At 45.7% G+C, this 288358-nt stretch overlaps 1 protein-coding gene across 2 annotated transcripts; it reads left to right on the forward strand.

Moving 5' to 3' along the window:
• Positions 1–27053: 27053 nt before the first annotated feature.
• On the forward strand, positions 27054–212305 carry TRAF6 (TNF receptor associated factor 6). 2 transcript variants are annotated; one of them, XM_086959529.1, is made up of 8 exons: positions 27054–27206; positions 60998–61187; positions 134890–135226; positions 145128–145278; positions 166013–166171; positions 193336–193407; positions 208158–208235; positions 210498–212305. In XM_086959529.1, exons 3-8 carry the CDS (start codon positions 134937–134939, stop codon positions 211395–211397), a joined length of 1650 nt encoding a protein of 549 aa, XP_086815655.1. In that variant the 5' UTR covers positions 27054–27206; positions 60998–61187; positions 134890–134936; the 3' UTR covers positions 211398–212305. The 2 variants fall into 2 exon arrangements, with proteins under 2 accessions (XP_086815655.1, XP_086815657.1); XM_086959531.1 differs by lacking the exon at positions 60998–61187 and having other exon boundaries at positions 27113–27206.
• Positions 212306–288358: the final 76053 nt, after the last annotated feature.

Consider the following 288358-nt stretch of genomic DNA (forward strand, 5'->3'; position numbering starts at 1 on the left):
ACTGGGGATGGTTTGCACTGTGAAACTTTTGCTTTATTCCTAAACCGGCACACACACTCTGCATAACTTTCCCTATAAACTCACTTCCGTTATCTGACCATACAATCCGTGGCATTCCAAATCTAGGGAAATATTCCTTGAGAAGAATTTTGGCAGTTGATAGGGCAGTGTTGTCCTTTAGTGGATATGCTTCGATCCATCTGGAAAAAGCACAAACTACCACCAGGACGTACTTTAAGTTATTGCACCGATCCATATGAATGAAGTCTAACTGAATCACTTCAAAGGGGCAAGAGGGAGGAGCGAAGTGACCAGCAGGTGTTGGGACTCCCTTGCCAGGATTATGCATCAGGCATACCATACAATTTTTCACCACTCTCTCTGCACATTTACTAATCCAATCATTCTTCCAGACTGGAGCCAACATCTTACAGATTCCTTTAGAACTTATATGCGCTACTCCATGTGCCATTGTCACCACTGCAAGCACATACGCGTCAGGCAACATCCAACGCTGTTGTTCCGACAAATCAATCCAACACCCACTCGAGTCCAACTTGCCCGTACTTTCTTTCCATGCACGCTTTTCCTCCTCAGTCGCCTCTTTCTGAATCTCTTTCACACTTTCCACTGTGTCTTCGCACATTCCAGACTCAGAAATCCATCTCGCAGATGTAACCACATACATTCCACTCATCATATTCCTAGCTGTCTGTTTAGCGGTCTCATCAGCAAACGCATTCCCACGACCAACATCATCCGTGATTGCTTTATGAGCACTGCATTTCACAATCGCAACTTCAGTCGGCAAGGTTAGAGATTCCAACAAGTCGTTAACTAGCTGACCATGTTGAATCTTAGTCCCATGGGACGTAATGAAACCTCTTTCTTTCCACAAACGGCCAAAATTATGGGCCACTCCAAATGCGTACTGACTATCTGTAAACACATTCACTCTCTTTCCCTTTGCTAAAACACACGCTCTTGTTAGAGCGATTAATTCTGCAGCTTGGGCAGAATTCTGACTCACTCTTGCAGTCTCCACAATCGTACTCAAAGTCGTTACTGCATAAGCAGCAGTCACATCACCATTCTCCAATTTAAAGCATGACCCATCAACATACAACGTGCCATCTGGATCTGACAATAGGGTGTCTTTTAAATCAATTCGTCCTTTTGTCTCTTCCTCGGTTCTGAAACAACAATCATGGGGTTCGGAATCACTCGACTCTTGATTAGTCGGCAACAATGTTGCTGGATTCAATACATTGCATCTTTTGATCTGAATATGACTCGCTAGCAATGTCAGCTCGTAGCCAGATAATCTAGCACTGGTAAGGTGTTGCGTCTTAGTTCGGTTCATGAGTGTATCCACAGCATGAGGAACCATGACCACTAGCATGTTGTTCATCACCAAACCAGCAGATTGTCGGATGGAAGCCGCAGCTGCCGCTGTAGCTCTCAAACAACTAGGTAACGCTCTAGCGACCGGATCTAATGTTGATGAAAAGTACGCACAAGGGCGTTGTTTATCACCGAATTTCTGTGTCAGAACACTCAACGCGCAACCTTCTCTCTCGTGAACATAGAGCGTGAATGGCTTGCTGTAATCGGGTGTACCCAATACAGGAGCTGAACATAGTGCATTTCGTAACTCAGAAAAACTCTCCTGACATTCAGTAGACCATGGCACCGGACTCGGGACATTTTTCCCAGTCAAAGCTACCAATGGTTTTGCTAAAAGAGAAAAATTTGGGATCCACTGCCTACAGTAAGAGGTAATACCTAGAAAGGCACGTACTTCTCTCTGTGTGCGAGGAACACTCATCTGCGTAATTGCTTTTATTCTCTCTGGGGTCAACTTCCTTCCCTCCTTTGACAAGAGATGACCTAGGTAGGTCACTTCTTGGCAGCAATATTGCATTTTCGAAGGTGACACCTTGTGATTCAAATTGGACAAATGATGCAATAACGAAATCGTAGCTGCTTTGCAAGTTTCCTTGTCATCGGCAGCCACTAGAAGGTCATCTACATACTGCACTAGAGCAGAACCTGGAGGAAGTACAAAGGAATCTAACTGACTTTTTAATGCTTGACTGTAAATGGATGGGCTCTCACAATAGCCTTGTGGAGCGCGTTTAAACCTGAAGCTTCGACCTCCTAGACAGAAGCCGAAAATATCTCTGCTTTCCTCGGCTATCGGAATGCTGAAAAAGGCATTCTTCAAGTCGATGACCGAAAACCATGTAGCTGTTGCAGGAATCAATGTTAACAATGCAGTAATATCTGGAACCACAGGGAACTGCGGAACCACAATTTTATTAACCTCTCTGAGATCGATAACAAATCTATATACTGGAGGCTTTGAAGGATCAGTGCGTTTCAAAATTGGCAATACAGGACTATTACAGACATTTCCTCTAGTTTCTTCAACCACACCTTTCTTAATCAAATCTTGCACAATCAATAAAAGTGCACGTTCACCTTCACTAGATATTCTGTATTGAGGAATTCGTGGAAATTTGGCATTTGCTTTCAAAGTGACTACATATGGTGGTATTTCCAAAAGGCCTACATCGTTAGGACCAGTCGCCCAAAGAGTATCAGGGAGAGAACGCAGCTCTGGCGGGAGTGCATCCATTGACAAGTACATTGGAGAGGTGATTCGTCTACCCAACGTAAGCTGTACTCCTTCCGGAGAACAGTACAATGTCGCATATAGGCGTTTTAACAAGTCTAAACCAAGCAGATTTTCATTACAACCTGTCGTCAAAATCAGGGGTGCTTTCAATTGACACGGTCCAACAGAAATAGACAAAGGACCAGATACAGGGTTGTAAACAGGGGCGCCTGAAAAACCTACGGAAACATTTGTTGAGCCGGACAAAGGTGCGCCAGGGAGTTTCGCATGAATGATAGAACTTTTTGCGGCACCAGTATCCAACAGAAACGGTTCGACTACACCTGATGTTGCTACTGCGACATAAGGCCCACTCTGATCCACTGGAACTGATACTACTCCCTCTCTCTGTCCATGGCTGTCCTAGTACTCACTTTGTTGAAATCCCTCATCATTTTCACAATAGTCTTCAACAAGATACTGTTGCGACCTATTCTGTTGAGCAGACTGTCCGTTTCGCTGATCAAAGTGATTGGAAGGGCGATCATTCGTTTGTGGAGGCATAGCACCTCGTCCTCGACCTCTAGAATTCTGCACAAAACCACCACGACCTCTCTGAGCTGCTGCAGCGTTATTTTGCGCTAAGACTGGACACTCATTCTTATAATGACCCTCTTTCTTACAATACGCACACTGATTCCACTGGTATTGTGGTCTCTGAGAACCATAATCTGTCCTTTGATACGACCCTTGCTGTGTATTGGTCTGATTCATGCGAGGCGGATATGCTTGTTGCAGAAGAACTTTAGTTTTTAAGTCTTTCGTTTTCTTATCTGATTTCTCCTTCTCCTCTTTATCCCTGTTTTCATAATACTGTGCCGTTGCAAGTATTTGCGTAGTTGTAGAGACAGCCCACGCACTCTCGGAATCTTTTAATTTATTGCATAGCTCTGGTAGCAAATTGTGTACAAATTTATCGACAAATAATCTCTGTCCTCCTTCTGTGCTCATATCCTGACCACTGTGATCTACAAAAGTCTCTTCGAACCTCGTGAAAAAGTCGGAGACACTTTCGTCTTTCTTTTGCCTGCATGCGGACAACTTGTCCCAGTTAACACGCAATGCTGGCACCAGAGTTTTCATTAAGTCGATTATCCTACCTGGAAGATTAGCAATTAGAGGTTCGGGTTTGGAACCACCTATTTGCTGACCATCTGCTGCAATGATAGCTGCCCAATCACCACCTAGAGCAACTGGATGATTCTCTTTACGAATTTTAGCCCAAATTGGTTGCGGAACTACATTTCCAAATAACATGTCAATGTCCGCTAGATTCATTACACAAGCCTCAACTGTCTGTGCTAACTCCTTATAATATCCGGCAGGATTTTTACGTGGATCTGGCAAGGCCTGTTTGACTGCTAATTCTTCGGCTCGCTTCCACTGAATGTGTATCCACACTCTCTGGAATTGCGCCGGAGCGGCTGCAATACCATGGACCGCATCAGCTTGCACAGCATCACGCCAAATTGGAGGAACCTCCCTCATTGGATATTGGCGATTCTGCTTCGTACTACTCTGTCTTTCTAAATCTCTCGGTGAGCGAAGAGATGGATCATTCCTATAACTTAAAATCAGTTCCATCGCTTCTTTTATATTTGGACCTACTATCATACCTGCAGTAAACTCTTTTTGAACTTTAATCAATTCTTCTAAATTCGTGTCAGAGTAATCTTCTTCTAATTCCTCACGTAAAAGAGAGCACATCTCGTCGAATACATATCGTTGTGTTGGCTCGTTCCACTGCATAAATGTATCCAATACATCTCTAGTACTGTATCTTCTACTCTTCGAAATCCATCTGAGAGCTGTGGAATCTAATATTCCCCGTTTCTCAGTACTTGGGAGCTGACTACGTCTTTGTACAGAGTCAGAAGTAGGAGTCTTAATTAAAGATTTATAGAAAGGAGACAGAATGTTAGAGACAGAATCAGTGATTCTTCGACGAACAGAAAGCGGAGTCATAATACTAGCAGATGCGGAGAACACAGTAGCAGTTGGAACAGATAGTACAGGGACAGTAGGAGTATCGAGTAAGGTAGCTTGTGAAACAGTAGGTGTAAACGATACAGGTATAGGCAAAGAAGTCGGCAACCCAGGAAGAGGGGGTGCTGTAGGAACATTCATATTAACCACAGGAGGTACAGGAGCTTGATTCTGAGGGGCAGGAGCAGGAATACCAGGTTGTCCAGCAACCGGCAATTGAACATTCGGTACAGGTGGAGCCGTAGCACCCTGTGCATACGGTGGGGGTGACCGTAACAAGTAAGACAACAGAGGATCGTTTTCGGGGTCCTCTACTATCTTAGTTGCACTCGATGGCAAGGAAGGATAGCACTTATCTATCGCTAAGTTACGCTCTCTAGTTGCCACCTCCATTGCCTTCTCAGACTCGTTATCTTGCAGCTGCTTAGCCGCTTGTTCTAAGGTTAATTCTTGCTCTTTCTGTTCTTTCTTCAACCTTATAATTTCTCTCTGTTTAGATTCTTTTCGCCAGTAACGGAAAGAATCAAACATTGCCGGCCGGGCTTTCTTTTTAAACAATTTTACTTCTAAATTGTCAAGAACTTCAGGTTCAAAACTACCATGCAGTGGCCAACTAAGGACACCATCTTTTTCAGTGTATCGGACCCACACCTCATTATAAGATATAGGACCCACTCCAAACTTACAATAAAGATCAGATAGGGGAGTTCCAATCGGAGGAAGCAGACATGAGTCCTCCAACCGGGAATCACTGTTGCAACCAAAGCACGACAACATACAATTTTTCCGACTTACCATTTTATAATCCGGAACACAGAACAAACAAACACAAACAGGAATGTGCACTCGAACCAAGAACTTAGGCCTACCGAAAAAAAAAAGCGAACTAATGTATCGATACCCAAACTAAACCAATAGATTATCGTAACCAGAACAACTAGTGATAATCTTACGAAACCAAACCAAATCAAGAACCAAAAAGGATTTTAACAACCCTCACGAAGTAACCAACTAGCAACCACTAAATACTTAACTGAGGCACTGAAGACGTCACCAAGGAGAAACCCGTCACGTTTCGCCGTACTAAGGACTGCACCTCGGATCCAAGACAGGGCGACGGTCAAGGCAACGGACCACTGCAGCCGTCCTGAACGGGAACCCTTGTGGAAGAGAACTTCGGGCCACTTTTGCGATATGCCGGGATCGATGAAGTGGGGCGCCTCCCTCAGGAATCTTCACACGAAGCTTCTCGAACTCTTCAGGCTTTTGGACCGGTACCGAATGACGTCGCCCCACGTTGGGCGCCAATTGGAGTTCTGGACTTTTTGGTTCCGTCCAGAGGTGTCAGGGATAACACCCGAAGACCCCGGAGTTCCACCTGTCTCGGTGCACAAATAAACAGAAACACGGGCTTCTCGATGGTGGCGTCAAAGACCAAAGGTTTATTACTGCAGGGACACTGAAGTCACAGAAACTACACACGGGCAGAATCTAGGAGCCTGTTCGATTTGTACAAGACAGGTTACTCCTTATATACAAAATTTTAACCTTCAGGCGAATTCTTCAAAATGCTAGTACATTCCCAAACCTTTGTGTCCTAAACAATAAATATTTGGCGTTGCACAGGAATCGTCGATAATATTTGATGTCAAACATTACGAAGAGGGGTTCCCACTATTCCATCACAATTCCATGTCAACATTTCATTCAAGAGCCGGACCGCCTCATCGTAAATTTCGTTACCTCCCCCTAATAAAGGCCCAGAAGGAAAGGAGCAGAGCCAGGTGCAGAAGATAGAAAAGCAGGATAAGGGATGTTTGTGGGTCGTAAATGGGCAAGGCTACCGGCTTCGGCCGCCTAATCATGATCAGGCCAACGAACACGAGAACCAGTATAGCAAGGCTTGCCTCGGGCAGAGGAGGTAGCCTTTGTCGAGTCATGCAGCTACAGCGTGTTCTGCTCTAAGGTGCACGTGTCACTAGAAAAGGTGAATCGCCGCTAAGCCTACGTGTCCTTAATCGAAATGAAGTAATCAGAGGTCATTGCGTATGTGAGGGCAAGAAACACAAAATGGCTGCCATGATCTAAGATGGATGCCATGGGTAGATCGGAAATGTGTTGGTAACAGGAGTACTCTTGCTCGTAGCATAGCGAAAACACCAGGATATGCTAAATGGATCATTTGCGGTTCGCTGATACCAAAATTATGTATTTACGACAATGTTGAAAACACGGGTTCAAATCGTCACGGAACCTCACTGTGGTAGCCACTATCTTCGCTACTTTTAGTTTCAGTGTGGCATTGTGTCTTTCAACCAATCCTGCAGATTGGGGATGAAAGACCACATGAAACTTTTGTTTTACACCCAACCCCTTCAAGATGAGTTGGATAACTTCGGCTACGAAGTGAGGGCCATTGTCACTCCACAAAATTCGACAAAGGCCGTAACGAGGAAAGAATTCTTTCAGTAGTACTTTCGCAGTGGCAATGGCAGTATCGTCTTGGATTGGATAGGCTTCTACCAACTTACTAAATGCGCATACGACCATAAGTACATACTTTAGACCTAGGCACCTTTCTAACTGGATGTAGTCCATCTGTAGGACTTCAAAGGGATGATCGGGGACCCCAAACCCTCCCCGGGGTACAACAGTTCCTTTCCCAGGGTTGTGCTGCAGGCATATCAGACATTGTTGGACCAAACGCTTAGCTGAGTCTGTGATCTTGTCATTGTGCCAAACTTTGGAAACGAGTTCGGCCATGAGGGCAGATCCTATGTGTGCAGGGGAGTGTGCCATGGTCAGTATGGGGATCAGGTACGAGTTGGGTAGCAACCATTTGTTTGTGTCTTTTGTCCGCCAGCAGCCTTCATCGTCTTTCAGTCCCACCCGTGCCCATTCAGTCAATTTGTGTGGTGAGCTGGCCATTTCGATGTCTCTAATAGTTTCCCTAGCGTCCTTCAATTTTTCTGCTTGTGACCTGGTCACGTACATGCGTGTCGTTGTCCTATTCTCGGCTGTGGTCCGGGCAGTGATGTCAGCCAGTGCATTCCCCTGTCCAATGATGTCCGTCACCTTTTTGTGTGCCTGGCATTTGATTACAGCAAGTTGTTTGGGGAGGAGGACTGCTTCAGTCAGAGTGGAGACTAGATATCCATGTAGGATGGGTGTGCCGTGTGAGGTCAGGAAACCCCTCTCCTTCCATAAGAGCCCAAAATGGTGTACCACCCCGAAGGCATACTGGCTGTCTGTGTATATATTTGCCGTCGTCCCTGCTGCTAGAACACACGCTCGTGTGAGGGCAATCAGATCCGCCACCTGTGCGGATTGCTGTGTGATGCGGGCTGTCTCAACTACAGTTCGGGCTGTGGTAACTGCATAAGCAGCTGAGGTGGTGCCGTCGGGGAGTTTGATGCAAGAGCCGTCTACCCATAGCTCTCCGTCAGGGTCTGGGAAGGCGGTGTCTAGGAGGTCAACCCTACTCCTAGTCTGTTCGTCCGTGAGGGTCACACAGTCATGTGTAGGGGACACATTGGGGTCGTTTTCAGGTAGGGGTAACAGAGTTGCTGGATTCAGAGTGGTGCATCTTTTCAGTATGATGTGGGGTGCAAGCAGAGTTAGTTCGTACCTAGTCAGTCGTGCACTAGTCAGATGTTGTGTCTTAGTCTGGTTCAGGAGGGTGACAACCGCATGGGGCACTAACACTGTAAGGGAGTTCGAGAGCACGATTCCCTCACTTTGTCGGATAGAGACAGCAGCGGCAGCTACAGCTCGAAGGCAGGCAGGCAAGGCTCTGGCTACGGAGTCAAGAGTGGCAGAGAAGTAGGCGCAAGGGCGTTGCTTGGGGCCGATGGACTGAGTCAAAACAGACAAAGCGCACCCCTCCCTTTCGGGAGTGAAGAGGGAGAAGGGCTTGGGGTAATCTGGGGTTCCTAGGACTGGTGCTGAGCAAAGGGCATCCCGTAACTCTTTGAAGGAAGATTGGCATTCGGGGGTCCAAGGGAGTGGGAAGGGGACTTCTTTAGCCAGCAGGGAAAGTAGTGGTTTTACAATAAGGCTGAAATTTGGCAACCATTGTCGGCAGAAGGAGGTGAGGCCTACCAGAGAGCGGACTTGCTTCTGAGTCTTAGGGACAGGAGTTTCTAGAATAGTCTGAATTCGGTCGGGCGTATGCTTCCTCCCATCTTTGGACAAGAGGTGGCCTAGGTAGGACACTTGGGGTTTGAGGTTCCGTGACAATTGTAAGTGGTGTTTCCGACTCGCACGAATATGGTCGAGTCTGGTATCTATGAACCGCAAATGACGAGTTTAGTAAGTGTGCGCAGTTTCGCTGTGCTAACTTAAACCGTTCGTTTGTTATGTGGGTTTCTCATCTGTACCCACGGGTTCCATCTTAGATACGGCATCCATTTTGTCTCTTGCCCTCAAGTAGCCAGCGAACGGACGCTGTCCGCTTCGCGACCCTGGGACTCCCAAGATATTTGCGGAAGACACACGTTCTTTGTAAGTGTCTTTATGACGAGGGGGATGCTACTGTAAGGCAGATGGCGCCGCTTGAGGCTCATCTTGCCGCACGGACTTATTGTCTCAGCCGTGCATCTCATTAGGCACGTCCCTTTGATGCCTGTATCTCGTGTTTCCCGATACCTCCCCTTTTACACCCTTTCCGATCTCCCCACTGTCTCCGTCTTCCTCTACACCTGTCCTTGTTCCTATTTTGATCTGTTTTACTGCTGATTGGAATTTGCTAATGGTGGGAAGATGGGTTTTTACAGTTGGGAACCGCCAAATGTTTCCGCACTTATGTTCCGGACCTCATGTGTTTCAAAGTGACCAAAGCGACCCCTCTGGGGGATGATGGTGGGAACCGGGTTGTAAACTTTTGTGTTCAATGTTATCCTATGGGTAAAAACTGTATAAAAGGAGCGATCCACAGAACCAATTTGAAGCAGTCTCCCCAAGTTGCACGCTGTGTACTTGTCGTGATCTCTGTGTTCCCTGCAGCAAAATAAACCTTGAATCTTTGACGTCGAAGGAAGTGTCCCGTGTCTCTGTGATTCGTACGCCGGAGCAGGTTACCCACGAAGGTTTCAGGTGTTGTGCCCTGGCACCGCTGGGTCTTAAAGAACCCAGTCCTTCAGTTGGCGCCCATAGTGGGGCTGCATCAGTGGTACCGGTCCAAGCCCGACGATCGTGAGGAACTTCGTGTGAAAACTCCGAGGGAAGGTGCACTCCGCTTCATCGATCCTGTTGTCGAAATAAGTGGCCCGAAGACTTTTCCCGCGAAGATTCCCGCCTCCGGACGGCTGCGACGGACTGCTGCCCTGACTGTAGACCTGTTTTGGCGCCTGGCGTAGACCTTGGTATAGCGAGACGATTGACGGGCCTTCCTGGTGACGCCATCGATCTTTGAGTTAAGTATTTGTGGGTCGCTCCCAGAATCCTTGGTTGTTGACACTTTAGCGAGTGTTTTTGTGGTTAGCGCTGTGTGAGTGTTTTTGTCGGTGACACTTTGCTAGCGTACTTTGTTGTGTTGTTTGACGACTGCAGCCGCCAAAAACCGAGGGTTTTGTTCTTTGCTGGGACTTGGTAAATCCCGTAACCCTTGAAGTTTGTGAAACTCGGCTAGTGTGCAAGATGCCTGGTCGCAGTACTTTGTTTAGTTGTTTCAGACCTTGTGGTATGGATTCCCGACTGGAGGACTCGTGTCCGATACCTCCGGTTGGAACTCCCACGTATGAGCTCTACAGTAAACACGGGCTAGGCCCAATTACCTTTAACGATTACTGGATTAAATACACAAAGAAGGACGGCGACCTTCGTTGGCCACCTCATGGTAGCTTCGAGGCCCCGATTTTAGATAATCTAGAGACTAAATTGTTCGAAAGAAAGTCAAGGCCGGCCATGTTTGATGCCTTTCGGTTGTGGCGTAAAGAAGCCCGACAGAAAGAAATCAGACAGACTAAACGTACTCAGCGAGATAATGTTGCTACCATAGTGAAGAAAGCAGAGCAATTTCAGCGAGATAAGGAGGTTAAGGATAAGGAAGTATTTGATAGACTACAGCGTATGACTGTAGATAAATGTTACCCCGCTTTACCGACGGAGTCGGAAAAGAAGGAAGAGCCAGTTGAGGATCCCTTAATGTCTTATCTTATGAAGTCGCCACCTCCGTACGTACAGGGTACCGCAGCTCCTGTGGTCCCTGCCGTACCTATTCTTCCGCCTATTCCTCCGCCTGTTCCTCAACCTGCACCCGTTCTTCCAACTGTTCCTGCTCCTTTGTCTGTTTCTATTCCTACTGCTCCTCCGCTTCCACATACTCCTGTTCCCGCTACTGCTCCTGCTACTGCTCCTGTTTTGTTAACCCCTGCTGTTGCTACTGTTTCTACTCCTTCTCTTGTTAGCCCTGTGTCTTATTCTTCTCCCTCTACTCGTAGTCACAATTCTCCTCTTGCGACTAGCTTCTTTCATTCGCTCGGACCTGTTCATGGGTCCGCTGGTTCCGATGGTCCTCAGAGACGTAGTCAGCTTCCTGGAAACAGAGAACGTGTTGCGCTATATAATATGGCGATGGGTTGGATGGTAAATCCTGTTAGATGCCCACCTCGTGTTGCCCTCGAAACATTTTGTCAATTCAATATACCAACCCAGAGATATGTGTTTAACGAAATGTGTAAGTTCCTTTATGATCAAATAGCGGCCGTTGCGCCTGATGAGGTGCTCACCGCTCTGTCTGATCTCCAGCTTCAGTTCGCAAATGGGCTGATAGTGGATACCAACGTTCGACGTGCTGTTGAACGATTGCTATCTCTTCGTCCCGCTCCGATACCTCATGCATTGTTTGTTGAGGATATTGAAAAACAACCAGACGAGTCTGGCCAATACCCTATGCGGGAAGTTCCACCAGTGTGGATGCCAGGTGATGCTACTGCTATTCCTATTATTCCGCCGCATTTCCAGAGAGTATGGATACATCTCCCATGGAAAAGATCGGAAGTGTTACAGGTGAAGCAATCTTTGCCTGACCCTCGCAAAAATCCTGCAGGGCATTACAAGGAATTATCGCAGCTCGTAGACGCTACGATAATGAATCTTGCCGATATCGATATGTTGTTTGGCAATGTCGTACCGCAACCGGTATGGGCTAAGATTCGTCAGGAAAATCACGCAAATGAATTAGGTGGTGATTGGGCGGCCATTGTAGTGGCAGATGGGTTGCAAGTCGGTGGTGCTAAGCCTGAACAGTTGATTGCTGCTCTCCCTCAAAGAATAATAACATTAATGAAAACTCTTATGCCAGCTATGAGAGTAAACTGGGACAAATTGTCAGCCTGTAAGCAGAAAAAAGATGAGAGTGTTTCCGACTTCTTTACGAGGTTCGAGGAAGCATTCATTGACCATAGTGGACAGGATATGGGTACCGAGGGTGGTCAGAGATTATTTGTGGATAAATTTGTTTCGAATTTATTGCCCGACTTTTGCAATAAATTGAGAAATTCGGAAAGTGCATGGGCCGTTTCTACTTCGGCTCAGATATTGGCTACAGCACAATATTATGAGAATAGAGAGAAAGAAGAGAACGACCGCGCTGACAAAAAGACGAAGGAATTGAAAACTAAAGTGTTGCTTCAGCAAGCGTATCCTCCACGTTCGAATCAGAATAATTCACAACAGAATAGATCACAGCCGCAATCGAACAGATCCCAAACTCGTAATGATTCCTCCTCCCAAAGATCCTCGTTAGGGTACAATCAATGTGCTTATTGTAGACAGGAGGGACACATTAAATTCAATTGCCCTGTTTTAAATGAACGTAATAGTGGTAACTCATCCAGAGGAGGTCGTGGTGGTTCGCAGCAAACATCACGTGGTAGAGGCCGTGGTGCTCAGAACGATCGCTCAGATAACTCATCCAATTCTAATAATTGTTTCGATCAACGTGGATCGTCGCAAGGACGATCCGCGCAGTACAATGTAGACGATTATTACGTCGATCAGGGAACTGACGACAGTAATTACTAGGACAGCCAAAGACAAGGAGAGGGAGTGGTATCAGTTCCGGTTGATCAGAGAGGGCCTTACGTCGCAGTTGCTACATCGGGCGTCGTTGAGCCTTTTCTGTTGGACACTGGTGCAGCGAAAAGTTCTATCATGCATTCGAAACTCCCTGGCGCACCTTTGTCTGGCTTAACAAATGTTTCCGTTGGATTCTCTGGCGCCCCTGTTAGCAATCCAGTTTCACGCCCTTTGCCCCTTAAAATTGGGCCACGTGAGCTAGAAGCTCCGTTGATTTTGACTACGGGTTGTGGTGAAAATCTTTTGGGCCTGGATTTGCTTAAACGTTTATATGCGACTTTGTATTGTTCTCCTGCGGGTGTAAAGCTTACGCTAGGAGAAAGGGTTGTCTCTCCTATGTATTTATCCCTCGATAAGCTCCCACCGGAATTGAGTTCTCTTCCTGCGTCTTTGTGGGCAACAGGTCCAAATGACGTGGGCCTACTTGATATCTCCCCTTATGTTGTTCAGTTGAAATCTAATGGGCGTTTGCCACGTATTCCCCAGTATCGTATCTCTCTTGATGGTGAACGAGCACTGTTAGCGATCATCTATGATCTGATCGAGAAAGATGTTATTGAAGAGACTCGGGGAAACGTGTGCAACAGCCCTGTGCTGCCCATTCTTAAACGTACTGATCCTTCAAAACCGCCTGTTTATCGCTTTGTTATCGATTTACGGGAGGTAAATAAAATTGTGGTTCCTCAATTTCCTGTTGTGCCTGACATCACGGCGCTACTGACTCTGATTCCAGCTTCTGCATCATGGTTTTCGGTGATTGACTTGAAAAATGCGTTTTTCAGCATCCCGATTGCCGAGGAGAGCAGGGACCTTTTCGGTTTCTCTCTCGGTGGACGCAGCTTCCGGTTCAAACGCGCTCCTCAGGGCTACTGTGAAAGTCCATCTATTTACAGCCAAGCCTTGAAGGGTCAACTGGATGCATTTAGGTTGCCGGTTGGTGCGGCCTTAATCCAATACGTCGACGACTTATTGGTGGCTGCTGATACTCAGGACATTTGCAAAATTGCTACGGTGTCGTTGCTGCAACATCTCTGTGAGTTAAATCACAAGGTGTCACCTTCTAAACTCCAATATTGTTGTCAAGAAGTAACCTATCTAGGTCACTTATTGTCAAAGGAGGGAAGGAGATTGACCCCAGAGAGAATTGCAGCGATTGCGCGAATGGCTGTGCCAAAAACCCAAAGAGATGTTCGTGCCTTTCTAGGTATCACGTCATACTGCAGGCAATGGATTCCTAATTTCTCATTGCTAGCGAAACCATTAGTGGCTCTTACGTGCAAGGATGTTTCAACTCCTTTACCATGGACGGAAGAATGTCAGAAAAGTTTTTCTGAACTGCGTGATTCATTGTGTTCGGCTCCTGTGTTAGGTACTCCTGATTACAGTAAGCCGTTTACGTTATATGTTCACGAGAGGGAAGGTTGTGCTTTGAGTGTCTTAACGCAACCTTTTGGTGGTAAGCAACGTCCATGTGCATATTTTTCCTCGACCTTGGACCCAGTAGCTAGAGCATTGCCGAGTTGTTTACGAGCAACAGCGGCAGCTGCGGTCTCCATCCGACAATCAGCAGGATTGGTCATGGATAATATGCTTACGGTGATGGTTCCGCATGCAGTCGATACTCTTTTGAATCGAACGAAAACTCAGCACTTGACGAGTGCGAGGTTGTCTGGGTACGAGTTGACGCTCTTGGCAAGCCACATTCAGATAAAACGTTGTAACGTTCTAAATCCGGCAACTTTGTTACCAATTAGCGCAGAGTCAGATGAAGTAGCAGAACATGACTGCTACTTGAGGACTGAAGAGGAAACAAAAGGTCGAGTGGACCTTAAAAACACCCCATTGGAAGATCCGGATGGTACTTTGTATGTGGATGGGTCATGTTTTAAGTTGCCGAATGGCGATGTGACTACTGCTTATGCTGTCGTAACGTTGAATACTGTTGTTGAGACTGCAAGGTTGAACCAGAATTCTGCCCAAGCTGCAGAATTGATTGCTCTTACTAGAGCGTGTGTGTTAGCGAAAGGGAAACGTGTGAATGTGTTTACTGATAGTCAATATGCGTTCGGTGTTGCTCACAGTTTTGGACGATTGTGGAGAGAGAGAGGTTTCTTGACGTCGCATGGTACGAAGATACAGCATGGCCAGCTTGTGAATGATCTTTTGGATGCATTGACTTTGCCTACGCAAGTTGCGATTGTTAAGTGCAGTGCGCATCGTAAGGTGACGGATGATGTTGGTCGTGGTAATGCGTTTGCTGATGAGATCGCTAAGGAGACTGCCCGGAACCTTAGCACTCGGATGTATGTGACGAGTTCAGTTAGGTGGCCTACAGAATCGAGTATGTGTGAGGACACTATCGAAAGTGTGAAAGCAATTCAGAATGAGGCTACCGATACTGAAAAGACGAAGTGGAAAGAAAGTACGGGAAAGTTGGATGCGAATGGTTGTTGGATTGATTTGTCGGATCAGAAAAGATGGTTGTTGCCTGATGCGTATGTGCTGGCCGTTGTGACAATGGCGCATGGGTTAGCACATATTAGCGTGAAAGGTATCTGTAAGTTGCTGGCTCCTGTGTGGAAGAATGATGGCATTACGAAGTGTGCTGAACGTCTGGTGAAGAATTGTATGGTGTGTATAATGTACAATCCTGGCAAAGGAACCCCAACTCCTCCTGGCAGTTTTGCTCCCCCTTCGTATCCCTTTGAGGTGATTCAATTGGACTTCATCCATATGGAGCGATGCAATAACCTAAAATACGTTTTAGTTGTGGTTTGCGCATTCTCTCGATGGATTGAGGCCTACCCCCTCAAAGACAATACTGCTTTGTCTACTGCGAAAATCCTACTGAAGGAATATTTTCCTCGGTATGGAATGCCTAGAGTCGTGTGGTCAGATAACGGAAGTGAGTTTGTTGGAAGTGTGATGAAGAGTGTGTGTAAGGGCCTTGGAATTAATCAGAAATTCCATAGCGCCAATCATCCCCAGTCAGCTGGATTGGTTGAAGGGTACAACGGCACCCTTAAACTAAAGTTAGCAAAGATTCAGGCTACGACTGGTCTTTCGTGGCCTGACGCTTTACCTTTAGCATTACTGTCAACTAGGGCGACTGTACACTCCCGAGTAGGGCTTAGTCCCTATGAAATAGTGTTCGGCCGTCCTGCGAATGTGTGGGGGGTTCCTAGGCCAGGAATGTTTTCTGATCTTGAGCACCCAATGTTGATCGATTATCTACATGACTTGACTGCTAAACTGAGGTTAATTCACCAACAGGTTTACGACGCATTGCCGACGCAGACAGAGGGTCCAGGCCACCAGCTCCAGCCCGGAGACTGGGTGGTGACAAGGAACTTTTCACGCAAAAATAACCTGGACCCGAGGTTCACCGGACCCTATCAAGTGCTCCTGGCCACGAGGACTGCCGTTCGCCTTGAGGGACGTAAAAATTGGGTGCATGCCACGCACACCAAACGAGTCCCCATCCCTTTGCCGGCAGACCCGTGGGTAAGGAGAGGCATTGCGTCATCTGAAACAGAAACATTGCCGGTGTTTGTGCCTTTTAGCGACGCACAGCTTGTTGAAGAATCCTCAGCGCAGCAGAAAGACACTGTTGAACAATTAGCATCAAAAGACTCAAGACCAGAACACTCAACTGATCAGCAGGACGTTGTCTCTTCAACGGATCCTTTGTTTGACGAGCAGACACGTCCTGGGAAAACTCGATACTTTTTGCGATCTCGCACTAAGGACAAATAAAAGATCTTGCCTTGCCGTATTGACAATTGCATTATCCCGTTTTACGTGATCAGTTTTGAACTTTCATATTACTGTAATTATTTTTGTACATATATTTTGAGCTTCACTCCTTGTGCTTTTTGCTTCCACAGCTGAGAGGCTATTGTTTTTGCATACATACATATTGTGCATTAAAGGCCGTAGGGCCGCGCGCGTACTTCCTTCTGGATAGTAGGTCTTGACGCTAGGTTAAAGGCCGTCGGTTCCTGGGAACTCCTAGGGATTGACTATTGCTGCACAGAACGAAGTGCGTCAAGAAACGTTGCGGACGGTCGTAGGGAATGGCATTCTCGAAGCTGAATGATTTGGAGGGAGCTCATGTTCATCGATTCAAGCTGCAGCAACTCAGTCGTACCAAATGTTTTATATTCCAACTGTTTGTATTGTTTTTGACTGCTTCTGCATTAGTGGCGGGTGGGGTGTATTACACGACGTCTTACTTCTTACCTGCTACACCTACTGATACTCCTTACCCTAATTTTACCTCTACTGCTTCTCCCCATTCCTTTCATATGTTACCGGAACACGAGCAGGCTAGACGTGTAGAATTCCGCAACAATTCCTTTATTCAGCTCCTCCATCAGCATCAGTTAGTGGTTAACACTACTAATTGTTGGGTGTGTGGGTTGATACCACATACTACGGATAAGGGAATTCCATATCTGGTGTTACCGTATAGTTCCCAAGGGTCAGCTCGAGCATTTCAAACAATGTTTCGAAGCGCACTGGGTTTCCACCCCATTCGAGAACCACGTTCTCCCTACTCTGGTCCTACCTCGTATCAAAAACCTTTGTCGATAGCAATAGAGGATTTAGATAGTGATATCTATGATCCCTCGCTTATTCCCGAAGAAGAGATACAAGCCTATAGAGTCCTAAGTAGAGGTGAATATAGTGCGTTCACTAGCGAAAAGCAGCTTAAAAGCTCGCCTCCGATATGGGTCGTACCCCACACTGGTAATTTCTGTCTTATGGGTCGTGGCCGAAGATCACAAGCCCGACTTGGAGCAAGTGCTTGCACTGAAAATTACATTCTGCCGATGGTCTCGTCCCCTGTGTTTCTGGCTGCCAAGGGTACATACTTTATCTGTTATGATCGTGCATACACATGGTTGCCCGCTGACTTCATGGGCTCATGTTTCATTGCAAATCTGTTGCCTCCGACGTTCACTGTAGATGCCGATTATCATAAGACTAGAGTTGTACGAGGCGTAATTAGCGAAGAGGATACTGCCGGTCAAGAGGCAGGAGACTTTTTCAAGGGTTTCCTCCCGTTTTGGGGACCTATGGTCAACAGTAGGAACCTGAGACAGTTGACTCGAGTGGTAGAATCGACAGCTAATATTACTGCCAGTGCCCTTGGTAATATCACCACAGAACTTCAGGCGGAGAGACTTATGACGTTACAAAACCGTATGGTTTTAGATGTCATCTTAGCAGATCGAGGTGGGGTATGTAAGGTGATCCATTCGAGCTGCTGCATTTTCATTCCAGATAATGCTCCTACTGTCTATCAAGCCATCTCGAGGTTGCATAAGATCTCCGAATCCATACACGTGGATGTAGGGGATTGGACGCTGCTTGGATGGTTTTGGGGCCTGATGTCGACTTGGGGTTGGAAGATTCTGATGATCATCGGAGTCGTTGTAGTGTTCCTGTTCACGTGTTGCCTTTGTGTGCAGTGTGGTCCTGCCTTATGTGGCCTCTGTGCTACATCGTGTATAAGACAACCATCTGTTACCAAGGGGACCCGGTTGGACAGAGCTATGCTACAGCAACATCTCGATGGTCTGATGAATATCGAATATGATTCCGACTAGTGCTTGCCTACATGAGGGCAAAAGGAGCGTCTGAGGTTCCGTGACAATTGTAAGTGGTGTTTCCGACTCGCACGAATATGGTCGAGTCTGGTATCTATGAACCGCAAATGACGAGTTTAGTAAGTGTGCGCAGTTTCGCTGTGCTAACTTAAACCGTTCGTTTGTTATGTGGGTTTCTCATCTGTACCCACGGGTTCCATCTTAGATACGGCATCCATTTTGTCTCTTGCCCTCAAGTAGCCAGCGAACGGACGCTGTCCGCTTCGCGACCCTGGGACTCCCAAGATATTTGCGGAAGACACACGTTCTTTGTAAGTGTCTTTATGACGAGGGGGATGCTACTGTAAGGCAGATGGCGCCGCTTGAGGCTCATCTTGCCGCACGGACTTATTGTCTCAGCCGTGCATCTCATTAGGCACGTCCCTTTGATGCCTGTATCTCGTGTTTCCCGATACCTCCCCTTTTACACCCTTTCCGATCTCCCCACTGTCTCCGTCTTCCTCTACACCTGTCCTTGTTCCTATTTTGATCTGTTTTACTGCTGATTGGAATTTGCTAATGGTGGGAAGATGGGTTTTTACAGTTGGGAACCGCCAAATGTTTCCGCACTTATGTTCCGGACCTCATGTGTTTCAAAGTGACCAAAGCGACCCCTCTGGGGGATGATGGTGGGAACCGGGTTGTAAACTTTTGTGTTCAATGTTATCCTATGGGTAAAAACTGTATAAAAGGAGCGATCCACAGAACCAATTTGAAGCAGTCTCCCCAAGTTGCACGCTGTGTACTTGTCGTGATCTCTGTGTTCCCTGCAGCAAAATAAACCTTGAATCTTTGACGTCGAAGGAAGTGTCCCGTGTCTCTGTGATTCGTACGCCGGAGCAGGTTACCCACGAAGGTTTCAGGTGTTGTGCCCTGGCACCGCTGGGTCTTAAAGAACCCAGTCCTTCAGGATGGCAGAATTGCAACTTCTTCTTGGACACCTTGTGGCCATTTTCCGCGAGGAAGTGTAGGAGTTGTATGGTGGCTGTGACTGCAAGTGAAGTGGTGTCGGTCGCCAAAAGGATATCATCGACGTACTGTATCAACACCACTCCATCCGGTAACTGGACTGCATCCAGTTGTCTCTTGAGGGCCTGGCTATAGATGCTGGGACTTTCCGTGTAGCCTTGGGGTGCTCTATAAAATCTATATGAACGGGCTTTTAAGGTGAAGCCGAAGAGGTAGCGGCTGTCTGGGTGGATGGGGATGGAAAAGAATGCGTTCTTGAGGTCAATTACAGTGAAGGTGGTGGCAGTGGACGGAATCAAGGTCAGAATGGTGGTGATGTCTGAAACTACAGGGTACTGAGGTACAACTACTTTGTTAACCTCTCGTAGGTCAATGATGAAACTGTACACTTTCTCATCTCCCTCACCCTGCTACTTTACAATAGGTAGGATAGGGCTGTTGCAAACATTGCTAACTACTTCCTCTACCACTCCTGCATCCACTAGGGACTGGATAATCTTTACCAATGCCTTCTCGCCCTCGGTCGATATCCGTTACTGTGGAAGTTTTGGGAGCACTGCGTCCTGTCGAACAGTTATATGTACAGGATCAATCATCATGCGTCCTACGTCCGAATCAGTTTTGGCCCATAGGTACAGAGGTAGAGCGTCGAGTAGGGACAGGTCAGCATCAGTCATAGAAAACATGCGTCGTGTGGGACAGGGTCTGAGCAGATTCGGGTTGTCGTACAGAATGACTCGAACTCCGTCCTGTGAACATCTAATAGTAGCTCGGAAATGTTTCAATAAGTCAAGTCCCATGATGGCGTCGGGGGTGTTGGAGGAGAGAAGAAATGTTGTGTCAGTGGTGTTATTCTCTAAGTCAAAGGAAATCGGTGTGGACAAGGGATTAGTGGAGGGCGTTCATCAAAACCTATTGATGTTACGTGTGAGCCAGACAAGGGTGCCCTTGGAAACAGTTGTTTAGATAACGCACTACGTGTCGCTCCAGTGTCTACCAAAAAAGGAGACTTCGTGCCCAGGACCTTAGCGGTGACGTAAGTACCTTGCTGGTCAACATAGAGCTCGACTGGATCCCTCCCTTGCCCTTGGCGGTCCTATGCAAAGTCATGGGTGTTTTCGCAGGCAGACTGTTGGTACTGGTTGTGTCGGGGACGGTCAAATGTATTCGGTCTGCCTGGCCTGTCGTTGTTGGTGTCGTTCGTGTACCCTCGTCCCTGTCCTGTATTTCTTGGCCCGCCCGCTACATCTCTGGCTTCCCTATTTTTGTTCATTTCTAGGAGGACCGGACACTGGGACTTCCAATGACCAAACCCTTTACAAAACGCACACTGGTTCTCATCTAAGTCTTTACATCCAGCATAGGGTGCGGATGTACGGTCTCTAGGGGTGGATTTCTAGGAGCATTTGATTGATAACTTCCCTTGTAAGGTTCCATTCCTATAGTCACCCCTTGCAACTGTGCGATCATCACCCTTTCCTTCAGGTCCTTTTTCTTTTTCTCAGATGCCCTATCGTTCTCGTTCTTTTGATGCTCATAGTACTGGGCCATCTGAAGGATAGCCGCAGGTTTGGAGGCCGCCCAACTACTCTCACTAGTCTGTAGTTTCTGTGAGACTTCCTGCAACAGACCTTTGACATAATTCTGGACAAACAGATGATGTCCGGTTGCAGTGATCATGTCCTGGCCACTGTAATCGGAAAACACTGTCTCGAACCGGGAGTAGTATTCTGATACGTCTTCCTGGGGTTCCTGGTGGCAGGCCGTTACTATCGACGAGTCCACCTTCTTTTCTGGGATCAGGGTTTTCAATTTCTGGACGATCTTGTCCAAGAGTTCTAAAATGGCTTTTAAGGGTTTCTGTCCGGGCTCTCGTTGTCTATCTATGCCATCGAATTGTGACCAGGTATGTCCGAACAGCTCAAGGTGGTTGACTTTCCGGATTTGCTGCCACACATCAGCTGGCAGACATAGCTCTAAAAACAAATCGATGTCCGCGAGGGTCATAATCGTCGAACCCAAGGCTGTGCCTAGTTCAGTATAAAAGGCAGTGGGGTTCTTTCGTAAATCGGGTAAGGATTTTCAGAAAGTCAGGATGTCTTGTCGATCCCATGGTTGGTAGACCCAGTTGTAAACTACCCTTCCCTTCGCATCTTGGTGATTAATGTCATCATGTGTTCCCTGACCTCGTGGGGGAACCCAGTAGGGGGGGGCCTCCTTTATAGGCATCATTGTGTCCGTTTTTTCTGCTCGGGGTTCAGTCGCTACAGGAGTTGTAGTCTTAGCTTCTAGCCTTTGTTCAGTGAGGTGGCGGAAGACTTCAAGCGTACGCGTGAAGAAGCCCGTCACATCGCACTCTCCTCCGTCTCCGATGTCGACTTTCCTATATAGCGCCGCTAGGCTCTCAGGACCCTTATCTTGGTATCTGTCTTCATAGGCATTGAGGGTGTGATAACAAAATCGCACAACAAAATGTCATTTGTGGCTATCAGCATATGAATTGTACAAATCTGTTACATATTCTTCGCTCTCCTTCCGTTCCACCAGTGTTTTCACTATCTTATCAATCCCTGCTCGTTCATCTTTGCTCAACCGGTTCATTCTCGTGGAATCTTTCTTTCTAGTCTCAGGGTCATCTAACGTTACTGTTAGCGCTGAGTTCAGTACAAGGGGCTCGGCCGGCGTGGAGGCCGTGAGGACCGAGGTCCTAGTACTCTTCTCATTTGCATTTGGGGGCTGCGAGTGCTGTACTAAAGGTTGGGAGGGAGAGTATGGAGGGGGCATATACATGATTGGGGGACCTAGTAATAAATCATCGTTTGCTCGTTGTTTTGAAGGTAACTCAGGGTAGAGCGTAAGGGGTGTTCTAACGGGACACTGGCCCGATGTTTCGGACTCTTGCTTCTGTTTAGCTTCCTCTCTCTCCTTTATCTCTTCCTCTAACTTTTTGGCGGCAAGGTGAGCTGCTTTTCGCAACTCTTTCTCTGCTCTTACTTCATCTCTCTTTTTCCATTGCGCTGCTTCTTTGCGCCACATGCCGATACTATCAAGCATGGTAGGCGTTGTCTTATTGTTATGATGGGCTGTTTCTAGCACTTCTATTTTATTGTCATCAAAGGATCCTATCAGTGGCCACTGACTTTCCTGATCCTTTTTTGTATATTTATGCCATAGCTTACTATAGGCTACAGCGACTAATCTGTATTTAGTGAACATGTCCTTATTAGGGGTGCCTTCCAGTGGAGCTGGATGGTTCATCTCTAATAAGCGGTCCGGGCTGAACCAACTACCAATCAGTGGGGAGAAGATAGGCATGCCAGATTACAAAGGGTGGACAAAGGTCCGCACTACCTATCCTTCACTACTTGCAAAGACTAGACAGAATATTTCTATTCTACGTTATTTGCAAACTGGGAATATCTCAAAAAGAACCAACTTCGAATAATAAATGTTCGGACAATCAATCAATCAGTGGGGAGAAAAATAGGCACAACAGATTACAAAAGGTGGACAAAGGTCCGTGTTACCTACCCTTCACTATCTGCAAAGGGAGAGATAATATTTCTATTCTTCCTCGTTTACAGGCAGAGAATGTCTCAAAAAGCAACCAATGAACAATACTAGTATTTTCAAACAATCAAACAATCGTTTCGCAATTCGTCGTGTTACACGACCTTACCCAGACCCCATGGACTGTTTCTCGTCTTCCGCTTCCAACGCCCGATCGTCCTCTATTCTCTGTTGTTGCCGCGGCACTCCTGATGGTTCCCAGTCAGGACCGTAGATCACTCGAGAGAGGTCTGCTCGGAACCGGTGAAGTTCGGATGACCGGCTGCCAGACGAGGATCTATCGGGCAGAAGCTCTTCCCGATCGTTGCAGTCATTCACTCTGTCGTCAGGACCTCTCCCACTGGATACATGTGTCTCTGATGGGCCCCACGCTTGGGACACCAATTGTTTAAGGGGCACTTTAAATCGATAACCTTTAAGTATTGCCCGGCGTTAGTCGCCTCTCATACCACTCGATAATTATTATAACAAAGAGGCAGGCGCTGGAGACTGGAAGGCAGGAAACAGAGGTTTATTCCGTCGGAGCAGAACACATCAGATCAGACAACAAGGTATCGTCTCGAGGTGCTCTTACCGCATCTCTGAGGCCTGACCTCTTATACACAGGTTTATGTCCATTATTGCAGTTTATTACATGTGGCACATTCTTGTAAACAGTTTGATGTACGGAAAGACAACCCCGGAATCCCCGCTTCAGTCCCATTCCCACACATATCTACAGTAGAAGTCCCCACCCCAATCACAGTAGGTGACGGCTATCACGCAGCTGGACATTCCGCTGGTTCCCGGAATGCGTGTGACTGATCAGATCTCATGGGGTGGGGGGCTTTGATCAATCGTAGCTCCTTTGAAGAGGGGTGATTTCCTACAGTAAGGAGCAATAACTGCATCCGCAGGACTAAGTGATGGCCTGGGATCGGCTCGGACAATCGGGCACAGAGGAAGGGGGTCTTCAAAGGATTCGTGGTGATGAAAGGGATGGAGGGAGGCGTTAGCCGGGTACGGGATTTGGTTCAGAGGCAAAGTTGCGCAGGAGGGGTGGTTTATGGCCCAAGCATGTGAGTGCGGGGGCTGTCAGTGTGCGGGGGATGCTTGCGAGGTCAGGGAGACGCGCTGGCGATCGGCAATGGGCAGAGAGGCCATGGTACTCAAAATGCCTGCTGCTTACGCACACGTATGAGCCTGGTAAAGAGACAAGATGGCGCAGATAATGTTTATGCTGCAACCTAGATTTTAACAAGCCCTGCCCCCGGACATGGTGAACAGCCGTTCCTGCTACAATCGGCAACAGGCAGCCCCGCCACACAGAGAATATGCCTGTACGAAAGGTAAATGGTTCAAGCGGGGGTGGGGGCGCTACCATGCCTCCACAGTCGCAGGCACGATCGCCGTGGTGTGAGCGACCAGAAACAGTGCACTATTAGGGGGGCATGCGGAAACTGGTAGCCACCCGTTAAGCCCACCCAATGCCAGAGCATAGACAAACCAGTCAGGGGATGGTAACCTCACTCCCCGGACACTGATCACACCACACTGCCCCTCCATAAAGCCACTACCCTGAGAATTCCCCCCCCGCGCTCAAGCAGGCTCCAATCCCAAAGGAAGGATTTCCAGACAGATGAAGGTAAACATGACTGGGGGGGGGTGGGGTAGGAGGGGGGTTGGCAATAATGCCCACGATTCTCCAGAACCAAGTGCCCGACAGCGCCCAAGGCCCAATTGACTGCCGGTGTGGCACAAGCTGGGATAGCAGATGCCTCATTTTTCCCAGACGGGACTACCCCTCTCAAGCCCATAAGCATGCAAGGTGCTGTTGGGACTTGCCGAGGTCAAAAAGATCTCTCTCCAGGGTCGACCATGACTTACAAGTAAGCGAAGCCACCAAACCCGGTAGAATCCTCAAAATCCAAATCAGGGGTTGGGTGGGGGGAGGGGGGGAGATGGGGGGAAACTCAGAATAGCTCACTCCCCCACAGTTCCCAGCACGCAGACTCAACCAATGCACAAGCGAGGTACCGTACGGGCCAAACTTCACCGCCCTTCGTTACCATCCCATCCAGTCAGGTCGGATTTCACTAATAACTAAATTGGACCCCTGAGACCCGCCGGCCTCTGCACACCTGATAACCACGGGACGGACTTGAAATCAGGGACACTCAGCCAGCTCACAGCAGAAACTTCGGAACGTCTCAATGCAGCCTGAAACACTGCACCCCAATGGCTACGCGACAAACATCAACCCCAGGTCACCTTCCAACAACGGAGGCCGGGCAGTAACGTGTAGAGCTGCTGCACAGCGTGCCCTTATGTCGCCTGGGCATACCTGCACACACATTTATGAACTTCATTCGAGCAATTAAGGTCACAGTAGGAACTTGTACCTGTGTACCAAACGTTCTGCTGCTCTGTTTTCTATTTCGCCACTTCGTAGTGATCAAGGAGAGAATCAGACCCGCTTGGGGGGGGGGGGGCAGACACAGGGGTTTGATGGGCCACCATAGCTTAGCCAGCAGCAGAGGCGCTTGTGGAAGCAGAGTCGGGTCCTGTCTTATGTTAGTGGGCCTCCCCATGCCCCCTCCCCGGGGACACGGCGACCAGCCCCATCTCGTGCACGGCAACCTGCAAACAAATGGCCGACCATTCTACTCCTCCTTGGGGGTGGGTGGGGGGGCGCGACAAAAGTCCATAGCCGCAGCAAAACAAACCACACATCTGCAGTTTCCTATCCCTCGGCGAGCAGATGGGCAGAAGAGAGCAGCAGACTCAGCGTTTAGGATCTAATTGCACGTGTCACTGGGGACATCGGCTATTCGCTGTTCAACAACAACTGGGCATATGATCGTACTATGCTGCCCGGTACAACGATGCGCCCAGTCGCCGAATACCGAGTGCTTCCTCCACATCGCGTCCTGTAAGGGGGGGGACGCTTTCGGATCACCCCCAACCATGCTAACACCAACCATACTAACACCAGGGGCAGCCCAGAAGGACAACTCCCGGCCCAGCACCGCCAAAACAAATCACTGCCCACCGAAGGGGCACTCGTCTTGCACAGAGGGAAGGTGCCATCAACTCCGCAAGACGTGCTTGCCGCCCGTGCCACGTCCCTCGTACAATCTGGGACTGGCCCAGGGGTGCTGCACTCACCGTGCGATGTCGTGCAAGAGTGCCCGAAGCAAGACCAGGCCTCGGGACAACGACGACGACACACGAACCCTCTAGACAGCGTGTCGGGCAGCAAAGAGGCCCAACAATGGCGGGGGAGGGCTAAATACCCCTCCCCAACTCAGGCGCGCCGGACATGACGTGTCCAGCGCGCTCTGTAAGGGGACTCCTCTCGTAGTCCCGGGACTAGGATGGGGAGGCGCCTAAAAGGAACTAATGGTGGGCGCACTCTGAGGAGGCCCCCTGTGGGAGGCGCGAACAGCCGCATAGTTTTCTTAATATATATTTCCCTCATTTGCAATAGACAAAAATGTCAAGCATGTAGGTTAACTTGTTCCATCCACAAAGAGAGAGTGAAACATGCATGAAAAAATGTAGATAAATGTGTCTTCAGTGACTTTTTAGTTTCCTGTGGCTCAAATGGGTGTAATTTAGGATATTTATATGATTCCCTATATGTTTCATTGCTGATTTTGCTCGCGAAAAAGTGGCACTAGTAGCCATTAAAATGTCACCCATAATTATGCTGTAATTATGGAAATGTCACACATAGCAATATGAAACCTCGGCAGTCTACAATTGTTTCTTTTCTTCCTGCTTCAAGTCCCTCATTGTAGTCCCCATTCTAACAAGAAGACGCCACGCCTGCACTGTTCTTCACTTTTTAAGCCTGGAGTAGAGCACCCACTGACGTGCAGAAACAGGGTATCCCGGTGCTACTATAGCCGAGGACTTACACTACTCCTAGATTGCAGTTTCCGAAAGCGCATTAAATACTATTCACATTACCGGTCCGAGAGAGGCTGGACCTTATTTCCGGAGTAGCTAAGAGAAACACTTCCGGACTTCAGGGTCGTTCGCCATAGCGGATGAATATTTTCTTCCAGGGCGTTTGATTCTTCTAGCCAATCACAGGATGCGTAAGCGAGCGCTTCCACCAAGCCCCTCCCATTACTGTCCTGAACCTGTCAATCACGATAGCCTCTTGAATGCCTCGCCTTCCTTTTCTGAAGTTATTTCGAGTCTTTCCTTTATTCAACCCTCTGACAGCCGAGCAGAAGGCAGGGGCAGCGGATTTAGCACCAGCCGTGTACTAGTGGGAGGTAAGGACTACTTCCTTTAATATTCTGAAAGGTTCAGCGTGGTTGGGGCAGGTCTCGGAAGTGTCCTAGGGTCCAGGAAAGGGGAAGAAGGTAGATTCGAGGACACAAGAGGGACATGAGTGCAACCACTGCAAAGGGCTTGAGCATAAAGCATGTACCACGTTTTAAAGGACCGTTTTATTTTGGATCGTAAGTACTTGTCACCTCCTATTTATGGCCTCTTGTGTAGTCCAGGTCTTGGTACTTGAAGTGATCTAGGCAGACAAGTTGCAACCTGAACCCATTATTAAAACTCACTATTGGTCATTTTATAGAAAGTCAGAATTACAGCAGCTTGTTGATTCATTGGCAAGAGACCTGTCAGTAAAGATAGGTAATGATCTGAGGTGAGACACTGTCAGGAAGTCAGAGAGCCTTCAGTGTTCCTATGTGACATGTCTGCAGTGTGCATATGAATATTTGTCTCGCGCTGGGCTTTAAGAGGAATGAAAAAACGGGGAGGGGGGGACGGGGAGGGAGTCTCCCAAAGGGGGGTGGCCCATGTCCTTAAGGGCGCGGCTTAAATACACAAGCTAACAATCTGTGCTTTGCATAGTGTGCCGCCCAACTTGTATTTTGCTGTTTCTGTCATTGCATCCAGATATATGATCCAACAAGTAACATCATACCAACAACAAATCAGGACTTTTGGAAGTTGATTTAATGGCTATGGTGGTCGACTGCGAATCTGGGGACCTGGGTTTGAGTCTCGGCAATGACCTGTACATCCTGTGATTCTGGGCAAATCACTTAATCTCCCCGTGCCTAACAGCTACAAAAAAATGAATGTGTCCTCATGTAATGCAACTGGTGCTATGTAAAGCGCTCTGATACCCGATTTGGGTCAAGTTCGCGCTACATAAAGCTCTGTAAAAAGAAAATAGAGAAAATTACTCTATTAAAGAATTCCCCCTCCCCTACAATGTTCAGTTGGCAAGACGTCATACCGTAACTTCTCCACTAGTGAGTAGTGAGCAGTGTGAGCATGCGCACATCGATTTGCCTGCTGTCACTGCAGTCCGGAAAAGAAATGCACTGCCGGTGCCAGGGCCCAAAACAGAGCCCGATAGAGACCCGTTTTGAGCCCCCTTTTAAAAACTGCCGGTGTTCAGACCCGGTGTGACCCGGCCCACTTAAAGCCCTGGTCTCGCGTATGACACTCCATTGCAAGCACTGACCAGAAACACTTGTGCAGGGTTCACATTGAATCCTGCTCCTGTTCATATTTTGCATTCATGTAGATGCAAGTCTATATTTTGCATGTAGAGTAACTAAACTGTAAATATCGTTTTATCTATTTTATTTTTGCTATTTTATATAGCGCTGACATGGCCCAAAAGGCATCTGAGCGCTTTACAACAAGTAGAAGATAAGAGTTACAGTTGGTTACATTAATAGTAATTAAATTCAGAAATTACTTCGGTGGGTGTGTGCAGGAGTAGTCACAAGATCAGTTACAGCACTTGAGCAGAGGAAATACTTGGTTAAAGCATCAGTTAGTTGGTGGAGTTATATACAGCCACGGTCCGAGCAGGTAAGAGCGGTGGGGCCTGGGGAGGGGGGATTCCGACAGAGGACAAGTGAAAATGTATTATTTATTTAATTTTCTCTCGTCATCACCTGTCGAAATCCCCACACCCAGCCCCACTTATCCTACCTGCACGGGCCGTGACTGGTCATATAGCGAGGGAAGGTCTGATCGCAATCAGAGAGTGTTCTTAAGTCTGGTCGAGGGTGAATTAACCCAGAAGTCTGTCAAAAAGGTGGAGCCTGAGTTACTAGGCAGATAGTTAGATGGAGACAGATTCCAGATTCTAGTGGCACTTCCAGAGAAAGAATGTTTTTTATGTATTGTTCTCGACTGAAGGTGGGGGGGTTCCAGTAGCAGGGCTTTGGCATTTCGGAAACCCCTATGTGCTCTGGAGATTTCCAGTTTCTATTTTGAATAGAAGGGTGAGGAGGAGTGCTACAGTCTCTGGCTCACAGTGGAAGGATGCAGGTAATGCACCCATGCTCCAGGTGAAAGAAGAACACAAAGAGACGAAGGAAAGCCAACTAAAGCGAACACTTAAGCAATCAAATGAGTGTGACGATAAGGACAACCAATAGCAAGTAATGGGCAGGTTCTCAGCCCCTCTTTGCTGACAATACACCTTGCTACAGACAGTGCATGCACTGTTTGGTAGGCGAGACCTAAAAAAACAAGTTCCGAAATAGAAGCGTTGTTATAAATGCGTTCATGGATTAGAGGTGTCACACTGACTTGGGGCCTTCTTTCAGGTTACGTTAATTTTGCATATCAAATAAGCAGTTTTTGACATAGATTTATCTAAGATAAATTTAAAGGCGGTTCAGAGTAATGGAGGTGATGGCAGGAATAACCTTTCAAGCTCAGCTGTGTGCATCAAAATGTTAATGATCTCACGTTTACTGCCATCTGTTACAAAGGAGCTTGTTAACCAGCCATATATACCCCAGCACACTGAGAGCTGACCAAGGGCATAGGTCGTAGATTGGGATGCTCTGTAGCCTCATCCCTCTGTGCTGTTATCTGCAGCAGAAGCACAGCGTTCTAAAAAGGCCTGAGCAGGCATTCTCTTGCCTGAATGCAGGCTTTGCAGGGAATTCAGAAGCTACATGTGCGTGGAGCCTGCTGCCATTTGATAATGCTTCTGGGGGAGTAGGGATGGGGAGGGGGAGGTACAAAATGTAGAAGTGGATTTACATTCATGAAAAAAATGATGTGAAGGCTAATTACAGTAATTCGTTCAAGTATTCTTTAATTGTCTCTTATCTGACATGCACTTAGTTGAGATTTATGTATTTATTCAATGCCTGGTACTAGCTATTTTTTTCTTAAACTGCTTATAAGTGTTTTTGTTTTTTGGAACAGTGATGTAAAAGTGTTGATTGAAGCAAAAGCAAATACTGAGTTTTTAGTATGTATGTAATACTGGTACATGCTCCAGGTATACAGGTTAGCACAACAGTTCACTGTAAACTGTACACTTAGAAAATAATGTAACATATGCCCACCGCAGCTCACATCTACGTGACAAGTCTATCATGGGACCCTAAAATCACTTATCCCTAACACACCTTTCTACACAATACACAACTTACTACTAGCAACACACATCAGATATTATTTATAATTTTCATACATAAGGCCTCCGATGTATAAAGTCCCGAGGGGCACTATTATCTCAAGAAGGGTGGCAGCGCGCCCCCCTCTCCTTGAAGGCTCCCTAGTATTTACTTTTTGAGCGGTGATGAAATATTACTTTACGTTCAACAAAACTTAGAAATTCACTGAAAAAACTAAGTTTAAAGTGACCTCATAGTTATGTTAAAATTTCAATGACAACATAACGTTTTAAACTAAAAAACACTGACATTCACCAGTTATAGTTATCTCAAGTAAGTGTAATTCGTGCCTTAATGTATAACTCGCACACTCCCCATGCACAGCTAATTGCCCCACATATTACATGATTCATGACGTTCTATAACATCCTGCAACTTTTGAAATTACATCATAGATGACAATACTGTGCATGGCAGGTGTGCCAATTATAGTACACTATTTTCTTTTGAGGATAATATTATACAATATACAAACATGCTTATGGGTTACCGCTGTCTTTCTACTACTCCTAAAGCTTTTTCCCAGTCACTGCTAGTAAGCTGAGGTCCAAGGAGATTCTTTGCCCTCCACGCTATACAAAAATGAAGGGGCAGATTTACAAGCCCCTTTCGCCGCCGTTGCGTCACTTTTGTGACGCAGCGGCGGCGCAAAAGATGCGCCATGGTGCGGGCTATTTACAACGTGACGCATCTGGGAGATGTGTCACGTTGTAAAGCCCTGCGCCTTAAGGAGGCATTCTAATGCAGGGGGGGCGTTCCGGCGTAGGAACGCCTCCTAAAAGTGGCTGGGTGAAATCTACAAGATTTCACTCAGTCACTTTTAGGCTAATGCTACGTGAAAACCCTGCGCCTGCTTGAAGCAGGCATAAGGCTTGACGCAGCATTAGTAGAATGGGCCCCCCAGAGCATTGCTGGAGCTGCGTCGCGCATGCAACGCAACTCCAGCAATGCGATACCTTTACGGCACAGATGCGTGACGCATCTGTGCCGTTTTTGCCCCATGGTGCGCCGTATTGTAAATACGGCGCATCATGGGTGGCGGAGGCATGGCGCACAATTATTATAAATATGCCCCCTAATACTTTGTGATTTATGATCTATGTTGGCTTGGAAGCATTGCTAATGATTCCTTATTGATTCGTTTAGTTCCATAATCTTTGAAAATGACAACTGTCATTCCATTATTGAAAAATACCTAAGCTAGGCCGGAGATTTTTGCCAATTTTCAACTCCTTTCGCAGTTACCATACTTGTTAATTCTGGAGAAAGTGGTCTTCCAACAACTAGCAAAATGTGTTTATGCTAATCATATTCTACACCTGACAAAAATAGGTTTTTACCCAGGTCACAGCACTAAGTGAGTGTTTTAACCCAGATCATTACACAAATATGAGATTATGACTGCCATATTACTATTCAACTTCATGACTGCCTTCCCATGGATTTCCTTGGATGAGTTCCAACAATCTCGAACTCGCTGGTTGTAAGACTGAAATTCCCTGTCCTATAACACCATCAATTCTCTATGAGCTTATTTTGTGGCCCCATAAATTAGGTCTCATTTCTCAATAGGTTTCTGTCTGTAAAAACCTACATGCTAAAATGGATCATTCCTTAACTGTCTCAAATCAAATTCTTTTTCGTGGGGAAGTGCTGTTTCTTATAGCTACACTATCTGATGAGTTTTCTATATCTGTTATATTTTTTCCTAGAAACTTCAGGCATAAAATACTTGTTGAGACTACTGCAATACTATATTTACCTACTTATCACATCTGCAGGTTCCAGTTGGTCTAAAACTGTGATACTGTTGGGTTTGTTCTAGTCTTCGTTCCAGAGATCATACCTCTTCTGCTCTTTCCATTTGGCACTGGTTTGCAGTGAAACAGCAGATGTTCTTCAAATCAGTGTCTGCATATGAACGTTTTCACTCTCCATCTTTTGCCTCTACATGCGAGGTGCAGTTGGTATCATCCAAATCACCGGTTGAGATCTATGAAAAAAGATCTAATAACAGTCCCCAAATTCCATCTGAAAATGGCTGGAAGCAGGATTTTTCATGACTGCTGTCTCTAATTTGAACATCCTACCACCTCGTCTTCCTGCTGAATTACACCGCCTAAGTTTCCAGATCTTTGTTATAAACTTGGAAGTTTTTTTTAATGCAATAGACTTTATGTTCCTTCTACTCTATTGTCATAGTGAAAGTGTTATTGGCAGAACAGTTTTTCTGCCCACTTGGCGCCAGGAAATAAAAACATGAAGAGGAAACAAAAATAGAGTGGATGCAGCACGCTCTGTCTTCAGCCATACAGTCTAGGGTGTTTAACCCCAATGTACCGCTATTGGGCTGGACTGGGGGGTGGGAAGGGTGTTGTTTTCTGGAGTGGAGGCATATCCTGATGCCTGGTCTGTCACTACCCATTTTTTTGCGTTTTATAACTACTTTTCCCTAGTGTCTTTTTTCCTTCGGGATCTGTGGGGTTTCATAATATTCCTAGTATTTCCATACGTCTTCCAATAAAAACAGAACACCTGTGTGTCTAGGCGCAGTACCTGTGACAGAAACAGATAGAAACAGACCATATTTAGTGATGTGGTCTTTGCAAAGTTCCTGGTTGAGTCCCTTCTGGTCTTAGGGATTTGACCCATCCTCACTAGTTGGGTGGCATTTTTCTTTTAGCAGAAGAAATGTGGTAACACGGATGGTGGGAATTTTGTTGGTCCCTGTAGATTCGGTAGTTTTCTCTCACAGAAATATGAGGAAAATGCTTGTTTTTGTGCAAAATATGAATTTGAAAGTATTCTGTATAAGAAAACAGAGGGGCATATTTACAATTACTGGCGCATCCCTGCAAATTAGCAACCAGGGCATGAAGATTGTATCCCGATGCTGCAGCCCCACACCAATAACAGAGTATACACCATATAACTGCATAACATAACTGGTGTAAATAATGGGCGCTGGGTGGCTGTTCTAGTTAGAGAATTACTTTTAAAGGTTCTGCAATTTCAATATTAACTCGACAAGTTTTAATCTGTATCTTTAAATGTATATGTGAACAAACCTAGTGAAAACCAATAGTTTTAAGTGAAAGTGCCTCTACTAAGATCTATGATCTTGAGCGAATGTTATCTTTGGTAGGGGCAAGTGTGAAAATGGGTGGATGAACTGATGCATGAGTGCAAAGATGAATAACTAAGCACTCGAATGATAAGTCAGTGCATGGGTGGAAACTTCTATTTAACCACTCATTAACTCATCCTCAATACTACATATGGAATTTTACCAATCCGTGCCGAAGCGCTTTTTAGTTTGAAACCATATTTACTGGTTTTGTGCATGCTTTAGGAACACTTTAGAAGGCATGTATCTACCTTGCCTGAAGTGTAAGAACTCGACAAAACACTCCTGTCCCTATGCATAGGTTATGAGGTTTTGTTTGTACTCCTACAACCAAAGTGATTTTCCGCTGGTGTTGGAGTTCAAGAATGTTAGCCCACTTCTGAACATGTTCGCACCAACGAAATTGTGTTTTGTGTGTGCGCAAACAGGAGTGCATGTTAGCTACAGTAAAGGGAACCAATTCATTTAGAACTAGTGTAAAGCGCATGCTTATAAAAAGCTTAAATTACAGTATGTTGTGAGGCAGGTTAACAAAATGGTAATAGACAAGGCCTCTACTGTCTTTGTAAAAGTGTGTTACATTCAGGATTTTATTCGTAAATATTATTCACATTAGTAATACAGCATGACAGTAGAAAACTCCTGTCCTCAAAAGTCCTTTTTAAACCCAGTCCTAGATATCTATGGAAAGGAAAACCTAAATGACTTGAACACCTCGTAATGTATGAATAATGTAATCTGCCGGTGGCTTTTTATAGTGGTGGCAGTGATGGGTCAGAATAGTCAAATCATTCTGGAGCTGGTGCTGAATGAATACCAGTACTCCGCAGTATCATTGAGACGATAGGGCCTGGCAAAGCTAGATTTGTAATTGCTGGTAACGATCAGACCTAACACCAAAAGTGAATATATTTAAAATGTGGTAGTTGTATGGTGGCAATTCCTCAAACAGAGAAGTCACAAATATGTAGCGGACCACAGGTCAAAAAAGCAGCTGTGACACCACAAAGTACCATCAATTTCGACTCATCCCCTACACACTGGGGCACTTCTCATCTAGATCACTTTCTATATTTTGTGTTGTAATCCCTGTTGCAGTATTTAACACCCACGTGTGTTCCTCATCCTCTTGTTTCTTCAAGGACTTCTTCCATCTTTACTCCTCTAGGTGCCCACTCTACACCAAGAGACAACCTACTAACCGCGTAATACAGCAATATCAGTCAAGCAGTACAGACCCAAGATGAACCCGTAAGTAAACTGCTACCTAGGCTGAGGTCATTAGGATGTTCTTCCTCATGTAAGAATGGCCTATGTCATGGCATGACACTTTAGCATCTTAGGTGAGGGGTTTCTCCTCTGAGTCCAATGTTACCTCAACGGAATTAGAGAATTCAAATCCCCTTATGCAAGATGAGAGCATGCCATCCTGCTTACATGAGGGGATTCCTCTCAGAATTGAATGGGATTGCTTGCTTTTATAGGGAAGAAAACAAGAATTGAGCATAACACGCCCAGGGGTCTCCAGTCTTCCAAGGGTCCCCCAGGGAGGGTGAGTGTGTGTTGCTGCAGGAATTTGGGAGTTTCACATGCTGGCTGTTCTTGCTGTTGGTGAGTGATAGGTGGAGAAGCGAGCAGCTCGGTGATAGTGTGATTTCAAGAGCACTGCCATAGTGTAACGCTTCCTACTATAAAAACACTTCAATGTAGCAGTTGCTGAGTTCAGCTGATCTAAAGCAACCAATGGGAAATTGTTTTTTTAGTTGTTGTTGAAATGAGCTTTGGTAGATAGGCAAAACTTTCTTCAGGTTAGAAAAATGTAAAAAGCGGCACTTTAGGAAGCTTTCTTAGTTGCAAAAATATAATACCTCATTCCGCTCTATTGCATCCTGCATGCTTCAGACTCGCATCAGCCCTATTAAAACTTCAATAGTACGACAAGTATGCGGGACTAACTCAGTTCGCGGCAGGTATGCAAATATAAGTTATGTTTGTGTTATTCACAATAGCTGTGAGACACCTGGCAGATCTGACATCACATTATGTTTCAGATGGTTTGTTAAAGATAAGCCTCCCCACCTACAATAGATTCTCTGCATGTCTTTACCAACGGATTATTGCAATACTAATGCACAAGTACTAGAACAGAACCAACGTGACATCACTGAAATGCAGAATGCTGCATCTATCAATCACAATATACAATCCTCTGGATATTATTAAAAAAGTTTACAGAAAAGAAACTCAAAACAACGTTTCAGGTTTTTCATGACGTAATCCTTGAACCTTCTATAGTCCTTAGTTGCCTAGCTTAGCCACAATGTACCTCTGCCAATCTACTAATGCTACTCTACAGCACAACATTGCTATGTTGGCACTGCTGGCAGAAGCCAGGCACTGCAGCACCTTCCTAAGCAACCAGCCTTACTCTACAATTGGCAGTCATGCACATTACCTACTTCCTTGCAATATGATGAGGCATCGATGCAGCTACTCTTCTGTTCTCAGTTGGGATTACATACTCTTCTGGAAACATAGCATCTGTAGAATGTTCTTGTGCATATGTCTCCTCCATTCTGTTTAACTGTGTATGTGAACCCACTGATGGTACCATCCTCTTCCAGCCACCAGGCCTCTATTTTGGACCCCAGCTTCCTTACCATCATATGGACAAATGCAATTAGTCCCATGTGTGAGTGCTCTACCTACTTTAGTGCATTAAACATGTCTCCCGAGAGTTCCCTCTCTACCAACTTGCATGAAGGTCATGGTGGAATGTCAGCAATGAATAGGAAAACTTGAGAGGATTTCTTGTGATCGGGTATGAACAGTCAGATTGAGAGAGATGTTCATGATTGTATTCCTTGCCCATGCAGTGACAAATCACATGTGACCCGGGAGACTAATATAAGTCCAGTTGCGTAGCCAAAACTTCCATGGGAGAAGATGTCCAACAACGTTTGTGGTCCTTTTGTTGGTTTGAACGTGAGTGATAAATATGCCATTGTTATGCTGGATTATTTTTCAAAGTGACCTGAGGTTGCATTTGTGAAAGATGTAAAGTCTAGAAGTGTGATTGCATTTTGTGAGGACATCTTTCGTAGGGAGGGGTGTCCTGCAGAAATATTAACGGACAATGGCCCCAATTCGTATTGGAGGAGTTTTACACTTTTTTGAAAAAATGGGGATTAAAACATAGTAAAACACCTGCATATCACCCAAGGGGTAATGGTTTGATTGTATGTGTTCCCTCAATACCTGGTTAAAACACTCTATTATCTGTTGCAAGCAATATGTGTTGGAAACGCCAAGTTAAAAATATGTTGGCGAGCTACAGAACTACTACACATTTCATTAACAAGGAAACACCATTTAGCTTGCTCATAGAAAGAGTACTGTGCACTGTAGTGGCTCCAGCATGGATGGCCAGGTTGGGCAAGTGGAATGTTAACTACTGACAGTTGCTAGATCATAACGATACCTGCCTCCTCATCCTCCTTGATCTCTCCTCCGCATTTGACACCGTCAAACATGAGAACTTACTCGAACTATTAAACACAAGAATGGGCCTATCTGGAACTGTGCTCAAATGGTTCACGTCCTTTCTGCATAACAGGTCGCAGAAATTCAAGAGCAACAACTTGATGTCCGCGCCAAGACCTGTATCGCTAGGCGTACCACAAGGATCCTCCCTATCCCCAACTTTGTTCAACCTAGTCATGGAACCTCTCACCACCTTGCTGCAAGAATCCAATGTACACTTCCACATGTATGCTGATGACACCCAACTTTATCTCAAACTACAATCACCCAAAGACATCACGCTCTTGAACTCAACGATCAGAAGCACCCAATCTTGGTTGGCCGCTAATCATCTCAAACTCAATGCCCTTAAAACCGAGTTCCTTCTGATCTCACCACCGCGAAGATCACTACCGCACAAATGTGGCTTAAAGACCTAACGGCACTCAATGGTCAACCCACCATCGTGGACTCAGCGAAATCTTTGGGCATAACACTTGACACCAATCTCAGCATGCAGGAACACTTCAACAAATCAACTAAGGGAGCGAACTATCAAATCAACACCCTTAGGAAACTTAAACCTTTCCTTCCAGCCAAAGACTTCCAAACTGCGGTACAATCACTAGTCTTACCTCGAATAGAATACGGCAGCACCGCCCTCTGCGGTCTCCCCCTAGCTACTACGGCACCCATAAGAGCCTCTTTAAACGCCGCAGCGAGACTTATCACTGGATCAAAAAACACTCACACATTTCCCCTGATTTCAAATCCCTGAACTGGCTGCTGTTTGAAGCCAGAATTCACCTGAAAATCGCTTGTTTGACGCACAAAGCTGTCCACCTGAGCTCACCTAGATACCTCGCGCAGAAGCTGACGATTTCTGGAGGCTCCAGAAACACTAGAGGTACAAACAATCTTTTGCTAAAGCCTAAAAGATTCTGCAAGGAAAAAACCTATAAACGCTCTTTCTCAGGAATGGCTTCCAGGATTTGGAACTCGCTCCCCCCTGAAACCAGGCTCATCACCTCTACCATACTTTTCAAGAAAGAAGTAAAAGCGATCCTCATGGCTAAATACACTTGAACCACTACTGGGGAAAAACTACAAAGACTCGATACTCATCTGTACTACTTGTTCGAACCCTTTGTATTTTTATTTTGACTTTGAAATTGACTTACTTGATTGTTTTATGATATCACTTCAATGTACTTTTAACATGATTGATGTATCTGCGTATACATGCTCCCCTCCTCTGTAAAGCGCTCTGATATCTGCGAAGATCTTGTTCGCGCTATATAAAACTTTCAAAATAAAAATAAAAATAAATGGTTGACACCTATCGGGTTAAATGTGGTCAGAGACACAATGAAAGAATAAAGAAAAGTGGTAAGACTTTTGTTCGGGGAATGCTGATTAGAGTGCCCCTGGGAAACTAGGTGAGAAAAGTTTTATTCTGAGATATCCCTTCCCTTAAGGAAATGATAGAGGTAAAGGGTAACAATTTCAAATTATCCAATGGCAAGTGGTGGAATACCAGAAGGGTATGCGCTTTCAGGGAAGAAGAGCAACACGAGTGGATAAGGTCTGGTAGTAACCTAACATTTGCAGATGATGATGTTGTGAAAAAAAGCATGTCAGCAAAAAGGGGTCTCTTCACGCATGTAAAGATGAGACCCAAGCTGTTAAAAGAATACATGTGTCCATAGGATTGTGATTTAAATCCCTATTTTTTTTATTAGTTTCACAATGTTTCTTCAAGGAAGGGAAATGTGTTAGGTTATATTTTGTATACTGGTACTCTTCTAGGACTGCATACTTGTTTCCAGCCAACATGATGCTTCCTCTTTTGAATCCAGTTTGTGTGTGGATTCTCAGAAGCTGGATGCAGACAGTTGCCAGGAGCCAGGAAGAGTCCAGGGTTCGTTGTATCCTGCTGAATGAACCTTAAAATATACATCTTCTGAGTCCTGTATTTCAAAACTACTGTCTACAGTAGTTATGACTCTCCTCTCTTGATTTCTATATTAATTATGCTTCCTTCCACCTCTGGGCGGTCCTGGTGTTCCTGATATGGTTCTTCAGTAATTCTGCTACCTCCAAAAGCAGTTTGCTGAGGGTTAAACCAAGATCTGCTTTATCCAAGTCTCATCCTTGCCTCAGTTACATCAAATAACTCCCCTTTTGCCAATTCAGTACAAACAATACTGAGTTAATCCTTGAATGCCTGAACCTGTTCAATTCGCCAATATCATGCAGCCATACTTTCAACGATGTGCTTACTGTCTTATCTCCTCGGCTGTTTTAGCCTCTCACTCTTCCTTGGTCATCCCTCATAGCAGCACTAAAACCTTACTCGCGGCTGACCGTAGCTATTCCTCTTCACCATTGTCCTTTTGCTCTCCGAGCCCCTCTTCCTCCACCTTTACTTATATAACCAATCAGCACGACAAATATACTATCATGCTACATACTCCACTAAAAATATACCTTGGAGGCGGGCTATCCTGCATTGCGAGATGCCTAGTCGAACAAAATTAAAGCCTTGGGTAGTGGAAAGTACTAACTGTTTATGGTAACTTCTCCCCGTATAGAGTATACCACTCACAAATGAACTAAAGTTTTTTGACAACCAGTAAACAGCCAATGCCTTATGATCTATGAACAAGGAACTCTGTCCAGTTTCATTCAAGCCAAAAGAAGCAAATCATATAACTTACTTCATCTACAGTATCTGGCCCCAACGCCACATACACTCACTTAAGTGATGAATATGATGCAAAACGTGTTTTCCAATTCATTTAAAGTTACGCCATACTTAATAAGGAATCTTGCAAATCTAGAAGCACCTTTTGACATTGTAGAAACCATTTGAATGTGTATCCCTTTCTCATCAACATTCACAAACGAATTGTTACTTAAATGCTAAGTTGGCAACAAATACAGAAACTACTGCTGCACTGACCCAATAATTCGTTTTTGTAATTTAGATGCAAAACTGTAACGGGTCCCAACTTTTTAGCATTTGCTGGTATTCCCTCTTTTGCAATAATTTGCTCCATATAGGTGCCGTTCAAAGGAACAAGCCTATGAAACAATGTCAGCAAATGCCGGTGCCTCGCCATTATCCACATTTTATTTATCTTTTGACTGTACTGTGCCCCTGTTTCCCGTCTAGTTCTACGCCTCCCCCCGATGATGATACCAGCTCCCTGCATCAGTGTATTATTTAACCCACCCCACCCAGTCTTTTAGAGTGAGGATCCTATAAACATGCTTATTTTTTTTGAAAACGTAGTTTTTTTGTTTTTTTTGTTGTTGTACAAAACATATACAAATCCTTACTTGATATTTATCAACATATTCACTAAGTATCAATCAAAAGCCCCCCACCAGTTATACAGTACATGGCATAAGGATATGTTAGCCCTTCACGAGCTGCGCATCGGATAAAATAGAAACCTTCGTAACTTAGGCCCTACCCTTAAGCACTATGAAAACGGTTTGATTTTCTCAGGCGTCAAATATGCTCTGTGGAGGATATAGAAGTGCACTAGCTGAAACCTTGCGTTCCGCGTGCTCTTCCAGGCTCGTCGCACTATCTGCGCCCAGGCTGTCTCAGGGATATCTTTACCTAGATCAGTTTCCCACTTTCCCTTCAATACAGTCAGGGGCGGCGGGTTTTCATGAAGCATTCTAGAATATAGGCATGTGATCGCCTTGAAGGTCCCTGCCGCCATCATGGTGTACTGGCAGGCCATCGACGTCTAAAGCTCTAGCAGCCCCTCCCTCCAGTGCGCCTGAATCGCTCTAGTAAGCGCTGCGTGCAGCAAGAAACCTCCCCTTGGTAAATCAAATCTCTCCTGGAGAATTTGGTAGGGTAGCAGGGCCCCGTCTTCATATAGATCCCCTACCACTTGCAGTCCTACTTCTTCCCAAAGTTGTAACTGCGACCCATCTCCTCCGTGCGGCAATGCCGTCAGCACCCCAAGCGGTATCTCGGGCGCATACGGATATAGCACTCCCGCCCTGTGTTGGGAACGATTCCAACATAGTCTGATCATTGTCTCCTCTGTGAGAAGGTCCCTGGGGTCTAGTTTATGCTGCAAAGCAATATATGAAAGGACGTGGCCCGATGTTCCCCCTCTCCTCCTGTGTTCCGGTCCTCGGAATACCCTCGCTACTTCTTGTGTGAAGATTTGCAATTGAGCTGCTAAATAGTATAGCTCAAAGTCTGGGACCGCTAGTCCTCCTTCGGCCTTGGGTCACATAAGCGTCGCCTCCGCAACTCTACGCCTGCTCGCTCCCCAGTGAATAGACACCACCATCGATTTCAGTAACCTGAAAGTGGAGCTGGGTATCCACATTGGCAGCGTCCTAATCCTAAAATAGTATAAGAAACGAGGAAGTGCCACCATTTTCAAGAGGGATATATGGCCTGTCACCGACAATGGAAGGGTGGCCCAAAAGGCCATACTACCTCTCAGCGCTCTCACTCCGCGGCCCACATTCCCTTCCAGCGTATCTGCCGTCGTGTGGTAGATGTGTTCACCTAGGTATTTCAGGCAAGTGGGTTCCCAGCTCACTGCTCGATTCATGTCCGGTCTAGTCTCTCCTTGTCTTACCGGGAACAGGCATGTCTTGGACATAACTCTCAGGCCCGAGACGTCCCCAAAGTCCCAGAGTAATCTCTCCGCGCCTGCCATTGAACTGTCGGCTTCCTCAAGGATTAGTAGTAAGTCGTCTGCGTAAAGCGATATATGCTGTTGTCCGTCTCTGCTACCTAGGCCCCCTGTAGTGTTGTCCTGTCCGAATCTTAATCGCAAGGGGCTCCACCGCCAAGGCGAACAGTAACAGGGATAGCGGGCATCCCTGCCTCGTCACTTGTTCTACCGGGTATTTCGGTGATATCAACGATCCTATTCTCACCCTGGCCACTGCCAAAGTATATAGTACTTTCGTCCATTGTAGGTAACCCTCTCCTAATCCAAATCGTCGCAAAACTTTATACAAATATCCCCATTCTAAGCTTTCAAAAGCTTTCTCGATATCTACTGATAGTATCATAGGCTTTGGTGCTTCTGGGTGATCGTCGTCTAGTAGTCGCACCAACCACCTGACATTCGCAGTCGTATTTCGCGTTGGTATGAAACCAGCTTAGTCTTCATGGACTAGCGTGGTCATGTATTGCAGGAAGCGGGCCGCCAGTATGCTACTCAGTATTTTATAGTCGGTGGTTAACATCGACAGTGGCCTATAGGAGGCCGTGTTCTCACTCTCTCTCCCTGGGATCACCAGCGCTTCACGCATTGATTGGGGCAACTGCCCTGATTCTCTGGTTTCTTTATAGACTTCTTGGAGCCGCGGCACCAGCAAGTCAGCATATTTCCCGTAATCCATCTAGTCCTAGTTTTGTTGCGGGCCATGCGCTTAATGGCATTTCGAATTTCTCCTGGCTCTATGTCTTTCCCCAAGTCTTTCGCCTGCTCTGGCAATTCCAGCCCATCCAGGAAAGTGTCGACGGCAGGGTCCCCGTCATCTAATCTACTTTTATAAAGTGCCTTATAATAGCGCTTGAAGCACTGCATCATTTCGTTTTTGGGTGTTGACCATTCCTCCCTCTTCCGTCTCTAAAGCCAGGATGGGGGAACTCCTCTTTGTGGGGTTGGCTAACCACGCCAATAATGTCCCCACCTTATCTCTTTCCGCATGGGCCCTCATCATGTAGGCTCTATGGTCAAAGCTGCGCAAGCGCTCCACTACAACCGCTACCGCTTCCTTAGCTGCACTAACCGCTTCCTGTAGCTCAGTGTGGCCAGGCCTCGCCATCTCTGACTCCCGCAGTCAGGAGTCCGCTTTGTCCAGATCGTCCAGGAGTGTTTTCCGTGTACCCCTATGTTTCCCTATGCAGAGTCCCCTGATGACCACTTTGAAGGCATTCCATTCTTTCTCTCGACGCAGTCGTGCACGCGTTTTCTGCAAAATACTCTGCATTATTCCCTCTTCTAGCGCTGCATGGAGCAGTGGGTCATCTAATGCTTCGGGTCGCAGTTTCCAAGTAGAAACGCACGATACCCCAGCCATCCAATCCATGGTAATAACAGGGGGTTATGATCTGAAATCGTTCTGGTTAGATATTCAGTTCGCACTATAGCTGGCATTACTGTTGGGGAGCATAGTATCGCATCCAATCTAACGTGTAGTTCATGCCTGCCAGAAAAATAGGAGTAGTCTTGGTCTCCCGGGTGCTGCACACGCCAAGCGTCTATCAGTCCCCAGCGCACCTGCCAATCTAGTCTACCCTTGGTAAAGCGATGCACCGGGGAGTCTGCTAGGGGAGGGTGAGATCTATCTAGGGAAACATCTGCAACGGAGTCGAAGTCCATTCCCTCCCCTTCCCCGCCCCCCCCCTCCTCCAATCACCAGTGGACTCGCTAAATAATGGGCCAAAGCTCCAGATATCCTTGCCAGAAAGCCCCACTGATCTCAATTGGGCACACATACACTGCAAAAGGCGATGTCTCTGCCTCTTAGCTTCCCCTCAACAGCTACGAACCTACCCTCAGGATCAACCACTTGTCTAGCCACTTGAAAAGGGACTCCCGCCCTAATCCAGATTAGTGCCCCTCTAGCAAATGCAGAGTATGCTGTGTTGTATACCTGGCCCCTCCTTCTACGCTGCAGCGCTATTCCTTTTGCTTTTGTTAAGTGTGTTTCTTGGAGTAGTGCAATGTCTATCCCCCTGCGGATTAGGTAGGCATACACCTTATGTCGTCTCGTCATAGTGTGAAGCCCCCTCACATTACAGGTTATACATCTCAAATGTGTTGAGTCAGCCATTCTCCCATAGCATCCTGCGGAATCGATAAAATTTCTCTGCTACTGCGTCAGTGAATATCCCTCCCCAACTTCCCCCCAACATTCCCACTCCCCCCACCCCCACAAGAACAGGACGTAGTAACTCCCATCTAGTTTCCATCCAAACCATGACTTCTGTCAAACAACTGTAAGGCCCAACAGCAGACACTGTGGGCATGTCTTATGGGCAACGAGGGGGGACTGGTTACCAACGGGCAGCCGCCTCAATTCCTCTAAGTCGCATTGTCCAGCTGACAAGCCCCTCATTTATCCCCCCCCCCCGCATAGGATCTAACATTCTCGACAGGCTAAGCTCAGGGGCCTATGTCATTACCAGGTCCGGTTGTCTCATCCGGTTCGCCTGTCGCCATACCCCTCTGCTCTCACCTTCCTCCCACTGCCTCCCCCCCCCCCCCCCCTTCCTCATGCCACACCTGCAGTGGCGAGTCCAGTAAGTCCAGTTAAGTTCTCTAGAAACAGTCCCACAGCCGCCTTAACCCTCGTCCAGCATTCCGTCCACCGTGACCAGTGGTAGGTGTGTACTGTCTGCCTCAGGCTGTTCATCATCCGAGCCATCTTTGCCTTTGTCCGAGTCTGTCCGCTCTGGAGATCAGTGATCCTGGGAGCCTGATAGCGCCATCACCGCATCAAGCACATCTCTCCGCTCCGCCTCTGCCTCCTGCGAGAGCGTCACCCTCGTGCTCCCTCGTCGGCGTCGGGGCTTTCGTGATCTCTTCTGCTGCAGAAGATCTGCAGAGATTCGTGCATTATGCTCCACACCATCTTTTCCTGCTCTATATAGTTCCAACCACGTACAAGCATCCTCCGGCGTGTCAAAAAAGGTCAATGAGCCATCTACAATTATTCCCAGTTTGGCTGGGAATAGCAGTGAGTATTGCAGGCCTTCCACTCGCAGTTCTCTCTTAACAGATAGGATGGAGGACCGTCGCCGTTGGGTTTCATATGTGTAGTCCGGGAACAGGTTTACCTTGCTGTTTCCCACCTGGTAGGGCCCATACATACGCGCTCTCTAGAGCAGAAGGTTTCTGTCCATGTAATGTAGCAACCTCGCTACCACCGGTCATGGGGGTTGCCCCTGCTGGGGTGGTCTAGCGGGCACCCTGTGAGCTCTTTCCAGCGTATAGAAGTTTGACAGGCCCTACGGAGCCACCACTGTCTAGAGGCATTCTTCCAAATACTTCACCATATCATCTCCCTCTGTTTTTTCAGGTAGCCCTACTATGCGAACGTTGTTCCGGCGGTTGCACCCTTCTGCCTCCTCTGCCCTTTTCTCCAGTGATCCTACTCGATCTAGGATATCAGACATAGTAGCCTTGAAGGCAGTTTGCATTGGGCCCATGGTCTGAAGCGTATTCTCCACCTCTGTAACTCTGTCCACAAACTTGCCATGATCCGCCCGCAGGAGCCTGAGGCCCGTCGCCACCTGTGCTATATCCTGCCGCAGCGTTGCCTTGGTGTCCACTATTGCCGCCAGGATTTTGTCTAGCTGCTGTTGCAGTTGCGGGTCGCGAAGTTGATCCTGTTCCTCTTGTTCGCCATGACCCGAGAGTTCAGTGTCCAACTGTTGCTAAGTCCCCTCTTTCTTGCCTCTTGTCTTTCCCATACTGCGACGCTGCAGAGGTAAATCCCCCTCTTCGTCCGATCAATAGGGTTGCTAGGGTCACACCCTGAGAAGGGCCGTGTCCAAACTCCTCCTAGTGGGCAAGCCGGTGGTACCCTCATTCCCAATCAATTTTGATCTTATGTCGTGCAATTGCGTCCTCTAGACTCCCCAGGCCCCACCTTCGCTATGTTGCTGTGTCGGCCAATTCCCACAGCTCTCCTCTGATGTCTCTCTTGTGCGGGTCGCCGTGGTCCACTAAGCCGCCACTCCCGGGTCTGTCCCCGTCACCCCCAATCTGCAGGGCATCAAGTCGTGTGGTCAGGGCTTGTGGGGTGCCGTCCAGCTCCTCAGGCCAGTATCTAAGGGGCTGGTCTGCTCCCGCGTGTCTCCGCTTCGCGCCACACCGCCAAAGGGGGAGGGCGATGTACAGCTGCCAGTCCCTATTCGCGCAGTGCTGCACAATGGGTTTCGGTGCAGGCCTTGGTCAGCAGCTCTATTGGGTCTAGTGCTCCTGGGGTCCTTCGCTCGGTCCCCAGTCCACTGGCCGCTCAGGGTTCGTTAGTTAATTATCCGGTCCTCCCCCCCCCCCTCCCCCCATCCCCTCAGGGCGCCAGTGACCTCCAACTCTCCAGTGGGCACTTCGCTTGTGTTTAGGAACCGCTTACGCACCAGGGCGAGGAGCTCCTGCAACAGGCACCAGCTCACCACGGTTGTGCACCGTCTCGCTGTCACTGCGCTTCTGCCCTCAGTCCAGGTCTTTCATCTGAGAGGTTCCCCATGGGCATCTGGCGTAATGCAATGTGGGAGCCGGCATGTACGGTAGTCGGGTCCTGGGGAATCCGATCGTCTCTCCCGGTTCATGTAGAGCTGCGATTTTCTCCACCGCAGATGCTCTCAACAGGGCCCTGACGTTCCTCTTACCTCTGGCCACGCAAGGGCCTCAGATGCACCCTGGGTCAACAGCGGGCGTGGCCTCGCCAGCTCGTGGGCTCTCGCAGGTCAGGGTTTCATCCAGGCTTCGGGCGCTTCAATGGTCTATCTACCTCGGTTGTGCCCAGAGGGAGCACTCACCTGCGGCCGCTTGTCCGGCACTCCCCCTTCCGCTTCAGTGCCATCGACCTCGAGCCCCTTGTCTCCCTTGACTCCGCAACTGAAGGCGGCTGCGAGGCTGGTGGGGTGGTAAGACCCGCTCCGCGTGCCCTCCTCGCTAGGGGCAATATGTCCGTGTCCCGACACCTGTGGTCCTCCAGTCTGCCGCCCACTGAGTGCTACAGCAGGGCGCCAGCAATCTGGTGTTCCGATCTACTCCGGTCCTCTATTCTCCCGTCAGTCCGCCATCTTGGGAGATACGTCTCCATCTGCCCCGGCCAGGCAAACCTCTCCAGACCAGCACCGAGTGATCTCAGCCCCTTCAACCACCATCTGAGTGGGTCAGGGGGTTCCGGGCATCGTTTTTACAGGATAATTGCGGGCTCAGTAGCGGAGCTCGCGAGTTAGATGGCTGCCATCTGCGGCTCCAAGCCACGCCCCCCCCCTGTAAACATGCTTATGTGCTCAGATGATGCTGGCCCTTAAGCATAAACGGCAGTGGTGGCTTCTGCTCCTTGTCCACTCATCAGCACCTAGTAATATGAAAAAAAACAGATGTTGAGGTGTATAAAACTAACATTTTCTTGCACCCAAAAACCATGACAACATGGGTGGTATTTTAAAATTAGCTAATTAGTTGTCTGAATGGTTTTGATCTGTCTTTAAATGCATGAGATTAGTGAGTATGCTGTAGAATAAAGATGTCCAATAGGTCGATCGCCAGCTACTAGTAGCTTCCAGCCTGTGTTGTTACTTGCATGTCTGTCACATTGCTTACTGACTTATTATGCACCTTGACGGTGCAGGAGCAGCATATAGAACCTCCACCCCGTTTGTTAAATAAATAATGTGCTACTGCCTCAAAACACACCAGGCAATGAATAAACCTCTTATCAATGTATTGATGTTACTTGAAAAAAGCCACAGTCGGTGGCTGTAAAATGTTTGGAGCACTATGAGACTACAAACAGTTGTATTTATGAAAGTCGCACTGCCCTTTCATTTCTATGTCAAGCCTTGCAGCGCGCATGCACTGCTCTGCGATGCGGGGTGTATTCAGTACATGGGCCTCAAGCCGAACCAACGCTTTTCATTGGTTGTACCAGGTGCCTTTCTAAATTCCTTACTTTTGAATGGTAAATCATGCCCATGTGTCCCTCGTTCTGGTCTTTCGTTCCCTGCCATAATGACTGGGCCCTGTTACAGGGCTCATTTCGCTTTTGTCCATTTCACTTCGTTTCACGTACTATTTTTTCTGATTGCCTGCCTCGTGCTGTGGAAATGTTGCAAACGCAGGCAGTTGTCCTGTGTTATTGCTTTCCCCTAAAACCCACTATTTCTTTGTGTGTTCTCCCCCCTTTTGCACCTTAGCTTTCACTTATGATCAACAGAGTGTGGATCACTAAAAATCGAGTTGAGCAGTCACACAGTTAGAATGTTCGAAATTTGACTTTCCTGGCAGGCTTCCTTTCTCCCAATCTCTAGTGTTTAGCATTAATTATGTTTCACTCGCTGGGACCTCTAATGCTCAGTTTCTTAAAACAGGGTTATAAATCTTGTTCTTTATCTGGTCACAAATGTGGCCGCAGTGTCTCTGTTCCCAGTGTCATTCCTCATTCCTAGTCCTCTAAACAGTGCTGTAGCTACTTGTCTGGTCCCAGTGGGAATTATTCAATCTTAGTCCACTAGACAGTGCTGCAGCCACTTCTCTGGGTCCAGTGGTAATTCCTCATTCTAAGTCTTGTAGACAGTGCTGCAGCTGCTGTTCTAGTCTCATCAGTAATTCCTCATTCTAAGTGTATCGGCATGTGATAATCCTTGTACCATTACTTCCACTAGTGAACAATAATCTTGGTTTAGTAAGGTAAGGCCAGTTTCTGGACATCAACTATTGTACATTATGCAATACGTCAGTTTACATATTTTTTTCATGCCCTCAATGTCATAACAAGAGTACTGACAACCCATGTATTGCATGACAAAGAGACCACAAAGCCCAGTGGGACACTCACTCCTCGGATGTGACTTATAAACAAAATTAAAGGGACAAAAATGGTCCTTTAGGACCTCACAGGAAAGACTTTGTTGATACAGCTCCTATGCCATTAGTGATTTGTACTCAATGCAGCAGCTCTAGATACACTATGGACAGTGATTACGTTGCTTTGCCTTTAGGCACCCTTATCTAATCCAGATATTGGGCAGTAGCACAGGGTGGTGTTTAAGTTGATTAGAAGTGGTTCTCCTTATAGAAAAGGTTGGCAACTCCTGCTTAGAATGTTGGGCGTGGAGCCGTGAGACTCTGCTGATGCATGAAATGTAGGTGCTGGGTAAAGCACGGCCGTGGATTACAATCAGGGAGATTTGTACCCATGACGGGAGCTATCAGGCTGTGGCTATAATTTAAGGGCCTAAGGTGAAGTAAGGAACGTACCTGCATCATGAGAACTACCAGAGTCTTGTTTGAATGTTCTGCCCTCCAACTATAGTATAAGGGAATAGTTAGTTTCCCAGTAGCCGCCATTACCTTTCCTGTTCGGAAAAACCACGTGGCCTTTCAACCATTGCCGTCCACTTTTGACTGTGTCTTTCAGCTTGTTTGGTCTCATATGTTTACAATGATTCAATTTGTGGGACACATGTTCCTAACATTATCAGGCCATACACTACCTGGAGTTATGGCCTGCTGTGGTGATGGCATCAAGTGATCACATGTGACGTTTTGTGCATGGTCCTGCTCCACGTGCTGTGTTCTCCAACTTGGATCAGTGTGTTACTTAGCAATGTGTATGAGCTACAGCTACAACATTCCTTATACATCATCAACAACACCAACAGACATCGGACTAGTGTTTTAGGTGAGATATTTGAAAAACCGTTACTGGCAATATTATTTTTATTCTTAAATCCCTGCTTTGCACTTTGATGGAAAACATTTTTTTTCCACAGGCTTTGGCATTTATTCCTTAAACTCCTATTTGTAGAGGAACAATCGAACATCTGCAGATGCCCACCGACTGTTTTTTCTAAGTTCCTTTGCTATGAGCTGCAATTTATTACAGATTGGGAGTAACTCTTCCCTCATCTGTAAGCACATTTATGAGGCTGTAACATGCAAGGAGTAACCTTTCTGTCTCCATTTCTGTCTGTTCCACACACAAGGTTTACTGGGACAGCCTAAAGTCGGACATATTTCATCTCCATTGTGGAGTCCCACAAGGGTCGGCTCACTTACACTTTTTAATATATATGTGACCCCATTGGCCAAACTAGTTGGAGACTTTGGTTTCTCGCTTGTGTCATACGCCCACGACACTCAAATTTTATTCTCCATTTCTTCAATGGATGAAGTGCCATTGGTTAGGTATCATAGTTGTCTTGACCACATCATACAATGGATGCACACCAACTATTTGAAACTAAATACACAGAAGACTGAAATTATGGAGTTTGGTAATGGCACTCCAATTTGTAATTCAGCTTGGTGGCCAACGGGGGCAGGAGACTGTCCGTCACCAGTGGTTAAGATGTGAAATCTGGGTGTGTTGTGGGATACATAGCTTAATTTCTCAGGACAGATTTATCAGGTCACTTCTGCCTGTTACTTTATGCTAAAGATTCTATGGACGATTTTACCATTTCTTCTAATGGAATTGAGGAAAACTGTGGTGGTCGCTCTTGTGATACTCGGATTGACTACTGCAACACCCTCTATTTAGGGGTTGATTAACGGCAGTTAACTAAGCTACAATCTCTCCAGGACACTGCAGTCTGTACTTTACTCAATATTCCTAAATTCAATCGCATTAGGGGCATTAGGAATCTTCATTGGCTTCCTGTTAAGCAGCGTATTGAATTCAAGGCTCTGTGCCTAGTCCATAATACCTTGCACGGTGGCGGTCCAACTGCGTACCGCAACCAATTCGATTGGTACTTTCCATGGCGTCCACTAAGGTCTGCCAATCAGGCTCTGGTTACAGTTCAGAGAAGGAGGAAGGCTAGATGGGGCGGCAGATGCCTCTTCTACCTGGCTCCCAAACTCTGGAATAAGCTGCCTTTGGAGATTAGATCACAACCGGTTTGGTCTAAAAAACTTGGCTCTATCCAGTTTAGCAGAGCACTTTAACTTTTTCGGTTCCTCCTCTTTTCTGTGTCTTTCTCCATCGCTAAGACGCCACGGCAATCGAGCGCTATATAAAACCCCATCTTACTTACTTTCCAAGGGCACCTCCCGTAGTCTTGACACAGTGAAAAGAGACCCTTGAGGCATATCATGAAATCATTGATGGAGACTTTTTCACAAACAAGAAAGAGAGAGTTTTATTCCCTCACAGCCTGAGCCCAGAAGGAAGAACCATTCTCAAAATATCAACTGTAAAGACTATTAAACAGCGGGTTGGTGAGGAGGGTAATGCTATTGCGTCTGTGGGTGAGTATGCCATTGTACTGAAAATTCCTGACAAGGTTTTTTACCGATAGATAAATGTTGCTTTGAAAAGACACAAGTTTTTACAGAGACCAATTATCTGGTGACCCAACTTATGATTTTGTTTCTGCTATTAGGACATCAACAGTGACATGCAATTACTGTGATATAAGGGATGAGATCATTTGAGATCAGTTAATAGTAAAAACAAATCTGAAAAATTGATTGTTGTCGACAGAGGGCTCAGATGTAGGATCATCTTTTTGCAGACAGAGGACCCATATTTAGAATCTGCAAGGTATAGAGCGTTCTTAAGCCTACATAAAGAAATGTCTAACATCAGTGATGCTCTGACTTGTAAGGAAATAAAGACACACACATCAAGTTTAGAGTTGTTTCGATATTTACTTATGGACACAAAGTGAAAAGTAGACAATATTATCAAAAGAGAGAACAAAAAGACTATGAAGACTGTTGGTTTCAGCAGTAAGCAGTGGGTGGTCTCCAAGCCCGTCTATGTTCTTGCTAAGCCACAATATGTTGCGCAACAAATACCTGCACTGTCTATTAGGTTTCACCTAAACAGTGGACATCATTTTAGTATTTCTGTCTCTTTTAGATCCCAGTATGGAATAGTTTTGTAAAACATGCAGTATTGTTCTCAGCAACCAGCCAGTCTTATTATGCGCAATTCTTTCAATTAAAGGTGTCACTCTTTTATTATGTGTTAGACAGTATGTTTTACGACTGGTCTTCAGTTTTGGGTACACACAGCCCACTCCACTGGCCTTGAGAAGCACCTCTTTCCTTTGCAGAATAGTTTTGTAATTTTCATATGAATAATGTAAACATTATTAAGAGGTCTGTAGGATACAATCATCAAACCTTAACTAAGGAGGTACAATATTTTTGATTGTTCTGTGCTCTAGAATGACCTCTTGTGAAAACTACAGATTTCTGAACACTATCTATGGTGAATGAACTTACTTCAGTTATGGACAAAACATTTACATGACCAACTAGAAATTGCTATTTCCACTCTTTGCATTTGTAAAGGTTTTCTTCATGCTACAGACAAAATGTATTTTACAGTCCATTAGTTGAGCGTATTAATATTGTCTGTGCAAAGGTTTTACCTCATTTGGTCTAGGTTTATTCCTGAATACAGCAATGGACAACTGTCTATTTACCTTTTGAAAAGCATTTGCCACATAAATGCACCATGTGTTGTATTCGTCCCTTTTGAGGAGTTTGAGCAAGAACGTTTTTTTCTCAAATGTTGAAATCTCCAAAGTATGTATTCAATGGTGGACAGTGTTATTGCAAGTATAAGTATTTCTGCAAACCCATGGTCGCAGATTCGTGTTGTTTATGTTCTAGACTGAATATTGGCCTCAGTTGGACTAGCTGACTCTATAGCTAAGGTGCATTTACGAAATTCTAAATATGAATTGGGGGTCAGTGGTGGGAAGGATGCAGATCAAGACGGAGGCCGACTATTCCGGTCATCAACAGGAGTCGGTACCAAGGCTGAGTTACGAAGGGGCATTGCTGTGTAACTACTTACCAGATGAGCTCACGAGTTTTAACAAATCTAAGTAATTTGTCAAAGATCTAAAAACAGTGCATTTCTGGAAATGTGATGACAGTTAATTCCTTTAAATGAAGTCCTTAAATGTTTTTATTTCATAGAAGAAGCCTGTGGAATCTTCTTGAGAATAACTGAAAACTCAGTTATCTTCCTCAGCAGCCATCGCATCTAACTGTTTGTGTCTAGGGTATTGTTAGACCTGGCATCATTGGTGTGAATCTCCCATTTTTAGGTCTCGTGACCTACAATGCGCGCAAGCGCATTGAGGGAACGAGAATTCAAGTGGCCAAAATCATCGTCAAACCAAGGGCTTTCAGCCGCGGTTTTCATGAAGTTCACGTGAATCACGTGAGCAAACAAGCACGCGCATCAGCAGCATTTCTCCTGCACAAGGCTCGCAAAATGCTCTCCTCCCTTCCCACATCAAAGGCATCAATCACCCTCCCACAGGCTTCCCCAGCGCTGCCCCGCCATCTGTTCCCTGCCAGACGGCCAGGCCATCTGTTCCCTGCCAGACCTCTCACACCTCCGTCACAGCATGCCTGTGTACTTCAAAGGCTTATCACTTCACACGGCCGCAGGCCGTGCAATCAGAGCACTTCAGTTGGTGCGCAGCCCCCCTCCCTGCAAGGTTTTATTGAGAGTAATGACTGCAAATTTAAAAGTGTGCATAAATCTCCGATGAATTAAGCCGAGAAAGACGAAACATCATTAGCAAGGCAGACAACCCCTGCTTGTTTTTGTGGCGGTTACTCCACACACTGCCATACTCAGTCCCACGGTGTCCCGCGCACACAGCTTTCACACGGAGCCTGGTAGCCGTGCACACAAGCGGGCGGCGCAGCTGCCTCGCAGTCTCTTGGAGTTGTGTATATTACTTCCATAAGCATTTAGATCTGTGTGTACATAGCTCGTGCTTCTCGCACACAAACATCAGTTGCCATGTACAGAAATATCACACAAACGGGAGCACACGTGACGTGACCCTGTGTATGGCACAGAAAGACAAGGGCCCGCATGCACACATGTATTACACAGGCACACATATGTTATATACAGTCAAGTGTTCTTCACAGCTCACACAGAGGCTGACCGACCCCTCTTTGCACAGCTCCCACACACGCATATGACGATATTTCTACAGTCACACACGGCTACTGAGTCGTGTGCACACAAGTTTCTCAAATGCACGGAATCCTTTCAGCCCCAGACAAACAATATAGTGTAGTCTGTGACCTCATACACAGACACACGTGACGTGAAGTATTGTGCACACAAATCTCTATTACACAAACAGGTACGCACCCCGATGCACTGAATTCAGTGTACCTCGCTCTCAAGGGCACCCAGAACTCTAGGGTACAGAGACTATAGGATCAGGGCATGAATCACAAAACATAAACAAGGCAATGATTATCATAAGCTATGCACTGTGACGTCACAAAGAGGCGCGCTATGGGAAGGAACGTCACAACTACCCCATACCTCTGATCTATTCAAGTCCGGTCATCTAGCGAGGACTCTACATTAATTACGTCAGTTCTATGTTAGCACTGGAAGACGGACTATAGATTGTGATGACGCTTAGTCAGTTAGCCACTTTACTCCTGACATCTGTGTGTGACCTGCGGGTCAAGGTTCAGAATCCGGGACATTCTGCTCACTATTTACCGCTCCCGGGTCAATGGAATAAGTACTAAATTAGTCTGGACTAACAAATACTTTGTGTAAACAAGGCTTTGTGTGAAGCGTTATAGAGAAAAGTGCATTACGGAGAACATATGATATTATTATAATGGGATGAGTTCTTATTGATATGGTGACTTTGCTGCTTAGTTTCAAGTACAAAAGTGCACCTCTCTTCCAATTAGACAGCGAGATGCTGGTTTCTCTGTGAGACCTTAATACAGTAATCAAAAAGTAAATGGTATTACCCACTTCAGACAACCATTAGCTTCAAAGACACCCCTTTCTGGGTCCTTCTCATAGATAAGTGACTTTTGCAGGAAGGGGTTTAAATAGCACCATGTGGTATACTTTCAATCTGGCTTCAGCCAGGGGTGGCAAAAGCTATGCTTCAGCCCCTGGTAGGCCTTGGTGGCACCTATGCCCTGAGCACCAATAGTGCATGGTACAGGGGCTGACAAGGAGTCCATTTCCAATTGTGGTATGTACCTATAGCACATGTATTACAAATTTAGAGAGAGAACAGCAGGCTGGGGGTCTGATTAGCAGGCCCACAGCCTCAGTAAGTCGAAAACCAGTGAAGCAAAAAGCAAAAATTGGGGTGACCATAGGATAGCAGACCCTACTCTCCTACACTCCCTATGCTAAATTGATGTATTCATTAGTGATTCCATGATTGGGTTATTTGATTTACTTGTCAGACCCTGGTACAGTGCACCATATGTGCCCAGGGCTTATAAATCAAATACTGATGGTGGGTTTGCAGCACTGGTTGTGCCAACAAGAAGTAGCGTGTCGCAGTCGCAGAGGTCACTGCCGCATCACCAGAGAAGCGTGCCTACGTCGAAGCAGTTACCCGATGAATCATCAGAGAAGCAAGTTGCCGCCGCAGAGGTCGCCGTCGCATCACCCAAGAAGCGTGTCGCAGGCCCTGTCTGGCTCCAAAGTTACAGAGTTCGCCGCACGGCCAGCGGGCGTGCACGCATCATCTTCACGTCGTCGCATAATGGGTGCCATCCTATCGCACCGCACCGGATTGTTGCATTGCATCGAGGTGCTATATGCCGCATCGTAACCGGGCCGCAGTACGGGAATCTATGCATAACCTCCTCTCTGTTAAGGACCAAGACGCATACCTTACTCTGCGCAAGCATTGAGGCAAGACGCACAGACTTCCCCGAAGCAAGGAACCAACGCATCTCCAACTCAGCGAGCCGTTTGTTTATTTTGCGTTACGCATCCAGGTACTTTTGCGAGAACTGTGTCGTATTTATCATCAACTTGAACTAAGTGACTTCTACCATCTTTAAGTCTATTTTAAGTTCAGTGTTGTGGATTTATGTTGTTTGTGGTCTTGTGTTAAGTCTATATAAAGAAGAATACTTATTTTTATAAAATCCGTGTTGTGTCCATCTGTTTTCACTGTATTACTGTGTGGGTTCACAAATGCTTAACACACTGCCTCTGAGAAGTCTTTCTGCTCGTGCCAAGCTACCAAGGGGGTGAGTAGGGGTTATCCAGTAGTGCAGTCCCCTTTCCCTGACTTAGAAGCAAGGGTCTCTATTTGGTCAAAGGTGTATACCTTTGCCAACTAGAGACCCCCAGTTCTAACAAGTATCATTTCACTATGTTGAAGCACAGCTTTCAGGTGCATCTTTCTATTCTGTCTAGTGCTTAGAAATGACAATACTGGTGGTAATAGTACTATACAAATAAACACCTAGAAGACACTGAGCTGTATCGTTGTGGGCCAGTGATATCCAAAAGCCCCAAGTACATGAAGGTTAACTCACTAACACAAAGTTTATACTCTTCATCGGTTGCTCACTCCATGACTTGGTTCACGCATAGCTGCCCCCCCTCCCAACCCCTCCGACTTTAGTAGTTGTCGAAAGCGTGTTATAGTATGCACATTATTTCTCCGTTCCCGCTTCTGACATTTGTTATTTTGTTCTTATTTGTAGTTTTTAGCTTTTTTTCAGTACTCCAAGTTTGGTAGACAAGGGAACCAAGGCCCAAAGAAATACTGTAGTTTGTCCAGAATTGCACAATTTTAATAAGTAGGGTTGCCGTACTTTGAGCTCTGACTTCCTTTTCTACCTTGTCTTGCTTGTCTGGAATCTGTGTATATAGAAGTGTCCTCAACTTTATGCCACATCTACGCTTGCTATACCTAGAGCAAACAAGACTCCCAATGCTACTCCTTCTGTTTGCGTATAGAACTCAGTTAAAAATTAAGTAGTTCTGCCCCAATGCACTAGAACCACAAGCCTCTATTTAGAAAAAGGTCCCTTATGTGGTTGTGGCCGATTTTCTAAGACTAAGTATCATTTCTAGGGATGTTAATGTATAGACTTTATATACCCATAGTAACTAATACATACTATGTACCATTGAAGATGCTTTTTGAATGATTTTTTTTGTCTGACTTGTCACCTATTCAGGATGCTATAATAAGACACAAGTTTGAATGGTGGTGATTTTCATACGCGCTACATTTGTCTCACTTGTGATATAAGAGTAAGAAACATGTTCTGTAGCTTCATTTGTGTGAGGTTTGGAGAAACATGCTACTGTGTGCATGAATTTATTATTTCATTTTTCGGTCTACTCCATGAACATATATTGTGATTTACACAAGTAGGTGTTCTGTAAGACCCGATTTTTTTTGTCCGGACCTACTTTTGGGGTTTATGCAGCTCATTTGCGTCTATATTGATGAGCTGCTATTTTAGGATTCTACATTTTGTTGTTTTATTTCAACTAAGGAGTAGTACTATTGCCAAGTAAGGAAGCATCTTTCTTTAGTTGTGGCTTCATTGAGGTAGTTCAATCACTGTGTCTGTTATTGTTACTTAATGGAAATTAAATGAAAAAAATATTTCTAAAGTGCAGATAGGTGCTCAGAGAAGATTTTGTAGGTGCTATTACCAGATTAAAAACCAACCCAACCAAAACGTAAAGTGCTGAGGGCCCACTGGAGCCAAGGAAAATGTAATTAAAGGTTTACGGAAAACACCAGGTTTTCAGATCTTTTAAAAAGAAAGACCGATCAGAGGTGGAAGAAGTGCAAGAGGCATACTGTTCCCCAATCTGGCACCCAATACTGTTACAGATCTTCCACCCACTGGTTGGTTGTAGGATGAAATCGTTAGCTGACTTTAAGGCTCTTTATAGGTGTAGTAGAAAAAATGTGCTGCAGTCCAGTAGTACCGGTTTTATAAACTGCTCTGTGCATATGAGAAAACATCTTCAATTGGAGTCGTTTAAACACTGCCAGCCGGTGAAGTTCCTACAGTTGGTAGAAAACTGAACTATATTTAGGGATATTTAGTAGCAACCTCGCCGCTGCATTCTGGGCAAAATGAAGTCTGTCTTTTTTTCTTTTCTAACGTCCCTAAATATAAGACATTTGAATAATGTAGTCTAGTAGTGACTAACGCTTGAATCGCAGTTTTCCTGGCTGTAAAGGTGAAAAAGGAAGGAAATTACAGAGATTTTTTGGCAAGTCACTTTTACAGACTGAATCTACGGCTGGAAGGATAAATGCGAATCAGATCTGACTCGCAGGTTACGTACAAAGTCTGTCTGATACCTTTGGCCAGTTCACATGGCCACCTCTCGTACTTCCTCATGGAATGATTATGACTAAAAATTCCTCTTGTCTGAGTTTAATTTAGGTGGTTTTGTTTTGTGCATCCAAGTAGCAACTAATATCATACTTTGTTTGAATTTGTGTCTGGTTTGCCCATCATCCATACACAAAGGGACGATCAGTTGAGTGTGGTCTGCATAGGGCAGCACATCAAGCCATAGCCTTTAATGAGTTTGGCCAAAGGGACAATATAAACATTAAAGAGAATCGAGATCAATATGGTCCCCCGTATTATATTGGAACAGAGTTAGAAGAATAAGGAGGGAGTCTAACCATTTGTTAGTGTTCCTTTAGAAAATCCGAAAGCCAATCCAAAGCAGGGCCTTCGACACCAATTTCAACCAAATGATGAAAAAGAATCTTATGGGAAATGGTGTTGAAGGTTGCGGAGAGATATAATAATAGAAGGGAAGCCTTCACTCTGTTATCTAACATGTGTTTCAGACTTTCGATCACCATAATGAACAGTGATTCTGTACAATGGCTGTCTGGAAGCCACATTGAGTGGCATCCAAGAAGTTATTAGTATCATCTAAGAAATTGTTTGCTACAGTAAAAAAGCTAGCTAACTCCAAATACCAATGCCAGTCAAGCCTTTTGCAATTTATTCGCCTCATTCTTGAAGGACAACGTAGAAGCTATTTACAGTCGTTTGGCAGAAAGTTCTCCTCCTTGCCGCCCTCACCCGGCCATTACCACCCATTAAGGAAGCAGCATTCTACTACCCCCAAACTGGGTCCTGTCACTGATGACATGTGGAGACTCAGGCAATCATTTCAGAACACCTCACCATAATTTTCCATCAGATGTGTTCCACAGGTATCTTCTCTACTAAATGGAAAACGTAACCTAGACAGTGCAGAGCCCAATAGCTATCGGCCCATCTCGCACCGGTCTTTCCTTTGCCACATTTTTAAAAGGCTATGAATGCTAAACTCCTCTCGTTTTATAGATAGTCATGGTCTCCTTGACCATACGCATTTCGGATTCAGAAGCCACCATAGCAGTGAATCCACGCTGATCATTTTGTCTGAGCAAATCAGGCTAGCCGTTGATGCAGAAGGAAATGTAGCCATAGTTAGCAGCATTAGCCACAGTCAACCACAACATTCTTCTGGACCGTGTCGCAACCATAGGGATCAAGGGACCAGTACTATCGCTGCTGAAATCTTTTCTCACTTATCATGAGCAGTTTGTCGACCTTGATGATTTTAATTCCTCCACTTTCACTTTACCTTGCGTAATCCTCCAGGGTTCGTCTTTAAGCCCTAGCCTTTTTAACATTTATGTAACCCCAGTTTTGAATTGGAATAGGAACTTTGAGTTCTCAGTTGTGTCTTAGGCCAATGACACCCAAATCGTTATATCTGTGGCCAGCAATCCCAATGACACAACCACTCGTTTCCACAATTGTCTGCTTCATGTTAGTAATTGGATGTCTACAAATTATCTAAAGCATAATTCTTAATAAAACTGAAGTTTTTCTTTTTGATAGAACTACCACCTTCTGGTCCCCATGATGGTGGCCGCAAGACCTATGATTGCTTCCCACACCGACCAATTGTTGGTACGTCCAAACTGTGGAACTTCCTCCCTCTGGAACTGTAAAGGGAAACTGAGCTGTGAACTTTCAGGAAAGCACTTAATACCTGGTACTTTACTCATGAATTGGCTTTTTGTTCCTCGTTAGCATTTCACCTCCTAGAGACTAGCGCCTAGACACCCTTGGGTATTGAGTGCACTTTATAAATGTAATTTGTATTTTTGACTTTAGTAAGTAAAGTGTTAATAGAGGATTCTAGCATCTTAACTAAGCCGGCAGCAAGAAATGGCCCTTAAATTAGCAGGATCAGCATTAGGTTTTGTTTTTAGAATGGGAGTTTCTGCGAATGATTTCCAGAGGTGGAACCAATGCAGATTCGATTTATGAGTGTGTGTTGATAGCACAATTGGGTTAGAATGTGGATTTGGTAAGTGGTGGAATTACATCATGGTGCCACTGGTGGGGTGTCTCTGATTTATCTTTTCATCTTGTTGCTGTAATCTTGTCTAAATTTTATCTTGTTTTGCTCTGTATCCCATCTTTCTAAGAGATTTTATTCAGGGGTCTTGAACAGAAATTACACAAGTGCTGATTAATATATAATGAAGGAACTCTAAGTAGGTTTTAGGAACTTTTACACTCTGTTCTGTAGTCACCCACTCTGTTTAAAGTCACGACTTGAACTGTAATCTTTGACCATTTGGAACAGCAGGGAAGTGCTGTTGTATTTGACCCAAAAAGACGTATTGTTGTTAAATGTATATGACTGTCATACTAGGAGATGAAGAAGTATGCTTATTACAGTTCGCTATTTGATTCATAACCGGGATAAAAAATTACCATCCTATAATTGGTATTCAGGATTGGGTATAGTATTTACCAATCCTCAAACTAAGTAACTGTGTGTAGAATTACATCTTCTAGATTTATTTTGTGTTCTTATTAATAACTAAGCATGTGACACAGATCATCTTGAAATATAAAAATACAACCAGTGTTGATAATTCAGAAATATGTTACTTCGAGCCTTTTGGCCTATGCGTACTAACAAATCACATTAACGTTAATGCAACTCCTGCTGCGACTGGAAGGACAAACATCCTTTGACAGTTTGATGGCAAGTGCTTTGATTACCAGCTATGAACAATAATTATTGTAGGATTGGTGGTAGGAAAGCAAAGGCAAGCTGGCAGAAAGATAAACAGCTTTTGGATGCACGGTTTTCAATGTACAAATCAGAGAAGGTAGGCTCAGGGCAGTGGTGGTGGTAATGAAATGCAGCAAACTGTGCCTTAACTAGAACAAGCATGTGCAATGCAATAGGTCTCGCCTTACTTAAAGTGTGCTAGAACTGATACACTACTTTAATGTTTTAATACTTTTTACATCTGTTTTCATAGCAAAGGTGCCTTTCTTTCTACATGTTGCACTTACTTTATTAGTAGAATCCTGCTTGAGCCTTTTTAACTTTTCTTTTTCTCCAGTGCTCCTGGTGGGCTCAGACACTTCACCGCTGCCCCACTCCGTCTCCCACCCGTCTGGTCCTAGTGCCTCTAGCTATGGGTGCACCTCTGCCCAGGATGGCTCCCTCCACATAGCCGGTCCATGCTATCCTTATCGAAGGGCAGTGGGGTAGGAAGGTTGGAGGCACATACACGTGTAGATCACCTGCTGGTGAGTAAACGGGGAGTTCCCCATCTTGCGGTTCCGGTTGCAGAGATATGTTACTAATTGGTCTGAAAGTCGAGCTGTCTCGCGCTGTCTGAAATGTACTTTTTTTTACTTCACGTAACTACAGAAAACAGCAAATTCTTGTCATTCCATCTCTGTTGTCTCCTATTTATGGTATCTAATTGTTAGTATTTTTGTCTACATTTACTAAATGCTGAAGTACTACCATGTTGCTTTTTCGTGTTATTTTCTTCCTTGTTTTTTCCATAGATGCCTTACCCGCATGAAGAAAGTTTACCTTTTGCTTTTTCTTTATCTTAAACACTAAAACATAAACGTGGCAATTTCATCACGAAAAAATCCCTTACTCGGGAAGCTGGGAAATATCCCTTGCTGGCTAGGCTGCCTGGGAAGTTCCCAGAGCCCGCCATGCAAGTGTTATTTACAGAGGACGCGTTGAGGAGACAGACGGCTGCCTTCAAGGCCCAGAGAGCGCCCTGCACTGGTGGCGCACCCCGGGATGTGTGAAGAGGGGTTCCTGCTTGTGGAGCTCCTGCAGAGGTACCGCAGGCCCCCCCGATGGCATCCCCTGACTGCTTAGGAGGGTGAGGCAGTCCAAGGGTTTTATTTATGAAGCTACCCAACCAAGAAAAGCGTCCACTTAGATACTCCGAAATCATGATCTAAGGAGCAAAAATCATTAATGTTTTTCGTGTTGGGTTTGTTTTCAGCGATTTAAAGATTCTAAGTAGGTTTTTGGGGATGGTTTGGGGGTAGAATTTGATGTTGCTCGCTGGTAGTTTTTCTTTATTTTCGTTTTGAGGTTTGCCCGTTTTATTTAGCAACTAAAATACTATTTTTTTTTTTATTCTTGCTAGCAACTATAATTTCAAAAATATTTCTCGCAATTGTCTTTGATTTTGAACATTTCCTGCGTTGTCCCTGGTTTTAATTTCGAGACGCGGGGCTGGAAGGGAGATCAGAGGGTCATTGACCACTTGCTGCTACGGCAGCACAGTATGCTGTGGTTGCTCCATGGTAGTAATTGGTGGTAGGACAGGCAGACTGTAATGTAAACAGGCTTGACAGCACATGTACAGGCATGATTCCCCGCTGGGCAGATTTTGCTTTTCGGCTTCACAATCACATTAACACTTGTAGTAATCTGTTGGGTAATGATGACATCTGGCATTGGCTCTTTCAAGTGAGCTGTTACTCCTGAAAAAGCCATTTTACCCTTCTATTAGGTCTGCTGTCTTTGAGATGCCGTGGTGCATCCTGGTAGGATGCAGGTTACGGCTACGATGAACACACAACTTATTTCAGGTGCTGCCCTGCCATCTTTGCTTCATTAAGCTGATTTGGCATCATACGCTGTGCAGAGTATCCTGTTGGACTGGTAGGATGGCTTTAAGAAGGATACACCCTAGCTCTGTGCTAATTATTGAAAACCATCGACATGCCTTGCTCCACGTACGCACTCCATACCCATGTCTACCATTCGTACCTTTTTCATAGCGGCCATTTTGACTTCGGCTGCTGCAAGTTGTAAGTCCTGAGAGGCCTGTGCCTTCTAGAGGTCTGCCAATGCATCGTGTGATATACGGTGCCACTTGCTGCATCAAATTGCACTATAAACCTCAAATTGTATAACAAATGCCACTGGCTTCTATTTCTTCCATGTGTGACCACTTTGTGTCCTTCTTTCCTAGCTACGGCAATATTCATGTGTTTTTATGGAATCTGCAAGTAATTTTTATATGTGAATTTTCATTTTTATTAGTCGTGTAGTTAATATTTATCTGAATAAAAAATATTTGCATTTGTACTTGCATAGAGAGCCCTTGGGTCAACCTTCTACATCAATTGGCCTGTTTGGATATTATTTACATTATCCTCTTACGGACAGCAGAATAAAGCATAGGGCAATGGGTCAGTCCAATTTAGCCTTTTGAGACATTTGTTCTCTTGCACTGTTCGTGGTAGCATTTCCCCAGAACGCATAAACACATCCATGTAAAGAGTTAACTTTAGTGCAAGGTCTGCGTTTATTTAAAAAAATTATTCGAGTTGTTAGCCTTTTTATTTTCGTTGTCACCCTTGTGTCTGTAAACTGTCTTTATGGTACAGTCTTCCCAACCCGTTAGCATTTTTTCTGATAAGAATCATATTTTCATTTAATGCGCATTAAACCTAAAAAGATATTCTCTATCTGTTCCATATACACTTGTTGTATTAAAGTTATATGAAGTGGTTGACTTAAAAAATATTGCAAATATACAGCTGCCTCTTTTAGGTGTTGGCATGTTTTCTTTTTTCTGCTTTTTCTTTTTGTGGCATACTACACCAGCTTGCCATAGCAAGACCTATTGGCTTGAGGCACTCCTACGTTTTGGGACCCAGTAGTGTCATAGAGCTGTGCTGCTGAGAAGGATTTCTAGGCACACCACTGATAAAGGATCTTTGCACCTGTGTTGGGCTTTATTTTTGCTCGTTCCCCCTGGCCTTTAAAGATCTTGCAAAACACACAAGATGATGGACGGAATGTTGCACAATGGCAAACCATTCAACCCCAGTCACAGATCTGGGTTTAATCCATCGTTCTTTTGCTCACCAAGCCACCCCAGTTCAGACATGGCCGTATGCAAATCAGTCTTGACCCTGTGCCTCATGGGAACAGTCCAACCCGAACTGCTAAGCCATGTCTTCCCTGGACCGGAATCAAGCATCCTAGGACCGGTTTCTGGCTATCAGCCGTCTTCAGGATAGCTTGACTCCAGTGGCTTAGTGAGCACGGGACCCACGTCTGGGCATACCCTTCCCACATAGGGTGAACAGCAAAACACACAAGATGATGGACGGAATGTTGCACAATGGCAAAACACAGGGTGGTGGTGTGGAGTCCAAAAAACGAAGGATTTAGGCCCAGATCTTTGTACTGGGGTGAATGTATGACATTGTTCTGCATTCTGTCCATCAATTGTTGTTTTTGCATTTCTCACCCCGAATGGGATGGGTATGCTCAGACGTGAGTCCCATACTCTCCACACCACTGGAGTCAAGCTATCCTGGCTGATGACGGCTGATAGCCAGAAACCGGTCCTAGGATGCATGATTCCCATCAAGGAAACACATGGCTTGGCATTTAGGGCTGGACTCATCCCATGAGGCACAGGGTCAAGGCTGATTTGCATATGGCCATGTCTGAACTGGGGTGGTGTGGAGTGCAAAAAAACGATGGATTTAGGCCCAGATCTCTGTACTGGGGTGAATGTATGACATTGTTCTGCATTCTGTCCATCAATTGTTGTTTTTGCTTTTAAGATCTTGCCCACAGGCAGCTTGTAGCTGGCAATTGTCGCAAGACCTCTGGTGTACCAAGCCAAAGATTGAAATAGGATTAGAGCCTGCCCATTACGTACCACTGGTTGCATTTCTTGTCCTCATTCGATGGCTTTCCTACCTCTTCTTGTGTTGGTTGCTTTTTTATCATCTTTTTTTGTGTGGATGACTCGTACCTTCCTACTGCTCGTGTTCAGGAAACTACTTTTTTTCCTTTTGAGCACTCTATGACATTGTATGTGTTCTCTTGTGCTCTTACTCATGAATTGCTTTTCCATTAAATATCCACTCCCTTCCCATTGCATGCCCCTCGCAGCTCCCCCTGTACCTGCATATGTTCCTGGCTACCACCTCTGAACCTCACTGTGCGGATGTTGTAGTAACTTTCACCCCATCACTGTCTATTCCCCTCTCTCATATGGTGTGTGGAACTTCCATGTTGGATGTCTGTTGCTTATCAAGACTTTGCCTCCTGGCCGTATCTGCAAGTTCTTGGCACCCTGGCTTGCTGCCTTATTTTTCCTTCTCCTGTCTGGTATATCTTGTGGATTGTATGTTGGCGCCTCCCATTTGTGGCAGGTAGGGGGTTGTATCACATCCTCCCCCCACTCTGTTGTGCAGTGGTGTGTGCTCCTGTAGGCTCTCAGAAATTGATGCTGACTGGCTTCTAGGCTTGACCCTTCACCTTTTCTAAGGTACGCATGTTGCGCTATGTTGCGCTCAACTGCGCCATTGGCTTGGGAACATTGTGGCTTCACATTCGTCTATTTCCCACTCAGTTACTCTAAAAAGTCTATAAATGATGTGCCCTGAAAGAGTGGACCTTTGTTAGTTAGCTTTTCTTCCTGGATGTCAAATAGGGAAAATATAATTTCCCGCTACAGGTGGATGTTGGAAAATGGAGAATCTCCTCTTTCCCTAGTGAATTGCTGCTTGGGGTCAACTCACTAGACACCAGGGACTATCTTTTTGCAGTGGCACGCTGCCCCCTTGCAATAGTCTAGTGCTCCCCCAGGCCCAAAAGTCTTACTCCTCCCCCCCCTTACCTTCAATCTGCATAGATTAATAGAAATAGGGGGATAGAAAGCCCACTGGAACACCAGGCATTATATTTGACGGGGGAGCGGACTCCCTACAATGGGGTAGTGTTGCAAGGCCCAAGTGTCTTTCAGGCCCCTCACCCCGGGGGGGGACAGAAAGCCCACTTGAAACCAGTAAAAAAAAATGTGTGGAGAAATGGGTGGCGTGGCCCACCCAGCCATTGGGCCTAACCCCACCCTTCAATTGACCCACAACAGGCTTTCTGCCCTCCATTTACCTCCCGGGAGAGATGGGTCTTTAACTTCAATCTGCCCGGTGGCTGGGGCAGAAAGGCCATTAGTCACCAGTGAGTTCTTTTTTTTATTGCTACAAGGTGTGGGGTGGCCACACACCGGGTCTAGCATCCACTTCCAGTATGACCCCAACAGTCTTTTTGCGCACTCTGAGGACTCAAGCATCCCCATCCCTTTGGCAAGAAGAGCAATTCTGATTTGGGCTCCTGTTTTTTGGTTTTATTTTTATGCATAATGGTAGCAGAGTTGGGTCCAGTCCTAATATCATCCTACTTCTATGCTGAATGGCTACACTTTTCGGGCTTGGGTCAGCTGCTACCAGGGGAAACCCACCAAATAAATTCCTTTCTGAAAACCAAACACTTGGGCAGTTCAAGATAATGTGCTTTGTGTGGATCTCATGACATTTTCTAAAACACAGTGGCCAGCAAATGTCTAACTTTGTCTAAAATTGTACTTTTTATTTCTGTGACCTAAATTCTGGAATCCTCAGGGATCCATTCCTAGCACCCTGCCTCCCCCCCCCCCCCCCCTCACCCCCTTGCCCGATCAAAAAATGTTACTCCGCCTGTGCGGCTGGTCCTAGCATCCATGATTCAAAAGGTCCCAAAACGTAATGTGGATAATTGGCTAATAGGGGTATCTCCGGTGTTTAGACCTGGGCTCAGTGGCCAAATGGAATGCTACCAACACCAGACATTTCTGAAAACTAGACCATTCCTTGCAACCCTCAAAATTTGCCTAAAATCGCTAATTTTTCTTGCATTTTTATGAAGTAACCGTCCGGAATCCGTGTGTAACCACAAAATTCAAACCACTCAGCGTTCCTCCACTTGTCTTGATAAAACTGTTACCCCACTTGTGTGACTTGACCTTGTGTCTCTGACAGGCGCTAATCAAACCAGGATCAATGAGAGTTGATCTGCAAGACTCCTGTTAAACCTGGTTTGATGCTTGCCTGTCGGCTCTCCACAGATTCCAGAAGTGTTCCTCACAGAATTGTGTGTGTGTTTTTAGTCAAAGTTTGAGGTTTGCAAGGGTTGCTGTCTAAGAAAACTTGGCAAGAGCTATGCAAGTCATCCCATACTGGATTCCCCAGGGAATCTAGTTAAACAAAAATGTACAAGCCTTCTAGGTTTCCCACGGCGCTGGCTGAGCTAGGGCCTATAATTCACAACTGGCCATACTGCAAAAAAAGGGTGCCCTAGTCCTGCGCGCACAAATGTGGTACCATTTTTATCAGGAGATGTGGGGGAATGATGGGTGGTAGGAAATGAGTGACTCCCTGCATAGTCTGGCACTTTCAATCACAGAATTGTGAGGAACTGTTTTTCTTAGTGAAAGTTTGAGGCTTTTAAGGGCTGCTAGGTTAGAAAACTTGGTGATAGCCACACTAATCACACCATCCTGGATTCCCCCGGGTGTCTAGTTTTAAAACATGTGCAGGTTTGCTAGGTTTCCCTTGGTGCCGGCTGTGCTAGGGCCCAAAATCACAGTTAGCAACATTAAAGAAATGTCCAGTTTGCAGTAGAAAAAATGTGATGTGTCCATGTTGTTTATGGGACCCTATCCTGTTGTAGGCACTAGGCCTACCCACACAAGTAAAATGCAATTTTTATTGGGAAACCTGGAAATGCATGTCTCCCAATTTGTTATTACTAGTGGTATTTTTCTGCACGTGTGCCTTCCAACTGTAAAGCAGTGTGTAAGAAAGAAGGTATTTTGATAAATGTGTGAATCAAATGGTAGGATTGGTACCCACAAATGCAGAGATACACAAATAATCACTGCTCATAAACTCTGTATCTGGTTTCTATTTCAGAAATACATAGGCTTCTTTGATACCTATTTTTTTCACGCTTTGTATTTTACCATAGAAATGAAAAACTTCCTACCTATCGTAACAGAAAGTTTTAATTCTATTAAGGACACGGAGGTGAGGATTAGGCTTTTCCGTCTTCGCTTTTTTATTGCACCAGCCTTTCAAAAACAACATTTTTTTAATAACAAATTATATTTCCCATGGTATTTTGGGAAAGCTAAGTAAAACAGTACATCCAATCAGAGTGCCACAGTGTGTACAATGCTCCCTGTAGACATTTGATCTTCCTCTTTATTCCTGCGAACACAGCATTTCCGCATGTAGACTACTCGTGTTTATTGGTTTCCGATCCTGGAAATAGGTATAAAGAAGGTGTGTGAAATTCTTTTTCATCTAACCAAACCAGTTACACCAATTATAGAACAGATTAATCATTGCAAATTACCATCTGATAATCTCAAGGTAAACATTTAAAAAGTAAGCTTCTGAACAATCCCTAGTTTGTACGTCACCATCCTTGCCCTGTGACAGGCAGGAGTTCACAACCCGCTATCTGAGTGGGTCATGTGGCCGTTTTGTGTGGGCTAATCCTTGCTTTGATGTGCTGAATATAAGTGAAACTTTCTGTTATGATAGCTAGGAAATTTGTTGTTGTTTGGCAGGACACAGAGGCATGGATTATGCTAGTTTAAACTGGTTCACCACTAAGTTTGCCAGAAATGATATCGGTTTGAAATATTACTTTTTAGGTCTCGTAGCGAAAACACAGCGCGTCAGCGCTGTGTCTCGCTAGAGATCTTTTGTTAGCGACTGTGCTTCCCAGGAGACAGTCCCGGCCGCGCGCATCCTTGGAGCCGGTTTGAAACGGGAACGCGCGCTGTGGCCAGGCGCTGTCTCCTGGGAAGCTCAAGCACCACACACGCATGCGCATACATACACACAAGCGCCGATGCACGCACATACATACATACATACATACAGAGACACCCCCCCTCACACATACACACACTGCGCACACACACACAAGTGCACCGAGGCCCCCCCTCCCCCGCCGTCACCGTCGCACACATACATACACACACGAGCATACACGCACACACACACAAGTGCACCAAGCCCCCCCCAGCCTTTGGAACTTACCTGGCCAATGTCGGGGACTCTTCTCTCAGCACGCGGTGCCCAACCTCCTGCTAGCGCGGCCCCGGGGCTCCACACCGCTCACAGGAGCCCCGGGCCGCGAGACGCATTGACTTCGCCTGCCTCCGCCTGCCTCCTCTTCCGGTCTGGACGTGGCCCCGCCCCCGTCACAGGCGACCGTGCCTGACTTCCGGGGTGGCCTCGGCGGGATTCCGGGGTGTACGGAGAGGTTTTCTGTGAGCGTCGCTCGCGAGCAGCTGCCAATCAAGAGAGAATTTAGCAGAGAGGCGCAACCTTGCATTCAATCAATCAATCAATCAGTGACACTTATAAAGCGCGCTACATACCCGTAGGGTCTCAAGGCGCTGGGGGGGGGGAGCCGCTACTGCTCGAACAGCCAGGTCTTCAGCTTCTTCCTGAAGGAGAGGTGGTCTTGGGTCAGGCGCAGGTCGGTCGGGAGGGAGTTCCAGGTCTTGGCGGCCAGGTAGGAGAAGGACCTTCCTCCTGTAGTCGCTCTTCGGATGCGGGGGACGGCGGCGAGAGCGTGGTTGGCTGATCGGAGGTGGCGTTTGGGAGCGTAGAAGTTGACTCGGCTGTTGAGGTAGCTCGGGCCTTGGTCGTGTAGGGCTTTGTGTGCGTGGGTGAGGAGGCGGAAGGTGATTCTTTTGTTGACGGGGAGCCAGTGAAGGTCTCTCAGATGTCCGGAGATGTGGCTGGTTCGTGGGATGTCGAGGATGAGTCTGGCTGAGGCGTTCTGGATCCGCTGGAGTCTCTTCTGGAGCTTGGCGGTGGTACCGGCATAGAGAGCGTTGCCGTAGTCCAGTCGGCTGGTGACGAGGGCCTGTGTGACGGTCTTCCTGGTCTCAGTGGGGATCCACCAGAAGATCTTCCGTAGCATGCGTAGGATGTTGAAGCATGCTGAGGAGACGTTGTTGACTTGCCTGGTCATGGAGAGGGAGGAGTCCAGGATGAAGCCCAGGTTGCGTGCATGGTCTGTCGGTTTGGGTGCGGTGCCCAGGGCGGGAGGCCACCAGGAGTCGTCCCAGGCGGAGGGAGAGGAGCCCAGGATGAGGACCTCCGTCTTGTCCGAGTTCAGTTTCAGGCGGCTGGTCGTCATCCACTCGGCTACCTCTTTCATCCCTTCGTGCAGGTTGGCTCTGGCGGCGGCGGGGTCGTTGGTCAGGGAGAGGATCAGCTGGGTGTCGTCGGCGTAGGAGATTATGCTGAGGTTGTGTTTGCGTACGATGGCCGCGAGGGGGCTCATGTAGACGTTGAAGAGGGTGGGGCTCAGAGATGATCCTTGGGGGACGCCGCAGATGACTTCGGTGGCCTCTGACTTGTACGGTGGTAGGCGGACTCTCTGTGTTCTTCCGTCGAGGAAGGAGATGATCCATTCCAGCGCCTTGTCCTGGATTCCGACGTTGCTGAGGCGCCGTACTAGGGTGCGGTAGCAGACCGTGTCGAATGCCGCGGAGAGGTCTAGGAGGATGAGGGCCGCTGTTTCTCCGTTGTCCATCAGGGCTCGGATGTCATCGGTGGCGGCGATGAGGGCGGTCTCGGTGCTGTGGTTGGCTCGGAAGCCGGACTGTGAGGGGTCGAGGGATCCGTTCGTCTCGAGGAAAGCGGCCATTTGCTTGTTGACGGTCTCTCGATGACTTTGGCTGGAAACGGGAGGAGCGAGATGGGGCGGTAATTCTTGAGGTCGGTGGGGTCCGCTGTTGGTTTCTTGAGTAGAGCGCTGAGTTCGGCGTGTTTCCAGCTCTCAGGGAAGATGGTGGTGTCGAAGGATGTGTTGATGATGTCTCGCAGGTGGGGTGCGATGACAGCGTCGGCCTTGTTGAAGACGTGGTGAGGGCAGGGGTCAGTCGGTGATCCGGAGTGGATGGAGTTCATCGTGCGGATGGTGTCTTCTGTGCTGGTCTGGGTCCAGGCGTGGAGGGTGGTGGTGGGGGGTGGTTGTTCGGTCATGGTGTGCGTTGGTTGGTTGTTGAAGCTGTTGTGTATGTCCGCGATCTTGTTGTGGAAGTATGAAGCGAGGGAGTTGCAGAGGTCTTGCGATGGGGTGATGTCGTTGTTTCCTGCGCTGGGGTTGGAAAGCTCTTTCACGATGTTGAAGAGTTCCTTGCAGTTGTGTGCGTTGTTGTCCAACCGGTCCTTGAATGCTATTTTCTTGGCGGCGCGGATCAGCTGGTGGTGTTTCCGGGTGGCAAGTTTGAAGGAGGTCCTGTTGTCCGGTGTCGGTTCCCTTCTCCAGACTTTCTCGAGGGCTCGGCAGTTCTTCTTGGAGCTCTTGAGTTCGTCGGTGAACCATGGGGCTTTCTTGCTGCCGGGTCTGCTGGGCGGGGTCCTCAGTGGGGCGAGTTCGTCCGCGCAGTTGCTGATCCACTTCGTGAGGTTGTCGGCGGCCTGGCTGGGGTTCGCTGAGCTGGCAGGAGGGTGCTGGCTCAGGGAGGTGGCGAGCTGGTCTGCTGTGATCTTGTTCCAGCTTCTGCGGGCGGCCTGTTGCTGGTGGTGGTGGGTCGTTGTTTTCTTGAAGGTGAAGTGGACGCAGCTGTGGTCCGTCCATTGAAGCTCTGTGGCGTGGCTGAAGTCGATGTCCTTGCTGGATGAGAAGACAGCGTCGAGTGTGTGTCCGGCGAGGTGGGTGGGGGTGGACACCAGTTGCTTGAGTCCCAGGTTGGCGAGGTTGTCGAGCAGGGTGCTGGTGTTGCGGTCGTTGTTGTTCTCCAGATGGAAGTTGAGGTCTCCCAGGAGGATGTAGTCAGCGGAGGGGAGGGCATGTGGGCTGACGAAGTCGGCGATGTCCTCGCTGAATTGTGTGCGTGGTCCAGGGGGTCGGTAGATCAGGGTGCCTCTGAGGGTGGTGTTCGGGTTGGTGTGGATCTGGAAATGCAGGTGTTCGGCGGTGGTCAGGGAGTTGTCGGTGCTGGTCGTGAGACGGATGGTGCTCCTGTGGATGATGGCGATGCCTCCTCCCATCTGGTTGGCGTTTCGGTCCCTCCGGACGATCTTGTAGCCCTCTGGGATGGCGATGTCGGGAGCTGAAGAGGCGTTCATCCAGGTCTCCGTGAGGAAGGCAACGTCTGGAGCTGTGGTGTCGAGGAGGTTCCAGAGTTCGATGGCATGTCTGTGGACGGAGCGGGTGTTGAGCAGGATGCACTTGAGGTGGGTGCTGCTGGTGTTCGGCTTGGTGGGTGCTGGTGCGAGGCAGGTCCGGATGCAGGTGAACTTGCAGGCGTGGCAGCTGAAGGGTCCGTGGGTACGTCGTGGAGTGGCTTGATGGCATTCTGGGAGTCGGCCGGTGTTGAGAGCGGTGAGGGTGGCGGCGGAGTACGTCAGGCGGGTCGGTCGGGGTCTTCGTGGGCCAGGGGTCCTGGCACTGGGCGCGGTCCAGGCGCGGACGGGCGTAGACGGGCTTACCTTTGGCGCGCCTCCGGCGCACAATCGGCGCGCCCGCTGCGCGTGACCGCTGCGCGTTCGCACGGTCGCCATTTAAGGCGAAGTGCGCGGGTGGGCGGAGCAGCTGGGAGGCGGGAGCGGGGAGGGTACAGAATAGAAAAAGGGGCGGGGAAAAGCGGCGGGAAGGGAGGGCGGAGGGCGGCGAGGTAGGCGGACAACAAGGAAGGAAACCACAACACGGGGGAAATAAAAATTAAACAGAACAGGCACAAATTCTCGACAAAACAAGGAAAAAATCAAAGTTATACAAAACAGGCACAAATTGTAGACAAAACATGGCAAAAACAACCGCAGCGGCGCCAGCCGGCAACCGGCAAACGAGGCAGCAGCGAGGCAGAGGGCAGGCAAGGGGCACACGCAGCAGCTGGTGGCCGTGCGGCGCGGGGGTTGATAATGCCCAGCGCTTCCAATCAGGGCCCTCTGTGCGCGCTAACCACTCCGCAGCCTCCCCCAGGGCCCGGCGCTTTCCTGCCTTTCTTGTCCTCCTTCCCGGCCATCCCCGCTCCCTCCTTCCCGCAAATTACCGCACAAAGCGTGCGGCCGGCGCGTGCTCGGCGGCCTGTCGGCCCTAATGAGGCCTCTTATACTGAGGACCTTTGTTTGGAGTCTGCCACCCTTGAATGTAGCAGTCATAGCAGACAATAAAAACCACAACGGAGGTTTTCAGTATTTATAGGGTGTGGTAATTACTCGGGGACACCACCACTTCACTCGGGGACACCACCACACCACTCTGGGTCACCACCACATCACTCAGGGGCACCACTCGTCACTCGGGGACACCACCACATCACTCGGGGGCATCACTCGGGGACACCACCACATCACTCGGGACACCACCACATCACTCGGGGACACGACCCACTTCACCCTTCCACCAACTCAATTACAATAACTTTTATTTAAGTATTAAAAAAATGAAAAACCATTGTTATTTGTAATATCAATACATCTAAGTCATGTAAATACAACTGATATATTGCATTACACAATGCCAATAACTCAAACTTTAATGCTGCGAGACCTATTGCATTGCAAATGCTTGTTAAAAGAGGAGTCAGATGACCAATTGGCGGCATTGAGGATATCCTCCAGTCTCGCTTCTAGAGTTAAAGCCTTGGAGGCCACAGCGCCTCTGACTGAATGTGCGCAAAAATGGGTTGTATTGATACCTGCTTCATGCATTATCTGTTTTATCCATCTGGCAATCGTAAGGGAGGAAACCAGTCTGTGAGGTTTAGTCAAAGCAATCGGCAACTGTTTTTCCCCGTGGGGACGAAACTCCTCCATGACTGTCTCATACATTTCTAGGGCATGGACAACAGAACATTTTGGAACTCTTGGAGATTCTGGATAAGACACCCACCTGGAATTACATTTTGTTCTACGAGCAATATGGAAGGTCAACCCTTCTAGAGTGAAGCGTCTACATGTAATGTCCAAAACACAAATGTCCGAGACGGTGCAACAGGAAATGAGGCATAGCCACAAAAACACGCACTATGTCTGTCTCTGTCTCTCTCTCTCTCTCTCCCCCTGTCTTTCTCTGCCTCTCTCTGTCTATCTCTCTCTCTGTCTCTCTCATGTTTTGGTGCAGAGAAAAGTGAAGAGTCGACATGGCACACATACCTTTGTGCCATACCTGCAACCCAGTGCCTATGGTATAGGTAAGACACCCCTCTAGCAGGGTGCACTACACAACTGGTGAGGGTACAGTTGCATAAGCACTGTACTCCTACAGTGTCTAAGTCCATTCTTAGACATTGAAAATGCAGTAAAGCCATAAAGAGTATATAGTCTAGGAGTGTGTCATTATGAACTCCACTAATAAACAACAAAAGAGAATGCCAGTACTGATACTTGATTTCTAACAACAAATAGTGACCAATGTACAGACCTCAGTTCAGTACCTGTATGTGCTATTTAATAGCTATTTATTCAAAAATGTTTCACTTGTACACAATTTTTTTAATTAGAGCTTCAATTCCAAATATATTGTATTACAACAATGAAAATCAGGACACAAAAGTGGAATAAAACCTCATACATACCATCACTCATTACTCTTCAGACATATCACAATCAAACTACTCACATTCATTCATTCAAACGTGGTACCCCACACAAGCTGGTGAGTCCGTGGCCTGCTGGGGCATTAGCTTTAAGCCTCCTGGTGCCCCCTCCTTTGGAACTCACAGCTCCTGCCTCTAGGCTTTTTGGGGCCATGTGGAGGTACCTTTTTACTGCCACAAGCTTAGCTCCGATTCAGGTTTCTTTAGTCCGATCACAGGAAAGGTTTGGCCTCACAGTGGTGGCATGACAATCCGCGGGATAGTTTATTGCTTTATTTCAGGTAGCAGGGCAGGGGAAAGGGCCTTTGCATTTTGAGCAAGCTAACCATTGACCCTGTGTGCAGTGTTACTGCAGCCTGACGTACAACACCCTTGCGAAGAGGGCTCTGCAGTCAGAGCAGTACAAAGGGGCAAATTATCCACACTTCCCGTAGTTCATTTTAACACGTACTTTAACATTTATCTCTTTGGCATCCTGTGGGGGAAGGGGGGGTCCCTACCCTGTCACGGGTAGGGCCTGCCTCTGCCCTGGCTGCATGGTGCACACTGGTGTAGTGTAGTTCCTATATTCCCAATAGGCTCTGCAGGGGAACAACCGTTACAACGCAACTATTACAACGGACTACTTTTACAACGCAACTACTACAACGCAACTACTACAACGCAGGATCCTTTACAACGAATGACTTTACAACGCATTACATTACATCGCAGATGCTATTACAACGCATGGCATTACAACGTAAGTATAGGCAAGTATATCATTTTATTAAAATATGTATTTAATTTAAAAAAGTATTTAAATAAATATTAATAATTTTAATAAATAATAATAAAAATAATTATTAATACAAAAAGTACTTTAAATAAATTAAATACATAAATTTAAGTAATTTTAATATTAATTAAAAAAAGTTCTAAAAATAAAAAAATAAGTAATTTTTACCCCTACACTATCCAGCACTTAGCCTACTATTACACCCCCCTGGAGTTAGAATAGTAATTTTTACCCCTACACTATCCAGCACTTACCCTACTATTACACCCCTCTGGAGTTAGAAAAGTAATTTTTACCCCTACACTATCCAGCACTTACCCTACTATTACACCCCCCTGGAGTTAGGATAGTAATTTTTACCCCTACACTATCCAGCACTTACCCTACTATTACACCCCCCTGGAGTTAGAATAGTAATTTTTACACCTACATAATCCAGCACTTACCCTACTATTACACCCCCCTGGAGTTAGAATAGTAATTTTTACCCTTACACTATCCAGCACTTACCCTACTATTACTCCCCCCTGGAGTTAGAATAATATTTTTAAACACCTACACTACTTTAAAAATATATATATATATATGTGTACGAAGGGTTTCAATAAAAAACTGGATTGAAACCCCCCCTTGTGAGTGCTGTTTCTTTACCGGATGAGCTAGATCTGGTGAAACTTGGGAGCAGTGATTGTCGAGCGGGTACACCCCCGCTGAACGAGCACCCGCTATCAGAGTGCAGCAGGCTGGTGTTTCTGGGAGCAAGGATATATATATATATATATATATATATATATATATATATATATATATATATATATATATATATATATATATATTACAAATACATAAAAAATTAATTAAATAAATTACATTAATTAAATATTAATTAATTACATTTTTATTTAAAATTATATACTTACCTATACTTACGTTGTAATGGCATGCATTGTAATAGCATCTGCGATGTAATGTCATGCGTTGTAAAGGCACTTGTTGTAAAGGATCCTGTGTTGTAAAAATTGCGTTGTAATGGTATGCGTTGTTAAAGTATGCGTCGTAACGTCATACATCCGGCTCTCCACATTGGAATAATATACACTATAGATTTGACATAGGACTGAGGTCAGTATGTCTCTATTGAGTATACTAAACTTAATTGTGTGTGCCAGCTAACTCAGAGGTCACTAGAAACTTTCTCGAGTAAACAAGAAGGGATTCGTTTCTGACAACCGCATACACATGACAACTTTGTTTCCCCAAGAACCGGAACAATATCTTCAGAGTCATGGAAACAATAGATAACTATTTCACCCAGTCAATTGTGCATGCTTCGTTTCTACAGAGTTTGCACAGAAATAGAGAGACTGGCGTTTCAATAAAAGGGTTTATTGAATAGTCTTGTTTCTCATGCAAGAGAGGTGAACTGCTGCAATCGTTTGACAGAATGCGAAGTATAATGCGTACAGCGTAAACAGTAATATAAAATAATACTGTAATAGCATTGTCTGTTGCTATAACATATATAACAAGCATTTGCAATGCAATAGGTCTCGCATTAGGAAAGTTTGAGCTAATGGTATTGTAAATGGCAAATGTTTTATTTATGTGTTGGTTTTGAAAATAGCGAAATTAATAGCTTTGTCATTTACAATGCCAATAGTTTTAACTTTCTCAAATGTGACACCTATAGCATTTGTAATGCAATAGGTGTTCTATTTACGTGACTTAGATGTATTGATATTACAAATAACAATGTCTTTTATTTTTTTTAATAATTACAACTTAAATAAAAGTTATTGTAATTTATAATGGCAATAGCTTAAACTTTTATAAATAACTTTTGTGAAGATTATGTTCAGTGAATTTTATTGTGACGAAAATCCAACAACAGAAGTGAAATATTAAAATTTTTTGGTGACATTTGTAATAAAGCTTGAAACATTGAGAGAACATATTTGAACCAGTTGTTTTTGAATGGTTGCACAGATTGATGCTGTGGTGGCGCTGAGTGATGTTGTGGTGGTGACGAATGATGCTGTGCCTTTCAGTGATGCTGTGGTAATGCATAGTGATGTTGTAGTGCCCCTGAGTGATGTTGTGGTGCCCCTGAGTGATGGTGTGATAGTGCTGAGTGTTGCTGTGGTGATGCGACAGATAGAGTGAGTGCGATAGAGTGCGATTGATAGAGTGCGATTGATAGAGTGCGATAGATAGAGTGCGATAGATAGAGTGCGATAGATAGAGTGCGATAGATAGAGTGCGATAGATAGAGTGCGATAGATAGAGTGCGATAGATAGAGTGCGATAGATAGAGTGCGATAGATAGAGTGCGATAGATAGAGTGCGATAGATAGAGTGCGATAGATAGAGTGCGATAGATAGAGTGCGATAGATAGAGTGCGATAGATAGAGTGCGATAGATAGAGTGCGATAGATAGAGTGCGATAGATAGAGTGCGATAGATAGAGTGCGATATAGAGTGCGATATAGAGTGCGATATAGAGTGCGATATAGAGTGCGATATAGAGTGCGATATAGAGTGCGATATAGAGTGCGATATAGAGTGCGATAGATAGAGTGCGATAGAGTGCGATAGATAGATAGATAGATAGATAGATAGATAGATAGATAGATAGATAGAGTGAGGGCAAAAGATAGAGTGAGGGAGATAGATAGATAGGTAGGTAGGTAGATAGGTAGGTAGATAGATAGATAGATAGATAGATAGAGTGAGTGAGGGCGATAGATAGATAGATAGATAGAGGGCGATAGAGTGAGGGCGATAGAGTGAGGGCGATAGAGTGAGGGCGATAGAGTGAGGGCGATAGAGTGAGGGCGATAGAGTGAGGGCGATAGATAGAGTGAGGGCGATAGATAGAGTGAGGGCGATAGATAGAGTGAGGGCGATAGATAGAGTGAGGGCGATAGATAGAGTGAGGGCGATAGATAGAGTGAGGGCGATAGATAGAGTGAGGGCGATAGATAGAGTGAGGGCGATAGATAGAGTGAGGGCGATAGATAGAGTGAGGGCGATAGAGTGAGGGCGATAGAGTGAGGGCGATAGAGTGAGGGCGATAGATAGATAGAGTGAGGGCGATAGATAGATAGAGTGAGGGCGATAGATAGATAGAGTGAGGGCGATAGATAGATAGAGTGAGGGCGATAGATAGATAGAGTGAGGGCGATAGAGTGAGGGCGATAGAGTGAGGGCGATAGAGTGAGGGCGATAGAGTGAGGGCGATAGAGTGAGGGCGATAGAGTGAGGGCGATAGAGTGAGGGCGATAGAGTGAGGGCGATAGAGTGAGGGCGATAGAGTGAGGGCGATAGAGTGAGGGCGATAGAGTGAGGGCGATAGATAGATAGAGTGAGATAGATAGAGTGAGGGCGATAGATAGATAGAGTGAGGGCGATAGATAGATAGAGTGAGGGCGATAGATAGATAGAGTGAGGGCGATAGATAGATAGAGTGAGATAGATAGATAGATAGAGTGAGGGCGATAGAGTGAGGGCGATAGAGTGAGGGCGATAGAGTGAGGGCGATAGAGTGAGGGCGATAGAGTGAGGGCGATAGAGTGAGGGCGATAGATAGATAGAGTGAGATAGATAGAGTGAGGGCGATAGAGTGAGGGCGATAGAGTGAGGGCGATAGAGTGAGGGCGATAGAGTGAGGGCGATAGAGTGAGGGCGATAGAGTGAGGGCGATAGAGTGAGGGCGATAGATAGATAGAGTGAGGGCGATAGATAGATAGAGTGAGGGCGATAGATAGATAGAGTGAGGGCGATAGATAGATAGAGTGAGGGCGATAGAGTGAGGGCGATAGAGTGAGGGCGATAGAGTGAGGGCGATAGAGTGAGGGCGATAGAGTGAGGGCGATAGAGTGAGGGCGATAGAGTGAGGGCGATAGAGTGAGGGCGATAGAGTGAGGGCGATAGAGTGAGGGCGATAGAGTGAGGGCGATAGAGTGAGGGCGATAGAGTGAGGGCGATAGAGTGAGGGCGATAGAGTGAGGGCGATAGAGTGAGGGCGATAGAGTGAGGGCGATAGAGTGAGGGCGATAGATAGAGTGAGGGCGATAGATAGAGTGAGGGCGATAGATAGATAGAGTGAGGGCGATAGAGTGAGGGCGATAGAGTGAGGGCGATAGAGTGAGGGCGATAGATAGATAGAGTGAGGGCGATAGATAGATAGAGTGAGGGCGATAGATAGATAGAGTGAGGGCGATAGATAGATAGAGTGAGGGCGATAGATAGATAGAGTGAGGGCGATAGAGTGAGGGCGATAGAGTGAGGGCGATAGAGTGAGGGCGATAGAGTGAGGGCGATAGAGTGAGGGCGATAGAGTGAGGGCGATAGAGTGAGGGCGATAGAGTGAGGGCGATAGAGTGAGGGCGATAGAGTGAGGGCGATAGAGTGAGGGCGATAGAGTGAGGGCGATAGAGTGAGGGCGATAGAGTGAGGGCGATAGAGTGAGGGCGATAGAGTGAGGGCGATAGATAGATAGAGTGAGGGCGATAGAGTGAGGGCGATAGAGTGAGGGCGATAGAGTGAGGGCAATAGAGTGAGGGCGATAGAGTGAGGGCGATAGATAGAGTGAGGGCGATAGATAGAGTGAGGGCGATAGATAGATAGAGTGAGGGCGATAGAGTGAGGGCGATAGAGTGAGGGCGATAGAGTGAGGGCAATAGAGTGAGGGCGATAGAGTGAGGGCGATAGAGTGAGGGCGATAGAGTGAGGGCGATAGAGTGAGGGCGATAGAGTGAGGGCGATAGAGTGAGGGCGATAGAGTGAGGGCGATAGAGTGAGGGCGATAGAGTGAGGGCGATAGAGTGAGGGCGATAGAGTGAGGGCGATAGAGTGAGGGCGATAGAGTGAGGGCGATAGATAGATAGAGTGAGGGCGATAGAGTGAGGGCGATAGAGTGAGGGCGATAGAGTGAGGGCAATAGAGTGAGGGCGATAGAGTGAGGGCGATAGATAGAGTGAGGGCGATAGATAGAGTGAGGGCGATAGATAGATAGAGTGAGGGCGATAGAGTGAGGGCGATAGAGTGAGGGCGATAGAGTGAGGGCAATAGAGTGAGGGCGATAGAGTGAGGGCGATAGAGTGAGGGCGATAGAGTGAGGGCGATAGAGTGAGGGCGATAGAGTGAGGGCGATAGAGTGAGGGCGATAGAGTGAGGGCGATAGAGTGAGGGCGATAGATAGAGTGAGGGCGATAGATAGATAGAGTGAGGGCGATAGATAGATAGAGTGAGGGCGATAGATAGAGTGAGGGCGATAGATAGATAGAGTGAGGGCGATAGAGTGAGGGCGATAGAGTGAGGGCGATAGAGTGAGGGCGATAGATAGATAGAGTGAGGGCGATAGATAGATAGAGTTAGGGCGATAGATAGATAGAGTTAGGGCGATAGATAGATAGAGTGAGGGCGATAGAGTGAGGGCGATAGAGTGAGGGCGATAGAGTGAGGGCGATAGAGTGAGGGCGATAGAGTGAGGGCGATAGAGTGAGGGCGATAGAGTGAGGGCGATAGAGTGAGGGCGATAGAGTGAGGGCGATAGATAGAGTGAGGGCGATAGATAGAGTGAGGGCGATAGATAGATAGAGTGAGGGCGATAGAGTGAGGGCGATAGAGTGAGGGCGATAGAGTGAGGGCGATAGAGTGAGGGCGATAGAGTGAGGGCAATAGAGTGAGGGCGATAGAGTGAGGGCGATAGAGTGAGGGCGATAGAGTGAGGGCGATAGAGTGAGGGCGATAGATAGATAGAGTGAGATAGATAGAGTGAGGGCGATAGAGTGAGGGCGATAGAGTGAGGGCGATAGAGTGAGGGCGATAGAGTGAGGGCGATAGAGTGAGGGCGATAGAGTGAGGGCGATAGAGTGAGGGCGATAGAGTGAGGGCGATAGAGTGAGGGCGATAGAGTGAGGGCGATAGAGTGAGGGCGATAGAGTGAGGGCGATAGAGTGAGGGCGATAGAGTGAGGGCGATAGAGTGAGGGCGATAGAGTGAGGGCGATAGAGTGAGGGCGATAGAGTGAGGGCGATAGAGTGAGGGCGATAGAGTGAGGGCGATAGATAGAGTGAGGGCGATAGATAGAGTGAGGGCGATAGATAGAGTGAGGGCGATAGATAGAGTGAGGGCGATAGATAGAGTGAGGGCGATAGATAGAGTGAGGGCGATAGATAGAGTGAGGGCGATAGAGTGAGGGCGATAGAGTGAGGGCGATAGAGTGAGGGCGATAGAGTGAGGGCGATAGAGTGAGGGCGATAGAGTGAGGGCGATAGAGTGAGGGCGATAGAGTGAGGGCGATAGATAGATAGAGTGAGGGCGATAGATAGATAGAGTGAGGGCGATAGATAGATAGAGTGAGGGCGATAGATAGATAGAGTGAGGGCGATAGATAGATAGAGTGAGGGCGATAGATAGATAGAGTGAGGGCGATAGATAGATAGAGTGAGGGCGATAGATAGATAGAGTGAGGGCGATAGATAGATAGAGTGAGGGCGATAGATAGATAGAGTGAGGGCGATAGATAGATAGAGTGAGGGCGATAGATAGATAGAGTGAGGGCGATAGAGTGAGGGCGATAGAGTGAGGGCGATAGAGTGAGGGCGATAGAGTGAGGGCGATAGAGTGAGGGCGATAGAGTGAGGGCGATAGAGTGAGGGCGATAGAGTGAGGGCGATAGAGTGAGGGCGATAGAGTGAGGGCGATAGAGTGAGGGCGATAGAGTGAGGGCGATAGAGTGAGGGCGATAGAGTGAGGGTGATAGATAGAGTGAGGGTGATAGATAGAGTGAGGGTGATAGATAGAGTGAGGGCGATAGATAGAGTGAGGGCGATAGATAGAGTGAGGGCGATAGATAGAGTGAGGGCGATAGATAGAGTGAGGGCGATAGATAGAGTGAGGGCGATAGATAGAGTGAGGGCGATAGATAGAGTGAGGGCGATAGATAGAGTGAGGGCGATAGAGTGAGGGTGATAGAGTGAGGGCGATAGAGTGAGGGCGATAGAGTGAGGGCGATAGATAGAGTGAGGGCGATAGATAGAGTGAGGGCGATAGAGTGAGGGCGATAGATAGAGTGAGGGCGATAGAGTGAGGGCGATAGAGTGAGGGCGATAGAGTGAGGGCGATAGAGTGAGGGCGATAGAGTGAGGGCGATAGAGTGAGGGCGATAGAGTGAGGGCGATAGAGTGAGGGCGATAGAGTGAGGGCGATAGAGTGAGGGCGATAGAGTGAGGGCGATAGAGTGAGGGTGATAGATAGAGTGAGGGTGATAGATAGAGTGAGGGTGATAGATAGAGTGAGGGTGATAGATAGAGTGAGGGTGATAGATAGAGTGAGGGCGATAGATAGAGTGAGGGCGATAGATAGAGTGAGGGCGATAGATAGAGTGAGGGCGATAGATAGAGTGAGGGCGATAGATAGAGTGAGGGCGATAGATAGAGTGAGGGCGATAGATAGAGTGAGGGCGATAGAGTGAGGGCGATAGAGTGAGGGCGATAGATAGAGTGAGGGCGATAGAGTGAGGGCGATAGAGTGAGGGCGATAGATAGAGTGAGGGCGATAGATAGAGTGAGATAGATAGATAGAGTGAGGGCGAGAGATAGATAGATAGAGTGAGGGCGAGAGATAGATAGATAGAGTGAGGGCGAGAGATCGATAAATGTAAATGTAAAATGTAAATGTAGTTGAGCTTATATAGCGCACAGCTACCCGCAGTGGGTGTCCCGGCGCTTGCTTAGGGAACCCGTCCTGATATTCCCCTCTGTGATAGCCCCAGCGGGTATCCACAAGGTGAAAGTCAGGCATCCCGCCGCGAGGGGCCGTTGTGGAGATTAAGCAAGCTATTGCCCAGAGTTGCAGAGTGTGAACCCGTGAGTCGAGAAGGCACCGGAGCGAGAATTATAGAGTCCGTGGAATTTTTAGCCCAAGACCCGCCGAGGCGGGGAATTGAACCCTGGTCCAGGACCGATCTCAGCTTCCGGGTCTGCCGCCTCTAACCCCTGAGCAGAGGGTGAGAGATAGATAGATAGTGGGCGATAGATAGAGTGAGGGCCATAGATAGAGTGAGGGAGATAGATAGATAGAGTGAGGGAGATAGATAGATAGAGTGAGGGCGATAGATAGATAGAGTGAGGGCGATAGATAGATAGATAGATAGAGTGAGGGCGATAGAGTGAGGGCGATAGATAGAGTGAGGGCGATAGATAGATAGATAGATAGAGTGAGGGCGATAGATAGATAGATAGATAGAGTGAGGGTGATAGATAGATAGATAGAGTGAGGGCGATAGATAGAGTGAGGGCGATAGATAGAGTGAGGGCGATAGAGTGAGGGCGATAGAGTGAGGGCGATAGAGTGAGGGCGATAGAGTGAGGGCGATAGATGGATAGATAGAGTGAGGGCGATAGATGGATAGATAGAGTGAGGGCGATAGATAGAGTGAGGGCGATAGATGGATAGATAGAGTGAGGGCGATAGATGGATAGATAGAGTGAGGGCGATAGATGGATAGATAGAGTGAGGGCGATAGATGGATAGAAAGAGTGAGGGCGATAGAGTGAGAGCGATAGAGTGAGGGCGATAGATAGAGTGAGGGCGATAGAGTGAGGGCGATAGATAGAGTGAGGGCGATAGATAGAGTGAGGGCGATAGATAGAGTGAGGGCGATAGATAGAGTGAGGGCGATAGATAGAGTGAGGGCGATAGATAGAGTGAGGGCGATAGATAGAGTGAGGGCGATAGATAGAGTGAGGGCGATAGATAGAGTGAGGGCGATAGATAGAGTGAGGGCGATAGATAGAGTGAGGGCGATAGATAGAGTGAGGGCGATAGATAGAGTGAGGGCGATAGATAGAGTGAGGGCGATAGATAGAGTGAGGGCGATAGATAGAGTGAGGGCGATAGATAGAGTGAGGGCGATAGATAGAGTGAGGGCGATAGATAGAGTGAGGGCGATAGATAGAGTGAGGGCGATAGATAGGTAGATAGGTAGATAGATCGAGTGAGGGCGATAGAGTGAGGGCGATAGAGTGAGGGCGATAGATAGGTAGATAGGTAGATAGGTAGATAGGTAGATAGATAGATCGAGTGAGGGCGATAGATAGATCGAGTGAGGGTGATAGATAGATAGAGTGAGGGCGATAGATAGATAGAGTGAGGGCGATAGATAGATAGATAGATAAAGTGAGGGCGATAGATAGAGTGAGGGCGATAGATAGAGTGAGGGCGATAGATAGGTAGATAGATAGAGTGAGGGCGATAGATAGCTAGATAGATAGGTAGATAGATAGAACGAGTGAGGGCGATAGATAGAGTGAGGGCGATAGATAGAGTGAGGGCGATAGAGTGAGGGCGATAGATAGAGTGAGGGCGATAGATAGAGTGAGGGCGATAGAGTGAGGGCGATAGATAGAGTGAGGGCGATAGAGTGAGGGCGATAGATAGAGTGAGGGCGATAGATAGAGTGAGGGCGATAGATAGAGTGAGGGCGATAGATAGAGTGAGGGCGATAGATAGAGTGAGGGCGATAGATAGAGTGAGGGCGATAGATAGAGTGAGGGCGATAGATAGAGTGAGGGCGATAGATAGAGTGAGGGCGATAGATAGAGTGAGGGCGATAGATAGAGTGAGGGCGATAGATAGGTAGATAGGTAGATCGAGTGAGGGCGATAGATAGAGTGAGGGCGATAGATAGGTAGATAGGTAGATAGATAGATCGAGTGAGGGCGATAGATAGATCGAGTGAGGGTGATAGATAGATAGAGTGAGGGCGATAGATAGATAGATAGATAGAGTGAGGGCGATAGATAGATAGATAGATAGAGTGAGGGCGATAGATAGATAGATAGATAGATAGAGTGAGGGCGATAGATAGATAGATAGAGTGAGGGCGATAGATAGATAGATAGATAGAGTGAGGGCGATAGATAGATAGATAGATAGATAGAGTGAGGGCGATAGATAGATAGATAGATAGATAGATAGAGTGAGGGCGATAGATAGATAGATAGATAGAGTGAGGGCGATAGATAGGTAGATAGGTAGATAGATAGATCGAGTGAGGGCGATAGATAGATCGAGTGAGGGCGATAGATAGGTAGATAGGTAGATAGATAGATCGAGTGAGGGCGATAGATAGATCGAGTGAGGGTGATAGATAGAGTGAGGGTGATAGATAGATCGAGTGAGGGTGATAGATAGAGTGAGGGTGATAGATAGATAGAGTGAGGGCGATAGATAGATAGAGTGAGGGCGATAGATAGATAGAGTGAGGGCGATCGATAGATAGATAGATAGACATATAGATAGAGTGAGGGCGATAGATAGGTAGATAGATAGAGTGAGGGCGATAGATAGCTAGATAGATAGGTAGATAGATAGAACGAGTGAGGGCGATAGATAGATAGGTAGAGTGAGGGCGATAGATAGATAGGTAGAGTGAGGGCGATAGATAGATAGGTAGAGTGAGGGCGATAGATAGATAGATCGAGTGAGGGCGATCGATAGATAGATAGACAGATAGATAGATAGATAGAGTGAGGGCGATAGATAGATAGATAGACATATAGATAGAGTGAGGGCGATAGATAGGTAGATAGATAGAGTGAGGGCGATAGAGTGAGGGCGATAGAGTGAGGGCGATAGAGTGAGGGCGATAGAGTGAGGGCGATAGAGTGAGGGCGATAGAGTGAGGGCGATAGAGTGAGGGCGATAGAGTGAGGGCGATAGAGTGAGAGCGATAGAGTGAGGGCGATAGATAGATAGACATATGGATAGAGTGAGGGCGATAGAGTAAGGGCGATAGAGTGAGGGCGATAGAGTGAGGGCGATAGAGTGAGGGCGATAGAGTGAGGGCGATAGAGTGAGGGCGATAGAGTGAGGGCGATAGAGTGAGGGCGATAGAGTGAGGGCGATAGAGTGAGGGCGATAGAGTAAGGGCGATAGAGTGAGGGCGATAGAGTGAGGGCGATAGATAGGTAGATAGATAGATCGAGTGAAGGCGATAGATAGATCGAGTGAAGGCGATAGATAGATCGAGTGAGGGCGATAGATAGATCGAGTGAGGGCGATAGATAGATAGACATATGGATAGAGTGAGGGCGATAGAGTGAGGGCGATAGAGTGAGGGCGATAGAGTGAGGGCGATAGAGTGAGGGCGATAGAGTGAGGGCGATAGAGTGAGGGCGATAGAGTGAGGGCGATAGAGTGAGGGCGATAGAGTGAGGGCGATAGAGTGAGGGCGATAGAGTGAGGGCGATAGAGTGAGGGCGATAGAGTGAGGGCGATAGAGTGAGGGCGATAGAGTGAGGGCGATAGAGTGAGGGCGATAGAGTGAGGGCGATAGAGTGAGGGCGATAGAGTGAGGGCGATAGAGTGAGGGCGATAGAGTGAGGGCGATAGAGTGAGGGCGATAGAGTGAGGGCGATAGAGTGAGGGCGATAGAGTGAGGGCGATAGAGTGAGGGCGATAGAGTGAGGGCGATAGAGTGAGGGCGATAGAGTGAGGGCGATAGAGTGAGGGCGATAGAGTGAGGGCGATAGAGTGAGGGCGATAGAGTGAGGGCGATAGAGTGAGGGCGATAGAGTGAGAGCGATAGAGTGAGGGCGATAGATAGATAAAGTGAGGGCGATAGATAGATCGAGTGAGGGCGATAGAGTGAGGGCGATAGAGTGAGGGCGATAGAGTGAGGGCGATAGAGTGAGGGCGATAGAGTGAGGGCGATAGAGTGAGGGCGATAGAGTGAGGGCGATAGAGTGAGGGCGATAGAGTGAGGGCGATAGAGTGAGGGCGATAGAGTGAGGGCGATAGAGTGAGGGCGATAGAGTGAGAGCGATAGAGTGAGGGCGATAGATAGATCGAGTGAGGGCGATAGATAGATCGAGTGAGGGCGATAGATAGATCGAGTGAGGGCGATAGATAGATCGAGTGAAGGCGATAGATAGATCGAGTGAAGGCGATAGATAGATCGAGTGAGGGCGATAGATAGATAGACATATGGATAGAGTGAGGGCGATAGAGTAAGGGCGATAGAGTGAGGGCGATAGAGTGAGGGCGATAGAGTGAGGGCGATAGAGTGAGGGCGATAGAGTGAGGGCGATAGAGTGAGGGCGATAGAGTGAGGGCGATAGAGTGAGGGCGATAGAGTGAGGGCGATAGAGTGAGGGCGATAGAGTGAGGGCGATAGAGTGAGGGCGATAGAGTGAGGGCGATAGAGTGAGGGCGATAGAGTGAGGGCGATAGAGTGAGGGCGATAGAGTGAGGGCGATAGAGTGAGGGCGATAGATAGATCGAGTGAAGGCGATAGATAGATCGAGTGAGGGCGATAGATAGATCGAGTGAGGGCGATAGATAGATAGACATATGGATAGAGTGAGGGCGATAGAGTGAGGGCGATAGAGTAAGGGCGATAGAGTGAGGGCGATAGAGTAAGGGCGATAGAGTGAGGGCGATAGAGTGAGGGCGATAGAGTGAGGGCGATAGAGTGAGGGCGATAGAGTGAGGGCGATAGAGTGAGGGCGATAGAGTGAGGGCGATAGAGTGAGGGCGATAGAGTGAGGGCGATAGAGTGAGGGCGATAGAGTGAGGGCGATAGAGTGAGGGCGATAGAGTGAGGGCGATAGAGTGAGGGCGATAGAGTGAGAGCGATAGAGTGAGGGCGATAGATAGATCGAGTGAGGGCGATAGATAGATCGAGTGAGGGCGATAGATAGATCGAGTGAGGGCGATAGATAGATCGAGTGAGGGCGATAGATAGATCGAGTGAAGGCGATAGATAGATCGAGTGAGGGCGATAGATAGATCGAGTGAGGGCGATAGATAGATAGACATATGGATAGAGTGAGGGCGATAGAGTAAGGGCGATAGAGTGAGGGCGATAGAGTGAGGGCGATAGAGTGAGGGCGATAGAGTGAGGGCGATAGAGTGAGGGCGATAGAGTGAGGGCGATAGAGTGAGGGCGATAGAGTGAGGGCGATAGAGTGAGGGCGATAGAGTGAGGGCGATAGAGTGAGGGCGATAGAGTGAGGGCGATAGAGTGAGAGCGATAGAGTGAGGGCGATAGATAGATCGAGTGAGGGCGATAGATAGATCGAGTGAGGGCGATAGATAGATCGAGTGAGGGCGATAGATAGATCGAGTGAGGGCGATAGATAGATCGAGTGAGGGCGATAGATAGATCGAGTGAGGGCGATAGATAGATCGAGTGAGGGCGATAGATAGATCGAGTGAAGGCGATAGATAGATCGAGTGAGGGCGATAGATAGATCGAGTGAGGGCGATAGATAGATAGACATATGGATAGAGTGAGGGCGATAGAGTGAGGGCGATAGAGTGAGGGCGATAGAGTGAGGGCGATAGAGTGAGGGCGATAGAGTGAGGGCGATAGAGTGAGGGCGATAGAGTGAGGGCGATAGAGTGAGGGCGATAGAGTGAGGGCGATAGAGTGAGGGCGATAGAGTGAGGGCGATAGAGTGAGGGCGATAGATGGATAGATCGAGTGAGGGCGATAGATGGATAGATCGAGTGAGGGCGATAGATGGATAGATCGAGTGAGGGCGATAGATGGATAGATCGAGTGAGGGCGATAGATGGATAGATCGAGTGAGGGCGATAGATGGATAGATCGAGTGAGGGCGATAGATGGATAGATCGAGTGAGGGCGATAGATGGATAGATCGAGTGAGGGCGATAGATGGATAGATAGAGTGAGGGCGATAGATAGAGTGAGGTCGATAGATAGAGTGAGGGCGATAGATAGAGTGAGGGCGATAGAGTGAGGGCGATAGAGTGAGGGCGATAGATGGATAGATCGAGTGAGGGCGATAGATGGATAGATCGAGTGAGGGCGATAGATGGATAGATCGAGTGAGGGCGATAGATGGATAGATCGAGTGAGGGCGATAGATGGATAGATCGAGTGAGGGCGATAGATGGATAGATCGAGTGAGGGCGATAGATGGATAGATCGAGTGAGGGCGATAGATAGAGTGAGGGCGATAGATAGAGTGAGGGCGATAGATAGAGTGAGGGCGATAGATAGAGTGAGGGCGATAGATAGAGTGAGGGCGATAGATAGAGTGAGGGCGATAGATAGAGTGAGGGCGATAGATAGAGTGAGGGCGATAGATAGAGTGAGGGCGATAGATCGAGTGAGGGCGATAGATAGAGTGAGGGCGATAGATAGATCGAGTGAGGGCGATAGATAGATAGATAGATAGATAGAGTGAGGGCGATAAAATGCCTGACTCCCACACCATTTTTATAGCGGTGGGGGCCTGGAATAGTGTGAATTGTCACACTTGTAGCAGTGCGCTGGTTATTAGTTGTCTAGGTACTGTCATTGGCAGCGCTGGCAGTGGCCATGGGTGATGCAAGCTGTGGAGGCCTCCTGACAAATGACCTGGCACTTACAAATTAAGTACTAGTACATGTAGGTGTATGGAGAATTAAGTACATGTAAAGCGAATTTATTAACATCCCCATAGGTAAACAGAATGAATGTGACCTTGTGTTATATCATTGGTGCTCATGTAAAATCACTCTGGTCACGTTCCAACCATATAAAACTGCAAATATAAACAAAGGGAGTGGATGGAATGGAGCAGTGGTTTGGTGGGGGTAGGAGGGAAAGAGCAGCAGGGGGCTGTGGAGACGCTCACGGTGGAGGCAGCGAGACACCAGGGAAAGGAAGCTGCACAGGGGCGTGTAAAAAAAACCAAACATAACATCTTCACGTAAATTAAACAAGAAATATAAATAGCCCCTAGTTTTGAGATGAGGGCATTCCTCTCGTTTTTCGTAGTACTAACCCTAGCGTGCGTTGGTTTGTGCGACGTGAAGTTGTTTGTTGCTTGTGAATGCTGTCTCAACTGCTCGGAAATGTGTCTGCATTTGCTTTTGTTGTGGCTGTCTGCGCCATGCCCATAAATGAACCAGGGAGGGCAGGTTATGCATTTGGCAACATAACAGACTGTCGTAGTACGTGTTATTCAGTGGAACCCCCTAGGTTATTTTTTTTTTTTTTGAAAGACCTTTATTTTTTGATATCGCCGACCGTCAGCATAAATTGACATTGCTTTTCAACTGCACAGTTCACAAAACATCGTGAGGGCCCAGTGGGCAATACTGAAGAACATTATACACAGCCTGAGTGCCGGCATCCCGGAGGCCCGGCGGCGCAAAGTGATGGAACAAATCAATATACGCCAGTCATATCTTACCCTGAAAGGTCTCATCTTTGCAATTAGACAGTCGGCAATCATACAGTGCAAGTGTAACATTGCGGTCTTGCAACAACACGAAAGAGGAAGGAAAAAGAGGGAAAAAAACAGAAAGAAAACTACCCCCAAACAACCCCAAGGCCCTCCCTGTTTGCTATCGAGTACATTGATGGAGTCTCTGTCATTCATCCTATGCTAATAATGTTGGTTGCGCCCTAAGTGTGTGTCGTACCCACCCACCACCCGAGCTGTCTTCTAGTCCGTATTGCACCCAACCCGCCTTCCCTATGCACCGTTCGTACCCTCCCTTGTCCCACTCCCTAAACTAAAAGCTTCAGTTCTCCTCATGTGGCAGTTGTCCCAGTTCTAAATCATTGTCCAACTCCTTAGCCTGAAGTTCGTCTACTTCCGACATGTCAGTGTCGCCCCCCTCCCCCTTGAGTAGGTATTCCTTGTAGAGGTCCCAGAAGGATTTCGGCCTGCTTTTGGGCGGCAGCAGCTCACTGTACAATTCCGTTTGGGTGCAGCAGTATTGGAGGTCCCTGAGCCATCTCGTTTTGGTAGGGGGTGGTCTGCGCATCCAGCACGTTGCCACAACCCTTCTGGCCAACAGCATCGCTACATCCACTATCCTGCGCAACGAAGGGGCCAGCGGTTTGGAGAAGCCCAGCAGTGCGAGCGATGGGGATCTCTGCAGTGGCTCCCCCAGAATCCTGCCTAGCTCCGCAAAGACCTCCTCCCAGAAGGAGCTTACTCCTGGGCATAGCCAGGCCAAATGAAAGAAATCAGCGACCCGGGCTCGACAGTGCTCACACTCCGAGGAGGCACGTAGGCCATAGCGATGTAGCCGCTCAGGGGTATAGTATACCCTCTGCAGAAATTTAAAGTGCACTAGCCGGTGCCTGCCATTAAGAGAAACTTTACGGGTGTTGGCGCAGCAATAGCGCCACATAGCGTCATCGATGGGGGCTTGGAGATCTGTTTCCCACGCTGCTCTAGGAGCAGAGGTTGGCATTGTTTGGTGTGAGGTTCCTAGCTTGTTGACCATAGAGACTAGTTTTGCAGGAGTTTTAGTCTTAATAACGTATGTCAATTCAGGGATCTCCTCAGGTTCCTTCAGCGAGGGGCCCAGTATTTCCCGGCAGGCTGATCGGATCTTGTGATACTGGAACCTTTGTAGCAGCGATGGAGCCGGGGTGATAGGGGGGAGTTGTTCCCAGGTTTTCAGGGTGCCCTCCAAGAACATGTCCTCCATATTCTGTACGCCAAGGGCTCTTAGGGCCTCTGTTACCCCCTTCTCGTTAAGCGGGTCTAGCCATAGGGCCCAGGCCACCGGCATTTGTGGGGAGTACATCAAGTCACAGCCTCGCTCTCTCATTAGTGCATGCCACGCGTGGTTGGTCGCCTTGAGCGAGTCCATCTGTCCGACCGCTCGGTCCGCTGGGAGACAGATCGTGGCTGGCAGGGGGAGTGGGTCAGCAAACAGCCGCTCTAGAATGAGATGCGGTGTACGTGCGTCTCCATGGATCCATGAGTGTAAGTGTATCGCCTGTGCCACTCAATAGTAGCGCTCCAGGTCTGGCGCCCCCAGTCCCCCCATTTCGCATGGGAGTGTCAGTGTCGCCCATTTGACTCGAGGTTGTTTCCCGCCCCAGGCAAGCCTGACTAGGACCTGTGTTAATCGTTTAAAGAAGACCCTCGACAGCACAACCGGGATGTTAACGAAGAGGAAGAGGAACCGGGGAAGCACTATCATTTTTATGAGGGCAATCCTGCCCAACAAGGAGAGCGGGAGTCTGATCCAGACGTCCACATCATCCACTAGTTTGTTAAACGCGACCCCGTAGTTGTCCCGTATCAGGATCTCGGGATCCGTGTGTAGGTGGATGCCCAGGTATCTGACCGAGTCATCAGTCCACTGCAGGGGATATTCCATCTCGAATGGCCTTGTGACTGGGGTCAGGGGGAAAGCAATGGACTTGTCCCAGTTCACTTTAAGTCCGGAGAGCGCACCAAATCGGACCACTTCTCTGAGTATCGAGGTCAAATTGGCTTCTGGGTCACGGACGTACAGTAAAGTGTCGTCGGCATATGTCGAGATACCAATTTTGTAGGTAGGGAAACTAACACCCTCCAGGCTATGGTATTCCCGCATGGCACATGCTAGTGGTTCCGCCACCAGCGCATACAGCAGTGGTGACAAGGGGCATCCCTGTCGGGTTCCCCTACTGATGGATATTGGTTCTGAAACCCTGTCACCTATGCGTAGACGGGCCGAGGGGTGGTGGTAAAGTGCCCCTATCCTCTGCAAGAACGGTTCCCCCAGTCCTAATTTTCGCAACACTCTGATCATGAACGGCCATTCGACGGAGTCGAACGCCTTTTCCATATCCAGGAAAATCGCCAACGCGCGATTCTCCTGTTTAACATGCTGTATCGTACCCAGTACCGTGCAAATGTTATAAGTCAGGTTCCGGCTAGGCACGAAACCAGATTGCTCCGGTGCCACAAGGTTCGGGACCAGTAGAGCCAGCCGGTTGGCTAGCACCTTTGCATACAATTTCGCGTCTACGTTCAGTAAGCTGAGCGGTCTGTATGATCCACAGAGATCAGGAGATTTCCCCGGTTTCGGGATCGTAACCAGCAAAGCTTCCCGCATGGAGGGTGGCATCTCGCCATCTTCGCAGATGGAGTCGAAGAGGGCGATCAGGTGCGGGAGCAGGAGGTCTTTGAATGCTTTGTAAAAGCCTACCGTGAGACCGTCAGAGCCCGGGGGGCTCCCCGACCGCATGCTTCCCAGTGCATCTAAAATCTCGTCTTAGTGGAATGGGGCCATCAGAAATTCCCGGTCTGAGTTCTTGAGGAACGGCATCGAGATATATTCCAGGTATTCGTCGATTTCCGTTTCCGCACCCCCCGCCTTGGAACGATAGAGTTCCGTATAATAGCGCCTAAACGTCTCCAGTATCTGGTCTTCTTCAACTACCCTATCGCCCTCCGGGGTCTGCAGTTCTTCTATCACTAAAGGTCTCCGGGAGCCCTTGACCATGCGGGCCAACAAAGCCCCCGGTCTCTCCCCCTCCCTGTAAGCTCGGGCAGTGGCGTACTTGCCCATGAAAAGGACCTCTCTGTCTGCAAGCGCGTTGTATTCCGTCAGCAAGGGCGGGAGCTCCTGCCCTACTTCACTACCGGAAGCTGTCAGCTGTCGTTTCTCTAAGGCCGCAAGCTTTGTTTCTAAGTCGGAGAGTTCCCTCCTAATGGTGCGCAGGACGCTGGAGTGTTTGGACATGGCCATTCCTCTAATATATACTTTGAAGGCTTCCCATATGGTAAAGAAGTTATCAACCGAATTATTATTGGTGGCGAAGTACCGTTCTATGTCTTCCGCCATCTCCCCACGGAAGGCGTCGTCTAGCAGAGCATAGGGTGGGAAACGCCAAGTGTAGGGCGGGATCCCCTTCCTGGCGGTGGAAAGACGGATCAGGACTGGGGAATGGTCCGATAGTGTGCGCGGGAGAAGCTCACACGAGCTGATGCCGCCAAGGACCGAAGAGGAGGCTAGCCAGTAGTCTATTCTAGTGTGTATGTTGTGATAGGCCGAGTAGTGCGTGAATCCGCCCTGCATAGGGTGTTTGTCCCGCCACACATCCACTAGGTCCAGCTTTGTCATCTCCGCTCTCATATAGACAGCAGATGCCACCGGCCTTCGAGCAGGGCCCGCGCATCGATCCCTGGCGGGGTCAAATACAAAGTTGAAGTCCCACCCCCACAACATTTTGGAGTGTGTGTGTGTCCTACATGTGGCCGACAGGGCGGCATAAAATTCCGGATTATCATGATTGGGACCATAAACATTCACTAGTAACAGATCTAGCCCTCTCACCGCACACCTAGCGATTACATATCTACCCTCCGCGTCCACATGTACCGGAGTCAGTTTCAATCTCGAGGAGGGGTTAGCCCAGATAATCACGCCACGCGCGTGAGGGGTGAAGCCCGCTGCCACTATATTGCCCGCCAACCCTCTAGTCTGCAACATCCTACTGCGGACAGGTAGGTGTGTTTCTTGCAAAACACTCCACAGAGTCAGCCCTCCTACATACTGTAGAGACCCTCAAGATGGCACTGGACCACGGGAAAAAGGCCGTCCTGATCCTGCTCGACCTGTCGGCGGCCTTTGACACGGTTTCACACCCCGTGTTGATAGGCCGCCTGACAGAGTCAGGACTAGCAGGAACCGCCCTCGAATGGCTGAAAAACTTCCTAAGCCATAGGAGACAAGTAACCGTGCTAGGAAACTACTGCTCGGATGAAAAAACCATAAAAACAGGGGTACCGCGAAGCTCAAGCCTGAGCCCGGTGTTGTTCAATCTCTATATGACCCCCCTGATAGAACTCATCACATCCTTTAACATCAGCACGATATCTTACGCTGACGACACCCAGCTTATCCTAGTACTGGATAACAACTCCTCCAAAGCAGAGGAAAACTTACGAAACTGTCTGACGGCAACTTTTGATTGGATGCGAACGAACCACCTCAAATGTAATTCAGGTAAAACTGAAATCCTCCCTTTCGGCCAAAACAACCTCTTTTCCCCCTCAAATTGGTGGCCTCAAGACGCCGAAGTTCCCCCCAATACCATCACGTCGGCTCGCAACCTAGGGATAAGGTTTGATGAAGCACTATCCTTTAAGCAACAAGCAGGTACTGTGGCAGGGTCCTGTTTCAATATCATTAAAAGTCTTAGAAGATTCTTTGATTTCCTTCCCCTAACAGCTAGAAAGACTGTGGCAGTAGCCCTCATCACATCCCGCTTAGACTACTGCAACAGCATCTATGCAGGCTCAAACAGAGCAGTTCTGCACAAATTGCAGATGGTTCAAAACGCCGCCGCTCGCCTGGTGCTACGACTACCCAGGAAATCATCTGCCTCAAAAGCACTCAAAACCCTGCACTGGTTGCCCATCCACAAAAGAGTGCTATTTAAAATCCTGCTCATTACGTTCAGAGCCTACCACCAGTCAGGACCGACATACCTGTCCCAAAGGTTTGGAAGATACACTCCCCCACGATCACTCAGATCATCCAACCTCAACCTACTCGCAGTCCCCAAATTCAGACTAACCACAAAAGGTGGAAAATCCATCGGAGTACTGGGAGCCAAAGCTTGGAACAAGCTCCCACCACAAATGCGCCTAATCCAGTCCGAAAAATTGTTTCGTAAAATGCTCAAAACCTGGATCTTCAATACCGAAGACTCAATCTGCTTAGCGTTAATCTAAACCACATTTTACTCATAGATCAGGATCTATAATTAGGATCTACCCAAGCAGCTGCCCTATTTTCTTTCTCTGTCGAGACAGTGATGTCTAGCGCCAAGATGCTCCCTGGAGTGTAAGCGCGCTCTATAAAAGCCTATTCACATTCACAATAGGTCCACATCCACATGATGTCTGTGGAGAAAGCTCAAAACCTTCCTCAGCTTGCGATGGTCGTTTAGCCCTCGCACATTCCAGGTCAGCAGGTTTAGTGTGTGTCGGGCCTGTGGGCGCTCAGACATTACAGCAGCAGACATCGCAATTTACAACATGCCATAGTGACTCCAGAGGCGGGTAGCGTGCAACAGCCCAGGGCACCAATACCTATGGTGGCCGGACAGTCACTCCATTCACATGCTTTCACTCCAATCCAGTTTCTCATAGCAAACCACGGGCCCTTCGACATCTTAACAACAACAATCCCCCCAAACCAAACTCCAGATCCCGCCCCCCTGTCCCCTCCCCACCCACAGCTGACCACCCCCAACCCGGCCAGACAGAGCCCCCCACGAATCCCCATCAACTCAAGAACCTCAAAGTGTTAGGCAATACGAGTCCCAACTCCCTGGGGAGTGTCTCGACCAAAAGCACAGGGGCAAAGCGTGCCAAGACTGCATAGAACCACCAACGGTTTCAAAGTTTATCTCCAGTTCTGCACCTCTGCCCAGCCCCAAAGCGTTCCAGTGCCTTACACGGAGTTCATCCATTTCCCCCGTTCCCCCCAAACCCGACCCCGCTGTCAATTCTTGGAACGCCTTTTCGGCACTTGTAGTCTTCCCCTTCATCACCGGGTCAGTGCGCACCGCGGTTTGGTTTCTCCTCCCATCTTACATCAAGTGTCCCCAAATGTATCTGACGTACAGCTCACCTTATGGGGATGCGCATTGTCTGTGTGGTAGCGAGTCTAACCTCACCGCCCGCAGAAGGGAGCAATACAAACTGTGTGCGACGCCTCAGTCCTGTTCCTCCAAGGTCGATGCTGCCCCCGAATCCTCTCCGTGGTGCTGTCGGTGTTCCTTACGCTCTCTAGCCCACGTTTTCAGAGACTTCTGCAGCTCCTTAGGGTCCGTGAAGAAGTACGATTTCCCGCCAGTGTTAATCCTCAGTTTGGCCGGGTAAAGCATCGCATAGTCGAGTCCCAACTCGCGTAGCTGCTTCTTATGTGGTATGAATTGACGGCGCTCCTCTTGCACTTTGGCCGTGAAGTCGGGGTATAGCGATATGTCCATGCCTTCCATCTGTAGCTTTCCTTTTTCCCTAGCCAACCGCAAAGCCGTGTCTCTGTCCCTGTAGTTCAGGAGCTTTGCTATGATGGGTCGGGGAGGCGCGCCAGGCTGAGGTTGAGGGCCCAAAGTGCGATGCGCAAGCTCCACGATGAACATTGGGGAGAAGGCCTCCTCCCCAAGCAGTACTTTCAGCAAGTTCTCGACGTAGAGCTCCATTTTACCAGTCCGAGTTGATTCTGCCACTCCCGTTATACGAATGTTCGATCTGCGGGAGCGCGCTTCTAAGTCCTCAGCTTTGTCATGGATCACTTGTAGCAGCCTGCCGAATTGCCGACGGTCCTTGTCCCACTCGGTCTGCGCCTCCTCGGCCTCCGTGAGGCGTCTCTCCGCCATATCTAGGCGCTCCGCATGCTTGTCTACTCGTTCCGCCATGCGGTCCATGCGGTACGATAAAGCGTCTATCTTGGAGCCCACCGCCTCGATGCTGTTCTGGATGCCCTTCTCCATCGCTGCCAGCAGGTCCCGAAGTTCTGCAGGTGCCGCTGTTGCCGCAGCCCCTTTAGGGGAGGCCTCCGGCGCCGGTAGCTCAGACACCTTAGGCCTTCGGCGTTCAAACGATAGTTTGGCCTGCGCTGCATCGTTTTTCCCCATGTCGTCCTCCCGGTGCAGGGGGGCTCTGTTTCTGAGAAACCCCCTCGTCACGGTCTAGGCAGGGCCGTGAGAGTAGTGCTCCTTCACCACCCCCGGCTGCCGCACTAGCGTTGGTGGAGCAGGTGGGCCAAAATGGCGGCTACGTTGTGAGTGCCGCCTCTGCTGCGCTTCTTGTTCTTGCCACCGCTGTCCGCAGATTTATGCTAGCCCCTCCGGGTTCGCAGCTGACAGTGCCTTTTCAGCAGTAGTGCCGCGATGCGTGGGCTCCCAGGTGGCTCAAGGGGTACACGCGGCCGGCGTGATCCCCAAGCCTCCGCTCTTCGTGCTAGTTCGCCGCAGTGTCCACCGTGCTCCGTTGCGGTGTGGCTGTGAAGGGGTGTCGTTGCGTTAGCCCTGGGGTGGTGTGTTGCGGCTGTGAGGGGGCTCCCGTGTGGCCAGGTGGCGACGTGCCGAGCCCAGCGCCGATCGCCCCGTCTCCTCCAGTGTCCGGGGCCGCACGTCGGATGACGTCGTTCGGTCTACTCCGCAGGGCAGGCCGCTGCTTCAGGCCTGGTCCGCCACCTCTCTCTCTCGCGGATCTTCTCCGAGTTTCCTCCGCAGCCAGCGACCGCGCCGGCTCACTCAATCGGGTCTGGGGGTACCAGGGGTCACCAGGTACAGCACACAACTACGCTGGCATTCGGCAGGTTAGTTTATCAGGATATTTTAGGGGCTTAGGCGAGGAGCCGAAAGCTCACACGTCCGCCATCGACGCTGGCTAGCTCCACCCCCCGGAACCCCCTAGGTTATGGTGGGTAACACATCTTTATGATGATGGACAACTACAAAGATCGGTAAAGAGGCTCCATTCCATCCACTCCCTTAGCTCTTTTGACATCTTGGTCACAGGCTGTCGCACTGTCTTTCCCGGACGTCATCGTGGGAAATCCTGTTGCCCGGGCTGTGGCTGGCGCCCTAACCGCTCTCCGTTATCCCGTCCCAACTATAATATCCTTAGTGTGGGCTATCGCTGCATGCTACTAAACACCAGGTCAGCGGGTAAACATGCGCAAGACATTTTTGAGCTCCTAGATACAGTGAAGCCACTATGCCTTATGCTAACTGAGACGTGGTGGGGTCATTTCTCCAACCCTGATGTCGTTACGGCAATCCCGCCTGATTATAACATCTTCAGGAAGGATAGAGCTAAGGGAAGGGGGGGTGGAGTGGCTTTGGTGGTCAGGAAGGGCACCCCCTGTGTGATTTTGCCAGTGAAGGACATCCGAGGTTCGGAGACCCTCGCTGTTTCTATTACTCTGTCTCCACATCAATCTGTTAAGGGATTGCTCGTGTATAGACCCCCTGGCTCACCCGGCACGTTCTTTGAAGATCTGGACTCCGTGCTGTTGGGGCTGGCCCTGAAAGCGGAACACTGTATCGTGGCAGGGGATTTTAATTTTCGGATGGATGATCCGTCCGACCCTGCTGCCATCAAACTTTCCGAAGCTATGACCCCGCTGGGACTGATCCCTTATTTGCAGGAGCCTACGCACGAGAAGGGGCACACTCTTGACCAGGTATTCTCGTCTTCCCCTCTTGAGGAGATTGAGATTACACCAGTACTCTGGTCAGACCACATGCTTGCCAAATTTACGATCAAAGGCATAGCTAAAGCGGTGGCTGCCCTGGCACAGCAACAGGGTCGTGTCCATAGAGCATATCATCGAGTGACCCCAGAGATGCTGGCCCAGGCTGCTGTGGATCACCCGTGTCCCCTCTCAGGCGATCTGGACAGGGATCTGGAGACCCTGCAAGAGTGGCTTCTAGACAGGCTAAATGATCTTGCCCCGGAATGGACACCACGCCTGACACCGAAACGGGTCTCTGCGCCTTGGTTTACCGCAGCACTGTCGGGTTCGCGGCAGCAGTGTAAGGTAGCCGAAAGAGCCTGGCGGGCACAATATGATATGGTAGCCAAGCTGACCTATAAGACGGTGGTCAAGGCCTATTACCGGACATTCGCCTGGAAAAGAAAGCATATCTAGCTAGGAGAATAGAAGCTGCTTCCAACTCCTGCAAGGAGATTTTCTCCATTGTGAGAGAATTTATTTCCCCATGGTCTAACACCTCGGACGAAAAACCATCTGGCACCTGGGCTCCGGACCTTGCTGATTTCTTTACGAGCAAGAACCAACGCATACAGGATTATTTCCCATCGCCTGGGCCCACGGGCCAGACTAATCCTGAGACCACCTTATCCCCGCGGGCTTGGCCAGGTGTGACGCTGAGTGTGTTTCCAGCGATCTCTGCCCCTGACTCTTTAGCGATAATGGGCAATCTCAAATCGGGGTCGCCCCTCGACCCATGCCCTGCTAAATTTTTAGCGAAAGTTGCGGAGGTGATCAATCCTCTGGCAAACCCGCTGTTAAATCTTTCGCTGAGTCAGGGAGTGGTCCCGCAAGCCTGGAAGCAGGCGATGGTGATCCCATTGCTAAAAAAACCTGGCCTAGATCCGAAGGCCCCGGTTAATTATAGGCCCATTTCTCTGCTGCCGGCTTTCACGAAGATTGTGGAAAAGCACGTTCAGGTTGTACTTTCCAATTTTCTTGAGACCAACGAGATCTTGCATGCCACCCAGTCGGGTTTTCGTCCCCATCTAAGCACAGAGACTGCGCTCCTAAAGGTCTCAGAAACCATTAAAGGTGTTCTGAACTCTGGGGGCAAAGTCATGCTGGTGATTTTGGACTTGTCGGCGGCATTCGACACCGTCCCCCATGATGGCCTTCTCGCAAGACTCTTTGAGATAGGTCTGCGGGGGACGGTGCTCGATTGGTTTTCTTCCTTTCTAGCCGGCCGCCGGCAAACGGTCTGGGCGTCGCCAGATTCCGCTGTGATGCCGCCTCTGGGAGTCGGGGTCCCACAGGGCTCTATTTTGAGCCTAACCCTTTTTAACATCTTTATGACCCCATTGGCGGCGTTGGCGGAGTCGTATGGCGCCCGGATCGTGTCCTATGCTGACGACACCCAGCTCCTCTTCTCTTGTAAAAGAGGAGACGACTTCGATGAGGAGAGTATCCGGGATTGCCTTGGGGCTGTTTTCCAACTGAACAGCCTCAAGTGCAATTCCGATAAGTCCGAGGTACTCTTCTTCGGGTGCGACACAGAGCCAGACTGGCAGGCCTGGTGGCCGATTAATATGTTTCCTCCGTCTTGTTCTTCCCATGTCGCTAAGAATCTGGGGGTCAAGATGGATAAGGGGTTAACATTGAAATCCCAGACAGGGGTGTGGAATTTATTGAAATATGTACTTGTCCATGGGACAAGTAGCTTCATAAATCTTCTTGTCCTGTAACAAAATCCACTTGTCCCTTTGGTGCCATGTAGTGCACCGTCAAATGGCTGCAATCTCTTTGTAGAAGAGCTCTGATAATAGCCTCTCTGGTTATGTCAGACTAATACTATAGAAGGATTTGAATTTTGGAGGTTTTCACCAGCTCTTCTCTAATCTTTTCCCATACTGAGAAAGTTCGGAAATTTACCCCTGACAACGGCAGAAGTAAAGTTTCTTCCAGGGCTGGGAAAAATGTGGTTGGAGAAAAAGTGAACTTGTAAACACTCAACAGATTTCCGCTGGGGCATATTCATATTTGCTCATGCTAAGATGCAATTCACAAATATTTTCTAGGACTACGGTTTTCTGGCCTACTTAAGGAAATTCATGTGAATTCATGAAAAACGTACATCTCCTTTAATACAAGGACATATATCATGGGTGCACTTTCGTGACTTTAACATTTGAGCCCCTAATGAAATTTGAGTTAACCAAGACCTTTCGTTTTTATTGAAATGCTATCTCTTCCTATCTGTGAGCTGGCTTCATTGTGTGTCACAGCATTCTGCTCTTTTACAAAGTAGTTTTGTTCAGTGCCGGGAATTTCTATGGCAATGTGGCCTTTATGAGACCAAATACTAGCTGTCTAGTAAGAACTCGCTTGCAAACAGCACCACGCCTACCTGATAATCCCAAGGTAGAGAAAGGAGCACAATGTAGGCCATTTCACCTTTACATTGGCACCCATTCATTCTTTTATCCATTACCTTTCACCAATCTGTTCATCCATCTGTCTCTCGATCCACTCATCCATATCCAAACCTACCCATTCATCTCCAAACCTATCCATTTCAACCATCCATCCATCCTTTCGCTCATCCATACACCCTCCCTTTCACTCCATCCATATACCCTTCCATTCACTTCATATATCCACCCTCCCTTTCACTAATCCTTCCACCCACCCTTCGACCCATCCATCAATCCATCCATTTATCCTTTACATTCATCCATCCTTTCGCTCTCTAATCCTTACACTCTGTAACCCATCCACTCATTCACCCTTTCCTTCATTATAACATCCTTTGTCCATCCACCATCCCGGTCACTCATTCATCCATTCATGCATCCATCCATCCATCCATCTAGCCAGCCACACTTCTACTCACTCATCCTTTCACCCACACATCCATTCATCCTTTCAAATTAATTACAAGTCTTTGTCAGCCGAGCTGCAGACAGAAGAGGCCCATCAAGAGCTCCACCACCTCTACTGTAGCTGCTAAAGCCTATCCTGCCATCTCCAAACCTATCGATCGAACTGATCCATCCCGCCTTCCTTTCACTCATCCATCCTTTTGCTCATCCATCCATCCTTTCACCCCACACATCCTCCTTTTCACTCCTATTCATCCATCCTTTCACTCATCCCTCCATCCACCCCATCCATCCTCCTTTTCACTCATCTATCCACCTACCCTTTCACTTCATCCATTTATGCTTTTGCTCATCCATCCACCCTTTCACCCATCCATCTTCTGTTTCGCTCATATATCCATCCACCCTTTCACTAATCCCTCCATCCACCTTAACACTCAACTCTCCACCCACCAAGCCATCCGTCAACCCTTCCACCCAGCCACCCACCCATCCATCCATCCCTCACCCAGTCAGCTATCTATTCATCTACTCTCTCACCCATTAATCCACCCTTTCAGTAAGTCGTCCATCCTTTCACTCATCAATCCACTTTCAACCTATCCATCCACTCACCCATCCCTTCATTCACCCTTGCTCTCTTCCTCCCATTCTCACACATCCATCCTTACATCCATCCACTCATCCATCCATCTATCCATTCACCCTTTCACTCCTCATTCATCCATATATCCATCCATCCAGCCTTTCACTCATTCATCCATGCATCCATCGATTCACCCTTTCACTCGTTAATGTATGCATCTATCATCCACGTATTCATCCATGCATCTATACATCTACCCTTTCACGTATTCATACATGCACCTATCCATCCACTCATTCATCCATGCACCTATCCATCTACCCTGTCACTCATTCATCCATTTATGGATCTAAAAATCCACCCTTACGCTCCACTCATTCATTCATCCATCCATCCAGCCTTTCACTCATTCATCCATGCATCTATCCACTCACTCATTAATGTATGCATCTATCATCCACTCTTCCACGTATTCATCCATGCATCTGTATATCCACCCTTTCACTCATTCATCCATGCATCTATCCATTCACCCATTCACTCATTAATGTATGCATCTATCATCCACTTTTGCACGTATTCATCCATGCATTTATACATCCACCTTTTCAGTTATTCATACATGCATCTATCCATTCACCCTTTCACTCATTAATTTATGCATCTATCATCCACTCTTGCACGTATTCATCCATGCATCTGTATATCCACCCTTTCACTCATTCATACATGCATCTATTCATCCACCCTTTCACTCACCCACCCACCCACCCTTTCAAGTCCAATATGGGCCTTTGTCTGCGGACCAGCAGACTGAAGAGGCCCATCAAAAAGTTCACAGCTGCTGTAGTTTCTACAGCAGTGTGTTCACAATGCCCCTGGTGCAGGCACAAAGTGACATGAGAGGCCTAGTGCAAGGACAGAATTGGGGGTGGCCTTAGGCCTGCATGAACGCCCATGGGGAAACTAATGAGCTTTAATGTAAGCCCTCGATGTGTAAGATATGAGAGGCCAAGGGGAACGGGTCAGAGATGTCAGAGAGGGCGGCTAAGGGGGGTGGGGTGGGGTGAGCAGGTTCAGGCACCGGGTGTAACATAAGGTGTACAGGAAAAGCAAAGTGCAAAGGAGGGGGTGCATGAGAAGGGAAAGCAAAGTGAGTTAAAGATGAGGCCCAGGAGTGGAGCAGAGAATACAAGGCAGGGGTCATACAGTTCAAGTCAGAGCAAGGGGCCAAGAGGCAGATAAAGGCAGCCTCTTACATGGGGCCTGGAAGCTACACGAGCACAAGCTATTTCCAACTTCCTCTGCTTTATCATTTTGTTGTTCTGTTCTGGGGAAATTAAAGTGCAGGCCCCAGCTTTTGCATTCACCCTTTCACTGCCAATAAACTGCTCAGAGCATCTTATTAACTGGCTGTGACCTACAGGGTTGAACAGCTGTGTATCGGATTACCACAAAACTGTCTACTTGTCCTTTGGACAAAATACAAATTAAAACCTCTTGCCCTCCTAAGAAATCTAGATGTCTCGGGCGTCGGGAGATAGGAATTCCCCACCCCTGCCCAGATCCTCGGGGTGGCGGGCACCTGCTTCGGCATCCTTAGGATGTTGCGGAGGTTCCTTCCCCTGTTGTCCGAGGAGCACAGGAAACTGACAGTGCAGGCTCTGATTGGGTCCAGGTTGGATTATTCCAACATTCTTTACCTGGGCCTACCAGAGTACTTGCTGCAGCGGCTTCAAGTGGTGCAGAACGCTGCCGCAAGAGCAATCTTTGGATTAAATAGACGGGCCAGTGCATCGGGCCTGTTGAAAACTTTGCACTGGCTTCCTATCCGGAAACGGATCGCCTTCAAGGCTTTGACTCTGGCCTATAAAGCTCTCCACGCGGTGGGAGCAAAATACCTTCAAAAGAGACTGGTCTTCTATCAACCAACCAGGTCTTTGAGGTCGGAATCTCTGTTTTTGGCGGTTGTCCCGCGTGTGAAGAGAGCTCGCCTGGGAGCCGCTCTTTTGGATTGCTGGCGCCACAGTTGTGGAACTCTCTGCCGCTTGCTCTGCGGGGAGCTACCAGTCTCCTTGCTTTTAGAAAGGGCCTTAAAACCTGGTTGTTTACTCAGTAGTCTGTTTTTTCCTGTATGTACTTTTTCTGCATTTCTGTCCTTTCTTTTATCGGTGTTATGTTATTGTGTTGCAGCCTTCCTTTTCCAATAAAGCGCGGGACACTCTTTTTGAGTAGCCGTGCGCTATACAAAAGAATACATAACATAACATAACAAGAAATGTGCTTTTGTGTGAGCAAATATTTACAGCTCTAAATGGCGCTTGGGTCTGGCACACTGGATGGGTACATCAAAAATAAATGGTGATCGAATCATTTAGTCGGCACGTGCATTCTTGGAGACCCAAACACGCAGGCATATGTCATCACGCATAAGGCTACTCTACAACATATGAAAAGTTGCACAAAAAAAGAAGACTATTTTGTTTTATCCACTTTGTGTTCGGATTACTTTGTAAAACGCATAAAACTGTAACAATTTTGGATATTTGGTGAACAAAGAACCACAGAATGAACACATCGATGCTGGAATTTAGTGTTCAAAATCCGGTTCGATTTTATGAAAATTATCAACAGAAAATGGTCTGCAGTGAGTCTTATTTTCCTGACGCACAGTATTTAAATTTGTCTCATTGTTTCAAAGGTTACCCTGCGTGTTGCGGCGTTGTTTGCGCACCTCAGGTCTGTGGTGTGGGTGAGCCCGTCCTTGTCGCGGCGGGTGGCGTCGGCGGAGGTGTCCGCGGAAAGTCAGAAGACGCAAGGACTTTGCTTTCTTCTCGAAGAATGTGGTGCATTTTTAGAGCGAGGGAAGCGCGAGGCTGACAGCTCGGGAGCCGCACAGGCAGGGTGTGAACACAAAGCGCCGTCACCCCCCTACCCGCCTGCGCGAGGCTGCTGCGCGCAGATGCGCGCGATGGCCTCGTGCCTGAAGGGGACCTCTTCTCATTTGGAAGGCGACTCTTTATATAGGGCTATGGGCTGAGAAGACCCAGAGAGAACTCGTGATTCGTAGCGCTATACAAAGATAGTACATAAGAAATTCTATTCAGAATGTATGCAATCGGGGGCACATGAAGCTGCAATCTATATAACATCCTCTTTTCTAATCTCCCCATGTAACGTTATTGGTTCTTTTGTGAAGCGCTCCGACACCTTTGGGTAAAGTCCGCACTCTATAAAAATGCAGTAACAAAATAAATTCTCACCAAACTGTCATTTAAATTCTGATTAAACCAATATATTACCGGAGTCCAAGTCTTCTTCGCCACAGTCCTAAACAAGACGTGTGCGTGCGGAAAACTGCTGTGGGGCGGGACTTCCGTTTCCTGCTGGAAGCCCACGCCCATAGATTGGCTGGCTAGGAGAGGAGCAGTGGTGACGCGGAGCTCCCATGCCCGAGGGAGAGCCCCGCGGTGGCGGCTGAACTCCGGAGTTGCACCGATGCGGTAAGTGGGGTTTGGGGGGGGTGCGCGCGTGTGTAGCTGTGCGTGTGTATGTATATGTGTGGCTGTGTGTCTGTTAGCTGTGCGTGTGTATATGTGTGTCCCGATACATTGTGCCTGCGTGGGTGTATGTGTGTGTGTGTGCGCGCATGCGTGAGTGTGGCTGTGTGTGATTGAGAGAGGCTGCGGATGCAAGGCAGGGGATGTGCACGGCGCCGTGCGCGCCCTCGAGGAGGAATCTGAGACAGCAGAGGCGCGTGCCCGAACGCTGTCTCAGATTCCCCCGAAAGCGCTAACAATAAGTGCTTCACTGACGCTCGACCTAAAAATACATACATAAATACCATAGGCTAAAATACCTACCTGTTGCTTCTAAAATACGCCTACCCCAGGGTACCTAACCTAGGTCTGGTACAAGGGAAGAAGTAAGTGTTGTCTTGAGCATATGTTTTGTTTTGCCAAGAATTGCCAAAGGTTTCTCTAGGTTCTAATCCGCTCCATACCTTAGAATGAGAGAGGTTGGTATCTCTGTCTCGGTACTCAATTTCCCAACACCCCACAAGGGGAGTCAGAAACACTGAAGTTTGATTTCTCGTCAGGAGGATGACAGCTTCTTGGTCAGTGCGTCAGCTGGAGAGTTGGCTTCCTTCGGCACTTGCTGTAGCGAGCTGCGTCATGCAAGTAGGTAGTCGAACTGCACCGAACCACATTGTGCTTTGCCATAGCAAGTGAAGGTACATTTATACCTTGAAGGTGTTTAGGAATGCCAGTAGTGATGTAAAGTCGGACATATGAATGTCATGAATGAACCCCTAAGGAATAGATGTTCATGCATAATAAATGAGTTCTTGGAGAAATCGATATCCAGGCAAGAGGAAGTCCCTAACGGCTTAAGAGTCTGGTTTTCCAAGAAATCCTTGTGACTTAGATAAACGGATGGAAGTAGCCATGCCTGTATTTGGGTAGCATGGGTTATGCCTAAATAAGGACTTGATATCTATGCCTATATAAGGGCAACGTGAATTGTACCTCTATAAGGGCATGCATTGGGAATTTCATTCAGAATCTAAAATCGAACACAACACTGGGCTGCCGCATAGTGGGCCGCAGTAAGGTGGGGGCCTGCCCGATGGTCGAGGGGGCAGCAGGCTCACATCGACCAGGCCCTACTTGTATTTACGGGCGCTCAGGTCTTGGACCCCCTGGAGGTGTCACAACGGGGTTGCGTGCCCGCCTTAGGTTTGCATGCGGCGCCGAGCGGTGTTTGTCACGTGACCGCCGGTATGTCCTAAATGGGTATGGCTTTGGCAGTGCACTGCCCCAGCAAATTTGCAACGCTGGGGCGGCACCCGACCGCAAGGCAGACGCGGGGGCCGCAAGAGTGCCCAATCACTCCGTTTGGCCACAGAGTGTGGCAGCGCACCGCCCCAGCGAATCGGCAATGCTGGGGCGGCATACTAGGTCGACTGGGTGATCTGAAAGACGGCAGACATGAGGGGGCTGCAAGATGCACTGGCCCCCGCTATGGCACTAGGTAGGGTTAGGCCTGGTTAGTACATGGACGGGAGACTGCTTGGGAATAGCAAGTCCTTAGGCGGTGACAGGTAGGCAGCGCAACTGCCTGAGGGGGTCTGCCCTACCGGGAGACAGGTGAACTGGGTTGAAGCCAGGGTGGTGGTCCAATCCTTGCTTGCAGTGCAACTGCTTAGGTGTCTGCCCTCGTGCACCGAGTGGCGGGCGTGGCTGTGGCCTAAGGCTTGAGCAGCCGACCTAGGAGCTTAGAAAGCAAGTTCAAGCCTGACGTCTGGGGACTCAAAAAAGTGTAATGCGCTTGTACAATGTCGCTGGTGCTCATGCAAGGCCCTCCTAACTGTAGTTATAAAATTAGTCTAGTCAAAGCTTCACTAGGAAAACCTCCGTTTCTTCAAGGCAGCAGTCACTCTTCACAACAGAAGTCAATACAACTAGTACCCGTTCACAGTAAAAAGGTAAAGCAGTGTCGCCTGGTGGTCTCAAGCATCGTTGCGCCACAGAAATTGCTAGACCATGTGAAGCTTTTTCTTTAGAATGTAGGAAACTGCAAGTGTATAGAGGCCTTTTCAAGGAGAGTCTATTAGTGACATTCCATTCCAGGTGTTTTTGAAGCAGTTTCAAGATTTCTTTAAAGCTTCTTATTGCTCAAGTGTCATTTCTAATATTTCTTTCCATACACTTAGTTGCTTTATTTTGCTCGCGAAAAATGTCACTCTTAGTCGTTGAATGTCACTCATAATTACACAGAAAGTATGAAAATGTCACACATAGCGATCCGTAACCTTGGCCGCTATGAAGGCTATTCATCTCGGCCGCTGGCTACGCCGGTGCTGGGCATGTAGCAGCTTGCCAACTGGGCTGTGGACCACTTGCTTCAGGGTAAGAGTTTGTTGGGGCCTCACATATCCTGTTAGGGTGGTCTAGTCATGAAAGGCACTTTATTAATGCCCTTCCATTTCCAGTGCAATGCAGCAGCTTGGTTAAGCCTCTCTCATTGCTGAGATGGGTGTTATTTCTGCTATTTGTGTTTTCCTCGTCTTCATTGCCTGATTTTGCTTGTGAAAAAGTGTCTCTCATATTTGTGGAAATGTCACTCATATTTACACTGAAGATATGAAAATGTCACACATAGCAATCTGACCCCTTGGCAGCTATGGTGACCTGTGACCAATGCCACTGTCAGTCATGCACATTGCGCAGCGCAATTAAAAGTGTGGGTGACTTGTGAGGTTTCCCATTCATGGACCCAGCCAGAGACTACTGTACTGAGGCACTGTCACCGTGCGGCCACCGGGCATCATTTAATTACTAGTACTAGCCCCCGCTTGGCTAGCCTTGCCTTGTCTTCTGCTGCCCGCTCGCGCCTGCCTCTGAAGCTGCAGGCCAGGCCTCAGGTGAGTGAGTCTGTCTGAGGCAGGAGTGGTCCGAGCCTCCGGCTGAGATGTGTATTGCTTTCATTTTATATTCAATGTATAAAGAAAGATGGGATTTGTCAAGAGATATCGCGGTACCGCCTACCTATCATGTTCGTATACTACTCCAGGCCGCCCTGCTCAAGAATGGGTTAGTATTGGCTGTGTTCTAGAAAAGAGCAGCATTTATAGGGCTCAAGTATTGGGCAGTATTTAAATTGTATTAGAATAGGCCTCTAAAGCTAGCTCGTCCTATGAGTAGTATTTTATTTTATACGGTCAGAAGAAGGGCTTGGCTTCTTCGGTGTACTGCGCACTATCGTTCATGTGCTGGGCAGCTGCCTGTGGTCACCGCCTTGTGAGTACGTGCTCTGCTGTGGCGGGGGCTTGGGCCCGTTGCTGAGAGATTTCGCAGAGGAGTTGTGCGGGCGGGGGTGTAAAACCAGGGGGGGGGTCAGCTGGCACAAGGCAGTAAACGTGAACTCTCTTGCTTTGTTGTGAGTCACAGGCGGGCTAGCACACAAACCCATTGAAGCTCTCGCACTTTCATGCTTGAGCCTTTAGTCTAGGGTCTCTTTCGCACAGCAATGCGCCTCTCAACTGAAATTAATTGGGCAGAGGCCAGGGTAATAGAGTAGGTATCCTTACTGGGTGTTTGCAATGCCAATCGCGCCCTTCCCTTTTTTGCAGTGCAGGGACATGCGTGAACAGAGTGCCATGACAGCAGTGATGGGGACTTCCAGGACTGGCACTGTGCTGATGCCCCCACCGGGTTACAGCAGCTGCCTCAGTGGTGGTGAGTGCAAAGATGCTGCACCAGTGATCCTCTGCACCAGCGCGGGGTCGTACATCGCCAAGCCCAGTCCCACCTTGCAAGCACGTTGTAGCCTGCTCTGGTAGTTAAATGAGATTTGTGACTACTAGGCGCTCGCACGCAGCCCCCTGTAGCGAAGTCACTCGTCCTTAAAAATGAATTGGTGTGAAGTCATCAACTCTTACAAAACAAGCCGTTCGTTTCAAACCTGCGCTAAGCTAGATCTCGACTGTCACCCGTGTTGGACATGCAAAGCAAAGTCATCATGCCAAACTGTAAGGTGCCCGCCCAGGTATAGAAGCCTTTGTTCTAAAAGTTAAAGTGCATTCTATTTATATTCGCTGTTTGAAGTATGCACAGATAAGTGCTGATTATACAGCTTTAGGTGACTGCTTTTTTTTGTCGGTGGGGCAAAGTGGTATGTGGTGAGGCGGGCCGCTTGGGGGGCTCTTTGTGCTATGCAGGGGGGGGGCCCTCGTGTTTCGTTACGCTACTGTTCCTGCCCAAAGATTAATTGATGTTGAGGGCTTCTACTTAAATATTGTTGATACTAAGATATTCTATGTACAAACACTGCTGAGACGGAAGGTTTCTGCTCCGATCATGATCATGACACTGATGGTTTCTACTCACACACCGTTGAGACAGATTCTGCTCAAACGCTGGTGAGACTGAGGGTTTCGGCTCTCACTGATGAAACTGAGAGATTCTTCTCATGCAGATGAGACTGTGGGGTTTTGCTCGCACACTGATGAGACTGCGGGATGCTGCTCACTCTGGTGAGACTGACGGTTTCTGCTCACACGCTTGAGAATTAGTGATTCTATTCCCCATTGTTACTGCTCACCCACGCACACAAATCACTCTACGACATCGGACCAGAATGCCTCAACTCACGACTGTCCTTCTACACCCCCTCCCGCCAACTGCGCTCTTCCGGCCAAGCCCTCGCCACTATACCTCGCATCAACAAGACAACCATGGGAGGCAGATCCTTCTCATACCTGGCTGCTAAAACATGGAACTCACTCCCCACTCACCTTCGCCTTACCCAGAACCACCTTGCATTCAGAAAGCAACTTAAAACGTGGATATTTGACAAATAATCCTCCTCCCCTCCCTAAGCGCCTTGAGACCCTCTGGGTATGTAGTGCGCTATATAAATTCTTTGACTTGACTTGACTTGACTTGACTGATGACACTGATAGTTGCTGCACACTTACTGGTGAAGCATGTGATTTCTGGACCTGCTATGGTAATGCACAGCTTTGTGGTTGACAGTGAGGAATACTACACACACATTATGTTAACAAAATCATGTCCGCACATTTATTTTCTTTATGCGATTTTATATAGCGCAGACTTTACCCGAAGGTGTCAGAGCGCTTCACAATAGGAACAGCATGATACATGAGGAGAATAGTGAACAAATTACAAAAGCAAACGTTACGTTACATGAATCAAAAGTGACCGTCGTGAGCAACCAAAATACATGAGGTAGCAATCGGTACAATACAGGAGGAATAAGTGATATGTGTGCAGGTTACAAAAGCGTACAAAGTACAAGTAGAGGTATAATACTACAATAAATGGCAGACACTCCAGCACAAGAACAAACGAAACGTAGTCAATGGAGGCACTTGTGCAAGTATCTAAAGCAAACAAAAGCAAATTATAGTATGAAAAGCAGCAAGCTTGTAGAATCAGTCTTTAGACACACATACACTCTCTCGCTCCCTCTCTCTCATTCTCTTTCTTCTAATCACTCTCTTCTCTTCCTCTCCTCTCTCACTTTCTCCCTCTCTCCTTACTCTCTCCTCAGTCTCACTCTCCTCCCTTCCCTCTTTCTCTCTCCCTCCCCTCTTTTTCTCTCTCCCTCCCCTCTTTTTCTCTCTCCCTCCCCTCTCTCGCTGTCGCTCTCTCCCTCACACACACACACACTTTCTCCTCATTCTTTCTCCCTCTCTTCTTTTCTCTATTTCTCTCTCTGTCACTTGACAAAGGTTCATGCATTGGGGACGGGAAGGTTATTGTTTTTCCAGTTGTGGTATTTGGGGTTACTGCGCACACACTGGCGAAGCTGCTATGTTCGTTTCTGTACAAACTTGTAAACTGAGGGTCACTGGCCACGTGATTATGTAAGTGAGTAAAGCCAACATTCACAGCCCTGACAGGTACCCAGGGCCTCGCATGACTAATTGCTCGAAATAAAGATTTTTCTTTAACTTCTGCGGCTTGCAGTTTAGTTTATGCCATTTTAAAACCAGGATTCCAGAATACAACGGCAAACCCTAGACTGCGGCAGCTCATCACGCTTGAACCCATGACTCTGGGCACCTCTGCAGACACTGCAGCATGTGCGAGAGCTGGGTGCAAAGACTACTAGAAGCATAAACCTCAGGTGAAACGAGCAGGGATGCTGTCGTGCCGCATTAGACAAGCTCGGGTCCTGTGCTCCCAGCAGAACATAGACAAACTCTCATACAGGTTTGATACAGAAAATATGTTCAATGCAGTCAAAGATTCTATCCCAGTATTTCTTCATAGAAGGGCAATTAAATATCATGTGGCCCAAATCCCCCACTCCTGTATCACAATTCCAGCACTTGGGGCTATCCCTTAGATCAGTGGTTCCCAAACTTTTGACACCTGAGGACCTCCATTGAGTCACCACTGGAAGCCGGGGACCCCCTAGCAATTTGTATGATTTAAATTTCAAACATTAAAATAGTAACTCGAAAATAATAAACAAATGTTTTCAGACCAGTCCCCATACAGTGCACACCAAGTGCAGTGAGTGAGCCTGACCACTACAAAGGAGGCTTTGGGAGGCTCTACCCCCAAGAAAACGTAGGATACAATGGTGCATTCTGCAACAAATGTATCATTATATATTTAATTGTATCTGTTTTTAAAGAATAGTAAATGATGGCCTTACTATGCACCAGGATACGACAATCTTTGTTGGGGTTCTACAATGATTCCCTTATTATCACCCTCCCACAGTGACTCATCTGAGGTAGTGTGGCTCACTGGTTAGAGGCGGCAGACCCGAGAGCAGAGGACGGCCCGGGACCAGGGTTTGATTCCCGGCGTGCCAGGTTTCTGGACCAGGGTCAGCGGACTCGATAATTCTCTCGCCTCGGTGCCCACTCTAATCAGCGATCACACTCGGCAACTCTGGGCATTAGCTTGCCTCATCTTCACTAACGGCCCCACCAGACTGCCGGGGATGCCTGGTCTCACCCTAGAGATACCCATTAAGGGACTATCTCTCAGGGAAGCCAGGAAGGGTTTCGCAGCGGTCGAAGCGCGGAGATACTCCCCCGGGAGTGATTCTAGCGCTATATAAACACGCAAATTAATTAAATTAATCTCTGCATAGTCCCTCTGTCACATGTATGTCATTTGTTTTATAGCATCTCTCATACAATTGAATGATGTCAGAGCACTTTTTATCACACACATATAGGGGCAGATTTACAAGCCCCTTGCGCCACGATTGCGTCATAAAAAGTGATGAACCGGTGGTGCATTTTAGTGCCCCATATTTCCAAGACAGGAAAAGCCACCCTGCATGACTTTTCCTGGTCTTGTAAATATGGCCCATTTGCACACAGAACTTTGCGTGAAAGGGATGTTCCATGGGTGGTGTTGTGGTTGTTCCCACCCAACAGCCATGAAACCAGAGACACATTTCCGGATTTACTAGAAATAATAAATCTGGAAATGTGTCTGAATGCTATGTCTCCCCAGGGGAGGCGTAGGGAGGTACAACGAGGAGAAATTTATAAATTTTGCCTAGTTTTTACTTTTTCTATGTGTGTTGCATTCTGCAGCACGCATAGAAAGAGGATATCACCTCTGGTGATTGTTTATGTACAGGAATGTGTCCCTTCTAGCACACTAACAATCAGTAAAACAATGACGTTTTGCAGATTCTATGTGTGCTAATGTAGCACACTTTAGAAGTTGAAAAACGCCATTTCTGATTGTTTATGTGCAGGAAGGGAACCCTTCCTGCATATAAACCATCTCCTCCCAACGCTGGCATCCTTGCTCAATGGTGCAAGGGTGCCTGCCCCGGCGCATGGCTGCAGTTTTTGCGCCAGCGCAGGGGGAAGCACAGAGATGCGACATATTGTTGTAAATATGTCGTATCCCTGTGCTTTGAAAGTGAAATGGCTTGCGGCACACACAGTCACTTTCCTTGTAAATCTGCCCCATAGAGAAAATTATTCATACGGTAAATCAGTTTATAGAAAATGTTACATAAGGCGAATGCGACAACAAGGTGTAGGATTCATGTTATTCATACTGGTAGGCATTTTTAAAGAGTGCTTGGTCTGGAGAAGCACATACTGAGGTTTCAGAACATAACACAGTGGTTGGCATTGATAACAAAAATGTTTATCCACCCAAATAAACCTTTTTAGCAGCATCAGGATAAAGAAAGATTTGGAAAAAAACATGTTTCTAACTTGTACCATGCAGTTTGTAAGCAGCTCTTTGATGACATTTTATAGGTCACTGTGCTAGATTAGATTGCCACTTATAAACTGCACAGTAACAAAAGAATCTCTGTGACAAAAACAGTAACCCACTAACCTATACACATAAAAAACGTGTTTTTAAAATGAATGGTACACATTCAAAGCTGCCACTTGACAAAACTCTCATTTCTCTCCACCAGGTACATTAATCACTGATGTTATCTTGACACTTTAATTGTTGCTGGGAAACTGCTAATTCTACAAGTAACTTTGTTGATCTTTTAAAATGCCTGCCTGCGGACCCCCTGGGGATGTGTCACGGACCCCTGGGGGTCCGCGGACCACAGTTTGGGAAACACTGCCTTAGATGAAGTCTAAAGAGCTTCTCTGGTGTCCAATAAGTTCTGTTGATTAACATGAGTTTAGTTTGAGATAGTATAGGGGAGACCTTATTCCTAAATGCATTAGTGTATGTTATATCCCAGTTAAAAGCCATACCCGTTGTGTTAGATTCTGCTTCCCATCACATCTCATTTCGTCTGTGTGTTTTCTGAGCAAGGGGAAGGAGCAGTTTGTAAACCTTTGAAACAAAGTGACCCGCCTTATTGATACTCGGGACAGAACTCCATAGCCATGGTACAGAGGGTGTCAAGGAGCGAGTAGACAGAAGTGTTTTAAGTTTCAGGAAATCGTAGAAGTCTATTGGTGCGAGGGAGTGTGTGGCTTGGAGTGAGGAGAACGACAGAGGTTTATTTCCTTTGAAGAGGTCGCTTACCATATTGATACCTTTCGCGGACCAGTGTTTCCACTGAAGGGGTACCCGGTTGATTTTCAGTGAAGGGATATGCCAAAAAGCTATGGAAGTGGATTTTTTGAGCTTTAGGTCTTTGTGGTTTGACTGATCGAGTTTCAGGAGCGCCCTTCTTGTGATTAGTAAGATATACTTTGAATGAAGTCGGTGCGCGAGGTCCATGGTGAGTAGGGCCGGGAGTGGAATAGTACCCATTATAGCATTTTCGATATCTACCCATAGTGGGGTATAATCTGATTCTTTGCTTAGCCACTGGACGCCCTGTTTGCATAAGAACGCTGTTTGATAGTGTCGAAAGTTTGCAAGACCCAGGCTGCCTTTTTCTTTAGCTAGCTGTAACTTTTTCATGGATATCTTGGGCTTCTTCCCTTGCCATGCGGTTGTCTAATGCGGTTGACTGCCAGCTCCTTGACCTTCTACTCACTTTGGCATGCAAAGTTGTGTTATGCAAGTGGAAAAATGCATCTGAAGTATCATTCAAAATGTGGCAAGACTGGTTGTCCTTCTTGAGAGGGGCAGATAATCCAGCCCTACACTCATCTCCAGGGCGTGTCTATCACAAAAAATTGTGGAATGCCCTTGATGCTTCCTCCTTCTCGTTTGACCCTCCATAGGCTACACAAGTAAAGGTCGCAAGCCCAGGTCCCTGTCGGCTAACCTATACCGAGAGATGGTCTTAGATGCCATCAAGATGAGAACCTACACAGAGATTTAGAATGACTATGCAACCGTATATGTATATGTATATGTATATGTATGTGTATATGTAATTGTATTGACCACCACATATGTTAACGTTCCTTTTTCTTTGCTATTGCTTTGTTTCTATCATAATATGTGTCTTGTATTGGGTGAATTGCTATTATTGTCTTTAATGTATTTTTGCACCTTATTGTATTGTCTTGTTCAAATAATTTTTATTTGAGAAAAATAGAAAAGAACACAAAAAAAGAATGCTGTCGTGCCGTTGCCATGGAGGCTCACTCACAAGCCGAGGATAGACGCAGGAAATGATGTAATACGTAGGTGGACAACAATCTAATAGAAGTGCGAGTGTAGCGAGAGAACCGAGAAGAGGAATTGACGTACTGGTCAAAAGCCATTAATAAATCATTGCTACGTGAAAATATGTGTTTAAAACACATATTTTTGCCATTTTGTCACCCCCATCAGTAATGACACCCTGAGCAGCCCGCACCCTCCTCCCTAAAACTGGAACCACATTCATAGCTTGTACACACCATCTGGCAGTGCAGTACTTTGTAATCATTTCCATTCACCTTGTGTGACCTAAGAGCCGGGCGAACAAGTGTCTGGCTCACGCAGGGGCGGCTCCTCCGTTGGAGCCATGAGGAATAAAATGGCAATGTCTCCTCTCTCCCAAGCCAAGCGTCAGGACGGGGGTGTGGTCGCTGCTGAGTGCCAGTAGCAGGGTGAAGGGCGGGCTGTCTATGCACTTAAGCATAAAATGTGCATGACTGTTTGGCTGGCCTTATTGAGAAGGCCAGCCACACATCCGCACTTCAAACATCTCTAACCCAGCTGTCTTAAGACAACTTGGTTAGAGTCAATGCAGGCCTCCAGGACGATGTGGAGTGCCGAGTGAGGCTGCTTTCTCCAATCAGGGCACTGCTCTCACAGTATGAGAGCAGCATCAATTAGGATGCTGCTCTCATACTGTCAAGAGAGTTCCAGGCTCCAGCCATTTCCTGAGGTCTGGAACCGAGGACATCTTGTACGCCCAGTAAGTTGTTTTTTTTTGTACACCCTCTGTCTCCGTCCTACCCCGTAGATGCTAGCCACTATTGTGTGGCTGGCAGTGCAGTTCTTTGTAATCGGTTGCATTTGCCTTGTATGACTTAAGCAATGGGCGAACACTGTGTGTCTCGCACTAAAATTATTTTTAATCGTTTCATTTCACCTTGTGTGTGTGACCTCATAGATAGGCAAACAGGTGTGTGGCTGTTATTGCAGTTCTTTGTTATCAATAATACACATGAAAATACGTTAAAGAAATCTCGTACCCTATAAGTACAAATATACACTGAACTCCAGGGGGAGACCAAACTATATACTAAGAAAGTGGAATACGAATTTCAGAGAAAAAGTCGACTTAAACCAGAGATCTCAGAGGAGCTGGGAAAACCAGGAATCAATCAAGGTAATTACCCAGGAATCCCACCAAACCTATGTGCCGAGTAGAAGGAAAACTGCATGCCCAATCGAATTCAATGAAGAAATGGCAGTTGTAGTTTTAAAGGAACAGGATCCTTCCCAGAGGACCCCAAAGAAACCTTTCGAAGGACAGAAGTTTAGAGAGCCACACCACCCTTGCATGCCCCAGAAACCTGGTTTCCTGTACCAGGGAAGCCAGGTGCATAGGAGTGAAGTGACGTCAAAACTTCCTCTATGCGACAAGGGAAGACTTTGGTGAAATGGCCTCTAGAGAAGTTCTTGAAGAAGTCCGGTGGAATCCAAGGGTGGATTCTTAAAGAGGAGTACCTGCAAGCAGAGGGGCAGAGTCTATGCCTCTCTGCGGTGACCAGGTAGCAAAAATACACAATGTCCACCGATGTCGGGAGGTTCAGCTGTGTTGCTGAGCCTCGAGAAGTCTGGAGGACGACGGAAGCAGCCGACTGGTCAGCTTTGTTGCGGTGCCTGAAAATGTGAGTGACTCCTTCACTCCAAGGTACAATTCTTCGGATGTCCTTGATGCCCACAGGTCTTCTGTAGAGGCTGGGTGAAGCACAGATACAGATGAGGCAGAAGACTTGTAGAACGGCGAGACCAGAAGCAGCAGGAGTCTTCCTTGATTCAGTCTTGGTTCCAGTCGACCTCCAACGAAGTCCAAGGGTCCAAAGGGTGTCTTGGTTTCAGAAGTGGGTCTTGTTCCATGACTAATCTGTGGACCTACCCACAGGGAGCCCTTAAATACTCAACTGGAGGTATGGAAAACCTCTGGGAACTCTCCCAGAGAGGGGATGTACAGAGGGGAGGACATTACACTGTCCTTTCTACAGTTTCGTGACCGAGTGGGAACCAAATATTCCTGAACTGGCATAGACTAGAGGGCACTGCTTGCGCCCTTCAATGCAGTGTGGTGGCACTGGAAAGACCAACCCCAACCTAATACATTAAGAACTGTCTGGGAGGTGGTCACACCTCCCTGCGATAGGAAACCTATTGTTCTACCTATCCCTGCCCGAGCTCAGCACAGCAGCAGGAAATCAGAATCGTGTCTGTGGTCAGCTGCAGCACTAACTTGCTTGCACACCCTGCAAGGGTGTAACCTGGAGTACAGGGGAGTCCTCTAAAGAGCCACTCAGTACATAGGTATCAGTGCAGGGGTATGGTTCCAACATGTCTGATACCAAAACATGACCAGGTTTGGTTTGGCCATTAATAATGATGCATGTCCATTGTTGTCCACTCTGTGTCTTAAAATGGCTGTTTGTAGGGGTGTCCTGCTCATGCGGGCACCATCATACTTATACCAAGCACCCAAAGGGCTAAAGGGCCTACCATAGGGGTGACATCGTTTTTATTAAGTGTAGCGAACACCAGAAATAAAGAAACATATCTGTAATGAGAGGGGCAAGTACCAATCTCCTACAGGCTGCAACGGTAGGCCTGTAGTACCCGTTTAGGTAGACTCCCATGAATGGCACTGCTACAGCACGGTTCCAGAAATTATTTCTAATCATTACTCACCATTTCCCTGAAACCTTTAAACACTCAAAACATGCAACATGCACCAGTGGGGTTCATAACACTGCACATTTACCCTGTTCACTTACACTTGGTTTCAAGGCTTCTGGTGAATCACAATGGAGAAATGCTGTAACATTTGGTGGAGCGTCTAGCACCTTTTTAATATTTACACTAAAAGTTCAAAACAATTTTACCATGGTTTCATATTAAACACTTATATTCAGACACACCACCATAATGGCAATGGATCTGCTAGAACGAAAATTAGGCGTAGGAAGAAACAAAGACCAGCTTTTAATTCTTCATTTATCAAATTTTTATTCAAAGCAAACTTTTAGTATGTCCGACATTATGCATTTATTTAATCTTTATTCAATAATTCTTAGACTTTATTTCAAAACATGATCATTTTATTAAGAGCTCAGAAAATCGCTTTATTATAGAATTCAGTAAAGTTTTAGCAAAGAACAGATAGTTCCAAATTCAGTCTCTCCTAACATCCCTGACTAACACCCTCATCTTATCCTAACAGTCCTGCAAAGCAAATAAATAAGAATTTTATAAAAGTTCTTACATCCAGGAATCGGTCAGCAAATGGGCAGCATCTCCGATAGAAATGGAAAAAGCGACCCCAACCTTACAAGTCCAGGGGTTTTTATACCCTAATTCTCAACTTAATCTATCTAGAAAAGTAACTAACATCACCATCTTGTGTTCTGATTTGATAAATTCGGGTGGATGTGCACTTCCTTACCATTATAGCATTTGTTATTCACATCATTCAGCTAATTTAATAAGCGTCCATTGTTTAAGCAGTCCGTGGCCTAGGCACATTGCATTTTAGCAACATTGCCCTTTTTTCCCATGACTTGGTTATGCTCTTATTCATGCTTGGCACTCATTCTAGGTTCCGGATACTGAAACCTTGAACTTTTCCCTCAAGCACAGTCAGCTCACTTGCGCTGGCAGAAATCTTTGGCGCGCCTGCGCAGACCAATACCCACTTGCAGTAGCTCAGAGCGGCCATTTTCTCACTAGGCCTCACAGGCCACATTCAGAACTATCGTAGAAACAAACAGAAATCCATGTTAATTTTTAATAATGATACCCAATCTGTTTACCTCCCCCATGCTAATGTTTCCCATTAGTCGTTAGCTAGTAATATGCCACACAAATGCGTTTTATACTTACATAATCGACCCTCTCCTTTCACAAAACATATACAAAAGCACATTTAACCCTTTCGATGCTTATGACGAGCTCAGCTCGTCATGATGCACAGTTGAGCTGTGCTGATGACGAGCTGAGCTCGTCATGAATAAAGTAATAAAGCATTTTCCAGCACACAGCGGGAAAACGCCTAGCAGCCAAGGTGTTAAATAGCATTTAGTTTATATCAAAGCTATGCATTATTCCACAACACAACAACAATATATATTAGCTAGTATTTTTGCAACATATTAGCAGAATTACTATTTCCCGTTTGTAATTTAAAACAAAAATAAAAATAACGTGTGCATCTTATTCTATGGTTGATTAATTTCACAAAACATGCAATTAGTAAACATTATAGTTATGGGGCATTGATTTCATGAGGGGTACACAAAAGTTTGTGTTTGCCACCTCGCTCCATCAATTCCCTCATCTGGTGATTTTATCACCAAATACCACCCAAAATTTTGTAAAATTTACTTGAACGCGTTTCAGTTCCCTTTCTTGTTAATATCATCTATACTTTTGTCTCTTTCTCTTTTGAATCTTTGAAAAACTTTTCCTTTATTTCTTCCATTTCTATTTCATTCTTTTCTCTCATTCTTGCCTGCTGTGCTTCATATCTTTTCTTTATTGACCTTCTAAATTCTTGTCTACCTTTTATATATACAGCACAATCTTATCATAAAAATCACTATTACTATGACTGTTATTGGAATTAATATTTTACCTATAATTGAACTACCTATTTCTTGAAACCAATGTTTGATTGCTGTTAAACTTTTACCCAGTTTTTCGAGGACACCCTCAACCTCCAGTGGTTCAATTTCTCCATGCAATCTGTAATGATTAAAATATATTTTTCAATATTCTGACTTTTATCTGTAATGTTTAAAATATATTTTTCAATATTCTGACTTTTATCTGGGATATAAGTATAACAATGTTGAACCTTCAAAATCACACAGACTCCTCCCTCTTTTTTTGCTAAAGTTATATCAAGAGCAAGTCTATTTTGCAAAACCATTGTTCTCATAGCAATCATTTCAGTATTCACCATCAGGAATCCTCCTGCAGTGTCTGTTGATAATCGATCAACAATTGTGGAAAATTTTCTAATTCTATTTGCATTGAACTAAATTCCCACTGCTGGTATCAGTGCTCCAAACAAATCACCTATTATTTCTAACACAGTTTCTCTTCTTTTTCGACTTAGAACTTTACCTATCTCATGCTTTCCGTTAGTACCTCTATCTACATGAAAGATTTTAGGAAAGACCAAACTCGCATTACATGTCCCATACCAGTGGTTAGGCAACCTATACTAGGCTCTGTTCCCACAAATAAAATAAATTCCAGGAAAAACAGGATCATTTCCTCCTTTAAATCCCCAACCCCCTAAAATTCTAGAAGTATCTTCACATTGACTTGCACCCACAAAATAATTGTCATACATGGTGTTATCTCTTCTTATACAAAATGTTCCCATCATTGGCGCATCTATATTTATTGCTACATTCACATTTTTATCCTCAATATTCTCATCATCAAACATATCATATTTTGATTTTTCATGTTCCATTTTCTCTTTTTGTTTATAAGCAATTCTTCTTTCCTCAACCATGCCTGAAGAAGTTTTCTCTTCAACTCTCGTTTTACATGTTAAATTATGAGCAAAAGCATATTCATGTGTTAATTCATCTACTTCTAGGCAATATTCTCCCATCACCTCTGCATGCTTTCCCTTATTCAATTTATTGTCAATCTTTAACTTTGCAAATATTTCATCCACATTGGAATGTTGATAGTCCAGCTTTCCAGTTTTATAAAACAAGCTTGCAATTACACTACAAGTTACTCCATATGTAAGAGGAGGATGGTGATAGGTCACCCCTTCTGACACTGATGGTGTTAACTTTACACACACATAGCATCTACATTCATAATTTTAATATATTTAAGCAGTAATTTCGAAAAACAGTTTTTACTATAATCACTAAAAGATCTATCTTGATGCAATTCTGGATTGTATACATGAGTCTCAGGTACCTTTTCTTTCTCAACTTGCTTGCTTGAGCTTGCATTCGGTTTTAATTTTGTCAAATTAGTTTGAAAAGGGATCACAATAGCTAATATTGTCCATATTACTACTAACAAACTCATACAAATAGTAAAACACCTACACCATTTTCTAAAAATAGAACATTTCGTACGATGGTTATTCATTGCCATTTTCCCTAACAACGTTTCTGCGACCTTATGTCACCTACAAGTTTCACACTACTCAGCACTCTAACAAATTTTCTTCGACCTTGTCAGTTCTATTCTAAACCTAAGTTATATTTAAATTTTCTAACAAGTTTCCTTGTCAACTCTGACCCTTTCTATATTTACAAATCCGTCTCACAGGACTTCAGGCTTTTTACTTTGATATCATATACTTTGAGCACCTAAAATTGTATTTCTTAACCAACCTTTTTACTCACTTTTCCCAATTGACTTTAGGTTGTACAGATTTTCTTGACTACTATTTACTACAACAATTGGTGGCAGGACAATGTATGTCCACTTAGGTGATTTGTACTTCTGATTTGGACGTCGCACTCTTTTTGGCCTTTGAATAGTCTCTATTTTCTTTCCCAGTGTTTCTTTTTGACTGGTAATCTTGTTCACTTGATATTCTGCTGTATTCACTATATTGAATCTCAATCCTCCAGCAACTTTAGGCCAGTTGTCTCATTTGCAGACTTTCTTAGTCTTCGGCTCTGTTATATTATGCTCCACGCTCCAAGCGCTTTTTCTTAATGGAGACTCGTCTGCACTTTCATCAGTTTCACTTTCAGTGTCTTCTACTGTATCATTAATTATGATTTTCACAATGTGTTGATCTTCATTAGGTTTAGTTTTCTCTAATGTCACTCTGTTAGGAACACCTTCATAACTGGTACTTGGAATCTCATTTTCATCATGAGTTACTTCCTCTTCCCCTGTTTTAGGATTTTCGTTCCTGCTTCCAGAGTCTTCAGTTTGTGGTTCAGTTTTCTCCTCTTCAGCAACTTTCTTTTCACTTTCTGTTGCGTCTTTACTGGTGCTTACTTTTACCGATTCTCGATCTTCAAGTTGACCTTCTGAATCTGGTACTTCAACAATCTCCCTGTCACCTTCACCTTCAGACGCAGAACTGGCTTCCGATACTTCCAGATATCGACGTTCTTGTCGATCTTCAGAATCTGGATCCTTGTCTGGTTCCCCTTCAGAATCAGAGTCAGTTGTACATTCACCGTCGTATGGGTATTCAGGTTCTGGCACAAAGATTGTGTGACTCGCATGAACCCACCTCTTCAGTCCAGCACACTTGACTGCAGTAGTACTGACCAAGATAACTTGACGTGGTCTTTGCCACCTTGGTACCAAACAATTCCTCCTACGGTGAACTTTCACTCTTACCCAGTCCCCAGGGACTAAGTCATGAGCTGGATTTTTCTCTTTGAAATTTTCTTCAGTTCCCACCTGGTGGAGCACAGAAGTTACCACATAAGATAGATTCTTGCAGTAATCCAGTATGATGTCATCATTAATGGCTAACAGCTTATTAACTGGTACATAAGCCTGTCTCATCACCCTCCCCATCAAAAAGGGCTTAATCCAGTTTTTCTGTCTGGTATGCTCCTCAATGTCATCAAAACAAGCGGCAATGCGTCTGGCCATTTCATTCCTGTTGCCAAACACATTTTTGCAATTCTATTCTTAACTGTTCCATTCACTTGCTCAAGTACCCCTGAAGCCTCAGGTCTATATGCGCAATGCAGTTTCTGGCGAATATCCAGAGCTTCGCAGATCATCTGCAGAAGTTCATTCTGGAAATGCAGGCCTCTGTCCGATTCATTTGTGACCGGAAACCCGAACCGTGGTATTATCTCACATAAGAACAGTTTTGCAACAGTAATTCCATCATTTCTCCGTGTAGGAAAAGCTTCAATCCATCGTGAAAACAAACAGATTATCACAAGAACATATTGGAGTCTGTTACATGGAGGTAGCTCAATTAAATCCATCTGAAGGCTTGTGAATGGGCCACCCTCCCGTCCTAGGGTTCCCAGACTTACAACAGTTTTTCTGTTTGAGTTAAATTGTTGGCATACTAAACACCTTTGGCACAAACTTTCAGCAATCATTCTAAATTTGGGATTATACCAAGTCTGTCTAAAAAGACGAATCATGGCATCTCTTCCAATATGGGCCTGACCATGGTACATTCGGGCCATATCTGAAATCATGCTATCGGGCATTACTGGTCTTTCATCTTTGTAAACCCAAATTTCATCTTCTTCCCTCTGTCTACATCCTGATTTTATCCAGATATCTTTCTCCTCTGTTCCTGCCTCTTCTTGCATCTGCTTCACTTCCTGCCAGGTCTCAACTACAGTGGGTAGCAACAAAGGACTTTGAACATGTTCTTCAGCTTTTCCCCGATTTATTGAAATTTGGTTTTTAGCACAGTGCTTGGCAATTGAATCTGCGTAGTAGTTCCCTCGGGTTATATAATCATCACCTTTTTTAAGGCAGAATGTTTTACCACAGCCAGTTTCTTAGGTAATTGAATCACATTTATCAATGTCTTCACGAATTCTGCATTCCGTATAGGTGTTCCTGCTGAGATCAAATAACCTCTTTGGGACCAGAGCTGCCCATAATCATAAACAACTCCTTAACCATATTGACTATCTGTCACTATGGTTACTCTCACCTCTTTTCCCAATTCACATGCTCATATCAAAGCAATCAATTCCGCTATCTGAGCAGAATGAATTCTTTTCAGACAAGATGCTTCCAACGCTTCTGCTACTGTACAAACCGCATATGCAGCACTTAGAACACCACTCTCTGTTCTTAAACATGATCCATCCACAAACATTACATAATCTGATTCACTCAATGGCTCATCCTTAATATCAGGGCGAGGTTTGGTACAGTAATTCCAAAACGTCTAAACACTTGTGATCAAGCTCACCTTTCACTTCTGCTTCAATGGTTTCAGGTAACAATGTAGATGGGTTTACATTCACACATCTTGCAATTGTCACATTTTCAGCCCCTAAAATCACTTTCTAATAATGTGTCAATCTGCTGTTAGTCATGTACTGTGTTTTCGCTCTTGTGAGGAGAATCTCTACTGAATGAGGTACATACACCCTCACAGGAAATCCCATCACAATTCCTTCACTTTGTTCCAGACTAACACTTGTTGCTTCTACTGCTTTCAGACATCCTGGCAAAGCTTTTGCAACAGGGTCCAAAACAGCTGAGAAATACGCAATCGGTTTTCTCATTCTCCCATGGCTTTGGATCAATACTGACAAAGCACACCCTTCCCGCTCACTGCAGTACAGTTCAAACTCTTTTTCATAATCAGGCATTCCTAATGCTGGTGCTTCACACAGTTTGTTTTTTTAATTGCTCAAATGCTTCCATCTCTGTCTTGGTCAGAACAATTAGGTCTCTGATATCTGCCTTAGTCAGTCTCTGCAATGGTTTTGTAATTTATGAAAATCCACTTATCCACTGTCTGCAATAGCCTACCATTCCTAGGAACATTCTCACCTGTCTTTGAGTTTTGGTGGTTGCATTCCTTGTATCATTTTAATTCTTTCAATGGTAACTAGTCTGATTCCTTTAGCAATCTTGTGCCCTAAATATTGTACCTCTTTCTGACAAAACTGTAATTTCGATGGAGACACTTTATGTCCCTCTTCAGCCAAATGATTCAACAATGCCATTGCATCAGCTACACAGGCATCCTTTGTTTTTGATGCTACCAGTAGGTCATCAATATACTGCACCAACACAGACTCTGCAGGCATGTTCAAAGTTTCTAATGATTTGTTCAACAACTAGTTAAAAATTGAAGGACTTTCAGTGTACCCTTGCGGAATTCTACACCATGCTAAAATACGATTTTGGAATCGAAATGCAAAAATTGGCTGACTTTCTGGATGCAATGGACCAGTAAAGAAAGCATTGCACAGATCTATCACTGTGTACCACTCTGCGTCATGAGGAATCTGATACAAAATCACTGCTGGATTTGGAACAATCGGACAAAGTGGAACAACAATCTTATTGATTTTTCTCAAATCCTGCACAATCTTGAATGTTCAGTTTTTCAGTCCCATAATCGGTGAATTACATGGACTGCTCTTAATTTCTCTCAAAATTCGCAGCTCAATCATTTTGTCAATTACTGGAGTAATTCCTTCGATCACTTCTGCAGTCATTTTGTATTTTGGTGTATTCGGATAGCTAGCACCTTCTTTTATGGTCACTTTCACAGGATCAAACCCTTTCATCAAACCTATATCCTTTCCAGTGAAATCCCACACACTTTCCTTTACTGCCTCTTTTAGTTCATTAGGAATTTTCTCTTAATCAAACACAGGAAACAATTTATCCTGTTCTGCCTCAATCATGAGCATTGTCAATTTATACAAACTCTCTTCATCTGGAGTCTGCAATTCTATGCCATCTGGTGAACAATATATGGCACAGTTCATCTTACACAATATATCTCTTCCCAACAGATTAACAGGACTACTGTCGCACACCACAAACCGATGCATATCCTTATATGTCCCAATCTCTATTTCAACTGGTTTTGTCAAGGCAGTATTTATTTGTCTGTTGGCTACACCTATAACCTGGATCGTTTCACCCGAGAGAGGAAGATTTTGAATTTCCACGGATCTAACAGTAGAACGGGTAGCATCAGTGTCCACTAGAAAATTTATTTCCACATCATTCACCTTTCCGCTCACAAATGGACCTGACTGTTCTACCTCAAGAGTGGCTCCAAGCATACACTCTTCTTCCTTCCTCAGGCACCGTCAGACACTTTCATCCGGCTCACTGCCATTCTCTTCTTGCAACCAATATTGCGGACACTCATTTACTGTTTGCGGTCTTTTTACTTCCTCACCTCCGCTGAATCCTGTCTCTGCACTGTACTTATGCTGATTTCCACTATTTGGCAGTGGTGGTTGTGGCACCTGACTTTGCTGATTTGCCATCTGCTGTTGCTGTGACTGCTGCTGATTTACCTCAAACTGCACCTGTGGATTGAATGATGTATGTTCCCCATTAACTCTAGGTGGACATTTACACTCTCGTTTCTAATGCCCTACCTTGCCGCAATTAAAACATTGTGTTTTCTTTTTCATTTCATCAATGTAGCCCACCAATTTAGGTTTGCCTCTAAACCCACTCTGATCCCCTGCATTCTTGTTCTCCATCTGCGCCACTTGTTGTTCTGCCTCTTTCACTTGTGACCACATAGCTTTCTCTTTTAATTTCATTTGTGTCGCCTCAATCTCTTCACTACAATATTTTGCTCGCCTCAATACCTTGTCTACAGAACTCGATTGCCAATTCATCATGCTATGTCTAATCATATCTGAAATTTCTGGCCTTAATCCATATATAAATCTATACACAAAATGGCTTGTATCTTTCTCACTTAATTCCTCATAACCACTATACTGTTTGAAAACCAACAACAACCTTTCATAAAAAGAATGCACAGTTTGTTTCGGCTCCTGAGTGGTCCTGTCTATATTCAATCAATCAGTTTCTTTTGGAGGTATTTTGTTTTTCAACCACACTATCACTTGTTCATACTTTCTCATCACATCCGGTGATGTAGCTCCTGTCTTTGGATCCCTAGGATACTCCTCCCTTGGCCAATCCACAGATATTTTACATTCTGTCCACAAATCTGCTGGCACCACTATGTCAAAAAATCCTTCTAAATCAATCCACAATACCTTTGACACCTTTACAAATCTGTCAACTTGTCGGTACCATTCTACTGGTTTTTCTCTTAATCTATGGAAATCATTTGTAAATGACAATATATCTTGTCTGCTCCAAGGAACATGTACATATCCTCCTCCAGGAACTTCTCTCATAGGGAATTCAGTTACCTCTGTTTCTTTTTCTCTAACTGGAAAAGCTAACGTTGATTTATCACTATTCTCCTCTTTCTTCTTTGCCCATTTGACTCGCCATTTGCCTACATCACCCCATTTTGGCAAAAGTACAATTAAATCTTTTATCTGAAGTAATCTTCCAGCAGTATTCATGTTCTCAATGTCTCTTTCTGCAAAATCCACTCTATAGGTTTTCTGAAATGATTTTATTTTTGCAAACTCTATTCCATATTCACTTGCCACTTCTTCCAATTGATCATACATTGTTTTAGCTCTCCATGTTATACTTTTACAACAAAAAAAATGAGCTCATCATCCTGGTAATTCTTTAACCTATCTGTCCCATTTGTTCCAATGATTAATTCCTCAAATATCTACTTTTAGTTTGGCCACATCCAGAACTTTTGATTCCTGCTCTTTTAATTTTAGTGTTTTAATCCATTCACTCAAATCTCTGTCTGTTGGATCTCTGGGCGTTTGTGTTAAATCTATTTTGTCTATACTTCTTTCTGGAGTTGCAGATTCAGATTCTGCTCCTGTCGGGAATGCGCATGTCAAACTTTTATTAAAAGTTAATTCTGGTGGATTTACACTTGTATTCTGTCTTATCTCTGATAAATCTGGATAAGTACTCTCTCTCGCTCTCTGCAAACTTTGTTGTAATGGGATTGTTAATCTTGGTTCTCTTATTTTCTGATCATCAAATACTGGTATCACAGGTTCTATCGTTACTGGAACAGTTAAAGCTTCCATATTTCTCGTTAAATTCTGAACGAACTCATGTGCTGATCGTTCGTATTCGGACATACTTGGCTGCCCATTTTTTGTCTTTCTGGACTCAAAACAATCCAGTGTAAATCATTACTTCGTACAGGTGTAATTCTAGCTTCTCCTATCGGTGTACTAGGGACATATCTTTTTTCTACTCTTTCAGGAAAATCTCTAAAATTTGATGGCTGTTCTGGTGTTACATTAACTTTTTCTTCTATCATTGGGGCATTCGGAGTAGTCCGTAAATGACTTTGTTGATATGGTGACGGTCTTCTATTTAATATTTCCTCTGATACAGCATCCTCTGATTCACTGTCACCATAGCCTTGATTCCCTGAATCAAATTCCTTCTTTTCTCTGCACTTTTTCGTCCCTCATATTCTTCTACTACTCTGACTGGATACATGCCATCGTACATATTACTGTCTCTCCATCTGCACATTCTAGTCTCATAAGTCTCTCTCCACAAACCTTTACCTCTACCTCTTGGTCTAAGATGCCTACTCAATCTTTCACTTTCCATTTCATGCATCTCATCTTCCCACTCAACCAATGCTTCAAACTGAGTTGGTCTAGGTCTCGGTTCAACTTTCATCATTTTGTCTTTCAAATTCCTCAAAATTGCCACATCAAACGATCCTCTGTCCGGAAAGGCTAACACACCATCATCCTTGGTATACTGTATCCAATTATGCAACCAAACACACGTATGATATCCATATTTCGACAACATGTAAGAAGCAGGTGTTTTTGGCGAAGGAAGTATTTTTCCCTCTCTTGTAACTACCTCCTTATCTTTTACAAACGCATTTTTCAGTTTTTTAAACCATGAAGGTTTCTTCTTGTCATCGTCATAATAATAATATGACATTTTCGGAAACTTTCCCTTCTCTCAAAAGATTGCGCACTATTCTGTTGCTGATTCCGTAACACCAACCTATCACAGCGCGGTTCACAGCACGGTTCACACTAATGCACCAGTAAAAACACGATGCGTCACTATAGTGCTTAACCAATAGCTACTGCTGCTTTCTGTGATGAACCAATCATCTCCTACTCTGACTTGGTCACGCGGACTAATCCCAGCGCGACACTGTTGACGTCACCAGTGCTCCGGCTTCTGCAGCGCCGACTGACCCCTCCCTTACAGGGTTTTTTCACAAAGCCGTATTTACAAGATATTTTACAAAAATCAGTTAGTAACTTACACAAAACAATTCCACTAATCTGTTTCGCTAATAAAGTGACAGAATTTTCAATCGCACAAGTATTCTATAACCGGAGTAGACAACGCTTATGTCCTCAGAATTTTTAGACTCGCCTAAAAAGCAACACTGCTGGTTTTACCCTTCTATCCGGCAATAACGATCTCGCTTCTCTAGAAAAGCACATACAGAGATCTTTTTCACTTCCTTAGAGACAATCCCAGAGTTTTGCTTGAACTCGTATTGCAATTACGTTTACACACGTTCATACAGAAAACTCTATTCATATATACATAAACTCTGTGTTACCAGTAGGCAGCGCGTCCACTAACCCACCACAGAATTCCTCTATTGTTAGCAGAAGAGAGACGCCACTCCCTTTGCCCTTCAATCAAGCTCGGGTTAAGACCTATTACTCTCCCAGCAGTAAGTTTTAGTCAGGAAGCACGGAATGATCCCTATACTTGAAGGCGGAAATTTCATAGACTGTCCTCACTATACATTTATCCTTTCACACCTAAAGTCCCTAAACTGTGATCTACGCCGATACCAGCGCAGTATATGACAATACTACTCTTTGAAGCATACTAATGCACTGTGCGACTACCTTGCCACACTTCCTCCACCTGCAGATGGAGGCACTGGCTTCACCCTACTCTATGAAGCCTATTCAAGACCACATTTAACGCAATACGAACTCAACAGATGTTAGTCATAAATCTGTACATCAAACTATATATATATATATAGCACCTTATACATAATCCTAGCTAATTTCCTTAGCAACCACTACTCTGCTACCAAGCTAATACTGCTACAGCGCGGTTCCAGAAATTATTTCTAATCATTACTCACCATTTCCCTGAAACCTTTAAACACTCAAAACATGCACCAGTGGGGTCCATAACACTGCACATTTACCCTGTTCACTTACACTTGGTTTCAAGGCTTCTGGTGAATCACAATGGAGAAATGCTGTAACATTTGGTGGAGCATCTAAAACCTATTTATTAGTTATACTAAAAGTTCAAAACAATTTTACCATGGTTTTATATTAAACACTTCTATTCAGACACACCACCATAATGGCAATGGATCTGCTAGGACGAAAATTAGGCGTAGGAAGAAACAAAGACCAGCTTTTAATTCTTCATTAATCTAATTTTTATTCAAAGCAAACTTTTAGTATGTCCGACATTATGCATTTATTTATTCTTTATTCAATAATTCTTAGACTTTATTTCAAAATATGATCATTTTATTAAGAGCTCAGAAAATCGCTTCATTATAGAAATTGGTTTTAGCAAAGAACAGATCGTTCCAAAGTCAGTCTCTCCTAACATCCCTGACTAACACCCTCATCTTATCCTAACGGTCCTGCAAAGCAAACAAATAAGAATTTCATAAAAGTTCTTACATCCAGGAATTGGTCAGCAACCGGGCAGCATCTCCGATAGAAATGGAAAAAGCGACCCCAACCTTACAAGTCCAGGGGTTTTTATATCCTAATTCTCAATTTAATCTATCTAGAAAAGTAACTAACATCACCATCTTGTGTTCAGATTGGATAAATCCGGGGGCATGTGCACTTCCTTACCATTACAGCATTTGTTATTCGCATGATTCAGCTAATTTAATAAGTGTCCATTGTTTAGGCAGTCCATGGCCTAGGCACATTGCATTTTAGCAACATTGCCCTTCTTTCCCATGGCTTGGTTATGCTTTTATTCATGCTTGGCACTCATCCTAGGTTTGCGGATACTGAATCCTTGAACTTCTCCCTCAAGCACAGTCAGCTCACTTGCGTTGGCAGAAATCTTTGGCGCGCCTGCGCAGACCAGTACCCACTCGCAGTAGCTCAGAGCAGCCCTTTTCTCACTAGGCCTCACAGGCCACATTCAGAACTATCATAGAAACAAACAGAAATCCATGTTAATTTTAATAATGATACCCATTCTGTTTACCTCCCCCCATGCTAATGTTTCCCATTATTCGTTACCTAGCAAAATGCCACACACATGCGTTTTATACTTACATAATCGACCCTCTCCTTTCACAAAACATATACAAAAGCACATTTAAATAGCATTTTGTTTATATCAAAGCTATGCATTAGTCCACAACACAACAACAATACATATTAGCTAGTATTATTGCAACATATAAGCAGAATTAATATTTCCAGTGTGTAATTTAAAACAAAAATAAAAATAACGCGTGCATCTTATTCTATGGTAGATTAATTTCACAAAACATGCAATTAGTAAACATTATAGTTATGGGACATTGATTTCATGAGGGGTACACAAACTTTTGTGTTTGCCACCTCGCTCCATCAGCACAATACATGATGCAGCCATAGGAGACCCCTGGTGTACCTATGTCCTGAGCACCTTAGTACCATACACTAGGGATGTATTAGGGTACACCAGTTGCCAATTGTTGAGGTACAAAATGACTTACCAAAGTCATTTTGGGAGAAAGAGGACAGATTCTGGGGCCCTGATTGGCAGGATTCCAGCAGACTAACTCAAAAATGCAGTGAGACCAGGCAAAAAAATGGGGTAACCATGAAAGCAGATCCTACTTTCCTACTTTGGTGCCATCCTTTCTATGCAGGGTAGTCCTCCCTGTGTAACGTGTTACAGGGCTCGACAAAACCACTCGCCCGCTCGCAATGACTTGCTGTCATTCCGCAAAAAACTGAAGACTTTACTATTCACCCAAGCCTCCGAGCTCTAATGTGTCACGTCACCTGTCCCTTTGATTCTTACCCCCAGCGCTTGGACGCCCCCGGGCAGCAACCGCGCTTAATAAATCTATTTCCATTTCCATTCCATTCCATTTCCATTTGCGAGGGAGAATTGATGAAGACGAGCTATTTTTAGGTCCTACTTGCCCTTTCTGGCGAGTAGGAAGACAAACTAACTTTTGTCCTCTGTCTTTGAAAACGGAGCAATAGTGTCAAGATAACAAGATTTAAAAGCATGTTTATTGCTCACAAAGGGAATGAGCAATAGAGATGCCTTTAAATCTTGATAACCTGTCACTTTTGCTCCGTTTTCAGAGACGGAGGTCTAATAGGTTGCAGTTGACTAGTACCATTTTCGGATTTGTCGAACCCTGATTTTACCTTTAGAGGGAATAATCCTGCCTCTTGCAGCTGGTCCAGTCTAAGTGTTAAGCGTATTCACTACTAACCTGCATGGCTGAAATTGTCAACTGCCCAGACCTCAGTGTTTATTACTGTGTATATCCTTTGTAGATATGAACATAATCAGGCAGTGCTAAACTTGGAAAGGGAGTTTGGGCAGGATAGTGGGGACTGTGGAGGTGGGGGATTTCCTAAAAATAAAGACTGTCGCTTTATTTTTGCCCTCTCAAGTTGGGGGTCCACTCTTTTCCAAATACTGAGCAGTATTACCTACTGGAGGTAGTTAGTAGCCTTGGTTACCTTTAAATACAATTTGCCATAGGTACCTTAACTAATGAAAGAAGAGGAGTAGGAGCACCTCACATGAATGTTTAAGATGTTTCGAAAATTGAATATAAAATAGGATAGATTTAGAGCTCCAAATTAATTATGTGATCTGGGAGAGGGTTGTGGCACATATTGCACCTGTCTCTAGAAATGCAAGGTTCAAATCTATTAATTGATTTATCCTGCATAGAGCTTATCTAACACCTGGCAGGATCGACAAGTTCTATGTGACTCCTGCTGCAAAGTGCCCTAAATGTGGGGAGTTAGTGGCACAGTTGTTTCATATGATATTGTCTTGCCCTTCATTTATGGCATCTGGAAGGAAGTAATAGATTATATTAATGGAATTTCCTGGTGGGATATCCTTATACACATTTGGTCTGCCTCCTAGGGCGATACTCACGTCCCAAATATAAGAAAACTACTGCTAGAGTTACTGACGTAGGATTGATTCTGGCAAGGCGAGAATTGACTAATCACTGGAAATAGTCTGTGATCCTCAATCTGCTAAAAGGCGTAAAGAAATGATTAAATGGGCATGTCTGGAGAGTGCTGTATTGTTTTGTAAGATAAAGAGGGGGCAAGGAAAAATTGAAAGCATGGGACCGCTTGATGGGTTTTATGTTGGCCCCGGAAGCAGATATAGATTTGTGGAATGGCTCTCGAGTCCTTGTGGGGAAAATAAGGGAAATGTAGTTTAATTCAGATATACAGGGTAATATTAAGTACTAATGTGGTACACTTGTTTGTGGAATATATTAGCACTTTATTTATGACTCCTTTGCTTGACATGGGGTGACTGTGGGAGGGGGAGATTGATATTGTAGTTTTATTGATGTATTTTTAGTGGACCTAAGATGCACCTGAAATTTTCAGTTATTGAACTTTGCTTGAACGTTTGTGGATGCTTGTTATATGAGAAATATTCATTATTACTTTTTAAATGTATGTAATTATCTGGACATTTCTCTTTTTAAGATCTATCTTTTAATCTATTTATCATGACTATCTGTGATTGCTCCTTTTTAAATCTATTTATTGAATACTATTGTAGTGCACTTTATTTTGTATCTGTATTATATACTTGTCAATATTGCACTAAGGTCTTTTTAAAGAAACAAATAAAAATGATTTAAAACTGAAAGATGTTTTGAAATGGGAGGAAAGGCGAGTAAGGAGAGTTGATCAGGTATTTTCCTAGACTAGTCAATGATTAAAGCATGATCAAATCGTATTGCAACACCTATGCTATCCTCTGCTAGTTTAAAAATATATATATAGTTTTTGGCCCTTTATATAAATAAGTAGAGGTTGCAGAATGTGATTGCTGACCCCGTTATCAAATATTTATTTTTTTGCAGCGACAGCAGCACCGGCAGGAATGGTCATTGCAGCCTAAGACGTCATCATGAGTCTCTTACAATCAGACAGCGAGGTGTGCAACTACGACGACGCGTGCTGCGGTGCCATGGCCAGCGCATGCAGTGCAAAAGAGGACAGCTTGGATCCAGGCTCCACACCTGGAGCAGGAAACCAGTCTGGCTCCTACACGGAAGAGATTCAAGGCTATGACGAGGACTTTGATCCCCCCTTGGAGAGCAAGTATGAGTGCCCAATCTGTCTAATGGCCCTCCGGGACCCAGTACAGACTCCATGTGGACACCGCTTCTGCAAAGAATGTATCCTGAAATCGATCAGGTGGGTAGCTGTGGCCTTGGCCAGTGAGACCTTCTGTTATTTCTATTCAGGATAGCTGAATCTCTGCAAGAGTTCTGGAGGTAAACTGTAATTATGTCTGAGTACAAGAGTTATAGGTTGCAATAGAATATGTGGTTTTTCGTGGCCCAAGAGGTCCATGATCCAAAGGAGTTAGTTTCAAGTGGTGGTTTATATATTTTTCTTTTTTTGTTACTAACAAAATGAACCACTATGGTGCCCTTTTTAAAAAGTGTAGTGGTGAGCATTGATCTGTTGAAATACCTTGTAAAGAGGCAATGTTTCTCAAGGACATATAACATCTTTAATGCAGGACGAAGCTCAGACAAGCAGGACAAAGGTCCATCGAGCAACTACTCTGCCTGTCCAGTTTCTATATGACCGTAGCACATTATGTCAAAGAGTTCTAAGCCCATTATTGAACAATGCATATACAACATTTTCCCCTTTACACAACCAAGAAAATTGTCACATCAATCGCCAATCCGTGCACATAAAACATAGAAAACAAATGCACAGTAGACCGAAAAGGTACGTGAGTTAACTTGAAAAAAACACTCAAAATCAGATCACAAAATCTTACCGGTTGCTTTGGTGAACTCTTTCGCCTCTGTGACCTCCACACTTGAGATACAGACTTATCCAAGAGTAAAGACCAACGGGGTTCAAAAGCGTTGTGGCTCAGGAAGAACAGACAATCTGTTCATGTTCCACCATTTACCATTATCCAGCTTGGGTGTGAAAACTAGGTCATGGCATTGGGAACAAAAACATGCAACCTCGCCCTCAAAGTCGCCCACTCTATTAAACAACCAGCGATCATGACTATCAACAAATTTTAGTTTGCACTTTTTTTTTTTGTCGGGACCTCCTTAATTTTATTCACAGGTATGGAAATTTTACCCACCAGGTTCTAGTCCTTTTAGATGAAGTCTATCTGCCCCGCAAAATTAAACAAGTGAAACATACATCCCAGCATTTAATGTGGTGGAAATGTCTCATAACAATTTCTTAAAAACAATCTAAACCATTGGCCGTTCAAAACTGCAAACTCTTCTTGCACGGTTCAACAAGCCCACTACTTCTGGGATGATACAACAAAGTCCTAATGTCTTTTGTTCCAAAGACGCAATAAATTCACTATAGGTAAACTAGCACCCATTTATACATGACATTTCCACCAGGAATTCCTTCTCTGGAGAATGTGATTAGAAACCTCCTGTTTTTGAAGTTCAAATCCTTCATTTCATCCTTTATACCATCCTAGTTGCCATGTAAAGATGTAGCGTCATTCCAGTACGTTTAGCTTCGTTATGGAAGAACAAAGCTGAGCACAGAGACACGTGGAGCAAATGCTCTACCTAACCATCCAGATTCTGCATGGCCTACAGACATTCTAACAGAAAGTCCCAGCACACCTACAGTTAATAAATAATGTGTGACTAGACTAAAAGCAGACACTTTTCCATTGGCATATCTTCTGATAGAATCAGTCAAGCCTGTTTTAGAAATATTTGAGAGATTCAGTGATGGAATTATACACTGTACTTATAAATAAAATATTTTGTATAGAATGTGGGTTTATTAGCCATTGGAACCTTACACTAGCCAGATGTAAGATAAATGTAAAGCCAGATGTATCACATGGCTACAAAACAATGCAGTCATCCTGATCTTGGCCAGTCGACAAAAGGCTCAGTTAAAGGGCTCATTCAGAGACACTATGGGTATTCAGAGTTGTAGTCAACTAAGACTTGTATCTTCGAATTACATCAAATCTTCTGGCAGTCGAGAGTCCTATTTTCACTGCGCCCCTGCTAGTGTCACCATTTGCTCTTATGCTTCTGCCTCCTATCCTCTGCATCTCCTATCACCAAAACCTAATATCTCGCATCTTTACCATTTTCTGTTCTTCCTTTCTGAGTTTCATAATTTATCTCTGTTCCCATGTTTTCTTCTCTTCCCACACACCCATTCAACTATACAAATGCAGCAAGTCACTGAACTGCCAAACTCGATTGTGCTGCCATTTTCTGCCTACTCTCCTGACCTCACTCCCTAAATTATTTGATGCTGTCTAGGACACATGACTCTCTGTACAAAAAAAGCCTCTGTAACTCTTCTCTCAATCAGTTAGTTTTTTTTTTTAAAGCACGCTACTCACCCGTGAGGGTCTCAAGGTGTTGGGGGGGAGTGCAGCTCTGGGTCAGCCGAAAAGCCAGGTCTTGAGGCTCTTTCTGAAGGTGTGCAGGGTGGAGGAGCGTCTGCTGTTGACGGGGAGCTCATTCCAGTCCCTGGCTGCGACGTAGGAGGAGGCTCTCCCCCCTTCTCTGGATCTGCGGATGCGTGTGGTCTGTGCTAGGGCGAGGTCAGCGAGTGGAGGTTTCTTTTGGGTACATGGAAAGAGACTCTTTCGTTGAGGTAATTGGGTCCGATGTTATGGAGGGATTTGTAGGCGTGGGTGAGTAGCTTTAAGGTTACTCTCTTCTTAACTGGGATCCAGTGGCAGTCTCGCAGGTGCTGGGTCATGTGCTCATGTCATGGGGTGCCGAGGACGAATCTGACTGCGGTGTTCTGGATGGTCTGGAGTTTGTGTAGCAGGGATTTGTTGATTCCAGCGTAGAGGGCATTACTGTAGTACAGTCTGCTGATTATGAGTGTGTGTGTGGCGGTCTCTCCGGCTTCTGGGGAGATCCACTTGAAGGTCTTGCGGAGGATGCGGAGGGAGTTGAAGTAGGCGGAGGCGACAGTGTTGATCTGGCAAGTCTTGGTGAGGGAGGAGTCTAGAATGAAGCTGAGGTTCCGGGCGTGGTCTGTCTAGGTTTCCAATCGCTTGGGGCCACCAGGTTTTGTCCCAAGCGGTGGGGGAGGGTCCAAGGACGAGGACCTCTCTCTTTTACCATGTATCCCCTTGACATTGAGTCTGATTTGGTTTTGCATGCACTATTGTCTGTGATTCTTCGTGACTACCAATCCATGCCTTCATCACATAAAATGAGGTGCACATTGACTCCCTTTGAACTGTCAGTGGTTGTTTGTTCTCTTTGGCTCCCCATCTTTATTACACAAGTAGAGAGGTTTAAATGTATAACAAACTTTTCTATTGAGGTTCTGTTTTTCTGAAATTGTTGTGTTGCGATGATAGGTTGCATCATTGGTGTAGTATTTTCAGGAATAGTAAATTTTAACAAATGCCATGAAAACATATATTGCACATGTAAGGCCTGATTCACAAAGTGCTTTTTAAAGTGCGTACAGTAGTACTACAGTAGCACTGCTTACTTGCTAGCAAATGCACCTAACTAATCCAGTAGTGTACCCCACCCACTCTCCTATCTTTTATATGGGGAGATCTGCACACAAGTGAGTATACTACTTAGTAGTAATGTGGATGGACCAGGGGAGTGGGTGGAAAATGGGGCGTACCTACTACTGAATAGTAAGGGTTTGTGGAGGGGTTTCGAAAGGGACGTGCATCCCCCCATAAAATAGTAAAACTCATTCCTGGTCTCAAACTGCATTTCTAAATCTACTGCAAAAAAAGTCTCAAAATAGTAGTAAATGTACTCCAGCGGCGAGATGTAGTCAGCCCAGCACTACACATGGCCAACCACTGGCACTTCCGTATTGTCCCATAGAAAATAATGGAAGTAGGGATTTCTAATAAAACCCATAGAAAATAATATTCAGTGCAATTACTAAATTAGTTAAAAGTACGTCGATGTAATTTGACGTTAACATTAAAAAAAAATACGTTTTATTTTACACGTTTTTTTATTTTACTTTAAATATTACAATTATTAAATTACCTTCAATTCAATCTATACATCAATTTCAATAATTAGTCATAAATAATAGATGCAATTTTTTGCTTTAGGTAGCAATGTTTTTTTTTATTTCAACCTCCGAAAAATTATTTTGATGTAATATATTTTTAAAAAATCGATTTTCTATCTAAATCTAATAATGCTGTAGCATTTCTTTTATTCTGTGGTTAAAATAAATTATTGCATATAAATATTTAATGTAAAATATAGTTTTTTAGGTCTCTCCTCCACAGCTCGCATGCGCTGCAGAGGAAAGAGACCTCTCTCCCCTCCCCTCCCCGTTGCTTTTCTGCCGTGCATGCGTCTCCTCCTACTGCCAGCAGACCTGCTGTGCTTGTTTTACATTGCGGAGGAGCTAGTTTTGGGTAGTTCACTGCATAACATAGGCGCCCTGCCCCCTCCCTCCTCTGCCTTGGTGCGTTCCAGAGGAAGCTTGCCAGGCCCCAGGAATACAGGAGCTGCCACCCTCGCCACCTCTGGTCCTTATTCAGGGAATGCTGCGTTTTAGGATTAAGGCTTTTCGTCCAAGAATTTCGCCCGCCTCTGTTGACTAACTGCTTTGTGCGCTTGTGAGGGAACATGGTATGAGTTTTTCGAGCTGCAAACAGCAGGCTTTGGTTCCTTTTTACGCAGGAAATTGCACCGGCCACCCTCCCCACTTTGCAGGAGGAGAGCGTCCCTTGCAGGGCCTATTAAAGTAGGCTTGCATTTTACGGTGCCTTATTTGTGACTGAGACCCGAGCAGAATTGACGGTTTCGCTCTCAGTTCGCTGGGGGGGGTATCACAGAGGCGACAAGCACTTTGTGCTCTCGGTGGCGCAGAGCTCGTCTTCAATTGCAGGATGAGGTGCAAGTCTGGGATGGTTGTAGGCCACGAAGCACGGCTGGGATCATAGAGGAATTTCGATTGAATTGTCATCCGCTGCAGCTCCTGACCCAGGCTGCAGCGATGGGTGCGTGACATGACATGGCATTCAGTGCCGGCGTCCGCAGCGAGAAAGAAGGGCTCGTGCACATGTTTGCTTTTCTCATTGGCAGGCGAAGCATACACATTCCAAAACTGCACACTGTATATCCAAAGAACATTTAAAGAGCTGCTATGCACTGGTGACAGTTGAAGGTGTAATAACGCTACGTTACTGGGTATTTACATAGCGCAGCGCCTATCAGTTTACGTGTATTGGCTCTCTGTGAGGGGCACGACTAATTTAAGCGGCGCATCCAGCGCAGGTTTTCCTTTGGTGCACTTTGGACCAGACCTGCCCTGGTGTGGGAGGGTAGTTTGCAGTGTGCGAGCTGCCCTCACAGATGTGACAACTCCAGGGCCCGATTGGCAGATACTTTTGGGTTACTAATGACGTGGTCCAGTGTTTTTCTGACTTGTCTGGGGCCGGGTCGTTCTAGAAACTAACCTAAAAGGCCTTGAACTTTTGACAACTACTCCACATAGCATAAGTTCCAGGTGTTGCATCTATGATCAGTAGTCGAGGGCAAAACCACTATTGTAAGCAGGGGCGCAGCGTGGTCAGTAAGACTGGAGGAGGTGGGGCAGTTCTTGACCGGGACTTAATTAAGGGCCAATGGAAAGGGAGAGGAGTGCGGATTGTGATGCCTACTTAAAAGACAGTATTTTGTAAAATAGCCATGTTTTAAGACCTTCAAAACAACAGTGTATGTGTGTTTTCGTCTGAGTGAGTATTTAAAAATCCCAAGTGAAAGCCGACAGATATCTCAACATATACAACTGAAAGCTGCTGTGCCCAACTATTTACTAAATAATGCATTTATTAGGCAGGCGTAACAGCCAAACACCCTCCTGAAGCTACGCAATTGATCCTAAGCCACAATCCTCTTTATCTTGGGCCTGGGAGGAGTGTCTTCACACAGTTACAAAACTTGAGTACACCCCGTAGGAAGCGTAGGTTGCAACAACAAATTAGATTATTTTCTCATCTCTCTGGATGAATTAATTCAGCTCAAACTCTTAGCTTGTTGCCTAAGGACCCAGTGGCCCGTTCAACACCAATTAAGAGGCGATAGGGTCAGAAGCATGAGGGTCTTCTAACTGGTTTTATACAGCACGGCTCCTAGTTGGAAGTGCGAAATGACACGGGTGCAAAACACATGCTTTTCAAGAGTTGCAATAATGTCTGCAAAGGTTTGTGTGTTGACTTGTTGGAGTTCTGCAGCCTATGCATCTTTAGAAAACGCAGCAGTGTTAATAAAATCATCATTAAAGCTCTAGTGTGTTATAGCCGAGTTTCCAATAAAGATGCGATTTACCATGACTTAAAGATGCAGAACCCATATTTGTCACAGGCCAAACGTTTTTTCAAAATCCAGCACTTATAATTATTTAACAAAATTAATTCTCTCTCAAATCTACTGCACTGTGTAGTATCTCCTTCTGGACAGTGTGCTGAAAGTCTTGTACTTTGTAAATTCAGCATTTTTCGTATGATCGCAGATTTGCCATAGATTTATACTGACTTGGGACCTAAACCAACACCCCCTCCTTGGGCGCAGGAATCCTGACTTGTTAGATAGCAAGCATTAGTATAGCCAATAGGTCTCGCCTTCGGGACCTTATAAGGGTTTAGCCATGCAACAGTTGATGTGATTGCACCAAGCATATTGTGCTGCATAACTAAATACTTATTAGGTCCCGAAAGCGAGAACTATTGGCTATGCCAATGCTTTTTTATTTTGGTTCAATGATTTCTTTTTCCTTTTTCCTGTTCTTTACCATGGGGAGATCTCCTCCTCTGTCGGTTTTAAATTTGCATGAGTTAATATTCTGCAGTTGTCAACTTGAACTCGTTTATATGGATTAGGGCAATAAATTGTGGCAATACACCCTAGTGAAATAGTTAATCATCTAAGATTTCCACTTAAGACTGCACAACTCACTTGATTTAGGGTTGCATAGCAGTCACTGTAGCCACAGCAATAGTGCGTTGTCCATTTTAAAAAAGGTCTACTTATGAGTGAAAATCTTTTGCTCTTCTAACTGTGCAAAAAACAACTTGGCATACATTTCCCCATATCATCAATTAAAGGTATTAACCTATTATATTTAGCATTTAAATTACCCATAACACCATTGTAGTATTAATGTGTAGGAACTGCCTGCACTATTCACACCACTATGCTCTGAAATGCATTCAAATGTAAATATGTATATGCAACTTTAAAATGTTCCAAACATGTTTTAATGTGTTATTCGTTTGGGTCGGAGGAGAGGAGAAGTTGAACAGGCTGTGGCAGTTTATCACCTTCAAGGTGTCCTGCCACCCCTGAAATACTAAGCCAGTGGTGTGGGAATGCCATGTGAAGAAGGTCCACTATATAGAAAGTGTAGTGGCTGTTAGTTTCCCACGGGTTACCACTCACCTGCATATGTGCAATCAGTATGTTGACTATGTATCCAGTCATTGATGACTGACTGCAAAGTACAGCAGTAGGATAATATGTGGACCATATTCACACGCGTCAATTGAGGATTTATTGTAGCTGCTCATCACCACTATAGGGAAGCCTCCATCCCACTGAAATGTTATCATCAAAGAATGAAATCATGTTAAAAAAATAAAAATAGTCTTGGAGATAATTGTAGAGGGTAGGGTAGTTCTGAGGCTTTTATAGAGTACTGGGAAGGGATACCCTTTTCATTATGGCAATACACCCCAAAGTGACAATGGGGAGCAGAGACCAGTTTGACAGATCTTTCTTAAAGCTATCCACTAAAGGGGCCATATTGATCTCCCTGTTTTTGATCTCTTCTCTTAAGCTATGCATCCCTAGTTATGTGAAGCCTTTGGTCATAGTAGTCACTTCTGATCCTGGCTGGCGTACGTCACCTCTCACCAGATACATCATAGAGTTAGATCTATTGACTTCAAGTCCATAAAAATTACTATATATACATAGTTTCTGTAGTGAGGTAGATAAATTAGTCATCTGCTTAGAGCAAAACTCTGTCTGTCTTCTGGTTCATCTGTCCATTTATTTGCTCATTCTTTCAACCATTGCAACCAACTGAGGAAAGGCTGAACGGCTGAATTTTGCCTTAATACGCTGCTGTTTTGTCATTTCTAAACCTTGTAAATAACGGGGTTGTTACTACAATTTAAGAATACTCCAATTATTAACTCTGAAAGACGAATCGTAGATTTTTGATTACCAGATTGGAACTCTTGACCTGAAGGTCATTCACAGATGTTGGCAGAGAGAGCTTAACTCACTGGGCTAGCAGAAGAACTTAAGTATAGGCCACTCTTCTAGTCACTGATTTCTTTAACTGCAGATGTTTCATGGAGCTTAGCCTGCACATTCATGGCCAGTGTGCCTCACAAACTTAAAATATGTAATGTCATACAGGTAATTCTATAGACTCATGTGGTGCTGTCTCAGTAGTGAGTGTTCTTGTTAAAAGCACTTTTTAAATACTCTGCGTATTTTGCATCTATCTGATTGCCACACTACAATGCACATGCATCACTGTTCATCCACGCCCGTGGTCTGCCTGTAGTTCAAGCACAACCCACACCACAGAGCCATTTAAAGACTGGTGTACCTCACTGTTTGGCAATGTAAACAACTTCATGTTTCTGCCTTCAAAATAGGGTAACTCTCTACAAGATGAAGTTGTGCACTGAGCTGAAGAAAGCAACACTCTGACAATGTCTTGTCCAAACCCGCTGTACTATTGTGTGCTTTCTCAACCAGACATCTTAATCATAATCACTGCTCAGACCCTCTGCACTAATACCTTTCCCAAAATCATGTCTGATGCCTTCCTTCACATTGTGGTTTGTATAATTTCTGTGTAGTGACTTCTCATACAGTGGTTATTTGACCCCCCACATGACATGTGTGTCACTTGGCTGCCTCTTAGGACCACTCTATATAAATACCTGGAATAGGGGCATTGAAACTTAACTATTCTCAAGCCTTAGGTAATCCTTGTACGCCAGGTTTCATTTTCCCGTCTAATACGCCCCAGTCATATTTTCAATTTAACTCCATGTTTCAAATGATGGTGATGGTAAACTTACTCAGGGACATGATCTGGCCACTTGTTGTGATTCACCAAAATAGTCACAAACAACAGAGGCCATCCGACTCTTCTTGTCGCTCATGTCCCTGCCTGCTGCTACCCTATAGGTTCTACCACTGCCTTTCCTCTCTACTTTGATGGCCCACCTACCCAGGGGCTCACTTCTCATAAATGTACATATCATATATCTGTCCTACATAAAATGTGCCACTACATAAACACAAAGAACAGGAGATGAGGCCTGGCACTCCATATTTACAATTACATTTTACTAGCAATTTCTCTTTCAGCCTTTACTCATGCTGTCTTTATTGATTGTACCATGGAGGCAAATTGATAAACCACATGTTTCGCTGCTGTGTTTAATGCTTATTGCATTGCATATTAAAGGCAGTTTGACACTAGCGACCACTATAGTGACTTAGGGATGAGCTGCATGCACCTCTGATGGGTGACAGTTATGCATTCGTTCTTGATCACTTTGTTTGGATTTATATCTAAATTTGAGTCCTGGCAAAATGGCGGCTATAGAGATTTCGGCCCACTATAAAGAGAACAACAAATCAAGCCGAGCACAGGAACTGGCAGTGTAAATCTATCAACGGGTGTGCCTCCTGCATTCGTCATTCCTGCCGTGGCACATAGTCGTGTCGGTGATGGGAGAGATAGGTTTAACTCTGTACTCATTGTAGCCTTTACTGAAATGTTGAGATTTGTAGTACGGTCATACTATTGTGAAACCTAGCAAGCGTGGCTTGCTGCTTGTTTATCACAGAAAAGGTGGTTGTTGGTGAGGTTCACTATTCATCCATTGTTTCCAGTCCACTTCTCTATGTTTCAGTTAACTTGCACAAGGTATTTCATACAAGCTACATCCTCTGAGTTGAGCGCAGGTTATTGAAATCTTCCAAGTTGATGCTTTCTGCTTATCCAAGCACCAATGACGGGCTGTGACTGCTTATTGTCTGACCATCTGATTGTGGCCTTTTTGTTCTAGAGATGCTGGACAGAAGTGCCCGGTGGACAACGAGATACTTTTTGAGAAATCTCTCTTCCCTGACAACTTTGCGAAACGGGAAATCTTATCACTGACAGTGAAGTGTTCCAACAAAGGCTGTCTCCACAAGATGGAACTGAGGCATCTAGAGGTGAGAAGGACTGTATCAATTTGAATCTGAATGCCACTTTTGTGTTTATTATAGCCTTATAGCCTGCCATCCCGGCTATTAAAGGCCCACTCCAGCATTGAAGGCGCGCGCCGAAGGCGAGGGCCTATGACAAAGGAGCAGGACTTTAATAGCATGTATAGCCCAGCTACGAAGGGCTATAAGACTATTAGAACATTCTGCCACTAGTGGGCAGAATATACTAATAAATAAATCAAGGACCTCTTAGGGCCCGAGGGCGTTTTACCCCTTAAGCGCTGCCGTCGGCCAATGGCCGACTGCAACGCTACCTCCCCAGTGCTGCCGTCGGCCATTGGCTGACGGCATTCTACCCGCGATCGGAAACGCCCACACCGCGGCGGAATTACCGCCGCGGTTAACGGGAAAAATCCCCTCAGGCCCCGAGAGGCCTTTGTAAAACAACATTGGAATGTTGCTTTGCAGGCCTTTACCGGGCCGTAGTAGCCCGGAGCACTCTATTGTCTGCAATGGAGTGCTCCACATTCCAGTGTTCTAATGTACATTGCTTCATCCTTGTTCTTTAATGTTCTTAAATACTGAATTGAGTTGAACCCTGATTGGTGGCAGAGTCCATTTTTCTTTACTCAAGCAAACCTAAGAATTGGTACTAGTATAGGCCACTCCATAGGCGCTAGCACAAACTGATAACCGTAAGTATGGGAGCAGGGCACTTTTAAGGCACTTTGTTTGTCCAAAAGGTCTACTGGCTCCACCTCCCAAGGTAAAGCGGATGTCGACTGGCGTATGACCACACTAACCCATGCAAAGCTACATGAGCTATTGTGTGATGGAGGCAGGAAACGGATGTACAGAAATTAGAAAATAAATGGGAAACTGAAGGTGATGAGTAAACGGCCAAAAACACAGGGTTAGCCACAAGAGCATAAATAAATCTAACGTTTTTGAAATGCAAGTGAAAAGTGCTTGCTCTGGGAACATTTAATTGTCAAAGGGCTACAATAGAAACAATAATCAGGATGCTTTGTTTGAGATTGTAAGATGTAATTTAAATGTTCTTTAATAGAAAAGAGAAAATGCCGTAGTTTACATGTTGATACATTCAGATGTTCTCACGTTGTGTGCCCTATTTGTGGATTTTCTTTGCCAGCGTTTTGTAGAACGTAAAAACTCAAAACAGAAAAAAGAACATTCAATTAAATCTAATGTAACCAGGATAATCTTCACATTGGTTGCAGAAGCTGAGCCCCAGGCGGGTTACGCAATGGAAAGGTCCTTTGCTGCAAATTGCTATTTGTTCCAAGGGTGAATAAGGTTTTTTTTGCAGTGTTTTGAGGTTCGTTTACTTGGGAACTACTGATTAAGTAATGTATAGAGAATCTTTGAGGCTTAATGTGTTTGTTGATGCTGTGGGTTGTATCCATTTTAAGGTAAACTCATTAAAATATATATATTTTTTCAGTTATATAAATATAATTTATATCAAATATGTCAGTATATTTCGACACACTATTCCATAGACATGGTCCTTGTCCGAATTTTGGACCACTGAAGATTTGTTTACATCGAACAAAAGTAAGAAAAGTGTAACTGAGCAGTTCCAAAAGGTTTATTCGCACTGTTGGCAAGGTAGAGCTAAAACTACTGCACATTAAACACCAAAGATGATTGGAAATTCAGATTTTCTCAAACATGAGATGCTTTTTTTTTTTGTTTAGTCTGAACTTGTCCAATAAAACTACCAATAGAGAAAAAGAAAGATCTTATAAAAATTGAGTGCAGTAGACTTTTTATTTTTTATACTTCAGGTTACTTGTTCCGTAAACCCAAAGAGTGAGGTATATGCAATTCTTTGCTTTCCCTGGGCAACTTGCAGTGGGGTCATAAATATGTTACTTACCTTAAGTGACGTTCTTCCTGATGGATATTTGGGCATCATCATATTCCTTACGTAAACCATTACCGAGGCCCCAGAACTTGAAAAATGTCTTTTATCAATTTGTAGTCACTAGTGCTAAACGATGCTCTTGGCAGTCAACAATGGTGTATCGCAGCTGTGCTTGATGGGACATGTATGACCATCATAATACTTAATACTGAGCGGCTAATTTCAGAGGTTGGAGGCATCTGGGAGCACCAGAGGAGGGTCTCCTGTACATCAGCATTCCTAACCTCAACATGGCCGCTGCACTAGGTGTTTGAAACGATCGCAGACACACCGAATCCTGATGAAATCCATTTTGTTTGTTTGTTTTTATTTTTTTGATTGATTTTGGGCAGATGCCTGACCTCATCATGGCAGCCGCACCCGGTGCGTGAAATGAGCACAGACACACTGAAACCTCCTGGGTGCCGGTTTTCTTTCTACGGACGCAGTGGTGTTCTCCCTACTGTTGCGATGCTGTCTTGCCAGATTTAAGGAGGCGAGTGCGGGCTTGGGAGTTTCTGGAGGTACCTCGCACGGCACCCCTGGCTTTGTCTGTTAACATAGAGGGACACCCATGTTGTTTGTGTCTATCATTAATGTTGATCTCAGGTATCCATTTTTCCCTCTGGTCAATAGAGTGTGTGGTGGGATGCCCCCATCCCCGGTCCTTTTCTCGGCTGGGCATAGAAAGAGCAAAGGGCTGGCTCTGACCTTCTGCTTTTGGTGGCCATCTTGGAGTGGGCATGCTGACACTATCCCACACTCCTGGACTGGGCATTGAAAGAGAAAAGGGGTTGTTCCACCCTCTGTTTTTGGTGGCCATCTTGGAGTGAGCTCTTTGTCATCATCCCACACACCTGGGTAATGATCTCTCCTCCTAACACCATCCCTGTCCTACGGATATGTCATTACTATCGGACAACTAACACACTCTCAAAATGGAGTTAAGTACCGATCCATCAGGATCCAACGCATTCATCATCATCTACCCACCCAATCTATCGAAAAACGCAGCCAAAAACACAAGCATCAAATACTTGGGGCTTGGCCCGAAACCTTAATTTCGGACATCTACTTTTGCACAACCAAAGGCAGTAGAGTTAATGACTTATTTTCTACACCACGAAAAGAGCATGTTGGCGAAAAGTCCCCCTACTCGATGCTCCGAATATTAGGTACCATAAAAACACCTAATGGTCTCAAATTTACTACAGCGGTCTAGTGCATGCACAACGCCAATCCCACCATCATCCTCTATAACAATGTGATCATCCTATTCCAAACCTCCAATGTCAATCTAATTAAGATAGCCATTATCTTCCCTTTTACTCAAACGCACAGTTTCGGCGAAACCCAATGACACCCACTCGCACCTGTCCGTCACTCAGGGCACCAGATGTCCTCCCCACCACTCTGGGTAGACCCTCACTCTCTCTAATTCACTCTTCGCCTTTAGATGATCACAGAGTGGTGTTGTCCCCAGTTGATGTGAACCAACTTTCTAGACCTCCGACTCAGAATGTGAGAGACATTCCGAGTTTAACCATCGCTCTGCCAGCCAATCCGATTATAACCGTTCCTCGCCCGGAGAGATCCCCTAGTGACCTACTATCATCGCCTTCAATGACTGATCACTCTTCCCTTATAACTCTCCGAACGCCTCTTACTTTGTTGGTGAGGTTTTTTTTCTTTCTTTTTTTTGTATTCCTCATATACCATAGTGGGCGTTCTAGATGGGAAATCCCAACCTCTCTCCCCTTATCGAGATGTTCCGGCTCCCGTGTTTAAGACCCATGGGAAGAGTGTGACCCTCCAGCACCTACTGTTATCTTAATCCACTCCATTTCACACTATCTTGGTGACCCTGTGTTACTTTAAAGGAAAAGAACCAACAGTGCCCAGGTGAAATCATTGGAATACCGTCATCTGTTCTGCCAAGCCACAAGTGCCGTCCAGACCTTACCATAGCTTGTACTGTCGCAAGCCATGTCGGATTCACTTGTACAAATGATATGTTTCAGGCATTCTGTAAAAGTAGGGGCATTTACATCTTTCCAGGACCTACATATTTCTCGTCTTGCCAAGATGATAACATAAAAGATAAATTTGGACGCCATATCATTAGAATGATAGTCTGTTTCCAACCCAAACAAGATAATCCCTGGGGAAACCACCAGTTGTATATGTAGTACATCAGCCAAGAATTCATGTACTTTAGCTCAATAGCTAATTATCATCGGACAATCCACAAATATAGGGAAGTCGTCAGCTGGAGGTTTTACACACCTGAGGCAGTAGTGCTCTAAGCCAGTGATCTTGGTTAATTTTTTCGATGATATATATGCTCTGTTCATAGTATAGAGATGGTTTCTTTTAAGAGGGGCTGATTTGACCACTGCGTGCAGCATAGTAAAAGAATCCACCTACAGGTCCTTTATGTTGTTAAGATTTAAACTAATAACATTACCCCACAATTTTTGGAGTTCGGGTTCTGTCACTTCCTCTGCCTTGGTCATGGCCCAGTACCAAAAAGATACCTCCCTCTTCCATCCACTCTTCCAAAATACTGTGTCAAACTTTGGATTAGATGTATCAAAATCCCAGGATATAGTTGCCCACCTTCCTGACAGCTGATAATATTTGAACCTGGTAAGAGTCCCGCCAGTCAACCTACACAGGGACTCCCAGTCCATAAGCTGTGAATCTTTTTGCAGATCATGCGAGCACATTAATCCTGCCAATTTAAGGGGGCGAGATAACTGATCATTGAGGCAGTCTAGCGTCCCTGGGGAGAGTCCCAGATCGGGGCCTCGGGTGGGTAGTATGAAAGTCCAAGCCTTTTTCTAATATAAAGCAAGTTTTTCAAGGCCGCACCCAAAATCTTAAGCCTCACCTTCTTATAGAACTTTGGGTCACCGTATTTGAAAAGGAAGTATTCTTGCCCTTGTGGTATGCCGTGGAGTAAGGCCTGAAACAGAAGACCTAAAGCAGATGCATCCGCCTTATCGGCCAAGAGTCTGAAATTTTTTAAATGAAAAGAATGACAGTAAATGAGCAGGTCTGGCGAAGCTAACCCTCCTGTTTTTAAGCCTCTCCTTAGTTTTTTCCAGGAGATTCTTGATATCTTGGTGTTTTAGATAATGGAACCAATTTTTACCTGCAATTTGGCAATGTCTGATGCCTTGAAGATTAATGGAATTGAATTGAAAATAAAAGTTAGTTATTTTTGGTAGAATAATCATTTTAATTAGGTTTACCCTCCCAAAGATGTTTAAAGGGAGGCCTGACCACCGTTGCAAAAGTTCGCAAACATCCTTATAGACTCTAGTTATATTTAGATATCTCAGAGATATTTTGGGCCAGATGTTATTCGTGACTTGCCACCTGGGGTCCCCACCTCCAGGTTCCATTGCATAATCTCGGTTTTGTATTTTGTATCCCGAGATTTCCCCAAAGGACTCTGCCTGATCAAATAGTCTGGGGATAGCTTCATCAGGATTGGAGGTGAACATAAGGAGATCATCTGCATATAAAGCAAATTTTAATGCTAGATCTGCGATTTTAAAATGTTTGATCGTGGGGTCCGACCTTAACAGGCAGATAAACGGTTCGATATACAAATTGAACAAAAGGGGTGACGGAGGGCACCATTGCCTGGTTCCACGTGATATTGTGATCCAATCCGTGAGGAATCCATTTACAAGGATTTTTGCTTTAGGGCTAGAATAGAGAGATCTAATTGATGATATAAAATTCTCGGGAAATCCGAAGCCGGATAAAGCCAACCATAGATACGACCAGTTCACTTGGTCAAAAGCCTTAGCGGCATCAATAGCTACAAGGGTCAGTGGGAGCTTCTTATCTGTTGCGACATCTATGGCAGCAATGGCTTGGAAAGTTGGCTCGTTAAGCTGCCTGCCCGGGATGAAGCCCCTCTGATCCTTATGTACTATGGTTTTGATGCATCTTGCCATTCTCACTGCCAAAACCCCAGCAAAGATCTTATATTCAGAGTTTAGCAGCGAGATTGGCCCATAAGACTTGATTATTAAGGGGTCTTTATTAGGTTTCAGGATCAGAGTGTCTGTGGCTTCTTACCATGTTTTTGGGGTAGTCTCTCCCAAAAGGTATATTTTATTAAACAAGGTCGTTAGAACAGAGACCACTTTATCTAACCCTATCAAGTATAGCTCTACCGGGAGCCCATATGGGCCGGCTGCTTTTTCCTTGGTCATTTTTTTTATCTGACTTCGGATTTCACCCTCTTTTATATTTGAGCGCAGGAATGCTCTATCCGTCTCTGCCAGCTGAGGCAGCCCAAGCTGGTTTAACCAATCTTCTGCTCTTTGAAAGGAGAAACGATTATCTTCTTTATAGAGATTTTGCATAAATGATTTGGCCTCCTCGCGGATCTGATCATGGATAGACTCTTGATCTGATTTCTGATCCTATCTGTCTCGGCCTTCCGGGCAAAAAGTTGGCCGCAATTTTCCAAATAGGAAAAAGTTTGCAATTTACTTGCATCCCATCTGTCTTTAAGTGTTTTGTCTAGATTAGCCTGATATTCCGCCCGTAGAGAATCTAACTCACTTTGTATATATAGCAGATTGTTCCGCTGATCTAGGGATGCCCTCTAGAGCTGCTGCTCTTTTTGTTTAATCTTAAAGACAATCATCTTCCACCCTTCTTCTAGATCATTAGTGAGCTCAGGGATCCTCTCATAAAGGGCTTAAAGGCTTCCCATACAACTTGATCAGTCGTAGTACCGCAGTTTAGCCTAAAATACTCCTCTACCTGCATCTCCAAGTCATCTTTTACCTCCTCTTTTAAGAGTATAGACCTATCCAGAGTCCACCTTCTTAGTTGTTTTACTTGCTTTAGTCTGATTGTTAGTTCCACCATAGAGTGGTCAGAAAGCAAAGCTGGAATGTATAATGTAGTATCGACTGCAGAAAAGAGGACCTGATCTAAATAGAAAAAAGTCAATTCTTGAGTGATGCCTGTATCTACAGCTATAGAAGGAAAAGTCACTTTTATTGCCGTTTTTCACCCTCCAAATATCTAGTAAGTTGAAATCTTTCATAATATTTTAAGCTCCATTTGTGATTTGCGAGGGGGGGTGTATTTAGCCCTAGAAGTGCGATCCAAAGTTTCATCAAAGATCAGGTTGAAATCCCCTCCAATAATAATAGGTATCGCCAGAGCCGAGAGACTAGCTTTTAGGTTCAGCGGAGAGTCTTGATTAGGCCCGTAATAGACTGCGCATGCACCTTCCACTACTAATGATGCAGTCATCTATCTACCCGAATGATTAGTCTCGGACATCTCTACCTTAATCCCGGCATTGGCACGGATTACAATTGCCACTCCTCTGGTGTCCACTCTGACCGGAGCAGAGAAGGTCCTGCACTCTTTGTGCCTCTAAGTGGGTTTCCTCAAGCAAGCAAATATGGGCCCCTGATTTATTCAGGAATTCACAGACTCTAGAGAATTTCCTGCTGTCCCTTAGCCCAATTACATTCCAGCTTACAATTGTTATTCTATTAAATGTGCTGGTCATCTTAAAGGATATCTGGAGAAGACTAAATACTGCTTCCCATCTTTTCCCACTTGCAAATTGCGCCTTATCTTTATTTTCATGATTATATGAGGAATGAATTTTCCCTTTTTTAGTCCCAACCCCCCCTGCACCCACCCATCTCCCTTGAGGAACCCCCCCTTGTGTCCTTTGGCAATCTTATCGCCTGTTAGGAACCCTCTGTTCCAACTTGGGATCTACCTCTGTAGTTAAAAAAACTAAAAAGAAAACTGCCTTTACTTGATGTACAAGTGAGAACATTATATATTATGTTTTTTTTTTTTTACAACTTTTTGGTACCCTCATATATCTTATACCTTAGATTGCTCTAACCCCCCATTAGCCCCTTCTTTTTATGTTTTATGTGTGTGCATATATATATCTTTTTTTTTTTTTTTTTACAGAAACTGGAAGTGAGGGGGTTCTATTGATGTGTCTATCCTCTTGGACATGGACCATAAACCTTTAGGAGAGGGGAGAGGAGATCATTCTAACGTTGAATTTTAATACTAATTAGAAATGTGTCGACTTCTTGAGGAGAGGTAAAGTTGTAAGTTTTGTTCCTCCACACCACCTTCAATGCAGCAGGGAATTTCATCATAACCTGCGCACCCTGGCTCCTTAAGTCTGACATTCGTGACCCCAACTCCCACTGCCTCTGTGCTGTGACTTTGCCTACGTCTGAGCGGATAAGATATTTTGTTAAATTTATCTGAAGAGACGGGTCCGTGAGTGCCCTTCCTAATATCGGCTCCTTGACTGCATATATGTGAAAATTAACTAAAATCTTCCTTGGGGATTTTCTATCAGGGTGCTGCCTGAATGGGTCCCTATGTGCCCTCTGTATTTCACTCTCGAGGTCAATGTCCGGTTTATCTTTTAACACCCCTTCTCTGAGGAGTTTACATATCAGAGACCTAACATCGCCATTTTCTGCCCCTTCAGGTATCTTGAGAAATTTAAGATTATTCCTCCTGGCATGGATCTCCAATCGCTCCATATCCATTTGTAGAGATCTGTTCTGTGCTTTTAGTGCAGCTATGCCTTTCGAATGAGCTTGAGTCACTGCAGAAAGGGTGGCAGCCTCGCCTTCCAGTGCCTCCATCCGATTACAAATATCATCTAATTTTATTTCAAGGCTGGTGCATTTCTCATTTATTTCCTTCTGATTGCCCTCAGAAATTTCGAACTTCAATAGATCCTCCCAAAGAGATTGAAGGACTAATTTGAGCTGAACAGGACTGCTACCCAGCTCTTCTGGCCCTACTGGCCGGGTCTCCTTGGGATCTATACCAGAGTTGTCACGTAGTGGTCTAGACGTGGGCAGGGGGCTGGGCTCGGATGGCAGCTGGGACACAGACGCTTCTGCTACATCAGGGGAAGATGTAGGTTGATCAATTCCTAGATCTGTCTCTGGCTCGTACAGTAGTGGGGAATAAGCATTTTCAACGTGAAGTGAGGGTGTGGGTCACGCACTCCTCTGTGTGATAAAGGTGGCTAGTTGTGGTGTGCTTCAAAGATATCACCCCCTGACAAGAAGGTGTGGGAATCAATGTATGGTTAGTGACACCTAGAGTAGGTGCCAACTCTCTGAGCACAACCTTGATGAAACAAACAAGTTTCTTTAGCAACTTCTTCAAATGTCACAAAAAATTAAACCAGATTTGTGTTCATATTCTTCATGTTTAATTCACATGAATCTCTCTTCAAAATCCATGAAATTCCATTTCATATGTAAATCCAAATTCATTGTGTATATATTGACATCATATCCCAATGCATTTCGGACACATGGTCCTTCGTCAGGGGAATCCTAAAACATAATAATGAAATAATCTAAGTATGATCCACCGAGTAAAAATGAATACACACATACATTGCCTTAATCATGAGCGTCTCTTATAAATAATGCCAAAAAGGTGAGTATAACGTGAACACTCAAAGGCACCCGAAAAACGTGCTTGCCCAAAGAACAGCGGTTATTAGGTGAATTCAAAACGAAACCATGCGGTGAGTGAATATAGATTTCTAAACAACGCTAGGTGAGCCAAATGTTACACGAGAAAAACCAACCTAATGCTCCAACCTTGATATCCAAAGGTCAAGGAACTCCGCTAGTCACAATTGATCAACTCCCTCCCCAGGACCCACTCTCCATCACCTTGGACCCCAAGGTCTTACACTGAGTCCCCTTTTCTCCACTCGCTTTCCCAACACACACTTGGTTACATGCCTACACGATATATCTCTCCAACTGCACCTCCTCACTACTGAACTACGTAACCAGAAAGCCCTCTCAAACGATCCTTTCCCTGCAATCAGCTCCTTCCTCACCTCTGCGAACCTGCCCAGAGCCTCCCCTAGTGTGAGTGAACGCATGGGCCAGTTTTTAGCCCTCTCCCCCCCATCTTGCAAACCATTCCCTTAGCTAACGCGGTCTCCTGCCCCAGGCTATTTGAGACCTACCTTGCACCCAATGATCCCAATGACATTCACAACTCTTACTCTACTAGGTCCAATTCCAACATGATCCCGCCGAGCAAAATACAATCCATCCATTCCAACCCGTACAGAGAACCACGTCACAATCCTAGACATCAATAAAGACAACTCAAGAGAGTGAAAGTCATCCAGACTCCTTCCCACATTAATCCACCATGACTTAACTGTGCACTCCTCAATTGCAGGTTAGCCAATAAACACGCCTCCAATATCTCCGACCTCATCCAACACAAAGATTTAGACATTCTCATCCTCACTGAAACTTGGCTAAATTCCGCCTCCACTCCTTTCCTAGACCTACTAGTACCTCCTACTCACGACGTAATTCGGCTAGACCGAGCTCAGAAGCTAGGGTGTGGCCTAGGGTGTATTCATAGTAACACATTCTTAATTTCTCACTTAGTCCTCTTCGCCCTTCTCCTATGCATACCTTTGTCTCAGCATCTCAAGTAATAACCTGACGGTTTGCAAACTTCACACTTTTCATCACCCTCGGGAGACAATCTCCCCTTCATCGAGCAACTAAAGGAAGTCATCTCTTGCAATGTCAACTCAGCCATGTCCGAAATCTTCTTTGGTGATTTCAACCTTCACTGGTCTAACCCCAATGACCAAGCGGTTACTTTCCCTAAAGCATTTTTGAATGATCAAGAAGGGATTCAGCACTGTGACCAAACAACTCACAATAAAGGAGAAAATCTAGACCTCGTTATCTTTAAAGGGCAGACCATCACATTGGATACTATAACCCTTTGTGATTGGTCCGATCACCACTGCATCCTGTTTTATATAAACAGGGAGGTGTCGTTGAGGAAGGCTCAACCAACGTACTCAAGCATCTGGAAAAGGGACCTCAGATCAATAAACTCAGTTGATCTAGCAGCCCACTGTAAATCGGCTCTCTCCTCCCAAGCAGACTTGACCGATGTTCAGTTACTCACTGACTCCTACAACTCTACCATCTCCAACATCATGGACAACATCGCACCACTCCAACAAAAAAACGCCTCCACTAAATTATCCAAACCATGGTACGATGACCATTTAAACACGGAGCGCCGCAACCTTGGGGCAGCTGAACGTTCCTGGAGATCCAATCCCTCCTTGGAACAACTAAAACTCCTTAGAGATTTAGAAACTTTTACAGCAAACAAATCAAGAGCGCTATGGCAGACTACTTCAGACACCAACTTAATCAAGCTGCAAACTGCCCCAAGAAACTATTCGAGTTGGTCGAACAGCAAACCGTGGTAGACCCAAACAACTTTGACTCCGGAGGTGACCCACCTTCTTGAGATGTTCTTGCTGCTTTCTTCACCGAGAAAATCAAGGCTTATCACCATTGAACTCACTACTAAGAAGGTGCTACTGCCATCTCCCCGGTCCGCACCACCCCTTGACCTCTCAGAAAAGTGCAAACTTATCAGCCTGAACTCTAGGAAAAATGCGGCATAGTGCACCTTTACACTATTCAGTGAAAAAGACAGCAACAAGATTCATCAGAACATCATTCCATCTATCCACTTCAGTGACCCGCTGCCACCTGCCATCTACAAAGAAATCGAGAATGTACTCATCCCCACCTGGACAAGGATTGTAAACGCTTCTCTAGCACAAGGCACAATCCCAGACTGAATAAAAGCACCGCAGGTGTCACCTATACTAAAAAAAACTAACACAGATAAAACTGACCTCAATAATTTCTGCCCTATCTCCAACATCCCCACATTAGCAAAACTACTTGAAAATTCATACAATCCCTACTCTGTGCTCATGAAGAGAATTTCCAACCCCTTGACTAGCATCAATCCGGCTTTCGGAAAGGGCACAGTACCGAATTGGCTCTCACGCACGTTATGGATGACATCTTAAAAATGCTTGACCAAAATGATTCCTGCTTCCTAATCCTCCTTGACCTTTCTTCCACTTTCGACACGGTTAATCACAACAACCTTCTATCCATTCTGAAGAACTGGATGGGTTTATCGGGTCGGGTGTTACAATGGTTCTCGTCCTTCCTTCACCACAGATCACAAAGAATCGAGGCAAACCACTCCCTCTCCAGTGCTCATGGGTGTCCCCAAGGGTCTGCCCTATCTCCTATCCTCTTCAACCTTTTCTTGAAACCACTAGCTAATCCCCGGGACAACATCATCTGACTCAACGCTACTCTAAATACTATGCTAAATTGGTTAAAAGAGAACCATCTACTGCTCAACACCTCCAAAACTGAATTCCTTTTCATAACTCCCCAGACCACATCCCCAAGCTAGACCCTGGGCTGAATCACCTCACTTCCTTCAATTGCACCCCTCTCATCATAGACTCAGCCAAATATCTTGGAATCACCCTGGACAAACACCTGAATATGAAAAATCATATCATCAATGTGTGTAAGGGAGCTAATCACTTGATGAGGACACTCAGAAATATCAAGCCATTCCTTCCGCAAAAGGACTTCATGCAGGTGGCACAAGCAATGGTCTCGCCGTGGCTGGACTACGGCAGTGCTACACTCTGTGGCCTTCCCAATATTCCCAGGCTCCCCTAAGGGCATCACTGAATGCTGCAGCCAGAGCGGTCATAAGTACCAAACGAAATGAGCACATATCCCCAATGCTAAAATCTCTTAAATGGTTGCCCTGCGAAGCTCGAATTCAGTTAAAGATTGCCGTTCTGGCGCACAAAGCCCTGCATTTCAAAACGCCCAGGTACCTAGTACAAAAGCTTGAATTATCCTGCGGTGGGAGAGCCTCAAGAAGCGCTATCACTCTCCTCCTGTAATCACCCATCCTTAGCAAATAGAGAACCGGTCTTAGAGCCTTCTCCGGCGCTACCCCAAGGATATGGAACACTCTTCCACCAAAATTACGCAGAATCTCTTCAACAACTGCTTTCAAACTGGAAGCCAAAAAATTACCTAATGAACACATTTTTACCTTAACTTGGGCTAGGATCACTTGTCGAAATCATTTTTTCGACAACCATTGTACCTTCATGTGATGCTGCTCTTCTTTACCACATTGTGTCCCCCTCCGTAGCCCGTTATATTCCTGTTTATCGTATTACTCTCCTTGATTCACTTGTCTGGGAAATATGTAAGTTTTCCTGTTGTGTATTCCTACTTGATGTCGATATTGGATCTATGCTCTTCTTTTCTGCAATGTGTACCCCCTTTTGTAGACTTCTACATACCCGTTTATTGTACTTTGTCCTTGATTCATTTGTCTGGGAATTATGCGATTATTGGTCTGGGATTTATGCGATTGTTCCTGTTGTGTATTCTTACTTGTTGTCGATATTGGACTTATGTCTTTCCTTCCTTTTGTAAAGCGCTCTGATTCCTACAGGATCTTGTTTGCGCTATATAAAACTTTATAAATAAAAATAAAATAAATCATGTGGCTCCACATGAATTAAAATCAATTCAGATCATTTTTCAGGCTCCAACTGGGGCTAGGAAGATTAGATCAATCAAAGTAACACCAGTTATCATTCAGGTCAAATTAGTCCACAAGCGGGGAATTGTGATCCGGAAAGGAATGCTCTAGTATAGTTATATACACCAGAAATAATTTTATGGAAGAAAAATAATCTGCTAATGGATAATGGTTTCTACAGATTCCTTACTGGAATCATTCCCAAAGCATCGATGAAGGAGTGAGTTGAGGATGCTAGTAGCCTTACATAAAAGTTGATATAAGAACCGTTTTACCAGATTTGTATTAAGCATGACCTCCTGTCTCAAGGTAATAATGCTTTGTAAATAATGAAGGAACAACCAGAGCACAGTTTGTTACTCCTCAGAATGTAGCAAAAGGCTTGGTGCATTTTATGCTAAAACTATACCCATTGGTTCTTTGCCTGAGCTCTGGTCCTGCTGTCATTGTTGATTTTAACCACCCAGAGCTGCTGTTGCGCCTGGAGATTGTTCTAAGGTATGATAATGGGCCTATGAAAAAATTTATTTATAAACATCTTTTCTGAGTACACTTATATGGGTGCGCAAGCAAATGTGGTTGCTTAAAAATGTCAACTTTAAACCTGAACAAGTAAAATGAAAGCAAACCCATTATCAATTCCTTTAATGCTCCTCTGGATTTCTGCATGAGACTAATGCAAAATGACGACACTGTAAATAGGATCTCCATTATTTTCTATGGGAGTATGTTGCAGTACCTGTGGGTGGCATGTGTGGTGCTGGTCTAATCCCACCTCTGAACTGGAGTAATTTACCACTCTCTTCTATCCCATTTTGGCTGTAGTAATTTTAGAAGTTTGTGAATAGCAATGTTTTTCTAGGTGGGTGCCTGTCACTCGCAACACCTTAAACGCCTCCTTACTCCTTCGTGTATCCCTCTCTTCTTTCCAGGGGATCCTCATCAATAGTCATAAGCATTAGAATATTCCCGCCCATGCGCGGGACCCCGGAAACACTATATTATATGTGCCCCACATATATATATATATATATATATATATATATACATACATATATATATATATATATATATATATAAATAATATATATATAAAAACAAGCAATAGCAGCCAAATCACATTAGAGCTGAAATATGCTGTGAAGAATTTCCACCAGACATGTATAATAAGCATTAGAAACATGAGAAACAACACCAAAGATTGTTTCGAAATTGTTTTAATGCTCAGAAAGCAGTAGAAATTCTCATAACTCACTGGAAGCATAGGAAGCTCCCAGGCTGCATTGCAAACACACAGTCTAAAAAGACTGAAAAGCTAACCTGTAGCTGAATAGCAATAAACTGACACCGTGCCTTTAAGGCACTCATGACCCCCTGTAGCCCATCATGCCCCAGGGGTGACAGTAGGTCAGTTGTTCTTTCCGGCTCCTTCAGTGAAGGACCCTGGTTACACAGCTCCACTATTTTTCTGGTTTTTGACAGAAAAATACTTCTTTTTTGACAACTTTTACTCTTACTTCGACATTTAACATCTAATCAAGTAAGATACTGCTTGTTTTCAGCAGTTTAGTGAACATTTTCCTCTGAGAATGCCTTCACTCTTTGATAAATGTCCTTCTTGTGGCAACACGAAGGCAAAATCAGACGCTCGACGTCGAGGCATTCAGATGCAATCATGGTGACAGAATCTGCGTCTCATCATTCATCTTATCGGTCCTCTGGCTCCTCAACTGAACATTCAAGGTCCAGAAGCCCTATACACAGAACTCCTGAGCGTCGACCAGATCCATCGGCCGAACGAATCAGGCTGTCACCTAGATGGTACAGATCTTTGAACCATTGGCGAGATGCTGGGGCTACCAAGCGTATGCAGGAATATGCCAGCCCACACCACAGGTCTCCTCTCCAAGATCTGGTGGAGGAGATGGACAGGCGTAGCCCTCCCAGGCGCAAATCCCCTGTGAGACTACCCACCAAAGCGCCCAGAAGATCCCGATCTCCTAGAGGGGAACATCAAATGGAAGGTCGGATAAGGTCTCGCTCTCCTAGGGGCAAATCGCGCGTGAGATCACCAGCCAGATCTCCCAGAACATCCCGATCTCCTAGAAAGGAACCTCGGACGGAAGATCGGATCAGATCTCGCTCCCCTAGACGGGAGGAGCGTTCAAGAAGGTCACGGGAGCGGAGACTCAGTGCTCACCGTAGACGTCGACGTACTCCGTCTACTTCTTTGACCTCTTCTACCAGATCGTCAAAGAGGGACTACTCCCCGACGTTGACAGACAGTCCTGCGTCCAGGTCCTCCCCAGTGGATGACATTGGCACATATCTGGATGTGCTGCAAAGAGGTGCGCTTAAACTGAACATCGAGATGTCTGTCCCTCAAGTAACAACGACAGTCATTTTTGAAACTTTACACAAAAAGGCCATCTCCAGACCTCTGCTGCCTTTAGTCCCGGGGATTATGGACCCTGTCAAGGAGGTTTTCCTAACCCCAGCAGCAATCAGAGCAGTACCGGCCCGCATTCAGAAGAAGTACAAACCGGCAGCCTCTGACCCGGTGTTTGTAAAATCTGACCCTCCAGCAGACTCTGTGATTGTGGCAGCGGCGAGGAAGACACATGCGGTTGCTGGTTCCTCTTCAGTCCCGCCAGATAAAGACAGCAAAACTCAAGACTCCTGGGGTCGAAAGGTTTGCAACTCTTCTGCTTCCACTCTTAAGGTCGCTAGTGCAGCTGCGCTTCTGGGACGATATGACAGAGCCTTATGGGACTCGATGGAAAGATTCAAAGCCAAGCTGCCAAAAGAGGACCAGCAGGTCTTTGAAGAAACTGTTACAGAGGGGTGTCTGGTGGCGAATCAGATGATAAGCACGGCCGCGGATGGGGCGGTGCTTTCGGCTCATTCCTATTCCCATGGAGTTTGTGCCAGAAGATCGGCCTGGTTGCGCCTTACAGGTCTGAAACCGGATGCTCAGCATCGGATTCTGAATCTTCCCTTTTCGGGTTCCGCTCTCTTCGGAGAACATGCGGACGAAGAGATTACCCGAATGAAGACTGAGCTGGATACGGTGAAGGCGGTGGGCTTGGAGAAGAAAAAGGAATTCAAGCGCCGCTTCAAGACCAACAGGGGGAGAGGGGCTCAACAGAGGGTTCAAACCCCTCAGTGGTCCCAAAACAAAACTCATGGGAAACCCCAGTTCCGTGGCAAGCCCAGCAGAGGTACAGGAGGTCACCAACAGTCCTCCAACACCACAAGAGGAGGAGAGGCCTGAACAGAGGCTTCCTCTGACGCCGTTGCCCACTCCAGTGGGAGGAAGAGCTTCACAACACCTGGCAGAGTGGGTCAGCATCACAAAAGATCAGTGGGTGCTGAGTATACTGCGCAATGGATACAGGATACGTTTCCGTGCTCTTCCAAAGAGCATCCCTCCAAAGAGCTCTTGCCCTCACCAGCTAAGCTTGCTCCGACGAGAGGTGAAAATCCTGCTGCTAAAAAGAGCGATAGAAGAGGTTCCTCTCGCTCTAAGAGGAAAAGGAGTTTACTCCAGATATTTCTTGTCCCCAAAAAAGATCAGGAGGACAAGTTCAGACCAATACTCGACCTACGACTATTAAACAAAGTCATCGTCAAGGAAAAGTTCCGCATGTTAGCGCTTCACCAAATATGTCCACATCTTCAAGCCGGAGATTGGATGTGTTCGGTGGATCTGCAAGATGCGTACTTTCACATCCCGATTGCGCAACAACATCGCAAGTACCTAAGGTTTGTCGTAGGGAACAAACACTACCAGTACAAGGTGTTACCCTTCGGTCTCAAGTCCGCACCACGAGTCTTCACCAAATGCATGGCAGTGGTGGCGGCTTTTCTTCACAAGAAGGGTCTCTTCATTTACCCATACCTGGACGACTGGCTCCTAAAAGGTCCATCTCCGGTACAAGTAACGCACGATCTGCAACTGTGCCTGCACCAGCTACACAGACTCGGCCTCCATGTGAACCTGGAGAAGTCAGTCCAGCGGCCTACACAGTCCATCCACTACCTAGGCTCCGTTCTGGACACAAGCTTGGGAAAAGCGTTTCCTTCGGAGGAGAGACTTTTTTCCATTAAACAGAAATTTGGGATTCTGCTAGAGTCTCGGACAGCCCGACAAGTAGCATCTCTACTGGGTTCCATGGCGTCCTGCATTTTTCTCATCCCAAACGCCAGGCTGAGAATGCGTCCTCTACAACAGGCTCTGGAGGATCAGTGGGACCAAGCGACAGGACGCTGGGAAGATTGAATCAATCTTTCCCAGGCGACAAAAGAGACCATCAGATGGTGAACTCGGAGAAAGAATGTGATGGTGGGGGTGCCGTTTCACCAACCCATTCCTTCCCAGTCTATAGTGACGGATGCCTCCCTGCAAGGCTGGGGAGCGCACATGGGTCCGCTTCAGATTCAAGGCCAGCGGTCTGCGCAGGAGCAGACATACCACATCAACATGCTGGAACTCAGAGCGGTTTTCCTGGCTCTCAAAGCTTTCCTACCAGCGATCAAATCCAACTCAGTCCTGGTTCAGACAGACAATACGACCACCATGTTCTATCTAAACAAACAAGGAGGCACAAGATCTCGCCCACTATCTCGAGAGGCTCAGGCAATCTGGCATTGGCTCCTCTCTCGAGGTCTCACAGTAGTGGCAGTGCACCTTCCAGGCGAGTTGAACGTCAAGGCAGATGCACTCAGCAGGCACTTCGAAGATCAGCCAGACTGGGTGCTAAGCGACGAAGTAGTAGAAGAGCTTTTTCGTTGCTGGGGTCGTCAATCCATAGACTTGTTTGCAGACGACGAAAACACCAAATGCCACGCCTTCGCGTCCAGGTTCCACAGGCCAGGGACGCAGGGGAACGCTCTACTGTTGGATTGGGCAGGGATGTTCGCATACGCGTTTCCTCCCCTAGCTCTGATTCCGAGAGTAGTTTCCAAGCTCCTCAGGTCGAACATGGAAATGATCCTGATTGCTCCGGATTGACCTCGGCAGTGGTGGTATCCGGACCTTCTACATCTGTCTGTGTGTCCACACAAACGGCTCCCTTGCAGGCCGGACCTGTTGAGCAAGATGAACGGGAGGATAATGCATCCCAACCTCCCATCATTGAACCTAACAGCATGGCTCCTGAGGTCCTGCAATATGGACATTTGAACTAGCCTCCCGAATGCATGAACATTTTAAAGGAGGCTAAGAGACCGTCCACAAGAGCGTCCTATGCTTTCAAGTGGAAAAGGTTTTACTTGTGGTGTAGAGATCATCATTTGGATCCGACTAAGGGGCAGGAGGACGTCATCTTACCATACCTCCTTTCCCTCGCAACTGCTGGGTTACTGCTGGGTTAAAGTACACTTCAATTAGAGTGCATTTGTCAGCTATTGTAGCATACAGAAAATCACCTGATCAGATGTCTTTCTTTCAGGTTCCAGTGGTCAAGGACTTCCTCCAGGGGTTGAGGAAAGTGTATCCCCCTGTGCGAAATCCTTCTCCCCCATGGGAATTGAACCTAGTTCTATCAAGGTTAATGTCTCCACCTTTCGAGCCCATCCACAAGGCTTCCTTACAACATCTCTCTTGGAAGGCAGCTTTTTTGGTGGCGATTACCTCTGCGCGCAGAGTAAGTGAGATACAAGCGCTCTGTGCGAAGGAACCATAAACTATATTCCACCACAACAGAGTAGTCCTAAGGGCTCACCCATCTTTCTTGCCTAAGGTCATCTCTGATTTTCATATAAATCAGTCTATTTCCCTCCCTTCCTTTTTTCCAAATCCCACGACCCCAGCCGAGCGGTCACTTCACTTCTTAGATCTTAAGAGAGTACTTAAGTTTTATTTGGAAAAGACTAAAGGGATTAGGAAAACGGACCAACTGTTTGTGAACTATGGCTCAATGAGAACAGGTTTTCCAGCGGCCAAGAGGTCCATCTCCAGATGGATTGTCTCTTGCATTAAGTTGGCCTATCAGCTAGCAGGCAAACCTTTGTTGATGTCTCCAAAAGCGCATTCCACTAGAGGGAAGGCCGCTACAGTAGCTTTCTTGCATGACATCCCAATGTCGGAAAAATGCAAGGCGGCAACCTGGAAATCAGTTCATACCTTTACGAGGCATTACTGTCTCGAATCTGATTCCAGGGCCGATACTCAAGTAGGGCAAGCCTCCTTGAGGAATCTGTTTGGGTAGTCTATCGTCTACTCAGACTTATTGATGAGATTACTGTCTTATCATTCCTTTGCCCGCAGGGATGAGGAGAGGCTCGCTACTCTATTCTAATGCTTATGACTATTGATGAGGATCCCCTGGAAGAGAAGGATTAGTTACTTACCTGTAATCCTAGTTCTCTTCCAGGGGTATCCTCATTAAAGTCATAAGCAACCCCCCCGCCTCCCCGGGCAAAGGATACTTTTTAATAAGGAGATATTGTTAACCTATGTGTTATTGGGTTTGTTTTCAGTCTCCGAAAAGAACAACTGACCTAACTGTCACCCCTGGGGCATGATGGGATACAGGGGGTCATGAGTGCCTTAAAGGCACGGTGTCAGTTTATTGCTATTCAGCTACAGGTTAGCTTTTCAGGTTTTTAGACTGTGTGTTTGCAATGCAGCCTGGGAGCTTCCTATGCTTCCAGTGAGTTATGAGAATTTCTACTGCTTTCTGAGCATTAAAACAATTTCTAAACAATCTTTGGTGTTGTTTCTCATGTTTCTAATGCTTATTATACATGTATGGTGGAAATTCTTCACAGCATATTTCAGCTCTAATGTGATTTGGCTGCTATTGCTTGTTTTTATATATATATTATTTATATATATATATGTATATAAATATATATATGTGGGGCACATATAATATAGTGTTTCCGGGGTCCCGCGCATGGGCGGGAATATTCTAATGCTTATGACTTTGATGAGGATACCCCTGGAAGAGAACTAGGATTACAGGTAAGTAACTAATCCATTTAGTAGTAAGTATTTCTCTTTTTCCAGCCATACCACGTGGTCTCTTTCGCTTTTACTACTAGGTAGTAAACTTACATTTTTGAGGATCACCCCATATAAAAGATAGAACAGGTGGAGTTAGCGATGTACACTCATAGAGTTGTGAATAGCATTGTGTAGTGCTTTAATAATACTATTTGTTTAATAATACTAGTTACTACTAAACTACTACAAAATGTAGTTGAACAACCCCCCCCAGTTTTTATTTGCCCTTCAGTCATTTATGCTTCTCGCCCATTTGAAACTCTGTTTTTTTTGTGTAGGTGCATCAAGCAGTGTGTGAGTTTGCCTGTGTAGAATGCCTTCAGTGCCAGCAGTCCTTCCCAAAGACTCGCCTTGAAGATCACGTGTTACTAGAGTGCCCAAGACGACAGGTGGCCTGTGAAAACTGTCATATGAGCATAGCTTATGAAGAAAAATGGGTACGTATACATTATGCCCTCCTATAGAACTGAGTAATGGTGATACTGACTATTAATGCAGTAAGCTATATCATTCTTTGCAGGAGTAAAATAGATGTGTGTGAACAAACAAACTAATCAAGGAAGCACCTCTTACAGTGACTCAAATCTGTCATCCTGCCAGCGTCCCTGTGAATAGTCCATCTCATCAGCTTGATTTGATTTGTTACTTGTAAAGTGCATGAATGCCGTGGCGTCTTGGCGCTGATTGCGGTACATGGGAATGGAGAGCAATGAATGAGACTTTTAGATCGCAGAAAACAGCCAAGTTTTTAGCTCCTTTCTAAACATCAGAAGGTTAGGTTAGAGTCGTAGGGTGGACGGCAGGTTGTAGGAATGTCTATGAGAACAGCACTATCATTACCCCATGGCCTGTCCCTTACCAATCAGACCAGAAGAGTATTGATCAAGTGGATTGATGTCAATCTGTGATCCCTTTCAACATGCAGCAAACGGTTTCTCCTTAATGCTGTCTTTTTCATCAATGGATTCTTAAGTGAGACCCAGAGTGGTGAAATCCTGACACGTTGTATAGAAACTTCTCCTTATGGAGATACATATTGGTGCAACCCTCCATATTGGTGCAGCCCTCCATGTCCTAACTACCACTTTCTAGAGATTCCACGTAATCCCCCTGCCAGTTTCAATAAATATAAATAACCGGACACAGATGCAAAGGAAACAGATTCCAAGGGCATGTATACCTTTTTTTCCACTTTGTGACCTCACCGGGGCTCTGTAAAAATGTGTTTATCATTTTTGTTGAATTGGGTAAATCAGATTGCACTGATGTTTAACAAGCATTTGCAATGCAATAGGTCTCGCATTAGGAAAGTTTGAGCTATTGGTCTTGTAAATGACAATTTTTTTATTTATGTGTTTTTGAAAATAGCTAAATTAATAGCTTTGTCAATTACAATGCCAATAGTTATAACGTTCGCAAATGTGACACCTATAGCATTTGTAATGCAACATGTTTTGTATTTACGTGACTTGGATGTATTGATATTACAAATAACAATGGCTTTTAATTTTGTTAAATAATTAATACTTAAATAAAAGTGATTGTAATTTATAATGGCAATAGCTTAAACTTTTGTAAATAACTTTAGTGAAGATTATGTTCAGTGTATTTTATTGTGACGAAAATCCAAGAACAGAAGTGAAATATTAACATATTTTTGTGACATTTGAAATAAAGCTTGAAACACTGAGAGAACATATTTGAACCAGTGATGCTGTGGTGGTGCTGAGTGATGCTGTGGTTGCGCTGAGTGATGCTGTGGTTGCGCTGAGTGATGCTGTGGTTGCGCTGAGTGATGCTGTGGTGGTGCTGAGTGATGCTGTGGTGGTGCTGAGTGATGCTGTGGTGGTGCTGAGTGATGCTGTGGTGGTGCTGAGTGATGCTGTGGTGGTGCTGAGTGATGCTGTGGTGGCGCTGAGTGATGCTGTGGTGGTGCTGAGTGATGCTGTGGTGGTGCTGAGTGATGCTGTGGTGGTGCTGAGTGATGCTGTGGTGGTGCTGAGTGGTGCTGTGGTGGTGCTGAGTGATAATGTGGCGGTGCTGAGTGATAATGTGGCGGTGCTGAGTGATAATGTGGCGGTGCTGAGTGATAATGTGGCGGTGCTGAGTGATAATGTGGCGGTGCTGAGTGATAATGTGGCGGTGCTGAGTGATAATGTGGCGGTGCTGAGTGATAATGTGGCGGTGCTGAGTGATAATGTGGCGGTGCTGAGTGATAATGTGGCGGTGCTGAGTGATAATGTGGCGGTACTGAGTGATAATGTGGCGGTGCTGAGTGATAATGTGGCGGTGCTGAGTGATAATGTGGCGGTGCTGAGTGATAATGTGGCGGTGCTGAGTGATAATGTGGCGGTGCTGAGTGATAATGTGGCGGTGCTGAGTGATAATGTGGCGGTGCTGAGTGATAATGTGGCGGTGCTGAGTGATAATGTGGCGGTGCTGAGTGATAATGTGGCGGTGCTGAGTGATAATGTGGCGGTGCTGAGTGATAATGTGGCGGTGCTGAGTGATAATGTGGCGGTGCTGAGTGATAATGTGGCGGTGCTGAGTGATAATGTGGCGGTGCTGAGTGATAATGTGGCGGTGCTGAGTGATAATGTGGCGGTGCTGAGTGATAATGTGGCGGTGCTGAGTGATAATGTGGTGCTGCTGAGTGGTGCTGCTGAGTGATGTTGTGGTGCTGCTGAGTGATGTTGTGGTGGTGCTGAGTGATGTTGTGGTGGTGCTGAGTGATGTTGTGGTGGTGCTGAGTGATGTTGTGGTGGTGCTGAGTGATGTTGTGGTGGTGCTGAGTGATAATGTGGTGCTGCTGAGTGGTGCTGCTGAGTGATGTTGTGGTGGTGCTGAGTGATAATGTGGCGGTGCTGAGTGATGCTGTGGTGGTGCTGAGTGATGCTGTGGTGGTGCTGAGTGATGCTGTGGTGGTGCTGAGTGATGCTGTGGTGGTGCTGAGTGATGCTGTGGTGGTGCTAAGTGGTGGTGCTGAGTGGTGCTGAGTGGTGGTGCTGAGTGGTGCTGTGGCGGTGCTGAGTGATAATGTGGCGGTGCTGAGTGATAATGTGGCGGTGCTGAGTGATAACGTGGTGGTGCTGAGTGATAATGTGGCGGTGCTGAGTGATAATGTGGCGGTGCTGAGTGATAATGTGGCGGTGCTGAGTGATAATGTGGCGGTGCTGAGTGATAATGTGGCGGTGCTGAGTGATAATGTGGCGGTGCTGAGTGATAATGTGGCGGTGCTGAGTGATAATGTGGCGGTGCTGAGTGATAATGTGGCGGTGCTGAGTGATAATGTGGCGGTGCTGAGTGATAATGTGGCGGTGCTGAGTGATAATGTGGCGGTGCTGAGTGATAATGTGGCGGTGCTGAGTGATAATATGGCGGTGCTGAGTGATAATGTGGCGGTGCTGAGTGATAATGTGGCGGTGCTGAGTGATAATGTGGCGCTGCTGAGTGATAATGTGGCGCTGCTGAGTGATAATGTGGTGCTGCTGAGTGATAATGTGGTGGTGCTGAGTGATGTTGTGGTGGTGCTGAGTGATGTTGTGGTGGTGCTGAGTGATGTTGTGGTGGTGCTGAGTGATAATGTGGTGCTGCTGAGTGGTGCTGCTGAGTGATGTTGTGGTGGTGCTGAGTGATGTTGTGGTGGTGCTGAGTGATAATGTGGTGCTGCTGAGTGGTGCTGCTGAGTGATGTTGTGGTGGTGCTGAGTGATAATGTGGCGGTGCTGAGTGATGCTGTGGTGGTGCTGAGTGATGCTGTGGTGGTGCTGAGTGATGCTGTGGTGGTGCTGAGTGATGCTGTGGTGGTGCTAAGTGGTGGTGCTGAGTGGTGCTGAGTGGTGGTGCTGAGTGGTGCTGTGGCGGTGCTGAGTGATAATGTGGCGGTGCTGAGTGATAACGTGGCGGTGCTGAGTGATAACGTGGCGGTGCTGAGTGATAATGTGGCGGTGCTGAGTGATAATGTGGCGGTGCTGAGTGATAATGTGGCGGTGCTGAGTGATAATGTGGCGGTGCTGAGTGATAATGTGGCGGTGCTGAGTGATAATGTGGCGGTGCTGAGTGATAATGTGGCGGTGCTGAGTGATAATGTGGGGGTGCTGAGTGATAATGTGGTGCTGCTGAGTGGTGCTGTGCTGGTGCTGGGTGGTGCTATGCTGGTGCTGAGTGATAATGTGGTGGTGCTGAGTGATAATGTGGTGGTGCTGAGTGATAATGCGGTGGTGCTGCGTGATAATGCGGTGGTGCTGCGTGATAATGCGGTGGTGCTGAGTGATAATGCGGTGGTGCTGAGTGATAATGCGGTGGTGCTGAGTGATAATGTGGTGGTGCTGAGTGATAATGTGGTGGTGCTGAGTGATAATGTGGTAGCGCTGAGTGATGATGTGGTAGCGCTGAGTGATGATGTGGTGTTGCAGAGGGCAGAAAGGCATAAACTAGTCCCAAAGTAATGATGCTTTATATGTAGCCAAATGGGACTACATACCTCGTTATTTAGCTAGATACAGGATCAATTAAAACATAATGTGACTTTCTCTAATATCCCAAATATGTTACACTATACCATTTGATGGAATATGAGTAGCTACAGCTGAAAAAGCTGACTAAATTGCTGGGTGCTGTGGTATGCTAGTCAGTATCATGTGAAGGGGTATAAACGATAACTAAAGATAGTTTTTTTTTTATTATCATGGACTATAGGCTCACCTTTAATTTAGAGACACAGTCTCACTTCGGTGTGTTGCGGCTTTAGATGTCACATTGTAGTTTAAATGAAGATGCTGGTCTATGGGGTAAAAGCAAGAGCGTGTCATCAAAAGGAGTCCTGGGATAGAGCAGGTCTCATAAAATGAGGGTGACATTAGAGTTACCTAAGTTCAGCAGTTGTGACTTAGCAGTGGAGGTCACGATGGAACAGCAGAGAAAATTCTCCCGTTGATCAATGAGACATTAGGAAGGCTATGGTAGAAGGGGAGACACAGTAAAGTAGATAACCAATTAATATCAGTCAAAGATGTATAACTGAGTGGACTATCTGGTTACCAAAATTAGGCCAGAAGGGTTGAAGAAAATCGGGTATATAGGTTACCTGATTGAAAATTAGTGAAGAGCTGGCCACGTCCAGAAATATCTAGTTTTCCAGTGAGTGTTGAAACAGCAAAATGGACCATGCACTGCTGTGAATTCGTGCAAGTGGCCCACTGAAAGGGAAGCCAGGAGTTGGTAAGTAAAACTAGAGTGGCTGGATCTGTTACCGCTGTGCTAAAGAGAGGGGTAGGGACCAGGTAAAAGAGGTACTTACTAAGGCCAGCCGTGCAGCAAGGTGGCAGTATCAGTATGGCAGGAGGTTGTTTGGCGAGGGCCCTGGAATCGTAAGCTCATTGTGAGCTGAGTCGATAAAAAAAAATCGCCCTATCAGGTGTCGAGCAGAGTAGCGCATTAACTAATTGCGACAAAAATGGGTTGCAGTCTGCATGAAGGTCTCTAACTAATGAAGTCAAACAAAGGAAGTACTTACTTGGGCCTTCCATGCAGCTAGATGGTGTTGACTGCAGGGACGAGAAAGAGGCTGCGGACTGAGGAGATGTGGGTTATAGCAGAGTCATACTGGGAAGGTATAAAGTAATAAAAGGCAGCGCGTAAGTTTATAGCAATAGACTGACGGTCTACTGAAAAGTCCATATTTAGTATATGGTAGTGAAGCGATACAGAAAATGCCGGTGGCCGTGAGGGAGGAAGGTGTGCTTACCGTATGTGAGATTTTGATCCAGCGCGGGTGGGTGCCATCGCGGAAATGAGGCAGGCTAGCCGGTGTGCGATATAATTTGTTTATTTTATTTATGTTATTTGTAGAGCGCAACACTCATCCCAGGGGATATCAAGGCGCTGAAACCAGTACTGATAAATCTGCAGACTAATGCTAGCACACAGATGCTTAAGATTTAAGGAATAGATGTGTTTTCAGTTTTTTTCAGAACTGAAGGTAGTTGGTGATAAGTCTTAGGTCCTGAGGAAGCTCGTTCCACTTCTTAGCTGCTAGATAGGAAAAAGAGCGACCGCCTGTCCTTACTTTGTTAATGCGTCTTGTTCTAGCAAGAGCTGATTGGAGCGATCTCAAGTTTCTCGTAGGTACATAGAATTTGATCTTCTCCTGAAGTAATTTCGGCCTGTTTTATAGAGAGCTCTATGAGTATGTCTGAGCAGTTTAAAAACTGCTCTCTGGTCATCGGTAACCAGTGCAATGTCCTCAGACAGTCTGAGGCGGAATCAAACTTTCCCTTATTACAGACAAGTTTTGCTGCTGCATTCTGCAATACTTGTAGGCGTGTGAATAAATGCTCATTCATGCCTACAAACAGGGCATTGCCATAGTACATGAGACTGACCAGCAGAGCTTGAGTAACCGAGCGTCTGCAGTCCAGTGGTATCCAAGGGAACAGTCTGGCTAGGAGCTTTAGAATGGAGAAGCCCTTGCCACAGAGGGAATGAATGTGCTCCTTCAGAGACAAGGCATCATCCATGATTATACCCAGATTTTTGGCATGTTGTTTTGGGACGGGGGCCTTGCCTAAGGTGGATGGCCACCAGGAGGCGTCCAACACTAGTTTAGCACCGCCGAACAATAAGATTTCAGATTTGCCGGCGTTCAACTTCAAGCAATGAGTGTGCATCCACTGGGCCATTTCAGAAAGACAATTGTGCAGTTTAGATTTGGTAGTGTCTAGTTTCTCATCCAGGGCCACCATCAGCTGCGTGTCGTCCGCGTAAGAACAAATGCCAATGCCCCACTTCCCACGGATTTTAGCTAGGGCTGACATATAGGTATTAAAAAGGGTTGGGCATAGGGAGGCACCTTGGGGGACACCGCAACCGATGTGGCTGGGTTTGGAATGGAATTGGCCCATATGCACTGCTTGTGTGCGCTTGCTCAGGAATGACTATAGCCAGCTTGAGGCAGTGGAGTGAACACCTTTTTCATAGAGAATGTTCAACAGGCAGTTGTGGGAGACCGTGTTGAATGCCGCTGACAGGTCCAACTGTATCAGGGCCACCTTCCCCACCTTGGTCGGTGCGGGATCTGATACTGTCCGACACTGCCAGCAGCGTTGCTTCCGTACTGTTATTGGCTCTAAAGCCTGTCTGGGAAGGGTCAAGAAGGTGATTTGTTTCCAGATACTTAGTCAGCTGGCCATTAACCAATTTCTCCAAAACCTTAGAGAGGTAGGCGAGCTGGGAGATGGGGCGGTAGTTTTCGGGGTTAAGGACATCCGTCCCAGCTTATTTCAGGAGGGGGATGACTGAGGCGTGCTTCCATAACTCCGGAAAGATGGCGGTTCTTAAGGATTTATTGAAGAGCTGAGTAATCAACAGGCAAAGCATGGGAGCAATCTTTGAGAAAACAAAATGAGGACAGGGGTCCAACGGGGATCCTGATTTTTCTGTGCTCATAGCTTTTAGAACTTCATCAACTATGAGGGGCTCAAAACTGCCTAAGGTGGAAGTGACTTCCGAGCCGGGGGCAGCCACGGCTGTCTTTGCTACATCAATTGTACTATGGGAGTTCTGGGGACTGAAGGTAGTATAGATCTTTCTGATTTTTCCAGACAAAAAAACACTTATTCTTTCACAGGCTCCACCGAGGGGGTAAGGGTCTGGGTAGTGCTGGGCGGCTTGTTGAGTTCTTTAACAATTCCAAAAAGTTATTTGGCTGAGTTGCAGTTTTCGTTGATACGCAGGGAGTAGTATTTTTTTTTGTATTTTTTATGGCAAGGTTGTAGGACCTCAGCTTGAGCGTATAGCTTAATTTATTTGCTTAATTTTTGGACCGCCTCCATTGATGTTAGAGTTTCTGTCACTCCTTCTTGAGGCATTTAAGTTGAGGGGTGTACCATTTTTCCTTACAGGGCCGTTTCCGGGATTTTCGAATGGGGTCCAGCTTGTCTAATGTTTGGTAGATCGTCGTTTCAAGAGTTGCTGCGTCTTCACCTACTGAGATGTCGTCAGAGAAATCTACATTAGCTTCTAGGAAATGTTTCAAAATCGGCCTCATTAACTAGCCTCCAAACTCGGTTAGAAATCTGATTGGTTGCCCTAGGTTTCGTTGGTTTAATGGGTAAGCCCAGTGTGAAAGCTATAAGGGAGTGATCTGTCCAAAGTAATGGCAGGATCTCGTGAATATTTATGGCTTCGATATTAGAGAAGAGTAGATCGAGGGTATGACCCGCTACATGGGTCGGGCCCTCTATCCACTGTTTGAGATTAAGGATCTACATATCGCTCTCCAATTGAGAGACTGCTAGTGTGTCCTTTTTCTCATGGTGCATATTAAAGTCACCGATAACTAGGTAGTTGTTGTGTTTCAAGCAGGTTGGTAGGAGTTGAGTAAGTAGCCTGGTGTTAAAATTGACTTGTTGGCTAGGAGGATTTTAAAGTATTGCTCCCGCTAAGATGGTGAGGCCGACGTGGAGTAGTTGGAAAGGGAGGGTTTGATGTTTATTATAGGAGGTTGCTTGCACCGGGATGTAGGTCAGGTGGTCATTAACTATAATGGCAACCCCCCTACCCCTGCTTCCGACTCGATCTTGTTTGATAATTTTATAATTGCCAGGTAATGCATTGGCCATATCTGGCGCATTAGAGTCGGAAAGCCACGTCTCGGTGATAAAGACCAGATCGGGGTTCTTTTCCTTCAGCAGATCCCATATGTCAGAGGCATGCTTAGGAAGGGATCTACCATTAAAGTATAGGCAGAGAAGCTTCGGGTAATCCCGAGTCTTCAGGCAGCCTCGTTGAAATTGACCCATACTGGACCACCTGCAAGCAAGGCAGGAGATGGGGCCATAAGAGAGTCCCGGACCGATCAGCGTACATTGTCCGTGGTTGTTGCCCAGAATAGGGGCATATGTCAGCAGCTCTGTGCGTGAGTAGCTAATGACGGCAGGTGGGGGTTGAGTACCACCGACAGGGGGTATGGCCCCTGGTCCCGGTTGGGCGCAGACGGGCTTGCCTTTAGTGCGCCACCGGCGCGTCCACCAACACATTGAAATAAATAGAGGGAAGCGCAGGCTCCTGGCTACACCCTCCGGCTCGCGAGGGATGACCACTGATTGGTCTGCCTACTTCCCTTTTTGCTCTCCACGCAATCGGCACTCAGCCGTGGTGGAACGGAGCATGGGCTTCGGCAGCCGACAATAGCAAGATACGAGGGACAGCCTAACCCGCTGTCTGCCTCCAAGTATATTTGTGCAAAATAAGCAAATTTAAATAAAAACAGGTAATAATGCAGCGGTTTCAAGCAATTTAAAACCAGACGATGTGCTATCAACAGCAGCAGCAGCTACCAGTTCTAGGCTGCGCGACCACTGAAACATCCGATTAAATAGAGGGAAGTGCGGGCTCCTGGCTCCGCCCTCCGTCTCGCGAGGGATGACCACTGATTGGTCTGCCTACTTCCCCTTTTTGCTCTTCACGCAATCGGCACTCAGACGTGGTGGAGCGGAGCATGGGATTCGGCAGCCGACACTAGCAAGATACGAGGGACAGCCTAACTCGCTGTCTGCCTCGAAGTATATTTGTGCAAAATAAGCAATTTTCAAACACAACAGGTAATATTGCAGTGTTTTCAAGGAATTTAAAACCAGACGATGTGCGATCAACAGCAGCAGCTACCAGTTCTAGGGCCGCCCATAAGGTCACGTGAAGAGAGGAATGCTGAATATAGAAGACCGACTCTAAATTAAGCTTGCTAAGGGGGTCGTTAACATGGATCCAGCTTCACAACCACAGATTGACAGCAAAACGTGGTGTAGTTGTGCGGTGTGAATGGAATCTCGGTACTTACGTAAATAGTGCATGGTATAAGGGCAAGAATGGAAACGCTCTCATTTACAAGCAAAATCTAATAATGGCGTGTAATGGAAATCGATGGCAGCAGTGAGTCAAGTTGAAATCGGTAACTCAGATGGATACGGAGGGAGGATAAGGGGGAGAATCAGGAGAAATCGCAGGGAATAGTTGGGCTGGACGGAGAACAAGTCGGATGGGGTGGGGGCGGGGGAGAAGGGGAGTGAGCGAGTGGGAGGGAAGCGCTGGCTCTGCATTGCGTGGGCGGGATCGCATTCCTTTGAAGTGTGAAGCAGGCAGGCGGCTCGGGGAGCAAATGGTAAGCGCGTGCACGAGCACATGCACTCGACGAAATCCGCGATGGTTTCAGAGCTTGGTTGAGCCTCTATACTCATGTCCTATTAATCGCTTGCGTGATTAATAGGACGAGACCTAACAAGTTGCTACTTCACAGCCAGGGCCATACTGGCCACTCTTACCCTTATATTTCCACAGTGGCCTGCCACCAAGGAGGGCTGGTTTCAGGGCTGGATGGTCTGTTTTTGCAAACCATGGCCTCATATAACCCCATTCTAGCTGTAACCACCTGCAGTCTAGCTTTGCAATTATTACCTGGGCTGATTTTGGCTTCCAATCCGTTTTCAATGTAGATTCAGGCGGTAATTGTGCACACAAGCATTCCACATTGAGGCTTTAGTTGCAACTTTCCGTGTACATTATAGTTACCCACGCACCTTCTCACTACAAAGTGATGATGGACCTATAGCCAGATTGGCCAAGTCATCCTGTGCTTTATTGTCCGGTGACAGAGTGGGACAGTACACTTTGTGTGCTGGTTGTGTCCTGTTCTTCTGTTACCATTCATATGTCTGGGTAGATCATTTCTTTTCCATAGATCCGGTTACTGGGTGAGGTAGCTCACCATCTGCTCCAGTGATATGATGATCATGTGGGACAGTTTATCTCTGTTCAGATGATCTGGTGACCATGAAATACGTCACATTTTGAACTGATGGCTTGTGACCATGAGGAACAAAGAAACCACTCTTTTTTTTTTTTTTGTTCAAGTCGTGGCCAAGTCATTGCATTGGGCAGATCGCCCTCTGATCTGGTGGTCAATTGATCATGTAGGGCAATTCGCCTTTGATTCTTATGGCCCGGCGACTGAGGGGGACAGATCACCTTCAGTTTGGATGCTCGGGTCACTCAGAGGTATTTACAACAAGGGGTGGTGAGGGACAGAGTCTCTGAATTAAACAGAACACTCTCACCCAGTCAAGAGATCAGGGCTAGATCCAACACCGTTTTTTAGCTCACTGCACCATCCCAGTTTCAGAACCTGGCTGTATGCAAATTAGTCTGTTCCTGTCCCAGTGCATGATGGGAACAGGACAAACCAAACTACAAAAGCCAATTCTTACACTGGGAAGGAAACAAGCTACCGGGGACCGGTTTCTGGCATTTCAGCCTCTTCGGCCCGGCTTGCTTGAATCCTGATGGTGCAATGAGCAAGGGACTCACATCTGAGTATACCCTTCCACGCTTAGGGTGGACAAAAATATTTACAACAAGGGGTGGTGAGGGACAGAGTCTCTGAATTAAACAGAACACTCTCACCCAGTCAAGAGATCAGGGCTAGATCCAACACCGTTTTTTAGCTCACTGCACCATCCCAGTTTCAGAACCTGGCTGTATGCAAATTAGTCTGTTCCTGTCCCAGTGCATGATGGGAACAGGACAAACCAAACTACAAAAGCCAATTCTTACACTGGGAAGGAAACAAGCTACCGGGGACCGGTTTCTGGCATTTCAGCCTCTTCGGCCCGGCTTGCTTGAATCCTGATGGTGCAATGAGCAAGGGACTCACATCTGAGTATACCCTTCCACGCTTAGGGTGGACAAAAATATTTACAACAAGGGGTGGTGAGGGACAGAGTCTCTGAATTAAACAGAACACTCTCACCCAGTCAAGAGATCAGGGCTAGATCCAACACCGTTTTTTAGCTCACTGCACCATCCCAGTTTCAGAACCTGGCTGTATGCAAATTAGTCTGTTCCTGTCCCAGTGCATGATGGGAACAGGACAAACCAAACTACAAAAGCCAATTCTTACACTGGGAAGGAAACAAGCTACCGGGGACCGGTTTCTGGCATTTCAGCCTCTTCGGCCCGGCTTGCTTGAATCCTGATGGTGCAATGAGCAAGGGACTCACATCTGAGTATACCCTTCCACGCTTAGGGTGGACAAAAATATTTACAACAAGGGGTGGTGAGGGACAGAGTCTCTGAATTAAACAGAACACTCTCACCCAGTCAAGAGATCAGGGCTAGATCCAACACCGTTTTTTAGCTCACTGCACCATCCCAGTTTCAGAACCTGGCTGTATGCAAATTAGTCTGTTCCTGTCCCAGTGCATGATGGGAACAGGACAAACCAAACTACAAAAGCCAATTCTTACACTGGGAAGGAAACAAGCTACCGGGGACCGGTTTCTGGCATTTCAGCCTCTTCGGCCCGGCTTGCTTGAATCCTGATGGTGCAATGAGCAAGGGACTCACATCTGAGTATACCCTTCCACGCTTAGGGTGGACAAAAATATTTACAACAAGGGGTGGTGAGGGACAGAGTCTCTGAATTAAACAGAACACTCTCACCCAGTCAAGAGATCAGGGCTAGATCCAACACCGTTTTTTAGCTCACTGCACCATCCCAGTTTCAGAACCTGGCTGTATGCAAATTAGTCTGTTCCTGTCCCAGTGCATGATGGGAACAGGACAAACCAAACTACAAAAGCCAATTCTTACACTGGGAAGGAAACAAGCTACCGGGGACCGGTTTCTGGCATTTCAGCCTCTTCGGCCCGGCTTGCTTGAATCCTGATGGTGCAATGAGCAAGGGACTCACATCTGAGTATACCCTTCCACGCTTGGGGTGGACAAAAATATTTACAACAAGGGGTGGTGAGGGACAGAGTCTCTGAATTAAACAGAACACTCTCACCCAGTCAAGAGATCAGGGCTAGATCCAACACCGTTTTTTAGCTCACTGCACCATCCCAGTTTCAGAACCTGGCTGTATGCAAATTAGTCTGTTCCTGTCCCAGTGCATGATGGGAACAGGACAAGCCAAACTACAAAAGCCAATTCTTACACTGGGAAGGAAACAAGCTACCGGGGACCGGTTTCTGGCATTTCAGCCTCTTCGGCCCGGCTTGCTTGAATCCTGATGGTGCAATGAGCAAGGGACTCACATCTGAGTATACCCTTCCACGCTTAGGGTGGACAAAAATATTTACAGCAAGGGGTGGTGAGGGACAGAGTCTCTGAATTAAACAGAACACTCTCACCCAGTCAAGAGATCAGGGCTAGATCCAACACCGTTTTTTAGCTCACTGCACCATCCCAGTTTCAGAACCTGGCTGTATGCAAATTAGTCTGTTCCTGTCCCAGTGCATGATGGGAACAGGACAAACCAAACTACAAAAGCCAATTCTTACACTGGGAAGGAAACAAGCTACCGGGGACCGGTTTCTGGCATTTCAGCCTCTTCGGCCCGGCTTGCTTGAATCCTGATGGTGCAATGAGCAAGGGACTCACATCTGAGTATACCCTTCCACGCTTAGGGTGGACAAAAATATTTACAACAAGGGGTGGTGAGGGACAGAGTCTCTGAATTAAACAGAACACTCTCACCCAGTCAAGAGATCAGGGCTAGATCCAACACCGTTTTTTAGCTCACTGCACCATCCCAGTTTCAGAACCTGGCTGTATGCAAATTAGTCTGTTCCTGTCCCAGTGCATGATGGGAACAGGACAAACCAAACTACAAAAGCCAATTCTTACACTGGGAAGGAAACAAGCTACCGGGGACCGGTTTCTGGCATTTCAGCCTCTTCGGCCCGGCTTGCTTGAATCCTGATGGTGCAATGAGCAAGGGACTCACATCTGAGTATACCCTTCCACGCATAGGGTGGACAAAAATATTTACAACAAGGGGTGGTGAGGGACAGAGTCTCTGAATTAAACAGAACACTCTCACCCAGTCAAGAGATCAGGGCTAGATCCAACACCGTTTTTTTAGCTCACTGCACCATCCCAGTTTCAGAACCTGGCTGTATGCAAATTAGTCTGTTCCTGTCCCAGTGCATGATGGGAACAGGACAAACCAAACTACAAAAGCCAATTCTTACACTGGGAAGGAAACAAGCTACCGGGGACCGGTTTCTGGCATTTCAGCCTCTTCGGCCCGGCTTGCTTGAATCCTGATGGTGCAATGAGCAAGGGACTCACATCTGAGTATACCCTTCCACGCTTAGGGTGGACAAAAATATTTACAACAAGGGGTGGTGAGGGACAGAGTCTCTGAATTAAACAGAACACTCTCACCCAGTCAAGAGATCAGGGCTAGATCCAACACCGTTTTTTAGCTCACTGCACCATCCCAGTTTCAGAACCTGGCTGTATGCAAATTAGTCTGTTCCTGTCCCAGTGCATGATGGGAACAGGACAAACCAAACTACAAAAGCCAATTCTTACACTGGGAAGGAAACAAGCTACCGGGGACCGGTTTCTGGCATTTCAGCCTCTTCGGCCCGGCTTGCTTGAATCCTGATGGTGCAATGAGCAAGGGACTCACATCTGAGTATACCCTTCCACGCATAGGGTGGACAAAAATATTTACAACAAGGGGTGGTGAGGGACAGAGTCTCTGAATTAAACAGAACACTCTCACCCAGTCAAGAGATCAGGGCTAGATCCAACACCGTTTTTTAGCTCACTGCACCATCCCAGTTTCAGAACCTGGCTGTATGCAAATTAGTCTGTTCCTGTCCCAGTGCATGATGGGAACAGGACAAACCAAACTACAAAAGCCAATTCTTACACTGGGAAGGAAACAAGCTACCGGGGACCGGTTTCTGGCATTTCAGCCTCTTCGGCCCGGCTTGCTTGAATCCTGATGGTGCAATGAGCAAGGGACTCACATCTGAGTAAACCCTTCCACGCAGGGTATACTCAGACATGAGTCCCTTTCTCACTGCTCCATCAGGATTCAAGCAAGCCGGGCCGAAGAGGCTGAAATGCCAGAAACCGGTCCTCGGTAGCTTGTCTCCTTTCTGGTAAAGAATTGGCTTGGTAGTTTAGTCTGCCCTGTTCCCATGATGCACTGGGCCAGGGACAGACTGATTTGCATATAGCCAGGTTCTGAGCTGGGATGGGGCAGTGAGATAAATAACGGTGATGGATCAAGCCCTGATCTTTGGACTGGGTAAGAGTGGTCTGCTCAATTCAGACACTCTGTTCATCACCACCCCCTTTTGTAAATCGATTTTGGCCACTATAGGTGTGGCAGGGTATACTCAGACATGAGTCCCTTTCTCACTGCTCCATCAGGATTCAAGCAAGCCGGGCCGAAGAGGCTGAAATGCCAGAAACCGGTCCCCGGTAGCTTGTCTCCTTTCTGGTAAAGAATTGGCTTGGTAGTTTAGTCTGCCCTGTTCCCATGATGCACTGGGCCAGGGACAGACTGATTTGCATATAGCCAGGTTCTGAGCTGGGATGGGGCAGTGAGATAAATAACGGTGATGGATCAAGCCCTGATCTTTGGACTGGGTAAGAGTGGTCTGCTCAATTCAGACACTCTGTTCATCACCACCCCCTTTTGTAAATCGATTTTGGCCACTATAGGTGTGGCAGGGTATACTCAGACATGAGTCCCTTTCTCACTGCTCCATCAGGATTCAAGCAAGCCGGGCCGAAGAGGCTGAAATGCCAGAAACCGGTCCCCGGTAGCTTGTCTCCTTTCTGGTAAAGAATTGGCTTGGTAGTTTAGTCTGCCCTGTTCCCATGATGCACTGGGCCAGGGACAGACTGATTTGCATATAGCCAGGTTCTGAGCTGGGATGGGGCAGTGAGATAAATAACGGTGATGGATCAAGCCCTGATCTTTGGACTGGGTAAGAGTGGTCTGCTCAATTCAGACACTCTGTTCATCACCACCCCCTTTTGTAAATCGATTTTGGCCACTATAGGTGTGGCAGGGTATACTCAGACATGAGTCCCTTTCTCACTGCTCCATCAGGATTCAAGCAAGCCGGGCCGAAGAGGCTGAAATGCCAGAAACCGGTCCCCGGTAGCTTGTCTCCTTTCTGGTAAAGAATTGGCTTGGTAGTTTAGTCTGCCCTGTTCCCATGATGCACTGGGCCAGGGACAGACTGATTTGCATATAGCCAGGTTCTGAGCTGGGATGGGGCAGTGAGATAAATAACGGTGATGGATCAAGCCCTGATCTTTGGACTGGGTAAGAGTGGTCTGCTCAATTCAGACACTCTGTTCATCACCACCCCCTTTTGTAAATCGATTTTGGCCACTATAGGTGTGGCAGGGTATACTCAGACATGAGTCCCTTTCTCACTGCTCCATCAGGATTCAAGCAAGCCGGGCCGAAGAGGCTGAAATGCCAGAAACCGGTCCCCGGTAGCTTGTCTCCTTTCTGGTAAAGAATTGGCTTGGTAGTTTAGTCTGCCCTGTTCCCATGATGCACTGGGCCAGGGACAGACTGATTTGCATATAGCCAGGTTCTGAGCTGGGATGGGGCAGTGAGATAAATAACGGTGATGGATCAAGCCCTGATCTTTGGACTGGGTAAGAGTGGTCTGCTCAATTCAGACACTCTGTTCATCACCACCCCCTTTTGTAAATCGATTTTGGCCACTATAGGTGTGGCAGGGTATACTCAGACATGAGTCCCTTTCTCACTGCTCCATCAGGATTCAAGCAAGCCGGGCCGAAGAGGCTGAAATGCCAGAAACCGGTCCCCGGTAGCTTGTCTCCTTTCTGGTAAAGAATTGGCTTGGTAGTTTAGTCTGCCCTGTTCCCATGATGCACTGGGCCAGGGACAGACTGATTTGCATATAGCCAGGTTCTGAGCTGGGATGGGGCAGTGAGATAAATAACGGTGATGGATCAAGCCCTGATCTTTGGACTGGGTAAGAGTGGTCTGCTCAATTCAGACACTCTGTTCATCACCACCCCCTTTTGTAAATCGATTTTGGCCACTATAGGTGTGGCAGGGTATACTCAGACATGAGTCCCTTTCTCACTGCTCCATCAGGATTCAAGCAAGCCGGGCCGAAGAGGCTGAAATGCCAGAAACCGGTCCCCGGTAGCTTGTCTCCTTTCTGGTAAAGAATTGGCTTGGTAGTTTAGTCTGCCCTGTTCCCATGATGCACTGGGCCAGGGACAGACTGATTTGCATATAGCCAGGTTCTGAGCTGGGATGGGGCAGTGAGATAAATAACGGTGATGGATCAAGCCCTGATCTTTGGACTGGGTAAGAGTGGTCTGCTCAATTCAGACACTCTGTTCATCACCACCCCCTTTTGTAAATCGATTTTGGCCACTATAGGTGTGGCAGGGTATACTCAGACATGAGTCCCTTTCTCACTGCTCCATCAGGATTCAAGCAAGCCGGGCCGAAGAGGCTGAAATGCCAGAAACCGGTCCCCGGTAGCTTGTCTCCTTTCTGGTAAAGAATTGGCTTGGTAGTTTAGTCTGCCCTGTTCCCATGATGCACTGGGCCAGGGACAGACTGATTTGCATATAGCCAGGTTCTGAGCTGGGATGGGGCAGTGAGATAAATAACGGTGATGGATCAAGCCCTGATCTTTGGACTGGGTAAGAGTGGTCTGCTCAATTCAGACACTCTGTTCATCACCACCCCCTTTTGTAAATCGATTTTGGCCACTATAGGTGTGGCAGGGTATACTCAGACATGAGTCCCTTTCTCACTGCTCCATCAGGATTCAAGCAAGCCGGGCCGAAGAGGCTGAAATGCCAGAAACCGGTCCCCGGTAGCTTGTCTCCTTTCTGGTAAAGAATTGGCTTGGTAGTTTAGTCTGCCCTGTTCCCATGATGCACTGGGCCAGGGACAGACTGATTTGCATATAGCCAGGTTCTGAGCTGGGATGGGGCAGTGAGATAAATAACGGTGATGGATCAAGCCCTGATCTTTGGACTGGGTAAGAGTGGTCTGCTCAATTCAGACACTCTGTTCATCACCACCCCCTTTTGTAAATCGGGTCACTCAGAGGGACTGATCACGCTCCGTTACAGTTGCCAGGCGGAATGGATTACACCCTGACGTGGTGTGCCGCTCATCATGTCAGATAATTTACTTTCTGTGCTGATGGACAGGCACAAAATAGTACTACTGATTTTTATGGTCAGTTAATGCAGATGAACAGATGGTCTTCTGTTTTAATGCTCAGGTCAGCAGATGGAATAATTATGATGACCAGGCAGTTGGATGCGTGAAGTAATTTTTTAAATGTAAATGACACAACAATACCTAAGTGGACAAAATCACCCACTACAGAGATGTGCGCAACTTACAGGATGCAGTATTGAATGCTGGCGAGGCTGACTGTCTTGTTTTTGATTTTTCTTTGAGTAATATACAGTTGGGTGATTTTTTTTATTGCATTATGTAGACCTATTATAGTTTTAGTGTTGGGAAATAAAACTTATTTAATAGTATTATTTATTTTAGTATTCGTGATGTTGATGCATATAATCAGTTATTTTTATTTTGTATTTTTTTTATTGCTGTGACTACCACTGATCCTAGTGCGGTTAGTGTTGGTAGTGCTGGTCCTGAATAAATAGTCTTATAGTCTAGTAATCACTGACATAAGTGACATATTCCTGCCTCCAACTGTTTTAAATCATCAACCAGCTCCTTTCCCTACCTCGTGCACAAACTCTATTCACATGCATATTTGGACGCGCTTTGGCAGTGCTACGGGTGCAGAGCACGTGTTAATAAAGGGAGGACACTGTAGCAATTGTGTTCTTCTCATATGTTTTACTGTTTGTCTAGGTTGCCCTTTAGCACCTGCTGTGCCACAATGCGCCTACTCTTCTGATCAACACATATAAAGAGGTACACCATTTCACAAAGCACTTCGGTACTATGGCCGCATCTCTCAAATTTTTTCCCAAATACAAATCAAGCTCATTAGTTGTGTGACTTTGTTGTTGTTCCTTAGACTAAGGTACAAACATATTTTCCCTTTTTGGAGGGTGGAGGAGGAGGGGAAGTGAAGTGAAATCGGGATGAGACTTATTTTTCTCTATCCCTTCTTTAATGTTTAAGTCAAAACGTTGATTCATAGACATACTCCTTTTTATTCTGGCATAGCATTTTAACCAGTATTTCCCTGAATCATTTAAATGGGACATTTATCTTTTTAGTTGAAATTAGTGAGTGGATGCTGATACTAGTCGGCGCCAAGATGGATTCGTGAGTGGATGCTGAACTAGTCGGTGCCTAGATGGAGGTCTCGTACAGTAACAATGTGGTGACCATGTGTCCCTCAGAACCTGGGTATCTATACATAAAGCTACAAATGGTTCTGTAGGGTAGTACAATTACTTCAAAGTTCATGAACCTAATCAAAAAACATACATTTCGGCTTGCAGAAATAATGATGAAGTGGTTAAGCTGGAGCACAAGAGACAAACAATTTTATGCTGCGTCAAGAGTATTTATTTCTTGTTTTGAGACACAGTATTTTTATGGATTTTTTGATGACGCGGTCAACAATTCAATTGGAGATTGAAGTAACACTAGATATAGTGAAAAAAGTTCTCAGTGACATAGGTGAAATAAGTGTCAGTTATACATGGATGAGATAAACAAATAATATGTACAAATTCTACAAGAAGGACATATAGTAAAATGGTCAGTATAACGAGGAATCAAGTGTCTCTGGTAGGTAGCACAATTGCTTGCTAATTTCGAACCAGAAGACCCGATAGCACTGAACCCCAAATGAACGTCGATGTTTCGGCACTGACTTGTTATTTAAGAAGGCGTCATGGCGGGTCTTCTTCAGGACAAGGTGAAAAGGGAAATCGGCCAATTCATGGGCAAAATATCCTATATCTGCCTTAAAGGATGTCGGAGACTAACCAGTTATCTGAATAATTCAGGAAAACTCCTACATGTATACTATCGCAAATTAATTGTAGAAGTTAGAGATGATTTATATCTGATATAATAATAATTCTGTGGGGTGGACTTCTGCCGCGATCAGTCTGCCCTATAGAGAAACTTTGCACTTTAGTTTTTATTTAATAGTCCTCCGTGCCCGGTCCATCATTACGAACAGATTCCTGTGTTAGGATTACAGTTTAAAGCAATCCTAACGCAGGAATCAGTTTGAAATAATGGATCGGGCATGGAGGACTATTAAATAAAAAGAAAGATCAAAGTTCCTCCACGGGGAAGACTGATCCCCCCTCCCATAGAACTATTATTAAATCAGATCTAAAATGGCTCTAAACTCTACTATTAATTTGAGATGTTGGAGTCTTCCTGAATCCTTCAGGTTACCGGTCAGTCTCCGGCATCCTTTAAGGCAGATATAGGATATTTTCCCCATGAATTAGCTGTCTTCCAGCAGAAATCCCTGACCCAGTCCTGAGACGGAAGCCGGGAGCTGGCGGTACGAGAATAATTGCATCTTGCTCTGATTTTAAACATTATTTGTGTGGTGTCACTTACTCTGTAAATCTGTAACTGTCCTGCTTTTAAACAGTTAATTATCACTTCGAGCACGCAGCCGATTTAAACGCTGTCGCGCTCTTTCACCCCTCTTGAGCGGCTGCCATCCGCCTAGGCGTGCGCGCGGACCACGCCCACTTGTAGGCCACGCCCACCTCTCCGTCTATAAATACGCTGACAACAAGCGTCCATCAGAAATCCCTGACCCAGTCCTGAGGCGGAAGCCGGGAGCGGGAGCTGGCGGTACGAGAATAATTGCATCTTGCTCTGATTTTAAACATTATTTGTGTGGTGTCACTTACTCTGTAAATCTGTAAGTGTCCTGCTTTGAAACAGTTAATTATCACTTCAAGCACACAGCCGATTTAAACGCTGTCGCGCTCTTTCACCCCTCTTGAGCGGCCGCCATCAGCCTAGGCGTGCGCGCTGACCACGCCAACTTTTACGCCACGCCGACCTCTCCGCCTATAAATACGCTGACAACAAGCGTCCATCAGAAATCCCTGACCCAGTCCTGAGGCGGAAGCCGGGGGCTGGCGGTACGAGAATAATTGCATCTTGCTCTGATTTTAAACATTATTTGTGTGGTGTCACTTACTCTGTAAATCTGTAACTGTCCTGCTTTTTAAACAGTTAATTATCACTTCGAGCACGCAGCCGATTTAAACGCTGTCGCGCTCTTTCACCCCTCTTGAGCGGCCGCCATCAGTTTAGGCGTGCGCGCTGATCACGCCCACTTTTAGGCCACACCCCTCCTCTTTCTCAGGGGGCCATGATTTACCGCCCACCTGGCAATGCTTCAGAATTCCTTGACTCACTGTGCGACTCTCTTGGACACTTCTTCCTCAGATATCCTCATTTCACCCTTCTCAGGGATTTCAACCTACACCTGGAGTCCAAATCTGACTCTCAAACAAACAACTTTCTTCAAACCCTCGAAATATTTAACCTCCAGCAAAATGTCCTACAGCCTACTCATTCGCTAGGACATACCCTCGATGGTGTTTGCACTAACTTCCCACCTCTAACCACCCTACCTCCTGTTCCCCAAATATGGACTGATCACAGCTTGATCCTGTTCCATATTAAAAACGCACGCCCACTCACCTTCAGTAAAACGAACCCTCACTGTGACAATCCCGTTAACTGGAAAAAGGTTCAAGATAATCTCATCTTCAACCCTATCCTCCAATCCCAGGCCCCCACTCTATCTGGTAACGTCGAACTTGACGCTAACCTCTTTCAAAACTGGATTTCACAAGAAATTAAAACTCGGAACCCCTCCAAACGTCTCAGCACAACCCATAAAAAAGCTAAAACCAACTCCCCTTGGTTCACCCAGGATCTAGCTACTTCTCATCTACTGTGTAGAAAAGCAGAGCGAAAATGGCGCAGAACATATGACAAAAACGACCGTCTCTCTTACATACAACTAAGGAAAAATTACCTCACCAATATCAAATCTGCCCAAAAAAAACGCCATCAACGAGTCCGGTCAAAAACAAAAAACATTGTTCTTAATAGTAAAATCATTCACCCAGCCCAAAGCACTCCAACCCGAAATCCCACCATCCCAAGACCTGTGTGACAAAATATCAGACTACTTTGAGGACAAAATTGTCTCCATCCAAAGAAATTTCCCTCCTCCACAAACAACTCCTGGTTCTCTCACTGCCTCTAATCTGGAGTCACCAGCTGGTAGCCTTAAGATCTTCTCCCCTGTCACCCTGGCTCAAACCAAAGAAGTCATCTTAGCGTGCAAGTCTGGTTCCCCGTCTGACCCTTGTCCTCCTAAAATCCTCCACCAACTCATCGACGTGGTTACCCCAACCATTAACGATATAGTTAATTTGTCGCTCCGCACTGGATCTGTCCCCCGCCTGTGGAAAAGGGGTATAGTTAAACCTCTCATGAAGAAGGCCAACAAATCCCCGTCAGACCTGACCAATCTTTGTCCGATCTCACTCCTCCCGGCTCTGGGAAAAATAACCGAACAGCTTGTCTACAGAGAACTTAAATGTTACCTGGAAACTCATAATATACTCCATCCGCAACAATCTGGTTTCCGCCCCAAACACTTGACTGAAACAGCTCTGATCGAACTGTCAGATACAATCAAGATGCTACAAGATCAGAGGAAGAATGCTATTCTCATTCTTCTCGATCTCACTGCAGCATTCAATACCATCTCCCACTCCATTCTGATCAGCAGACTGATGGACATAGGGATTTCGGAAACCGCCCTATCCTGGATAAAATCATTTCTTACCGACAGGTCCCAAACGGTCGCGCTTGGCCCTTTCCACTCCAAAGAAAAGAAGGTTTCCTCCGGGGTACCTCAGGGGTCCATCCTGAGTCCCCTTCTTTTCAATATCTACCTCATCCCCCTCTTATCCCTGATTGAATCATTCGGCATACCGGTAACATCGTATGCCGATGATACACAACTCATTATGCCTCTAGAGGATAATTCAACCAAGGCAGCGCTCAACCTCAAAAACTGTTTGACAGCGGTTTTCAAATGGATGGACACTAACCGGCAAAACGGAGATCCTCCCTATCGGTAAGAACACCTCCTTCTGCCCATCCCTCTGGTGGCCGGATGACTCAGTGGCTCCTCCCCAAACTGTAACAACAGCTAGGAATCTCGGCGTCCTATTCGATTCTGACCTATCATTCAACCAGCATGTCAGGACCGTAGCCGGCCGATGCTTTGGAATAATAAAATCGCTGAAAAAGTTCTTAGACTTCCTTCCACTTGACGCCTGAAAAACAGTTACAGTAGCTCTCATAATTTCACGCTTGGATTACTGTAACGGTCTTCTGGCGGGGGCAAAAAAGGCTACTTTGAACAAGTTTCAAAGTGTTCTTCATACAGCCGCCCGACCGGTCCTAAAACTACCCCGAAAATCATCTATCTCTGCAGCCCTAAAATCCCTGCGTTGGCTCCCCCTCCATAAAAGAATGCTTTTTAAGATACTGATTGTTGCCTTTCGAGCTTTTAACAAATCAGGTCTAAAATACCTTACCAGACGCTTTCCCCACTATAACCCCAGTCGATCCCTCCGTTCTTCCCAGGACAACCTCATCCTCACTGCCAGGTACAGCTTGAAGACCAAGGGTGCCTTGCCACTAAAGCCTGGAACAACCTGCCCAAAAATCTGAGACAACAAACTCACAAAAAACCTTTCAGAAAACTCCTAAAGACCTGGATTTTTAACCTCTCCGACGACTACACTAAAGCAGCCATCTAAACTCATACCGTCACCATGACTGACCTACCAGGATTTTCAGCGCCAAGATGCTCCCTCCGGAGCGAACGCCGCCCTTTATAAATACCCCCACAAATATCACAAATATCTTCCATTTTCACCTTGTCCTGACGAAGTCCCGCCATTACGCCTTCCTAAATCACGCTTACGTCCGAGTAGAAACGTTGACGTACGCTTCTATTAGGTCTTCTGGTTCTCAATTAGCAAGCAATTGCGCTACCTATCAGAGACACATGATTCCTCGTTATTCTGACCATTTTAATAAATGTCCTGAATGAAGTTGGATTTATATTGCGCAGACTTTGCCCGGAGGCATCAAGGCGCATAGGACGGAGAAGCTGAAAACTGTGCAAAAACCAAGGGGAAGACTATAGGTAGGCTACTGTGTAAAGCCAGGTCTTTAAGGCTTTGCGGAATGGGGCAAGAGACACAAGACCTGTGAGCTCATTAGGCAGTAGGTTCCAGAGCTTCGGGGCAAGGGCAAAAAAGGCCTCACCCCCCCCCCCCCCCCCCAACACCCCCCCCCCCCCCCCCCCCCCATCTGGCCTTCACCGTCCGCGGAACTGACAGAAGGTACTTGTTGGCAGAACGCAAGGCCCTGCCAGGAGTATAGGAGGACACAAGAGACCTAATGTTTTCTGCACCGGATCCATGAAGGGCACAGTGAATGAGACAAAGAACTCTAAAGTCTATCCTGGACTGCATCGGGAGCCAGTGAAGATGTTTTCTTATAGCGGAGCCTGAGGATCTTCTGGGGGCGTTGACAACGAACCTGGCTGCTGCGTTCTGCACAACTTGCAGACGTTGAACCAGCCTCTTAACTGTACCTAGATAAAGGGCGTTACAATCATCTAGGCGTGAGGAAATAAGGGCAACCGCAAGTTGTTTTCTCGAGTCCAGGGAAAGGTAATTCGAAAGTTTCGCAAAATCCTTAGGACCCCGCAGCAGGTGGAAACAGTTCTATTAACTTTTTTGTCAAGGGAGAGTGTAGTGTCAAGTATTACTCCTACATTGCGAGCTGCAGGGGTGGGTGTGGGGCAGGTTCCAAGTGAAGATGGCCACCAGTCAGCCGACCAGATCTCACGCTTGCCTCCGAAGATAAGGACCTCTGTCTTTTCCGCATTTAATTTGAGGAAATTTGCAGTCATCCAGCCTGCGAAAGATTCCATGCAGTTCCTAAAATTAGAATCCTCGGTCTACACAGATTGAGTGAGGGAGACCATGATCTGGGTGTCGTCGGCATACGATAGTACTTCCAATCCAAACGATCTTACTAGCCTGGCAAGTGGGGCCACATATATGTTGAAAAGGGTAGGGCTCAAAGATGAGCCCTGGGGGACCCCACACTGCACCGGCTTGGCGGGGGAAAGGAAGTCAGCCAATTTGACCATCTGCATGCGTTTGTTAAGGAACGAGGCCAAAAGGCTGAGAGCGGGCCCATCCACTCCCATCTTGCTAAGACGAGAGACCAGGATGGTGGGGAACAAGGTGTCAAATGCGGCTGTACGGTCGAGCAGGATCAGAAGGGTGGTCTGACCACTGTCGACCTTAGCGCGGATGTTGTTGACCACCACTGTGAGCGCTGACTCCGTACTGTGCGACTTCTGAAAGCCATGCTGAGAGGGGTCTAGCCGGCAGAAATTGTCCAGGAAGGCACTTAGATGGAAGTTAAGGTGGACCTCGAGCATCTTGGCGGGAGCAGGAAGCAGGGATATCGGGCGGAAGTTTTTTAAGATGGTGGGATCTAGGGAGGGTTTCTTCAAAAGCGGCTTGACGGTGGCCATTTTCCAGGATGCAGGATCCTTGTATAATTTGGACATATTATATGTTTATCTCACCCATGTATAATAGACACTTTTTTCACCTGTCACTGAGCACTTTTTTCACTATATCTAATGTCACTGAATTATTGACAGCCTCATCGAAAAATGCACAAAAATACTGTGTCTCAGAACAAAAAGTAAACACTCTTGACGTAGTGTAAAATTGCCTGTCTCTTGTATTCCAGTTTAACTACTAATCATTATTGCTACAAGTCAAAATGCATATTTTTTTATTAAGCTATAAACTTTGGGGTAGATGGACGTCTCAGCCAGCTCCAACTTGGATATTCTCTTGATATTTTTAAGTCTAGCATGACCTAACTCCTGTTGCGTTCTTTGTGTGATCACCAGAAAAAGTGCTTTAAAAAGTAGTAGTGAGATATAGCCTTAGGCTCGATCTACCCATTGATTGATCATGCTATCTGCAGGCATTTGACTGGCTATAACGTGTGTACTTCCTGTTCAAAAGAGTGCTTTTATTCAGTATAGTAAGCCTGTTGGTTATGATAAGAAGCCAACGATAAAGTCAAAGGCTTCATTGGTCCATTTGGAACATTTTGCTGTTCTTATATAAATGTTATGGCGAAGGACCTACGTCTGACTTGTTTATTGTGAGAGGCATATTGTATAGGCAATACAACTCAGGACATAAGAATAATATGCTTTGTTAAAGCTTGTACACAAGTGTTTTGTTACATAGAAGCACACAGATTATCATAGGAGGCAAGGGTTTTGGTATTGGTTTTCCTTCTGACACAAAACCTGGTTGTGGAAGCATGGCCCACTTTGGCCATTGGCTCTAGTGCCCTATGAGTGATCACACTCTCGCATGTGCCTGAAAGTGAGCGCGCTTCTGTGCCAGGACTGATGTATTTATTTTAGAGAGCTCAGCTCATCCCAGCTCCCAGACTGTGCTGCTAGCCATTATAACTTGCCACTTATTGCTCCACACTATTCCACATTGGCCACCTCGTTAAGAAACAACTTGTCATCTTCCATCTTGGTTCAGTATAACAATGATTCATTATGCACAATACTGTTTCAAGATGGCCATCTTGCACGATGTTTACTGAGCAGCCGTCTTCTAATAATATTGTACACTGAGTATCATTAGTTGATCGTTCCAAGATGGCCAAGATTACCTCTAAATGTGGCTCCATGTTGAATCTTTAAACCTATGATTACTTGTGCACATTACCATTTCAATTTACCGTCAGCTGCTTTGTATCATTTTTTTTTACATTTTGATGCAAGCATATGCCCGCCCCAATTATGTTGAATAACTTTTCTTTTTCCTGCTTTTATTCTTTTATTATATATTGCATACACTTGTGGTATTTCTGTAAGTGTGTTTTATTGTGGTTGGATGAATCTTGAATGCTATACCTAATGAGTTGGATATTGAATAGGTGCATGAATGTGAAGAAAAGCCAATGTGCATGTATGACGAGTCAATGAGCGTCTAAACTCACCAGTGATTGTAGGAAGCACTTTCAGATACATGCCAGACCAACAGGTCATGTGAATGCTTTTTATTCTATCCCCTGGTTATCCAAATGTCATATCAACAACATCTTAAAAAATGGAAAGAATGACTACTTAACAGATATTCCTCAAATCTCACACACCTGTATGGCTGGTATATCACAATGGAATGAAGAAAAAATCTATTGGTTTAGCAATTTGCACATTGTAGTCCTAGCCAAGATTCAAGCAATTGGGCAGGTGTCCGATACATGTTCCATTTAATAATTTTCAAAAAAACACAGGTATGAAGTGAATCCGAGATGATTGCAGCATGTTATGAGGAAGCATCATACCAAATGTCTCCCACGTAGCTGGCAGGTACTGCGAGAAGCCTCTTTTGCTGTTGGACTGATAATGTAATGTGAACATAAGAGCAAATGAGTGACTGAAACCCTACTGAAGGCTATCTTTACTATGGCTCAAACATACCCACACTAAAGCATCCGATTTAGCATTTAGATTTTTGTAGGTACATCAAAAAAATTGTGAAATATTCTACGGGGTGTTTGATGGTTGACATTGGAATTGATTGTACATTAAAAGCTGGTGTTATTTATTTCCCATAAAATATAGGAACACGACCAGAGCTGCCCACTGGCGTATGTGTTGTGTGAATATTGCCCCACTCGTCTCATCCGAGAACAGGTAAGATGTTTGAAAAGTGCTCTTTTGTGTGTTCCTCCTTAGGCTTAAATAGGCCACACTTCGGATGATGTGGCACAGTTTCCAGTATGTAACTGGAAGAAAGCATGCTTCTCCTATAATCCTATTTCCCCTTCACCACTCACTGGAATAACATTCATAGTAATTGAAAATATGATATTGAGTATAAATACACGAAAGGGTGTAGGAGGCGTGAAAAGTACACAAAAGGTTAGTGTGGCACACACACAGTTTGTTAAAAATGTCCTCAACCACAAATTGTGGCAAGCTTGATCATTGGGCTTGATAATGACATTCCGGCGCAGACGAACGCCTATGCTGGAGCATAAGGGTGGGGGGGACAATACAAACAAATAATATTGGGGATCAAAATGTGAGACATCCGGTTTAAAACAAGCTCAGGAATATCTCCATAATGTATTCCTTGATTTCGTGGTCAGCATTAAAATGTATATAATATAGGATGGTGGAGATACAGTGAAATATTAACCCTATCTGCATGCTTGTCAACATGTTTCAGCTGTATTTACTAGCTAAAAAGTGTAATCCAGCCTTCTTCAGGACTATAGATCTTGTGTAACCCCTACTCTCCTACCTCACGTAGTCGGTAGATTGAGGTCTGACCAATTCCAGCCTGAGAACGTGTAATCACACTCCAGTATTTCTACAAAGAAACATACTACTAATAAACACAACATACTACTCAGTCAGTCAGTCAGTCAAAATATCTTTATTCGGCTTATTTAAAAACCATACAAAGAGAAAAGGGATAAAATACATTTCATACAGGATTTTCCATAATACACATAATTTTAAATATTAAGAACAAATTTTGAGATCGTAACAAGCGATTAGAAAAGTTGTTTAGCATAAATAACTAATCTTGGCAGTCAGCTTTTGCCCTTGAGGCGGCTACCAGAAATTTAGCAACGCAAAAAGTAATGTGGGGATTAGGTAATAATTGTAAGAAGAGCAAAGCCGGTCTCACCTGAGTGAAGCCGGCTTCTTTCAGAATTGGCAACAAGAATTTTTTCCTTGGCTCTAAATACAGCCCACAAAACATAACAAAATGCATTGTATCCTGAACTGAGAACTGGTCACAGCTACAGGGCGGAGCTAATTCTGGCTTCTGCCAATTATTAAAAGAACCCAAGTAAAAATGCAGCAAATTAAATCTACATTTTGTTAAAAGAAACCTGTGGAAGGGGATTGCAACATACTACTCATTGATAAAATGAATCTCGACTGTACTACAAAGACAAACAAAGTTCATTGTTCAAAAATATGTAAAATGCACCAAACGAATTAATGAATGAATGTACGGAATTTCTACAGCGCACAGCTACTCCATCAGGAGTGTTACTGCGCTAAAGGTTCACACATGACTGCACCCGAGGACTACTTATCTTTTGAAAAGCCATGTTTTCATCTGTTTCTTAAAGGTAGTCAGATCAGTGGATGCTCTCAGAGCTGCCTGAAGTTTGCTCCATACCCGAGCACCCACAAGGCTGAAAGACTTACTGCCCCTGCATCCCATGCGTAACTTAGGGATGCGGGCAAAGTCAGCAGAGGATGATCTAAGTGCTCTAGTAGGTGCGTAGCTTTCTGAGTTATCCGGCACCCTTCATGGGAGGCATTAAAGAAAATTGCCATGACCTTGAAATGTATACACTCGTTCATTAGAAGCCAGTGTTAGGCGTTGACATATGAGATCTAGGAGTCAGTCTAAGAATCGCCCTAGCTGCTGAGTTTTGCACCACCTGGAGGCGCTGAAGGAAGTAGTCTGATAGGGCCAAGTAAAGGACATTGGCATAGTCTCACCTAGACTTAACCAGCGCCTGAACCACTGTCTTCCTGGAGTTCGGTGGGAGGAGCAGAAGGAAATTCTTCAGCATACGGAGTAAGCCAAAACAGGTTCCCACCAGAACCTAAACTTGGGAGCTCATAGAGAGGGCGTTATCTGTGTAGATGCCAAAATACTTAACTGTGTATTGGGCGACGCTAGAGGGGGATAATTCCTCCGGCCACCATTGGCTCCAATTGCTCACAAAAGGCAGGCCAAAGAGAACAATCTTTGATTTGTCAGGGTTTGACTACAGCTGGTTCTCCTTCAGCCATTTAAAAACCTTTGTAAGGTAGGATCTGATTGGGTCCCCATCTAAGTCTGTGCCTTTGCAGCATGAAAAAATCAGCTGAGTGTCGCCAGCATATGAAATTATCTTGCCGCCATTTGCCTCCACCAGGGGTGCTAGAGGCGACATTTATATAAATTAAAAAGAGTTGGACTCAAGATAGAGCCCTGCGGGACTCCTACCTACGTACTGGGCATGAGGGCTGAAAAAAGGGGAGTCCATATTTCCTGTTGTCTATCCTTCAGATAGGATGTTATCTAGGCTAATGCCCGACTCACAAACCACATGTTCCTCAGTCTGCTGAGAAGCATCACGTGTGGCACTGTGTTGAATGCAGCCGACAGATCAAATAATATGAATCGCTCTGTCCCCCTGATCAAGCTTATCTTTGAGATGTTCCGTCACCTCCAGCAGAGCTGTTTCAGTACTATAAATGGCATTAAAGTCAAATTGAGTGGGGTGTATGAGATTATGACTTTGCGCGTAATCCATGATCACTTTATCAACAAGTTTCTCCAACACTTTGGAGAAGGCAGGGAGGAGGGAGATAGGCCTATAATTTGTGGGAACGTTCGGGTCCGCCTTTGTATTTTGGCAGGATTTTTGCCTGCTTCCAGAGTGGTGGCACAATGGCCGTTGTAAGAGAGGAGGTCAGCACCATATTGACTGATTGGTTTATGGTGGATGCTAGGGCGAGTAATAGTGTAGCTGGACATGCATCTGCATGGTGAGCCCAACTTACGGCCCGTGAGGTATGCAAGTGTATCCTCAGATTCAATAGCCAGGAAGTGTAACAATGATTGGCATTGTGAGAGTGACTGGTGAGAATGGGGCCTGATTATTTCATCATAGATGCGAGGTGAAGGCATGTCAGCCCCAGTCTTCACAAAGAGGGACTGATGGATCGTCATTATCTTATCGTGAAAGGAGCAGGCCACCTGGCTCATGCACTCTGCCAATGGCGGGGCTACCTTGCTGGCTGCCTAAGGTGTCGTAAAGGACTTTTTGATACTAAAGATTTCCTTGCCCTTGTTATAGGTGGTCGCAATTTTGGTCTGCAGATCGCTTATCTTAGCACTTTTCACCCTCATATAATGAGATTTTAAAGCTGCCTAATAGATGATCTTGTCATCAGAAAGATAATGATTGTGCCATTTTCTTTCGAGTCCTTTGCATTTGCTTTTGATGACTCTCAAGGATTCATTTAACCAAGGAGCAGAGCGACAGATCCTCATCGTAGTGCGTGAGGTCAGAGGGGCGACTGCATCGATGTTCGTCCTGAGCCATGATTCTAAAGCACAGGCATCCAGTACTGGATTGTCCGAGAGAGAAGAGACCGAGGAATCCAGCGCCCCCCGAAGAGCTGGCAGAGCTATTTTATTAAGGGCTCTATAGTTAGTTATATTCATTCACTCACAACTACGCATAATGTACCATATTGTGTTGGTGGATCAACATTCACCCACTCTTATTTAGTTCAAGGCTACCACTCATATCATCACCTAGGGCGTACTCAAGTTTACATCACTCTTTAACATGGAATCCACACTCAGAACAATCCCCCGGGGACTGTGATATAATTACAATAGGAAGGGACACACGTAAAAGTAAAGTTTTAATATTAATTTTACGTGGCTGCTTACCGAGATTCAAATGTTCAATCGCTCGTATTGGTGTGCGAGCGGGAGCGTCTCCCTACAGACATACACTGGTTGTAAAAGAATATTAGTGTAAACCCCGCTTCCGAATGAACCGGAAATACTTTTAACCAAATTATTCCTGCAATGAAGTAAAAAAGATATACATAAAGTTTTAAAGGATATGCACATATTTTTGGTTTCAGTCCTACTAAGAGCTGGGACCAACCAAATATGGTGACTGCTAACCGGGGTTTTTCATATACTATTACTGATCGAGCCCCTTGGTATTTATTGATATATTGTTGGCGTTCCCCCTCCACACCCAGTATGGTGGAGGTTTAATATCAGAAGAACAGCCGTTGCCCAAGACACCAATGCGGGTGTGACACCACGCAACTAAGGATTTTGCTCACGTGATGCAGCCGGCACGCATAGAAGGCAGGGGCGACTGGTGACATTTGAAAGTGGTGGGGCGTGAACTAATTTGCATATTGCACCGTAGCGATCGAGCGCAGCGAGCGAGCCCGAACCACCTTGCATCCATCCATACATCATTCATGCATCCACCCATCTATCCACCCACCCATCCTGCATCCATACATCATTCATTCATGCATCCACCCATCCATCCATCATGCATCCACCCATCATGCATGCATGCATCCATTAATCATTCATACATCCACCCATACATCCACCCACCCATCCTGCATCCATACATCATTCATTCATGCATCCACCCATCTATCCATCCATCATGCATCCACCCATCATGCATGCATCCACCCATCCACCCACCCACCCTGCATACATCATTCATTCATGCATCCACCCATCCATCCATCATGCCTCTGCCCATCATGCATGCAAGCATCCATACATCATTCATGCACCCACCCATCCATCCACCCATCCACCCACCCATCCATCCATCCACCCACCCATCCACCCACCCATCCATCCATCCACCCATCCACCCACCCATCCATCCACCCACCCATCCATCCATCCACCCATCCATCCATCCATCCACCCACCCATCCATCCATCCACCCATCCATCCATCATGCATCCACCCATCATGCATGCATCCACCCATCCATCCATGCATCCACCCATCCATCCATGCATCCACCCATCCATCCATGCATCCACCCATCCATCCACCCATCCATCCATCCTGCATCCACTCATCCATCCTTCATCCACTCATCCATCCTTCATCCATACATCATTCATTCATGCATCCACCCACCCATCCATCCTGCATCCATCATTCATGCATCCATCCACCCATCATGCATGCATCCATCCATGCACCCATCCACCCACCCATCCACCGAACAATCATTAATGCACCCACCCTGCATTCATCCATCATTCATGTACTTTTATGACCATATAAAAATAAATTATGGACTCTAACAAGCCTTTAGGATCGATGTTGAAGGATGTGCCAGTTTACATATTACATCACCCCTACCTTTTTATGCTGGAAACCTTCTACCGCCCATGTATTTGCCATCCTGTAAGCCCTAGGTATGTACTATACATTTTCACATACAAACATACACCAACACGCATGCAATAATAAATGCATATATCATGCTATTCCGCCTCTGCCGTTTGTTAACATTTTCAAATTTTATAACCTTAGTTCAAAGAGTACATTATATTTGTGGTGACAGTTGTTAACTCATTTTCTGGAAAATGTTTATAAAATGAAATCTGTTGAAGGCTGTTGTTGCAACTATCAAAAAAGAAATTCTGAGCATTTTTACATTTCCAAAACCCCATGCCGTGAAATAAACGGGTGACCTGGAATAGATGCACACATTTCTGCAGCTGATGCTTTAAAACACTGAACTATCTCAAGTCATTTGTGCAAGCTAGTTTACTGGAACATCGAAAAACACACACTCTACCTTGCTGCCGGTCCCGCACACGTCACAGGCTCACAGCGCCCCTGGCCAATCCTGGCGCCAGGGGCACAGGTACCCTCTCGCCCGCAGCACGCCCATTAGGGCTCCTGATGGGCATGCGCAACACCGTAAAAACACAAGTGCGCATGCGTGGGCACGGGTAAAAATTCACCCTCCGTCCCCACGCATGCGTACTAGTGTTGCCGTCTGTACAATCATGTCAATGAATCAACATGACGCCCGCCCGGCGGTCTGACGTCATGTTGATTCATTGACATGATTGTCATGAGGGAGCTGCGGGCGGCGTCGGGCAAGGGGGGCTACGCCCCAGTGGACGAACCGCGCCTGATAGAAGGCAGATCGTGAACAGCAGTAGGCCCCTTTACGATGTGCAGAGAGGCTTTCAGCTGCAGTGGTCTCACCATGACAAAGTAAGGAGAGGGTAGGGCCCCCTAAAGAGAGAGCATACAGACCAGCACAGGGTTTAGATGCGACATACCAGTTCAATCTTATACCCAACTCTGAGACGAGAAATAATTTGGTCTGGTTAAAAGTATTTCCGGTTCATTTGTATCCAGGGTTAACATTAATAATCTTATACAACCAGTGTTTGACTAAAGGGAGATGCTCCTGCTTGCACACCAATAGGAACGATTGAACATTTGTAACTCAGTAAGCATCCATTTAAAATTAATATTAAAACTTTATCTTTACGTGTGTCCCTCCCTTTAGAATTTAATTACATGACACTCCTCTTGGGCTGTTCTGATTGTGATTTCCACGTTAAGGAGTTAAGCAAACTTGAGTATTCCCTAGGTGTAGATATGATTGGTAGCCTTGAACTAATTAAGAGTGGGTGTCTGTTGTTCCACCTACAGAATATGGTACATTACGAGAAGTATTTTACATATGTTTGAGCAATGAACTTTGTCTTTGTAGTACAGTTGAGTTTTTTTTTCAATATGTAGTATGTTGTGGTTTTAGTGCTATGTTTCCTTGTAGGAAATACTGCAGCATGATTGCATTTTCTCAGACCTGGATTGGTCAGAAAGCAATCTGCCGACTAAGTAAGGTAGGACAGTAGGGGTTACACAAGACCTATAGTCCTGAAGAAAGCTTGCTTACCTTTTTTGGCTGAAACATGTTGACAAGCATGCAGATAGAAGGGGTGTAGGGCTAATTATTCGCCCCATCTCCACTATCCTATATTATATATTTTAATCCTAACCAGGAAATCCAGGAATAAAATATAGGGAGGATATTCCTGAGCCAATTTTATACCTGATGTCTGTATATTTTGATCCACAATGTTATTTATTTGTATTGTCTTCCCCACCCTTATTCTCCATCCCAGACATTAGTCTGCACAGGGATGTTGTTAGCAAGGCCAACGATGAAGCATGCCACAATTTATGGGTGGGAGCATTTTTAGAAAATAGTATGTGCCCCACATTCACCTTTTGTGTTCTACTTTTGCCTCCTACACCCTCTCGTGTGTTTGGAGGATGGTGTATGAGAGATACCTCTTCCCCTTTATTTTGTGCACTATATCGAGTACAAATAACCACTTAAAACGTTGTATTAAAATATTCAAAAACAAAATATGCACAAAGTAAATATATTAAAAGTAATGAAATGCAGCTAAACACTTAATAGTGTAGAACCCGGAGAGTTGATCAATAAATAGTACGGTTGACAGGAGGTAGGTTCCAGATGAACAAGCCAAACATAATTATCAGAATATGAAATCTATTCCTAGATTAGCATCACTTAAGAACAAACAATTATAAATGCACTGGATTCTCTCTACACTAGCATTTTCCAAACTGTGAGTCACAATATGTGTGTGGTCAAAAGCCTATTTTAGGTGGGCGAGGAAAGTCCGAACAATAAATGAAGATGTTTTTGAATGCTTTGTTTGTTGTCTCATTTTTCGGTGCTTCAAAGACAGAGATCAAATGTCAGGCAATGTCCTCTGACAAATTGCTGCTTAGTCTTTTAACATAAAGAATAGTGTTTACTTTTCTTTCTCTGACTGCAAAGTGAGTGACATTTTTATAGTGAATTATTTGCAGGTCTTGCTGTGGTGCATGGTATTTGAAAGGAAAAGCTGTCAGATATCTTTTTTGCAACACACATCAAAATGTAAATACCTTAAAATGAACTGTAAGCACTCAGCAGTTAGGAAAGCAAAAATTAAGTACCTTTTTTGTAGTTCAGAAGTGTGTTGGAAGCAGAGAATTTAATGGGTAAAAACAATTCAAGACACTGGGTGATACACAAACAATTGACATTCACTGAAACCAGTTTCCCACACATTATCATGTGTGCAATATAGTTTTATCATTAAAACTGTATGCCTGCAAATATAGTGATCAGTTCAAAGGGAAATTCGCTGTCTGTAAATGACAATGTGCTACCACATGACACTTTAGTTACATTAAAAAATCACCCGCCGCGTAGGAGCTCTCTTGCAGGAGCTCCACGCTAGGGGATCACTGCATCGGACAATATCCCTCGCCATCCACCTGTTTCCCTCGACCTACAAGCAACTGGTTCGCATTAAGAAAAGAAAATATTTTCCACTCACGTGGACGACGCTCTACACTGCTATGGCCGTGACCTTCCTGCCTCATCGACCCCCTCCTGGCTTGGGCGCCTAGAGGACGCAGGCCACAGGCTTCTTCCTCCAGGATTTCTCCACCTCGCCGCTAGCGATGGGTACCCGACGCTCCTCCTGGCCACTGACTGCCCAACGCTGTGATCCGTCTGCAGGGGTCCGGCCTGGATGGCCACGGACACCTTAACATCGGATCTGTGCTTTCTATCAGAGACCGTGATTTCTGGGCACCACGTCGCCTCTGGCATGCTGCTCTACACCGATTCAGCCGCACTGAGGTTTTCCCCAGCTCCATGCCGCCTCCCTGCTGAGGAATGTGCCGCTCGTTATCTCCTTTCGGTAGGCCAACGATCGCCCTGTGACGGCTGACCCAGCTGCTAGTTTGCGTAGATCCCCATCAAACATCGACACTAGCAGCATCTTCCTCATCGCCGCCGAGCGCCTGGGAGTTGCACGGCTCATCTCCGCCTCCTGAGTGCCTGTATCTGCAAGGCGCCTCGGAACTTTCCAGTGCTCCCGCTCCATCCGTGGCTTGCCCAGTTTGCAGCCCAGTTCTCCATGCCCATTTCACCGCCACGATGCTGGATGCTGATGACCCGACTGCCCGACCAACAATAAATAGTGCGATGACCCCCACCGGACAAAATTGTTTATGGTGCGTTGATCCCCCACCCACCCACACGGTGAGGCCTGCCTCTCTTGCGCTGCTTTGTCCCAGCTCAGCGCCTCGGAACAGGCATTGCTCCAGCTCTCCCTAACATGCCACAGCTCAACTGACTTTGGGAGATCTGACTTCGCGAGATCGGCTGACGGGATTCCTAGCGGGGATTGCAGGCAGAGCTTTGGAACTCAGCACCGGCACCAAGGGAGGCCTCCCTCGCCTAGCCCAGCAATGCCCTAGTTGTTTGATTGTTTGGTCTCGAGGGAAGACACTTTCTGGGAGCGCTCATTTCAAATTGGGGGTTAAATGGTTATAGTGGCTGGGCAGGGTGGAATTCAGGAGCGAAGCAGCGCTGGCATGAATGGAGTAGTAACTGCCGCGCTGAAATTGCGTGATCCAACTAGCCTTACAAAATGGTGCCAAAGACGAGATCTGACGAGATCTGACAACTTCTAGGCCCCTCAAGATGGATGCGTTGCCATTAGAATAACAGTGCTTCTTTTCTACAGAAACACTCCTGATCTATTTTTCCTTTGAGTTTTAAACTGATCCCTTCCTTTGCCTGGAGCTCCACCTTGTGGCCTGTTTTTAACAATGCACTCACCTTGAGAATCTGTGCAGATTGATAACCCGGTACTTTTGATCCTGAACCTAGCGATCCTCACCTTATGCTACCTTCCCCTCTCTCCGCTCCTACTCTTTCCAGCTTCTGTCCTCTGTCCTCAGCCCTCACATGCCCTTGCCCTTTGTCCCCACCCTATTTTTCTGTGAATCTTAGACAGACTTACTTTCTCTATGGTTGTCTCTTCCCTTATCCTCACTCTCTCTCCGCCCCTACCCCCCACTACTTTCTCTCCCCTTTCACTCCTCTCTTAATTGTATTGCTGATTGTGTGATTTAATGTTTACTTATTGATCTTCTTCTTGTATATTACAATTACAAGCTAGATTACAATATACCTCAGCTCGCAGAGACTATAAAATTGCCATAGTTTCTGCCAAATCTACTCACTTCTCGGACAGAATCTCTTCCTCGGACAACAAATCCAAAGAAATTTTTAAAATTATGAATGAACTGACTTCTGACGACAGAACCCTCCCAGGCCAGACTCCCACCCAAGAAACCTGCGACGCCCTCAACCTTTTTTTCGTCCAAAAAATCAACAAAAATAAGGCATCGATCTTCACCACCCCTCAGATCGCCCCCCTGGAATCTTTTTTCAACAACCCTTCTGTTTTCACTGAATTCCCCCCCATCAATCCGATCTCCCTAGTACAGCTCGCATCCCGGTTAAAATCAGGTTCCCCAAACGATGGCTGCCCACCCTCAGTCCTGCGCACAGTATGTCACTCCTTACCTGAATGCATTCTACCTCTCTTGAACAGCTCACTCAGCACAGGAACTGTCCCGAGATCCTTCAAAGAAGCCATCCTTGTCCCACTATTAAAAAAAACAGGCACGGACCCAGCGGAACTCTCCAATTATCGCCCTATATCGCTTCTGCCTTACTTCTCTAATCTCCTCGAAGCACATGTCACCAGTTGCCTCTCCAATTTCATCGAGTCCTCTGGTTATCTGGAGCCTAATCAGGCCGGCTTCAGGCCGTCATTCTCTACTGAAGCCGTCATCCTAGCTGTCCTCGACACACTAAGGAGAAATGCCGACTCAGGAACCCCCCAGGCTCTCGTTCTCCTGGACCTCTCGGCCGCGTTCGACACGGTTGACCATAACATCTTGCTCAACCGTGTCGAACAGGCTGGCATCCAGGGCTCCGCCTTCAACTGGATCTGCTCTTTTCTATCTGACAGATCCCAAGCCGTCCGCCTGGGCCCCTACACAGCTCCCAAGACCCCCACAACCTGCGGAGTCCCCCAGGGATCCTCCCTGTCTCCCCTCCTGTTCAATCTGTACCTCCAGCCCCTACTCCATTCACTCCGTAACTGGGACATTACAGTTTTTAACTACGCCGACGATTTGCAGATTATTTTTCCACTCAATTCTCCCAATGCAATAGATAATTTTCACTCTGCTATGCTTCATATCCAAGATTGGATGAACTCCAACCAGTTGAAGCTAAACCCCGGGAAAACCGAGCTCCTCCTCCCGGGCTCCAGCTTTTCTTCCTGGGGAACCCAGTTCTGGCCTTCCGAACTGTGCCCCTCGCGGATCCCTTCCACCTCTGTAAAAAGCCTCGGCGTAATTATTGATGCCGAACTCTCCCTCCGACCTCATATCGGCTCCGTGATCTCATCCTGCTCCTTCCAGCTCAGGAAAATCCGGAAGGTCAGCCATCTGCTTCCCACACCTGCCCTGACCCAGGTTATCATCTCTCTTGTGCTTTCCCGTTTGGACTTTTCCAACTCTATCTATCATGGACTTCCAAAAACTCTCCTCCACCGCCTTCAGGTGGTCCAAAATCAGGCGGCCCGAATCATCTTTAAATCTCCCAAATGGCAATCTGCCAAACCAATGATACACAAACTTCACTGGTTACCAATTGAACAAAGGGTGGCCTTTAAGTTGGGCTGTCTCACGTACAAAGCCCTCAACTGCCCCAGCCCTGTCTTTTTGAGTTCCCTTATCATTCCTTACTGTCCAAACCGCAACCTCCGTTCCACCTATCAAAAATCACTTATCACACCCAAAACCAGAACTGACAAATTCGGTGGACGAAGATTTGCCTTTTTAGCTCCGAAACTCTGGAACTCCCTTCCTCTGAACATCAAATCAAGCAGCTCCCTCCTTCATTTTAGGAAGTTGCTTAAAACTTTTCTTTTTCTCTCTCTGCACTTTACCTCAGTCCCGGAATTCGATGTCCCATAGCGCCAGGAAACCCATGGTGTCAGCGCGCTCTACAAATATCATTTAATAATAATAATAATAATAATATTGTTGAACCACATTGTTGCACTTCATGTTGTCTCTCCTATTGTCCCCTACCGCATCCTCCCTCTATTTATGTCTCTCCCTCCCTCTCCTCTCAATGTTTTGAGACTGAACTATTTTGTCTGATGCCTGAGGGAGCTACTTGGTTTAGCTATAGGAGAGATGGGCCTTGGATTCCCTCCTTGGTCGTCACCTACCCAGTCGGTCTTTAGGCAGACTTATTTTCGTCTCTACTTATTGTCTATTCCCTAGCTCCTATCCTCTCTCCCCTGAATCTTTCCCCTTTCCTGCTACTCTTCCTAACCCCTCTCCTTTGTGCCCTTTGACTAAGCATTCCTTCTCCACCTTGTTGGGGAAAGATCCAATATTTGTACTGTAGAGTCTCAGCGAACCCGCTGAATGAGTCCACTGCGCCAAGGTAGTCACTCACACTTGAGGTGTGGTATGGCACCCCTTGCCAAAGCACTCCTTCTCCCCTTTTTGGGGAAGGATCCAGTATGTAGGCCTTGGAGTCTCCGAGGCCTCCCTGAGAGAGTCCACTGCGTAAAGGGAGCCAATCGAGATAGGGAAGGGATTCCACTTCCCCTGTGATCACAGCTTACTGGACTTTGGACGTTGCCTTGACTTGTCTACCGGTTTGTGACCCCGTCACCCTTCCACTCTTCTTCCCATGTTGTGTCTCTCACCCTCCCCTCCTCTTTCCCACCTACATTATCTGTATACTACCCCAACTCCAACCACCCCCTGAATCTCTCATCTTGCCTTCTTTTCCCCTTACGTATTTGTGCTTATTGTTTATCTCGACCTTACAAGTAACTATGTTGCCATGCTCTAATAACTGTTTAACCTTTGTAACGATGTAATCTGTAACTATGATCTGATGCTCATGTAAAGCGCTCTGATACCTCCGGGTCTAGCCAGCGCTATATAAAAATTTTAAAATAAATAAATAAAATAAATTAATGTGTGTCCTGAATGTGGTCTTAAAAACTGTGTTGTGGTCCTAAAAATATTGTACAACACTACTCTGCTTATATTCCTGGCATTAGCGAAAACATATCTATCTTAGATTTTGGGGGGAGGTTACAAGTGTACAAATTGTTATATTTCCAATATCGCCTCAAAGTGAATGCTTTTAAAAGTGTGATTAAAAAAAAAGAAGATTTTAAAGGCGAAGGCTCCCAATGATTCGGCCAGGTCAGTTACGTTAAAAGATGGAAGACAATTCTGGTGCATAGTGTCTACACTATTGAAAGAGTTCTAAAAAGCAGTGAGAAGAGCATTTAATGAGCTTATACACCTCCGCCCAAGCACTACGTCTGTGTCTATCTCAAGAATTAATATTCCAATCGGCGAGAAACTCCCTTTTTGTGAATCTGGACTAGAGAAGATTATTGAAAGTCTGCAGGCACAGCTAGATTCTGCAGAATTGTAAAAAAAAGATCCTGCAATCTGGGCTAAATTTCTACACCCTTATTTTAAACAAATTGTCATGACAGGAACAATTCTGCACAGTAGGCATGCTCTTTAATCAGGAAGGGAGGAGATTTGAGCAGACGAGGTGTGTACTGGTTTATTTCTCTTTTAAATTTGTTCTAAAACCCGAAATCTGTTATTACCAGTTGAGGAGTGGGCAAGTATGTTGCAGTTAATTCAGAGAAAACAGGCAGGATTTAGACCAAAACAAAATTCACTGTTGTCTAAGCAGAGTGTTTGAAAAATCTGCTACTGGGTATCACAAATTATCGGAAATCTGAATAAAATATGATTTGTCAAATAATTAAATGAACTTTTGACTATGAAGAAATAATAGATGGCATTCCAGTACATGTAAACAAGTATAGCTTAAGGCAATTTGCTAAGTAGAAATTGTTATTCACAGTTTAGGTTTATTTTGCTCCTAGAAAATATCGAGTTATTATAGTACTGTGAAAACCGCATCTGGTTTGACTGTCTATTTCTTAAATTGTCTCAGTCAGTTGTTACGGTTTCACCGTGGTGCGTTCCAGAATCACTATTATTTAAATTCTTGCATGAAGTAATCTGTTTGTGAGTATGAACAATGTTTTCCACACAATGTAGCGCACTCCGTGCTTTTATATCCCACTGCAGAATGTAAACGGTGTCTTAAACCTGTGATAAAAGCAGGCATTTGAGTATTTCTTAATTTTAGAATCAAAGTTGTATGAGCTGTGGCTCTATCTTTAATGCTAATAGTAATTGAATTATTTTATCCTTGAATTTGTAAAGTAATTAACCTACTAAATGCAATTGTTTTTATATAAACTGTTACATGCAGTTGTTTTATATCTGTGTTTTAAGCATATTCCATTTCAAATCGCTATTCCATTTAATGGACAAGAAGTCTAATCAACATGTTATTTTAATAACAGAGCCCTCCTCCCAGGGTACATGAAGCCACCCTTCCAAGTCTGTGGGTATGTCACGAGGGGTGGGCAACATGGCATGGATTCCCACAAGTTGCCACAAACAAACCACTAATGTCACGACTCTTGTGTGGGTTTCATCCAATAAAACAGGTCAAGTTTGGACACGTTTAGCTAGGTTTCCTGCCTTCAGGGTGCCAGTCATGAATGTTCCCCATTTAATGAGCCTTCCATTGGGTAGGCATTCAAACTCTTGTAAATATTAGGAGAGTGGGGCATTGTATAAGTCTGTGTTCAGAAACAGGACGTGTGCACATGTTCTTAGGAGTGCATGTACAGGTAGTTGAGTTTGTTGTAACTCAGATATTTACTCGTTCAGATCCAAAGTTCTGCATGTTAAGGCTCTGCTATTAAGTTTGTTCTTAAGCATGTTGTATGTCTATGGATGATATAAAATGTGCACTATTTGAATTTCTCATTTCAGATGCCAGGCCATTATGCTACAGAGTGCCCTCTCGCCCCCATTGACTGCTTATTCAGTGTATTTGGATGTACTGAAAAGGTACAGAAATACATTTTGTAAATGTTGTCAACATTTTAATTAGATTACTCCAAGCTTTGAAATCTCTTTGACATTGATCGCTTATGACTGGATCCTTCCAATGCTCATCCATTCATCTCATCCCATGAAGTGTAAGCAGTTAATCAAGTTTAGTGCTCAGTGGCCGTGCGGCCTCTTTGTAATACAAAATTCCATTGCAGCTTTTGTGCTTACATTAAGCAAGCGTGAGCTACAATCTTGGCCTTCAGAAAACGTCTAATGAAGCAGTGGAGAGCAGTGCATGATACATTCTTAGGGGCGTGTGTGGACCATCCTTACTATTGCCTTAAATTTTGCTCCTAGTAGTCTAGCCATTTATTACGAAAAACAGAGGTCCGTAGGATTAGGTTATCAAAAAGACAGATGCAAATATAGACTCCAATCAGTACTATATTGATTCTTGTTTTCAGTACCCAGCCGGGCCTGAAATTTTATTTCAAAATATAAACAAGTTTAGGAGACCATCAGAGAGGTCTAATGCAAACGTTGATAGGGTACAAGCCTGTACCTATCCAAAAGTACACTCCAAAAGGATTGAAAAAAATAGGCAAGAAAGCAAGGAAAATAGGGTATAGAATATCAGGCAAAAAGAACATGGGAGCCAATTGTCCCTTGCATCAATAGCGTATTTGCATGGCAAGTTCAGACAACAAATTCATGTAACAGTTTCAGCACGATGGTAAGGTTACAGAATTTAGCAAAGTGTCGACGACGTTTCGATCCCCGGCTCCTAGTGAACTGGGATCATCATCAGGACATAAACAATGTTTTGCCTGTATGTGCTTTTTCTGATAAAAGTAACATTGAACAAGAATGGGAGAGAAGAGGAAAAAAGGGAATATGTTTAAATATGGTACTAATTAAAGTTGTTCTTTACAGGTAAAATGCACAAACTTATACATTGATCTCATGCCATTGAGTATTTAGGCGCTAATGTGGTGGCATGCCCTGAATTGCTTTAATTTCACATGAGTCTTCACCACGGCACAACTGGTCAAAAGCGACACCAGCAGTCACAACCACATTGGCGCCTAAATACTCACGGTGCCATAAACCGAACCGGTTCAGGCCAAACTGCTCTCACCGTTCCGTACAGCATGAGATTGGCACATTGGAATATAGGTTGTTTGAAATCAACGTCACAATGGCATGAGATCAATGTATAAGTTTGTGCATTTTACCTGTAAAGAACAACTTTAATTAGTGCCATATTTAAACATATTCCCTTTTTTCCTCTTCTCTCCCATTCTTGTTCAATGTTACTTTTATCAGAAAAAGCACATACAGGCAAAACATTGTTTATGTCCTGATGATGATCCCAGTTCACTAGGAGCCGGGGATCGAAACGTCGTCGACACTTTGCCAAATTCTGTAACCTTACCATCGTGCTGAAACTGTTACATGAATTTGTTGTCTGAACTTGCCATGCAAATACGCTATTGATGCAAGGGACAATTGGCTCCCATGTTCTTTTTGCCTGATATTCTATACCCTATTTTCCTTGCTTTCTTGCCTATTTTTTTCAATCCTTTTGGAGTGTACTTTTGGATAGGTACAGGCTTGTACCCTATCAACGTTTGCATTAGACCTCTCTGATGGTCTCCTAAACTTGTTTATATTTTGAAATAAAATTTCAGGCCCGACTGGGTACTGAAAACAAGAATCAATATAGTACTGATTGGAGTCTATATTTGCATCTGTCTTTTTGATAACCTAATCCTACGGACCACTGTTTTTCGTAATAAATGATTGCCCAAGGTCCTTAGGTACTTATTTGGGTCCCCCTTGTTTGTGAAAATATACCTAGTAGTCTAGCCATCACTGCTACACATGTGTTTATTCTATAACTGTGAGTATAATATGGGGGCTACACACATAAAAACCAGATTCCCAAATCTCTCCTTCTAGAAAGGTCCCTTACATCTTGTTGGGTATATATAGCCCTCCCTAAAATCTAGGGTAGATCATATGTTAAGGGATACTACCAAACAAATTGTGACTAGAGTTCTCCATTTAAGACAGGTTTCCAGGTGATCAGGCAATTAACTTTATCTTGTATATTGTTGGCTTAGGGGCCCTCTCCCCGATTTATCAGTGTTAGGGATTTACTGGGAATGAGTAAAACATGCTGCATGGAAAGAAACTAGGGTACGAATATCTGAGACTGGCCTCTATCTGTTTCAAATAAATAGTGTTCAGTTTATCTTTTTCTTTCATCCTTAGATGCAGCGGAATCAAGAGGCACGCCATAATCAAGAATTTACACAGCTCCACATGCGAATGATGGCAAAGGCGCTGCGTGGTGTCAGCCTCTCAAACCTGTCACACTCCTCAACACCAGTTTCTCTGCCCTTGGAGCCAGGGCTTTCCGTCATAAGCCCGATCCATCCCTCTGCCTTGTCCTCACAGCGAGATTGCATGCCAGACGCACATAACGTCCGGGAAACCATTCAGCAACTGGAGAGCCGTCTTGTGAGGCAGGACCACCAAATCCGAGAGTTGATTGCCAAAATGGAGACACAGAGTACCCAAGTGGCAGACCTCAAACGCACTCTCTTCAGCATGAAGAATAGGGTGGAGGACTTAGAGGCACAACAGTGCAATGGCATTTATATTTGGAGAATTGAGAATTTTGGCATGCATCTGAAAGCTCAGGAGGAAGAGCGGCCAGTGGTCATCCACAGTCCTGGATTCTACACTGGAAAGCCTGGCTACAAACTCTGCTTACGCCTCCATATTCAGTTGCCTAATGTTCAGCGCTGTGCTAACTACATATCTCTGTTTGTGCATGCCATGCAGGGTGAATACGATAGCCATCTTCCTTGGCCATTCCAGGGCACTATACGCTTATCAATTCTTGATCAGTCAGATGGACCCTTAAGGCAGAACTTGGAAGAAGTGATGGACACTAAACCTGAGCTACTGGCATTTCAGCGACCAACCATGCATCGGAACCCAAAAGGGTTTGGCTACGTGACTTTCATGCACCTGCAAGTGCTGAAGCAAAGGGCCTATGTTAAAGATGATGTTCTACTGGTGCGTTGTGAGGTAATGACTCGTTTCGATATGAACAGTCTCCGCAGAGAAGGATTTCAGCCGCGCAGCACAGATAGCGCTCTGTAGTATGCCGAGACACTGCTAATACATAAAGATGTTTCTGTTCCTGCCCCACCTGGCCCTGGGTGATGCAAATATGGACTGTTAATGTGTCTTGAGCAGCTGCTGTAGCTGATTTGGTGTCCATGTATGTGCTAAATCAAATTGCTGATTACTGAAGCTGATTCCTCCTTTTGCCCCTTGACTAAGTCCCTCACCTGGCAGAGGGAGAAATGGATACCATCTCAATGTGATTTTCAGTGTGGCCTGTGGATCAAGAGCTTGGGAACTTTGTTATTCGCCCTTGCAATATTGCAGCAAAATCCTGATGTCTTGAAGTACTCACTCTCTTTCATCGTCCCAAAACATACGCTGCTTTGCATAAATGTAGACTCTCTTGGAGAACTTATCAATCATCAAAGTGTCCTTTTTTGAGGAAATAGTCGTTGGGTGGTTGGATGGTCTAATAATTAAGAACCCCCCAATGAACAATGAGATGGACATTGATTTTAGTGCACAGCACATTTTCAGAGCTAAACCCCAGATCGGATAGGCGATAACTGTTGTACCCAGTACATTCTGAACACCTCATTGTTCGATTATGTTGGATGCAATAATTATCTCATTTGGGCACTTCTAATCGGGCCTACCAAAAACGTTATTTTGCCAGTCATAGTGCCTGGCAATACCTAAGACCTTTCGCAAACATGCACCAATGTGGCATTTTTACTAACTAAACATTTTATTTATCTAGAATATCATACTTTTTAAAATGAGTATTTTAATAGTATACAATGTTGTCCATAGAATGCACAAACACATTATTCTTGTAAACACAAGAGAAATGGAGAAAATATGTTGTTGAAGAAAACATGTTCATTGAGAACTGATTCTTCCAAAGAAATTAGCATTTTAAATAAAAAAACAGTAAATCAGCTATTCTTCAAGTGTTGTCTAAAAACTATATATATATATATATATATATATATATATATATATATATATATATATATATCTGCATATTGTGCTATGTTTTCTCTGGCTTTCTCTTAGCCCGGTCTCCTGATCCATCGTACAATTGTTTGGTTTATGCTTTAATTCCTGATATTTTAATATCTAGGTTAAAATGTTACATCACCTTCTTTTATTTTCATTATGCTCCTGTACATGGTCTGGAGCTAATAGAAATTTGAATTTTACTGCGGTGCAATGCTGCCTTGAAGATTTTCTGTTTCATGTGAACGTCGTTATTTCTATTAATTGAAATGTAGTAATGTCGGCAAAAGCCTAAATCCAAACAAGAGCTGAAGCTCAAAATGCAGGCTGCCCTGTTACCTGGAATCTGGGGACAAGGATCAACATATAAGGGCTGATTTAGATCTTGGCCGAGGGGAATACTCCTTCATAAACGTAACGTATATCCCGTCTACTGTATTATGATCCCATCATATCCTGTAGAGATTATAATTCGGTGGATGGGATTTCCGTCACATTGTGACGGAGTGTACCATCCTACTCGATCTAAATAAGGTCCATAGTTTGGTAAGATTTGAAACAAGATGCTGAGTCCTTGTTGAAAACAAGCAGTTGTACAGGACTTGTGAAAGACTTTCTTGGAAATGTATGGTTCTACTCTGGAGGATGGATTAGGGGCGGAGTGCCTACATAGTTGATGGAACAATGAGTGTTCTCAGGAGCACATTGCTGTTCATATGTTTCACTACCATTTAAAAATATATATATATATAATTCCCTAGAAATTAGCTGCACTCATTTGCTCGTAATTTGCTTTTTCGAGCAAAACCATCTTCCAAAAGGAATCCCTCTCTCTGTAATACATGGGATCTTGTGTCTGTGTCCCTCTCAATATATTGATTGAATATAAAGAAGTGATTCTTTCGGAAACCTGTTTTGATTAAATTTCTCAGTCTTGATCGATATTTGTTCCCAATATCATGTCTTTCTAATCTTGGCACCCATCGGGCAATGTAGGCTTAGTATACTCCTCCCCTATGCATCTGAAAGTATGGACCAGATTGGCAGCCTCGGTAAGGCTCCAAAAGTAAGCACCACAAAAAATGTAGTTACTCATCTAAAAAGCATTTGTAATGCAACGGTCTTGCCTTTGCAAAAGTTAGAGCTATTGGCATTGTAAATGACAAAATTTGTATTTATGTGTTGATTTTGTATTTACGCTACTTTGAGCTATTGGTATTGTAAATGACAATCCTTATATTTATGTTTTTAAAACCAAAACATAAATAAAAGGCCATTAGCTCAAACTTGCGTACATGCAAAACCAATTGCATTGCAGATGCTTGTGATCTGGTGGTTTCCAGAAAGAATATCGGTGCCTGCCACAAAATGCCTCTGTGAACTGGCACTGCTAAGCTATATATTGTTCCGTCAAGTGACGTGCTCTTGCTAACCTTTAGGAAGGGGGGTGAGGATCAGAACCAGAAGCACACAGCCAGGAGCAGTCAAAAGAACAAAGGGCCCTGGCACTTAATATTTTACAAATTAAGTTGGATGTGATTTGCTAGGGGATGAAGAGTGTAGCGGTCGGCGGTGTAAGGTATGGGACAGACCTACTTGTACCTGAAGGGTGAAAGGCCAGGCAGGTACGGGTCTGATGAGAGAGCTGTAGCAAATGTTGGCTAATAGCCCAAACGTGAATAGCTAGGATGTAAGGTTGGCGGCCACCAATTGTGTGTTAACGGGGAAGGGTGTGTCATAATTTACATTGGCACACTAAAAAGTACATAACAAGAGGTACACATCTGTAGGAGCATGTGCTGTGTCCAAGTCATGCAGGAGGCTGTAGCAGATGCATCCTTCATCCTAACTATCCGAAGAGCAGCAAACAATGTACTATGGTTCTTATAGAACCGTATCATAAAAATACAGTGTTCTAAGAAAAAAAATCAATGGGAGTTCAGGTAGGTGATGCATTGGGTGCACGTATCAGGATGATGAATATTATTATCTTGTAACAGACACGCAAATACACCAGGGCACATATAAGCATACGCACATAAAAGCACAGACATGCAAATACACCAGGGCACATATAAGCCCGCACACACATGCACACACCTACACAATAACTCAGTTCTATATTGCCATGCAATTACACAAGCAAACACAGATATAAGCCCACACATGCATACACACACATATAGGCCCTCACACGCAGCCCACACAATTGCACATGGTTCCATTCGACCACATAAAAACGTACTAAATGCCACACAGAAACACGTAAACGTTTGTTTAGATATGCCACATGGATCCATGCACACACGAGGCAAACACGCTCTCAAGCTAACACATCCACACACGCACTCATGGATCCGTGCACGATGTGGCACACACACACACACGGGCAAACCGGGCCACCGGTTCACACCTTCATCACTGCTCTTGTGCTGCATGGAATATAGTTTATTTCCCACAATGCACTGCAAGAAGAGTTTTTCTCCAGGGTGATTTTTCATTAGAGGATAGACTTTTAATGAGAGCATCCAACTTAACCGTTAAATTACATCATGGGTTGGCCTGGTAAGGTACGCTCTAGGGGAGTAAAGATGCAGCCTTGCGGCCTGCTGCACTGTTTGCGATGAACGCCACCTGGTATCTGCACCCAGTTCCCCGATACCGCTTCTACCAGACTTACTTTTAAAACTGCCCTCTGGTATTCCAGGGAACTCAGGGCGAAAAAAACGGCACTGTAGAAAATTGGAAAGAAGGTGGCGCTTGGACCATTCTCCTGATGATAAAATTTTATATAGAGAGGCGATTAGAGCCTACAAATTTGAGATAAAAACTGCTCAATCGACCTACTTCTCAAATCAAAGTATGCAGGCAAAATCCAAACCTAAAGAAGCCTCACTAAACTTCCCCCTTCTTCCATGCCCATGTGTAAAACAATGGCTCATTGTTATGAGCTGGCTGAATTCTTTCATCAAAAAGTATACCAAATCTACGCTTCTTTTCCTGCCACGGATTTAGATCCCTGTGCTCGGGTACGACCAAGGCCGACGGAAGCTTCCCCTAAGGCCCCTGCAATTTTAGATCATTTCCCACTGCTAGATCTGGAGTCCCTGGAATCTGTAGCTCGTCGAGTAAAGGCAAGCTCCACCTGATATATTGGTTTCAGTAATCCATGTTCTCCCCACTATTATGAACCTTCTTAATGCCTCCATCACCTCTGGCACAGTCCCGCCCCCTTGGAAGCGGGCTATGGTGCGTGCGTTCTTGAAGAAACCGTATCTGGATCCTGGTGACTTTAACAGCTACTGCCCCATTTCATTGCTCCACTGGGTGAGCAGAATTCTCGAAGAGCAGATCAACAGACATCTGATGGATTTCCTTGAGAATAATCAGTTGCTTGATGCCACCCAGACGGGTTTTCGACCTAGACATGGGACGGAGACTGCCTTACTGGCAGTCACCGAGGAAACCAGAAGGATTTTAGATCAAGGGGGATCAGTGGCAGTGGTCCTCCTTGATCTGAGCGCAGCATTCGACACGGTTAGTCATGATATGCCGCCTCTCTGATGTGGGAATATCAGGTAGTGCAATACTCTGGCTTAAATCCTTCCTGAGCAATAGGACTTTTCAGATTTTTGAGGGAGATACTGTCTCCTCTAGTAAACCTCTAAGCTGTGGGGTACCGCAGGGCTCATCTCTGAGCCCTGCGTTATTTAACATCTACATGAGACCACTGGCTGAGGTCGTCCGTCCGTTCGGTATTTAGATCATCTCATATGTGGACGACACTCAGCTAGTGGTCTCCCTTGCGCAGGAGGATGGCCAATCAGCACAAATGGGTTTATTGAAATGTTTGGAGGAAGTAAAAAGCTGGATGATAACATCTTCCCTTAAGCTTAACGGGGATAAAACTGAGCTGATGCTCCTGGGTCCCGTTGCTGTAACGAACATAGACTCCTTATGGCCCTCAAGCCTAGGCACCCCACCGTTACCTAAGGACAACATAAAAAGCCTGGGGGTATGGCTGGATAAAGCTTTGACCTTCAACACCCAGGCTACTAAGCTTTCTGCAACTTGTTTCGGTCTCCTTAGGATGCTGAAAAAAGTTCTTCCACTTTTACCCATGGAACGGGGCTTAAATAGCTGTTCAAGGCCTGATCCAGTCTCGACTGGATTTTAGCAACACCCTGTATCTAGGCGCCCCCGATTACACATTGCGCAAGCTGCAGATTATCCAAAACTACGCAGCTTGTACACTGCTTCAGCTGCCACGCAGATTGTCAGCTAAACCTGGGCAGAGGAGCCTACACTGGCTCCCGGTGCAGCAAAGAATCTCCTTTAAGGCAATGTGTATATCGCATCAAGCCTTCTGGCAAAAGGGCCCGGTAATTAGCCGTGAGCTAATTACACAGTACCACCCCAGAAAACATCTTCGTTCTAGTCAGGCCTTTTTGGCCACAGTTCCCAGAATTAAGAGAGCTAGAGCTGGCGGCAGGATGTTTTCTTATTACGCCGCTAGACTGTGGAACTCGCTTCCCCTTCAGCTTAGGGCCAATCCTAAACTGCTCTCTTTTCGCAAGCAATTAAAGACTTTTCTTTTCAAGGCTCACAATGAGTTCTCCAAGCTTACCGTCGTTGATAAAGTGGTGCCTCTCTCTTGTAGCGCTTGGACGCCCCAGGGCAGCAATCGCGCTATATAAGTCCACTTTTCATTTCATTTATTTTTTCATTTCTTTGTCCTCTCCATCTCTGGTTTAATACCCCCTATCAGAGTAGCACATGCGTCTACCACTTGTTTCTCTTGGCCCATACTTATTCATGAGGCTCTCTGTCCCGAGTGGCTGCCGCCAACCCCCACTTGATACCATCACTGACAGTTTACAGTCCTGGTCTTTCATAACACATTTTTTTTGGGTTTGTTTAGGAAGCATCATGACTCCTCCCTGCCGCACTGTATTTAACAAGTTGGTGTGCATCTATGCTAATAAGCAATTAAACTACATGGTAAAATGCACTACATTATCGGCAACATGACTTCACCCATTCTCCAGTGAGTTCTCAACACACATTAGCTGCCGGGCTGGTCTACCACCCCATGCAGTGCAGTAATAGTGACCCTGGCATCCCTTATTGCAGAACCAACGCGCCTTTCACTTCTCGAATCGAGGCCCTGCAGCTCTTCGAGAATAGACCCGGTAGACCTAATATGACCAATCTATCTACAGGTGTTACGAACGTAGCAGGTGGACAAGTGCAAGTAAACTACATAATGTAAGTCAAAACATCTCTTGTGACGAAAATAAAGACGAAATAAAAGGGTGCGCAGAATTCAAAACACTCCTTTCAGAACCTGAGGTGGTGGCTCAGTCCGTCACAATGCCTGTGACGCCGGATGTGAGCGCGTACTGCGATCTGTATTCCTTCCATAGCTATCGTTGACGAACTCGGTCATTGACTGGGTGTGGCTGCGCCTTCAGGAATGTTGCACTCACGACACAACAACTGCTAAAATGTCTAAAATTTAACCTGAGAATTAAATTTTTTTTTTAAATCACACGACGTCCGCATCAGTCAAGCTCCATCAAATGGCCGCTCGCACCAGGTGTATTGTAGAACGGGGCGGGGCTACGCTAGTCGGACCGTTAGGATAACGGTACTTTACCTCCCAACAATAATTAAACGTTAAAAACCTCTTTTCCCGAAGTGCCCAAAGATCAGAAGGAGCGTAACCGTCTTTTCGACCAGCAGACAGTTTACTCTGCAACACAAAACTTCATGCAGGAGGGGGGGGGGGGGTCTTAACGCGCTGGTTTGAGGAGGGTGGGCAGCTTCTTAACCTACTGCAATGGGTGGAATATGCACGAGCTGCTGCAGTGGTAAACACTCCCCGCTTCGCTCCGACGGTGAGTAAAGACAGTAATGGTGAGACCCCCTTCAGCTTTCTCAGAATGTGAGGAGGGGCTGGCGCAATGCACGCTGGAAGCTGATTCACCAATCCCGGCAGAGAGGGGTGTGACTAGCATCCAGAGATCCGCTGCTTCTTTCCAGGGAAGGCTGGTCTTTGTGGAAAGCGGCAGAACATAAAGGCAGAGGGCATCGCCAGATCTCAGGACCCAGCCAAATAGGGCTGACACACGGGCAGCAGGAGTCTGTTAGCCCCGTCTTTTCAGACTGGGGGACATGTTTTTTTGCATGACTGAAGACGTCACAGAGAGAAAGAAACGAAAAAACACACCCCTCAATCCGAAAAAGACAGGGCTTAAATTGACAGACAAAGCTCTTCTTAAATGGCTGGCCAGCATTTAGGAGGCCAGCCAATAGAGAAGAAGGGCGGGTTTAAGTCTCACTACTAGAAAACATAAAATCTCGCCAGCGAGACAGAGCAAGCGCAGCCTACGCTAGCCGAGACCTAAAAACGGGTTAGCACCTTCAGCTTAGCAATAAAATAATGTTTCTATGACCCTCTGCCTTTGAAACAAATACAGCAATTGTCTCTTTCTCTCCAACTTCCCAAGACAGAGTGTCTCACAAACATTTGGTATTGGCATGTGTTGTCGAGGTTGGGTGTTGTAGAAACATCAAAGCTTCCTGGTAAAAAAACTACATAAGTCACCCTTATACAGCTCAACAGAGCTATAAGGGTGATTCTGTCCACCCACAAACAAGAACATCATCTTAAAAATAAAGCTTTTTATAACAGCTGAAAAATCTATATAATGCTTTGGAAACTCACCACTACAAAAGGTGGCCGAAAAGACAATAGAACCGAAATACCCCCAGGTGTTATGGAGGTAAAATATGAAGTTTCTAGGATCAGTGTGGAGACCTACCTGATCTGACAGTATTAGGTAGGCGTTGACAGTCTACCCACATATTGACATTTATGTCCCTCATGCCAACACACATGTGGAAACAAAGCCATAACCTCCTTCCTTCTCCTCCGAATTGTCCAGCTTTGTTTTCAAGGGTCCTTGAATCTACACTTGTATACCTCTGGTATGAATCCTTCCCTGAGAAAGATATGATTTCCTTAGGCCTTAAGAAAACCAAATTCCTCCGAAAAATATTCTGTGCACCGTGCAGATTTCCCTTGGAGGAACTGGATCTTTTGCATTAGGACCCAGTTTTAATCCCAGTAGTGCTTTTGTTACCTCTACTACAAAGGGTTAAAACTCTAGCTAGTACTGTTCATCTGCTATTTTAGGATGGTTCATTTCCACCATGTTTTTTATTGATATGGGGGTCCTAAACTTGTTTTCCAAGCCTCACATCGGAGTGTTGTGAAACTGATCATCCATCCATCTAAGCCAAAAATATTTATTGGCGCATCGAACATGCTGGTCTCCGCTTAAGGTGTCACACAACTCACTATACACATAAGAAAAGCTGCTCAACACCTTCACGTAAATTAAAACATGTTGTCTTTTATAGCATGATCAAACATAACTTCTGTCACCAAAATGCCAGCACCAAGTTGGCAGAAGGGGTAAACATGTCCTTTACAATTACATGTTTTGTGTTCTTCAATGATTTCTCATAATTGTGGTGTGCACCTTTCCTGCTTCTCCAATGAAAACCTCAGGCAGGTTGTGATACATTTTTTTTTACCCATTTGTGAAGTAACAGATGCTGCTTCCAGTTTAACCCATTGCTTCCATGGTAAGATAGGCGCCACCTCCTCTTCAAGTATTCGGTAAGGCTGGAACATGCTAGCTGTTCCTATTTAGACCACCAATATAACAAATGCAACACATGAAAAGAAAAATAACATGAAATCTCAAGGTCACACTCCCAAAATGTGCTACTCTTTATATCTAGTAAAACAAGCATCAAAACAGTACATGGTTCAAACCTATAAACTAGAAAGGACTTCTGTTTCCCAGGGCCTTATTTGTGACTGGTCCTCGTCCTCATCCTCAAATCAGTTACAATCGAGAACATCCAATTGGCAACAATATGTTGTCCCTTTCCAGTGGTAATGTATCAACAATGTGGGACAGAGACATTTCTTCCTCTCTTTCAGTGAAAATGCCAGCGACTTCTCCCCAATCATGTCCATAATAATGTACCATTACTTTCCATAGGACATAGAAGCTTCGGAATACAAGCGTAGCTAGTGTATCACCTCAAAAGTCAGCCAAGATCTCCCCAATTAAGGAACTCACACAGCACTTCTGAGTTTCCTAGTCGCTGATATTCAGTTGTGGAAATGCTAATCTGAGCCCAGATGTTCACAGGTCTTCTTTCTGCTGCTCTGACTCTCCTGAAATAGCTTTGCATGCACATCAGAGTATAGGCTAAAGCACCAATGCTCTTGTGAAGTCCACATAGAGCAGAGGAAGGCATGTGTCTTCTTATGGTCTTTTGCAAGAGTCGTATAATACATGGGGTCTCTCCACGGGTTCATGTGCCTTCCAAGCTCAGAGCATGAACAGAAGTGTGTACTATGCACAAAATCACAAATCCATTCAAAATTACAATGGGAACTACAATTCAAAGCCCCAACCAAAGGGTCCTCACAAATATAACCAGGATGAAAGTCAGCTACCCTAAAGATTTATCAGAGGGGGAACTGCCCTATAAGTTTTGTCCATTTCCTTAATCTGCGAGATTCAATGCAGCAGTATATGCGACTGCAGGGCATAACATGAAAAAGAAACCTAACATTATCCCTTACAAGACCATCACCTTCGCATTTAACTTTTAAAAATCGAAAAAGCTGACGTGCAGGCTTTGCCATACTTTTCATAATATATATATAAAAACATTGTACCTTTGACAATAGCTTTTCACATTTAATAAATCAAGCCAGCAGGCATCAGCATTAACTTGAGATCTTTGCCTGGAGAGACTGGGCAGATTGCGAGTTGACCTAAAAAAAAAAGCAACATTGGCATGAAGTCTCCCACTACAAATATGAACATTAAAAATGGCCAGACCTAAAAGCATGAATAATGCAGAGTTAGCGTGATGTCTACCCATAAAGAGGCCTCCTAAACTATTAATCAGACTCCATATGCCTTGTGTTAGATTCTACTCTCCAGCTTGCAATCTTGAGGACATATTCCTGGCTGTAAGTCTAGCAGGAGGTTTTGAATCCCAAGCATCTGCTTCTGCCATGTGGTGCACGGAGTCTTTCTTGAAGAAAGCTCAATCTCTTGAGCCTCCCTTGCCTGCCTAATACCCCATTCTCTCCCAAAGCAGTAGAGCGATGAACTACAGCACTGGTTCCTGATGTTGTAGATAAATATATCCAATTACAACAAACTTGTATGAAGAGCTTGACAAGTTTATTTGGGATCTGCAGCAATAATAAGTTGCTAGAGCGCAATGAGCGGGTCGGGACGAATGGCTGAAATAATTCAGCCAGATATTTAGGGCTAAATCCATAAAGACATCTGTGAATTACACAGCACACTTTAAACTCAATTCGCTGGCGGATAGGCAGCCAGTGGAGTTTATGCAAAAGAGGGCTTGAAGGGGACCTAGGAGGAGCGTCAAGGATTAATCTGGCCACAGTATTCTGGACTACATGCAAACGGCTCAGTTGCTCCTTATTGGCTGATAGGAGTAGTCCGTTGCAGTAGTCCAATCTACTGATGACTAACGTCTGAACCAGTGTTTTCCTGTAGCAGTCATCCAGGAACGGGAACACACGCCTCAGGAGTCCAATGGTCCTGAAACAGGTTCCAGCCACCAGACTCACATGTTCCTTTAGTAATAACGCCTGGTCAAGTCGCACCCCCAGATTTTTTACTATGTGCTTAGGACAGGGAGCAGCTCCTAAATCCATAGGCCACCACTCAGGCGACCATAGGAAGGGGGCTACTCCAAAAAGCACGACCTCAGTCTTGCTCACATTGCATTGTAGGCAATTGGAGGTCATCCAATCAGATACTGCTCTCATACCGGTGGCAAATGCATGTTTAATTGCTGGTGTCAGGGAATGGAAGAGGAACAGAAGCGGAGTATCGTCAGCTTACGATACTGGGGTGAACCCATATGCTCTCACAATGTCCGCCAAGGGGGCCACATACACATTAAAAAGTGTAGGACTTAGGCATGAGCCCTTTGGGATCCCCTTAATGAGCTCCCTAAAGATCGATTGATGGGAGCCCAACTTGACGGTTTGAGATCGGCCCGAGAGGAAGCTTTTTAGCCAGGCCAGAGCCGAACCGCCTATTCCCACCTTTTATCACACTGAATTTATTGTCTGTTCAAAGAAAGATCAAATACCAGACAAAATCTCCTAACGTCCTCTTATTATTTTAACATTGAGACTGCTGTTTACTTTTTCTTTCTCTAATTGCAGGGTGAGGAAAATGTATCATGTGCACCAAGTGGCTTGCTTACTGGGGTACAAGAGTGTGACGGAATAGTCAGATATTTTCTAACACATAAACAAATTTTTAATATTTCCAAATGTACTACACAAATATTGTAATGTTCAAGGCATATGGGCTGCAGATGGTACATTATGAATAGATCGCCATCTGGTGTTGGGCTCGGATGATTGCACTTTGTTTTTCTCTTGGAGAGTCTTTTGTATCTTGGTGACTCCTCCCTTGGTTGGTAGTGCGCATGGGCATCGGCTCCATCCTTAGATTGTTTTTTTCCGCCATCTGGTTCGGATGAGGATCGAGACGCTCCAGATCAACTTCAGAGAAAAGTGATTTATCGGCGCGTATTCCCTTTCCAATTCGACGGTATTGTTATCGAACGCGTTTCATTGCCATTCCGACGCGTGCGAATTCAAAATCGAAGAGAAAAAACTTTGATCTACGTCGACGAACAGGAGGCCTTTTTCGACGCAGTCAAGCCCGGGGTCCATGGAAAGGACTCCATTCAAAAAATGTCCAACGTGTGGTGCTAAGTTCCCACACAAGGACCTACACGAGGTGTGCAACCTCTGTCTATCGCCTGAACACGAATCCAGGGACTGCGAAGCCTGCGCAGCATTCTCCTCCAAGCTAACGATTAGAAATCGTCGAGCTAGAAGACACGAGGTTTCCAGAATGCAGTCGGAGGCGATCCCGGAGCTGTTCGGAGACGAACAAATTGAGGAAGAAGAGGATCAGTCGGGGTCGGAAGGGGACCAATCGGATGTTGAAGAACTCGACGTGCAACAAACCGTGAGTGACCACGTCCCCTTACCGAAAAACCGACCCCGTGCGGTAACGACCCCGCCTTCGAGCCCGGTCAAACCGCAGAAAAAAGTTTCCGACGCCCCGCCCTCGGGCCCGGCAACGAAACCGAAACTGAAACCGAAACACTCGGCCTCCCACCATGTCGGATCCGAGAAAAGGTCGACATCGACTTCGACACCGAAGCTCCATACAAGGGAAGTCTCGGTATCGAAACATTCCATGTCGAAACAGAAACATGATTCGTCGTCCAAGACTCACTCGATACCTAGGAAGTCGGAATCGAGTAGACACTCTGTGCCGAAAACACCGAACACTGACGATCGAAAACATAAGCACCTTTCGGAACCAGGACCTTCGGTACCGATTCAGGAGCAACAGACAGATCCCAAACAAAAGATTTTGTTTATCGATCCGCAAACTGGCAAAGTAGTGACGAAGAAGAGGAAGAATGAACAGACAGAAGATAAATCTCTTCCTTCAAAAAAGAGAACACTGAGGACAAATACAACTCCTCCTGCTTCTCCTCGACCTAAAGTCACACCCTCTTCTCCTATTCCTCACACTATGCCAAATATTCCTACACCTTCCACACCAAGACCATCTACACCTCAGTCTGATGTAGACAGTGATCCAGGGGAGGGAGAACCTCAAGGGGATGATGAAACCATCCCAGATGAGGATGACCCATGGGAAAATTATGACGTAGGGTCAGATGAGGACAACGACCCAGAGTTCTATCCCTCTAAGCCTTCACCACCTGATGATAACACAGGGTTTGTACAGCTCATTAATAGGGCAGCAAAATATCATAAAGCATAAAGTAGATATACATACAGAACCTCAAATAGAGGATTTCCTGTTAGAGACGCTACCTTATGCACAAAGAACATCAGGTACTCTTCCTATGTTGAAGGGTCTTCTCAGTCACACAGAAGAAATATTCAAAGACCCAGTGAGGGCTAGGGTGTTAAACCCAAGAATTGATAAAAAATATAAGGCGGCTCCAAAGGATCCAATATTTATCAAAGGGCATGTACCTCTGGACTCGCTTGTAGTCTCAAACGCTCGTAAAAGAGCAAACTCATTATCTACAGGAGAGGCTCCTCCACCTGATAAAGAGTCAAAATTAATAGATGCATCAGGCAAGAGAGTAGCATCACAAGCGGCAAATAGCTGGCGTATAGCCAATACACAGGCACTACTTGCACGTTATGACAGGGCACATTATGATGAATTAGAAAAACTCATCACACATCTCCCCAAAGAACATCAGAAAAAGGCAGATCAGTTAATACAGGAAGGTAAAGTAATAACTAATACTTCCATTAAGTGCGCCCTAGACGCAGCAGATACTGCAGCAAGATCCATCAACACCAGTGTCATGTTAAGGAGACATGCATGGCTTAGAATCTCAGGATTCAAACAGGAAGTACAAACGTCCTTACTGAACCAACCATTTGATCAAAAGACACTTTTTGGTTCAAACACAGATGAGACCTTAGAAAAAATGAAAAAAGATACTGAAACGGCGAAGTCAATGGGAGCATTGCAACAGCCAACACAAAGAGGTGCCTTTCGTAGATCCACCTATAGAGGGGGCTCAAAAAATACAGGAACACATCAGCAATCCACCTCTTTCACACCTACATCACCCAGAGGCAAATCAAGAAGAAATTACAGGGGTAACAACAACAAAGGTAGAGGCCGTGGAAATAATAACAACCGCAACGCCTCAACCCCAAAACAGTGACTTCATAGAACTCCCCCCAGACCACATAACACCGGTCGGGGGACGTCTATCACAGTTCCTACCTGTCTGGAAAAACATCACATCAGACAAGTGGGTGAGACAGATTATCCAACATGGTTATTGCCTGGAACTCACAGCTACCCCACCAAACATCCCCCCCAAACAGCTTCCAATGAGTCAAGATCATCTGACATTGTTAAAAGAAGTACTAGCACTCCTACAAAAGCATGCAATAGAGAAGGTCCCAAAAAATCAACAAGGGACAGGAGTATACTCTCTATACTTCCTAATCCCCAAAAAAGACGGGTCCCTAAGACCAATATTGGACCTCAGACCTCTCAATGCTTACATAAATTCGGAGCATTTCCACATGGTCACGCTCCAACAAGTACTCCCTTTACTGAAGAAAGGGGACTTTCTTTCTACACTGGATCTAAAAGACGCTTATTTTCATATCCCAATTCACAAAGCCCACAGAAAATACCTAAGATTTGTAGTAGAAGGACAACACTATCAGTTCAAAGTCCTTCCGTTCGGTGTCACAACAGCACCGAGAGTTTTCACAAAATGCCTAGCTGTGGTGGCAGCACATCAAGAAGACAACGAATACATGTCTTCCCCTACTTGGACGATTGGCTAATAAAGGCCAAGTCACAAGAAGAATGCCTTCACAACACACAGAAGACAATTCAATTGCTGCACCACCTAGGGTTTACGGTGAACTACAAAAAGTCGCACCTGCAACCAAACCAGATTCAGCAATACCTGGGGGCTACGATAGACACAGAAAAGGCAATAGCATACCCCAACCCAATCAGGATACAGACAATGGTCGGGTTAATACAAAGATTTCAACCACAACACTCACTACCAGCACGAGTGTTTACGCAACTGTTAGGCATGATGTCCTCCTGCATACTGCTAATACCACATGCCAGGCTACAAATGCGTCCACTACAGGAGTGTCTAGCGACAAAGTGGAATCAGGCTCAAGGTCAGATTACAGATCTGGTGTTGGTAAATGACCGTACGTACCGCTCTCTGAAGTGGTGGAACACAGAAAACATTTCCAAGGGACGGTCGTTCCTAGAGCCAATTCCACAAGTGATAATAACAGCGGACGCATCGCTCTCCGGATGGGGAGCGCATATGGACAAATACACAGTGCAGGGGAAGTGGAGTGTGCAGCAAAAGAAACTGCACATCAACTACCTGGAACTATTAGCAGTATTTCTAGCACTAAAGGCTTTCCAAATGCAAATAACAAGCAAGGCAGTCCTGATCAGAACAGACAACATGACTGCAATGTATTATATTCAAAAACAGGGGGGACACACTCTCTCCAACTATCCAAACTAGCACAGGACATTTGGAGATGGGCCATTCCTCAAAAGATCTATCTGTTAGCAGAACACCTACCAGGAGTTCAAAATCAGATAGCAGACATCCTAAGCAGACAGTCAGAACAAGTACACGAATGGGAGCTGCACGACCAAATACTGCAGCCATTCTTCCAGAGATGGGGGCAACCAGAGATAGATCTGTTTGCCAATCATCAGAACGCAAAATGCAAAAACTTCGCATCCAGGTACCCACACCAACGGTCCCAGGGCAATGCACTATGGATAAATCGGTCTTATGACCCCCGTGGCGGCACTGGCGGAGTCTTACGGGGCCCAGATCGTTTCCTACGCCGATGACACCCAGCTTCTCTTCACATGTAGGAAAGGGGAGGATCTGGATGAGGAGAGCATTCGGGATTGTCTCAGGCGGTGTTCAATTAGTTCCAGCGGTGCGGCCTTAAATGTAACTCTGATAAGTCGGAGGTGCTGTTTTTTGGCTGTGCCGCGGAGCCTGATTGGCAGGCATGGTGGCCGGCAGATATGTTCCCCCCCAGCCCAGGCATCCCAGGTGGCTAAAAACCTGGGAGTTAAGATCGACAATAATCTGACGATGAGATCTCAGATTCTCGGCCTCACGGGCTCATGTTTTGGCATCCTTAGGATGCTCCGGAAGTTCCTTCCTCTGCTCTATGAAGAGCACAGGAAGATAACGGTGCAAGCTTTGATCGGCTCCAGATTGGATTATGCCAACGTGCTTTATTTAGGTCTCCCGGATTATTTACTGCAGCGATTACAGGTCGTGCAGAATTCTGCAGCGCGTGCCATTTTCGGCCTTCACAGGCGAGCCAGAGCGGCCGGACTCTCACAGTCACTCCATTGGCTCCCTATCCGTAAGCGGATAATTTTCAAGGCACTGACCCTGGCCCATAAAGCACTCTTCGGTCTGGGAGCTAAATATCTCCAACGTAGGCTTGCTTTTTATCGTCCTACTAGAGCACTGCGTTCTAACTCTCTGTCTCTTGCTGTGGTGCCTCGAGTTAGGAAGGCTCGGATTGGGGAGCGTTCCTTTGGTTTGAGAGCGCACCAGCTCTGGAACACTCTGCCATTGGTTTTACGCTGCACCTCCAAGCTGTTGTCCTTTAGGAAAGGCCTTAAAACTTGGCTTTTTACTCTTTAGTTGTGCTGTCGAGCTGTTTTCTGGATTTCTTTGTTTGTTATGTTTTCAGGAGCTGCCACCATAAAGCGCCGGGACACTCCGTTGGAGTAGCCGTGCGCTATACAAAAATAAAGTTAACATAACATAACTTGTGTGATGGACTAATGATAAAGTTGTGCTGAATCCCGATGTTCTCAATCATGCGTCATATTGCTTTAGAAGTAAAACTGAATGTCTGATTCAAATTTGGTGGCCGTTTCAATGGAAGTGTTTCACTTAGTAAGTGGCAATGCACATCACACCATACATTGTTATATAATCAAAACAGTGTGGTCCACAATGCACAACCAAACCCATACTTCACCCCTATCAGTCTCATAACACTGTGGTCCCCCCACTCTGAAAATTGTTCCAGCACCACTCTAACTATATCCATTGTGTCTTTTTGTCTGGTTTGTCCCATTGCCCTTTCACTGTATATACAGCGAGCCTATACGGTAGTAGTGTAAGGTTGGCTGTGGGATCAACAGTGTATGAAAGCAACCATAGCTTTTGTTGGATCCCTTTTGCAAGTTTAGTGCATCTTGACAGCACCCGACAGATGCTCAGTGAGGGCCATCCCCACTGAAGCCCCTTCTCATAACTTTGCATCAGTAAGGTCCTAGATACCTGTAATGCCATTCAGAAATCTAGACCCACAGCACGCCCCAGTTATGGTTCAGACTCTCTGAATACCATTGATGTTATATTTCTGCGTTTGACGTTCGTGGAAGAGGTGGACACAGCGCTTGGAAAATTGAGCCGTCCGTATCTTACAACTGCTTGCTTCTGCAATTGAAAAACGAATACTTTATCTGATTAGAAGTACCTACCCAATTGAAAAGTTGAGTGGTTTGAACACAACTTAAGATGTCTGACAGAATTTCTGTTCTGAAAAACTATTATCACATCATACTTACTTCTACCAGCCATGGCCGATTGTAATTGTAATTGTGTGTATACTTGTAAAGCGCGCTGCCGCCCCATCTCGGGGCATCCTGGCGCTGTATACCGCTGTGGAACCCTTCCTGGCTTCCCCTGTGAGATGCCCCCAAGGTGAAGGCAAGCATTCCCAGGTGAAGGCAGGCATTCCAGCGCTGTTGGGGCCGTTGTGGAGATTAAGCAAGCTATTGCTCAGAGTTACAGAGTGGGACCCATGATTAGAGTAGGCACTGAGGCGTGAATAATTGAGTACGCGGACATTGAGCTCAAGACCCTGCCGCGTCTGGAATTGAACCCTGGTCCCGGGCCGGACCTGTGCTTCAGGGTCTGCCACTTCTAACCAGTGAGCCACACTTCTCCACATGAGATGGAGAAGCACTTTACTGAATGGCGGGCTGGTCAACTAGAAACCAGTGGGTTGCTCGACCAGGCACAGAAAGGATTCAGTCGACTACATAATACTAAATCAGTTGGTCTTGCTGACCTGGGTGAGTTACTGAGAATGAGGGATGAAGGTGGACTAGGTGACCCTTTGCCACTTTTAAATGAGTCGAACACAAGAGCCTGGTCAACTACTTGGTGATAATTAGTTTACCTGATCTGACTAATATTTGTTCAGATTATTCATTTCAGCTGCTCCCAAATAGTATCTCTGCCTCCTTTTTGGTCAGGGTTGTGACTGAGTTCATTTGCTGGGTGTTTCACGGAATGGTCATTTTACCAGTGGTGTTTAATTTCTGTTCAACCATTAGGAGTTTGGGTGATATCAAATAGATTTGAAACCATTTCCTCTACAGATTACACACAACTATCCCTCGGATTTGACCAAAATCAGTTGTCTGTCTGATTGTCTATGTGTGGCTGGATGTCCGCCAACTTTCTAAGGGTTAACCGAGACAGAGGAAGGTTCTGGTAGAAGGTGATGCCCCCTCCGTTGGTCCTCCACTTGCTAGTAGAGATTCTTGGCCAAAATGACAGATCATGGGGTCATAGTCAAAGACCAGGGCCTGATGTATGATTATGGTCAGTTGAAAAAGTTTAGGGTACCGGCTACCTACAGCTCAGCTTTTTCATACAATCTTCCCCTTTTTTTCAATTTTCCTCCTTACATGACATAGTGATAGGCACCTATGTGGTGTTGCACATTGATTACTGTGATTCCAGCACAGAGTACACTGGCTTGCTGTTTAAAACCTGTTCAAAGTAATGTGTTTTGTTCACCAAACCTTCCACCAGATACATATACACGTCCTTTCAAACTTAGAGATGCCCTATTACTTAAAGAGCTCTATCAGATCTCAAAAATAGTATCTCTCTCTGATACCTCGAGTTGAATGCACTAGAGCTGTACTCGCTCTCTCTAATTTAATGCAGTTTCTTAGGCAACTTAAATCTTTCCTTTTCTCTTTATAGGGTTCCTCTTTTTTTGTTGTTACTGCTCTTATCGTCACAATACCCTCGGGTGAATGTAGCACGTTAGTAGTCCATGAATAAGTGCGAACGAGTTTATACTGGCCCCATCTGCTACAGATCTACCCGTGTGCAGATAGCAGGGTACACAGTATTTTTCCATTGTTAAAGTTTTATCAGCAAGTTTGCAAACATGCCATTTTTACGTCTCACCTGAGAGCTTGCAACAATCTATTGTTTCTTTTTTTTACTGTAAAAAAATGAGCTTTTTTAGCCTGGCAATTACTTACTATTGGTAGGCTTTTTTGTCACTCTTATTTTCTTCCTTTTCATTGGTGAGCGTGTCTTTTCATGTCAGCTACATCTCCTCTTTGTTTTTCAATTCTTCCCTGGAGTATGGACCAAGTACTGATTGATTTCTTGATTAGTGTTATTCCACACCACTTGTGCTCGGATTGTTGTACTTTTTATGTGAATGTGTATTATTTGTTTGTATGTACTTTTTACACGTTCCTATTCCGCTCTATCTTATTTTGTTGCTGCTATTATACCCCTTTATTTTTGATTGTTCGTCTTGGGCCCCACGGCTCCTATCGCTCTTCGTTTGCTTTCCAAATTTTTTAAAACTTCACTTTCTAATCTGCTTTTCTCTAGCCATTCTTGTACATTCTGCGTCACAACACAATTTATTACATTTCAGTGTAGTAGCATATTGCAGCATTCACTGAGGGTGCGGTTGTTTATGAAAGCCACACTTAAGTTGTATGTTTTAAAACTGGTGATCTCGGTGCTTGCCTAAATGCATGTTCATGCATGCATTTAGCAGTTGATACATTGTGCGTCTCCATAACATGTCATGTCATAGTCCCATCATAATTGGGGATCCCGGTTTTATGGTATTTATTTTTTTGACATTTCTGTCTATAATTATCCATGTTTATTTTTTTGTCGTCTTTATCTGTAATTATCCATATCTTATGGGTTTTGTGAAAAAAATAAAGCTGAAATTTGTATATTTCCACATGTATTTAACCAATACATATTCAGTCATGCTTGAATGCCTGCTAGGTTTCAGTGATATGAACACCTGTAGAAGATAAATCAAAGCACTTATATGAAAATATGCACATTTCAGTATCCGCCTTGAGCATATCTACGGCTGTTTAAGTCTCTTTATTTAAATTCCTTTATTTTAACCCCCTTATCTATCAATCCACACAGTTACTCACCTGGCGGTCATGGAAAAGTGTATAAAGAATATTCAAAAAGCACCCAAATTCCGTTTTTATCCACATTTAAAAAGAAATACAGACAAGAAAATAAATGGTTTTCTGTCTGTATTTATGTGTAAAAATCATTGAAAACAGGGAGCCTTAATCATAATATACTGTACAATCGCAGACTGTGACATACTGCGTCATACCTTACTCTCATACTATACAATAACAGTCAATATCATACCATAAAATAACAGGCCGTACCATATCATAAAATACAATCAAGTCACCCCCACTTCCCTTTACCTCTACCCATCCCTGAGCCCTCGAGTCACCCTCACCTCTACCCTACCATATCATATCATACCATGCTATACAATAACAGGTCATACCATGACGTACTGTAAGATAACAGCCCACCCCATACAATACTAAAAAATCCCAGGCCATCTCCTACCACGCCGTACCATAATCATACTATTCAATCAAGTCACCCTGATCTCTTACCTCTGCCCACCCTTAAGCCCTCAAGTCACTCTCACCTCCCTTTGCTTCTACTCACCCCATAGCTACTAAGTCAATCTCATCATCCTTTACCTCAACTCTACCTATCACTGAACCCTTAAGTCACTATCACCTGCCTTTATCTCTACTTGCCCCTGAGCCCTGAACTCATCCTCGCCGCCTTTTACCTCTTCTCACACCTCAACCCACTAGTCTCCCCATCTCCCTTTACCTCTACCCACACGTCAATCCTCAAGTCATCCTCACCCCCTGTTACCTCTCCCCACCCCCGATTCCTAAAGTCACTTTTACCTCCTTTTGCCCATACTCATCCCTAAAAACAGTTAAATAAAAAAACATATAAAGAATGTTATTTAAAAAAAATACTTACCTATGTGGTAAAGTGGTGCTTAGCAAATATATTAATACTTAACTGAGTGCTAAAGGCTGCGAGGTAAATCTGTTTCCACTCAGGCAGAACGCAAACAATTTGGGAGCACTGTCGGTTGTTTTCTGCCCTTCAGTATTTGTGGCAGGCTTCTTTGCCTCTTTGACAGTTTCATGCCTCCACCTTCGCCCACACCCTATATTTTAGGTGTCGCATGAGACAGCCCATTCGCTGCCACTTGCGCAACATTTTGTTTACTTAAGGGGCTTTAAGCCCACCCATTACTTATCATTGGTTTGCTTCACTGCCACTCTCACTTCCTCTGTTATATTTGGTGTGCATTTGCCAGCCTTACCCCCTCTTCGTGTTTTAGTCCCTGCCCTGGTGCATGGCCCAAGTACTGTCTTCCTTGCAGAGTGTGCTTACTCTGCTTGCTTTTTTCAGAGGTACTCTTTTTACCTTGTGCAATCTTTCTCCCTCCAGCATTGTTGGTTGCCATGCCCCCCTCACCCACCTGCAATGTTGTTTGTCCTGTCGCCCCCCTGTTGCTGATTGCTCCAGCTACTCTCCACCCCTCCAGTTGCTTGCCCCCTCACGTGCCACCAACAAAACATAACTCAAAAGGCATGCCACCAAGTCTCACGATGCTGCTCTCCCTGGCCGCATTTTTGGTGTCATCTTCATGCTCCGACGTAAAATAATTATAACGTTTTTATGTTTTTATGAAGACTTAGAATAATCCCATTAAAACAAAATGCATCACTGCCCCTCGTGATCAACGCGGGCTGGGTCATAGCACTTTTTCCCCCTAACTTTCAGCCATGGTGCACATCAGCCACACTACTGCAACATGGCTAAAAGAAGTTGACAAAGCCAATAGCTTTCCCAAAGACCCATTGAGTTTGCCAATGCTCGTTTGCAGATGGCAATCAGAACTTTAATACAATGGTTATTCTGGAGGCAGTGGAATAAATGAGATATTTAGGAAGTTTGCAAGAAATTGGCAGAAAGCCAATGCAGCCAACTCTGAAGTGACGTTCACCGCATATGTGGCCTGCCATCTAGTGTTGGGTGCCGACATTGCTAAGTTGTTTTTGTTTGCAGAGGTTCTCAAGTCCCAAGTCCTGCTGTAACTTCACCCTTTGTTCACAGTGTTGCTGGACAAATGCTCCACCCAAGATTGTTTTCTTCCTCTGTCTGGTTTGGTAGTTCTAATACCATCTCTGGAACCAATAACTGTTCTTTGTTTGGACTCTGTAACCAGCTGTTGTGACTTCGACCCCAACGACAAGAAAACAATAGTGAACATCTTTGGTGTCCACAATGGAAATTTAATTTCAGGAATCTGCCAACTTCGACGTGCCACAACTGAAGATTTAATACCAGACCGCGACCACAGACCCTCACTGACGATTAGCGTTGATTATCCCAGCGAGGATTCGGGTTGTACTTGAAAAGGGTGTGAGGGTGTTATGGAGGGAACAACCTTCCATTCTTGCCTAGATGCAATGCAAAATTCTCTGATTGGCTCAACACAGGGCAAGTAACTTGTGATGGACTCTGTCTGCACTGTTTGGGAGGCATTTTGATGCAAGAAGAGCCTTTGGCAGTGAACAGTCACAAGGAGCACTGAAAATGCAGCTCCAAGAATATCTACAGACATCTTTTATCAGGTAGAAATATTCAACCGCGAGGGAGAAGCTGGTGCTCAAGTCTTTTTGGCGGTACAAAAGGGGGTGGTGATGGACGGAGCATCTGAACCAATCAAACACTCACACCCAGTCAACAGATGTGGGTTTAATCCATCACCGTTCTTTAGCCACTCTGCCACTCCAGTTCAGACATGGCCATATGCAAATCAGTCTGACCCTGTGCCTCATGGGAACAGTCCAGCTCGAACTGCCAAACCATGTGTTACCTGGACCGGAAACAAGCTTCCTAGGTCCGGTTTCTGGCATTACAGCCGTCTTCAGCCCGGCTTGCTTGAATCCAGAGGCAAAGTGAGCAAGGGATTCACGTCTGAGCATACCCTGCCAACTTATGGTGAACAAAGCGGTACAAAAGGGGGTGGTATTATAGACTATATTCAGATTTTCTGCAAAGGAGACATAATTGAGTCTGAAAATCTACACAACTGGGTGATTACACTTACCCCTAAAGCAAATCCTGTGTTCTACCAACCCTTACACTGCCAATATTTTACTTTGGTGAAGATATGTAGACTATATTCTGATTTTCTGAAAGGAGACCTAATTGAGTGTGAAAACCTATGTAACTGGGTGAATACACTTAGCCCTACTTACAGTTCACAAAGAACATCTCAGACAAGAGACTTCCATGCTAAGATCTTCTGATCACCATCACGAAGGGCAGATTGACAGCCAGTACATACAAAAACCCCACAGACAGTAACAGTCTGCTTTTATACAGTATCCATCACCCGAAAGCACTCAGGAACAGCCTCATATTTGGCCAATTTCGTAAGCTCTGCCACAATTGCAGCACCACGCAAGACTATGAGATACAAGCACAATCTCTGGCCACGAATCTAGTGTCGCATAACTATCCCCACATGGTGTGAAAACAGCACACAATAGGGGAAGAAACAACAACAGGGCAGCGTGCTAGATCCACGCACCTGCACACAGGAAGATCTGATAACACGTGTCACCACATTCAAACCTAATTCCAACAAGATACAAAAAATCATCAGAAAACATTGGGCTATTCTAGAGTAGGGCAGACTGACATTTCCTAGACCCAGGTCTGCCTACACAAGCAATTTTATAGACATTATTGTTGCACAAGACCATGAAAACCCACAATGTCTGTGCAATGCCCTCTCTGGGATCGTCCGCTAGCGAAGAGTCACTTTCCCTGCGGGTCACGTACGGTCTGTACCCTCATTGAAGTCACTAAGAAAATCAGGGCAACACACACTTGGATCCAAAAGACACACACAAACTGTAATTTCAAACATTGTGTCTACATGATCACCACCTATCCATGTGGTAAATAAAATATTGGGATGGCGACCAAAACCGTCAAGGTGAGAATCATGGAGCACCGCAGCAACATCTGCTGCAAAAAACTGACCTCGAAAATGAGTACACACTTTATCTATTTAAATCATACCTCTGACAAGAACCACTGGCTATACTATAAGCAGACCAACACATAAGCAAAGGCGCATTTTTCAGAAGAAAGCAGAATTGGACATTCCCCTTTTCGACCCGTAAGGATGCCCTCAATGAGAATATACCATCGAGTGAATTGGGTGTCTGACCTCCTACTCCATGACTATTCCCTGATACGCCTTAGTTGTCCACCTACATACTGAGACATCTATCATACCTCATGTTCACTTTAATTTCAACATACAGGTCACTTTTGTACACGGTACTTATGAATTCCATTGGTTGTATTCCCAAACAGACACCTTTATCGCTGCCTTGATTCATATAGCAACCAGAGTCATTGGTACACAATGAACTGTTGGTTTTCACTTGATGCATTGATGTATACTGATCCTTCCAACCAGTGAAGAGGTACTTCACCCCTCCATTCTTGTTGTCTCGTTTACTCAACAAGTTTCCCATATGATGCCCTATTTGAGGTAACTACAACCCCCCCCCCCAGCTGTTGTGTCCTTAAACCCCTACTGTGCTCAAGTGTGCTCATGACAAAACCATTCCGTCATGAGCACACTTACAAGAAATCCCTCTGCTGTTTACATCAGAGAGATTTCCTGTTTTCTTTTATGCCTTGGGAGGTGTGGAAGAGCTTCCGCAACCTCCCAAGGCATATTTTTAGTTGTCCTTGTAATGACAAGTGTGCGCATGGCACGCTGTCGTCGTTACAACAAACACTAAACTGTTACTTAGTTTCAGTTTTACAGTTTCGGTGCTCATGCGGCTGTCTCTGCCCCTCAAGCGCCAATACACATGTGAGAGGTATCGTTGCAAAGGGGAGAATCTCCCTTGTTCATTGGTACCCTTATCCAGTGGTTCACTGCTAGAGGATCACCCCAGGAGGGTTATCCACAAGCAGGGATCCACCCACGAGCCACCAAGGAGGGGAGAGCGGACCCTTGGGCAAAGGCTTTGCTTCCCGCATTTTATTTTCACAAAACCAGTCTTTCTGCCACCTCTTGGGGGGAAATAGCCCCCAATCTATCCCCCTAACTGGGTCCAAAAGCACCCTAGATGCCATGGATTCTTTTTTTATAGGCCAGGGGTGAGGGCTGCCCAGAATGGGCATTCCAATGCCCCAGCCTTTCCCTCCAAATAAGTACAAAGACTTTCTGCCTCTATTTGTGGTAGTGTGTGCGTGCAGTAAGGCTTTATCAGAGGGTAGTGTTAAGCATTTGTTGTACACACTCAATCAGCAAATGATTGCACACACTCAAAGACTGGCCTTTAGACCAATTGGTTTTGTATAAAAAAAGTTTTTTGTTATTTAATTTCCTAGAACCAAGCAAGCCTGGCACAGGTTAGTGATTTATACCTTGCAGTAATAATACAGTTTGAATTGCAGTTGTATATATACTTTGGTTTGGTTACTGTAGAATTACTAGTAATGCAATATTTTGAAATAATGTACATATACTTAGTAATGAATTTTCAATAGCAGGTCATGTCAATTACTTTATAGATTACTTTTCTTACACAGTGTAGTAAACCTGGATACTACACTGGGACATTTCCTATTAACAGGTAAGTAAACGCATTTTGGTTCTTTGGATTCAGTTTTAGAAACTTTTTAGATTTTTAACTCCACACTTAAAACTTTTTCACAGAAAACAGTCAATGTTATCCTATAAGAGAAAATAGTGTTATCGGTTCAGAGACTAGTACTTTGTTGTAGGAGTTGATTTTCTATGTTTAGACTCGGGGATTCCCCCAGGATCGAGGTTGCACTCTCAAAGGACCCTCAACGGCACAATGGCAGCCAGGTGCAGAGTGCCAAGGCCCAATGTTATCCAACGAGGGTTAGAGGCCTCCGGTTGGTGGGTGGTTACGAGCAGGCCAATGGGTTGTGGGAGCAAAGCTCCTTGTTTTTGGTTGAGGGCAAAGGGGGGTCCGGATTAGCACACAAAGTGCACCTACAGCAGTGCAGAGGTGGCTGGGGGCAGGGTGCTGTTTTGGCGTTGGGTGCCCTGTTTTCAATGGGGATTTTCGTTTTGGTTTGTAGGGCTGGGGTAAAGTCATTTGTTCTCTGCGGTCTCCTCTGCTGGGCGTCTTCTTTCATCCTTCTTCTTCGTAGGTTGTGGGAATCTGTTTTCTTCGATCACTGTATTTAGGGAAAGTTTTAGGGGTCTCGAGGTCAGTAGCCAATGGGCTACTGACCTTAGGGTGACTACACCCTGGGTGTGTTCACCCCACGTGGGAGAGTGAGCAAAATCCCTAATCTTGATTGGGGAGTACCTGCAAGATGGCGGACACTAAAGAATGGGCTACACCTCGCCTCCCCTACCTGAGGGGTGGGGTTGGCAAAGCTGGGCACACCTTCTGGCCTGGCTAATTTATCCCACCTGTCTTCCAACTGAAAACCAGGGGAGACAGGAAGGGAGCCTTCTCCTGATAGCAGGAGAGGTTGGGCACAAATTACCAAGGCTGCAAGGCCTTTGTAGCTCCCCTGCCACAGATGGATCTTCTTGGCCTGGGGTAGGTATGAACACCTCTGCCCAGAAAAAGCTTTGTTTCTGTGCTCGGGGAGCGAAGGCTCCCACCCCAGGTGTCCAGAAACATATCTTGTGATGGCAGGCTGGTGTGTACCAGGAAGGGAACCCACTAGAGGCTGGTCGTTTTCCAGGGGGAACCTCTAAGATGCCCTCCAGGTGCATTTTTCATTAAATCCCACACTGGCATCAGTGTGGGTTTCATATGCTAAGAAGTGTGATACCAAACCTACCAGTTTTCAATTCAATTCAATTCAAATAATCTTTATTTCGATCATTTCAGATCATAAAAGATAAACACATAAACATACCATAAAACATCAAAATGATTTCAGTATTTGCAAGTTTTTAAAAGGCCATAATTGGAATCTAAAAAGATGTATGATTTGAGCTTAAAAGTTAATAGGGGGTGCCATATTGAAGTCTTTTATAATTCTTGCGCGTGCTCTCCACATTGCCGTCAAAAATTTCGCCATGGCAAAGACAGTTGTAGGTGATAAGTCTGTTTTTAGCACTCTATACGCTGGGGCATAAGTTCGGAAACCCAAGTTCTTTAAGTATGGGACCAGCCAATAGCTCCTGATTTTGCTGTAAGCTCTACAAAAGAATACCACATGTAGCTCACTTTCCAGCTTGTAATTGCATGCTGGGCAGGTAGCCGACTCCAGGTTGCCATTCCAGGATTTGGTGAAGGCCCTCAGTGGTAGCGAGCCATATCTCCATTGCAGGAAAATCTTTCTTACATGCACAGGGGACATGGCGTCCAAAACATACTCAGGTCTATAGGAGTCTTTTGCTTTGATGAAAGTGTCACTTAGAGATCCTTCCCGGATTGAACCCAGAGCACTCTGGAGCATAAAATTATAAAACAGTCTGGGGAGTTCTTTCCTTGGAAGGCTTGTGGCAGTTACTTCAGGATTACACCACAGCTCAGGGATTCCAACTGTTGTGCACATGTCCCTGATATACTTCAACCAAGGGATTTTGGACACATGTATTAGCCTAAGAAGCTCCTGTAATTCGCTTCTGTAGTGACCCAGATCCTGACTGCTCCACAGACGTCTCCAGTAAGTCAGAGGTTTTAGGCCCAGTTCTTCAGTGATTGGGCGCAATGCCAAGTCCATTCTCAAGGGGAGAAGGGGGCTACTCGATGGAAGAGCCGCTAGCTGTCTTATAAAATTATTTTCTGCGACCTGTATAGTTTGTAGCGATGTGTGTCCCCATAACTCTGCCCCGTAGGCAATACCTCCTCTAGCTTGAGCTTTGTAAATGTGTATTGCCGGTGCCAAAGGTCGAAGATAGGATTTCTTGGCAATTCTAGAAATAGCTCCCGCCCTCTGAATTAATTTTATAGTGGCCTTTGATTTATGTTGCTGCCAGGTCAGAGACTGGTTAAGTGTAATGCCCAGGTACTCGATTACTTGGACTCTTTCTAGAGATACAACTCCCAGACGGGGATTTGGGCAATTTTTGGGTTTTTTGCTGAGAATCATGAATTTGGTCTTGGAGGGGTTTATTTCTAAACCCCTTTCATTACAGAACTCCAAGAATCCGTCCAAGACTCTCTGCAGCCCCATTGGTGTTTTTGACAGCAGCAGGGTGTCATCCGCGAACATAATCGCTGGCACCCTGCTGTTGTTTAGTTGTGGAGCATCGACATTCGGGATCCTGCTCAGATGTTCTATTACCCCATTTGTAAATAGACAGAAGAGGGTCGGCGCCAACACACATCCCTGTCTTACCCCACGTTGGACAGGGAACCTATCTGTTAGCCTACCGCCCTTTCCATATCTTACACGGGCATAATTATCTGTATGTAGCCTAATTAAAATGTGCAGTATATCACCGGGGACACCCAGATCCGCCAGTACCACCCACAACCTGGCCCGTGGGACCAGGTCGAAGGCGGCACGGAGATCTACGAAAACCGCATACAGTGACCCCCCTTCTTGGTGTGTCGTCTTCCAGTACAGGATGTTAAGTCTAAGTAACTGGTCGACTGTTGAGACTCCCCTCCTGAATCCCGCCTGGAGGGGGCTTAAAATGTCAGTCTCGTCCATCCAGCTTTGGAGCCTATCAAGGATTAATCTGCCAAACAGCTTTTGGGTCACATCGATGAGGCTAATTGGCCTATAGTTGACTGGAAGCAGAGGCGACCCCTTTTTGAATATCGGGACCACCTCCGCTCCCAGCCAATTTCCGGTATTCTCATCCCCCTCAGCACTGCATTAAACAATATCATCAGATAGGGTGCCCAGATCTCAGGTTCTTGTTTGAAGAGGTCGCCCGGCACTCCGTCGAGGCCCGGGACCTTTCCGGAGGACAGCCCTGCTATTGCCACCCTTATGTCTTTAATGGTAAAAGGGACAGCAATATGCGTGTTATGGGTAGAGGGTTTTATTGTTGCTAACTCCTCATTGTCAGAGGAATATAGCTGCTGGAAATGGTCCTGCCAGACGTTTGCAGCGATGTTTGGTTCCACAGCCGAGGGGAGATCCCCTCTTCCATGGTTTATAATTCTCCAGAATCTACGGGAATCCCTTTCGGCTAGGGACTCCGATAGATTCTTCCAGTGCTGAACGTCCCACTCTATTTTAGCGTTGGTTATGAGTGATTTATAGGTCCTCCTTTTGAGGCGAATTTCCTCGCTCGAGCCCCCCTCCTTTATAGTGGATAAGAGGTCTCGCTTTGCCAGTCTGCAGGTGCTATTGTACCAGGTATTTTTGGCTAAGCCCTGCACTCTTGGTCGCCCTGTGCTTAGAAAATCAGCCTCAAGCTTCTTGGTTAAATTTAGGTGTAGCTGAGCTATATCCTCGCTACTGTCTTTTATGGAGTCAAGGCGCCATAAGTCAAAAGCCTTGTCAAGAATGGGGATAATCCCAGTATAGAGGGCGGCTAACTTTTCGCTACTGGAGGCAAGCTTTTCCCATCTTATCTGCCTCCGGTTGTTCTCCAAGAGGTGCCCTCCTCTCAATTCCTGTGCACATAATGCAGTCTCCCCCGGAGGAGGGATGGCGTACTCTAGCTCCAGGGCGTTATGGTCACTATCGTCTCTATCTATTATTTTAAAATCCAGTACCCTTTTCCACGCCTGTATTTGTACCAGGAAGTAATCCAGTCTACTTTGCCTACCTGCCTTGTTGAATGTGCATTTAGATGGAATGTCAGATCTGGTGCGGCTGTTGCAAGCTCTCAAACCAAAGGTGAGATTTAATGTGTTTATTTGAACGGCCAACGGTGTCTAAGCTCTGGGAGGGAGTGCTTCTGTCTGAGGGACCTGCCAACTTGAATCCTCCTCTAGGGAGGGTCCATCAAGTAGGCCAGGTAATGGCTCAAAGTGTGAGTTGAAGTCCCCCCCTATTAGGTAGGACATATCCCCAGGGATGGCTTCTAGAATGGACGACAATGACTCTATAGTTTTGGAAGTGGCCGCTGTTTGAACTGGTCTGGAATAAATGTTTATAACTAATAATTTAAAAGGGCCTGGCCATTCCAGTTGTACTGCCAGTATATCTTCTGAGTCTACTGGGTATCTTGAGGCTACGCATCCTAGGTCTGAAGCAACCCAGGTTGCCAGTCCTCCGGATGGTCGTCCTCTCCCTCACCATAGAGCGGGGATTGAGAAAATCTGGAATCCCCTTGATGATGTCTCTTCCCTTGTCCAAGTCTCTTGAAAGAGACACACACTTTTTGGGTGTATTAGCTCAGCCCATGATTCCGATTCTATTTTGTTACTTAGACCTGCAACATTCCAGGAGAGAAATTTTAAGATTAGTGGGGCAATCTGTGTCCCAGGTTGGCTAGCCCTTAAGATAGTATGGGCTGAACATGGGGCGGAATCTGTTTGGACTTCCTCAATTGACGGGGCTTCTAGAGTATTTTCCCTTTTGTTTGGTTCATAGTGACAATCTTGAGTACCAATACAGATTTCCTCCTCGCTGGTAGTGGGGGAAACTTGGTTACCTTGATCAATGCCTAACGGACTCTCTTTTGCCCCTACTACAAAGGCCAGCTGTCAGTCCACCATTTCTAGGCAGTCATAACGGTTAGACAGCGGTAGGAAAGGTGGCTGATAAAATCTTGGGGGCCATGGCTCCTCTCTATCATGGTTTCCCCTTCCCATTCCTCTTCTCTGTACAGTTTCCCATCCCTGGGAATCACAGTATGTAGGAGGGTAGATAGGGGGTGGTCGTGCGTGGTCATAGGGGATTCTCCTCCTTTCCTGATTTCCCTCCCAGTTTCCCCTTAGGTCCGGATGGTAACCTCTCCTCTGTGCCTTAGTTGGATGATCACTAGGTGGATAAAAGAACGAGAGAGGGACTGGGTGAATAGTACTCCCTTCGTCCTCCAGAAAAGAACCACAAATGAATGGGACTGTACCTGGTTCTTTAAAACTCACCAGAATACAGTCACCACTAATTGTTTTGGGACTCTTGCCCACCCATGAGACTCTTCTTGCCATGTGGATATCGCTGGTCTTGCCTCTAGGAAGCGGCCTATGTGTTGAGAGCCAGTTAATTACTTTGTTTTTCAACGACTCCCCTGTCTCATAGGAGTCTGATTTCAATTCGGGAACCCCAATTAAAATAGCAGTGTATGGCGCTACCTCCGGTGGAAGATTAACAGTGACTGTTCTTGGTGGTTTAGTTAAAAGATTTTTTGGGTCAGGTGGATTTTGATTAGTGTTCAACTGAGGTTTTGGAGGACTTTTGTGTTGCGCATTTGCCTGAGTTTTGTCAATTACTATTGGTGATTGATGTTGTGTAGCACTAATTGGTTTATTGGTAGCGCCTCCTGAAGTCGCTGGAATTGCCACGTTAGATTTTGGTTTTGATTGGTGGTTACTGTTTGATTTAATGTTTTTAGCCCCCGCTACAGTTGTTGTTCCTGTCTCAGAAGCTTTTGCGATTTTAAGGGGGTCCAAAGTGTTGTTGTGTTTCGGGTCCATGGAGGGGGATATGGAGCAAGGAGCTCCCGATTTCCAGCCTTCCATAACTTTTAGGGCAGTCTTCTCAATTTTGATTAGTCTCGCCTCCATTTTTATCAGGCGAGCTTCCAAAGGACTTATGATTGATTTCAGGAGGTGGCCAATGTCCGCTAGTGTTATGTCCTCTTCCGCAGACTCGAGGTTTTGTTCTACGGAGGGAGGTGGCGGATCAGTGAGGGTATCACTAGGCAGTTTCTGGGGCAGATCAATTATTATCGTAGGGGATGTTCTTTCCTGGATATTATAGTCTGTTCTAGTTGTGTTATGTATTGCCCCCACATTTTGTTTCGTTTTCTTTCCCTTCCTTTCCTTACTACTGTGTTTCCCAGTTTTCCTCTTTAGTATGGCACCCTCCCTTCGCCCTCGGTCTACGCTAGATGACTTTAATAGCTTTGGGGTATTAGTGGTAGTTATAACAAGTTCTTCCCTCAAAGGTGGGGGGATAGAAGTAGTTATATCAATGTCCTCCCTCAATTCTGTAGTGTTTGAAGGTTGGGTCATTTGCGTTAGGGGGAGGGACAAAAGGCTCATGTCATCTAAGTCACTTAATGTTCCTTCGGAAAGATCTATACTGGTGGTTCGATGTGCCCCCCCACATGCACCAAGCTGAGAGCTATCTGTAGTCCGCCTATCCAGCGGGTTTTCGACATTGCTATGACCCCCATCGACGACCTCCTCACCCATTCTATTTCCTGCGAAATTCGTCTTTCCAGGAGGGTGATATCGTCTATCAAAAGGGAGCCTGCCTTCAGAAAATAATCATCAATTTTGCCTTGGTTTGGGGCAGTTGTAGTAGGGGCATTGGCTGCCAGGCTAGCTTTACTTCTAGTCTCCATATTGCTCATAATGAGCAATATAGCTCAAGGGGACCCAAGATGTAATAGAAGAGCAATGTATTGAGAGGGAAATGTAAGTTAATACCTGGAGTAAATAAGGAGGCCCAGCCCAGACTCTCCGGTCCTCGAACGGCCTCAAACGGCCCGCTCTTTGCCTGGTCTTCGCCCCGAGCTTCGTCCCGCGCGCGTCCCGCGGCGCGAGACTGGTTGCCTGTTTATATCCTCCCAGGTGGGGGGCGGGGCCGCTGCGGGAAGAGGCTGCAGGTGGAAGGACTGCCTCGCAGTCCCGCAGCGGTGTGGGCGGTCAGGGCGGGTCTTTGATTCACCCGCAGCAACTCTCCGATGAGAGCCGCGTCCTGGCAGGCAAACGTCCAAATCCCTCGACGAACAGGTCCGCACAGGCAAAGAAAAGCACACCAGCCAGGTCAGCCCCACTATCTCTAGCCAGTTTTCAGTAAAGCCATTATCGTGCTGTGGAGTTCATAATGACAAACTTTCAGCACCATATACTCTTACTGGCATTAGTGCACTTACAATGTCTAGGAATATGTCAAGACACAGTAGGAGTACAGGGCACATGCACCTGCACCCTCATCACTGGTATAGAGGACCCAGCTAGAGGTGTGCCTGACCTATGCCAGGGCAGTGGGTTCTAGGCATGGCATACAGGGATGTGTGTCATCTCGACTCTTCACTTTGTTCTGCACCAAAACACACAATCTGTAATAGCAAGGTATGTGTGTTAAGGTACAGGGCTTCTAAGGTTGTCATAATAAGTGTTGCAGCCCTTAGAGGTCTTCCCTGGCCACAGTGCCCTCGGTACCCATGGTACCTTTTACAAGGGACTGACATGTGTCTAGAGAAGTGCCAATTGGGGGTACAAGGTATAGTTTTGGGGAAAGAACACAGGCCCTGGTAACTTGATTGGCAGGGACCCAGGGCACAACAAGTCGTAGTGCATCAGTAGTCTTGCAAAAAGTGGGGGGTTACTGCAACAGAAACCCAGCCTACTATACCCTACCCGCCCAAAAATAGTCTGTCTTTCTGCCCTCCCTTGGGGGCATATCAGGACAATAACCCCCGATCTGCCCCCCCACCAGAATGGCAGAAGGTCATTAGGCACTGACCTTTTTTTGCAATGCGCCTAGCTGTAGGTTTTGGGAGAGCAGCCGGCACCTAGGAAAAACCAGCAAACACGTACATTTTTTTAAAACTAGACACCAATAGAAATCCAGAATGGGGTGACTTGCCTGCCTCTCACCAGACTTCTGTGTGGGAAGGTTATAGGTTCACCGGGGTGACACAAATTTCCTATCACCCAGCACTCCCCCAGCGCCAGCGGTAAAAATGGTACCTCACTCGCGTAGGTGGACCAAGAACCCGCGACATGCAAGGGCCCAAGACATATTGTGGAGACATCAAAATTACCTATCACAAAACGACCTGGTTTTGCAAGGGGTCTCACCTGGGTTTTTGGCCCCGGGCTCGAAGGCCATCTAGGGAAACCTACCAAACCTACACATTTCTAAAAACTAGAGAGCTGGGGGAGTCAAGGGAGGAATTGGTTGTGTGGATACCCCAACGTTTTCCTACACAGAATTCGATGCAAACCTCACATTTAGCTGAAAAAATACAAAATTCTCAAATTTCTGTGTTGGGAAAGTTGTGGGATCACAGGGCTGACAAAGCAAACACAAGGAGATGATGGACGGAACGCTGAAACTTTTCAAACACTCACTCACAGTCAGATCTGGGCTGAACCCATCATCATTCTTTAGCTTACTTCACCACCTCAGTTCAGACCCAGCTATATGCAAATCAGTCCTGTGCCTCATGGGAACAGTCCAGCCCGAACTGCCAAGGCAGTTATTCCCTGAACCGGAAATTAGCATCCTGGAACCGGTTTCTGTGTAACACACTTCATCAACCAGACTACCTTGAATCCAGTGGCAAAGTGAACAAGGGACCCACGTCTGGGAATACCCTGCCAACTTAGGGCGCACCAAGCAAACACAGGCAATACCTCCCTGGACTCCCCACGGTGCCTAGTTTACAGAAATGTGCGGGTTTGGTAGGTTTCCCTAGATGGCCGCCAAGCCCGGCACCAAAACCCTAGGTCCGCTCCTTTCAAAACCAGGTCCTTTTCTGATAGGTAATTTAGATGTCTCCACAATACGTGTTGGGCATTTGCCTGTTGCGGGTACTTGACCCACCCACACAAGTGTTGTACCATTTTTATAGGGAGACCTGGGGGAATGCTGGGTGCTATAAAATTTGTGTCAGCCCGGTGATCTCACAACTTTCTCACACAGAAATGTGAGAAACATTAGATTCAGCTAAATTTGAGGTTTGCAGTGGATTCTTGGTGGGAAAATGTTGGGGGATCAACACAAGCCACACGTTCCTGAACTCCCACGGGTGTCTAGTTTTCAGAAATGTATGGGTTTTCTAGGATCCCCTAGATGTCTGCAAACCTGGGACCAAGAATAAAGGTACCCACCTATAGATCATAAAACGTTTTTTCAAGGGAGTCTACTGCGTTTTTGGTCCTGGGCTCAGCTGCCATCTAAGAAAACCTACCAAACCAGACATTTCTGGAAACTAGACATTCAGGGCAGTTCAGGAAGGTGTAGCTTGCATCGATCACCCAACAGTTTCCTTCTCAGAATCCCTGCAAACCTTAAATCTAGATAAATAATTCACATCTTCCCTACTTTTCTGTGTGGGAAAGTTGTGGGATCACAGAGCCGGCACACATTTTGTACCACCCAGCGTTCCCACAGTCTCCCAATAAAAATGGTGCCTCCCTTGTGTGGGTAGGCATACTTGCTGCAACAGGAAATGGCCCAAACCATACGGTGGAGACTTCAAAATTACCTATCATAAAACAACCTGGGTTTGAAAGAGGGGCACATGGGTTTTTGGCCTGGGGCTTGTGGCCATTTAGGGAAACCTACCAAACCCACACATGTCTGAAATCTAGACACCCTGGGGAGTCCAGTGAAGTATAGCTCGCATGAATCCCCTAACATTTTCCTTCCTATTATCTAAACCTCAAATTTAGCTTAAAAAATAATTCTTACCACACATTTTTGTGTGGGATCACCGTACCGGTACAAATGTCCTTCCACTAAGCATGATCCTTGATCTACCAGGTAAAATGATACCTCACTAGTGTGGCTGTCCAATGCAGAATCATTTAAAAAAATATATTTTTTTAAAAGTACCACTTGAAAGTCACTCTGTAATAACCTTAATTCCTATGTTTATGGCCCTTTCCAGTCCCAGGCCCTTGGACCACCCACACAATTGAGGTATCATTTTATTCGGGAGTGTAAAGGGAATGCTGGGTGGTAGGACATTTGTGTGGCACGGTGTTCCCACACACAAATGTGTGGGAAAAGTACATTTTTTCAGGTAAATGTGAGGTTAGCAGGGTGTCTAGTTTTCAGAAATGTGTGGGTTTGGTAGGTTTCCCTTGATGGCCGGTGAGCCCGGCGCTAAATACTCAGGAGCCCCTTCTTGCAAAACCTGTTTGTTTTGTGATAGGTAATTATGATGTCTGCACAATAAGTTTTGAGCCCTTGCCTGAGTGGGTACTTGAGTCAACTACACAAGTGAGGTATCATTTTTATCGGGAGACATGTGGGAATGCTAGGTGGTAGGAAATTTGTGTCAGCCATGTGATTCTGCAACTTTCCCACAAAGAAATTTGAGAAAAATTAGATTTATTCAGCTACCTTTAATGGTTGCAGTGGATTCCGGGTAGTGAAATGTTGGGGATCCATGCAAACCATACCTCCCTGGACTACTTGGGGTGTCTCGTTTTAAAATATGTCTGGGATGGATAAGTTTCCCTACATGTCCACTGAGCGCCGGGGCCAAAAACCTAGGTGTGCCCCTTTGCAAAACCAGGTCGTTTTGTGATTGGTAATTTTGATGTCTCCACAATACGTTTTGGTTCCTCCCCTGCCACGGGCACCTGGCCCACCAACACAAGTGAGGTACCATTTTTATCAGGAGACTTTGGAGAGAGCGGAATGAGTGGAAGTTTGTGGACCCACGCATATTTCAGAACTTTCCATCACAGAAATGTGGGGAAAGTGTGTTTTTTTTTACAGAGTTTGAAGTTCGCAAGGGTTTCTGGGTAATAGTACCTGGTGTGAGGCACACAAGGCACTCCTTCGTGGATTCCCCTGGGCGTCTAGTTTTTAAAAATATATAGGTTTGCTAGGTTTCCGAAGATGCCAACAGAGCTAGAGTTTAATATCCACAGCTAGGCACTGTGGAAAAAAAGGGTCAGTTTTCACTGTAAAAATGTGGTCTGTCCATGTTGCGTTTTGGCCTGTTTCCTGTCGTGGGCACTAGGCCTAACCACACAAGTGAGGTACCTTTGTTATCGGAAGACTTTGGGGAATGTGGGGTGGGTGGAATTTTGTGGAACCGCACAGATTCCAGAACTTTCCATCACAGAAATATTAGTAAAATATGTATTTTTTGTGACAAAGTTTGAGGTTTGCAGGGGATTCTAGGTAACAGAACCTGGTGAAAGCCACACAAGCCACCCCCTCCTCGATTCCACTGGGTGTCTAGTCTTCACAACTGTATAGGTTTGTAAGGTTTCCCTAGGTGCCGGCAGAGCTAGAGTTAAAAAACCAGAGCTAGGCACTTTAAAAAATAAGGTCTTTTTTCACTGTAAAAATTTGTGGAGTGTCCATGTTGTGTTTTGACCTGTTTTCTGTTGTGGGCACTAGGGCTAACCACACAAGTGAATTACCTTTGTTATCAGAGGACCTGGATACACACAGATTCCAGAACTTTCCATCACAGAAATGTGAGGAAAATGTGTGTTTTTGACAAAGTTCGTGGTTTGCAAGGGAGTCTGTGTGACAGAACACAGTGAGAGCCACTCAAGTCACCCCTTCCTGGATACCTCTAGGTGTCTAGTTTTCAAAACTGTGTGGGTTTGCTAGGTTTCTTTAGGTGCCGGCTCAGTTAGGGTTCATAATCCACAGCTAGGTATTTTGCAAAAAAGGGTCAGTTTTCACTGTAAAAATGTGGTGTGTCCAAGTTGCGTTTTGGGCCGTTTTCCATCGCAGGCACTAGGCCAACCCACACAAGTGAGGTACCTTTTTTATTTGGAGACTTAGGGGAACATGGAATTGTAGAGTAACTGTTATTACCTTTTGAGTTTCTATATATTTCTGCTTCCAAGTGTAAGACAATGTGTAAAAAAAGAAGTCATTTTTAAAAATGTCCTGTAACACACCTGCTAGTATGGGAACCCACTATTTTGGAGATGTGCAAATAGCTACTGCTTCTAAACTTTTTATTTTGTTCCCATTTCGGAAATGCATAGGTGTCCTTGAGACCTATTTTTCACTCTTTATATTTTTACCAAATGAATTGCTATATTCCCGGTACACAATGAAAAACCATTGCAAGACACAGCTCAGTTATAGACTCTGGGTTTCTCAGGTTCTTGGTGAACCTACAAGTCTTATATATCCCCACAACTAGAAGGGTCCAGCAGATACAGTGCTGTATGGCTTTAAAAACTCTGTCATACATAGAAGAAGTTATAGGTGAAATTGTTGTCACAAATGGCTGCTTTTGTAAACTCATTTTCAATTTTTTCTATTTTAAAAAAAACCTTGAAGGATCTACACAAATGTCCCCTTCTTGAATTCAGAATCGTGTCTACCTTTCCTAAAAGTATAGCTTTTCAGGATTCATTATTGCTTTCATACCCATTACTAACACTAACTGGAAGGAGGTTGAAAGCACAAAAAATAAGCTATGTCCCAGTAAAATTCCAAAACTGTGTATACAATTTTTGTTTTCTGACAAAAGTCTGTCTGTACCTGAAAGATGGGAACATGCTGATTTCAGCACCACAAGTTGGTACCCTTTGCAGGGAAAAAAAATAGACGCTTTCTTCTGCAGCACTTGTTCCCCATTTTTCTCCCCCCAAAAATGTAGCTGTATTTTGGCTAATTTCTGGGTCCCCTCCAGGGAAATCAACAAACCCTGGGTACCTTTAAAATTCCTATAATGTTGGAAGAAAAGGACGCAAATTGGGCATGGATACCTTATGTGGACAAAGAGTTACAGGGGCCTAAGCACGAACTACCCCAAATAGCCAAAGCAGGGAAGGGGTTAATACAGCGCTCTACACTCACTCTACCCCATAGGGGCATTTATTTCATGGCTTTCCAGGTATTGTGAACTTGGTTTACCACCCCCTCTGATATTCCCTCTAAGGTTGAGGTAACACTATCCCTCCCCAGTGTTGCACCAAACATGGCACCCATGTTGCCACGAAGTACCACTCATGGGTGTAATTTTGACCGTAATATATCTTTAGAGCAGCTACACTGTAGGCAGTTACTCCCATATCTGTCTTTGCCACACCTTACCGCCTTTCCCTGGAATGCACTTTGTAATAAGGAAAGGGTGTTTACGTGGCTCATCCCTTTGCAATATGGCACACGCATCGGATTGGCTGCCATTGCACCAGCCTAACGTTCCAGGAGCGGCTATGAGGGAAAGTCAGTGTGCTTTACTGTTTTCACAATAGGAACATTCCAGTACTCTCCTATAAAGATGTCGACCACATTGGGTAGTTTTACTTCCGTAGGGCCTACAGATTCCAGACATGCACCAAAGTACACTGTAAGTTCTTTAAAAAGAAGTATTCTGCTGAATCCAAAGCCATATCTGTACTGCTTATGAGTCATCCAGAAATGTCATATGCCTCTGACTCCGCTCATAACTAGAGCTTGGCTAGGTGTGACCCTGTGAGGTTCCGTGGCAATTGTAAGTGGTGTTTTTCGACTCACACGAATATGGTCGAGTCTGGTATCTATGAACCGCAAATGACGAGTTTAGTAAGTGTGCGCAGTTTCGCTGTGCTAACTTAAACCGTTCGTTTGTTACATGGGTTTTTCATCTGTACCCACGGGTTCCATCTTAGATATGGCATCCATTTTGTCTCTTGCCCTCAAGTAGCCAGCGAACGGACGTTGTCCGCTTCGCGACCCTGGGATTCCCAAGACATCCGCGGAAGACACATGTTCTTTGAAAATGTCTTTATGACGAGGGGGATGATACTGTAAGGCAGATGGCCCCGCTCGAGGCTCATCTTGCCGTGCCGGTCTATTGTCTCAGCCGTGCATCTCATTAGGCACGTCCCTTTGATGCCCGTAGCTCGTGTTTCCTGATACCTCCCCTTTACACCCTTTCCAATCTCCCCACTGTCTCCATCTTCCTCTGCACCTGTCCTTGTTCCTTCTTCGATCTGTTTTACTGCCGATTGGAATGTACTAATGGTGGGAAGATGGGTTTTTACAGTTGGGAACCTACAAATGTTTCCGCACTTATGTTCCGGACCTTGAATGTATCAAAGCGACCAAAGCGACCCCTCTCGGGGATAATTATGGGAACCAAGTCGTAAACCTTTGTGTACCATGTAAACCTATGGGAGAAATATGTATAAAAGGAGCGACCCACAGTAGCAATTTGAAGCAGTCTCCACGAACTACACCCGTTGTACTTCCTGTGACTTCTGTGTTTCCCTGCAGTAAATAAACCTTGAATCTTTGACGCCGAAGGAAGTGTCCCGTGTCTCTGTCATTCGTACGCCGGAACAGGTTACCCACGAAGGTTTCAGGTGTTGTCCCCTGGCACCGCTGGGTCCTAAATAACCCAGTCCTTCAGTTGGCGCCCAATGTGGGGCTGCATCAGTGGTACCGGTCCAAGCCCGACGATCGTGAGGAACTTCGTGTGAAATCTCCGAGGGAAGGTGCACTCCGCTTCATCGATCCTGTTGTCGAAACAAGTGGCCCGAAGACTTTTCCCGCGAAGATTCCCGCCTCCTGACGGCTGCGACGGACTGCTGCCCTGACTGTAGACCTGTTTTGGCGCCTGGCGTAGACCTTGGTATAGCGAGACGACTGACGGGCCTTCCCGGTGACGCCATCGATCTTTGAGTTAAGTATTTGTGGGTCGCTCCCAGAGTTCTTGGTTGTGGTTGCTTAGTTGTTGCATGGTTCCATTGCATTTGTGGTTATTGGTACTTTGTTGTGATATTTGACGACTGCAGCCGTCAAAGACCGAGGGTTGTTGCTCTTTGCAGGGACTTGGTAAATCCCGTAACCCTTGACGTTTGTGAAACTCGACTAGTGTGCAAGATGCCTGGTCGCAGTACTTTGTTTAGTTGTTTCAGACGTTGTGGTACGGATTCCCGACTGGAGGACTCGTGTCCGATACCTCCGGTTGGAACTCCCACTTATGAGCTCTACAGCAAACACGGGCTAGGCCCGATTACTTTTAATGATTACTGGATTCGTAATACTAAAAAAGATGGTGCCCTTAGTTGGCCACCTCATGGTAGTTTTGAGACGACGATTTTAGATAATCTTGAGGCTAAATTGTTTGAGAAAAAGTCAAGGCCGGCCATGTTTGATGCCTTTCGGTTGTGGCGTAAAGAAGCCCGACAGAAAGAGATCAGACAGACTAAACGTAATCAGAGAGATGGTGTTGCTACCATTGTAAAGAAAGCAGAGCAGTTTCAGCGTGATAAGGAGGATAAGGAAAAGGAAGTGTTTGATAGGCTACAGCGTATGTCCATAGATAAGTGCTATCCTGCTTTGCCTATGGAGTCGGATAAGAAGGAAGAATCAGTTGAGGATCCTTTAATGTCTTATCTTATGAAGTCACCTCCACCGTACGTACAGGGTACCGCAGCTCCTGTGGTCCCCCCTGTACCTGTTCCTCAACCTGTTCCTCAGCCTGCACCCGTTCTTCCGACTGTTCCCGCTCCTTTGCCTACTGCTATTCCTACTGCTCCTCCGCTTCCACATACTCCTGCTCCCGCTACTGCTCCTGCTCTATTAACTCCTGTTGTTGCTTCTGTCTCTACCCCTTCTCTTGTTAGTCCTTTGTGCTATACTTCTCCGTCTACTCGAAGTCGTACTCCTTCGGTTGCAGCTAGTTTTTTTCATTCTCTTGGTCCTGTTCTTGGGTCCGCTGGTTCGGACGGTCCTCAAAGACGTAGTCAGCTTCCTGGTAACAGGGAACGTGCTGCGCTATATAATATGGCGATGGGTTGGATGACGCACCCTCTTAGAAATCCTCCACGTGCTGTACTTGATACGTTCTGCCAGTTCAATGTACCGACACAAAGATACGTGTTCGAAGAAATGTGCAAGGTCCTGCGTGATCAGATATCGGCCGATGCACCTGATGATGTGTTGACCGCTTTGTCTGATCTACAGCTTCAGTTCTCGAACGGACTGATAGTGGATACCAACGTTCGACGTGCTGTTGAGCGGTTGCTATCTTTCCGTCCCACTCCTATACCTCAAGCCTTGTTCGTTGAGGATGTTGAGAGTCAGTTAGATGCGTCTGGTCAGTTCCCCATGCGGGAAGTTCCACCAGTGTGGATGCCAGGCGATCCTAATGCTAACCCCATTATTCCACCATATTTCCAGAGAGTGTGGATACATCTCCCATGGAAACGATCGGAAGTGTTGCAGGTGAAACAATCTTTGCCTGACCCTCGCAAAAATCCTGCAGGGTGCTATAAAGAATTGTCGCAGCTCGTAGACGCTACGATAATGAATCTTGCTGATATCGACATGCTGTTCGGCAATGTCGTACCTCAACCGGTATGGGCTAAGATTCGTCAGGAAAATCATGCCAACGAATTAGGTGGTGATTGGGCTGCCATTATAGCGGCGGATGGGTTGCAAACTGGTGGTGCTAAACCCGAACAGTTGATTGCTGCTCTCCCGCAGAGAATAATTACGCTAATGAAAACTCTTATGCCACCTATGAGGGTGAACTGGGACAAATTGTCAGCTTGTAAACAGAAAAAGGACGTGAGTGTCTCTGATTTCTTTACGAGATTTGAGGAGGCATTCATCGATCATAGTGGTCAGGATATGGGCACTGAGGGTGGTCAACGGTTGTTCGTGGACAAATTTGTCTCTAACTTATTGCCCGACTTGAGCAATAAATTAAAAAACTCTGAGAGTGCGTGGGCCGTTTCTACCTCGGCTCAAATATTGGCTACGGCACAGTATTATGAGAACAGAGAAAAAGAGGAGAACGACCGCGCTGATAAAAAGACGAAAGAACTTAAAACTAAAGTGTTGTTACAGCAAGCGTATCCTCCGCGTTCAAATCAGAATGCTTCGCAGCAAAATAGACCGCAGTCGCAATCAAATAGGTCACAACCTCGAAATGTCTCCTCTTCCCAAAGATCTTCGTTAGGGTACAATCAGTGTGCCTATTGTAGACAGGAGGGTCATTTAAAATTCAATTGTCCCGTTCTAAATGATCGTAACAGTGGTAACTCATCTAGAGGAGGTCGTGGTGGTTCTCAGCAGACATCACGCGGTAGGGGTCGTGGTGTTCAAAATGATCGTTCAGATAACTCATCAAATTCCAATAATTGTTTCGACCAACGTGGATCATCGCAAGGACGATCTGCGCAGTACAATGTAGACGATTATTACGTCGATCAGGATGCTGACGACCGTAATTACTAGGACAGCCATAGACAAGGAGAGGGAGTGGTATCAGTTCCGGTTGATCAGAGAGGGCCTTACGTCACAGTTGCTACATCGGGCGTCGTTGAGCCTTTTCTGTTGGACACTGGTGCAGCGAAAAGTTCCATAATGCATTCGAAACTCCCTGGCGCACCTTTGTCTGGCTTAACAAATGTTTCCGTTGGATTCTCTGGCGCCCCTGTTAGCAATCCAGTTTCGTGCCCTTTGCCCCTTACAATTGGGCCTCGTGAGCTTCAAGCTCCGTTGATTTTAACTACTGGTTATGGTGAAAATCTTTTGGGCCTGGATTTGCTAAAACGTTTGTATGCGACTTTGTATTGTTCTCCTGCGGGTGTAAAGCTTACGTTAGGAGAGAGGGTTGTCTCTCCTATGTACTTGTCTCTCGATAAGCTTCCACCGGAATTGAGTTCTCTTCCTGCATCTTTGTGGGCAACGGGTCCCAACGACGTGGGCCTGCTTGACATCTCCCCTTATGTTGTTCAGCTAAAATCTAATGTACGGTTGCCACGTATTCCCCAGTATCGAATCTCTCTTGATGGTGAACGAGCACTGTTAGCGATCATTTATGATCTAATCGAGAGAGATGTTATTGAAGAGACGCAGGGAAACGTGTGCAACAGCCCTGTACTGCCTATTCTGAAACGTACTGATCCTTCAAAACCACCCGTTTATCGTTTTGTTATCGATTTGCGGGAGGTAAATAAAATTGTGATTCCTCAGTTCCCTGTTGTGCCTGACATCACGGCGCTACTGACTCTGATTTCAGCTTCTGCATCTTGGTTTTCGGTGATTGATTTGAAGAATGCGTTCTTCAGCATCCCGATCGCAGAAGAGAGCAGAGACCTTTTCGGTTTCTCTCTTGGTGGACGCAGCTTCCGGTTTAAACGCGCTCCTCAGGGCTACTGTGAGAGTCCGTCAATTTACAGTCAAGCCTTGAAGGGCCAACTGGATGCGTTTTCGTTGCCGGCTGGTGCGGCCTTAATCCAATATGTCGATGACTTATTGGTGGCTGCAGATACTCAGGACATTTGCAAAATTGCTACGGTGTCGTTGCTGCAACATCTCTGTGACTTACATCACAAGGTGTCACCTTCTAAACTCCAATATTGTTGTCAAGAAGGTTGACCCCAGAGAGAATTGCAGCAATTGCGCGAATGACTGTGCCAACAACCCAACGAGATGTGCGTGCCTTTCTAGGTATCACGTCGTATTGCAGACAATGGATTCCAAATTTTTCATTGCTAGCGAAACCATTGGTGGCTCTCACGTGCAAGGATGTTTCAACTCCTTTACCATGGACGGAAGAATGCCAGAAAGGTTTTTCTGAATTGCGTGACTCATTGTGTTCGGCTCCTGTGTTAGGTACCCCTGACTACAGCAAGCCGTTTACATTATATGTTCACGAGAGGGAAGGTTGTGCTTTGAGTGTCTTAACGCAACCTTTTGGTGGTAAGCAACGTCCATGTGCATATTTTTCCTCGACCTTGGACCCGGTAGCTAGAGTAGTGCCGAGTTGCTTGAGAGCAACAGCGGCAGCTGTGGTCTCCATCCGACAATCAGCAGGATTGGTCATGGATAATATGCTTACGGTGATGGTTCCGCATGCAGTTGACACTCGTTTGAATCGTACGAAAACTCAGCATTTGACGAGTGCGAGGTTGTCTGGGTACGAGTTGACGCTGTTGGCAAGTCATATTCAGATAAAACGTTGCAATGTTCTAAACCCGGCGACTTTGTTACCAATTAGCACAGAGTCAGATGAAATAGCAGCCCATGACTGCTATCTGAGGACTGAAGAGGAAACAAAAGGTCGAGTGGACCTTAAAAACACTCCTTTGGAAAATCCAGACGGAACTTTGTATGTGGATGGTTCATGTTTTAAATTGCCGAATGGTGATGTGACTACTGCATATGCTGTTGTAACATTAAATACTGTTGTGGAAGCTGCAAGATTGAATCAGAACTCTGCCCAGGCTGCAGAGCTGATCGCTCTAACTAGAGTGTGTGTGTTAGCGAAAGGGAAACGTGTGAATGTGTTTACCGACAGCCAATATGCGTTTGGTGTCGCCCATAACTTTGGACGGTTGTGGAGAGAGAGAGGTTTTATGACATCGCATGGTACGAAGATTCAGCATGGACAACTTGTGAATGATCTTTTGGATGCACTTACGTTGCCTAAGCAGGTCGCGATTGTTAAATGTAGTGCACATCGTAAGGTGACGGATGATGTTGGTCGTGGTAATGCATTTGCGGATGAGATTGCTAAGGAGACTGCCCGGAACCTTAGCACCAGAATGTATGTGACGACTTCGGTTAGGTGGCCTACGGAGACTAGTATGTGTGAGGACACTATGGAGAGTGTGAAAGCGATTCAAGATGAGGCCACCGAGACTGAAAAGACGAAGTGGAAAGAAAGTACGGGAAAGTTGGATGCGAATGGTTGTTGGGTTGATTTGTCGGAACATAAGAGATGGATGTTACCGGATGCGTATGTGCTAGCTGTTGTGACAATGGCACATGGGTTAGCACATATTAGTGTGAAAGGTATCTGTAAGCTGCTGTCCCATGTGTGGAAGAATGATGGTATCACAAAATGTGCTGAACGATTGGTTAAGAATTGTATGGTATGTATGTTGTACAATCCTGGTAAGGGAACCCCAACTCCTCCTGGACATTTTGCTCCCCCTTCATGTCCTTTTGAGGTGATCCAATTAGACTTCATACATATGGAGAGATGCAACAACCTGAAATACGTTTTAGTTGTGGTTTGCGCGTTCTCCCGATGGATTGAAGCCTACCCTCTTAAAGACAATACTGCCCTGTCAACTGCGAAAATCCTACTGAAGGAATATTTTCCTCTGTATGGAATGCCTCGGATTGTATGGTCGGATAACGGAAGTGAGTTTGTGGGGAGTGTGATGAAGAGTGTGTGTAAGGGCCTTGGAATTAATCAAAAATTCCATAGCGCCAATCATCCCCAGTCAGCTGGTTTGGTTGAAGGGTATAATGGCACCCTTAAACTAAAGCTAGCGAAGATTCAGGCTACGACTGGTCTTTCGTGGCCTGATGCCTTACCCTTAGCTTTATTGTCAACTAGGGCAACCGTACACTCCCGAGTAGGGCTTAGTCCCTATGAAATAGTGTTCGGTCGTCCTGCGAATGTGTGGGGGGTCCCTAGACCGGGTGTGTTCTCCAGTCTTGAATACCCAATGTTGATTGACTATCTTCATGATCTGACTGCTAACCTGAGGTTAATTCACCAACAGGTTTACGAAGCATTGCCGACGCAGACGGAGGGTCCAGGCCACCAGCTCCAGCCCGGAGACTGGGTGGTAACCAGAAATTTTGCCTGTAAGAAGAACTTGGAACCCCGGTTTACTGGACCCTACCAGGTCCTTCTTGCCACGAGAACTGCCGTTCGTCTAGAGGGCCGGAAAAATTGGGTGCATGCCACCCATACGAAGAAAGTTCCTATTCCTTTGCCGGCAGACTCGTGGGTGAGGAGGGGCATTGCTTCAACTGAATCCGAAGGATTGCCGGCGTTCGTACCTTTTAGTGACGCACAACCTGTCGGAGAATCCTCAGTGCAGCAGAAAGACACTGTTGAACATTTGTCATCAAAAGACTCGAGACCAGAACATTCGACTGATCAACAGGACTCTGTTCCCTCATCGGATCCTTTGTTTGATGAACATACACGTCCTGGGAAAACTCAATACTTTTTGCGTTCCAGCACTAAGGACAAATAAACAGATTTCGTTCTGTCCCTTGACAATTGCATTATCCCGTTTTCCACGATCAGTCTGGACACCCTTATCATTGTAATTATTTTGTATATATTGAGTTTTGTTCCACATGTATTTTTGCTTCCACAGCTGAGAGACATTTTGCATATACATTATAAATAAAGGCCGTAGGGCCGCGCGTGTACTTCCTTCTGGTTAGCAGGTCTTGACGCTAGGTTAAACACCGTCGGTTCCTGGGAACTCCTGGGGATTGACTACTGCTACACAGAATGAAGTGCATCAAGAAACGTTGCGGACGGTCATAGGGGATGGCGTTTTCGAAGCTGATGGACTTGGAAGAAGCTCAAGCGCAAAGGTTCAAGCTACAACAACTTACGCGTACCAAATGTTTTATGTTTCAAATATTCGTATTGCTTTTGAATGTTTCTGCACTATTGGCGGGTGGGGTGTATTACACGATGTCTTACTTCTTACCTTCTGCCATACCTACTCCTACCTCTGACCCTAAACTTACCTCCACTGCATCCCCTCATTCTTTCCATATCTTACCTGAACACGAGCAGGCTAGACGTGCAGAATTCCGCAATAATTCCTTTATTCAGCTCCTTCATCAGCACCAGTTAGTGGTTAACACTACTAATTGTTGGGTGTGTGGGTTGATGCCACATACCACGGATAAGGGAATTCCATATTTGGTTTTACCGTATAGTTCCCAGGGTTCAGCTCGAGCATTCCAAACAATGTTTCGAAGCGCACTAGATTCTCACCCCAGTCGAGAGCCACGTTCTCCCTACTTTGGCCTTGGCTCGTATTATAAGCCTTTGTCCATAGCGATAGAAGATTTAGATAGAGATATCTATGAGCCGTCGCTCATCCCAGAGGAAGAGGTACAAGCCTATAGGGTCCTGAGTAAGGTCGAGTTCAGTGCGCTCGCAAGTGAAAAACAGCCTAAAAGCTCGCCTCCGATATGGGTCGTACCCCACATTGGTAATTTTTGTCTAATGGGTCGTGGCCGAAGATCGAAAGCCCGACTTGGAGAGAGTGCTTGCACTGAAAATTACATTCTGCCGATGGTCTCGTCCCCTGTGTTTCTAGCTGCCAAGGGTACGTACTTTGTCTGCCATGATCGTGCGTATGCATGGTTGCCCTCCGACTTTGTGGGCTCATGTTTTATCGCAAATCTGTTGCCTCCGACGTTCACTGTAGACGCAGACTATCACAAAACTAGAGTTGTGAGAGGCGTAATTAGCGAAGAGGACACTGCCGGTCAAGAGGCAGGAGACTTTTTCAAGGGTTTCCTCCCGTTTTGGGGGCCTATGGTTAATAGTAGGAACCTGAGACAGTTGACTCGAGTGGTAGAATCGACAGCTAATATTACTGCCAGTGCCCTTGGTAATATCACCACAGAACTTCAGGCGGATAGACTTATGACGTTACAAAACCGTATGGTTTTAGACGTGATCTTAGCAGATCGAGGCGGGGTATGTAAGGTGATCCATTCGAGCTGCTGTATTTTCATTCCAGATAACGCTCCGACCGTCTATCAAGCCATCTCAAAGTTGCATAAAATCTCTGAATCCATACACGTGGATGTAGGGGATTGGACGCTACTTGGGTGGTTTTGGGGCCTGATGTCGACTTGGGGTTGGAAGATTCTGATGATCATCGGAGTCGTTGTGGCATTCCTGTTCACGTGTTGCCTTTGCGTGCAGTGCGGTCCTGCCTTATGTGGCCTTTGCGCTACAACGTGTATAAGACAGCCGCCTGTTACCAAGTGGACTCGGTTGGACAGAGCTATGTTACAGCAACATCTAGATGGTCTGATGAATATCGAGTATGATTCCGACTAGTGCTTGCCTACATGAGGGCAAAAGGAGCGTCTGAGGTTCCGTGGCAATTGTAAGTGGTGTTTTTCGACTCCACGAATATGGTCGAGTCTGGTATCTATGAACCGCAAATGACGAGTTTAGTAAGTGTGCGCAGTTTCGCTGTGCTAACTTAAACCGTTCGTTTGTTACATGGGTTTTTCATCTGTACCCACGGGTTCCATCTTAGATATGGCATCCATTTTGTCTCTTGCCCTCAAGTAGCCAGCGAACGGACGTTGTCCGCTTCGCGACCCTGGGATTCCCAAGACATCCGCGGAAGACACATGTTCTTTGAAAATGTCTTTATGACGAGGGGGATGATACTGTAAGGCAGATGGCCCCGCTCGAGGCTCATCTTGCCGTGCCGGTCTATTGTCTCAGCCGTGCATCTCATTAAGTACGTCCCTTTGATGCCCGTAGCTCGTGTTTCCTGATACCTCCCCTTTACACCCTTTCCAATCTCCCCACTGTCTCCATCTTCCTCTGCACCTGTCCTTGTTCCTTCTTCGATCTGTTTTACTGCCGATTGGAATGTACTAATGGTGGGAAGATGGGTTTTTACAGTTGGGAACCGCCAAATGTTTCCGCACTTATGTTCCGGACCTTGAATGTATCAAAGCGACCAAAGCGACCCCTCTCGGGGATAATTATGGGAACCAAGTCGTAAACCTTTGTGTACCATGTAAACCTATGGGAGAAATATGTATAAAAGGAGCGACCCACAGTAGCAATTTGAAGCAGTCTCCACGAACTACACCCGTTGTACTTCCTGTGACTTCTGTGTTTCCCTGCAGTAAATAAACCTTGAATCTTTGACGCCGAAGGAAGTGTCCCGTGTCTCTGTCATTCGTACGCCGGAACAGGTTACCCACGAAGGTTTCAGGTGTTGTCCCCTGGCACCGCTGGGTCCTAAATAATCCAGTCCTTCACCTGCCAGGCTGGATTAATGACCTTCCGCCCCAAGCTGTAGCATCTAAGACCTGGCCCTTCACTGCAAGCATTCCAAGGGCGAAAGTCTCCTCTCCAGGAGGAAGAGAGGAGGGTGGAGCTGCTGGTTATTCATCAGCAGCTGTCACCCAGTACCAGTTACTGGGTTTGTTCGGGACCATGAAGGCAGCAAGGTGGGAAGGGGGCATGTCAGAGACCATGTGGCATGAAACCCATGGACAACGTCATTTTGCACTATCCCAAAGGCCTGTGCAGGAAGGAGGGAGCAGGGGCAGAGAGGTGATGTGACGCTGCAGGATAGGACAGAAGAGCCTTCCTGCCAGCCGTCTCCAAATTCTATCAATAGGTCTTGCACAGGAAGAGGAGCTCTCTCTGGGGTGTGGTCTGCTGAGGAAGACTGGTGCTGGAGCCTGGCCCCATGGGCAGTTGAAAGGAGGAACCCCTGACTGTCCCAGGACCCTGGATTGTGCCTGTGGGAGAGTCCAGAACCAGTGAGGTATAGCCTGGGTCTCTGCGCAAGATGAAGAGAGGCCCAGCAGGAGAGCCAGGTGAATGGATGACGCAGGGAGCCAGTGAAAACAGCTGCAGGAGCATGCAGATTCCCCCAGCACGATGAGAGGAAAGTCCCTCCCTAAGTCTCTGGTGGACTTGCAAGAAAAAACACCTTAAGGGCTCAGCCATGCACCAACAGCCTTCTGTGGCAGGAACTTTTGTTCTTCAGTTGGTGGTGTGTTTAGGACAACACAAAGGTGTAAAGGGCTGAACTGGGGATGTCTGGAGAAGGGCATCACCTGGAGGTGAAGAGGTGTAACGAGAGTTGCATTTACCTGAGGTTACTTCTTTAGAGGGACTGAAAGTCACATGTGTAATGTGAAGTCATAAGCAAAGTGGGGTTATGTTGATGGGCATTCCTGCTAGGGTGTCTGGCTGTTCATGCTTATTCCTGTGATTGTAAAGGTGATGCCTTTTCGGAGCTTTAATTGTAAGGCACTATAACTATTATCCGTTGTGAGAAGTACTGTCATTTTAAGTGATGCTTAAACATGTATCCTTGCTGCTGCATTAGGTGAATTACAACCCAGACTACTAGCCACTAAGATGTAGAGGTGTATACTGTATGGTCAGTATGAGACGCTCAGCCAGGGCTTTGTGTCACTGTGGCAGGTGTGTCCATTTTAAATGCTTGTTGAGATAATACGGTGGGTCGCCACTGGGATGGTGCCAGTGGGCAAAGCCCTCGCTCCCGGTTATAGTCAACCTACTGCATTAGGGGGTTAGATGATGTGCATACATACGAGTGGTAGTACAAGACCACCTATCTTCAGGAAGGTTGGGAATATTATGCAATGTCACAAAGTAATTCCAACAGCTTATGTACATTTGTAAGTTGATTTGTAAGTTGATGCATTGCACTGAGTAGTGTATGTAATATAAGTATAGACTGCACAATGAATTATTGAGTGTTATTTCTGCGTACTGGTAAATGGTGATTACTAGCCCACACCACCTCCCTTGAGTAAGCCTTATACTGCTCTGCAATGGTACACTCTGAGAGTCAAGTGCTACAATGGGGTGTTTGGTTCCCAGTAATGGACAAATGTAGTCAAGTTATTTGTGCAGGCCCCACAGATACTACCTTGTTTTCCAACAATTTCCAATCACTGTGTAGAGTAGGAATTTAGGTACTGATGAATTTCCCTTGATCACTTTCAATACAGCAAGACACATGTAAACCAACTCATACACTTTCCTATGAGCTGATACAGATCATTACTTCTGGTTACAGCCATCACTTCTGATTTTAACCTAGACAAGGGGACCCACTGAATAACAATATTATTAAGGTACTCCTTAGCCTATTTTAACTCACTCACACAATCTACGCATGAGAGCCTATCCACATATCCTAACTTTACATACGACAAAAAGAAATGATCGCTGGCATAGTGCCCCCTTGTAGATGCTCGTTGGGCATTGCAGCGCTAGCCCAACGAGGAGCAATACTCTATGATGAAGCATGACACCCATCTGGGTATTAAAGGGGTTCTTGCTCCTGAGCATTCAGTTGCCCTTCATCTGGGGACGCTGGTTTTAAGCACCGACCTGTTTGTGTTTCTGCTCTTTGTTTCTTTAGGAACTGCATACCCCTTGTTGTTACCCAGTTACTATTTGGAGCATGTATGCTGTACCTTCATGTGTTCTCTGTCCCATATATATATATATATATATATATATATCACAGCTTCAAACATCCACGGACCATCTGTCCGTAAAGAAAGCAGCACACGCAGGGGGTAGTTCCACGTTTAGATTTTATTTGGGAACTTCACAGCATACGACGCGTTTCGCCAGAGGGCTTCGTCAAGATAAGGCATATCTTGACGAAGCCCTCTGGCGAAACGCGTCGTATGCTGTGAAGTTCCCGAATAAAATCTAAACGTGGAACTACCCCCTGCGTGTGCTGCTTTCTTTACGGACAGATGGTCCGTGGATGTTTGAAGCTGTGATATATATATATATATATATATATATATATATATATATATATATATATATATATATAGCCAAAAGGTTCCACAGAGTCCCTTTTGCCTTTTAATGATGCATAGCTATTTCGTAAAAGGCAGAACCTTTGCTGAATTAGAAGTGATAAAGGGCACCTTGTCTCACAGGAGCTGCCTGTCTGAGTAGAGGCCGAGCCACCAGGTATGGAATAGATGCTGCCCAGAAGAACCAGTCTGTTTCAGGAAGTATGGCCAGAGGTGACCTTCATAAACCTAGGGGTTCCATACCTCCTGTTCAACCACATTAGCCGACAAAGATTTACCTGAGACCCCTTTGTAGGAAGAGGAAGAGAGAGAACCTGTGCTGACTCTGCCAGAACAGAGGAATGCATACAGTTCTTCTTTGAGTTGTACCCTCTGTCTCCAGTGGCTGGTGATAGAAAGAGACCTTGAGCATGACTGCAGGTCCGGTGCAGAGAGATGCACACCCGCACCTAGGTGATTCAAGTGTGCGCTAACAGTGCTGTAATGCAAGTACCTGAGAAACATTGACTATGAATTGGCTAAACACAACTGCTGGGTGGGAGTTTGAGCAATGCCTGAAACCTGCTCAACAGGACTGCCTAGCATCATCCGGGGCAGCATTGTCAAGTATGGCAGCCTGATCGCCGTGACTTGGATCTAAAACTGGTGATATCACTGTCTTCTTTTGATGATCGAGTAGTTGTGGGGAAGATGAAGGTGCCTCAGCGTTTATGGACAGAGGAGGTCTCCGGTCTGGCAAGCTACCTGTATCATTCGAGGTGGATATGGCATCAGGTGAATGGGTGAGAATGGTGGGGGGTTTTATGACCGGGAAATGTCTCGCAATCAACAGATAATTTCCACTGGGTACAGTGTCGACAGTACTACTGTCTGAGATGTCTTTAGGATTACTGGACCCTGCAGCTTTGCTTGACTTTTTTTAACCCCCTTCTTCCCTTTTACCTTTCTTGTGAAGCTCCGTCTTTTCGGCAGCCTTTTCAATCTTTTCCAGGTTTTCCTTTTCTCCGTTTTCTCTCCTCTCTTTGTTGTTTGAAATCTCTTTCTCTTTCCCCTTGAGCATATTTTGCCTGTGTGTAGTTATTTTACGGCTCTGTGTAAGGCGCTCCATCCCTGAACACCCAGGACAGCCGGGGAGTGCACACAGTGCTTTGACCAGAAGGGCAGAGGAGCTATCTGGAGCCGAGAGCACGCTGGTCCAGACCGTACTCACCACACCACGGAGATCTGGGAGCGTGCACTGGCCCCTCTGTGCTGGCTACGGACTAGGATGAAAACCCACGAGGGGTGTAGACCGGGTTTCTCTAGTGGCTTTTGAATAACCATTCGTCCGGGGTTTGTAGTTCAGGAAACCAAGACAAAACGCCGAAAACGGCGTGCAGCAGAGACCCGCTCAGGTCCGAAGCATATTGACTCTGGCGTGGAGGCTGAGAGAGGGAAAGCTCTCACACCAGTGCCATCTGCTGTTCACCAGCTCTACGGAGTTCCGATTTTAAGGTCTTACCCTCCTCGGATTCCCTCACTGCCACCCTCCACCAGTGCCCATCATCTCTATTTAGCCCCTCCCCCTCATTACCTCCTACTCAGACTCCCTCACTACCACCCTCCAACAGTGCCCCTCATCTCTCCCTAGCCCCACCCAATTGAACTCCTCATCGGAATCCCTCACTACCACCCTCCACCAGTGCCCGTCATCTCTCTATAGCCCCCTCTGTTGACCTCCTCATCAGATTCCCTCACTGCCACCCTCAACCAGTGCCCCTCCCCTTTCTGTAGTCCCTCCTCCTCATAACCTCCTCCTCAGACTCCCTCACTACCACCCTCCATCAGTGCCCCTCATCTCTCCCTAGCTCCTCCCTCCACCCCATGACCTCTTCCTCGGATTCCCTCACTGCCACCCTCCAACAGTGCCCCTCATCGCTCCATAGCCCCTCCCACTACCTCCTCCTTCAGATTCCCTCACTGCCACCCTCCATTAGTGCCCCTCATCTTTATGTAGCCCTTCTCTCATATTCATTTCATTTGTTGTACAACGCTACTCATATCAGTGTAGTAAGTAAGTAAGTAAGTAATCTTTATTTGGCATAGTTACTTAAAACCATTGCAATATAAAAATGGATTAAGAACAGAAAAATAAAACTGCAGTTTTAAAAGAATCAGAAATTAAAATGTTCACATTTCCTTATGTCAGATGTGCTTATATTTGGACTTCATATTTGTAAGGTATTGTTCAATGTCCTCATGAGCTCATGAAGTCGGTCGAACAGTCAGCAGAGTGATGTCACATCAGTTGAACTGGGACAGTTGTGGGTTAGGTTTTTTGGTATCTTCTTTTCAACTGCCTTCAGAAATTTTACAAAGCTGCAATTCAGGCCAGGGTCATTAGGATGAACACAGGCAAGGACCGCCGTCCTTCTTGTTCGGATCCCTTGCCGATTCAAGTGACGTTTTAGCCAGCGTTTCCGTTCGTCCCGTAGTTTTTCACAAGAGCATATCAAGTGCAGCATGTCCTCTTGTGCCAAGCCGCATAGCCGACAAAGTGGGTCAGCTTTGATTTTGAGCCAGCGTGGGAGATTTTGAGTACAAGGTAGCAGGCCCAACCTGTGCCTTAGAAAACACATTTTGACACTTTTGGAGTATCCCTCAGCCAGGTAGCGCTGTTGTGCTCTAGTTGTGTACGAGTTCAGGGTCAGCCAGCCATGTGTTCTTTACGAGAGGGCTTCCTTGTCTTGCAACCATGATTGTAATTTGATTGATTTTTTAACCATTTTTTTTTAATTTGTGTGATTTGTTGGAGTGTTCCAGAGCTGTTCTAGACCTGTATTCGCCAGGCTGCCCATGAGGTACTTAGCTGCTGCTGAGGAAGGATACTGTTCTAACTCCTTCCACAGGTGTTCATTTAGAGTTCCTTGTTTTGATTTCCTCACTTTATCCCAGGCTATCATATAGGCTCCCTGCCTTGCCAGGAGCTGTTGATCAATGCCGAATTCGAGCCTGATTTGAGCGGGTGAGGTTTGCTTGGGTAGACTGAAAATTATTCTGTATGCAGCTGTTATAGTATTGTCGAGGGTCTTAGCATCCCTTCCTCTGAGTGCCTCACTCCCATAGGTAATTGTTGGGAGAAGTTTAGCGCGAATTACTTGCATCAAGGGTAGGAGAGAGGGGCCGGAAAGTTTGTGATTTAGCGACTTCAGCGAGATCGCTAGCGAAAGACCTCTCCCTCGTATGCTTGTTCTCTGGACCGAGAACTGCCCACCGTTGTCGATCTTCACTCCTAGGTATTTGTATATTGGGGTGTCTTCAATTCTTGTCGTATTCCAATGCCATGATGTTGGTTTCCTTTTTTTCTTGCTAATGGTCATTGTTTGGGTTTTCCCCAGATTTATTGTAAGATCGTTCTTACTTGAATACCTTTGTGTTGCATCCAAAAGATGTTGAAGTCCTACCTTAGTATGGCTTATTAAGACGATGTCGTCTGTGTATAGTAGACATGGTAGCTGGAGCCCTCCTAGTTTAGGGGCGTGGGAGTTACAACCATTTAGTATTGGGACAAGGTCACCTAGGAACAGGTTGAAAAGCGTGGGGGCCAGGATGCATCCTTGCTTTAGGCCCTTATTGGTCTGTATGGGCCTTGACAAGGCGGATCCGTCCCCTATTTTTATCTGTACCCAGGTCTCTGTGTGCAGGTTGATGAGCAGGTCCAACAGGGGTCTCGAGATCCCCCAGTCATTCAATTTAGACCACAAAAGCTTCCGATTTATGTTATCGAAGGCGGCCTTAAAGTCGATGAAGCAGAAATGGATGGGCATTTTGTTAGATTCTGCTTTATCTATGAGCATGCCCATGCTCAAGATGTTAGTCATCGTGCCTACTGACTTAGCGAAGCCTGTCTGGTTGGCTGGAATTAAGGATCTCTCTGTAGCCCAGGCTGTCAGCTCTTCAAGTAGGGTACCTGCAAAGTATTTTGCCTCGTTATCAATTAAAGCCACCAGTCGATAGTTATGTGGGGAAGCCTTATATCCTGCCTTATCATATCAGTGTAGTGTGTGTCAGTACTTTACACCAAGCACACATTATACAGAGACAGTGAATCATACAAGTATGTAAATCAGTCTGCACGGAATGTCACATAAGCCATTGAGGATTACAAGGTGTAGGATTCACATGTTTCATACTGGTGGGCAGTATATTTTAAGAGGGTTTGGTCTGGGGAAACACAACCTTAGGATTTAAAGAGTATTCCATGGGGGTCAGCTTTACTTATGAAATGTATATCTGCCCAAACATACTCATTTTAGCAACATTAGAAGAATGAAAGACTGAGGAACTTCTAACTATATCACAAAACAAAAATAGCGAAGTTTTAACTATACCATTCATGTTTGTATGCAGCTCTTAGGTGACAGTCCATTGGTCACTGTCTATGTTAGGATTGTAACTACTGAACTGCAAGTAACACAAGGATCTCTGTGACAAAGGCAGAAACCCACTGAGCTATCCACATAAAATACAGTTCATCTGCATTTAAAAACCACTAACAGACAAATGATTGCTCTCCAGCAGGATCATTAATAACCAGCGTTATCTGGGCATTTTGTATTATCTTATTGTTGTCCTGCATCAGCCATGATAATGATAAAAACTGTTTAAATGAAGCGCACACAAAGTATGTGTCCTGCTGGGCCTGAGCACATTTTAAAAAGATAAACAAATAGTAACACATTCTCTTACGTACTCCATTAGTCAAACTTTGTGTCACAGCCTGATGTGATAAGCCATTTCCGGGGTTAGGAAAGGTGAAGAGGAATAAAAAAACGTATTTTCTCCTGCGCGGCATAGAAAAAGAAATATCAACTCAGCAAGACAGTAGGCAAAGGTGACCCTTGTCAAAGAAAGGATTTATCGCCTTTCGCCATGTGGAGATGAAGGGGTGAAAAAATAAACATAGCCTCGTTAACATGTAAATGGTCTTTTAAAGACCTGTGAAATACTCTGGTGTGGCTGCGATAATCTCTAAAACTGTCTGCGTGCGCGCGCCCGGGAAGGTGTCTCAACCCAGGTGCACACATACGCACAGTATGCTTGCGCGCCTGCCTACAAGCCCTCACTGCGAGGGCCATGGTGGCTCCTGTTTGGGTGGGCCAGGCTCATTTTCGGGTGGGCCTGGCCCACCCGGCCGACCCGCTAGAACCAGGCCTACCAGGCCTGGACTGTGCCCTATAAAGTGACCTTCCACTCTCTCCTATCCTTCTGAACAGGTCTCCACACTGTGGGAAGAGGAATTCACAGCGACATCAACTTTGTGGGCCTCCTTGGACCTTTACAATTATGCGGACATTTCTGACTCATGGGTAGAAAAAAATTCAGTAGGATGACCTACCACAGTTGGTAGACCAGAAAGGACTCCATCTGAGAATGGGAAATATCAACACTGTTGAAATTTAATACACCCGTGGGTATCTTAGAGACTTGTGTGGCATTGTTTTTCGTGATGCTGAACAGCATAGTAGGGAAGAGCACTACGATTAACTAAAACTGTCCCCAAACCATTGATATGGCCGCCAAGGCACCATTTATGCATGACCATAGTCTTGGCACCCTGCCAGTAGCCTCTGCTTCGCTTTCCATCTCAGGCAGCACAGTGGGACACAGCAGGGTGGCAGTGCCAGCCTGCACCACTGCTTTGGTACTTTGTCACTTTAGTGACAATGTGTTATTATCTTATACATTTGTTATATGTTTTTGTCATTTCAATTCACTTCCCGGTGATGTCTTTAAATATGTTAGCTTCTTTCACTTCTAAGAATTTTCAAAATTTGAGCGCTCCATTTATTTATAATCCATACATACCGGAAAAATCTAGAGTATAACGGCCTATGCAAAAGCAAGCTTTTGTACTGTTATTCTTGGACTTTCAAGGATTTTTCATCTCAAGTCCTACCAGGGTCGTCACAAGGAGGGAACGCCTCTTTCGGTCAGAGCGGTCACTGCTCAATATACTTATATATCACATAAGGTTTAGCGTCCTTCTGTGACATATTCTCGATCGAGAAGGTAACCTTAGGGACCACTAGGTGGCGATATAAAACCAGAAACGTTTGTGACTTGAGTCTAAGCCAAGTCACTATAGAACTGGTCCCTGTCTCCATGCACGCGCTCCTTAAGAAGGAAGACCCTGTCATGAGCGTGCTATGGGTAATTGTTTTTATCATTCCTTTCGAAATATTTATCTGTACTCCGGAAGAGCTGGCGGGAAACTGGAGCCGTTTGTCCAGGAAGGAAGAACCAGGTTCCGCTTGACCCCGAGGCGGAGCGGGTCTTCTGAGCCAAGGTTAGCGCTCAGTTGTTAGTTTCCTGCTGGTCGGCGCTATGCGTGCCCGCGGCGCTGTTCCAAAACTGATGGACAGTCGTAGGCTCGCAGGGGCCCTGCTCTGCCTACTGGGCTAACATAGTTTTTTTTTTTTACAGTTTTAGATAGCGCAAACTCGACCCCAAGGTATTACAGCACTTTACTTGAGCACGAGTTACAATAAAAAAGGCCATATTCATTTTTTAGGCATGAGGAGAATGTGATGTCTTGGGTCCTGGGCCCACTTGCTAATCAATGATGCCACACAGACGCAGTATTAGGGTTCTGGTAACTAGGGTGACCAACTGGCATTGGTGCAAATTCAGGACGGTGAGTGTAAAAATTCAGGACAAAGGGTCGAAATTCAGGACACAAATTCAGGACAGGAGGTCAAAATTCAGGACAAAACTTCAGGACAATTGGATACGTTTTACAGACACATCAGAGGTCGTGCAACAGTATAGAAGTAAGCCCAGCCATAACCAAACATATTCAACAATTTGCAAACCTATCCATCATGCATTCTTCCATCTATCATTTCAGTCATCCATCCCTCCATCCACCCTTTCACTCATCCATCCATTATCCATCCATCCACGCTTTCACCCTATCCATCTGTACACTCATCCATCCACTCTTCCACCCATCCATCCATTCACTCATCCATCCAGCCATTTACCCTTTCACCCATCCAGCCATCCTTTAACTTACTCATCCATCCACTCACCCTTCCACCCTTTTAGTCATCCATCCATCCATCCTCCCTTTCTCTCTCCATCAACCCTTTCACTTAGCCATCCTTCCTTCCATCCATCCACCCACTCATCCATCTACTAATCCACTCATGAATCCATCCATTGACCCTATCACTCATCCATCCTTTCTCTCATCCATTTATCCTTTCACTCATTCACTCATCTATTTATCCTTTTGTCCATCTACCCTCCCTTTCACTCACTCATCCATCCGTGCATCCACCCTTTCATTCATTCGTCCATCCATTCACCCTTGCATTTATCAATTCATCAACCCATCCATCATGTCACTCATCCATCCACCCACTCACTCATCATCCACCTTTTCACTCATCCATGCTTTCACTCACCCATCCACCCTTTTACCCATCCAGCTACCCTTCCACCCATACATCCAGCTATTTCCCTTTTCTCTCTTCCCTCCTTCCACTCACTCAATCTATCCATCCTCTCTCATTATCCATCTATTCAATCTTTCATTCATCCATTCACCCTTTCACTAATTCATCCAGCCATCCACCCATCCCTTCACTTACTCACTTGCCCACCTTTTCATATTAATTTTGAGCTGAGCCTTTTTGACAAGAGGCCCCTCAAGAACTTCACCCTCGCTGCATGAGCCATTCCAGGACTGGGACAGAAGCCACCCAGGGCACAGACAGGATCCACCACAGGGGGGGGACAGGAGCCATCACAGGCGGCGGGGGAGGGGGGGGGGGGCGGGGGGGAGCCATCACTGGGGCGGGGAAGGAGCCATCACAGGAGGGGGAACAGGATCCACCAGGGTGGGCATGCAGTATTCTAATATAATCTTGGTGTCTTCCAGGGTGGGGTAGGGCTCTTTCCAAAATGTTAGTTTTGCCATCCCCCACTGTGATGTACAGTACTTACAGGAGATACTCCAGGAGACTGATTGTCCTCCATACTTTGTTAATCAGTGTGGGTGCGATTGTGCGATTTCTTTATTTTATTACATTAAGACTGCATGTTTGAAGAACTGAGGTTTGTTCACAATGTAGTGACAATATTTAATTAAGCTCAGTGAAGAGAACCAGTGCTGCGCCGCTGTGTAATCAGGGCCGGTTCTAGGATTTTTGGGGCCCTGGGCAGTAAGGAAATGTGTGAAGCCCTCCTAAATCGCAGAGACATGGCGCATTCAGGGCTGTTTGCATCTGAATAGATGCCCCTGCTCCTGAAGCTGCAGCCACTCCCTCTCAGTCACCTTCAAGCACCTCTTAACGGGTCATCAAGGGCTGGAGGTGAGGGCTGCCATCCCGCTGTGCCTCGCCAATGCTGCTGGTTTCTGAGCTTTGGAACAGAGTCAAGAAGGGAGGTGGGTGGAAGCTGTGCCGGCTGTAGGGTAGTGCGACCGGTGCCTGGGGTTAAAATTACGGACAAATGGCGTCCGTTAAAGAATCCTTCACGGACAACGGACAGACGGCCGAAATTACGGACTGTCCGTGAAATTTACGGACGGTTGGTCACCCTACTGGTAACTGACCCAGGGCAGGGGCGGCGCCCATGTGATGGAGGGGTGTAAAGTGTGAGCAGGACCGGACTGTGCATAGCGGGCACCAGGCAATCCCCCCCCCCCCCCGGTGCGCCGCACGGGATGGGGACGGTTTTGGACCCCTGGGGGCCGTTTTTGTTGAAGGGTCGTTTTTGCAGCATAGCTGCAAAATCGGCCCTGCTCCAAAATAGGCCGAAAATCGGCCCCAACAAAGAACTCGGTGGCACCTCCCAAACTTTAATGAAAAAAGAAACAAACAAAAGTCTAACCAGTGAAGAAAACAAACAACACTACACAGCACCACTGAGTCTCTTCAGGCCATCTGCCGGGTGTCGTGTTGCGCGTTGCGCGACTTGCAGGAACCACACAGGACACAGATTGCATGCAGAGGTACTTCTTTATTTTGTTGTCTCGTCCGTCCGTCTGGGCACGTCCGTCCTCGTCCTCGTCCTGCTGTGTAATGTCCTTTCCTATCCGTCCACAGGAAGTAGTGTCCGGTGACCTGGTCACCGCCCTGTGACCCACAGGGTCCTAGTGTCCGGCGTCTGTCGTCTGTCGTGATCGTCACATCTCCCCCCCTGTCACAACAAAGTCTTTTCTACATGCACAAATTCTTGGTACACTGTCCACACTGTGAAATAGCTTATGAGAGAGAGAGAGAGAGAGAGAGAGAGAAAGATAGTCTCTACATTTCTTCTATCCGTCTCTTTGTCTTTTTGCACTCTCTTTTTGGTCTTTGTTCTCCGCTCTGTTCTTGTTCTCCGCCTTCTTCTTTGTGTGTTGTCATCTCTCCGTTTATTCCTTGCTCTCTTTCTTCCACTTCCGGTGTTGTTATCGCTCTTTCTCCTTCTTCCATCTTGAACTCCTTGAAGTGTGAGCTGTTTCTTGTTATTTTCCGATGATCTGAGACCGCAGTCACCATTGACCCTTTTACTCCAGTCACTACCAGCGGATCTTTTGAAAAGGGGCTGTCAGATTTCCTTTGCTGTGTTTGCTTCACTATTACTAAATCTCCTTCCTTTAGCTTGTGTTCGGCTGCATTTCTCTGCTTGTCAGCATATTGATGTAAATAATTAATTTACTCTCTTAATTTCTATGCAGGTAAGTACTTAATCAATAATAACTCAGATCGGAAGAAAAAAAACAGAGTCCGTGGTGTTAGAGTTCTTAGGGGGTTTTTATTCCTCAGAAAGGAATGGTCATGACCAGGATATCGGATTCTGACCACCACAGGGGTGTCAGAAGGGATAGATGAGCGCGCTACATTTTATTGACAGTACATAGCTTATATACTTAATTCATTTCATAAGAAGCAATGCAGTAGGCGTAACAGTTGAGAGAAGACAAGATAACAGTATACACGTGGTACTAGTACGTAATCAGAAGGCGTGAACTGGAGGTGTGTGCTAGAAACGTCACAGATAGGTGACGCGAGTGGGTGGCACTAAGCAGAAATGTGGCAATGTCAGCAGAAATCGGAAGCTTGGATGCGCGCGCAGCTGCATGACGTGTGATTGACGGGGGTGCAGGGGACTTGACATTTACACTGACGGAAAGAGACAGAAGTCTGGCATGTCAGATCAACTTGTACTTCTATCATATCTGATATCTGATGTTTAGGAACCATATTATCTGGGCGGAAAGGTCTCTAGGGCAGAAGCTATTCTATGCTAACTGTGGATGCGTGTATAAGCGCCTAAGTGTCTGCATGAGAAGCGCGGGGCACGGGGCCTTCCATGGGAGCATGGTAACAGAGGCTATGAATTACTTGCACGGAGACGGGTCGGCCCTTTGGCTCTGCAGCTAAGGAGGATGTTTACTGAAGCTAGTAGGCAGGAATGCATTTTCGAGGAGCGGAACAGATAACTCGAAGGTCATAGTCAGTCTTGGCAGAAAGCAGGCTGAGCTGAGCGCGAGGGGCCGCGCTGGAAGTAAGTCAGAGTTCACGGGTACAGAGGCAGCCTGGGCAGAGGCTGTCATAGTCAGAAGCCAGAAAAAGAGGCTCGATGGCAGAAATTCAGGGCCTACTCTGCCAGAGCAGGAAAAACATGTAGAGTACACTACAAAAAGACGGTGGCATAGCATACTTAGGAACGGACTATTTAACCCATTCAGGGTGGGTCTGAAAGAGGACAAGTTAACGTTGGACGCAAATGTATTTGCGTCTTCATAGCTGGCACAGGAGGGAAGTTACATGCACTTTAAGCTGGTACATGGAGTCGGTGGGGTACGCGCTAGGGAACACAACTTGACCATAAAATTTTATATTTCCTCATTCCCTCCTTGTTCCCTACGGACCCTTCATGATATATCGATCCTCATGAATCGATCAGTTTGTTCTTGTAACATCATTTGTTCTTCTTTCTTTCTTTTACGTTTTGAGAAAAAACTGGAATGTTCAATACAAGAGGTGGCACACAGTCCACAAATCGCTGGCCCACACTGTAGGCACAGGCAGCAACTGAATACTAGGACTAGGCCAATGCCTAGGAAGGATAGGATCTTCCATCCCCAAGCGGTTAACGTTGTCCAGAACCAACCGGACCAAGTCCAGGTGCCTGGATTCTGATGTATCTGATTTGCAATTTTATGGAGACGTGTAATAGCTTGATATACAGATGGTGCGTTTTGTGGTATGAAAACACAGCAACTTGACCCGATGACCTTACAAGCTCCGCCTCTATCTGCCAAGATGACGTCAATAACAAGACGGTTCTGAAGGACAACAACCCGCATGGCGGACTGTTCTTCTGTTAAGTTACCTAAGGCGGAGGCAGTTTCATTTACTACTGCTTCAAGTGTTCTAGTTAATCTGCGTATTAATTTACTATTCTGAACAGGTCCTAAAAAGAAAAAGAATCCTTTATTAAAATCGGTGTACTGTTCCCATGCCGTTTCTGTGTAGTCGACAAGTGGGATATCTCTTCTGGGTCTATTCTTTACTATATTGGTATTTCTATGATAATCAGGGGGAGCTAGGAAAACAGGTGGCAGAAGGAATGCAATGTAACAGGTACCATCCCAATCTGGAGGTAGACGTATGTATGCGGTATGACCACAAACAAAGTAAGAATGTCCAATAGCTTTAAAGGATGATTTTCCATGATCACTGAATTCGACCACAGTAGTGCATTTACTATGACCTAAGTGTACTGAACCTTTCTTTCTGATACATAATTCGCCAGTAACTGGCAATACTGACATAGTCGGTATAACAGGTGCGGCTTCGGATTCAACAGTAAGAATCATAAGGCTAATTGTATAGTTACCTAATCCATACACTTCATTTTCTAGATCAGTTCCTATTCTAGTGGGGAGTCCCTCCTTATCTGGGTAACAAACGTCGAGCAGGACCAAGTTCAGGTTTCCCCAAAGCCAGCCCCCATCGAAAACAGCAATGTCAGGATCTAAGGAATTAATTATTTTAAACCATGCACCGCAGGAGCCATTATGAGTGAACGGGTACGGAAAGAGGGGCAGAGCTCCCTTGTAATTCTGGTAGGGAGGGAGTCGGCCACATATCCAGCAGTCTGTAGCATTGTTAGTTTGATGGGAATGATGTAACATACTGATGAACGTGTTGTTGCGCAGCGCAAGTCGGTAGGAGAGTTCATGTGGAGGTAACTTGCTAAAAGTGTGTTCAGCAGAGACATTGTAAACAGATTGTTCACGCTTGAAAATAGGGTAGTAGATAGGTAAAAGGATGCTAGCAACAATAATTAAAATACTCAGAATAAACATGATTAATAGTGTCACTATACAGTGACTACGGAGTGATTTACAATATGTACGTTTCTTATATTCTCTCTCTCTATCTCGATCTAGGGGATACATGTCAGAAACTATTTAACCGATTCACCTAGGGGAGGACTTAAACAATTAAACTGTCTGACTTGCTAAATCGGAGTTTCATGCGATACTCTTCTTGGGGAGTTTTTTCTCGTTCAGAATCTGTAAAGTCTTTTGGCTCAGCACAGTCTTTGGTGGGGGTGGACGAGTCTCGGTCAGGTTTCAGTCCAAGGAATCTTTTCACATGACTCGTGTGAACCCACCCCTTTCTCCCTTCGATCTTCACGGCGGTCCTCGTGGTGAGAAGGACGGTCTTCGGCGATTTCCAGCGGGGCTCCAACGGACTCTTCCTATCAAAATTGCGCACTAGGACGAGGTCCCCAGGACGGACGTCATGCGGCTTTACATCAGTGTTGTCAGGGAAGGCTGCGGCAACCTGTGAACGACATGATTGGAGTGCAGACATCAAGGAGGCAAGGTAATCTGTCAACATGTTACAATCAACATCAGTAATCTTTTTCGGAATGGGCGTCCCCCACATATTCGGTGGTCTGCCAAAGACCACCTCGTACGGAGATAGCCCTGATCTCGAATGGGCAACCATTCTCATGTAGAATAGTGCCACTGGCAGGGCGACTATCCAGTCGACCCCTTTTTCCTGACATATTTTGGCAAGGCGGATCTTTAGTGTCTGGTTATGCCTTTCTACAAGGCCTGCGGCTTCGGGATGTCGGACACAATGGAATTTCCACTGGTATCCCAGCAATAAAGAAACTTCTTTCATTAATGCAGAGGAGAATGGCTGACCATTATCTGAGTACACGACACGAGGCAAGCCGTATCGTGGGAAAAATTCATGAACCAGCTGCTTGGCAGTGGTCGGAGCAGTGTAATCTGGGACTGGGTATGCTTCGGTCCAGCGGGACAGAGCACAGACAACTACGAGAACATATTTAAATCCTCGACAACGGTCCATCTGGATATAATCCATCTGGAGGACTTCAAAAGGGTGATCGGGAGGATGAAATCCACCTTGCTCTACAGGGACGCTTTTACCTGGATTGAACTGACAACAGATCATGCACGTACGCACTTTCTGTTTTGCTGCTGCTCGTAAGTGTTTATTGTTCCAAAGATTTTGTAAACTGTCTAACATTGCTTTCTCTCCTAGGTGTGCTGGGCTATGTGCTGTATTTATCATGACTTGAACCATAGAGTCAGGGAGAAACCATGTAGATTTTCCCTTCGTCATCCAACCTTGATCTGTCTGGATCCCTCCTAGTTCAATCCATTTCTTTATTTCTTCTGGCGTAGCATGTGTCTGAATATCAATAACATCTAGTGCGGGATCCCTAACTGTCATGCAATTTGTCGGTCCTATTGTCTTTGTCGTGTCAGTTGTCTGAGTGTCAGTCAATGCTGTACGTTTTGCTGTCTGATCTGCCAGGTCGTTACCCTGGGAAACAGAATCTGTGACTTTAGTATGTGCTTTACACTTCATAACGGATATGCCTGAAGGCAGATGTATTGCTTCTAACAGTGCTTGAATGAGGGGACCATGTTGGATCTTGGTACCGTGAGAGGTCAGGAAACCTCGTTCTTGCCATAGCATGCCGAAGTCGTGTACAACTCCGAACGCATAACGGGAATCAGTGTATATGTTGACATTTCTGTTCTTGGCTAGAATACAGGCTCGGGTCAGAGCAATGAGCTCTGCCGCTTGAGCAGACAGTGTATCAATACGATGTGTTTCTTTAACTTCAGTTTCAGTGGTCACTGCATACGCGGCCACTAATTCTCCTGTACTTGTTCTCATACACGAACCATCCACATAAAGTGTCAGGTCTGGATTTGTCAATGGAACATCTGTTTAGTCTCGTCGGGGCTTTGTTACTGCATTAATGATCTCTATGCAATCATGCGGAGCTGGATCTGTCATAATGGTAGGTAACAGTGTTGCTGGGTTCAGGATGCTGCAACGTCTGATTTCTATGTGTGGCTGGAATAGTGTTAATTCGTAACCTGTCAGTCGTGCTATAGTCAAGTGTTGGGTCTGAGTTCTGTTTAACAGAACCTCTACAGAGTGTGGAACTTGTACTGTTAACTGATGTCCTAAAACAATTGAATCGCTCTGTCTTATTGCTAACGCTGTTGCAGCTACTGACTTTAAGCATGCAGGGAGTGCCTGAGCTACGGAATCCAATGTACTCGAAAAATAAGCGCAAGGCTTATGTGAACCTGCCTGATCTTGAGTGAGGACAGACAATGCTGTGCCGTCACGTTCTGTAACAAAAAGTGTAAACGGTTTGCTGTAACATGGTGTCGCTAAAACTGGTGCTTGGCATAATGCTTTCTTTAGTTCCTCAAAGGCTTGTGTGTGTGCCTGAGTCCAAGGGAGGGCAGTCGAAGATGCTGCCTCCTGCGTCGTTAACTGGATGAGTGGTTTAGCTAGAAATGCATATTGAGGAATCCATTGTCTGCAGTACGAGGTGAGGCCTATGAAGGCCCGCACTTCCTTTTGTGTCTGGGGTCGTGGCATGTTTACAATTAACTGAATGCGATCGGGAGTGAGCTGTCTCCCCACTTTGGACAGCAAGTGACCCAAGTATACAACTTGCTGAACACAGAATTGGAGCTTCGAAGGAGACACCTTGTGTCCTTTGTCGGCCAGGAAATGTAAAACTGTCAGTGATGCTTGTTCACATTCGGGCTCACTTCGTGCGGTGATCAGTAGATCATCGACGTATTGCAGTAGAGCGGTGTTAACTGGCATTTGAATACAATCTAGTTGTCTTTTCAGTGCTTGACTATAGATGCTGGGGCTTTCTGTGAATCCTTGAGGTGCGCGGGAAAATTTGAAACTTCGTCCATTTAAACTGAATCCGAAGAGATATTGGCTCTCCGGATCAATAGGTACACTGAAGAAAGCGTTCTTGAGATCAATTACAGTAAAGAACGTTGCTTCTGAATCAATAGCAGTCAATAGGGAAGAGATATCGGGGACCACAGGGTACTGTGGTACAATGCATTTGTTCAATTCTCGAAGATCAAACACCAGCCGATATACTGGCGGTGCATTGGGGTCAGTACGTTTAAGAATTGGGATGATAGGTGAATTACAGATATTGGAGTCGGTCTCTACGACCACTCCCTGGGCAATAAGCTCTTCAATGATTTTCAGTAAAGCCACTACAGCATCGGGTGGTAACTTGTATTGTCTGATTCTGGGTAGAACAACTCCTGTCTTTAGTGTAACACGGTATGGAGTGATATGCATACAACCTACGTCAGCTGGGCCTTTTGCCCATAGGTGATCTGGTACATTTTTCAATCTGACATCAAACTCTCGTAAAACATAATGACCCTTGAAATCCCGTAGAAAGAGTCTGACTCCCTCCGGGGAACAGCATATTATAGCTCCTAGAGCTTTCAGTGTTTTTATTCCTAACAGATTTTCTGGGCATGAGTTTGTAAGTAACAAATCTGTAACTCGTGATAACGGACCCACAGCCAAGGGTACTGGTTCCGATACTTCATTTACAATAGGCTGTCCTGAAAAACCAAGGGAGACATTCTGTGAGCCTGAGAGGGGTGCCCCTGGGACTTCATTATGACTGATTGTGGTGCGACTTGCCCCTGTGTCAATTAAAAACTTTCTGTCTTTTCCCAATACGTGACTGTGTACATAAGGACCTTCTTGATCTACAGGAATCTCAATAAGAGGCAAACCCCCTTCCCTCTCTAGGCTGTTTCATGTATATCGGGGGTAATCTGGATATGCAGATTGGGCATACTGGTACATCTGTTGTGAAACTTGCTGAGTCGCGGCAATGGGCTGTGGTCCTGCTACTGTCTGTGCTGTATGAGATGGAGCATGCATAGGCTGTGTATTCTGCATTGGCTGTACATTTTGTGAGGTCTGTTGCTGAACCTGATCTTGTCTAGACGGATGCGGTCTTTCTTTAGTTTTACCTGTTGAAATGTTATGTTTCAGGACTGGACATTCATGTACGTAATGACCTGGCTGTTTACAGTAATTACATGTCCCTTTAACGGGAGCGGTAGTGTGACTTGTCTGGGTCCCACCTTTTCTCTGACCGTCGGCTGGGACCGTCTGAGCTACTAACATTTTCATCTTGGTGTCTTTCATACGTTTCTGTTCCTGATCTTGTTCTTCTCTAATTCTGTTCTGATGATATTGTAACATTTCTAACATCTGGGATGGCGTATTTGCCTGCCAAGTACTTTCAACTTTGTACACTCTATTTTTAACTAATGGTAAGGAGTTCTCAACTAGTTTTGATACAAAAAGATGTGGATATGATTCGCTGCTTGGTTGTAGGCCACTATTTATAATGAAACATTTCTCGAATCTTGAATAGAAGTCACTAGTATCTTCATCATGTTTCTGTTTGCAGGACGAGATGGCGTCCCAATCTTCCTTTCTAGTTGTCAATAATCTTGGCAGAACCTGTACTATTAATCCGGGTAATGCTTTAGTCTTGTCCCCAAGGCCTACACCTGGGATACGTTTGCTTTCTTCGTCTTCTATTTCTGCCCATGCAATCTTCGTGTTCCCCACCTCCCATTCCTTTTCCTTTAATTTCTCGTAAATGCCCGTGGGCAACAGTACTTTTAACATTTTCATAATATCATCATACGTGTAATCCCCCATCAGTAACATGTCTTTGAGCTCTCTGTGAAAACCTGCGGGGTCTTTATCATGACACGGAACTAGTTTCTTCATTTCTAACAGTTCTAACTTAGTCAGTGGCGTGTGTACATATACACGTTTCAAGGCGTGATCCGCACCCATAACTGGGTGTACTTCTCGTAAGGGGTTCTGACTTTCAATGCCACTTCCGCATTGCATGTGGTACATTTTCCTTTCTGGAGGCGGGGCCGGAACATATTCGGAGCTTATGAAGGTGTTATATCTATGTCGTTGTTCTAGAATTATTTGAATTAACTTGGTACTGAAACCTCTCCATCTATCCATGAGTAGTGCTTCTAATGTTTCATGTAAGGGACCTGGATCGGAGTGTTTATTTCTGTATTTCGTGAGGAGGTGCTGAATCATGTATACACCTGCTAATTTCTGTTCGTCTGGGGAAAGGTTTAGAAACGTCTGTGCTAAAGTATCATCATTATACATATCCGGATTTTCAGCCCATAATATGGCTGACCGGGCTAGTTCTTGTTCATCCATCGAATTGAGTACATGGTACCCCATTCTTTCTCGTAATCTTTTATCAGTCTCCTGGAACTGGTGTTCAGAAGAATTCGGATTTGTTAAGGCAGAGAGAAAAACTCTCTTGTTTTCCGGACGGATGCCCTTCCTAAGGTAAGCTCCCTTACCTACATACGCTATAGTATCTGTAGTTTGTTCTGGTTCTTCAGGTTCTTCTTCCTCCTCCTCGGAGGAAGCTTTTTCTTTCTGGTGTGCTGTTATCACTGCTTTTCTGATTTTCTTGTACATACTGGCTATGCAAGCCCCCTTATCATGTTTTCCATCGGCTATATGTTGACCCCACTTGTTTAGTGCATCTAATTCACTTTGATCTGTTCCAGGCCTGTCTCGTTCTCTTATTAGACAATTTATGAAAAATCGTAGTATCTGCGCTTGAACGTCAACTTTCTGTTTCTCCATGGCATCCTTGATACTGTCAGGGTCTTTCCCTGTCTGAACAAACTCATATATTCTATCTAGACGGTCCTTCATTCCTACATAGCATAGCAAGATATCAGTAGCAGATCTTAACCGTAGTGATGCCAATATCATTAGATCGTTTTTACCAGGTACTGGATCATATCTGCAAACGGAAATGTTTTCCTTTAATGCGTCAAGGCGGGGTGACCTGAACGTGAGAGGACTCTGCATATCCCTGAGATTGAATCTGTGTGTTAATGGCGGGGTCCGAAGACCCGCGGTCGCACCTCCTGAGGCGGACGCTTGAGCATTATCTCCTTGCGGAGTCTGGATCTGAACTTGAATTTGTCGTTTAGTAAGATCAGGTAGAAGTGGTTTCGGTAGGTCAGTTTTGAGTATGGGAAGTGGCGGAGCTGGCGGAGGTCTGTCGCGGTACTGGCGGAACATGATCTGGGGGCGGGGTGCCACCCCCGTCCCCGTCATTAGGCAAGGCACGAACAGGCAGATTGGTGTAAGCCGGTGCTACATCCTCTAGATAAGAATTTAGGAATATGTCTTTAGTAGTCTTGTGCATTACTTTAGTTGGAACTAATGGTGGCGGTAAGTTTTTCGGTATTTCTGATAGGGCCTCAGTTGTACCCTCGGCCGCGAGATACATACCATTTACAAGATTGTTTCGGGCACGGTCTATTTGTTCTGTTTTTACTCGGATCCCTTCAGTAACTAACTCCTTTTCTTGGGCCTTGTCTGATTCTTTAAGTCTGTCCTCTCTACGGAGTGCTTTCTCAGCACGCTTATGTGATTCCTTACGCCAGAATTCTATGGCGTCTTTCTGAGATTGTCTAGCTTTCTTTTTCCATAATGCTTCTTCTACCTTCATGATGCACTCGGCATCCCATGTTCCGGTAACAGGCCATCTGTGTCTTTCGTCTAGGTGCTTGGTGTAGTCGGCCCATAAATCTAGATACAATATGGCATCTATGCCATGTTTATGATACATAAAGTTACCTGGAGTGTCCCTAGGGGGGATAGGAATTTCTTCCTCCAGTATCCCTTTCCTAGTTCCTATCTGCTTTAACTTGCTGAAAAACGGCATCTTGTTTACTTATTACTGAATACTCAATCCTTACTACTTAATACTGGTCACAGCTACTTTATACAAGAAACACAATAATACACATTAAAACGGTCACATTCATACCACGACATTAATCACATGAAAAGACATTAGAAACATAGATGATTACCCTCTATACTGGATGTACTGCTAAACAGTACAGATACACTGGTGTAACAGTGCAGAAATTCAGAATACTAGATATACTGCTAAACAGTACAGATACACTGCCTAAAAACAGTGCAGACCGGACTTGTGTACCCAAACCCGTCTAGATACGTCCCAGCAATGGTACTCACCGGGAAGCACGGAAACAGAAGGCCTCGGAAAACTCGACTGGACTCGACTCGGTACTTCGGAAAACTTCGGAAAACTTCGGAAAACCTCGGAAACCTGGTGGGCCTCTGGACACCTCGGACCTTGCTTCTTTCGGCTAGGCTCTGGTCGGGATCCTCCGCACTCCTCACCGCCTCGTCTGGGCACTGATCGCAGTCTTCGTCACCTCCGTGGGTCAGAGGGAGATGCAGGAAATCCTGCCGGTACGCGTTTGTTCCATCTAACTGATGGCAGGGGACAGAGCTTGCAATGCGCCAACCGGCGCGTGAGGTGGGGGAGGGGTCCCTATTCGGGCGCCAAAATGACGTAAATAATTAATTTACTCTCTTAATTTCTATGCAGGTAAGTACTTAATCAATAATAACTCAGATCGGAAGAAAAAAAACAGAGTCCGTGGTGTTAGAGTTCTTAGGGGGTTTTTATTCCTCAGAAAGGAATGGTCATGACCAGGATATCGGATTCTGACCACCACAGGGGTGTCAGAAGGGATAGATGAGCGTGCTACATTTTATTGACAGTACATAGCTTATATACTTAATTCATTTCATAAGAAGCAATGCAGTAGGCGTAACAGTTGAGAGAAGACAAGATAACAGTATACACGTGGTACTAGTACGTAATCAGAAGGCGTGAACTGGAGGTGTGTGCTAGAAACGTCACAGATAGGTGACGCGAGTGGGTGGCACTAAGCAGAAATGTGGCAATGTCAGCAGAAATCGGAAGCTTGGATGCGCGCGCAGCTGCATGACGTGTGATTGACGGGGGTGCAGGGGACTTGACATTTACACTGACGGAAAGAGACAGAAGTCTGGCATGTCAGATCAACTTGTACTTCTATCATATCTGATATCTGATGTTTAGGAACCATATTATCTGGGCGGAAAGGTCTCTAGGGCAGAAGCTATTCTATGCTAACTGTGGATGCGTGTATAAGCGCCTAAGTGTCTGCAGGAGAAGCGCGGGGCACGGGGCCTTCCATGGGAGCATGGTAACAGAGGCTATGAATTACTTGCACGGAGACGGGTCGGCCCTTTGGCTCTGCAGCTGAGGAGGATGTTTACTGAAGCTAGTAGGCAGGAATGCATTTTCGAGGAGCGGAACAGATAACTCGAAGGTCATAGTCAGTCTTGGCAGAAAGCAGGCTGAGCTGAGCGCGAGGGGCCGCGCTGGAAGTAAGTCAGAGTTCACGGGTACAGAGGCAGCCTGGGCAGAGGCGGTCATAGTCAGAAGCCAGAAAAAGAGGCTCGATGGCAGAAATTCAGGGCCTACTCTGCCAGAGCAGGAAAAACATGTAGAGTACACTACAAAAAGACGGTGGCATAGCATACTTAGGAACGGACTATTTAACCCATTCAGGGTGGGTCTGAAAGAGGACAAGTTAACGTTGGACGCAAATGTATTTGCGTCTTCATAGCTGGCACAGGAGGGAAGTTACATGCACTTTAAGCTGGTACATGGAGTCGGTGGGGTACGCGCTAGGGAACACAACTTGACCATAAAATTTTATATTTCCTCAATATTCTTTCATTTTCTTTTTCTCTTGGTTGTCTCTTTCTGCAATCTCTCTTCTGTTGGTGTCTGCTATGGCCTCTGTTTGTGGTAGCCTTGTCTTGCTTGCTCTTCCTAACACCAGTTCTGCTGGACACCTGCCCGTGGTGCTGTGAGGGGTGTTCCTATAGTCTCGTAGCACTTGACAAAGCGCTTGTCCAATTGAGATCTGTGTCAATTTTGCTCGCTGGATGGCTCTTTTGATTGTCCCCATGAATCGTTCTGCTATTCCGTTGGCTTGTGGCCACAGAGGAGTTATTTTCCTGTGTTTGATTCCCAGGTAGTCCATGAACCTGCGGAATTCTTCTCCTGAGAATGGAAGCCCATTGTCTGTTTTCAGGGTTTGTGGTGAGCCCCAGGCAGCAAATATGTCGTCTAATACTGGTAGGGTGGCACTTGCCGATGTCGATGACACTTCCCTCACTATTGGAAATCTTGAAAATTCGTCAATCACTACTAGCAAGTACTTTCCGGTCTCCAGTGGCCCATAGAAGTCTGCTGCTAGTTCAGTCCATACTGCCAATGGCAGTTCCGACATCTTCAACGGTGTGGGCTTACTAGACGACCCTGTTACTTGACAGGTGTGGCATTGTGACACTTCTTCCTCCACCATGCTGTCCAGTCCTGGGAACCACACTCTTTCTCTCAACATCTTCTTTGTCGCTACAATTCCTCTATGTGACTCATGAGCTATCTTAACTGTTCTCTTCCTTAGCCGATGTGGTATTACAATCCTTGGACCTCTCATCAGGACTCCGTTCTCTGTCTCAGACAGCTCTTCGCCTAACTTTTTGAACGCCAGTAGTTCTTCTTTGTCGACCCCTTCTTCTGTGATGGTGTTGCTATTAATATGTCTCCACCTTTGTAGCCTCACTATCGTTCCTATTGCCTTCATTGTCGGGTCTCTTTTTGTCTCTCGCTCCAGTTCTTCACTTGTTATTGAAGCTGGAGTGTTTTGTTTCACAATGAAGTTCAGATATTCTTCTGCCATTGTGGTACCACCTTTCCGATGTGGGAGCGGGTGTCGTGACATGTAGTCGGCTGGGTTTTGGTCTTTGCCTGGTTTGTGCACTATTTTGAAGTTATAGTCCATCAGCTTGATTCCCCACCTTTCTATTCTTGGTGGTATTTTCGCATTTGGGTTGCCATATATAGTCACTAGTGCTTGGTGGTCCGTCACTATTGTGAATGGTTTTCCATATATGAACATGTGGTAGTGCTCGCATGCCCACACTACTGCCAAACTCTTCTTCTCTGGTTGGGAGTATGCTCTTCCGACATCTGACAGGCTCTTGCTTCCGTATGCTACTATCTGTCGAGGTGAATCTTTTCCAGGTTTGTGTTGTGCTAGTATTGCGCCAAGACCTACCGGGCTGGCGTCTACTGTTAGTTCAGTGCATAAGTCGGGTCGAAGTATGCTAGGTGGTCTACTGCCGTCACTGACGCTCTTATTTCTTCAAACGCCTTTTTACACTCTGTGGTCCATTCAAATGTGTGTCCTTGTTTTGTTAGTTCTCTCAACGGTGTGCTCACTGTCGCGAAGTCTTTTATATACCTTGCGCAGTAGCTGGTGAGGCCAAGAAAAGAGCGCACGTCAGCGACGTCTTTTGGTTCACTCGTTTTTTCAAGCGTGTCTATCTTGCTCCGGTCTGGCCTCATTCCTTTCTGTGAGAATATGTGTCCAAAGAACACTAATTCTTCCCTTCCCAGCTCACATTTCTTCTCGTTTACTGTCAGGCCCACCTCTACTAGCCGTGAGCACACTTCCCTTAGTGCCGTGTCGTGTTCTCCATCTGACTTCCCAAAGACCAGAATGTCATCGCTGTAGTTTAGACTGTTCTTTATCGGTCTTATTATCTGCCTGATCGTTTCTTGAAATATTTCTGCTGCTGAAGATATTCCAAAACTCAGTCTTTTGTAGCGAAACAATCCTAGGTGCGTTGAGAATGTCGTTAAGTATCTGGACTGTTCGTCCAACTCCAATTGATGGTATCCCTTGCACAGGTCTAGTTTGGAAAATTTTCTCATTCCTGTCAGGCAACTTATCATGTCGTCCAGATGTGGCCCTGGATGCCGTTCTCTTTCGATGGCTGTGTTTGGTATTCTCATGTCCACACAGATTCTTATCTGTGTGGTGTCTTTTTTTGGTACAGCCACTATTGGGGACACCCATGGCGTTGGCCCTTCTGCTGGCTCAATGATGTCCTGTGCTAGTAGTGCCTTTATTTCTTCCTCCACTTGAGGTTGTAGATGTATTGGTACCCTTCGGTGATGTTGTGCGACTGGCCTGACAGCTTCATTTATGTGTAGCGTTATTTGTCTTCCTTTCAGTTTTCCTAGTCCTTCCGTTAGTTTTGGGAATTCCTGTAGTATGCTCTCCTTTTCCGACATGTGGTACGTCATTTTCAGTAGGCCCATTAGTTTTGCTGTTACATTGCTTAGTAGACACGGTGCGGGAATGTCTCCTCGTAACACGTGTATTTCTTCTGTGATAGCCTTGCCCTTGTGCGTCATGGTGTCCGTGAATTTTCCCATGTTTGTTACGGGATTTTGTGCACCCCATGTAAATACTCTTACGCTTGATGGTTGTAGCGGTGGCTTCCTCTTCATCTTGTCATATTCCGTGGCACACATGATGTTGCACGTGGCTCCGCTGTCCAGTACAAATTCTGTTTGCTGGGGCCCTACTTCAATGGTCACCCAATCAGTCTTCTTTATTGACTTCCTATCTATTAGCCTGATGTGTTCCTCTTCATGCCCTTCATCTGTGGTCATGAGGTATAGGCGTTCTACTTTTCTTGTTGTTTCTTCTTCTTCCTCTTCTCCTCCTGACTCCCCAGATGAGCTCCTCTCCGTCGCGTCCATGTGCCGTACATGTCTTGTTGTTGCTGTTCTTGGCCTTCCGGGCCTGCCACGTTCATTTTTGAATTGCCCACCTTGGCACATGGTAGCGAAATGGTTGCTTCTGTTGCATTTCCTGCATGTTTGACCGAATGCTGGGCATGGTCCTTTGTGAGGGAATTCCAGACTGCACCTGTAGCATTGGGAACTTTGTTTCTTCGCCGCTTGTTCCTTGTGTCCTCCCTTCCAGTTCCCTTTCTTGCCTGCGTCTGACATTCTATGTATTTGTTCTCCCTTTCGGTCCATCTGTCTCGCTTGTATCATTGCTCTTGCTTCCGCCCTTGCTAGGTCTAGAATTTTTTCTAGGGTGATCGGTTCTTTTAGTAGTCTTGTGCGAAATTCCATGTCTCGGCAGCCTTCTATCAGTTTGAGGCGAAGGGCCTGTTCATTGTCGTATTTTTTAAATTCGCAATGTGCTACCAGCTTTCTCAGCCTTGTTGCAAAGTCATCCATTGACTCTTCTGGTTGCTGATATGCCATGTGGAACGAATATCTCTCAAAGTCGACGTTTCTTTGGGGGTCGAACTTGGCCGTTAGACATTTTATTAACTTCTCGTAGGTCTCTAATTCACTCTGTGGTAGTGTTATGAGGAGGTCATCCACCTCATCCCCCACTAGATTTAGGAATAGATCCAGTTTTTTTTCGTCCACCACATCGGTCGCCTTCATGTATCGCTCAAATTTTATGATCCATTTTTCCCACCGGATGCCCACTTGTGGCTCCGATACAGTGAAAGGCACCGGTCTGCGGTATTGTGCACTTTGCTTTGTTTCTGGCATTTCTCTTGTTTCCTCTTTGCACCTTTTTTTTTTTTTTTTGAGCTCCTTTATTTTAAGCTATTTTATGTTAATGTCTTTCCTCTTTATTTCTACTTTTTGTATTCCTGTCTTATGGTGACAGTGTTGCTTCTTTTCCTGTCGCTGGGGTGCTTTCCTTCGTGTTTTGCCTGCCCTTC

The sequence above is a fragment of the Lissotriton vulgaris genome, chromosome 2_2 (genome assembly GCF_964263255.1).
Source record: "Lissotriton vulgaris chromosome 2_2, aLisVul1.2, whole genome shotgun sequence".
Taxonomy (NCBI): domain Eukaryota; kingdom Metazoa; phylum Chordata; class Amphibia; order Caudata; family Salamandridae; genus Lissotriton; species Lissotriton vulgaris.

Excerpts from the sequence above, each read along its gene's own strand:
- TRAF6 (XM_086959529.1), top strand. The coding sequence starts at position 134,937 with ATGAGTCTCTTACAATCAGACAGCGAGGTGTGCAACTACGACGACGCG. Across the intron at positions 135,227-145,127 it reads TGTATCCTGAAATCGATCAG|AGATGCTGGACAGAAGTGCC; the intron begins GTGGGTAGCTGT and ends TTTTTGTTCTAG. Across the intron at positions 193,408-208,157 it reads CTCGTCTCATCCGAGAACAG|ATGCCAGGCCATTATGCTAC; the intron begins GTAAGATGTTTG and ends TTCTCATTTCAG.